Source organism: Ochotona princeps, chromosome 4, assembly GCF_030435755.1.
Source record: "Ochotona princeps isolate mOchPri1 chromosome 4, mOchPri1.hap1, whole genome shotgun sequence".
Lineage (NCBI taxonomy): Eukaryota > Metazoa > Chordata > Mammalia > Lagomorpha > Ochotonidae > Ochotona > Ochotona princeps.
In genome coordinates this window covers 87,664,105-87,952,462 of record NC_080835.1, presented here as the reverse complement: position 1 = coordinate 87,952,462, position 288,358 = coordinate 87,664,105, and the positions used below count along the sequence as shown (strand labels likewise).

At 36.2% G+C, this 288,358-nt stretch overlaps 1 pseudogene; it reads left to right on the top strand.

Annotated features, from left to right (window-relative positions):
* The first annotated feature begins 226,586 nt into the window (after positions 1-226,586).
* Positions 226,587-227,388, top strand: LOC101527711 (cAMP-dependent protein kinase inhibitor beta-like; annotated as a pseudogene).
* Positions 227,389-288,358: the final 60,970 nt, after the last annotated feature.

Below are 288,358 nucleotides of genomic sequence, written 5' to 3'. Positions count from 1 at the left end.
CCACCTTGAGATAGCATGTGAATTGTCTCTGTGAACCTATTCTAGGAAGAGCTGTGAAACAGGAATTGTCCTCAACATTGTCAAAGTTAGGATGAGGAGACCAGGTCTGCATTCACTTGTCTTGTATGTGGGGCTTTGTAGGATTAGAAATAACTATTAGAACCTGGCTCTCATTTTAGTCAACATGACCAAACAGGGTTGGCTGTCAGCCATTGAACATTGAGTTGAATGCATAAATCATTTAGTCCTGATGCAGTATTTGAGCAGTAAAGCAAAGCACTCACCTTAAATATATAAATCTCAGGATAAAATCATCACCCAGTTACTTTGTTTTTTTTTTCAGGCTAGTGAATCAGAATTCAAAAAAGCATGTTCCCCTCATGCAGGGAAAATAAACTGCATTATCAAGAGTCACTAAGATTGAGGGTAGGCTGTGGATGTCTGTGTATGTGTATTTGTGTGTGTCTAAGAGAGAGAAAGAAAACTTGAAGAATACCAGGATTAGTGAAAATGATTTGTTGATAATCGTAGAAAATATTGAATAAGAATTTGAAGATGGGGCTAAGGTCCCACAGACATGAAGTTTTACACTCCAGAAGTAAGCACACAAACTGCTGCAGTTCTTGGTGAGAGAGATAGAAATTGAGAAGACATAGTAAAGAAAGGAGTTGATAGCTATCAATAATAGTTATATCAGTGGGTCTACAGCATGTCTCACAAATTATTATGCAGTGCATCCTCTACAGAGGCTGCAGCATTGCAGTGCAGTATGTGAAGCCACGGCTTGTATCACCTGTTAGTCATGGAAGTGCCAGTTTGAGTCATGGTTACTCTTCTACTAACCCACCTCCCTTCTAATGCACCCGAGAATGCAGTGAATGTTGGACAAAGTACTTGGGTCCATGCTACCTACGTGGGGGATCCTGGCCCCTGGCGTTGGCCTGACCAAGTCCTGGCTTTTGTGGCCATTTGGCATTTGAACTGGTGGAGAAAAGACATCTGTGTGGCAGGGCTGGGGCAGTTGGGGGCATCCCTTTTTTGTAACACTGCCTTTCAAATAAATAAATGGCTTGTTTAAAACTATTGTGCAAAGATTTCACCCCCTTAAACTCATTGGTATAGGAATCTGTATAAGGATTGTGTGTGCATATTTAGGTTCACTGCATATCTGTTTCTTGCCTTGGGGCTCTTTAGAAACTGCAGACACTGTCAGAATTTGCACATAAAACTTGCCAAGGTATTAACATCCCAAGTGCCAAGATTCAACCAACAGAAGATGATTCTTAATGGGTAAGTGTTCCCATGTCCCATTATTTAGTCAGACAATTCTTAGAGGTATTCTTTATATATTCTAGAGGTCCCAGAAGAATTGAACCTCATTACCTTCAGAATCATTTGCATAATGCCTTTTGATATCAAGGTCTGTATTATGGATCTTGAAGTGAAAATGTCTGTGAGTTTGTTAACCCTGTGACAATCTGAAAGCTGTTTCATGCGTTCTGAAACTGATGCTAATTGTGTTGCCTTGACACAGAAAAATTCTGAGATTTCTGCTCTTCAAATGTGAAACCTTTCCTCCTGTCTGCTCTTGAAATGTGAAACCTTTTCCCCTACCTCTATTTTCATTTCTAATGTGAAAATTTCATTTTCTCAAGTACCTCCTTGGTATTTTAAAAGTAATGTGCCCTTTGGTCTCACTTCTGTCATTGAAACGAGAGACCACTTTGAAGACTATGTTCTTTTGATGGCTAAAGACGCCTAGTTTTCCCTCCATGTTCTGAATTCTCATCACTTCTGTGCTCCCCTCTGTCACTGCATTGCATTGAGCACTCATTCAGTTCAAACAGAGCTTTACTACATGGATGAAGAACAACAGACTGTGTCAAGGAGTGAGAATCAAGCAAATGCGCATGCTAGCCCTGTTTTCATTCTCTTTCTTGTGGCAATATCAGTGGGAGATATTTGATCCAGTGATGGATGCACATTAAAGAGCGCAGTCTAAAAGCCAATTGTAAAAGTTCTCTGGAAGTTTTAAATCTTTGAACAATGATGGGTCTTGTCATTTCAGATCACTTGATTTAATTAGAAACAACAGTTGCATATTCACTAATGACAACTTCAGATCTTGAGACATTTTTAGAAAAGCTTTATTTATTGAAGATAGAAGATCTGAAGAAAACATAGCTGATACAATTTGAAAGAGTATTATTAAAATGCTTGTTATTTCTACACTACGTATTTAACAACTAAAATAATTTATTATCTACAAATAGTTTAATTCTACTGTATAAATTCAAAGCACTTCAATAATTCATATAACTTCTTGAAAGTGTCTTCTTCAGTTTAAGTTTATGCATTTCAGAATTTATTTTTTTTCTTGATAGAAAAATATGGCTCCCTGTGTGTGTGAAAGATGCAAGTTTTGCCTGGTAGGAGTGTTATATGAAGAAGTGTACCAACACTAAATAGACTTGAAATCTCATTTGACTCCCTCAGGTGTTTAAAATCTTACTTACTGTGTACCACAGCAGTATCAAAAACTAAGTTCAATATAATAGCTGGGACATCTGAGACTTGTTTGTATGTTTTCAAATTTGTAAGTTTTGTCTATGATGTAGTTAATTGGAAATTATAGGTTTGGTTCCATCAATTGTTACTATGACACGTTCTCATTTCATGTGACTTTGATTGCTATTTTTTTCCAAGATTAAGAAATGAATTCTTTTTCCCATTTCACCATCAAATCAATACATTTAAGTTCTAGCATCCCAAGTATCAGGATGACTGCATTTGGATTATGTCCCTTAAATAAATGTAAATCACAAGTGAATTTATTTGAAAAGAAATAGGACAGGCACTAAACACAGTCATTCCGAGGCCAAGGAGCAACTATGTGAAGATACAAAAAGATGTAGCTCATCCACATAGCAAGAAGCAACCCTAGAAGAAATAGGACCAGCCAACACATCAGTCTTATATTTCTAGCTTTCAGAAACATGAGACATTAAAGGTAATAAATTTCTGTTGTTTAATCCATGCAAACACTTTAATAAACAGATGCAGGAATTCACAATTATAACAGAGGCAATTTCTAGAGGCAAGATGAACTAATTTTCATACACATTTCTGGTAAGAGTATATATCGGGGAAATTGAAGATTTCAACAATGTCAGGTTAAAGAATATTTATTATTTTCAACTCAGAAATCTTACCTATAGACATCATTTCAATAGAGGTACATAAAATTGAACACAAATATATCTCAAGGGCACTTTGTTGCTGAAGGCATTGTCCATAATACTGGTGATAAAAATATGCTGAGTTTCTCTGTCAAAAATATCATCAGCAATTACACTGAATAAATAAAAGTTATGGATCAACAGAGATAAATAACAACTCAATGCTGAGAGTGGTTAAAGAGTTATGAAAATAAAATAGAATAGTTGATATAATCTCTATAAATTTTGAATAGGAAAAATGAAGGTTTACATGGTTAATAGATGCATATATTAAAATTCATAACAATGCTATGCTCTTGCTTCAAACTCAGGGTTACTACTAAAATAGAATGGGATAAAGAAAATGGATTGCTATTTTAGTGATACGATTGAGATATTTTTAAGATTTATTTTTAGTGAGAAGGAATTAGAGATATTTATTTTCCCATATTCCTGTAATAGTTGGGTCAGGCAGAAGCCAGGAACCTGAAACTCCATCTAGGTCTCCCACATGGGTGATACGCAAAGAAATTGGACCACTCTACATCACCTTTCTAGGGAGATTAGCAGGGTTTTTCATCAGAAGAGGAGATGCAGGGACTAGAATCAGAGCCCATATAGGATGCCAGAATTGCAGACTGCAGGCTATCACATGTCCATTGTATACATTGTGTGTATCTCCTATTACTGTTCCCCTCTACCCATGTTAGGAACTGAATTCTCTACCCTTTTTAATCCCCAAATTTGTCAGTGGAAATTCTAGCACCCAAATAGAATGACTGTATTTGAGTTAAGTCCCTTAATTAGTAAATCTAAATTACCTATGTATATTTATGTAGAAGTGTCTTTATGTGAAAGGAAATAGGACAGAAAACAAATACATAAACTCACAGAGCAAGGAACAACCGAGCAAAGATACAAAATGATGGAGCTCTTCCACATTGCAAGAAGAAGCTCTAGAAGAAAAAGGATAGGCCAACACAATTGAGCTTGTGTTTATGCCTTTCAAAACCACAAGAAAATAAATTTCTATCGCTTAATTCTTGCAAACACCCTAATAAATATGTAAGGTCTCATAAATTTGATAGAGGCAATTATTAGACGCATATACATATATAAGTTCATGCTATTTATAAAAAGTCTTGAAATAAATATATGCAGTGAAAATTACAAACATTTGAACTTATTGGAGGGTACAGTTTTCCTTTATGTTATTCTATATTTTTCTTCAAAAGCTGAAATAATCTGTTAAGTAAAATAAATATGAAAGACACACTGGTAGGTATTTGATATAGCAATAAAACACTCTCTGGAACACTGGCATCCATATCATAGTGCTTTTGTTCAAGTTTCTGCCCTGCTCTGAATTCCAGCTTTTTGAAAATAAGAATCCTGGGAAGCAGAAGTTGATGACTCAAGTTTGGCCCCTGCTGCAAACATGGCGAAGCCAGAGTGAAGTCCTGACTCCTATGGCTTTGAGCAATGAACCAGCAGAGGAGATGTCTCTCTTCCCATCTTATTATCTGCCTCTCACAATTTAAAAGCATAAATAAGGGGAGACCCAGGCACTGTGGGACATATAGACTCAACAACAGACCTTGCTTTGTTTCTTTAAACATTTTGATTTCTCCATTTTTATATGATCCGTGTATCATATAACAAATAGCTTAACTTCAAAACATGACTTCATGATGTTAAACTTTTGACACCCGTTAATTATTAACCTCTCTAAAAGATATGATGGTACAAACTTCATATTCCTGATCATATATTTTTAAATAGCTTCTTCTTATGTAATAGGTTGCCATAATGTCAATCACTGAGGCGAATGGGCACGATTGCTGGACCCTGGATTAAGAGAACAATAATTCCATATTCTTATGCTGTACACAGTAGTTTGAAGTGATGTCATGTGTCTAGTTTTATTCTTGTAGATGAACTGTATAATGGAGGCCAGCACACTGGGAAGTGAACTTATGTTACAGTATGCATCTCTACTATCAAACAGAAGGAGGACTCCCAATGAAACAAACATACTTTGACAATAGGGTACTAGGCTTTCTACTCTTGTCTATATTACAATGCTACTATGCACATAAACAGCAGACGGTTGGGTTTGTAATAATAATCCAATTGAGCATTCTGCAATGTAGACTGAACTATTATAGGATAAATGAAGTCCCTCTTTCTGATAAGTGAAGGTTATACACTTATTTCCTACAATGATGTTAGTACAGTCATTTCTCACCTAGTTGATTTGTCTTATACTAATAAAGGGATAATAGTAAAGGGTATTTATAGATTGCCAGAAGTTTTATGCTCTCTGTAATGCTACTCCCTAGCATTCCTATCTTACAAAACAAATATTTCCAAATTATTTTGATAACAAAGGTATATTGAAAATAATAATTAAATATCAAAATCATTTGAAAGGAAATATAGAAACCTGTCTCTAGTATTTTTACTCAGAAGCATATCTTTTCAATTCAGTTTTAAGATATTATAAATTTACTAATATTTTAAAATATTTACAGGCGTGTAGTATTCTAAGACACAAAACAAAAAAGTTCAGCAATTGGATTACACTTGCATAGACAATGGTACTAAAAAAATATATCAAATTGCTTGCTACAAGAATATTTTTCACTTAAACTACAGAAGAACTTATTACATGGTAACATCAGTGTTAAAATGTTTTCCTGTTAAACCATATGTTGGGAAAATGCTGATGAAATTTTATAGCTGAAACACTGTGTAATAATAGCAACGTATTATTCAAGGTCTGAAAAGCAAATGCTTCAATGCACACAATGCTGTTAATCACTGTAGTTTTTTGACATTTTAAAAACAGGTTGTGTTCACGCAGTGACTGTATGGAAACAAACACATTGAAAACTAATGCCTGCTCTGAACACAAAAGTCTTTTTCTTGGAGGTGATTATTACTAACAAGAAGAAAGATACTGAGAAGTATTGAATGACTTGTTTGAGTTTACAAGACTGTTAAAGCAGTTGACAGTTTTTTTTTTCACTGAATATACCGTGACATTCAAGAAAATGACAGAATGAATCATCTTTTTTTTATTCACAAATTATATTGCTAACAATGTAGATTTAAGAGCAAAGAAAAATTCAGAACTACTTTGTCTTATTTTAAATCCCAAATGCTGCATAACTTACATCAGGATTGCCTATACTGTTTTCTTTCTTTTTTTAAATTTAAGTTCTTTGTTATTCATGATACAGTTCCTTAGGCTCAGGGATTCCCTTTTGTAAACTCTCAATGCTGTTTTTCCCTATATTGTAACAATAGTTTCGTACATCAATAGTCACTAGTCCACCATGATGCTATTTAAGTTTATCCTGTCATTATAGATACAGAGAATGATGTAAAGTCCAGCATTTTAGTGTCAAGATATATTTAACAATTTCATAGGGAGTCATCTTGTATTCAGAAGCAGAGATTCATACTGCAATGTATCTCCACTTCATGGTATATTTGCCTCTATTATACAGACCCTCTAGATAAATCTATATATATACACACTTACCTTTGTATCTATTGATCTTATATTTTGTTTGAAGGTTGCGTTTTTTTTCAGCCAGAATTCATGATGTATATCCTTTTGGGATTGGCTTATTTCACTGAGTATGATGATCTCTATCTTGGACCATTTTGATGCAAATGGTAAAATTTCATTCTTTATAATGGCTGAGTAATATTCCATAGAGTAAATCTACAGTAGTTTCTTTATCCAAATCTCTTTGCTTGGGCATTTGGGTTGGTTCCATATCTTCACTAATGTAGTATTGTGGGTTCCACCTTATTCCAGTGAAATTGGCCTACTTTTAGAACTCTACAACACCTGCTGGTGCAGATGTGGTGAGAAAGGTACTTTTCTTAACTGTTGATGGGAGTGTAGGCTGGTACATCCACTGTTGATGTCAAGTTTGAGAGTGTTAAGAGAATTGAAACTTGATCCATTGTATGACTGAGCTATCCCACTTCTGGGAATGTATCCAAAGGAAATGAGATGTGCATATGAGAAAGTGATCTATGATCCTATATTTACAGCAACACAATATACTATTTTCGGTACTCTACTGAGGTTGTTATTTGGCTCCACCATCTAAGCAAGGGATGAGTTTTTTTGTTTTGTACTCTGTTCATTTCATCTCTTTTTGATTCAGGTCGCTCTGTGTCCGAGGCAAAGTATTAGACACAGAATATTCTAAAATGATCAATCCAGACTCTCATTACTGTGTTTTGATTTAGTTAATAAAATGTGCATACATATTCACAAATACTTTTTCATAAATCATAAGACAAATGATGACATGCATAAAGTGTTTCAGCAGTATGAATATTGTTACTTGCTACTTGGAATAGTTTATCTACTGATAGCATTTTTATCATGATGTGTTAATTATCACCATAAAATACTAAGACCCAAATATTTAAAAACTCTACCTAAAGGAGTGAATAAATTAAGGAACTTCACATACAATGTGAAAAATCCTCTATATAGAATGAACAGAGATTACCTTATTTATAATATTCCATGATATATATTATTTTCTATTACTTGCAAAAAAGAAAATATATGTATATATTAAATTAACATTATTTTGATAGGCATTTTATTCTGGAATATTGAAGATTAACTAGATTTTTTATGGGCTATGTGGACCAGAATCCAACATTGAAATAGCAAATTATTAAAATAATTTCTTCTTAGAATGATGAGGACAACTGAAAAATGACTCACTAGGAAGATGTCATTTAAGCATTTATGAGTTGAAATATTCCTTAAAATAAGAAATTGCGAAAAGCTTATAGGGGAGATTAGCAGGAATAAGAGTATTTACAGTGAGGCTGGGTTTCCCCTTATTTATACAATCTGGTCCCAGGTTACTGGGATAGCAGTTCACCCCTATATTCATAGATTAGTTTTTAGAATATTAGTTATCTCAGTTAGAATTTTTAAACTCTAGAATCTCCAAATAGCTTTAATCTACTTCTTCAATGTATTTTAATTGCGAGGCATTTGTTATTCATCAATGGTCTACCTTTAAATAAAAGTGTATGTACTTATATCTACTTCTTATGTTGGCTCTTTAAGAATGAGTTCACTTCTTTTCAGCTAACAAAAGTACACACATAAATTATATATTCCTGGTGATTATTACCTTACAGTTGCATGGATGTAATTGTAAAGATTATATTATTAGAAAGATCATATTATTATAAAGATTATTATAGTATTATAGTATATTATGAAGATATTATAAAGATTATATTGCAAAGGTTATAAAGACTGGCATGTGCTTCATGTCTTCTATGATCTTTCAGAGTCTTTGCCCTAACAGCATGGAAATGTCATTTTCCTACTGTCAGATTGCTGCATTAAACTAAACACCTTCTCCAACACTGGTTTTAGCGTGAATACTCATGGAAACTGTGTAGCCAGTGTTAACTCTAACTGTAAAAGTATTTATGGGATCCAAATAAACAATGTGGTGTAGATATTTGTAATTTTTAAGGAGTTGAGATTTATAAGAAAATACTCTAAGTGCTTATGAAACTCAGTTCATAACTGAATATAATATATATGTGAACATACATGTAATTGTAATGCTATAAAAGTAATTTAATTTACTAAGCTATTTCAGTAGCAGTACTGCCTTGTAGTAGGATCTGACTAAATTTAATTTTAGTGTAGACAAATCAGTCAGTGGTAGATTGCTGTAATTACTGTTATGTGTTGCCTCTATTGTTGTAATTCTTACTGTGATTAAGAATTTATTAAAAATATGCCATATGGTTGCCTACCTCCTCCAAATAATCAGGTTTTTTATGTATGTAAATGACAGTTTTTTATTTTCTTTTCTGTTTGATTTTTTTGTTTTTTTTTTTCTATTTTAACTTAACCACGTGTTTGGCACTCAGTTGTCTGGCTGTTCTCTAAAACTATAATCAATTATGTTCCAAGGAAGAACTCTGTAGGAAATAATTTACTACAAACTTTCTTTTAGTTTGCAAATACTGCAATGATGCACTTTTTTTTCCTATAGCCTTCATAAATTTTTTCCTATAGCCCAGGATAAGTTTCAGTGTTGATTTCTGTCCTATCACTTTGTATAATCGTTTATTTCAACTTAACTAAAAATTTTTACTGGATGAAGCAATTGCTAAACATTTTGTAATAGCAAATAAGAACCAAAATCAAATCCCATCTCTGTGATAGTTGGTTAATTTAATTTAATTTTCCTCAAACTAGTAGGGAAAATCTTTAATAGCAATAGAAGTATCCATCTAGAATATTGCATGATTGTCATTGTGGGAGTAAATATTTACAAAACACCAAAAAGAGTGGAACATGGTAATTATATGCTGAGAAAATATCTCAAAGATGATGTGGAATTTTAAGAACATATTTAAAATTAGTATTTACAAATTTCAGCTGTTGTGCCCAGAACTATGGTTCAGTAGCTAAGTCTTCAGATTGTACATGCTGGGATCCTATATGGGTACCAGTTCATGGCTGGGTGTTCTACTTTCCTTTCAGCTCCCAGTTTGTGGCTTGGGAAAGCAGTAGAGTATGGCCCAAAGCCCTGAGACCCTGCATCTGCATGTGAGATCAGGAAGAATTTCCTGGCTCCTGGCTTTGGATTAGCTCAGCGCTGAGTGAACCAGCTGACGATAGGCCTTGCTCTTTGTCTCTCCTGTCTCTCCTTCTCTCTGTAAATCCGTCTGTCCAATACAAAAAGAAAAAAAAATAAGTTATTGCTAAAAAAAATATTATCTAACCCAGAGTACTTCCTCTTATCATAATTAAGATACAAACCAAAATTTCTGTAATATTATCTGATGAGTTTTACAGGCACACATTTTTAAGAGTGCTTGAATTTGAATTCCGACACAGCTTTCAATCACACTTTTGAAGGCAACAGATGATGTTTTAAGTGGTTGGAACTAGGGAAATATTACATTGAATTTCCTGATACTAGCATCTGTCTGCCAAACCCTGGATATTGCAGTATTTGGCAAATAAGCCATCAGAAGGAAAACCTTTATGTCTGTCCCCTTGCCTTTTAAATAATAAATCAACAAATAAAAATAAGGAAATATGAGGAAAATCATAAGCAGCATTCATATTGTTAACAGCATAATCTACAATAGAAAAGAAATGGAAACAACCTGTATGCTCATCAGAAGAGGAGTGGATAAAGAAATAGTGGTGCATCTACCCTATGTAATACCAGTCTGCTGTTAAAAGGAATGAAAGTCTACCATTTGCAGCAAAATTGTCCCACCTAGAGACCATTGTGTGCAGTGAAATAAGCCAATCCCCAAAGGATAAATGTTTTATGTCCTCTGATACAATACAACCTCCATGCAATATACAGAATCAACACACATCTAATTAAAGCTGTATATACATACACTCTCACAGTCCAACTGTATTATAGTCTCACAGATGAACTGTTTTAGGGACACTAGCATACTGGGCAGTAAAGATATATTGCACTATCATCTTTACCGCTATCTAAAAGGAGGACTGTGATATTGGACTATAACTTTACACCTACAATGCCATGATACACTAAAGCACAGAATTTGGAGCTTATGACAATTGTTGAGGAGCTATACTGTTGTAACAAAATAGAGGGAAACACTGGGGGAGGATGTGGTAGAGGGAGAGCGTAATTCATGTGCATCTGGAACTGCATCAGAGAGAACTAACTCCAAAAATTAAATCAAAAAGCACACATTTAATAGGTACTCAGTCAATACTTGATGACTGTGTGAATGAATGTGTTTTCTGTACTTTTTCTTCTCTTTGTACTAATTTCCAATTATTATTTAAGCTGAAGGTTTCTGAGTGTGCTGGAGCAGAGTGTGAGCTTGGTCATTCTTTCCTCCTTGGCACACAGCTATTCGTGTTTACCAGTGTGCTGACTGCCTCAGCTATTTTTAATACTTTTTTCAAGAGTAGGAAGATGGGACCCCCTGCACTGTGCCTAGCAGCTAATGCATCTGTGTGTGAGACCCAGAAGAAGTTCCTGGCTCCTGGCTTTGAATTGGCCCAGCTCCGGCCATTGCGACCACTTGGGAAGTGAGTTATCAGATGGAAAATCTACCTCTCTTTCTCTTCTCCTCTCTGTATATCTGACTTTGCAATAAAAATACATAAGTAAATCTTTAAACATAAAATAAATTAAAATAAAATAGGAAAAAAGAAAACTATGTATAGAATTAACAAGCCCAAATGACTTTTATAAGAACATTGCATTATATAAAACATTTAGAAAAATATTTTTTTGCAAAGGCACATAAATAGAAAAAAAGAAAGACAGGAGAAAAAGATCTTCTGACTGCTGTAATGTTCCATCCACCAGTGTTTACTCAGGAAACAAGCAAGGTGCTGGAAGGGAAGTAGAGCATCCAGGACTCAAATCAGCACCCATATGGGATCCTAGGGCATACAATGCAATGACTTTAGGCGTTAGACTATCAAGCCAGGTCCTACATTAAACACTAATTTAAATTTAATGTTATAAACAATATACAATTTTGAACACTTTATTATTGCTTTTTTTCACAATTTGTACCACTTGTTTTCACCCTTTCCTGAATTATGTATTAATTTTAAAGATTCACTTATTTTTATTGGAAAGGAAGATAAGATTTACAGAGAAGAGAGAGAGAGCAAGGTCTTCCATCTGCCAGTTCACTTGCCTAGTGACTGCAATGGCCTGAGCTAAACTGATCTGAGTCAGGAGCCTGGAATCTCTTCTGGGTCTCCCATTTTGTGCAGGAGCCCAAAACTTTGGGCCATAATCAGCTACTTTACTAGGCCACAAGCAGGGAGCTGGAAGGGAAGCGGAGCAGCTGGGACATGAACCAGCTCCTATATGGATTCTGGGCACTTGTGAAGATTTAAACGTAGATCTATTGCACCGGGCCTGGATTTTGTATTTTTGTTTACATTTTTGAAATCAGTTTTGCTTTTATTGATTTTTCATAACTGTTTATTTCATACTTACAATTTTAAGTTATTCTTATTGAAAAGTCAGGTATAAAGAGAGGAGGAAAGACAGTGAGGAAGATCTTCCATCTGATGATTCACTTCCCAAGCAGCTGCAAAGACTGGAGCTGCGCCAACCCAAAGCCAGGAGCCAGGAACTTCTTCCAGGTCTCCCATGCAGGTGCAGGGTCCCAAGGCTTTGGGTTATTCTCTACTGCTTTCCCAGGCCACAAGCAGGGAGCTGGATGGGAAACGGGGCTGCAGGGATTAGAACTGGCGCCCATATGGGATCCTGGCACATGGGAGGCGAGGGATTTAGCTGCTAGGCTATCGTGCAGGGCCCCATATTTACAATTTTGAATTTCTTTATTTATTCTATATTCTATTTCTACGTTGCATGAAACCCATTCAAATATACTGAAGTATATGTACATGAAAAGAACTGTTTTAAATAATATGACTAGGGCTGTGTATTTGATTTTAGGTATTAAAACACATTTTTTAAAAAAGATTTATTTATTATTATTGGAAAGCTGGATATACAGAGAGGAGGAGAGACAGAGAGGAAGATCTTCCGTCCAATGATTTACTCCCCAAGTGAGCCACAACTGCCGGTGCTGCGCCGATCCGAAGCCGGGAACCTGGAACCTCTTCCGGGTCTCCCACGCAGGTGCAGGGTCCCAATGCTTTGGGCCGTCCTCGACTGCTTTCCCAGGCCACAAGCAGGGAGCTGGATGGGAAGTGGAGCTGCGGGGATTAGAACCGGCGCCCATATGGGATCCCGGGGCTTTCAAGGCAAGGACTTTAGCCACTAGGCCACGCCGCCGGGCCTGGTATTAAGACACATTTGATATGTTTTGGTTAATGTTTTTAATGTGAATAATTATTTAATTTGTTTTTTGATTTTTTATTTTTATTTTATCATTATGATTAGGATAAAATTTTCTGGTATATCCTTGTATTCTAGGATTGATGTTTATTTTCACAGATTATTAGACTTTAATATGACAGTGTTCTTGAGTAAAATAAGTATGATACTGAAATATTGGTAGTTTCTCATTCTTGAAGCTATTGGAAATAACTCATACTATGCTCTGCCCATTCACATATTTCAAAGTGTGGTAAAACACACCATGACACAGCAGAGAAAGAAATGTTTTCTACCAACCTTAGCGAGGGAGGATTCTAGGATGTTTCTTGTATACAGGAAATCACAAAAAAATCTGTCTCTCCATCTGAACAAAATTTAAGATTGGTGAAATTTGTTTATTCTAACTATGTGCAACTCTTGAATGTATTGAGGTAGGTTTGGATATTGTTAGTGGTTTTCAGTTATCTTCATGCTTAGCATAGTAGCAACTCTGAGTTTTCTACACCATTCTTTATGACAGAAATATGCGAATTTGTTACCGGAGACATTGGCGCAGAGATTGCAGGAAACAACTTGGAGGAGTCTGGTCCTTCAAACATCAAGGAAATGGTGTTATAATGAGATGCTGTTTCTAGGCACAGTTGCCTTACTCTAACGTTATAAGTTCCTCCAAAGCACTTGAGTTGACAGAGAAATCAAAGGTTCAGTACTTTTTTCATTCCTCTTTTTATTTTCTTTTTGAGAAATAAAACATTAAATATTTTGGGGAAATTGGGAAGTGACTTTACATACCCAAGGAATGAGATTACTCAGAAAGGACCTGAGAAGACTTTAAGTTTGTATTCCAGGCTGATTTTTTATACAGACAGCCTACAACAAACAAAACTGTAACTAATGACTGTTACAGGTGCAACTCTAACCTGGAAAACAGATAGAATGATTTCTAAGGTTACATCTTTATTTTCCAATGTTCATTTTTAACCAAAAAGAAAAAAAATCACAGAAAGTAGAATAAGTAGACAGGTATGATTCACTGAAAAGCATAAAAAATTCACAGGAAACTAACCTTGAAAAGGTATATAGTTTGTCTCCACTAGACTCAGAATTTGAACAAATTGCTCTAGAGATAGAACAAGTTGTGTAGAAAGTCAAGGAAACCTTGTTTATTGAAATTGATTCCATGAAAAATGAGATGAAAAGGTAAAAAAGAGCCAAAAAAAAGTCTGGAGCAGAAAATTACCACAATCAAAACAAAACATAACAAAAAATGTTTGGAGATAGTAAAAGCCAAGTTAAATAAATCAGGAGAAAGAAACAGTGAAACTAGTGATCATATAATATGAATTGTTGGTTTTAAAACTCAGGCAAAAAGATTGAACGGATGTTAACATAGTCAAAGTGAAATATGAATACCATCAACTCAACCAACATGTCCATTATGGGGATCTTGGAGAAAAAGAGAAAGAAAGATAATTTAAATATATAACATAAAAACCTCCAGGTTCAATGAAAGACATGAATATCTTTTGTCTGGAAGCTGAAGCAACAGCAAGTAAGGCAAACTCAGAGACTCATGATAAGACAAACTACAATTAGACTTTCCAAAGTCAGAGACGTAGCTAAGAATTTCAAAATCAGCATGAGAAGCAACAGGTCATAAAAATATTTTTGAATATAACTATCAGCAAATTGTCCATTAGAAATCTGGGAAGCCAGATGGCAGTAGGGAGATTTTTTTTTTAAAGATTTATTATTATTGGAAAGCTGGATATATAAAGAGGAGGAGAGACAGAGAGGAAGATCTTCCATCCGATGTTTCACTCCCCAAGTGAGCCGCAACGGGCCGGTGCGTGCAGATCCGAAGCCGGGAACCAGGAACCTCTTCCAGGTCTCCCACGCAGGTGCAGGGTCCCAATGCTTTGGGCCGTCCTCGACTGCTTTCCCAGGCCACAAGCAGGGAGCTGGATGGGAAGTGGAGCTGCGGGGATTAGAACCGGCGCCCATATGGGATCCCGGGGCTTTCAAGGCAAGGACTTTAGCTGCTAGGCCACGCCGCCGGGCCTGGGAGATTTCTTTTTTAAAAATTCCTAAAATTAAAAAGCTGACAATCAAGAATTTTACATCTGGCAAAACTCACAGTCCAACGTGAGAGAGAAACTGAGGCATACACAAATAAATAAAATTTGAGAGAGTTTGTTCTCCCTAGATTTACCCTGCGACAGGTAATGAAGGGGGTTCTGCAAGGTGAGATGAAGAACACTAGACAACAATTCTTTAAAAGAAATGAGCATCTGAATAAGAGCAAAGAGATGAAGTCTTATGAACGTTCATAATATTATAACTGTTGTTTCCAAAAGCATTTTTTTCTTTTCTAAGTTTCAAATCGAAAGAAAATAGTTATTATAAGCACTGTGCGCAATTGACAGGTTATCAAAATAAGTGAAACAAACTGATATGCTAACGTTAAAAAAAATTTGTTTGATAATATTTGGAAATTTCCATGTCCCATGCTCATTGAAGACTGGAATGACAAAGGACGATAAATAAATAAGTAAGTAAGTAAATAAATAAATAAATAAAGACCATAAATGACATACTGAAACAACTGTTTCCAAAAAATCTAAAGCACACTATTAAACAATAAGATTTAGTCTTTTCAAACTCTGTTGAATAATACAAAATTCTGATTTAAACCAACATGTGCATAAAAAAGTAAAATTTTGAAATAGAAATGCGGTCTGCCACAATTGCATAGTGGGAATGGTTGCTTGCCTGCAGCAACAACAGCATTCATATGGGTGCAGGTTGGTGACCCAGGTACTACACTTCTGATCCTTCTTATTACTAGTATGCCACTGTGACCAGGAATGAAGTAGAAGATGGTTAAAATGCTTATGCTCCTGCCCCCCACATATGAGACCTGGAAAAAGTTCCTGACTCCTGGCTTCAGACTGACCCAGCTTCACCTATTACTCAATTTGGGGAGTGAACCAGTGGATGAAAGAAATTTGCTCCACTACTCACCCGTAACTCTGAAGTTCGAGTTAATAAATAAATGTTTATAAAATATGAATTAAAATTAAGGGCAAAACTTTAACTTAGTGACAAATGTGCTCTTATATTTATAATAAATATTAATGTGATTTCATTATTATTCCCCTTTATATTGATGGTCTAAATATACCAATTGCATGCAGTTCAGAATTGTCAAAGTGAATTGAAGACAAAATCCAGAAATATTCTTCTTCTCTTTTTTATTAGCCTGTTTACTTAGAAGTAATCAGTCATTAAAGCAATAATGATAATAGTAAAATAAGAAAACGAGTCAAAGCTACAGTAGTATCAGAGGACCCCACAAACTTGTTAGACATAAAGAAAGGCTTCAGGTAGTAGTCAAGGTGTCAGTTCTCCAAGAACACATAATAATCCTAACTGTGCATGCAACTAATTACACAATCTCAACCTATGTGAAGAAAAAATTGGTAAAACTGCAATGGTAAACAGACAAATCCACCATTTAAATCAGGCACTTCAACAAATTCTATCAGAAATGCACAGATCTAGCAGGCAGAAATCAGTAAGGACATAGCTGAACTGCAAAAACACCATCAATCACTGAATATAGTGACAATTTATCAACAACACTGTCCCACAATAGCAGAACATACATTCTTCTTAACTTCACATGGAACATTCACCAAGATAGAACACACTCTTGGAAACACACACAAACACACACACACACACTTAAAAGAATAAAAATAATTCAGCATTTGACCTGACACTCCCACGTTAAATTCTTTTCCCTATTCATTGACATAGAGATTTCATAGTTCTAGCTCTTACAGTAAGATTTGTCACATATTTTGAGTTGATATTTATATGACAAGAGATGTAAGGATGTAACTTCATTTTTTGTTATGTGTGTGTCTAGTCTTGCCATTGCTATTTGTCAAAGAGACTGTCCTTTCTCCAGTGTATGCTCTTGGCATCTTTGTCATAGCTCAGTCAGCTATATGAATGTTGATTAATTTCTGGGTTTTCGTGTCAAACAAATATTTTTCTAAACTGAATTAATAAGGAAACATATATAAATATAGAAATAGGTAAATAACAGTCCTGCCATTTCTAGAAAATGTGATGAGAATTTTGTACTAAGAAAAATGATCCAAGACACCACTACATGCTGAATTGAATAGAGTAATGATTAGTAGAGGTGGAAATTGTGAGAGCAGAGGGTAGAGTTAGATTGAATAACAATTATTCAGTTAGAAGAGTAAGTTCAGAGTGTTCCACAGCACAATGTGTTGACTGTTATTTCCCAAAATTATATTATATATTTTCGGATAAAGCAGAAGAGACAAACTTATAGGCTTAAACAATGAAATAGTGTAAAGAAGAAAAATATTAATTTTCAGTATATAGTGTGCACATTATTTAACTATCATAATGAAATTATAAATGATTACATGTCAACAAAGCATTTTAAATAACTGATTAAAAGGCAGTGTCAGCTAACCTGACAATCTTTATACACTGAATACAGATACTGAGTTATCACACTGAGTGACAAAGCTAAAGGCAAGTAAAATAACATTGTTATTAAATAAATGAAAACAAAATAGCACTTATCAAAATTTGTCAGGAACTGTAGAGTTTAGAAATAAATTTCACAACATTGCAAAAATACATTAGAAGAACAAAACATCTAAAATCAATCATCTTGTTTCCTAGCAGACATGAGACAAAAGAATAAATCTCAAGTCCAAAGTATGACAAAGAAAAATGCTAGAGCAGAAATATATGGCATAGAATTTAAAACAAAAATAGTAAAAAATCAATGAGATGAAATGAAGCCTGAGTATTTGAAAAGATACACTGGATAATTGAATCTATACCGAAGGTACTAAGAAAAAATATAATGAAGATACAAATATTAATATTATGCATGAAATCATATGTGTCATTAAAGACTCTCTGGTATTAAAAAGCAATAGCATAAGTACATATTTAATAATCTGAATGCAATGCAAAATTTCCTTAAAAGGCACAGCCTCCAAGACTCAAAAAAAGGAATACAATTTTTATAAGCCTGTATCTATTACAGATATCAAATCTGTTTTAAACAACCTTTTGCAGCAGAAAACATGAGGGCTTGTAGGGTTGACAAAATAATGCCTTGAATTTATTGAATAAATTTTTATCATTTAAGTCTTGTCCAGAAAATGGAAGCAGATAGTCTTTCCTACATCATTTTATGTTTTTTTAAGCTATAATATATCACCAGATTATATAAACTGGACAGAGGAATTGAAAGAAAAGTACAAAACAGTACCTCACCTGAACACAGTTGTAATGTCTTCAACAAAACATTAGGAAAAAGGATTCAACAATGTAGAATAGTAATTACATATCAGTGGGTATGTAACACTGAATCAACATTCGGAAATCAAATAATACAATCCATTACATCAAAAGGTTACAAAGTAAATCAAATATTCAGAAAACTACTTAGACAAAGTTTGATACATATGTACAGAAAAGTCTCTCAGGCAATTATGAATAAGACTAACTTGCTCAACTCATTAAAGTTCACCTCTACCTTCATAATTAAGTTTGATAAAAAGACATTTATCCTCTAAATTAGGAATACCTCTTCATCAATTTTTAAAAATCACCCTGGAAGCAAAAAGTGAGAGTCATTACAGTTAGTAAAGGGAGAAACACATTTGCTTGCCAATGAAAATACCACCTACATGGAAATCTAAGAGGATTATAACAATTTCTGAAAACTGTAAATAATAATGTTCTTTTGTAAATGGAGAATAGAATAACTGTGGATTTATTTTCATATAGCCCAGTAATAATGTGTGTGTTTGTGAAACCCAAATTATAGATCATTGTTTCATTGAACAAGCACCTTTGTCCTCCAACTGAACAACTGGTTTTAGTACAGAAATGGGGAACTACTTAGTTCAAGTAGTAGTTGCATTATATGTTCATAGGCTGGAATGTATTGAGTTAAGATGGAGACTGGCATATTAATTACTTTGTCATAATCATAAATTTCCCTGCAGAGTGCAGTTATACAGTTGAATTGTGGAAGTATTACCCATTGCTTATTTTCTGGGCTCACATCACCCTCTTGTCAATGCTCAAGGCCAAAATATATCTGGCATTCAAAATGACTGATTGCCAATATAAAGGTTCCTGAAAAAGGAGAGTAGCTGTTATACATTCTTTTCCTTTAAATATTAGCAAAGGATGATTTGTGCAGTACGCATTTTGGAAAAAAAAATCAACAGAGCTTCATCCAGCTTTCACACAAATCTTGGCTCCTTGACTTTGATATCTATCAAGGTGTCTTTGTCTTCTCTGTGTTTGTTGCAGGAACATGCTACTCTGGCCAGAAGATTAAATAGCATTTTGTACTAGTCAGTCACTGCATAGAAGCACAAAGGTCACTTTTTAGATTCAAATATTTTGTCAATATGAGAAGTATAAAATGCTTTGCATTGGGGAAACAAACCTGAAAAAGCTGATGAGATATAATGAGAATAAAAAAAATGTAGAGCACCAACCAAACCCATTTTTTTTTTTAGAGTAAGCATAGTTAACATATGGTAATGTTTATGAGCTCAGACTGTGTATGACAATACAGGCAACACTGGCTGTGACTGCCAATAAAACTGCATTTTCTCTTTTGCAATTATGAGAAACATCAAGAGCCAGTAATATTGAAGAAATTTGATTGCATTCACTATTTTTTTAGAAACATCTAATTTTGCCAGGATATTTCAGAACATTTACAGATAAGTTTATCTTGATACAAAGCAATTTGAAATACACACACATCTTTTTACAGCATGTATTCCCTGTGAAGTTCTCTAGACTTTTCATAATTTCAAATTGTTGCGGTTTGATAATGAACTACTACTTACATTTCATATGTGAAATTTTGGCACAATGATTGTATAAGAGATCACCTTAAAATTTATCAAGGCAAAATGTTACTAAATTAGTATGAAGCAATAAAAATATGGAACTTTTAGTATCAGCAGATAAATTAGTTTTAGATAATATTTAGAATAAATTTGCCTGCAAATTACTTACAAGCGGAAGAGTGATTGCAGTTGCCGTTATCACTAGGATATGTACACAGTCATCTGCTGCAGCTCTCTAAGATTCATTTGTCTTCTGCACAGACTATTAGATGAGTTGAGGAAGGTGCAATGGGAATTGCCAATTCTCCAACTTTCAAGTGTTTTGCTGTGGTGCTAAGATCTCTCCAAAAATGCAGTGCTACTTTTGGGTTATTATTTTTCTTTTGGGATAATCCTAGTGGCTTTGCCTTCTCCATCATAATGGTCCTGACTTCACAGATAAAGGAAGCAATATGCGAGTTCTATATGCTGCTAAGCAGATTCTTTTTTTTCCCAAAGATTTATTTTAACTTTATTGGAAAGTCAGATATACAGAGAGGAGGAGAGACAGAGAGGAAGATCTTCCATCCAATGATTCACTCCCCAATGGCTGCACTGGCTGGAGCTGCGCCAATCTGAAATTAAGAGCCAGGAGCCTCTTCCTAGTCTCCCGCATGGGTGCAGGGTCCCAAGGACTTGGGCCGTCCTCGACTGTTTTCTGGCGCCCATATGGGATCCTTCCTGGCTTGTGCAAGGCAAGGAGTTTAGTGCTTGGCTACCGTACTGGGCCCAAAGCAGATTCTTTTTATTAGTCATTGTTATCTGGTGAACTAACCACAGAATATGTGCCATGATAGCTGTCACCTGAGTTAAGGACAAGCAAGTAGACTGTGAGAAGGACTATATACCTTTAATAATTAAGTTAAGGACCAGCGAGTAGACGTGTTAAAGACTACATACATTTAATTATTTCAGGAGACTATGATCACAAATTATATCTACCAGAGCAATTTTTGTCTGATTTAGTAAAGCCTCAAATTCTATTAACTGTCATTCTTGAAAGAATTTCTTTTGTATTAAAGGACACATACAGAAAAATGAACAACAGATAATACAAAATACACATTCTTAAGACTAATTTTGGAATTTTTAAAAATCAAGATATTACTCATAATCCTTCCTTAAAACTCCTTTCAAGATTAAAAGTTAATTAATTTTATGACATAAAAATAAATACTATGATTCCTGCTAAATCTTTCAGTTTCATTAATTTGTTAAGAACATAATGACAATGTAAAAGACAAAGTTTGGTAGGCAATATCTGTGACAGGTCTTGACTGTATTAGTAACTGCAAAAATGAGGGAGTGATATAAATGTAACACGGAGAAGAAGAGGTGATATCAAAAGTGTTTTACTTATAATCTATTAAAGATGTGCTCGAAAGTAAATATAGATGCATATATGTCACTTCAAAAATGTGACAACGCTGGTTCAGTCTCCACTCAGTAAATGCTTATTGAGAGCCTATGATATAAGGGAGAGTTTCTATAGCAATTGTTATTTAATTAAAATATTGCCATCTAAACCTTTATTATTATTATTATTATTATTATTATTATTATTATTATTGTTTGAAAGCCAAAGTTACAGAGAGCAGGAGACATGGAAAGAAAGATTTATCACATGCTGATTAATTTTCCAGATGGCTGTAAAAGATCAAGGCTGGGCTAGGCGACAGCCCAGAGCCAGGAGCATCTTCAGTCCCTCGTGGGAGTAAAAGGATCCTGAAAGACTGGGGACATCTTTTGTTAACTTTTCCCAGGCTTTAGCATGGAAGTAGACCAACTGGACCTCGAATAGGTGCTCATATGGGATACTAGCATAGCAAGTGCTGGATTATCAACTATTATAACAGAGGTAACATGTACAAATCTCTACATGTTCAGTGACTCAGTAAAGAATGGGGTAATATTACTGACTTAGAATTGTAATAAGTAAGAGGAAAAGTTGAACATGCAGATTTTGGAAAAGGAAGCGAAGGGAAGAGACATAAGTGGGAGAGGAGAAGGAGTGTGAAGAGGAAAACAAACAGAAAGACAACCAGCACACATACTTTGACCAAAAAAAAGCACTTAAGTAAGGAATGTCTGAAAGAAAATCAGAAAAAAGAATCTATGCAGTCATTTTTATCAAAAGAATCTTGATTTTTAAGATAAAATTAACAATGCGAATGCCCATGTATTTATTAAGACAAAATAGAATTATAATAAATGGCCACACAGGAAGAGTAAAGGACAAGTTAGGAGTGAACAAAAGCTAATTACTTTGTGTCTGGCAGATACACAAATGCATTGTCTTCTTTAATCTTCACAACCCTCTTGTTTATGGATGAGGGCAGTAACATTCACCATATGGTAACTCTGTGCACATAAAATAAGAAATATTTGCGCTGTCATTGTGGCACTATGTGTTAGGCCATAATTTATGATGCCAGTATCCCATATGGACACTGGTTTGAGTCCTGGTTGCCCCACTTCTGAGCCAACTCCCTGCTGTTGTCCTTAGGAGAGCAGCAGAAAATGGCCTGCGTGCTGCCTATTTGAGAGACTCAGGTAAAGTGCCAGAGTCTCAACGCTAGCCAATCCCAACCTGGTCCCAGACTTAGTGTCATTTGGTGAATGTGCCATTGAATAGATCTCTCTCTATCACTGTCTATCCCTTTCTATCTGTGATTCCACCTTTCAAATGATAACATAAATCTTATATATATATATATTTTCTTCTCTGGAAATTAAATCTTCAGAAATGACATTCCACATATTGTCAAGTTACAGAACTTTAAATTAACCCAACTTTGGGTATTCATGATTGATCATGTGCACCAGGCTACTGCAACAGGTCGATGACTGCATTCACTGAACAATAATACAAGCTCCACGTTTGTCAGACTTGATTCCTTTAGACTCCACTTACGATATGTTGTTGGGATTTTGAATTGCTTAAGACTTCCTTGGAGACAACCAACAGAAAGGCACCTCAAATTAATTTAATTGAGATGAGAACCCATTCAAAGGCAGTGCATTGGGATAGAATAGGAAAACACGCACAAAGGCTGTGTTGTAGATCTTGTTCTCCAGGAAAAAAATATCCTGAGCCAGAGATTCGGATGTAAGTCATTTTTGAAAGAAAAACATTTCCAGGAAGAACTAATTAGTGAATGAAGGAAGGCTCAAAGAGAGGAGCACCAAAAATGTGATTTCAGGTGAAGACTTCAGAGACAGGTAGATCTGTAGGAAGTTCAAAGGGTCAGTTACATCTCAAGATTTGCTTGCCAGTTAGGCAGAGAAGACAATTGTGTATCATAATATTGGTGAAATATTGAGGCCTTCCATCTTGTTGTCTTCAAGCTGTCTTCTGTGACTTAGATCTGAGCGTGACTCCAAGACTTCTTGCGTTCAAGACTTTGTCCTCACTTTAAGGGGTGGAGCCATGTAGGAGGCCCTCAGGCTAAAGGGACTGTGGGATCCTGGACATTTCGGCTTCCTTTCTTATGTTATCACCTTTCACTCGGCAGCCAGTCTCAGCACTGCAGTCCATTTGCCAAGAGGTGACACACCATAGGTGCTCACCAAAAGAGCCAGCGTTAAGCACATTGGAATTTCAACTCCAAAACGGAGAGCTAGAAAAAAAAACAATATTTAGAAGTATTATCATACCATAGCTACAGCCTTCTTTTAGAATGGTTCCTTTAGTCTCTGGAGTTTGTAGCTAGAAGTAATTACAGCAAACCAGAAGCTGAGATGTGAGCAACTAGAAATAAAATAATTTTTAAAAAAGAATTGAGTTAGAACAGTGTCTGCCAAATAGAATGAAAACGAACCTTTGCAACAAGCCAGATGTGTATATTGAATGGACAGAAAATGTGTCCGTGACTTCAACCCCTGCTGTGTGTGCTCATTTCTCATCCTCTATTTATGGAGTATCTTTCTCTAAAACTTGCGAAGTGTTTCTCATGGGACTCATATATTACAGCTGTTTCCAGTGGAAAGGAACTTGTTTCTTATATTGAGATAAGAAACCCCAGGGAAGGATTCATCTTTAACTCAACTTCTCTAACTGGAGATCAAGAGCTAGAGGAAATCTGGAGAAATATGCTAGTTCCTTCCAGGTTAGTAATAGTAGGCATGCAGAGGCATTTCCGGGAGACAACACTGGTGCTGGGCAACCAGTCCCATAGTTCTAGACTGTGTCACCAACAGAACACTACACAGACCGAAGTACTGATTAACACTGCCTCTTGCATCTCTTCTCTTTGATAAGAAAATTGAGGGAAAATTAAAAATAAAGACTTTCATTTCAGATGTAACAATATAAAGTGTAAATAAGGAGAAAACTTAAGGACATAACAATCTATAATACTTCAGGATAAGGAAGATAATTAAAATTAACTCGTAATAATACACACATGTGTGTACATGCCCTGAAGATATTAATAACTTCACATTTTTTTCATTTAGTCTAAAATATTCCACTTTCTAAGACATGAAATAGCTTGTTAAACAATTATGCATGTCTATTTGCATGTTTAATTATCAAAACAAATTTTAAATGCTCATTTTTGATTCATTATCTCAGTTGAAAGCAATGACTTAAATTTTTTTAGCTATAAGAAACTAGTGAAATGCTATTTCCACCACAGTGAAAATAACCAATATGTTTGAAGGGCATATTTTTTTGGAATGGAAAAAATGCTATCACATTTTACAATAATGTCAAATTTTTTATGGGAATTTTTAATATTTGTGAAATATTTTATTTTTTTTTTTTAAGATTTATTCATTTTATTACAGCCAGATATACAAAGAGGAGGAGAGACAGAGAGGAAGATCTTCCGTCCGATGATTCATTCCCCAAGTGAGCCCCAACGGGTCGATGCGCGCTGATCCGAAGCCGGGAACCTCTTCCGGGTCTCCCACGCGGGTGCAGGGTCCCAATGCATTGGGCCGTCCTCGACTGCTTTCCCAGGCCACAAGCAGGGAGCTGGATGGGAAGTGGAGTTGCCGGGATTAGAACCGGTGCCCATATGGGATCCCGGGGCGTTCAAGGCGAGGACTTTAGCCGCTAGGCCACGCCGCCGGGCCCATTGTGAAATATTTTAAAGAGAATTTTCCTTTGCAACTAAAATTGTTGAGTTCATACTATTCTAAGCAAAATACATCCTTTAAACCATTCCCAGACATTGATTGACAGTTCAAATGGCCTCTCATAAATCAAACAATTGCAAAATATGAGTAAAATCAGAAATACATTTTGCAAAATGAAGAATGTTTTCATTATAATATTCTTGCCTATGGCAATTGAAAAAGAAAGCCTCTGAGAACTTTAATATAAGTGTTACAAATAATAAATGACATACAGTAGCTAGTATATTGTATTCTATCCAAGTACTATATATAATGAATTAATAATATAGTATCTCAATTCTATCATGAATTAAACAAAACATAGTAATTCCATGGATAAAAGTCTACGTCAGTTTGGTCAAGTGAGCAAACATTTTTGTGCTTGTACTTATTATAATTTGATATATTTACCGGGTTTTCTTTCAAAACATGGACATGCTTCTTGTTAACAGGATGTAAATTTAACTACTTACACAAAGTAGCCTCAGAATCAGAACAGTGTCATCTCCAATTTAATTGAATTTAGGAGACCAAATAACTGAAATCTATAGATTTATATGACATGATCCAATAGAAAACTAGTAGGTCTTCTTTTAAATAAAATTTCATTTTTTTCAGATGCTTCATATTATGTTAATACGATAGTTCATAGATATGAGATTTCCTTCCTCTTACTTTCTCTCACTCTTTTAAAGGCTTTTTTTTCTGTCTTTTTTTTTTCTTTCTTGTGTTTTCTGTGAGATAATTTATTTTCAATTGATATTACATTGTAGGGCTTAATTTTCCACTGTAGCAAGAGACAAAGAAATAAAAAGACCCAAATTCAGAGGTAATATAGGAAGGGGCAATAAACAATAATCAAATAAAATATAATTTAGAAAATAAATCATAAATCATGAAAAACATAATCATATTAGTCTTAATTATTTGACAAATATATAAATCAAAGTGTAACAAAAATATACTTCCAGCAATACTGAAGCACAAGGGCATTTCTTTTTTGTCATTACTTTTGCTTTCTTTTTTCTTTTTGTTTTATTTTTCTCATGTGTGTGTATCACTTGTCATGTTTCTGTGTTTCTTATTTCACACAACATGATGTCTTGTAATACCATCCCTTTTGATGTGAATGCTAAAAATTCATTCTTTTTAATAGATGAAGATTTTGTTTATCCGTTTACTGATGAACAGCTTGGTTATTCTGCATTTCGTTATTAGGAACTGTACTATTACAAATATTTTAGTGCTGGTATCTTTTTAATACGATGTGTTTATATCTTTTGGGTATATGCCAATAATGAGAAAGTTGAAATAAGATGGCATGTCTATTTGTTTTTGTTGTTTTTAATACTAAAAAGCAGCACAATGCAAATATTGTGGTTGGTATTAAAAGGGATCCAAAATTTTTTTAATTAATGAATATTTATAAATACTTCTACAAGGAAAGGGCAACAGCATTTTTGATATGTAAAAGTTTTGTTGAAAAATTTTTAGAAATTTAAAATCAGATAGTGTTTAAATTATTTACAATGTTTAAGAAGAAAAAGCAAACTGTACAATCTCTGAAACATAGCATGTCCTTGTATATGCTTCCTGCATATTTTAACAGTGTTAAAATTTTTGAAGTTTCATAGAAGATAGCACTCCATATTTGGTCCAATAACTACACTTTGAAACACTTCACCATTTTATGTATGTGTTGAAAGTTTTTCTTCCTGGAAAAAAAAAATAACATTGTAACTTCTAATGTAGAAATATACAAGAGATTTTAACTTCCTGATTGACTCCAGTTATACATCAACCATGATTTATTGAATAAATTCCTAAAACTTTAGAATGACATATCATGTGTAGATTTACACTTACATGTTCAATTAGGGCGAAACTGAAAGAGCATGTCACAGAATTTATACTTAAGTTCTCTGAGTTAAGCAATATAACTTATCACCAATGTTAACCATGATGCTTATCAAACAAAATGTTAATAAAATGTATCACTAATATTTTTTTCTAATTTATTACCAAAATACTAATAGTCATTTCAGGCTATCAATTTGAATATTTTCTATCATACACACCAAAATCTGATTCACTAAGAAATTTACTGCAATTCAAAAGGATGACCTACTATCAAACTCAAGTGAGCCTGATCACAACTGTTCATTTCTGACACCCAGCATGTTGTCTTATAAATACCATTGCATTGTTAACTTACAAATTATTTTGAAAATAAGTACCAGTGTTTGCCAGAGATATTTTTTTTTTTAATTCGGCTATGGAAGTAATTTTTATTCATGACGACAGCAGGTCTGGATTTTCTTTTAACCTTATCTTGGCTTCCTCCTCAAATCCTTTCATCTGTACCTCATTGGTAATGGTTTAACCATTTGATTCAGCATGTGAAAGGTTTTTATCAAGGAATTCATTTGCCACATGCTCACATCAGGATTGATTTTCTGTTGTACATGATTCCAGAGACAGGATAAATGGTTTATTTCTACCTCTCCCATGGATATGGGGAAGGGCTTCCTTGCTGTTGGCACTAAAAGCTCAGTAAAACCACATGTATGCCTGCTTCCCTTTCATTTCAGTTTAACATTTATAGACTTTTTTGTCAGGAAACAGCTGGCTCGTTGCTTCACACCGTCACCCCCTCATTCTCTCAAGGGACTCTCATGTTCTTTCAGTATTAGCCGCTTCCTGCTATCTTTTTAACACATTTTTCCCCCATTAAATACAAAGGGAAATCATTTTTATATCTTATTTTTGCTGACTAGTTTTTCTGTTAACTTTTTATATCCAAATTTCTTGAAGTCTGCACATCTGTTTATAGGTTTCCCATATTGTCTCATAAATTTCTTTCTCCTGACACCTCTGTACTCAGACTTGCAAATTGCTGTCATCATCATCATCATCGAAGAAGATGGAAGAACTGGAAGAACTTTTGGGTTTTGTCTTCATTTTCTGCTCCCTAATAATTAATGCCTGGCTATATGTCTCTTCAAAAAAAAAAAAAAAAAACAAGAAAACAAAAAAACACAAGTCCTTCCTATTCTGCTGCTATACCAAAAACCCCCTTTGACAGAAAAGGAATCTGGGCATCAGTGGAAACTTAAAAAAAACACATTTATTTTTATTGGAAAGACTGATTTACAGAGAGAAAGAAAGTCAGAGACAGAAAGAATGGTGTTCCATCTGCTGGTTCACTCCCCAAATGGTCACAGGGACCACAGTTGAGCTGATCTGAAGACAGGAGCCAGGAGACTCCCCTGGGTTTCCCACATGGGTAAAGGGACCCAAGGACCTGGACCAAGCTCTGCTGCCTTCCCAGGCCAAAAATAGGGAGTTGGACAGGAAGAGGAGCAGACAGGATGTTTGCAGTGCTTGCAGGTGGTTGATTAGCCTGTTGAGCTATCACACCAGTCCCCAGTGAAAACTTGATAAGTGCAAAAGAAAAAACTTTAGCTTTTTAGTTTCTAATTTCAAGTTTATGCTATTTTCCACTCCATCTTGATACTTCTATAAATCAGTGCTGTGAATCTTACACTATAGTTCATAAATATCACTATAAAATATAAATGAACATTCACTTTAGGAACACTACCTGTTTTATAATATTGACTTCTGTTTTAATTAATATTAATATGCTAGTTATGGCTCTTGTTGGTAACTTTTGTTCTATTTTAATTCCTGATCCTTTAAATAAGATTGACTGTTTTTTTTTTAAAGATTTATTCAGTTTATTACAAAGTCAGATATACAGAGATGAGAAGAGACAGAGAGGAAGATCTTCCATCCGATGATTCACTCCCCAAGTGAGCCACTACGGCCAGTGCGCCGATCCGAAGCCGGGAACAAGGAACCTCTTCCAGGTCTCCCATGCGGGCTCAGGGTCCCAAAGCTTTGGGCCATCCTCAACTGCTTTCCCAGGCCACAAGCAGGGAGCTGGATGGGAAGTGGAGCTGCCGGGATTAGAACCGGCGCCCATATGGGATCCCGGGGCGTTCAAGGCGAGGACTTTAGCCGCTAGGCCACGCCGCCGGGCCTTGACTGTTTTTTAATGGTAACGTTTAAAAATGTATTTGAAAGTTTGTTTTATAGAAAGAGCAACAATGAGAGATAGAGAATGGGGGAGAGAGCAACAATGAGAGATAGAAAATGGGGGAGAGAGAGAGAGAGAAAGACAAGAGAGATCTCCATCCCATCCCCAGGTTCACTCCCCCAATGGCCACAATGTCCACAGTTTGGTGATCTAAAGCCAGAAACCTGGATTTCTGCTGATTTCCCACATGAATTTAGGGTCCCGAGGACCTGAGCATCTTCCACTGCTTTCAAGGGCCATAAGCTGCGAACTGGATTTTAAGTGGAGCAGCAGGAACCAGTGCTCATGTGGGATGCTAGACCACAGGGTGAAGGATCCAACTGTTGGTCCACTGTGCTGGCCAGCACTCTTCCCTTAAAGGTGAAGACTGTGTTTTGTTGCTATGTTTTGTGAACTAAACTTTGATTTTTATTACAGATCAACAGATAATATAGAAGTTAGTTTTACTTTGCTGTAATAAGCACTGTACAAGAATAAGCTGTGGGTCAAATTTGGTCTATAGTTGTCATCTGATTCCATTTGGAATTAAATATGGGAATGACTAAATTAACCATAGTTTTTTTTTTAATTGGGAAAGACGATTTACAGTGAGGAGAGACAAAGATCTGTCATCCCCAAATGACTGTAATGGTTGGAGTTAAGTCAATCTTAAGTCAGGAACCAGGAATTTCTCCCTGGTTTTCCATGTGAGTACAGGGACCCAAGGCTTTAGGCTGTCCTCCATTGCTTCCTCTGGATATAAGCAGGAGATGGATGGGAAGTGGATCAGCTGAGACACAAGTTGGTGTCCATGTGGGAACCTGGCAGTTAGAAGTGGAGGATTAATGAGTTGAGCCATCACACTGAGACCCAGTGTTTCATTAGTTACAGTATGCGAAAATACAGGAGTATTAAAAATGAGTATAATTATCCTTCCCACCCTGATTGACTATGTAAACATCATGTAAAATAAAATTTTAAAAATGAGTATGATTGCAACTTAGGCTGATACATTATTCAACAATGCATATGTAGATTTTGTCATTAGCTTCTTTTTTAATACATATTTTTATTATATTATTTATGTATCTGAGGTGAAGGGGGATATTGAGGGAGAATCCCCACCCAGTCTCCCACCCGCCCAAGGTCCCAGATGTGGGGCATGCTGAGATACTTGCTCAAGTGGTCCTAATAGTCTTCCAGTTATGGATCGCTGCCAGTCACATCCCTCCCAGCTCGATTAGGTCATTGAAGAAACCACTGATTGTCACAGTCCATCATGGAGTCTTCATTTGCCCAGTATTTCGCTGCCCATCGTTTAGCTGAGGTGGTTGATTGACCTGTTCCGTCCTTCGTCCTCTCCTAGCCAGGGCTCTGAGTCCAACAGTTCGATTGGGGAGATCACCAAAGAGACTTAGAGGTATTCCCAGATCAGATTCCCGCATGTTCCAGCAAACACCGGGTCCGGCACAGTCCATCGCCACAATCAGTTGGTGGTTACAATCGCTGGGCTGGCTCCGTTCTCAGTCCTGACTTGCACTGGAACCAAGGGTGTTGCAGTCCAGCCTGGTTCTGCCCAGCACACACTTGACTCTTTCATCAACCAGTGGGGTCTGCAGCCCAGTCGGGGCGACCCACAATAACCGCCACCAGGCCCGCCCCTCACCCTGGTTTGCTAGTATACATAGCAGACTAGTCCAGTCTGTCCAGCTTCCCATATGGCTCCAGTACCTGTCAATGGGCATTGAAGCTTAGTTCTCTCCAACCAACTCAACTATCCAGCCCTCACAGATATTGCTGAGTGCTTCTCCTTCTAGCCACCCCAGCCCCTGTCCTAGTTTTCATGCCCTCTCGCGGGAGTAGTGACCCAAGAGGGGGAACCCCACCACATCCCTCTTGGGTCTCTCTCAGCCCCTTTTTATGATCTCTTTGGGTGGTTCTGTGGTTTGACTTGACAGAATTAGCTTCTAATAGGTGGTTCCATAGAAAAGCTGTTAAGAGGTCTCTGGAATGACAACTACCTGGATTTAAATCCTAGATGCCCTATGATGAATCATGTAATCACAGAAAGAACTTTACCCAGTTTTTCCAGCCAGCAGGGGCAAATTGTGGCACTGTTAAGCAAGTCTGCACATCCTTTGGCACTCCTTATAGAGAAGTATGATTGATGTATTTACCTCTGACCTCTGAACGGGCTTGTGTTGCTCACTTGTTACCATTTGCAGCAGACCCAGTGCTTTGTGTCTTCCAAGGCTGGGTCAGAAATTATTTCCACTTGCTTTCCTCTGTACTGGCAGAAGCTAGCCCACATATAGTCCAGCTACAGTGAATTCGGATAATCTGCCTGGTCAATAACTTCAACTGAGCTAGTGGTCAGGATCCACTGTGGACCATGTCTAAGAGTCAACTCTACTCAAAATAGTTTCTTATCTAAAACTATAAACATGAAAAATTTTATATCTTTGCATTGTTTCTGGTCTATTTGGATATAGACAGATTTGAAATTTTGAACATGCCATTTTATTTGGAAAATATGTTGAGACAAGTTTGTATGTATTCAATCTGAAATTTAAATGAAAATACATTCTTTTCATTTTCATCTTGGTATATGTCAAATTGGTGTTTCAGTAATTATGGTAGATTTTTAAAAAATATTTTAGTGTTATTAATATTTTCAATAATACTGTTTTGGAAGCATACAAATTCCTCTTTCTTCCTCCCCCTTTTTCTCCCTCCCTCACCATTTCTCTATATAATATAATCATGTTAGTGTCTGACCCCTTGGGCAGAATATAAGGTCAGTCATTTGTATATCCTTCCACATTGATCTCCAATTAATGTTAAAGGAAAGATAATTAAGAACCTGAAAGCACTCAGAATATCCATGCTTAAGTTTTGGGTAATGATGTGAGAATAATGGCAAATGCAACTTTCAATGAAATCTCCAACATATTTGGCATAATATTGACCTAAGTAGCAAAATTATTTGGTTATATTATCTTAATTTAGCTGTCTTTAAAAATAAGCTACTGTGCTTTATCTTTAATAATTTTAAGAAAATAGTCATATCACAAAATTATCACTGTTAAAAATACTAGACACTACCTTTAACAAAGTTAGCTTTGTAAAGTAGTTTATGAAGAAAACTTTGAATAATGTACCATATACATTAAAGTTCATTAGATTGACAAAAATCAAATTTTGATTCCAGTTCCATAGCTTAATTATTGATGAATTTTTATAAAATATTTAATTTCCTGAGCTTCTTTTTCTTCTTCTGTTTAATTAAGATAATTAAGTCTTACCCCATCTGCTGCAGCATGTGTTTATGATAGAAAAATAGGGTAGATTACAAATGAAACATTCAAGTGGTAAAGTAAGAGGGCAGTGGTGGGAATTTTAGCGATAATAGCAATAATATTAATAGCAAAAAATGATATAAACATAGGCACTGGCACCATTTGCAAGAGAAAATTTGGAATTAGAAACTTTCATAAATATGCCTTTTGATTTAAAAGCAGCATAGCATGTTCTGTAAAAGCTAAAATTCATACTGTTCCCAGGAGTATGAAAACTATTAGTAAATGATTCTTCTCGTTAAAGAGTTTTCATCCTGTAAGATAATTTAAACATAAATAAACACAAAATCTACGATAACTTCAGTATAAAGCAAGAAATTAAATCATTTAGTTCAATTTTGTGTATTTTTAAATCAGAAGACTCATACTGTTCATTTGAGTGAGTGAAATGTATTTAAAACTGTATCATAAGATACTATAAGAAAGGAAAGGGAAAACAACATTATCTTGGCACAAAGACAATGTTTTTTGATAGGATATTCTCAGGTTAATAAATTTATATATAATCAAATACTGACTCTATTTGATTTCACATAACTATAGATTTTTAAAAAACTTATACTAATACACAGCTCATTAACTAAAATTTGGGAGACCAGATGTTTTTAAAATATTGTGAAGCAATAAAATATGTAGTGAATTCTATAAAATAAAAAAAGTTATATTTCAATATGAAGTTCATGAAGATTTACTCACAAAATAGATCTTGGAATCCGTAAAATAATACAAGATGAAGCAGACATAGGAAAGTTTGAGTCATGTTGCACTGTGATTTAGAACATGACTTTGAGTTAGATTTTTGTTAAATAGAGACTATATTTTGTGATTTAGTACAGGTTACTTGACCTTGAACATACCATTTAAATTATAAGCCAGAGTTTTAAAAAAACACACTTTTGAGATTATTTTGATGACTAAGGAAGATGGGTTCTTTTTCTGAAAACCTTAACATATCTGGTGAATACAAATGCTAAATATATGTAATTGTGATATATATATATAATTAAAATATTTTATATATATATACATATAATTAATATATTTTCACTTCTTATATACCTGGAGTCTTAAAGGAAGCATGATATCTGAGATATTGTGTAAGTGACAAGTTAGGTGAAGAACAGAGGTTAGCATCATGTATTATTAGAAAACTACTTCAATAGAAGGGTCAAACTGTACTGTATTTTTAGAAAGATCTTTTTGATATTAATATAGGGGACAGTTTGAATTAAGACAAGCATTGCAGTGTAAGTACCTGTTGAGAACCTATTGCAGTGTACAGGTGATAGCAACACATAACAACTCTTGCAGCACATGCCCGAAGAGGCAGATGATGATATGACTTACAAGGTTATTTATGGATATTGACTGTTGTGAATCTCAATGCACTAGGGTATTTGAGAAAAAGAAGGTTTAGGATACATGCCAGATTTCTAATTCAAGCATTCTGTATATTTTATAAATACATTTTAGATTTTGTGAAGCAATCATTTGAATCATACTGAGAGGGTATTTTTTGAAAAAAAATTAAACTCTTTTACCTCTGATTTTCAAAGAAAATCTTGAAAACAAGCAAGTATCCCAAACTTCAAAATGTCAAAGAAGTCTACAACACAGAGGAAATTGGGTTCTGAATGTCTAAAATTTCTCCCTGAAGGGAAAATTAAAGTGTCAACTGGTGAATCATTTAGTACTTTCCTAGTATTGTTAAGTTTTAAAGGAAGGGATATTTGGTTGACAACTGTTATGGGAGACTTATTGATCTAACTAGATGATTTTGTAATAAGTCCAACCTCTGTCAAAACAAATGCAAGCATTGCTGAATGTCAAATGCTGGGGACCTGCTCTGACGTGGAGACATGGGCTGGATGGCAGATTTACTTAAGCAAATGATGAATGGAAGCTTGAAGTTCTGGGCTGCAGATTATCCTTTAGCTCTACATAGAGCAGTGTTAACTATTAAAGTGTTTACATTTAAATCCAACTTTAGTATCATACTTCATGAACAGCTTTAGAAATACAGTAGCAGACTGCAAATGTATCTGCTGATTGGATAATTCATGTAATAGCACCATTAGATCAGTAGCTATTTTTTTGACATCCTAACATGTAAGGATGAGCATGGTAATCTTAACATATTTACAGAATTCTTAATGCATGAAATAATTACAGAAGTTTTTTGCATTTTCAGATTTCCAAACTATAAAACGATTCTTTAAATCTTTATAAACCACAGTCATGTCACTGAAGGAATAGATTGCTAATCTCAAGTAAGAAAATAATTCTTTGTATTGCTATTAGCTCATTAGTCTTCTTAATACCAAATAGAAAAATAAAAGGTTATAATTCCTGTCTCAGTGAACAACCAAAAGAGATGTGTATGTACAGCAAGGCATTTTTTTATGAGGTTTTAGCCAAAAATTGGATAAAGAGAAGATATTACTTTAAATGCTCTAAGGAGTCACACAAGATAGATATTGAGGTGGACATTGAAGAAATTTGTCTTCTTCTTATGCCTTAAAAATTCGTAAATCTACATTTAAATAGGGAAATTAATGATCAGTTACAAGATAAAATAGCTTATCCAATAAAAGTAACTACTGCTTTCAAGTTACTTGACAATTTTTAATTAAATTGTTAAAAAATATGTTCAGCTTAGGAGTTGTCACTTATGCCTTCTGGATATTAACATTCCATTACATATTCATTCTTCAAATATTTTGTTTCATTGACTATGGAGTTTTAAGTTTTATAATATCAAACACCCTGAATATCCTCTTAATCAGTTATTATATCATACAAAATAATTAAATAAGATTTGAAAGGACACTGAGAACTTATCTTCTTGGTCTGTTGCTCATTCACCTTTCACCATGTATGAATGCAGGAAGAGGTTTTCAGAAACATCTCCTTGGTGTGAACTTTTTGGCCTCTGAAACTATGAGGAAACAGATTTCTTTTCTTCATAAATACCTAAGTGTGTCCTATTCTATTATAGCAGAATCTAAGGATTATAGCAGTTACAGTATGGGCTAGTGCCAGAATGTTGAACCCATGGGGAAGAATAAGGGGATTCTGCAGTTATCCCCAAGCTTTTCTAGAGGGACCTAAGTAAGTGCACAAGAACAATGTGAATCATTGACACTGCGAAAGTGTGCCTTAAGGTACAGGCCATGAGCAGGAAAGCAGTAGCCCAAGTTGATCAAATAAATTTTTCCATCTCTCATCCAGAAAGAGACTTACATTCCTGGGGAAGAAGCTACTGGTCCGCTGCATGGACATTAGCAAGAGGTAGAGCCAGGACTGTAGCCTAGTTACTTCAGTATTGGAGGCAGGCCTCTCAAGTGGCAGCCTCATTACTAGCTCAAACAGTTCTTCATAGTTCTCTGAATGACTATTTAGTATCTATATAAAATTTTACTAAATAAGAAACAGGAATTATTACTATCAGTGGCAGGTTTTTCCCATTAATACACTTTTTTTCCTCAATAATTGCTATATGTTTATAATGCTATAATTTGGGAGTCAATATGTTTACAACTTGAAGAGGTGATAGAAAAAAAGAATATGAAAGATTCATATAAACAGATCAAGGTTCATTTTATTGGACCAGGGTACTTTTAACAGATGATGCCTAAGTACTGATTCGACTGATGTTTCTAACATATAAAAATTGTGTCAACCTTTGCTGAAATAAATTAGATTTTGTTGTCTCCCAACACATTAATTAAAAAGGAGATTACAGCCTGATAGCCACTTGGGGAACTGAATAGAATATGAGTGTCAAGAATAAATAGAGAATAGAGCAACACCAAAACTGAGAATATCTTATCCAGTGTAGTCTAGTTTTCTGAGTCTGGTGTAGTCTCTTTGATATTATCGTTAAGCTAATATTTCATAAATATTCCTTGTGACTCATTTTCCACCATGAGGAACTCATGCAATAATGGAGGAAACATGCACAAGTCCACACAGATGTATCTACTCCTCCTCATCCTCATCCTCAGTAAGGTGGAAAAGGACTGGTGGAGAATTGTACAGGGTGCTTTGAAAGCATAAAAATGGAAACGACTGATTCAACCTTGAATTGGGGGAACTACAGCAGAAAGATGAGAAGACATTTTAAGTTCTCTGCAAAGCACTAAATTCAGGCCACAAAACAAAACAAAACAACAACGACAAAAAACGAATTACATAATTATCCCTCAAGTTGATTCAATAGGCAATAAATCTCATTTGATTTCCCTTGAGTAGCTCATAAAAATTAGAAAATAGTAATGATGCTTTTGCTCCTCACTTTGATTTGCAAATTTAAATTTCATACTGGAATGAATAATGAAAATGGTATGCTGAAGCCATTGCATTCATATTGGGAGTAGCTATGTGTTGTGAAGCATTTTACTGAGTTTGTGTGCTTGTATAAGTGCATGTGTATGTGTGTGCATCCTGGGTCTAGAGTTAAATATGTTGGGTATTTATGTTTAAAACTTAGAATCAGCCATTCTTGGTTTTAGGCTTTAAACATTGAAACTATTTTGGTCTGTTTTTTGTTTTGTTTTGTTTTGTTTTGTTTTTGTTTTTGTTTTTGTTTTTGTTTTTGCTGTAACAAAATATCTGGACTGGGAATTTCTAAAGAAACACTCCTTTAGTTTACAGCAGGTTGGGAGAACATGATGCCAGAGTCTGCTCAGCACCTAATGAGAAACCCCATGCTGCTCAGTAACAAAGCAAAGGCATCTGTTTCATGGTATAGTGTGAGTCTGCTATTACAACAAATCAAAGATTCACCAATGCAGTAATCTGTAAATGGATTAATTAATTCGTGACATCCAGACCCTTAGGACTCAATCAGCTGCCAAAGACCACAAGTCTAGACACCACCAACACATACAAGGAGTACATGCTTGCTAATTTTATTTTCTAGTCAAGGATGTAATTTGAAACAATTCTTCTATTTGGTAGCAGAGCAGTTAGACCACAGAAAATGAATCTAGAGCCAGCCAAGCATATGTTCTACTTTTGATTAAGCTTACTGAGAATTAAAAACAAATCAAATCCAGAACAAAGCAAACATTAGAAGCCATTAGCTCATTGTGAAGGCATATCTTACCTCAATTATAGTATTTCTTTGTATTTGATTTTGCTTACAGTTGAAGTAGATGAGTAGTGAAAAGAAACCAAACATTAGATGTTTCTGTGACTGCTGTCTGTCTCCATGATGAAATTATTGACTAGGACAAAGGAAGGCATCACAAAAGCAGCATTTTATATTCTCTTGGTAGATGATTTGCTATGTAGCTGATACTTAGCCAAACACTTACTGCGAGTTGAGAAAGGAATTTTTACTAAGCTCTGGTTACTCCCAAAGCTATGACTACATTTTGTTGTCATTGCTGTGATACATGCTCTGATGTTATCATGTGTGGATGTAAATCAATAAAAATAATAATGAAGTCATATGAATAACTGTATTTTTCAGGCATCACATAAATAGTTTCTGTTTTAGCTTATATATTGGAATAAAAGGAAGGATGGTCTTAGTTATACTTGTGTTTAATCAAAAAAGAAATAATTTCTAAAGATTTGTTTAATCTATTTGAAAGGCAAAATTGGAGAAAGAGAGATAAAGACAGATCTTCCACCTACTGGTTCATTCCAAAACAAGCTGTAACAGCTTGGACTAGGCTAGGCAAAACAAGAGCCAGGACTTCATCCAGGTTTCCCAGCTTTATTTAGTTGTTCAAGGTCTTGGACCATCTTCCACTTCCTTTCTAGGCATGTTAGCATGGAATTGAATTGAAAATTTTATAGCTGGGCTCCAAACCAGTAGCTGTATTTGATTCCAATTTTGCATGTGGTAATTTATCCATTGTACCACAACACTGGCCCGAGAATAATGTGTTTCTGAGACTCAAGAAAGACATGATACAGGTAATACCAATTTTTTTACCGATTTAGCTGGTTATAGTCATATTTCAATAGATACATAAAAATATTCCAACAAGTTTGGTCATTTCACTACTTAATTAGAAAAAAAAAAAACATTGAAGCAGGGTGATATAGTTGTACTACTGTTCTATTCTACCAGTTAGTACAGACCTAGAAAATAAAGTATGTTCCTGCAACTTAAGTTGAGATGAAAGACTTGAAAGACTTGATTTTCATTCTAGCTCTATTGTTTGTTTACCAAGTAATGAATGCTTCGTTGAATAATTATGCTTAAATATACATTTAATCAGTATAAATGGTATAATGCATTTTAAAAAGTTAAACCAAGGATTTTTGCAGATCTAAATTCTATGAATTTTGAAATGCTTTCTCATTGTGTACCTTTAATTTATTACTCTTATCATGAAATTCTATTTTACCTGAAGTTTAAAGACTAAACATCTTTGTATTTAAGGGTTTTTTGAACTCTGATTTTCAGAAGTTATTATTTTTTAATTTGTCTTAAAGGTAGAGAGAGAGATAGAAACAAAGTTCTCTTGTCTTTTAGTTTACTCAACAAATGTCAGAAAAACTGAGCTGGACCATACCAGAACCAGGAAAGAGGAACATGATTTAATTAAACCCCAGGGGTGCTAGGACCAAAATAACTCTGACTGCCTGGGTCTGTACTAGCAATAAGCTGCAAGAAGGAGTGAACCAGCACTTGAAATCAGGCACCCTAGTACTGAATGTGGATTTTTCAGGCAGAGCCTTAATTAATGACCCAATTATCCCGAATTCTAAAGGTTTTAATCTACTAAGCCAGTTACTTCTCTGAATTGTGTTGGGATCTAGTACTGAATATTTAATAATACTCATAATCTCTGTAAAGTTACTTTGCAATCTTTCTTCTCCAGCTCTGTAATAGTGTGTCCCTGAAACTACAATTACATCAGTGGTTCCTAAACTTGAGTGTCTGTAAATTACACTAAAATTGTGATTCCTTGTACATAGATTCTGCTGTCTGAATTCTGATATACAGCCAAAAATATACATTTTAACAATTTCCCTGTTGCTTTGACATTAGAGGCAGTGAATTCCTTTCTGAGCAGCAGTACATAATCCCCTACCCTTAAGCAGCACAGTAAAGGCCTCCTGGCTAGGCTCAAGTGCCGCTCCAATTTTATGACAAAGCCACTTGCCCACTGTTTTGTGGAGCCAACCTTGTTGCACTTCCTGCCATCCTTCACTTGAGTTCTAATGGTCTCTTGAGATTCTCATCTCTGAGAATACGTGGACCAAGATAAACTAGGTATTTCTGTGCTGGGTTCTGCTTCCTAAAATTATTTAAAAAGGCAACTTGCAATACTAAAAATTGGTCTGTTTTTGTTCTTAGGATTGCCATACTTAACACTCATTGAAGTAAGATGTGGAGTATGAGGGTTGGAACACCCGTATTGCTGGCCTGTCTGGGATGCCTCCAGAGACCACTGATTTGTAATGCTTTGGCAGCTGAAGGAATGATTCCTGAGACCTTTCTTTTTCAGCAGTGTAAGTCAGTTTGACACATATTGAAAAACTGTTCACTGGCTTCTGTTTCTCTAAGTAAGCACTTGCTTTGTCTACCTGACTGAGCTGACTGCAATCACTTTTTAAATGAATGAAAATAGCTTGTGGACAATTTCAAGATTTTCTACCTAATTTCAAAGCAGTTATGTGCAACTGTGTACTTTCTTTTTTATTTCACTTCTATTATTATTATCATTATTTAATGATACAGTTGCATAGGTCCTGGGATTTTCCTTACCCCTCCCCGAGTTCTCCCCTGACCCAAGTTCCCCTATATTATTATTACTATTTTATAGTTCTTCATAAACAGTCATATGTCCAACATTGTGGGTATGAACAATGGCAGACAGTCCAGCATCCTATTGTGAAGATATAGTAAACAGTTTCACTGGGAGTCCATCTTTGTCTGGAAATAGAGATGCATACTGCATTGTATCCTCACTTGTGGATATGATAGTCTCCATTACATAGTTGCTATACGTCCCCTTAAATAAAGCCATACAATATGAAATCAACAACATGAAGAAAAATAGAGATTTACAATGCCATGAAGTCAAATAACATGCTACAGGATATGATAGCCTCCATTACAGAGTTACTGCACATCCCCTTAAATGAAAAGCCACAAAACATAATCAGCAACAGGAAGAAAAAAATAAATTAAAAATGCCATGAAGTTAAATAGCATGCTACTGAATGACTAATCTGTTGCCGAAGAAATGAAAAAGAACATCAAGAACCTTCCTGAAGAAAATGATGCTACTGTATTATCTATGAGTTAATGAAGAATTTAATGAGGAATAAAGTTTTTTAAATTCAATCTACTAATCTATGTTTGATTGATGAGTTTAATCCACTTACACTCAGGTTTAATATGAATGGGTGGTAATTTGGTCCTGTCATTTTAGCAATGGATTCTTCATTGATTTAGTCTTCTGTTGTCATTTCAATGGGATGTTCTTAATATCTGCCTTTGGATTTGAGGGTGCTATTCCTCTTCTCTGTGAAGAGAACATCTTGAAGTATCATTTGTAGGGCAGGTTTGAGATAGACATATTCTTTTAAGTTTTCTTTACTGTGGAAGAATGTCATTTCATTTTCAAAGACAAAGGAAGGCTTTTCTGGGTATGTTATCCTGGTTTGATAGTTTTTTGCTTGTTTTAGAATTTGAAATATATCACTTTTTCTCTTCTGGCCTGTAGTTTCTTGTGAGAGGTCTCCTGTGAATTTGATTGGCATTCCTTTATATGTCAATTTTTTTTACATGCACATTTAAGAATCTTTTCCTTATGTTTGATTAAAGAGAGCTTAAATACCATGTGTTGTGGTGAAGATCGCTTTTGATCAACCTGTTGGAAGTTCTGTGCCTCTCCTGGATCTTGCTTTCCAATTGTTTCTCTAGATTAAGGAAATTTTCCTTTAGTATTTGATTAAATACATTTTAAACCCAGCTTCTCTTTCTGTACTTTCTGGTAACTCATAACTCTTTTTATATGAAAGATTTATTTATTTTATTACAAAGTCAGATATACAGAGAGGAGGAGAGACAGAGAGGAAGATCTTCCGTCTGATTCACTCCCCAAGTGAGCCGCAATGGCCAGTGCTGCGCTGACCCGAAGCCAGGAACCAGGAACCTCTTCTGGGTCTCCCACGCGGGTGCAGGGTCCCAAGGCATTGGGCCGTCCTCGACTGCTTTCCCAGGCCACAAGCAGGGAGCTGGATGGGAAGTGGAGCTGCCGGGATTAGAACTGGCGCCCATATGGGACCCCGGGGCTTTCAAGGCAAGGACTTTAGCTGCTAGGCCACGCTGCTGGGCCTGGTAACTCACAACTCTTATATTTGGCATTTTAATAGTGTCTTTCAGGTGTTGAATACTTTTTTTTTTTAGCTTGACCCAGCTCTGCTTCCAGCTTTTTGTTTGTTTCCCTCTAGTGACAGGAAATATCTTTAAAATACTGAGATTCTTTCTTCTGCTTCATTCATTCTGTTTTGGAGACCTCCAGTGTACTTTTAATTTGCTCCACTGTATCCTTTTTTTTTTTTAAAGATTTATTTTTATTGGACAATCAGATATACAGAAAAGAGGAGAGGCAAAGAGGAAAATCTTTTGTCCACTGGTTCACTCCCCAATTGGCCACAATGGCTAGAGCTGAACCAATCCTAAGCAGGTGTCTGTGGTCTCTTCTGGGTATCCCACACAGGTATAGGGCCCCAAAGCCTTGGTGCATCCTCAACTGCTTTCCCAGGCCACAAGCAGGGAGCTGGATGGGAAGGAAGACCTCCAGGATTAGAACCTGCACCCATATGGGATCACAGCATTTTAAAGGCGAGAACTTTAGCTGATAGGCTGTCACACCGAGCCCACTCCACTGTATTCTTAATTTCTGATATATCAGCTTTCATTTGATTCATTTCCTGTGTGAAATCTTCCTCAAATTCCTTGAACTCCTGCTTTACGTATTTCTTGTTGTTGATAAGAAGCTTTATAACAAGTGTGTTTGAAGTCTGTGTCCCCCATTTTCTCTATGTCTTCCTTAGTGAACTTTGATGTTGTCAAAGGCTTTTGCTCCTTTGCAGGGGAGTCTTCAGCAATATTCATTGTGCTCTAGGGGGCAGATGGGGCTGTGAAATCCACCCTGTTCTCGTACCACCCATCTGGACCTGTTGCTATCTCAGCTGCTGGTCAAGTCAAACAGATCGGTAGGATGGGCAGTTCTTTGGGTTCATCTCTTGAGCTCCTGATGAACATCCCTTCCCACCTTGTTGCAGGTGGAGTTCCAGCTGCCTGTGCAGTTCACATTGCAACTCACTGAATGCTGCTGGTGTACTATTCACTGCAGTACCACACCATTGTGTCCACTGCTTTTCTCTGTCTGTTGTTCTCTAGGTGCCCCTCTGCTGTTGTCCTGCCTTCTCCTATTTCTTGAATGTGCCCTCTCTGCTTCACACTGGTTGATGTTTTTCCATGTGCTTAAACATGTTCTTACCCTATTACCCTGTTCTGTCATCTTGATTCTCCCACAACTGTGCACTTTTTAACACCTTTCAGGTAAAATATGAAAATATTCCTGACACTATTCTGACTACCTCCTGGAAATTGATGTTAAAACAGGGGGAAAAAACTAATAGAATGAAATGGGAATAAGATTTTTGTTGAAATACCTGTCTTTCCAAGACCTTCCTTGCAAATAAGCAAATGCTTTGATTTTTGATGATCAGTTTCTTCAAACTGAAAAGACACATACTTGGAGGTCAAACACTGGTGTTGGTATAAGTACTAAATTTATTTCTACATGCTAACATTAATGGTATAATTAATGTGAGAATATAAATCTCTATGTTGTTTTTTTCACTTGCAAACATGTAGGAGAGTAGAACAGAAAAATCCAGGTTTCAACCCTTCAGTAGAACTTCTGGAGTGAGATCCAGAGCAAGTGTCATTTATTCTAGGGCATATGAACCAATCACTAGACACACAGGGGTTGCTAGCCAAAGAGTCAATAGAAAAGAACAAGAAATGAAGCTTGCAAAGTTGTATCTTGAAGGAGAGAAGTGAGAGAAATGTGCAAGCATGACAGAAAGCAGAAATTCACAGTAAGGGGAAATGGAAATGGAAATGACCAAGAAATTCTAAAGAGAAGACTGTTTAATATTTGATTTCAAGTTACCTTTGTGTAATCTTTCTTTATTAATGTTGTCTTCAAACATTCAACAACCCAGCCAAATAAAAGAAAACTTGTTTTTGTTACTAATTTTTGCAGAGCCAAGTAAACAAACATAAGACATGAGCTATAGTAAAATAGAATATCCACCAGTTTGAGAGCTCAGTAAGTAGGAGACATAGGTTTTCTGTAAATTCTGGGAGATTGTTGGATAGAGAAACTAGAGAGGGTATTGGTTGCTACTGTATACAGAATGTGGGTTTAAGTCATTTTCATTTTAATGAAATTCAACATATGAACTTCCAAGGCCTAGGGATTTCCAGGCAATTGTTTATTATATGGATTTTTATAATACCTGATTCCTGTTTTCGCAGGCCAAAGGGCTTGCTGTGTGGTTCAAATAATATATTATGCATGAACCAATATTGTTCTACACAAGATCATATACAAATATAATTATAATATTTGTCAAACAAAATAAATGCTCATCACTATAGTAGGAGCAGAAAAAGAATTAGCAAAAACGTTACATTACAAAGCACATGCTATTCAATTAAATTATGCTAGTTTTTTGATTTTCTTATTTTGTTCTACTAAGAAATGTCTCCATTAACTCAGAAAAATAATTACATAGATAATAAGGGGTGAAAGTACACAGAAAAAGTTCACAAAGAGCTTGTGTGAATTCAAAGGAGCTTCCGAAAGCCTTGGTTTATTTTTAAAACCTCTAATAGCCTTTAACAACACTAGGATAATTGTAATAGCAAAGCAACGGTGAATTAATTTTTATTGACTTTTCAGTATCTTTCATTTAAGATATCAGTTCTGTTCTTTTGCATTGGTGACTGAGTATCTGCCAGAATGCATAGACAGGTCATGGACCCTGATTTGATAGGTAACTTTCTTGACATGTCTGTCATATTTTAAAAAATCATTTCAGTATTTCCAGAAGAGCCACAGACAACTCCATTCATGTTTGTTAATGGAAACTTCTAAGTTATCTGTTGCTCATATTCTGAAATCATTTGTCATCTTAATTACAAAGAAACTTTAAAATGAAATAAAAACTTAAAGATGATTAAGTACAAGGAAAGAAATGAAATATTCTCAGTTTTTAGTGCTTTGAGAAAAGTAAAAATTAGACGCGTTTTATGAATCTAGCAAGCCGGATTATGCAAGACAAAGCCTGTGCAGGTGTATTTTTCATGTTAGGAACAATGGCTTAAAATATGAAGAGGCTTATATCACCCCTAAGTTATACAACTTTGTTCATAATACTGTTGTTCTAAAATTAAAGCAGTCGTATAATTTAGTGAACAATGAATGATTATGTTTTATATTTAAATCAATTCAGATGTTTTTGCCACTTCTTGGCATGTTAAGAACCTTGCCTTGATTTAACCTTTCAGTTTGTGTTAGCAAATTATCCCTATTATTCAGCTGGACGGATTTCCAAACAAACAGAGTAACAGATAAATAGATAGATGGTAGATGGACACATATACAATACATACGTAGGTACTCAGAATTCACAAAGGAAGACCTTTAATAACTTCATCTTATCACTCCAGGATAATGAACAGTAATAATTCAATATGGACAATATCTTTGCTAAGAATGATAGAACATTATTTTATTTTTGACATCATGTAAGATATTATCTACTGTTCTGGTTAAAGCAGGTTTTAAATATTTTCTCAGTGATCTGAGGGATAAATAATTCTCGTTAAAGGAATATCCCCAAGGCAGGGATACATTTAAAAGCCATTATTTTTTGTTCTGCCAATCACTGTTAATTGTGCATGAAAATCTAAGGCATAAAGAAAAAGTTAGCTTTAGTTAAAGAAAGACAGCAAACAGGAAGGTCCTCTTGGGCAAGTGTCTTTTCTTCCCTAATGAGGCTTCTCATGCAGCCATATGGCACACTGTGCAGCTCACAGTGGACCTTTCATTTTCACAAGAGGCAGGAAAGGGCAAGGCCTGAGGGATGGCCTGTGAATCCAAAATAGTATTCTGGTTCCAACTAACCAGTGAATTAAGAAAGTCATTGAATTCTTAGCCTTACATTGAGTCTTGGAGTGTATGTTGAGTTACCTTTCACATTTATAAATGCAGAACTTTATTCTGAAATTAGGAATTACACATATGATGCATTGTATAGTTTTTATACTTTGGTTACTGTTTAGGGAGAAAAAAAGGAAGGAAAGAAACAGCAGGAAGAAATAAGTGGTATTCAAGCAATCTGCTTCAGATTTGATTGTAAATATCTAGGCTGTGAAAAAGAAGAGTTGGCATAAAAATGTTTTCAGGGGCCCAGCGCTATGGCCTAGCAGCTAAAATCCTTGCCTTGAATGCTCCAGGATCCCATATGGGCGCCGGTTCTAATCCTGGCAGCTCCACTTCCCATCCAGCTCCCTGCTTCTGGCCTGAGAAAGCAGTCGAGGACAGTCCAATGCATTGGGACCCTGCACCCACGTGGAAGACCCAAAAGAGCTCCTGGCTTCGGACTGGCGCAGCACTGGCCATTATGGTCACTTGGGGATGGAAGATATTTCTCTCTGTTTCCCCTTCTCTCTCTCTCTCTCTCTCTCTCTCTCTCTATATATATATATATATATATATATATATATACAACTTTGCAAAAAATAAATAAATCTTTAAAAACAATGTTTTCAGGAGGGAGATTATCTTAAAAAGATCTTGTGGGTAATAAGACAATAAGACTTTATATATTCAACTATAAGAATTACATAATTATCTGGAAGCAGACACATGCAGTCTTAATATGTGTTAATATACGTTTTGATTCAGAGAGTAGAGGTAGAAACAGTGACACAGAATTAGCCTTAGACAATAATTTCATAATTTTAAACTTGCCAAGTAAACAGGATTTTGAAAATTAAGAGTTCCCACAGAGAAAATAGACAAAACACTTTTAAACAGTTGTTGAAAGAGAGATAAGAGTAATCCAGTTTAGATTTTTAATTAAAAAAATCCTTTTGAAAAATGCAAAGCAATTATGGGTTAAAAAGCATTCTGATATTCTAAAAACATGACAGAATTGACTATCTGATGTGCAATTTCAGGATGGAACATGTTTAAGTCCAAAGAGACATTTTTCATAAGAAAAGAGAAAATATTGATTTATTTAAACTTTAAATGATAAAAATTGTTAGTCACATCCTATAAAGTTGAAACAGTTTAAATTTAACATGGAAGATCATAAATCATTTAGTATTAATACCATATTTTTTCTTTATTTTTTCTTTTAAATATTTTCATTTTTATTTACATGAAAGAATGATGGAGAGTGGCAGAAAGGGAGAGAAGAGGGACTTTTTTTTACTCTGTTGGTTTACTCCCCAAATTCTTGCAAAAGTCAAGGCTGGACCCTCTGGAAGGCAGTAGCCTAGAACTCCATCCGGGTCACCTACAGGAAAAGGGTTCCAGGCACATAAGCCATCATTTTTTGTCTCTGAGGATGTATGAAGACAATTCTAGATGAGAAGGGCAGCAGGTAGGATCAAACTAACACTCCTATTTAGCATATATGAGTCCCATATGATGGTTTAACTACCTATACCATAACAGTAACCACCTTCTTTAATTTGTCATCCTTTCATTTCTTAGTTCATCAGAGAACAGTGTCTATTATGTATACGTTTCTGAACCAGAGTTAAAGAAATAAGAATGAGAAAGTCAGATGTTTTCAAAGGACACAGCTTAGTCATATGGAAAAATAAATAATAAATGGCAGGCTAATACAGAGGACAAATAGAATAATTGTCTGTTTCAGTGGTATCCACGTAGAAATTCTCCACCTACATGATTTGACGTGACCAAGCTATTTGAAGACAGTGCAGGGATATTACATCTGGAAAATGAAATCATTTTAATCATAGGGAACAACGTATTCTAACAGAGGTATTAAGAAAGTCTATAATGAACCATAACATTTGTTCTCGAGTGTTTAAAAGTCTTCATTACGTGCTCTCTATGAGACATCACTGAGAAATAGCCAGACAAAAGCAAAGCAAAAGGAAAAAAACCAAAAGAACAAAACCATAGACATGCACATCAGCATTGGCTTCAACAAAACGTAGGCTGAAAAACAAAGAAATTAAGCACAGTAGCTTCCTCTTCTTCCCAGGTGATACACTCCAAGACTCTTACTGCATAATCAATAGTGCTGATTCCTGTGTATGCTTATGATTTTTCCTATGCATGTAAACACAAACTCAATGCCTGTTCTGACCTACCTAAGCAATCACATTTGCAGTTTTTGATATAAAAGTATATTAAAAATTGATGTTTCTTTTTTCACAATTTCGCTATTAGAAGATTCATTATTTTTTAATTTTTTTATTTCCTAATATATTTCTGTAGGCTCTGGGCTTTCCCTTCCCTTCTTGTCTAAGTCCCCTCCCCCACACTGATTTCTCCTATATTTTTACAGTAATGTAGTCCTTGACAATCAGTCCTCAAAACATCATTCTGCTATTTAAGTGTATCCTGACATTGTAGGTATAGACAATGACAGAGAGTCCAGCATCCTATTGCAAAGATAAAATTGTGTCACACGCAGTGCATCTTTGATTTGGAAGTAGAGATGCATACTGCACCGTATCTAAATCTCATCAACCTTGGCACATGATTCTTTTCTTTTTTCTTTCTTTAACAAAGAGTCATCACCTTTTCATTTAAATGAGACATTCCACGACTATTCTTTATATCCAAATTTCCAGAGTCATTTGTGCTTTTGGACCATAATAAAATAAGGATTGCTTTTTCCACAGATATTGCAATACTGCCTTAATATCTGGCAATTGAGACAGATTCTAAATGACTAATGAGATGGTAGGATATACAATGCAGATACGCTGTGAAAAAGAATGGCTCACCTCCCAGGCAGGTGGGAAGTTTTATCATGCTACTTAGTTTGGTGTCTTATTTAAAGTTTATGACCCTCAAACTTGTAGAATTGTCCTTTTAATATTTTCGGGCGCTGGCTAAGCATGGGACAAAAATCCCTGGCTACATGAGTGGGTCCTATAAATACTAAAGCTAATGATAATTACTGTAAAGCTGCTGTACAGTATTTTAAGGACAGACAGTAAAAGTACATGCAAACCCAATATTTTAATCTGAGATATATTTTATGAGGTATAATTTTTAAAAAAGAGTAAAAAGCCTCTGCAATAATCATTTCAGGCATCATTTTGCTTTTATGCTATTTTGTCGCTTCCCTGGACACAAAACACATAATTTTATATATTCTGACTGAGCTCCACATGTCTCTAACACATTTTTCTTTGCTGTCTGTTGTTCAATTTTTTGACATAATTGACTTTACAAAACCCTGTGTTGTATGTACTTTGCATATTGTTAAACCAATTAAAACTTGGTCTATGAATGTTTATTCCCAGGGTTTTTCCAGTACCAAATGCAATTAATTTCTTCATGTAAATAATAAGTATGTGCTGAATTATTTCCTTTTTGTCTTTTCACATATATTTGTTACAATTCTCCAACTTCAATGTCTAAATTCATTGTGGCTCTATTTGCTATACATTTTCTTGCATTGTTTTTTAGTGTTTACACTTTTTAGAATGTAATGATGCTATAGATGAAAATTTTAGAGAATATGGATATTTCTCTTTTTTTTTCAAAGAGAGACCAACAATATTCTGGCTGTCGTCTGGAACTGGGTAGCAGTTAATCCCCTGGGCCCTGTCTTTGCTTCATTTGTGTGTTTTCATTTAGGGGGTGTCTAGTCTATATTTTCCCTTACCTCAAATGTACAGGACTTATTTCAAAAAGAAGAAATTATTTTTATGTAATGCATTCTCTTGCTCCAAGGTAATCATCTGTGTGTTTTAAGTTAAACTCCCAGTATGTTTACTATAGCTTCTTCACACTGGCATGGCCTTAAAGTACAACTTTGCTCTCTAATACTCTGTACTCTCTGATGTTTCTCTTTAGTGTTTCAGCCTTTAGAGTATTGTTTGTTTGTTGTTTCTTTCTCTCTTTCTCTCTTTTTTTTTTTTTAAGATTCATTGTTGTTAGAAAGTCAGATTTATACAGATACACAGAGAGGAAGCTTTCCTTCTGCTGATTCACTCCCCAAGTGGCCATAATGGTCAGAACTTAGCGGATCCAAGGCCAGGAGCCAGGAGCATCTTCATGGTCTCCCACACGGGTGCAGGGTCCCAAGGCTTTGGGCTGTTCTCTACTGCTTTCCCAGACCACAAGCAGGGAGCTGGATGGGAAGCGGGGCTGCTAGGATTAGAACTGGCACCCATACAGGATCCGAGCACGTTCAAGGCGAGGACTTCAGCTGCTAGGCCACGCCGCCAGGCCCTGTAGTATTGCTTTCTACTGGGCATCACATAGTTATGAGTTTAAAATATACACTTCAGATGTCAAAGACTTAAGTGGTTCATAGAGACTTTTTAGAGTTCTTTCTTTCTTTTTTTTTTTTTTTTTTAGAAAAAGATCTCTTTATTGTTTTTTTTTACTTTTTTTTATTAATTATTATGCATTATGTGACAGTTTCATAGGCTCTGGGAATCCCCCCACCCATCCCCACGCCCCTCCCCCCTGGTGGATTCCTCCACCCTGATGTAGTATTACAGTTCAAATTCAATCAAGATTCTTTCCTTGCAAACATATACCAAACATAGAGTCCAGCTACTTATTGTCCAGATGGGTTGAACAGTTTCTTGGGGAGACCATTTCTGGTCCAAAGTTAGAGCTGGTAGAATATCATCCCAGTCAATTAAGAGTCCCAATATAACATTAACAGCAATTTGTAACATTATGGAATTGACATGGTTTTGCGCAACCAGCATGTCAAAAAAAAACCAAAAAACAAGTTCTTAACCACAACCTATGATTAGCTCATTGACATTTCAATTTTAGTTTGTATACAGGACCGGCTGCTATATACCTTAAAATGGCTATAAGGTACCATTCAGCTGCCTCGTGTCTATTTCATTTTAGTATTTAGCCATTTGTTGTGTTGAAGTATAATTTTACTGATCTTGGCAGATTTTAGGATAATCTAGACTGGCTTGTAACTCTAACAAGACATTTGTCAACAATTAAGGTGCAGAACATTTTTTTTGGGGGGGGGGGTGCAGGAAAGTCCTCAACACCACGGTGAAGAGTGACTAATCTTCGTGTCCCACCCAGCGAGGCATGAGCAAATCCATGCCAGCTCTTTCCTGTCAGATGCCAAGCTCTACTTTTTGTTGTTTGTCTATTTATTTTAGGTTTTTTTTTAGTTTGTATGATTGTTTGCTATGAGGGGTTTTCAGAGCGATCCTGATGGTCATTGCAAGGGAGGGTGGGGGTCCAGAGGTGGAGCCAGGCTCGGACCAGAGAAAGCTCTCCTCCCTGGTCCCGAAGGACGTTTATTGTTCTTCTGTTTCTGCGGACTGCTCAGGGCTTCTGGTTGTCTTTCCGATGACGCTGGTTTCTGGACGGTAGTGTTTGGACTTCTTCCATCCCCTGCGGAAGCTCCGGTTGAGGGTGGGTGACCTCAGAGTACTCGGCCTCCGAGGGCATCCAATTCCCTGTGGCCTCCTTGGCAGTTGGGATATAGTCCTTGTTGCTCGTATTAATAGTTTGTGGTGAAGGTCTGGGAGTCTTCATGGTTGGGATCCAGGCTTTCTCCTTGCCACTTGCTCCACCCTGGAGTGCCCCCCTGCTCCACACATATGACCTCCTGTTAAGAGGTTGTCAGGATCACACCCGATTCCCCCCTCATGCATTGGTATAGTAGTTTTACTATTGTTTAGAGCCACTTTGAATCTGTTGTCTATGAATTACCAGATTTGATCTTGATAGGCTATATTGTACTTTTTCCTCACTCTTTTTATGGTCCTGAAAGGCTTCCCTGCACTCACCCCCCCTTTACGGATTAACATAGCATATTGAGGGTATAGTAGGTTTTACAGTTTTTCGATGTAGATCTTAAGTATTCTGACATTAATTGTTGGTTTATAGATTATATCGCATTATCTTATTGTATTGGATACAGGTTGTTAGAGATTGCAATAATATTACAATATACAGGTACTATCTTTCAGGTTGTCATCTTTTCATCTCAAATTAAGGCGAACATGTGGTATTTAACCTTTTGGGATTGGTTCATTTCTCTTAGCATGATGGATTCCAGTCGGGCCCATTTGTCCACAAAGAACTGCATTTCATTTTTTTTTAATAGCTGAGTAGTATTGCATAGAGTAGATGAACCATAGCTTCCTTATCCAGTCTTCTATTGATGGGCATTTTGGTTGCTTCCAGGTTTTTGTGATTGTAGATTGTGCTGCTATGAACATAGGCATGCATGTTGGTTTCTTGTGTAGGAGATGTTTTGGATATATTCCTAGGAGTGCTATTGCTGGATCATATGGCATGTTGATTTTCAGTTGTTTGAATATTCGCCAAACTGATTTCCATAGAGGCTGTACCAGTCTGCAGTCCCACCAGCAGTGGAGAAGGGTTCCCTTTTCCCCACATCTTCGTCAACAAGTGTTGGTGGTATTATGTATGCGTGCCATCCTTACTGGAGTTAGGTGGTACCTCAAGGTTGTCTTCATTTGGATTTCCTTTATTGCCAGGGAACTTGAGCATTTTTTCATATGCTTGTTTGCCATTTGGGTTTGTTCCTTTGTGAAATGTCTGCCCATTTCCCGTGCCCATTTCTTGAGTGGCTTGTTTGTTTTGACATTTTGGTTATTTTGTAGTTCTTTGTATATTCTGGAAATTAGCCCTCTATCACCTATGTCGTGCGCGAAGATCTTCTCCCATTCTGTGGGTTGCTTTTTTACTTTGTTGATTGTTTTTCTAGCTGTACAGAAGCTTCTTAGTTTGATGAGGTCCCAATTGTTTATTTTGGTCTCGATTTCTACTGCTTTTGGAGTCTTTTTTAGGAAGTGAGGCCCTACTCCTAAGTGTTGCAGTGTGTTTCCAACATTTTCTTCCAAAAGTTTGAAGGTTTCTGGATGTAGGTTTAGGTCTTTTATCCATTTAGATTTGATCTTGGTGTATGGTGAGAGATGTGGGTCTATCTTTTTGTTTCTGCAGGCTATCAACCAGTTGTCCCAACAGCATTTATTGAACAGAGCTTCCCATTTGCTTAGATTGTTGTCTGTCTTTTTGTCAAAGATTAATTGACAGTATCTGTGTGGGTTCCCTTCTGGTGTTTCTATTCTGCTCCATTGATCTTCCTCTCTATCTTTGTGCCAGTACCAGGCTGTTTTGATAACCACTGCCCTATAGTATGTCCAGAGGTCCGGAACTGTGATTCCCCCTGCTAACTTCCTATTCTTCAGGATGGTTCTGGCTATTCGTGGTTTTTTGTGTTTCCAGATGAACCTTTGGATCATTGTTTCCAAGTCCATGAAGAATGTTTTGGGCAATTTGATTGGGATTGCGTTGAATGTATATATTGCTTTTGGCAGTATAGACATTTTAATGATATTGATTTTACCTATCCAGGAGCATGGGATGTTACTCCATCTTTTGAGGTCTTCTTCAATTTCTTTTTTAAGTGGTTTGTAGTTTTCCTCAAATAGGTCTCCTACATTTTTGGTTAGGTTAATTCCCAGATACTTCATACTTTTCTCTGTTATTTTGAATGGTATTTTGCTGGTTAGATCTTTTTCCATCTTGGGGCTGTTTGCATACACTATGGCTGTTGATTTTTGTTCATTAATTTTGTATCCTGCCACTCTACCGAACTCTCGTATAAGTTCTAGGAGTCTCTGTGTTGAGCCTCTTGGCTCTTCTATATAAAGAGTCATGTCATCTGCGGATAGTGAGAGTTTGACTTCTTCATTTCCAATTTGGATTCCTCTGATTTCTTTTTCTTGTCTTATGGCCTCAGCAAGTACCTCTAGGACTATGTTGAATAGCAGTGGAGAAAGTGGACATCCCTGTCTTGTTCCAGATCTTAGTGGGAAGGGTTTCAGTTTTTCTCCATTCAGTATGATGCTGGCGTTGGGTTTTTCATATATTGCTTTGATTATGTTGTGGATTTTTCCATCTATGCCAATCTTGGTTAGGGTTTTTAGCAGGAAGTGGTGTTGGATTTTGTCAAAAGCTTTTTCTGCGTCTATTGATACTATCATGTGATTCTTGTTTTTCAGTTTTTGGATGTGGTGTATCACATTTATAGATTTCATTATGTTGAACCACCCCTGCATTCCAGGGATGAATCCTACTTGATCCGGATGAGTGATCTCTCGGATTTTTTTTTTTTTTTTTAGAGTTCTTTCTATGTTATTCCTTTCCCTCTTTGGATTTGTGTGACTAGCTCATAACACTCTCATGAAACCAGGCTCTCCCAGTTCAGTAAGGCAAATGCTTCTCCCATGCTTTATTCTCTCTAAACCATGATTTGGAAATAATAGTTGAGGAAAACGTTAAGTAATTATGAATGTTATGTCACACATTCCTTTTGGGCATTATAGTCTCAAATCCTATATGCATTGGTTTATTTCCAGTGTCTTCAAAGTTTGGTTTATGTAATTTAATTGTATTTAGTTGTTTTCCTGAGGAAAATTTAATCTGCTAGCATGTTGGTTCAGAGAGAAAGAGGACACATTTTTCTTTAACCTTATTAAACATCACTGTTGTGAAGGGATTTTCACCCTGTGGACCATAAAATTATTTTCTCTCTCCTTTGTTATTACAATATTGGGTCTTCTAAAATTTCCAGCTTCCTTCATGGATAGAAGTTATCTTCATTTTCCATTTAGTTGTTCCAGGTGCATTATGTTTGTACTTATGTTGTTAGATTACTGTGGTAGGATAGACAAAAAGCATCTCTCACTTAGGTGGGATAAAACAGAAAAGTCTGGGAAATCTTAGCTTTTGATTTCCATTTTCTCTTACAGATTGAGTGTCACTCTGCCAATTTCCATGTTTGATGGCTTTCTCCTTAGAGTCTTTTATTTCCCATGGGAGAAAGGAAAAATATACTAATTCAAGTGATGCCTGCTAATTAGTTCCCCATTCACCACTAATGGAGTTCCTTGAAACAATCTATCTATTCTATTCCATGGGATTCTGGCACAGTTCCTGAAGAAAACATTTGTAATAAAATGAGATTTTTGCCTCCCTTCTTTTCTTCCTTCTTGTTATTCCTTTGCTTCCATTTTACCTCCCTCCCTCCCTTCTGTCTTTCCTTTTCTTCCTGCTTTCCTTCCTTCCTTCTGTCTTGCCTTGCTTCGACAAAGTGAGAGAATTTTCAGTCTTAACAGTGTTCTCTCCAAATGGCCCACAAAAAATGTCTTGGACAGTCCAAGACAGGTTGCAAGTACTCCTGCAGGATTTCCAGGTGGAGGGTGAGTACTCAAGTACCTTAGCCATCTTCCTCTACCTCCGCAGGTACATCATCAGGAAGTTGGATCACAAGAACTGCAGAGAGGGATCAAACTGGCTTTGATACACATGTTGGCATCACATCACGTGCTGTAGTGCACACCATCTTCAATATGTGACGTAAAACCCTTGTATCTCAGTAATCTTCAGTTACTCTTAGCCTCATTTTACCATGCTTTTCCTTTATCAATTCATTAAAAATTCTACTTTTTGGGGTCAGGAGTGATGACTCATTTAGCTAATTCCTCACTAGCAAGTACCTTCTTCCAATATGGGCACAAATTTATGTCTCAGCTACTTTACTTCCTAACCACCTGCCTCTTACGGCCTGGAAAACACTAAGGAAGGCCCTTGTCTCCTTCTCCTTTGTAAATCTGCCTTTCCAAAAACAAACAAAAAGGACTTTTTTTTCCTTTTAATTTTAATAAAATCTTCATTTCCTGTGGATAATCTTTTTCTTTCTGTAGGGTTATTCATTTTTCTTGAAGCTTCAGTTCTCTGATGGAGAACTGTTATAAACATGTTTATTTGCACTTCACCTATTGTTTTAATTGTGAAAGTTTTCATACTATAGAATGATTTGGCCCTATTCCTGGCTTCAAACCTCCAATGGCTGTCTTGTAATTCACCTCCTGCAAAGAGGAGGAAACTACTTTGGTTAATTTTACTTATCTCTCACCCTATAATCTCAAGAGCTAGTATTGACTTTGCTGTTATTTTGCTTCTCTTGGTTTCATATGGCTATTCCTTACTCATGTCTAATAGGAGGTACTTAAATATTTTTCAAAATTCATGAGTAGGTATTATGGTTCATTGTTTTTTTGTGTCTCCTTTTCATACTATATTGTTCCTTACCATTAAGATTTCATTAGCCCTATTCATAATCTTTGTGAGTGTTATGGTGCAATCTATATCAAATTAGTGTAGGTGATTAAAAAGTATCTTATGAACACTTAATAAACATCAGTTATGATGATGATGATGTCACAAAATCACCAGATCACACAGCAATGTAGCTGAGAGATTCAATCTTTGAACTGAGTTGAATAACCCTAGATCAAAATCTGTACTGTTCATCTCCTTTGCCATGCAGTGTCTAGATAAATTAGTTGTTTAATCCTCATTTTTCAAGGTGGAAATTATACAAAACCATAGATTGTTTTACGTATTTAAAAAGAAATATAAAGATAAATCTTAGGACAGTGATCAACATCTACTTATAAAAATGCTCAATAAAATTTATAAGTTATAGTACATTGTGTAACTAATAGAATTATTAATTTCATTTTCCAAAACTGTAATATGAATTTCATCAGCAACAGTTTGTAATATTTGAGTTCTTTCACCAACTGTAAAAATAAGTTATTGAAGAGAATAAATAACCTCTTAGTTAACATTGTTGCAGCTGAAGCCGTGGCACGCATGCTAAGCTTCTGTCCATGGCATTCACATCTCCCATAGGTGCTGGTTCAAGTTGTTCAAGATACTCCACTGACAATCCGTCTCTCTAATAATGCCCATGGGAAAGTAGAGGAATATGGCACGAGTGCTTTGGCCTCTATATCCACATGGGAATCTAGGAGGAACCTCCTGGCTCTTGGCTTCCAACTGGCCAGGCTTGAAACATTGCACCCATTTTGGGAGTGAGCCAGCAAATGGAAGATCTCTCTGTCTCTCTCTTTCTATAATTCTGACTTCCGAATAAAAATCAATAAATCTTAAAAAGTAAGTTTATATTCTGTTTGTCTGTTATACTGGAATTTTGTCAGATGTGATGGTAGAATTTGCTGAAATACTGGATCAGATTATAATTTTCAGAGAACAGAGAATTAATACAAAATGGCTAGATTCACCAAAATCTTATCTCTTTGATTTTAAAGTCTGGGAAAGATGTTTGCATATCTTCCTAAAATTAAGAGTGAATATGTCAGAAAATAGACTCTCAAAACAATCAGCATTATTGAGAAGTGCATCCCAGGGCTTATAAGCTAATTAAAATTCTGCCAAAACTTACATTTCCAATTACTATATTTAAACTAAGTTCATTTGAAATGAAATGGCATAATTCTTTGTTTAACCAAAGCTTACTATTGCAGTTTCTCCAAGAAAAACTGTAATGCAATATTCTTTAAAACAGATCTCTTGGGTTTTATTAAGGTACTAAAAATACCAATATATGTGACAGTAGAATTTCTAAGAGAAATTGTGTTTTCTCTTACACTGTGATAAAAATAAGGTATGCATATTTCTTGAAGGAATTTTTTCAGAAAAAAATGAAAATAGGTATATCTTATTTATACAGTTGCCAAATCATTCCACCAGCTGTGTCACAGAAATACAGTTATGCCTGAGTAAGCTTGGTTTTTAATTAAATATTCTGTGTCTCTCAGCAAGTGAAAAATGAGCTAATAGTTACTATATTCACAATAAGGTATCAGACTTTCATTTCTGAAATCTGTTGATGATGGACTATTTGTGTTAATCACATCCACAGAAGTTCAGAAACAGACATTAGAAGATATTTAGGCACAAATATACTACACTAATATTGGTTTCCAAAGGCACAGAGGGCATTTAAAGAGTTGTTTTTAAGATAACACTTGAGTACTGACTTACAAATCCCTGATTATTAGTTTGACTTTAATTGATTTGACCCCATTAAAAGGCTTAACCCCATAATGAGGAACTGTTTCCATGGTATAGGAGATACATAATACATGTCATGTTCTATTCTTAATGGATCCCTTGAGAACTAATCTGTTTTGGATAATATGGTGCCTATCTATTTGTAGTTTTTTCCATGTTAATGAAAAATGTGTAGGACAATTTTCCTTTTGCGATAATATTACCAAAACAAATTGTACATCTCTGCTTCATACTAAGACCTATACTTTCATAACAAGTTCAGTTAATTGCTAGTTAATATAATATCACAAAATAAAAAATGATAAGTGTTACCACTAAATTTTGTAAATAAACTTGGGGTTTCAAGGTAGTTCCATGTGGCAGCTGAGTAAGTGGGGGAAAGGCCGGTAGTGGAAATCTCTCCCAGCAAAAGCACTGAGTTGAACAGCTAATTCATGTGACAGTTTATATTCCGAAGAGCTACTGAAGTAGGAGAAATATTGTAGTTTTAGTTATAATAATAGCAGACATCTCACTGAAGAGAGAAGGCTGGAAAAAGTGGCCTTTATGAGCCTTGTCCTAGCTCCAGATAGCAGTGTGGAGAGAGATGCCTCACTTCTCATGGGGAGGATAAGGAGGGAATTGAGTTCAACACTTAGACATGAATTCCAGTGATACAGCCTTTGTGGTAAGTTCATTATCAGGCAGGAAAATGTCAGGTGGTCACAGACTAACTATTTGGGTCTTCCATAGTAAGGAATCCAGGAGATTTCCACTACCGGCCTTTCCCCAACCCCCAAAAGTAAGCACAATAAGACCTCAGATCCAAGCAAAAAACACTTGTTTTACATGTGTTTTTCTGCATCCACCACAAGATATCACAGCATAAAAAAAATAATAGAGGCTTGCATAGTTATTCAAGACATAGAAAGACATGAGACAAGGCATTCAAACCTGTAGAAATATAATTGTCAATAACAGGGTTGATATTTTAAATTTTTTATTTTGAAATCATAAATGTGTAGTGTTTTTTGCTATGCAAACATATTTAAAGCAAAATGGCATAAAGTCATCTTGGCTACTGAACTCAAACAATACTATTTATATTTTAGGTGAAAAAAAACATTTTACTATTTCTCAAAACTCTGAAATGTCTGTTTAGTAATTTGGAATTTTATATCTGTTTTCAAATTGCTGCATCCTTTTCACGTTTTTATCAACCTGTGATTTCCTGATCACTCCTGACAGATAGTGATTACCTATTCACTCAATCACTGAGGAGGTCATCAGGACTCTCCTCCTTGCACGTTGTTGGAAAGGAAAGCAGCCAGAGATACAGCAGGGCGACTCTTCTCATCCAAGCTTAGCTGCCACATGGAAAGTAAACGTTGAGGGTAACATATATGTAGAGTTAATAGTTTCTGATTCAAAGCACAGTGATAAAAGTGTTTACTTCAAATAAGAAAGTACTGGAGAGTCTCATATAGCGTGGTATGAACTAATTAATTCCTGCTGCTTCATAGAAGTGTCAGCATAACTTTTCCAGACCATTAATGTTCTGATACCATAATTAAGAGACTTTCTTAAAAAGAATTTTTGCATTTGTTTCTCAAGTTCACTTCCCTGTTCATTCTTTCCATAGGATAAAAACAAGACCAATATTTAGAATGGGTAGTAAATCTAAAGAAAGTATTCTCAAACTATCCAAAAAATTATTACCAAATAATGTAGGGTATGTAAGATTCATAAGGGAAATATTGGTCTTATATTAGAAAAGTATTTTATACATTTGAAAATATTCATATATTTTACAAATGAATGTCTTAGAAATAGTGCAATTTTTCAGACACCTATGGATGTAGCATCAACAATAAATGCAAAGAAAGAAGAATATTCACAACACTCATAATAACCTTGTCATTTTCTCTTCTAAGAAAAAATTCAGGGGATTGGTGCTTGGCATAGCAAATAAAGCTGCAACCTGCCATTATCACATGACATTTGGGTACCAGTTTGTGTCCCAGCTGCAACACTTCTGATCTAGCTCCCTGTTAATAGTTTGGGAAAAGCAGTAAAAAACCAGGTGGAAGCTAACCATGTGTCAGACTGTGAAAAAGCTCCTGGACTCATCCCAGCCATGGTTGCCATCTGGAAAGTGAATCAGCTAAATAAAAATATCTTGATTCTGTCTCTTCATAGCTCTGACTCTCAAATAAATTTGTAGGAAGGAAGGAAGGAAGGAAGGAAGGAAGGAAGGAAGGAAGGAAGGAAGGAAAGAGAGAGACAGAGAGAGAAAGAAAGAGAGAGAGAGAAAGAAAGAAAGAAAGAAAGAAAGAAAGAAAGAAAGAAAGAAAGAAAGAAAGAAAGAAAAGAAAGAAAGAAAAGAAAGAAAGAAAGAAAGAAAAGAAAAGAAAGGAAGAAGAGTTTGGTAAAGGAAGATTAACACTAACCAGTTTGAGAATACCAACATTAGCTCAGGAAATTAAGATGCAAGATAATTTTATTTAATACCATTGTGTCCAAGTGTATTAAACCCATTAAGCTCAATTTATTATAAAATTATAGTAAATTTTGTGGGTAGATATTGTCATAATGTGACCAATTTCTTATCAGTCCACACAGTTCATAAAGATTAGAAGTCAATAGATAAATTGTGACACATTTAGAGTTGGTAATCATCCTCGTCAGATGATTTGGTCATCAAGTTGATATGATCGGAGTGCCTTACAAGCTTTGAGCAACAGATGCTGTGACTGGCAGATGTTCCTTTATATTCATATCTTCAAGAGCAGTGACAGGTAGAAGAATGAAATTCTGGATATGTTGAATTCTTTGATGAATAAATAAATGGTGATTTCCCTTAAGGTCAAACAGCAGTTTGGTTGTTAAGCATGGATTTAGTCTCATGGCTCTGTGCCATCCATTCACCATCTCTGAGTTTTTATTTCTTCCATTAATCAATCTGCTCCCCTCCCCTCTCTCTTTCACATCCACAGTTTGTGAGGTAGAGGGAAATTATCAGCAGAGGATCTTAGGTGGCAATATTTATTGGTTGGAAATGCTAAACAAAATGGGCTGAGTCAAGACCTGTTTCCATCGAAGCTATAAGAACAAAATGTGAAAAACTGGAGATAATACTGAGACTCCATGTAGCTGATATGTATTTCACTAACTGTCTGCTCTAGGAACAAAATTGCTACTACTACACAAATTACATTCTTTTTAAAGAAATGACATAATTGGTTCCTTTAGGTAGCAAGTAGGGGTTAAAACAAAATACGCTTTCCAGTCAAGCAATTATGTAACAACAAATGAATTCAGAAACTCTATTTAGCAAAAATATGCTTTTTTGACATGGTTCTTGCTATTTACTGAAGCAGTTCTTTCTTTAATCTTGTATGTTGTTGCCTTAATTTTAAAACACCTAATTTTTAAAAAATTAACAATTTTAAAAGAAGCATTGAAGTTGACTCTCAGAGTTAGCACATTTGTGCTTTGGACTGAGAGAAAATAACCACAAATGTTTCAACAACTTTTTATGAATTTATGTCTCTGCTCTGGAAAGAATATCAAGAATGTGGTTTTTCCAACCTAGAAACTCTGAAAAAAATGTTAGACTAGGTTTCACAACACTGAGATGAATTTGTTAATAATATAGATGAGTTAGTTTTATAGAGCCATCTAAAGGAAAATGACCATTTGGCTTCATTTCAGAAGATGGGAATGTTATTTATAACACGTGTTGTGGAGATACATAACTTCCTGGTATTCAGGGACGTAATCAGTCCATCTAAAAGAAGTAAATGAATGTACCTAGTATTGCTGTGTGATATGACAGTTTACATTTGATGAGATTTCTAGACTTAAGGTCTTTATTTCATGAATGCAGTTTTTGAATTTCCTAACAGTCTATTCTAAATCAGATGCTGAACATTTTTGTTGTTAGCGTTATATCTTCATCTATAATTACACTTGCATAAGGTAGAATGTTTTCTGCTTGTTAATTTTCTCTACAATTTTTCTAATATCCACTTCTGCAATCATTTTAAGAAATTACCTCTTCAGTTTTGTTTTAAAATATTAATTAATTTAGTTTTAGTGAAAAAAGAACAGATCACATGTAGTTCATAGATACAATTCTAAAAATATAATAATGCTTCGCCCCTTCCTCCTCTGCACTCTCTTGTTTCCTTCTCTCCTTCCCTCTCTTCTCTCCTTCCTTTCAAATTAAGATAACACATTCTTAATTTACATTGTAGTCACAGGATAAGGGCTTTTCAAAGTGTTCACAGAAATCGGTTGTATTTGAAAACTATGCACGTATTTCAAAAAAATTTTCAGCAAAATATTTTTTATTTACTTTTTGAAGTGCCATCATACACATGGCTTAACAACATGTAACAGTATAGCTAATTGTACTAAAATACTCCCAAACCAAATCATTAGTAATAGATACCATGCTTGGTTTTAGTTCATTTAGTTGCCATTTCTAACGTATCACATAATAGGAATAGGGCATTGTTGGAAACTTATACATAGACTTCAAAATGCATGATACCTAAATGAACTTATCTTATAATTTTACCAGAAACTAGTACATTCACACGACATCATGCTATAATAAGAACCTTGAACACAAAACATATGGGTAAGCTTGCTTTTTTAGAACCTGTGTCTGTATTATGATGTAAAGGACTTGGAGAGTGAGAGTTGCCCATGACTCCCTGGATAGAGGTGACCACACACTTTATATTTGGCCTTCCCAGATTCTGCCATGTAATTCCGTTCCTTAGGCTGGTTTAAATTAGTATCCTATTACTAAGCTGAAAACTCTAATGTAGTAAGTATAGCACTTTCCTAGGATGTGTGAATTGTTTCAGTGATGTATGAATGTGAGAGCATCCCTAATTCACTAAAATGTTTAGTTTGCCTGAAGTAAGGATGTAAAGAAGACGCAAGAACTTGTGGGTTGTGTGTAGTGATTACTGTCTTATGCCACATGTTCCCTCCAACTTTGCAGGTTGCTAAACACAAATCAGAAAAGCCCAGACATATCAACCAACAGAAAAACATAGAGTTTATTAATAGACCATATACATCTAAATTAAGAAATGGTAATACTGTGGTAGATTTTTTAAAATGACCTTTTCAACACTGATTCAAATAGTTTATGAAAAATTAGTCTTGTCCATTATCTTTCACAAAAACAACACATTGATTCCACATAAATTATAAATTTAGTCCTGAAAGATAGGCCAGATTTTTAAAATAAAATATAGCCAATATTTAAACTACTAGCATGTACACTATCACATGTTCAAAGTATTAATTATAAAAACATTTTGAAAACTTAGGTGACATTAAATCTGCCAATCCATTCAATAACACCAAGACAATCATGTGGGAAAAAAAGGACAAAAATCATAAGACGTATTTCTGAGGAAAGATTCACGGAGAGGACTCTTTGAAATGAAGGATATTAAAAAGCCAATTTTGAAAGAGTGTCCAGAGGCCAGCATTATGGTGGAACAAATAAAGTAGCCTCTTTCATGCATTCATTCAAAATCAGTACTAGTCAATGTTCTGGATGTTTCAGTTCCAACCAGTAACATGTTAATGGTTTGGGAAAAGCAGGAAAGGATGGCCCAATTGGACTCCTCCCACCTATGTGAGAGACCACGAAAACTCCTGGCTTCAGCCAGGCAGGCCAGGGTAGCCATTGTGACAGTCTGGGGAGTGTACCAGTAGGTGGGGAGTCTCTCTGTCTTTCTCTTTCTCTCTAACTCTGACTTTGAAAAATCTCAAAAAAAAAAAAAATCAAAGGGAAAAAAATGTGTTGATGTGTGCAGAAAGAGCATGAATGCATTTAATAAATGTATACCAAAGAAAATAAGCTGAATTATACATATGTTTTAGGAGCTCATTCAGAGAAAATTAAAAACCTGATTAGCAATTAGCAGAGTTGCTGACTTTCATTCAGTGACAGGGAACTAGAAAGAGACAAAATCAGGATTTGACGATTTTAATATTCTGTTGTTTTTCTCACCACTTATTCCATGCCTATGTTCAATACACAAATTCAACAAATTTCATTTTTTCACTGTAATTTTATATGTCATCTGTGTGTGTTGTAGTTCATAATCAGTTCAAATAACTTTATTCCAACACCATGCTAAGTTTTTTCACTTAAAATAACATTTTAAAAACATTTTCATTAGCGAAGCTCACTCAAAAAGCAGGCAAATCTTATTTAGAAGTTATTTCCTTATAATAAATTTTATAAAGAAGATAATTTCACTTGAGTAAAAACATGCAAATTGGTAACAAGAAGTTAAGTTTATAAAATTATTTTCCTAGATAATGGAGCACCAGGGAAGTGGCAAAAGTCTGAGATGAGGTCATACAAAAAATAACAAATGCAGTAACCATTTGTGGAGTTTCTGTTCCCACTGATTGTTCTGTTCCAGTAGTCCCACCTCTGTGCAACATTGTCTTCAACACTCCTGTCAAGTAATATTTTGGGATTTCCAAGTGTTCTTGCCCTTCTAGAAAGGCTCTCTAAGTTGATTTCCTCTTTTTCTTCTTTGTTTGTTCCTATTGTAAGATCTTCTACAAAGGATAGTATACTCCATACAGTGTCATCAGATCACCCATAGTGGTACAGTTTCAGATGGCAATCATTCTTCTGTGCCCTAAAGCTTGCCAGCTGAGTGAAAGCCACCAAGCTGTGACAAACCAGCCTCTCCCAATTCCCCTTTGATGTACCAGGGCCCAGGAAATAAAGGTTTCCTGATGCCCAGTGTGAAACTCCATGCTTTCTTTTCTTTCTTTTTTTTTTAAATTTACTTATTTTTATTATCATTATATGATACAGTTCCATAGGCCCTGGGATTTCGCTTATCCCCTCCCCAAATTCCTCCCCCTGTTTGAGTTCCTGTATATCATTACTATACTATAGTTCTTCATACACAGTCATATGTCCATCATCACGGGCATGGACAATGACAGAGAGACTAGCATCCTATCATTAAAATATAGTAAACAGTTTCAGTGGGAGCCCATCTTTGTCTGGAAATAGAGATGCATGCTGCATTGTATCCTCATATCTGGATATGATAGTCTGCATTACACAGTTACTGTATATCCCCTTAAATAAAAAGCCACAAAACAAAATCAACAACAGGAAGAAAAAAATAAATTAACACTGCCATGAAGTTAAATAACATGCTACTGAATGACTAATGTGTTGCTGAAGAAATGAAAATAAAATCTTGAATCTTCTTGAAAAAAAAGTTACTGTATGATCTATGAGTCATTGAAGAATTTAATGAGAAGAAAGTGTTTTAAAGAGATGAAACTAACAAAAAAAATCAAAATCCATGAGCTATAGTTTCCACTGTATTTGTTGGTGAAATGTGTCTCCTGTAGGCAACAAATAGATGAGTTTTGTTTTTAATCCAGTCTACTATTCTATGATGTTTGATTGAGCTTAAGCCATTTACATTCAGAGTTTAACATGTATGGATGGTACTCTGGTCTTGTCATTTTAGGAATGGGTTGCTCATTGATTAAGTCTTCTGTTGTCATTTTACTGGGATGTTCTTCAATTTGCCCTTGGTTTTGGCGGGCGCTATTCCTTTTCTCTGTCAAGAGAACACCTTTAAGTGTCAATTGTAGGACAGGATAGGAAGAGGCACGTTCTTTCAACTTTTCTTTGCTGTGGAAGAATTTTATTTCATTTTCAAACATAAAGGAAAGTTTTGCTGGGTACATTATACTGGGCCTATAATTTTTTCTTTTAGAATCTGGAATATGTCACTCAATTCTCTTCTTGCCTGTAGAGTTTCCTGTGAGAGATCTCCTGTGAGTTTAATTGGGATTGATTTATATGTCAGTTGATTTTTTTCACGTGCACATTTAAGGATTTTTTTCCTTATGTTCGATTGAAGAGAGCTTGATGATCATGTGTCTTGGTGAAGATCGCTTTTGGTCAAGCGTGTTAGGAGTTCTGTGCCTCTCCTGGATGTTGTTTCCCAATTCTTTCTCTAGATTAGGGAAAGTTTTCCTATTATTTCATTAAATACGTTTTTTACTTGATTCAATTTATTTGTTCATTTATTTATGTATTTTATTAATTACATTGCAATATGTGACACAGTTTCATAGGCTCTGGGATTCCCCCAACCCCTTCCCATACCCTCCCCCCATGTGGATTCCTCCACCTTGTTGCAGTATTACAGATCAAATTTAGTTCAGATTCTTTCATTGCAAGCATATACCAAGCAAAGAGTCCAGCATCTAATTTTACAGATACATTCAACGGTTTTTTGGGGAGATCATCTCTGGTCTGAAGGTAGAGCTGGCAGAAAAGCATTCTGATCAATTAAAAGCCCCAACATAACATCAACAACAATTTACAACATTATGGAATTAATTGACATGGTATTGAGTAACCAGCATGTTAAAAAAATGCAAGTTCTTAACCACATCCTGTGACTACTTCATTGACATTTCAATTTTAGTTTATACACAGAACCTGCTTCTATACACCTTAAAATGGCTACAGGGTACTATTCAGCTGTCTCGTGCCTATTTTCATTTTAGTATTAGCAGTCTATAGCGTTGGATCCCTGAGCGGTCCGTAAACACAGAAGAACAGTAAACTTCCTTTGGGACTAGGGAAAGGAGCTTTCTCTGGTCCTCACTTAGTTCCAACTTTGGATCCCCATCCTCTCTTGCAATGACCATCAGGGTCGTTCCAGAGCCCCTCAAAACAAACAAACAAACAAACAAAATTAGAATAGATAGAGAACAACAAGGAAAGCTTAGAACCAGACAGGACACAGTCAGCGTGGATTCACATATACCTTACTAGGTAGGACACAGAGATTAGATACTCCTCATTGGGGAATGGAAGATTTCTCTGCACACTCCTCCTAAAACAGTTCTACACCTCAACTGTTGACATATGCATTGCTAGAATTATAAGCCAGTTTAGACTATCCCAAAATCTGCCAAGTTCAGTAAATACATTTTTAAACTCAATTTCTCTTGCTGTACCTTCTGCAACTCCCATAACTCTTATATTGGTTTTCTAATAGTGTATTTCGATTCTTGAATACTTTTTTTTTTTGGCCTGATCCAGCTCTGCTTCCAGCTTTTTGTTTCTTTCCTCCTGGTGACAGGAAATATCTTCTAATTTTGAGATTCTTTCTTCTGCCTCCTTCCTTCTATTTTGGAGACTATCCACTGTACTTTTAGTTTGCTCCACTGTATTCTTCATTTCTGATATATCAGCTTTCATTTGATTCATTTCCAGTGTGACATATTCCTTAAATTTCTTGAATGCCTGCTTTACATGCTTCTCATTGTTGATAAGTTTTATAGCAAGTGTTTTGAATTCTGTATCCCCCATTTACTCGATGTCTCCCTCAGTAAACTCTGAGGTTGGCCAAGGGTTTTGTTCCTTTGCAGGGGAGTCTGCAGTAAAATTAATTTTGCCTCTGTCTCTTATTTTGCTCTTGGTCATTGTACTTCTGGTTAGCAGAGTCTTCTCCTTGGAGCAGGTTTCTAAGCTGTATCACCCACAGGTCTACAGTTTGATTTTACTCATTGCAGTTGTACACGGCTCTTTGTTTGCAGTCATTTGTGCCACTCTCTCCAGTGAGTTCCAGGTCTGGGTTCTTATATTAGATTTCCACTTTGGTCTCCGTAGCCCCAGCTCTTGGCTCACCAGTCTCAACCTCCTGTGATACCATGCTGATGCTGCACCATTGTCTGTACAAACTTTCTCCCACTTCCAATCAGAGTAGGTCCCAGGATTAGGGAGGCATTAGGTGTCCTATTCAGCTAGGTTGTTGGTGGCGCTGATCTTGTTGGAACCTGTTGGCTGTTAGCCCTGAGAGCCACATAGACCTGTTTTGACACATACAATGGCATAGTTGGTATTATTTTCCTGTTGCACCTTGTTTTCTTTTAGACATTCATCATATGAATGTAAGTCAGTTAAAACAATGTATGTAGTTGGGATATCCAATATTTAAAAATAGACAACAAGAATCTAACACATGTAGTAAATTCCATTGTGGTTTTTATTTATTTTATCAACGATCTGAATTAGACCAAAATAAGTTTCATTTCAGAAGCACAGGAGCACAGTTATACATGTGAATCTAATAGGTAAATATCTATAAACTTAGTGTTATTTTCGCTGATGCTTCCTCATTTTTCTGTTGTGACTTCTTTTCACTTTCTGCTACAATTAAAAAAAGTAAGTTAAAAAAGATTTAAAATGTAGCAAAAGGTGAGACTTTAAACACTACTTTAAAATCTAAAAATGGTCACCATCCTAAAGTTTCTGTTCTGTTCTGGGACTGCAATGAACATTAAAAACAACTTGTTATTACAGTGACAATTACTATGTTTAATAATATTTGGAAGAAAATAAAAATTAGAATAAGATTTAAATAAAATTATAACAGTAATTATTACCCCAATGATGAATCATAATTAGTCTTATAATAAATTTATGAAGAAAAATAAATTTGTAAGCATATTCAGATCTTTGAGACTGGAAATGACATGGTGGTGATGCAGGTTAATTGTTGGTTGTGATGAAGACACCTCATAAGGACATACTTCTGTATCCCAGCTGCTTCATTTCTGATTCAGCTCCAGGATTATGACCTTGGAAACCAGGAGAGGATGGTCCAAGGCCTTGGGACCCTGCACTCGTATGGGAGACCAGAGGAAGTTCGGCTTAGCCCTGGCTATAATGGTCACTTTGAAAGTGAGCTAGCAGATGCAAGCTTGCTCGCTCTCTCTCTCTCTCTCTCCTTCTCTCTCTCTCTCTCTCTCTCTCTGTGTGTGTGTGTGTGTGTGTGTGTGTGTTTGTGTATTGGCCTCTCCTTTTCTCTGCAAATCTTTCTTTCACTCAGTCACTCACTCAATCAAACTCACTCAATCAATCCTCAGGAAAAGATCTTGGCCGGAGAAGGTGGACACAGCTTATGTAAGTTAAAGGAGCATTTCTCAAAATTGGCATGTGTTCCAAAATATCTCTTCCAGAATATCTCACTTGCCTCAGAATATCAGACTGACTGGCAAGAGTCTTTTTTAGCCAAATGGTGCACATTTGCAAGTTGTCAGGTGTTTCTGAAAGGCTGAAGTATTCAAAAATCAAATAAGCAAACTCCTTTAAAAGAAGCACATACTGCTATGGTGGAAACAAGTCAAGATAGGACAGCTTGTAACATGGTGCAGAATTATGTGAAAATAGTCAGTTTTGAGGTTTTCTTTCTAATAAAGTAAGCCATTCTGGTAAGCTAGGCAAACTGCAAAACATCACAGATCATGTCAGTCAACTGTGTATTTCTGTGCTGTGTATGAAAGTTAAACATGATATATATAGAGATAAACTTAAACTTTCAACTGTATGCAATTGTATGCATGCATCAGAGGCAGGTATGCCCCCAAAGGAAGGTAGACGGCCTCATTTGAATGGGATATGGGTTGTTTTGGGGGAAATATGAATCTCTCTCTCTCTGTGTGTCTCTCTCCCTCTTCCCGTCCCTCCCGTGTGTGTGAGAGAGAGAGAGAAGACTAGGAGTTAATTAAAAAATTTATTTCAAATATGTGTCATCTAAATAAAAGTCATTTCAAAAACTTAGCACAAGGCCCTGCGCAGTGGCTCATTGGCTAAATCCTCACCTTGCAAGCAGCAGGATTCTATGAGTGCTGGTTCATGCCCTGTCTGCTCCACTTCCAATTCAGCTCCCTGCTTATGGCCTGGGAAGGATAGATAGAGGACAGCCTGTAACCTAGGGATGCTGTACCCATGAGGGAGACCTGGAAGAGGCTTCTGACCCCTGGCGTCAGATCAGGCTGTTAACAGCCATTTGGGGAGTGAACCAGTGGACTTAAAATCTTTCTCTCTGTCTCTCCTCTCTGTAACTCTTCCTTTCCAATAAAAATAAATAAAGCTTTTTTTAAAAAAAAAAAATCTTAGCATATAAGAAGGTACAAAATAGCTTAATTCCTTTAACTTTGGAGAAATGAATGAGAATGAAGTAATCACTTATGTTTCATTTAAGCCAGCATTCTCTACCAAGCTGGTTATAATACCTAGCAAATGTTTGAAATGATTTGAACCTACTTTTATCTTCTACCAGATAGTATAGCGGTTTTCACATTAGCTTTACACCTATATCCCCTACTACCCAGCCAATTGCTAGCTTAATTTCTCTCTTTTCCCCCTAGGGAAACAGATATGATTTTTATTCAGTTCTTTGTTTTATATTAAATGCATTCCCTTCTTTCATATTTTATAGGGCCAGGAGAAGGGTAGTCAGTGTGCATGGGTATTTATCTTTAGATCTGTTTTATTTTAAACATATTTTTTGTTTCTTGTTTTTAATACAATCGAAAGACAGGCAGAAAGTGACAGAGATTAGTAGTTTGCTATCTAAATGTCCACACAAGCTGAGCTCAATCAGGCTGAAATCAAAATCCTGGAACTGAATCTGCATTGCCAGCGTGGGCGGTAGGAACCTAACTACTTTGGCCATCACAACTATCACCAAGGAAACACATTAGCAGGAAACTGGACTGGAAATGGAAAGCCAGGACTTGAAACTGGCACTCCATCTGAGCTAGTGTCCCAGGTGTCACCTTAAACTGCACCAAGCACTCGTCCCCGAATTTAGGTCTTGTAAAGGTCCTTAGAAGATTTCCACAGTGGAAATTTAGTCAGGTTCCATTATTCTTTGTTCCACATTCATTATCTGTACCTCTATGATTTATGATATGCACTCAGGCCTACAGGTTTTCCAGGAGAGAGACCTTTGGCCAGTGGATCGCTTCTCTCCATAGAGTGATCCTTTTCTGAGGCCTTGGGTAACCCTGAGTACTTTACATTGGGACACAGTTAATCCTGACAATAAACAGCCCAGCCATCCTAACTAGACAATGACATTCCTGCCTGTCTTTATTGCACTACCTACTTATCCATCTGTTGTTTTTGATCAGATTTTATGTAGTTCTGCTGTTGAGGAGATGGGAAAATGTAAAAAGAAAAAAACAACTTATTCTTATTAGGGCATTAGGGAATTAATGAGAACAGCAGCAGCCACAAAACAAAGTGGCACTTACATGAGATGTTAACATCATGGGTGTTGTAACCTGTGCTGCCACAATGATGGGTCCCTGATTTGATAATGTATTTATGATTCTTGAATTTTTTTCTTCTTTCCTTCATTCCTTCTTTGCCTCTCTCCTTCTCTTCTTTCTCTCACTCCATCCCTTCCTTCTCTCCTCCATCCCTTCCTTCGCAAGTATTCCTCAAAATGCTTCTCCCAGGCAGTCAACTGACACTTCTGCATTGGTATCTTCATTACAGTGTATAGCCTGCAGGATAAACAGTGGATTTTGGTGCTTAGATCAATTCTTCTGACCAAATTACTTAGTGTCATAGAACTCTTCTAGATCCTAAATCTACAGACTTGGAGGTAGTTATTTGCTGCTTAAATCTGAAAATCCTCCCATAGAGATAAGGCTAGTCATTTTTTTCTTTTTAACGATGTACTGATTTATTTTATTTGAAAGCTAAAGTTATAAGTAGAGACAAATAGAAGAGAATGAGCCAGAGCTGGGCTGATCTGAAGCTGGGATCCAGTAGTTCTTTTCATGTTTCCCACATGGGTACAGAGATCCAAGGACATCCTCTGTTTATTTCCTAGACTGCAAACATGGAATTGGATTAGAAGTGGAGCAGCTGGGATCTGGTCCAACATGCACATGGGATGTTGGCTCCTCAAGCAGGGGATTAGCTTGCTACACCACCATTGCTGGTCACAGAGTTGAGGCTGTTCTTACAACAGAAGGTATGACCTGATTGCTTTAATGCCTAGACTTTTAAGTAATAAAAAGCATCCACCCATGCATCACCCATGGAAAGATTCAGCCATTTATCTCTCCCTGTTGGCCACTGAGTCTGATGGAGTTTCATGAAGAACAGCCCTTGGTTCTTCTTGTTTTGTTTGATATGGCTTTATTTCATGGCAGTAATTTTTGTAGCAGAATTACTAGTCATTGCATAGATGGATACAAGCTTGCATGCATGCGTAGGTGAGGAAATATGGAGATATCTGCTGGTTATTAAAAAGAGACTAAGTCTTCATTATGAGCTAGATAAATGTGCCTCAAAGTATATAAACATCTTCTGAGAAAGTACCTCAAATTCAGTATTTTGAAACCTAGTACTCATTATAGTGATTTATCAAGAATATATAAGGCACAAGCAGAAATATAGTTGCTACTTTAAATTCATCTGGGATCAAGATGTTTTGTTCAATAGCATCAACTTCCCATCTACTTTAGATTATTAATGAAAATTTTTCACTGCTCAAATATTTCAAGTTTGGGCGGGTGATGTTAATGTAAATCATTCAATAGAATGTGCCTTTGATGCCTTGATAAAATACGTCACAAATCAGCAGCTTTCCTTGCAATGTCTATATTTTTCCACTGTACATTTTAAGCTCATCAAGTAATGCCTCTGATTCATATAACCACCTGGGCTCTCAGTCTGAGATACTACCATCGCCTTTGCTGCAAACCTCCATCTTCTCCTGATAACACGATGAGGACTCTGGTATCTATAGCTGGAGTAAAACAGCCTAATTCTATTCACGAATCATTGACCAGAATTAGTTGCATGACCCTAATGAAAAGTAGGAAGTGAGGGAAATTAAATCCTCTCTTATTCTCAAAAGGAAAGAAATTAATACAAATGAGTTCTAGAGGTAGAACGGATTATTCCTGCACCACGTGATGTATGTGATAATGAAATTAACATACTTTATACATGTACTTCAGCAGTTATTCTTATGCATTCTGTAAGTTGGACAAAATAAGTTATTTGTTGAGTCCCTTCCCATATAAAAATGAGAGCATTGATTCTATATCCTTCATGTGAGAAATATGTAATGAAATGGGATATATGAAGCCCTGATATGTGGAAGCTTTTTGATAAAAAGCAGCAACTTTTAATTTTATAAATAACAAAATGATGTTATCAAGGTGTACAACAGTTATATTAGATACACCTGAAGCAATTAAAAAAAAACAGTATCTCAGTCTTGGATATTGATAGATGTGAACTCAGAGCATTAATATCCTTAAATATAGCAGTGTAACATTCAAACAGTATTGAATACTTCTCATGTAAAATAAAAAATAAAATAGAGATATAGGCCTGGGATTCATTTATTTGCCTACTATATTGTATGTAAAGGAAAGCAATCATGTTGTACGATGAAATATGTGTCCATTATATTTTCACAAATCAAGCTTATTCTTGCAGCAAAGGAATCAAAAGAAGATGCCATATAAACAATAGTTTCTCAATAGAATAAGAATGTTAAAAAGACAGAAATATAACAACCAGTTATACAGGAGCTAAATAAAGCAGGGGTGTCACCTTGAAAAGTAGGATGCATTTCCAACTAAAACGGGAGATACGGGTGCTTCATGCATGCTTTTTATGCAACCCGTTCAGAATACTTATTGATGAATGTATATTAATGAGAACAATTTTTACAGCAAAGGTTACAGTGAATCATTTAAACAGTACAAGAGAAAATGATGTAAAATGAACTAGCATGTAATATATATCACATGAGTATTCACAAAAGAAACTACTGTGTGCTGTTAATAATGGAAAATCAAGCTTGTTGATAAAAATAAAATCTGCATTTTAACAAAACAATTGATATAATCCTGCTATAATTATATATCTCATGGTGAGATAATGGATGACTACACATTCTCCTAATCTTTTTATTTATATATTTAGTTATTATCAGTAAGTATTATAAAATATGTGTCTATTTGTCCCTCCGTTTCCCTTCCTCCTTCCCTCTCTCCCCCTTTCCTTCTCTCTCTCCCTGTCTCTCTCCATCTTTGTCCATCAAATAAATAAAAAAATATATATGCAAATAAGTAAATATTTTTTTAAAAGACAATTCATCCTGCATAGGACCAAGAAGCATCTAAAATTAAACCATTGCAGACCATAAATAGATGTCATGTGGATGAACTATAGAGGTGAGACTATGTGACAGAGATTGCAAAGGAGCTGTGCTGAAAACATTTCTTGAAGCTATTATGAATATTCTCAAAACAAACATGAAACAATATAAGCAAAACTATAGAAAGTCTCAGAAACAAAAGAAAAAGTAGAAGACATGAAGAAACAAAGGAAGGGTTGCCAGGGTTGAAGTATGTAAAGCCGTCATGTTGCCATCTGCAATGCCAGAGTCCTGTGTCAGTGCAGGTTCAGGTCCTTCTGCTCTGCTCCTGATCCAGTTTCCTGTTAAAGTCCTGAGAAAAACAGCAAGATGGCTCAAGTGTTTGGATCTCTGCCACCTTTTGGCAGCCCCTGCTGAAACTCCTGGTTCCTTGTTTTGGCCTGACCTAGGCTTGCACATTGTGGCCATTCCACAGTAAACAAGCAGCTGCAAGGTGCTTTCTCTTCCCATCTGCTTCTCTTTTCCTCCTCCTCTTCTTCTTTTCTCTCTCCCTCTCTTTCTTTCCTTCCCATTGTGTCCTTCAGTCCTGCTTCCTCACTATCTCCATTACTCCCTCTCCGTTGTAATATCTTCAACTAACCTTTTAAAGAAGAAAATTAAAGGCCCAGTGCAGTAGCCTAGATGAAAGCCCTTACTTTGCACAAGCCTGGACCACATATGGGTGCTGGTTCTAATCCAGGAAGCCCCAATTCCCATCCAGCTCCCTGCTTGTAGCCCGGGAGAGCAGTTGAAGATGGTCCAAAGCCCTGGGACACTGCATCCACACAGGAGACCTGGAAGAAGCTCCTGGCTCCTGGTTTGGATGGGCTCAGCTCAGGCCTGTGAACCAGGAGTGAACCAGCAAATGGAAGATCTTCCTCTTTATTTCTCTTCCTCTCTGTATATCTGACCTTACAATAAATAAATAAATACATAAATCTTTTTTAAAAAAGGAAATAAGATAAGTAGAATGAACTTTATTATATAATGAAGTGCTAAATATTCAGGAAAGACAGAAAAAAAGCTTTAAAAAAGTAACAAATTATCAAGGACTGGAGGGCATTTAGCAAACTCTCTACCATTTCTATCATTTGAGATCCCAGAAAGTAAGAAATAAGATACAATGGGGCCCGGTGGCGTGGCCTAGCGGCTAAAGTCCTCGCCTTGAACGCCCCCGGATCCCATATGGGTGCTGGTTCTAATCTCGGCAGCTCCACTTCCCATCCAGCTCCCTGCTTGTGGCCTGGGAAAGCAGTTGAGGACAGCCCAATGCCTTGGGACCCTCCACCCGCATGGGAGACCTGGAAGAGGTTCCTGGTTCCCGGCTTCGGATCGGCGCACTGGCCGTTGTGGCTCATTTGGGGAGTGAATCATTGGATGGAAGATCTTCCTCTCTATATATCTGACTTTGTAATAAACTGAATAAATCTTTAAAAAAAAAAAAAGAAGATACATTGGAAAGTGTCATCAAGGAAAGAAGTGATTGGGAGACTGTCACTGAATGTAGCAGTTAAGCTGCTTGGGATTCCTCCCCATGTTCCACCTGTCTCATATCAGAGCCTGTGTTTGAGGCCCCGTCCTGCTGCACATTCCTGCTTTCTGTTTATGGACAGATGTAATGTGGCAGGTAACGGCCCATGTATGGGGTTCCTGTTGCCTACATAAAAGTCTAGGTTTTGTTCCCTACCACCCAAATTTGACTGTATCCCAGCTCTGAACTTTTGGAGCCATTTGCAGGATGACAAGCCAGTGGAAACTACTGGACAGAAGATATTCTTCCTCTCTCACTCTTTCCCACCAACTCTCCCTTTCAAATAAATAAATTTAAAAAATTTAAAAATTTAAAAACTTATTAAATTTTTCAAGTGACGTAAACTTGTATATTTACAATGCCAAATTAAAATTAGCCCAAAAATGTTATTGCAAAGAAATCTACACCAAGAGTTATGATAAACAGAGCAGGTGTGTGATTCTGCAAAGAAATTATCCTGCCATCAACAAGAGGAAAATTATTCCTCTGCGTACTGGAAAAGTAATTTGAATGGCAGTATTCTTAACAAAAACATGTAAATCATGATATGTGGCACACTATATTTCAAGTGCCAAAATAACTGTCAGAATTTTTATCCTACAAAAATATACTTCAGCAGCACAGAAGAAATCAAAACATTTTCACTTGGAGGAAAACAAACAGTGCTTATTCCTAAAGGAATGACTTTGCTTGAGCTAGATGAATGGCAAAAGAAAGTTACCTTAACTTGAAGGGAACACAAGGAAAGGATCGTGGGAGCATCATGAAGGAACAAATCAAACAAATGAATTAATAATAATAATAAAACCACAGCCACCAAAAAAAAAGAAAAAAAATGCTATAGGTTTTCCTTATTTTCTTGATTTCTAGATTAAAATTTGCTAATTGAAGCAAAAGGGTAGTACTATATTGTATACTATGTTGTATGATTCTAAACGTACTTAGAGTATTTGATAATTGCATTACAAATGAGGACAGATGCAGCAAGAGATAATGTTCTAGATATCTCACAAACTGGGAAAATGGTTAATATACAAACGTTTGCAATACTAAGAACAATGTGCATATCTGCATAAACATTATTCCACATACATATGTATAGTGTATAAATATATGTTCACATACATATGCACACTTAAAATACATAAAAATTAAAATGGAATTAGAAAATGCTCAAATATTAAAGAATAAAATCAGCAAAACAAAAGATAACAAACAGAAAAATAATAAAACAGTAGACAATCCTTATTAGTGGTTATAATAAATAAAAATATTTTAATAATGCTACTAAAGTAATGTAAATTAACAAGATAATTTTACAAATAAATCAGATATGCTCTCCACAAGAAAATAACTTGAATTTTGATGTCTGATTTTTTGTTTGTTTGTTTGTTTCAGAAGAAGAGTTAGAGAGGTCTTCTATTCACTGGTTTATTTCCCAAATGGCAACAATGGATAGGGCTGGGCCAGGCCAAAGCGAGGAGCCAAGAGTGAGCTTCATTGGGGTCTCCCGTGTGACTACAGGACCCTAAGCACTTTTACCACTCTCCACTGCCTTTTCCATGTGTGTTTACAGAAAGCTAGATTGGAAGTGCAGCATCTGGTACTGAAACTACTGTCCACATGGTGTGACAGCACTACAGGGGGAAGATTAACTCTCTGCACTGCACCATAGCCTCAGTCTTTGACTTCCGTTATAAAATGCTGGCATTGCTTACTCCATAAAATAAATAAGATAGAAAAAGATACTGTAAATCATAATCAAAACATAAAATTGGCCACTCAAATACTAGACAAAGTAAGATTCAGAGCAAAAAAAATGAGAAGGTCCTCATATAAGAGCAAGAGAACCAATCCGCCGAGAAGGTATGGCACACCAAGGCACGCATGAATCAACATCAGATGAGTATGTTAGACAAAAGCTAGTATAACTTCAAATGTTACACTTCTATCAAAATAGAACTAATACAACAAAATAAAACTATATTGTTTTATAAAAATAGAACTACAGTCTTTTATAAAAAATAGTTATAGAACTATATTGTTCAATGAAAATGTTTTATATTTATAAAAAAATGATAGTTCTACCACTATCTATCATAAAACTCAGAAATCACAAAAAATGTGGATTTTTAAATAGGCCAAAAGCAGAACTGATGGATCTTTAAAAACAAGCAAGTGAAATGTAAAGATACTCAATCATCTATGTTACTATGATAGTGAAAATCAAAATGAGATAGCAACACATCCTCTGTGATCCAGCAATCTTACTTCTTGGTGCTTCCTAAATAAATGGAAAATATTTTGTATGAAAACTTGTACCCAGTTGTATATAGCACTTTCATTGGTAATTGCCAAAGCTTGGAATATGCATAATATCCTTCAGAAGATGAATGGATAAACTGCACAACAGCCAGACAATAGAATACTATTCAACATTTAAAAGACATCAGCTATCATGTTATGAAAAGAGACCTCTTAATTACATCTTAAGTGAAAGAAGACACTACAAGAAGGCTAAATCAAATAGGATTATTGTATATGGCATTTTTTGAAATGTGAGAATGTGTCAAACACTGAAGCCGAGTACCAAAAGCTGAAAGGAGAGATAGACCATAAAGGATTGTGGAATATTGGAAATATTCTGAATAATACTATACTGCATTGTAGATATGTCAAACCTCTCAGGAAGTACAATAGTGAGGGTGAACATAAAACATAATTGTAGACACTGAATATGATTTATACATGTAAGTTCATCAGCATCAAAGAGCAAAAAAAAAAAGCACCCACTGAGTTGATAGAGGAGAAGGTCATAGGTTGGGAACAGAGTGTTCAAAAAAGAAGACTGGAGACAACATCAATATTATTCAGCTATTGAGAAGAATGAAATTAAACTATTTACAAGTAGATGGTCCCAACTAGAGACTATTATGCTCAGTGAAATTAGTCAATCACAAAAGAACAAATACCATATATGGATAATATATTTTTAAGAGCAAAGGTATTAAAATATCAAAAGATATCAAGACAACTATTGTTTTTTGGAGAAAAAAATACATATGCACTGAGGCCAAGAAATCTCCTGAATTGTCACCTGTCAACTGAAGAACCAGAACACCATTGGTATAATTCAATATGAGCCTAAGAGCCTAAAAGCAAGAGAATAGCTATATTAGGCACGGGTTGTAAGGAAGGGAGACAGTCTAGGACTCAGCTGAAGCCCCAGGAACCAGGAATTCCAATGGCTAAGGGCAAGAGAGGGAGGGCATCTCATCTGAAGAGGAAAGAGTAATTATATATTTCTCATTTTTTTCCTATCCAAACCCACGGTGAGATTGAATGATGCCCACTCCATCAGGCATAGCATTTCCCCAATGTACATATTCAAACACTGACCCCTTTCAGAAACACCAGCAGATACAGACACAGAAATACTATTTCCTAATCTCGAACAATTCCCTATCTCAGTTAAATTAGCACAGAAAGGCCACATTTCATCAGGAAAGAAAATAAATATTTTTTAAAATCATTGAAACCCTGCATTTTGCCTTGCTCAGAAGTAATTGCCATTCCAATTCCCAGATCTATCCATAGCTGAGGACCAGGGTCACTGTTGGCTCAGGAAATTTATGACCTATTCTCTCGAGCTGGTGCATGAATTCTAACAAACTGGAAGGTCTGAGTAGCATGGTCGGCCCGTCCAAATGTTTTTCTTTAGCATTTTGTCATATTTTGTTTTAAATCAATCAGCTAGTTCCCCCTTCTATGTAGTCTGTGTCCCTGTACTTTTACATGTAGATACTTAACATACCTGAAATAATTGTAAAATTTATCATATGCAGTAGTGAATGTTTTAGTTTACAGAAATTTTAATGTGAATCATATTGTAGTCCTTCTCTTTCATGTTCATAACTATTTTTGTGTGTTTATGTTCTTTTCTATGTTTCTTGGTTGTTGCTTTGAACTGCTGATATAGATTTTTTAAACTAAAATCTATCTTCTCTTGTTTTTGCAATTTACAAATTATATATATGTGTATGTGATATGCAAAAAATGTGTATAATGTAACCTGATAATTGCCACTAACATGGATTTCTTTAATTTCTATTTAAGTGCAGTATCTCTTCATATATTTACTAAAACTTAGGCTTATTTCTATTAAATTCTTATTAAGGTCATTCAAACATTTCCCATTGATTTCTCAATTTTTATTGAATTTTTATTTTAACATGTCTTAGACAATCATCCTTTATCACTTTTAGAATGCATTATTAGCTTCTTTAAGTCATGTCTGTATTTTAAAATCAAATAATATCTGTTCAAGAAAAGTCATTATTATCTTATGGTTTATAATTTTTATTTTTCTTTAAATGACTATTTTTATCCTTGATAGAATCCTTCACATGTTCTTCAAGCAGCTTATTATGGTTACCCTTAAGATAGTTTGATGTGTTACCTGGTATTGTAAATTTTAATAAAACAAATGAAGATTGATACCATCACACTTTCTTATAGTAAAATGACTGTTTATGCAATTGCATTGTTTAGATATTATCTGTGGCACCACATTAGAGTTATCCCTTGCCTCCTGAAAGCTTGGAAATTCCTTTTGAATACATTTAGTTTATAATTTTATTTATTATTAATGGGATCAGTAATATTTGGTTTTCATCTAATACATATTCTACTGCATATTTCCTCCTGGACATCTTTGGCTTACTAAACTAGAAATGAAAATGCCGACTACTTCTCTCAAACTTGGTAGTGCTATCAAAATATCCCTCCACTCCCACCTCCTCATGCATGCAGCATTTTGCATCGTGATGCACAGATCAATTTTTCAGAATGATTACAAATCCAGAATCAAGTCAAGCATTAATCTACACACAATTACAATTACAACAAAATAGCTTCTTTCATGAACAAAAGAAATTTGGTTAACACATTTTACTTTCTGACTTTGTTATTAAGTTGGAAGTGCTCATGGCCAGATGTGCCCACGCATCCACTAGATTAGTTCTCTGCCTATTCTTAGACCTCTCCATCCTCATTGCTGCTAGCAAAAGTGAGGTACAAATGGCGGAGCCTAGAAGGATGGTTTAGTCGTGTTTGGTAGAGTTGTGGTAAGCACAGGAAAGGGGAGAATAATGGGAAGGTGAAAAAAAAAAAAAGAATGAGAAAGCACAAACCAGATGATGAGTAATCTGGAATCGGGGCTTTTTGGGAAATGAGGTTTGGATGCTGACGCTGAATGGATGGAATGCTGAGGGGGAATTTCTGTAGAAGAATAGGTGAGACCCCTGGCATAATATTCATGATGTCTGGGCCCCAGGAAGACATTTACTCCATTATAGCCTAAGTACTTAAACTGCCTTACAATCTGCTAAGTAAACCTGCTGTTATTTCACTGTAATGCACGTGGTGTTACATTAAGGTAACTCACATTGGTAAACATTCATTTGATCAATATTTTGCTTAGGTTAATTTTTTTTAAAGTCATACTATTATGTAATTCCTTAACTTATTGTGGGGTAGGGGTGTGTGTGTGTGTAATTTTAGATAGTTTTACTGAGAATTTCTCTAATGATAATATTGCTGCATGTTGAAATTTGTAGTTAGCAAGTTGTAGAAAATGCCATCTCTAAAAGGTTACCATCACAGTTTTTTAACAGGAGAAATTACCTAAACAGTTTATACACCATCAGTGCAATTAACTGCTAAATGGCTGTACTAGAAGAGTGAAATTTACACATGTAAAGAGATGAGAAAAGCAGTAGGCTTAAAATATTTTTTCTGTTTTTGTTTATATAAAGAGAGCAAGTTCAGTACATTGCATGTTTACATTATCAATATAATAATGATAATTTTCAGTGTACCCACCTTGCGTCTTTTCTTCCCTACTCCTTCCTTTCTTGTTTTCATTTTACTTTTTACAATGGCATACTTTTCCTTTTTTAAGATTTATTTAATTTTTATTGGAAAGGCAAATATACAGAGAGACAGGGAGGAAGATCTACCCTTCAATGGTTCACTCGCCAAGTGACCGCAATGGCCGGTGCTGAGCCAATACGAAGCCAGGAGCCAGGAGCTCTTCATGGTCTCCCATGCAGGTGCAGGGTCCTAAGGCTTTGGGCCATCCTCTACTGCTTTCGCAGGCCACAAGCAGGGAGCTGGATGGGAAGTGGAGCTGCCGGGGTTAGAACCGGCACCCATATAGGATCCCGGCGTGTGCAAGGCAAGGACTTTAACTACTGCGCTATTGCGCCGGGCCCAACAATGGCATACTTTTAAGATAATATATGATGAGCCTGGTGCGGTAGCCTGGTGGCTGAAGTCCTTGCTTTGCTTACCCTGGGATTCCATGTGGGTGCCAGTTGGTGTCCCAGCTACCCACATCCCTCACAGATCCCTGCTTGTGAAATGCAAGAGCAGTCAAAGATAACCGAAGGTCTTAGGACCATGCACCTGCTTGGGAGTCCCGGAAGAGGCTCCTGGCTTCTGGCTTCAAATCAGCACAGCTCCATCCAATGGGGTCCCTTAGGGAGTGAGTCACCAGGCGGGAGATCTTTTCATACCTCCTTCTCTCTGTAATATGAATTTTCAATAAAAATAAATGACTTTTTTAGGAAAAAAGATTTCATGTTGTGATTATTTATTCTTTTAAAAGATGTACTTATTATTACCATTTTATTATAAAGTCAGATATACGGAGAGAAGGAGAGAGGCAGAGAGGGAGAACTTCCGTCCAATGATTCGCTCCCCAAGTGGCCCCAATGGCCAGAGCTGAGCTGATCCAAAACCAGGAGACAGAAGTTTCTACCTAGTCTCCAACGTGGGTGCAGGGTCCCAAGGCTTTGGGTTGTCCTGACTGCTTTCCCAGGCCCACAAGCAAGGAGCTGAGATGATCCGAAGCGGGGTTGCCTGGATTAGAACCAGCACCCATATGGGATCCCGGTGTGCACAAGCCAAGGACTATAGCCGCTAGGCTACCACGCTGGTCCCGTTTATTATTTTTAAATGAAGTAGACAATGAGGCATGAAAAAATTGTTTTAAATTATTAAATGTTAAATATTGATAAATGCAATACATGACAGCACTCTTCAGAAATATAATATGCTGTCAGGGTGCAAAGGGTCTTGAGACTTTATGTACTTATACTACTCATCCAAGAGGGAGGTGTAAATGAAATCCTGTCGTTTTCAATAAAACCGATGCAACTGAAAACTACCATACATAATGGATAAATCAGTCTTAAAAAGGGAAATATGTTTTCTTTGATATGTGATAGAAAATTATAGATACAAAACAGCATATAGGGATGAAATGGTTACTGTGAGATATGGCTGTCATTTTTTAACATGTGTTTTTGCTATAATGGAAATGCTGTTTCTCTATTTTGACGTGTTGGATGCTATGATCTGTGCTGAATTAAGCCTATGAGTATAGACTGAATTAGAACAGTATCTTTGAAAAAAACTAATGAAGAAAGGGAGAGATGAAAGATTCTTAAAAGGGGCACAGGGGAGTGAAGGAAGTGTAGTTATCTTCATGGAACTGTATAATTCACCAAATGTGCTCTTTTTATATTAATACTTGTAAGTAACATCAGAAAAGTCTAGATGCAGAATTGCTATATGGTCCATCAATTTGGGTCACCCATACTTACCAAAAGATTGAAACCATCATTTGGTAAGAAAATTGTATGCAAAAACAAAATTCACAATAGCAAAACAGGTGCACAAAGATGTATACAAAGATATCAACAGATTGGTGGATAAATAAAAGCTGATAAGTACATATAATGGAATGTTAGTCATAAAATGTAATGAAACTTTGATACTTGCTACAACCTGAAGTTTGAATTTTGAAATCATGCTATTGTGAAAGCGACTAGACACCAAAGGATGAATATTGTATGATTCCGTGGATATAATGTAGCAAAACTATGCAAATTGATAGGGTTAAAAGCTAGATTAGAGGTTATCAGGAACTGAGAGAATGGAAACTGTCTCAATGGTTACAGAGTCAGTTCTGGGTTATGGAAAAGTTTTTAAGATTGTGGTGTTAGTTTCACAACACTGTTAATGCAATTAATGCAACTAAATCATACACTTAAAAACAGCTATTTTGACAATAAATTTGATCAGTTATGGATTTGCTTATTATTTGACTGAATATTCTTGCAACATATGCATAAATCAAGACATGTTGCAGCCCATTTATGTACACAATTATTATTTGCCAATTAAAAAATTGGTAAATAAATGAATAAAATAATAAAATAAAATTCCAAAATTAAGAAGATAATTTAATGGAGGTGATGAAGGTAGAAGGGTAGATTAAAGCAAAAGAAAGAACATATTGCAGACATATTTAAAGGAGGCATATTTGTTCTCTGTATCTCACTTGGCGTATCAGACCATCACATCTCTTCATTAGTTAATAAGTCACAAAAATGATTACAGGTTCGTTGCTTCTAACTCAACATTTCATTAGAGACAAGTCATTGGAAATTTTTAGAACATGGAGGTGAAATTTAGTTGCATCAGTTTAAAAACATAATTGACAGTAAATTTCTTATACTGCATTTTGATGATCAAAAGAGCACACAGGAACATTTTAAAATCTTCATTAATAAAAATTAATACTACAAATATAATTCAGTAAAAACCTTGAACTTAACTGAATGGTTTTAAGAGTGTGGTGTAGGGACTCTGTACTTGTGACAGTAGGCTGGTTTTATCTTTCAAAAAGAAATAAATAGAACTAATTGCAAAACAACTAAGTTGCCCCAGGGTATACACATAAATCAGGGGAAATATTAATAAGCTTATCCTTGTGCATGCCTGATATCAAATCAGTAAGTCTGCTTAGTGCTTATAGAGTAGTGTTACATTGATTTAATGAAGCTATTAGTGATATTTGCAGTGATTGGACTAGCATAAACAATTAGTATTTAGGATACAGCTCCTTAGTAGAAAAGCACCTAATTCCACTAATTGCCTCTAGTTCTACTTCTATTAGCTGCATACTTTGTACATGCTAATAATCTTATTATCAACTGTTGCTGAGTTAATTCAAATTCACATCTACAAACATAGACCAAAATAAAAATGTGTATTCTGGTGACATATAATAAATAAAAATTTTAGAAGGCAAAAATTTAAACATTCATTTCCAGAAAATTTGAGAGCATCAAAACCTACTTGAATCAAATAAACTTATAATCACACATAAAGGAGTTGAAAAACTAATTTTACATTTCGTTTGTATTTTAAAAGAATACATAAGAATCATGCAAATGTGTTCTTTTATAAAGAAGATATAATTATTTTTGGGAAGCATCATTCATTCTCTTTTTTCTGAAAAAAGTTAAGGAATATTTTAACATGTTTTGAGTACCTGGAAATAACAATAATATGTTCTTTTAGTTGCCATTTTACTGTTTCAACATTTAGTATATAATTTCTAAGTAAATGCAATAGATTAATTCCCAAGTGAAAATTCTTATTTTTGTTAGAAAGTTGATATTCCTATTTGTGTATAGCACATAGTTTGGGATTTAAATTATATTAATATTTAGTTCTTGTAATTAGCGACAATGAACAAGTGCTGGGTGGTTATTTATTTTATTTTATTTTCAAGTGAGAGAGACGGAGATTAAAAACAACAAACAAGCAAAGCAAAAAACTCCCATCTAAAGCCTTTTCATCAACTTAATTAAAGTTATAATTCCTCAAACAATTTTTACAATTGATATTAGGCCAGGCTAAAGGGGGGGGGGGGGGTACCTGAAACTCAATCCAGGTTCCAATATGGGTGGTAGGAACTAAGTTGATTGTGTCAACTTGCCACCTGCTCAGGAATACATTAACAGAAAACTGGAATTAAAGCCAAGACAGAAATTGAGTCAATGAGGTTATCCAAACTCATGTCTTAACCGTTAGCCCAAATAGCTATCTCAGCATGACATTTTACAAAACAAAATGTCACAATATATTGTAGATACGGATTTGTGTTTTCAATATATAAAAAAAAAGTTGGGCATGGCTAATGTTAAAATGGTGTTATTCAAGAAGCATTTTCATTAAGGCAATTCTGAAATGAGTTAAATGCTTCTATATTTTACATTTATTCCCTAAGTATTTAAGCTGCCCAGGTTGTCTCAACTGGGGATGGCAAATATTGCAACGCTATAACATGAAATACAAGCTGCAGTAATGACTGTGCTACACCTTGCATTTTAGTTTAAGAACAAATGTTGGGCCCAGAGTGGTAGCCCAGCAGCTGGGGTCCTCGCCTTGAATGCACCAGGATCCCACATGGATGCAGGTTCTGATCCTGACAGCCCCATCAAACTCCATACTTGTGACCTGGGAAAGCAGTCCAGGACTGCCCAAGATTGTGGGACCCTGCACATGTGTGGAAGACTCAGAGGAGTCTCTGGGCTCCTGGTCAGATCAGCACAGCTCCGGCAGTTGCAGACACTTGGGGAGTGGGTCAAAGGATGGAAAATCTTCCTCTCTGTTTTTCTTCTCTATATATCTACTTTCCATTAAAAAAAATAAAAAAAAATAACAAAAAAGAGCAAATGTTAACATGGTGTGTGTGTGTGTGTGTGTGTGTGTGTGTGTGTGTGCGTGTGTCTTCAATATGTCTGGATCGAGTTTCTTTGTGGTTTATGTATCAGAATTGAACCCCGGTGGTAAAAACAGTGGCAATAATATCAAAAATAAATGGTAGGACAAATTTTGAGAGATGCATGAATAAAAAAAAAGATAAAGGCACAAACAACAAAACTATTAATACTTTTAGTTGAACTATATTGAACTCTATTGTATATATGTAACTATATATACATAACTATATTTATTATTGAACTATATTAGTTCAATATAGCAAATGAAGAATGTTGTGCCATAATTCTAGCTCTTTGAAACAAATATGTATTTTAAAACTATTATATTTTTGAAAGGTATGAGTTTAGAAACATGATTGGTAACTGAAATACATGTTTATACTCCCAAACTCCTGACAGGTCAAAAATCAATTTTCCGTTTTTCTTTATTATTTTCTGTAAATTTGATACCTTTTGGCTTGCTTTTCTTCTTGAAATTCTCTCCTGGTCCGGTTTTCTTGACGTCCTTTTGCATAGATCGCTTTCCTACAAAATCTTGCATTCTCAGTCCAGTACTTGTTTTGGGGCACAGTGTATAGAATCAGTAGGGAAAATGATTATTAAAGGAGGTATACTTAAAAAATGTGATCTGTATTCATTTCCAAATGAAACTGTCATGTAAAAAATAATTTCCATTTTAAAATATTGTGCCAATCAGCAAAACAGTGGTTCAGATTAGAATGCTGTACAGAAAAATTCACTTCAGAACTCTCATTAAATACAATACATCTGATGGCATTCAATAATACTTCACACAAGAAAAATAGGAACAAGAGAGGAAAGAGGAGGAAATATTACTTAGATAAACAACAATTTCATCAATACTCTCTGTTCTTTTAATTTATTAACAAAAATTGATTTTAAGAGATCTTCAAATTTGAAAATTCCATTTAAACTTTAAATTGCACTTAGCAGTGTAACAATTTTTTTTTTTTTTTTTTTTTTTCCCGGCCACCCAATTTCATCAATACTCTCTGTTCTTTTAATTTATTAACAAAAATTGATTTTAAGAGATCTTCAAATTTGAAAATTCCATTTAAACTTTAAATTGCACTTAGCAGTGTAACAAATTTTTTATTTTGTGTGCACTTTCTTATGATGGTAGATACTGGAAAAGTTCACTTCTGGAATAGAATCTTCATAAGGTTTTATGAAAAACAGAAGCTAATATCAACTTAAGTCAGGCACAGAAAAGTAGTGTATGATTTCATTAATACATGGAAGACTGAAAGAAGATGGGGCGGGCCTTTGGCAAAGCAGCTAAGCTATTCCTGAGACCCATTTGAGAGGGGCTGGTGTTGAGTATAGCTCCGTTCCTGATTCCGACCCCTGCTAAGGAGCACCCTGGGAAACAGAGGGTGACAGTTGAAGCAGCTGATTTTCAGTCACCCCCATGGGATATCTGTATTTAGTTTCTTGCTCCTGGATTCAGCCATGCAGTCCATGCAGGACTATCACAGACATTTGGGGAGTGAACTAGATGGAAGACCTCTGTATGTATATCTGTCCCATTCTGTCTCTCTTTCAAATGAATAAAATAATAAATCAAAATTTAAGGATAAGCTCTAAAATGTCAACTAAATGGAAATATAGTAGAGGAACAATGACCGGATGCAGGGATATAGACATTCTAATGTAGAGCATGAGGACTAAAGTTAGTAATACTGCATATTGGAAATTTACCAACAATAAATTTGAGCTAGACAGCACTTACACACAAAGTGAGTGTAAAAGGTGCTAAGTAGGTTAACTTAGCAACTGGTTGTATATGTAAACCTATAGAATCAAAATAACATGTTATGTACCTTAAATTATGTAATTTCAAATTTAAGTATATAGGAAATGTGAACTTGGTATACTGGCTAACTTCAATGGACTCAGCTCTTTCTTCTGTAAATGAAACTAACCCACCTGAGTTGTCATAATGCCATAATGCCACATAGAATGTCATCTAATTGTTTTATGGCAAGTGAACTTTTTCCTCCATTAAAAATGAACAGTTCCTAGGCTTTCACTTATAAAACCCTGTGTGTGCAACCTACATGCAAAGTTAGTAAACTCTGGGGCACTAACGTAATTTATTCAGTATCAACATATTTTCAAAACCTGCTGTTCAGATTTGAAAAAGTTAAATTAATGGAATATATATTCAATTTGAAGTAGCACAATTGACAAAAACAATTACAACAAGTTTTGTTCCACACAATCTGAGAGAAGTGGGGCAGTTTGGTTCTATCTCAGCTCAGATGAAAACAGAAGAAGAAAAAATTCTCGTTGGGATGTGGACGAGGGAGAGCTACAGCGTGCTCACTGGAGAAGGGAAGCATGCACGGGCTGTGCTTTTCCAAGGACAATGTGTCCAGGGAAGACCAACAGGAAGGGGAAACCTTGGAGCAGAGACTGTGGCCTGCAGAGATGTTCAGCAATGAAGTTCCAGTGCTCCCCATGCATCCTCAAAAATGTGAAAACAGAGTTTATTTTTGCTCTTATGAAGAAATAAATTATTCTTTGGCCAGAAAATGAAAGACTTCCCCGTTCCATTATTCCTGTAAAATTCAAAAGTTCAGTGACTTTTTTTTTCTGCAACTTTATTTCAGAATTCTCCTAGTTAAATATACACTTTCAATTTATTCTAATAGCCAAGTACTTCAAACTAGCCATGGAAAACATGGAATTGCAAACTAAGCCTATTACGGAATCAAGAAAATTGTAAGCATAGATTTGAAAATCTTTCTCAGAGAAATAAACCTTTAATTCCACATCCATGAACTTCTTAAAGTAGCTCATTATACATTAATTGTACTGACTTCCTGTGTAAAGCAACCATGTTTCACACCCTCCGGGCTTGTCAGTGTCGATTGAGTTTAGAACACCCACCCTTGTCACTTTTACTACTCTCATATTGTCTTCCAGTGAGTTCTGATAGCATGACTTCTGCCATTGTATTCGTATCAGTACCTTCTCCCTCATTAGCAAGCATCATTTAACACAAACTCTGAACCGACATGCCGCCGCCTTGCTCAGCCTTTGGTTTTCCTTGGGAGTGCCCAACATACCCTCCTTTCTCTTCATGACAAGAAGCTTCTTGGTCCCCGCGTGAATTGATAATTAATAATCAATTAACGCTTGGTAATAGAATTGCAGAGCATTGTACTTGGGCACCTGAAGTAATTTATTTTCCTCTCACCAGGAGCATCTCAGCCACAGCTGCAGGGAAATCAGATTCAGTCTCCCAGAGTTTCCTTTCATATAAAGTTTGTGTAGCAGGAAATAATGAGAGCAGAGTCATATAGTTAGAGTGTATTGATTAATTTTGTTGCCACATTAAGGGGGTTTGGAATCCTTTAAAACAAAAGTTGCTTCTTAAGCATGAAATATTGGTGTTGTATCTATACTTGCATAACTTATAAATTACATCTTGAAATTTCACAGACACAAAGCAAGTTTTTACCGTTGTCAGCAGGCTAAGCCAGTGTAGCTGTTCCAGAAGGAGCCTCCTGCATCATCAAAACCATTGCCAGCTGGGCCCTGATCCCCTCGGCAGCCTAAGCCACCATGTGCAACGCTTCATCGTGGCTTAGAGAGAACACACACAGTCCAGTTTCTAGCTGCCAGGCTGAACCTGACATGGCAAAAGGAAATTATTTCCTGTGTTGAAAAAAGAGAATAGACATAAACAGCATGGATGACACATGAATTTTATATATCAGAATTTAACTACACACCAATTTTTAAATTATATTTTTCTCCAAAATCATGGGCTGCTACTTAGTATTAGAATGCTACTTAGCTTTCTAAATAAGATAAGTCATAAATCAGAAAATATATCCAGATGAAAGAAAATAGTTTTTCACTATTTGAAGTATATGAGAAAAAGCAAATTTTGCTAAAATTCTCCTGTTTAAAACTGTTCATTTCTGCAGAGCACTTGGAGTGAAACATCCCAAACACATGCTAATCGAATGAACCACACGTCTGAGATTACATTCAAAAAATACCATGAAGCACCAATTAATACATTTAATATGGCATTTAACTTGGTATGCAACTGTGATAGAATTATTTCTCATTTTCTGAATCATGTATGCTTGAAATCTGTATACATTTAATACAATGTATGATATATTTGATCAAAATGAAGAGTGGCTTAGTGAACAGGTTAATGACGCAAAAGCAAAGACAGTGGGCTTTTGAGTTTTAGTTACATGATAAGTTGATAAATGAGGCAAATCCTCCAAAGTATGGTTACTTTAATGCCTTGTATATAGTTAGTCCTCAACAAATGTTAATAGCTCTTGAGACGTTGAGAATTGAAGTTCACATAGTAAACATTTTGACATTTTACAGTTTATCAAGGTATTTATGGAATTCTATTTTTAATACCATCTGTAGAACACTTATTATGATCTCAGTCATTAATTGGGGTTCTTCTTAGTTCCCTAAAAAAAAAAAAAAAAAAAAAGAGGTTCCTAGGACAGAACTTCAGTGGCATTGCTAATTAGTACATTATTGCCATCTAGTGGCAGCTATAGTTAAGTACAGGCAATCTTGAATACAAATAGGTGATGAAAAGTGTTCAACTTCTTAGTCTCTTGAAGTGAGTTTCAGACTAATCCATGTGGCTTCCAGTAAGTAATGACTCCCCGCAAAAATAATCACAAAATGCATAAAGATGTGAGGGATAGTTATTCCCTGGTCCACAGGAGGCGTGCAGTCTAATTCTGTAAGTAAACACCAAAATTCTCAAACCTAAATGGACTGCTAAATCACATGATTTGAGACGTAGGTAAGTTCGGGAATGGATGGGTTATTAAATAGGATATTAAATAGTAACTTTTGAAAGATTGTCTTTTTTTCCAGAAAGATCAAGCTCATGTGCCTGAAAGACTTGAAAGAAAGCAACATTCAAAGGACTGAGATGAACCCAAATTAGGCACAATGAGCTACACTGCAGGTCAGCACCCATTAAAGCCTGTCAAACAAATTGGGAGTATGGGCAGTTCAGAGAACTATATCATTGTGAATGGAGAGACCCTAGTTTGTCTTTCATCACACACACACATACACAGAAACACACAGACACGGGAAAATGATGAGAGAATGCAGAACACAATGGAAATTAGACATCTGTAAAAGCGAATGGACTATAAGCGATAGGCATCCTTGGCAGACAGTGTCCAAGAAAATGTGGAAATGCTTACCTATAGGAAGTTAGTGGATACAGTTTAAATTGGTGAGGTTCTGATGTTTCTAAAACGTAAGTCAATTTAACTACCAGTCTGTTCTGCTCTTTCCCATGGAGAAGCATGTTTGTTAAGCCAAGTGGTCAGCCAGGGTGGACACAGTTCTCAGAGGAGCTCAGCCCCAGCAGCCTCTGAAAGCCAGGGTTGTTTCTAGGCCCTCCAGAACTGTCAAACTAGGGCCGTTCTCTCATACCTTTTTAATGGTTTGCTTGCAGACGTTATCAAGACATCCATAAAGGAGGCTATTTTTTGTGTGTGTGTTATTTACTGGAGCAGCTGTTAAATTAATTAAGTCAGTACATTTCACAAGTCTGATTAAGATATGTTTATTTTTGCCTACACAAAACAACTATGATAGAAGCAGTGAGACTGATGTTCTGAGAAAAATGAACCAAGCTTAAATTCATGCTTTGTATAATCCAAGTAAAAGTTTACTTTTCTTTCTTGATGTTATATTTAGAGGAAATGTCTGTGAATACTGGCAATGTAAGATTTTATTTTCAGATTTTACCTTTTTTATCTGAGAAGAGTTTAGGTCTTCAGAGTTTAAAAGTATGGTATATATGAGTAAAATACCAAAACATAAAAATGTAAATATTGAAATAGTGCCAATAGGTAAAGCAGACGATGTAAGACAGATGCATTTTAATTAAATGTAGCTCTTTATTTCTCTACATCTTATGCTAAATTTGTGCAGGAAGTAATAATAGAGTTTATTAAGTAGAATCTTCCATGAATCAAACAGAGGAAAAGGAGGGCATGATTTAAAGCAAGAATACAAATAAGACAAAAGCTTCGAGGCAACTCCACTGGCACAGATGTGCTTCATCTGCTTGCCTGCCCACTGGGGACTTGGAGATAAAGAGATTAAGACATTTACACAAAGATGGCTAGACAACAAGATCAGATAAGCAACATGAAAGCCAGGTTGAAACACTGTAACCACAGGATGGAGAAAATGGCACATTGAGCTACTTAACCCATTCACAATTTTTTAATCCGTTTAATACTCAAATGATATTTCATCAGAGAACTAGGTGTTTAATGGCACTGACATTATGAAATAGTCATCAATGATCTCTTGTTAATTTTTTAAATTTTTGAATGCTACAATCAAAAAAGTGAGTGAGAAAGAGAGAGAGTAAGAGAGAGAGGGAGAGAGAGTCTATCCACCAATTCACCCCTCAAATCTATGATACAGCCAGGACTGTATTGGGCTGAAGCCAGGAACAACATCAGTGACAAGGACCAAAGTAGCTGACATATCATCTGCTGTCTCCAGCTATATGAGTTAACAGCGAACGGTAGGAAGTGAAGTAGGGCTCCATCTCAGGCTCTCCAGTTTAGGATGTGGATATTCCAAGTGAAGCAGAATCAACTGTGCCACCCCTAAGTGAACTTGTAATGATGTCTTATTCATAAAATGTATAATGAGACATGAGTAGTTTTTAAAAGACAAGTCTTGAAACAACAAGCTCATTTTCACTTGACAAGAACGGATTGGTTAGTACATGATAGATTCTCGGAAAACGTATTTTAGCTTATTTCTTTTTGACTGAACTCCTGTCAGGAGGTGTTTTTATTTATCTTTTTGCTCAAAGCCCTGCTCTGTCCTTAATTTCTGACACTGACCTGCTTCTACCGGAACGCTGTGGACGTGATAAGATACAAAGCGCATCTGATCTAAATAACACTCACTGTGCGAAAGCAACATTTTAAAACTATACAGAATAAAATAAACTCCATAATAACACAACTCTAGATTTTCAGAAATATGAAACACATAAATGGACATCTATGTTATTTACAAACATAATCTGTGATTGAATTCTATTATAAAATGGAACACTATTAAGTTATAAAAGAAGTGCAAATAAGTAAAGGTTTTTTGCTTTTATCTTTTCATTAAAGATAGCCAGGTAACCTAGTAACCCTCAAGTAATGACTTGAAGTTAAATCTAAATTAAACTGATAGAATTGGACCACATTCTTGCTAACTAACCAGATTCAATCTCTCCTTTCTCTCCTTCTAAATTATCAGAATACTTCAAAAGGAATAGTGCTATTAAATTATCTACTTGTTTCAAACCTATGTTCACATCCCATTCTTGTGATAATATCACGCTCCTTGCAAAACGTCAGAACATCCTACACTTTTGAATTGTTTGATATAAAAAGGGGGAGGACTTAATCCATCTCCATCATGCCAATGGTGTATTTTCTCACTCATGTTTCTTATGAGAGGGTTCCATTCCCACACTAAGGTCAATGAGAAGGCACCTGTACAAACCCTACTCCTTATTTCACCTCACCTCTTGACCTCTTGATCTCACTGACCAACCATTTTTTTAATTATTTTTAAAATTAAATACAAATTGACTTATGTGAATTCCATAAAAAGGCTTGTTGAAAGACACGTATAAAAATAACTGGTACAATAACCCTTAAAAGCCTAAATGAGCTGATGGTGTGTAATAGGTGTTTCAGGAAAGGATGAAAACTGTCAATGAGCTCACTGTCTGTATCTCACCTTAAGTTGGAGGTGAGCAATTATGATAAACCTTTCAAGGAAAAAATCTCATTGCACGAAAAGGATGTTTGAAAACTGAGACTTCGAGTCTCTCTTGTGATTATCTAAAGAGGTTATGAAAGCCTTGCTGATTCTCTCTGTGCACAAACAGCCTGATGCAGGAGTGGAGCCAGTGAAGCAGAGGAAAAAGCCCAGGGATGTGGAATCCCCACACCAATCCCTCAGCTAGCACATAAAGAAAATAGCCTAATTACTGCAAAGCAGGAACAAGAAAAGAAAAAAAAAGCGTATGGAAGGGCAGAGAAGCATTAAATGCGAACACAGACATTTGTCTTTGCGATGGAACAAGAAATCAGCCCAGATCCTGAGGGTAGCCATTAAAAGCAGACTGGGTGTTTGCACAACATCCGTGGATGAATGAGAAGCAGCCAAGAAACAGGAAAAAGACCAATTTTAATTACCAGAAAAGATGTTACAGAAAGGAGCACAGAGCCAGTGGTAGACAGCTTCCAGCTACAGGCTGCGTGGCACTGTACTCTGCCTGCCAATTAGAGCCAGCCGGACCCCACTGGGGCATTAAGTGAGCCAAGGCATGGGCGTCAGGTCATGGTCAGGCAAGACTCAGGCACACCTGGCAAGCGAATACCAGGCGACTCCCATATAGTTTCAGGTATAGACTTACATAGAAAGCGGTACGTGGGATTTCCTTCCCAGTAATTACAGGTATAAACCACATGCACTATGCAAAGGAACGGCAATATCACTTACTTAACCAACATACAAATATCATCGGAGCAATGCAGCAGGAGTGAAGAATGAGTCAAAGATAGAAAGCAAAAGAAAGCAGAAGGAGGACTGGCAGAACAATGGCACTAAAGCTGCCACAACGTGGATTTACTACCTGTACTAGTGTTCCTATTGCAGCCTCCGTGATATATTAAAAAAGAGAGAAAAAAAAATCAGAAACAGGGCTGCTGTCTGAGACTAAGACGACTCTTCCCATAGCTTTTGGAGAACTGACGCGTACCAAGCAAAACATGAAGGAGAAATCGCAACAGTCAGCGCTTAATAGTGCTTAGAGGAAACTCGCAAGTGCGTAAACCTGAGAGAAGCACTTCCCAATCAGGACCCGAGAAAATTCTGCAAAGTGAGAAAGTCCGCTCTCCAGCCCACCTAAAGCGAGCGCGTCCTCCTGTGCTGCCGCTGTCCCCGGTGGCAGTCAAAGACTCGCAGTGGAAAGAAAGCGACAGCGGCAGGCAGGAGCCGAAGGGACTCTGGCTGCGATCTCCCTCCCGGTGCAGTCTTGAGCCAGCGCGTTTGCAAACGCTTTGTATTCTGTGAACGTTAAATACCGAGAGGTTGCGAGCGAGCAGAGAAGCCGTGGAGCGGGGCCAGGCCCTCCGGTACTTAGGAGGGATCGGGGAATGTCGGCTGTCTAGTGGAGGGACGCAGGACCCCTTTCTGGTGGCACACAATCCTTTAAGCTTGGGGACCTGCTAAATGGACCTTGGCAGTGAGGAGCGGTAGTGAGGCGCGGGGCTCGGGCTCGGGCGACGCGCGGTGAGCTGGGAGGGGCCAGGGACCGCTCCGGGAGGACACAGCCAGTCAGAGGCGCAGGGCGCGGGGCGCGCGGACGCATTGGAGGAGAACACTCGAGCCCCAAACGCACCCTCCGGAGGAGGCGCCGCACCTGCTTCCCAATATAACCAACTACGGAGTGCAGGAGCCCAACTGCCAGAAGAGGCGGCCGCCAAAGTGCCATTAAAGCTCGGGGAGGAAAGGCACTGTTACCTTCGCCCCCTCTTCTGGGAGAGGCTGGGAAAGCTGGAGGATTCTCTCTGAATGATTAAAAACTCCGCAATTCTCTTCTGCCACAGGCTGAGGAGGACCCCAGGAACTGCTTGCTCGCTTGCTCTCTGAACTGTATGGATGGGCAGGAGGATGGGAGCCAGGGACTGAGAGTCACAGAGGAAGGACAGGGGAGTCTAGCATTTCATTGGTAAGTGGCTGACATTCCTTCGCCAGTGACTGCTTTTTTTCTGTGATTGTGCACTTCGTCTCCCAGCCACTTAGGATTTTTGACACACTCGACTCTGCAAACCATCCTTTCTTGCCATGTTGCCAGAATGTAAAAACTGTAAGATAAAGCTTTCGTTTCTATTATTATTTTTTATAGTGCTGGTTTTTCTGTGCTGGGATTTTATGTTGCAAAGTTGGAACCAGAGTAAATAGAATGTATTTGGGTAGCTAAAATAAGAGTAAACAGTTCATTCAAATAAATGGTCAGGGAATAAATTCCAGGATAGGAGAAGCGTGTTTCCACAAAAGAAACTGGATGTTCAGAAAAATAGGACGATTTGCTCAGGTATCAGTGTGTGTGTCTTGTGACTGAGCAATCTGTTCTTCTGAGAACAGAGACCAGATCGCCAGGCACCTGCAAGGCAGTAACTTGTGAGAATTCAGTGGGAATTGTCTGTAACTGGAGTTCTACAAAGTTCAGGAGACAGAAACACAGCGCCTTGCATTAGGCTAAGCTTTTCTTCCCCTATTACTGTTATTAGGAATGTGATGAATTTAAAAAGAAAATATAAGAAAATGTTCAGGCACCTTAGATTTTATAGGGCAAATGGGAATAATATTGATTTACACCTAAACGGAGATGTTAAATAAGCAGAATTACTCATGCAACCTGAAAATTCTAAACTCATTGTAACTAATTTTGGCTTGGAAAGAAGGATCACCTACATATTTTAGGATTATTTCTGCTTGATAACTTGGATTTAGATTTAGATTATTTCTGCTTTGATAACTTGGATTTAGATTTGCTAGTAGGAAACTTTTTCAAGTGTGTGTGTGTGTGCGTGCGTGCATGCGCACCCACAGCATTTTACCTGTATTCAGTTAATTTATTTCTCAACTTGAGAGAGTAAATCACATAGAGAACCTGTTCTTCTACTTCTGTTCTCAATTTTAGCTGTGAAAATAAGGTTGAAAGAGGTAGGTGTTGGTCGGGTATCAGCATCAAAGAAGTACATACCAATAATAGAGAATCATATTAAAATTTTTGTGGAAGTATAATTGATTGCTATTGAATTGCAACAAAATTCCTGAGTAATTCAGAACATCGTAGTTAGCTTAGAGGAGCTCATCATGATTACTACTGCAACCTTAAATATGAAATAATTGGTAATGATTAAGTGATTATTTTAAAGTGTTTGTACTCAATTTTGAGCAACTCACACATGTTTCTGGGCATATTTTGAGTTCATGTTTATTTCTTTATAAATTTTGTGTGGACAGGTTTATTGAGTTTTAAATTTGAGACATGTGCTTGTTCTGACTCAAATGGAAAAATCAATATGACTGTGTAAGGAAAGTCAAAGAAAACAAATTATTTAAATAAAAAGATATTACTGCCATCCAGCTAAATCCAGTTAAGGAAACACAGTTTAAGATTTGGAGTTAAAAGCTTCAAAGAGAAGCTATATTATAAAAAGATAGAATTTAAATGGAGTTAGCCAGAAAACAAAAGGATGATATTAAATCACATCTAAAAAGAGAAAGAGAAATGATTATTAGAATGTGTCAAGGCTTTTTTCCCTTTTAGGAATTGGTGGAACATTTAAATTATCCTCTTTTGAAATTGCTGAAAAGTGAGGAATGATGAAATAAAATTGCTAATTTAAATTTCTTTTTGATTTCATAGACAATTTCTCTTTGATTTCATGGAAAAATAAAATGTTAAAAGTTAAGGAAAAGATGTTACCATGACATATTAAGTGAATAGTAGTATTTTCAGACACATCAAAGTTTTATTAGAAGCACATCTGAGAAGCTACAGAATTCTAAAATAGATGGATGAAATACCTGAACATTGCCTACATTGAGCAGCATTTCATTAATTAGATGACCTGAAACTTAATAGTCATTAAGCCATTAGGTTAAACTCATAAACTTACATCAAATCATGAACATATAATTGAGTGTGTTTATTCAATAAGAATAATTAGCATTTATTTGCTTGCAAAAGTTTGCTCCAGTTTTGTATGTCCTTTTAAGTCAAACTACTAGAAATGTATCCGGTTTAGCTAGTATATGTGTATATATATTAGCTTTAAAATTTTTTCCAGAATGTCTAGAAAACCTGCGGTGCCTTTATGGCAGAGGTCGAAGAGTGGTTTGATTTCAAAACTGAGTTCATAAGGACCAGAGGGTGTCAGCAGAGGTTAGAGGGCTCAAAAGATGAAAAAACAAAAACAATGTTAAGTTGGCCAAGTAGAGTATATCTTACTCCACACAGAAGTTTAAGTTATATGTTGAAAGAAGTAAAAGTGAGGAGATGAAAATTTATCTTATTTGGTAAACAGTATAAAGATGATTTGACCATTTATAAGTTGGCTTGGCTACAGTGTGTTATAGAATACTCTAGAGAATCTATCCCTCCTCTACAATCCATCAAAAAGCAATCTAGAATCTTATGAAGCTAATGAATTTTAATTATCATTGTTTGCTGAATTCATTGTATCATACATGTTTTTGATAAGCTACAGTCTAAACTGATTTATATATATATACATACATATATATTTATGTAATGTTGCTAAAAAGTTGGAAGGTTACTTCCCTTGATTTCAACAGATCCATATATTTTTTTTATTTAGTCTCTTAAAATTCTGATTAGAATGCTTTAGACTTAGTCATCTCTTTCTGAAAAATCATTATATAAACACGAAATAAAGGTTATGTGTGTGTGACCTGATATTTCTGCAGACTGATTATGGAAATCTGTGCTTGTGTGTTGTACGAACTCCTTTGCACTTCAGAGCAGGAAAGAGGCTCATCGGAAGCCCAAGGCAGTAGATAACTGCAAAAGTCTATTTTCTGAGCATTTGTGATCAATAACTCTACATTAGAGGCAGTTGCATTTTAAAAAGTAATAACGTGTGTAGAACTCCTTACACTTAAGATTTAGGATTAAAAACTGTTGTGAACTATGTCCCAGCTCCTCCCTCACCCATCTCTTTTTGAATGTTTATGGTTTTTGGATGTTCAGAAGTATATCTTTAGAACCATTTTCATAAATATTTTACTTTCTTTTGCAAGAAGCTTGAGTAGGTTTTTTTAAATTAATTTTTTTCATTTGAATTCAATATAATGGTGGCATTATTTCAATATGGTTTTTATATAAAAAGTAAATGCATCTCATATTAAAGGAATGTCTTCACAGTTACGTTAGTTCATCAAAGTTATTTTATGTGTGTGTGTTTTGTACTTATATATTACATGCAATGACTTGGTATAAGATAATTAATAGAGCCTCAGTTGTTCTTTACTATTAAAAATAGGTGCATAAGCTAAACGGAGAACATTTCTACCTGTATCAATCCCATAAATGAAAATACTGATCCCTGATTTCATCTTCCAGTGTTTTGTGCGTCACAAGTTTGACATGAGTGCCTCCTTATACATCACCTTGTGACACTTAAAAGCTGATCAAAGTAGGGAGGCTCCTCTTGTCTCTAATGCAAGCAAATGGACCTCTCCAAAAGGCTATACATTTGAAAAGTAATTACAAACATGTTTTTTTAAAATAGAAAGCAAATAAAAACAATGGACCTATTGTTTTTTGATCTAAAACGTATAAGGCTTTTTTTTTTAATCTTTAAAAAAAATTGGGGGGAGTCACATTACAAAGGGAGAGGAAGAAGCAATAGCAAGAGACATCTTACATCTGCTGGTTCTCTCCCCGGAGGGCTGCAATGGGCAGCACGGGCCAGGCCACATTCATGAACCTGGAATTTCATCCAGATTTCCCACTCCATGAGTGGCAGGGGCCACCAACACGAGCAGGCTTCTGCTGCTTCCCCAGGCCGATAGCAGGGAACTGGATCAGCAGTGGAGAAGATTGGAGATGAACCAGGAATCACATTGGGTGCCTTTGTTGAGGGCTTTGTCATCTACAACAGAAATCAGCGCTTAGCTTTATTATTCTTGATAATCTTTAAAGAGCAAAATCATCTTCTTTTCCTAAATATTCTTTAATCTGGAATTTCTTGTGATCACTTTCTTCTTTAAACAATGCCTTGCCCCCCAAAAATCCTTCATTATGTTCATTTGACTACACTAGTATAAAACTGACTTTTTTTTTGTTAAAAAACTGAATTTTTTTTAACAAATTCTCCTTAAGAATTCATGATAACCTTGGGCCCGGCGGCGTGGTCTAGCGGCTAAAGTCCTCGCCTTGAAAGCCCCGGGATCCCATATGGGCGCCGGTTCTAATCCCGGCAGCTCCACTTCCCATCCAGCTCCCTGCTTGTGGCCTGGGAAAGCAGTTGAGGACAGCCCAATGCTTTGGGACACTGCACCCGCGTGGGAGACCCGGAAGAGGTTCCAGGTTCCTGGCATCGGATCGGCGCGCACCGGCCCGTTGCAGCTCACTTGGGGAGTGAATCATCGGACGGAAGATCTTCCTCTCTGTCTCTCCTCCTCTGTGTATATCTGGCTGTAATAAAATGAATAAATCTTTAAAAAAAAAAAAAAAGAATTCATGATAACCTAAAGAAACTACCTTGCTGTTACTACCACATGTTATTTATTTTCTCAAATGTAGACATTTCTCATGGCTGCTATGTATATTCTCTGTACCAGTAATGATTTCAAGTAGTTCACAATTCATTTTGAATAGATAAAAAAAATGTGTAATCTTGCTAGAAAGGGCAGTGTCATGTAATTGTATGTATTTTCACCAACTGCAGCATTGTAATCCTGTGATTACTAGGAAAAGACATTTTCTGAAGGTTTAAATTTGCTATTTGAGTCAAGGAAAAAGATGAAGGTGTTTCATTGGTGTGATCAAAAACTTGTTCCTGATCATTACATGGAAGCACATAAATATATTTTAAAACATTCCAGAGGGGCAGGAAGCTTCTGTCTGTTCTTTTAGCTGTTAAATGCTCAGGAAGGAGAGTAGCTCATCCTCTATTACCACCCAATATTGACTATGAGACTCTGCTGATCAAACTGGTGGTACAGAGCAGAATGAAGTTCTTTTGCTTTTGATAATCACTATATGGGAAGATGCGTTTATCTGAAGGCCAAAGAAGTGTAAGTTCTTACGCAGTTACTAAAGTGGGGAAATAATATCCAGCAATATATCTGAGCCTCAAATAGTCCTTTTAATATATTATTGTTTGCAAGACTTTGCATTTATGAAATTGCATTAAAGAACTGAATATATCATTAGAAATTTACCTTTTAATGTACTCAACTATTTTACTTTCTCAACTATTTACCTTCATATTTGAAAGTCTGGGTAATGGAGGAACTTTCCAGAAGTTAAACCAAGTTTAAAGGGAATGTTTGGAATTTAGAACTAATATTTGAACTCACCAATGTTCTTTTACTTGAGTTTTACATAGGACTTTACTTTCAGTGGTGTAGTCTTTCTTGAGAGGTGTTATTGTTTTTTTGAGGATTTAAAAATTACAAGTAGAAATAAAACTGTGGTGATTAAAATTATTGCTCATTGAAAGATACTGGTGAATGACAGAATTTAAAAAGTATTATTGTTTTTTAGAAGTAAGTATTTTAATGGCATTTCATCAACATTAAATGTAGAATACCGTACTGGTTACCTGAACAGACTGAAATGCTCCCAGGTATTTCCAAAATCATTACACAAAGTATCATGCTTAAATTAAGTGAAGTTTTGTGTTTTCTCTGTTTCAGTACATTTTAACTCTTCATATTCTTACAGACATAAGCTACCCCAAACTCATCACAAGAAATAATAAAGCAATTTCAGCAACAAATTAGTTTTTTTATTTTGACTATTCTTAGATTCTTAGTATCAGCAACTGCAAGTTTCATCATTTATACTGTTATTGAGGGCTTTAAATTCATAATTAAGTTTATTGGGTTCTTCTACCTATTTCAATAGTATTATTCAAATGAAACTATCATCCATGAAAGTTTTTTTTTTTATTTTCATTTTACTTTTATTACAAAGTCAGATATACAGAGAGGAGAAGAGACAGAGAGGAAGTGGAGCTGCCGGGATTAGAACCGGCGACCATATGGGATCCTGGCGAGGACCTTAGCCATTAGGCCACGCCGCCAGGCCCCATGAAAGTGTATGAAGTTAAAATAACATTATCTCTAAGAAGGTACACAGAACTTATGAATTTATTGATGGCAAATCAATTGTGAAAAACTCAGGAAAAATATGAATATAATACCATTTACGGTTGGAAGAAATAAAGAACTTTATTTTAATTTTTTAAAGCATAGAAAGGTGAACTGACATGTTCAAAAGTGAACTGACATGTTCAACAATACAAATAGTGGAAAATATATAATTAGAACACAATTATCTTACAATTTTAGTACAGAACTTTTATATTTGTATCCTTTTTCCACAGTTCAAGTATTACTTATTTTGTGTTTCTTCAAATCAAAATCAAAACAGGAGTGTGTGAAATTTCTTGTTATTTTGAGGCATTGTCAGTCATTACCTGTTAAGATTAGCAAAATGTATGACCTAATCATGTAATTTGGAATAGACCACATGCCTCCCCACACCAGTATATGTACAAGAGGGAATATTCATTTATTTGTCCATACTTTTTTTTCTCTCCATTGACAGGTTTGTTTTTAATTTTTGATAATAATGTTTAATGGGACACTACATTAAATAGAATCACAAAAGTATGAATAAGAACACTTATATTTTAAGTTTTGGTAAAATTGCAATTATGAATTTATAGATGGAAATAATGTATAGCTCATCTGCAAGCAAAAGAGGTAATATGTGCTACACTTCTAATTTTTAAAATTAAAATATGACTTAGTACTGTGTTTTCTAGTTTTATCGTCAGACTATTAAAAGAGTTAGTGGCAATAGAATATTAAAAGAATTTAACAGCCATACTGTTTAGTTATCATAATATTTAAGCCAAAGTTCATTTGTGCTTAATATTAACAATGTGATGTGAACTATTTTAGGATAAATATATGCACCAAAAATTTTTAAGTTGCAAGGGACGAAATAAAATGTAAGATCTGTCATAGTGGAATCAAAAAAAAAAATAATTTAAATATTGCAGAGTTTTCTGATATAATACCAGTTATACAGGTGCTTTCTCCTAAAACTTTCACTTTCTAATTACAGCAGACTTTGTGTGTGTTGGGGAACATTTGGGGATAGATTAGCCAAAACATGAAAATAATCTAACAAATATAAAGTATATTCTCCAAGTACAACAAACAAATGAGATTGAATATTCCTTCATGTTTTGTTTTATTTGGCTCTTTACTTTCCTAGAGCTTCCTTTTGATAGTTTAATTTTATTTCAAAAAAGGAAGAGAAGAAGGTCTCTCTCTCTCTCTCTCTCTCTCTCTCTCTCTCTCTCTCTCTCTCTCACACACACACATGCATGTATACTTGCTCCATATACTGTCCCCAATCCAGATATTTCATGCTACTTCTCAAACAAATTAAATGAAAAAAAATGAACAGCAGAAGAGTGATTTAAGTTAAACAGTGTAGATGAGATTGTACCAAAATGCACTGTATGTCTTTAATGCAGTCTTGTTAGTATGTAGCCAAATTAGTAAAACTAATGAGAAAATAAATACATTCACTAGTACAGTGATTTGTACATTTCTTCCCTCATTCAAATGGCCTATGGTGGGTAGTTGTAGTATTAAATGTCCAGGGCTTGGTGAAGGAACTAAGCACATAAGGTTAATGTAATGTGTTAGGAAATGTAGATAGACTTACTCCAAGTTATGATGAAAATTCTGAATAATTTTGCTCTGGAAACTCTGGTTATTTTTCTCCTACTGAAATTTCTCAGCTTGAACTATTCCAAGCTGACATTGGTTCTCTCACTGCTGCTTTTATTCCCAGTGTCTAAGTTATTTTAACATAACTTTGGTTCTAAGATTTACCTAATCATTTCAAATGAATGCTATGTTTTCCACATATCATTACAGTGTGAACTTCAGTATTTTACAGAAATTTAGTCTCTGATGACACAGCAGAATCTGAAGTGAACTGAACGTAAATAAAGAGTTATGACAAAAACAGAATTCCTTTATATTGTTATAAGTAAGCCTGATTGCTTTACTCATGAAGTATGACATCTTAATGTTGCTGCTGAAATTTATTGTTAACAGGGGTGAGTTAACTTTTAGACTATTGAAATTTTTTTTCTTACTGGCCCCTTTAAAAGAGGCCGAAGTAACAGTGCACAATATTTTCATAATCATTATATCTAATACAGGGAGCAGTATGGAATTTGTTGTCTTGATTTCAGGAGTCAGCTTAATCTCTAAAAGTTATTAGTTTGATCATTTTAAGCACGACATTTGCCATTTCTTTTCCTTCAAGATAGTCAGTACCTATCATCCAGTTTTATAATTTTAAACAAAATTATCCGTATTTGAATGACAAACATGACTGTGTTAAAAATATCAAAAGGTAGCATCTGCAAGGAAACTTTGATCACAGTCACATTATCTTTTAATTCATAAGCTTATTCCCTATCAAAATATCATTTTTTTCAGTGAAGTACACTGCTGTCCTGAGGCAGAACATCTTTAGAACATGAATATGTAAATATTATCCATTATATGTGATCTCCTATTCAAGTAATTTCATTTTGGAGAAACAGACACTGTCATGGTGGGATGGATCATATTCATTTCACAAACCACGAAGAAAGTATAAGACTTGATGAAAATTTGTATTAGATTGACAAAGGCCGCTTTTCAGTTGATGGTAAAAGATGTAGAATTAAGATAGAAGGAAGTTGAAAAAAGAATTAATATGAAGAAGACACACTTAAAAATGTAAAAAGTGAAGTTTGACTTTTAAAAAATTAAGACTGAAGGATTCTGAAAAGTCAAGAATTCGGAGCAAGAGATCACCTTGTATAAGATTAGATTTTAAGGTAGTATTTCAGCCCAGTTTTATCCCTTACTGTGATTTGGATGAATGCTTTCTGTAGTTTAGTTTATTAATCACTCAAGAGAATTAAAAATCAATGAACATAACGACTTTTTGAAATTTTTATGAACTATCACTCTATGGTTGGTTGTTTTGAGGTTTACTGCAGGGAAAAACTGCAAGACATAGTATAGTAGAAGTCAACAAGTTAGTTTAGTATAAGTTCCACCAGATGAGGGGAGAAACCAGATTCACAGTCTTTGGCAAGGGCATGGAAATATCTGAGTTTGTCGGGCTCGGGCAGACTCTTCACCTACTTCCCTCTGTGCTTCACTGAGCCATTCAAGAATGTTTCTGGAAGGATGTACTAACCATTAGTTCATAAGGTTGTCGTGTGTGTGTGTAAGAGGGAAATCAGTGGTGGAAATTTGAGAGTCAAAATTATTTCATTCATATCTAAGTATAGATGTTTATAAAATCTCTGTTTAGGGATTTCAGAAAAACATTTGAATTTGTGCAATTAAATGAGTATGATCACTCTAATTTTGCAAATACGCAATCACTTATTTTTCTTTTAAGAACATATATGCATGTTATATTTGCTGATAAACCACATTTTCTTTTCATGATCTCAATTGTATTTGTTCATATTTTAAGTGCTTACGCATTTTAGACCATTTCATTTTTATTTTATTTTAATGTTCTTTAACAAATAATTTAGACCAAATAATCAATTTTGGAAGGTTTTACATATTGCTTTTTCAATCCCATGTAACGGTGAAATGACATAGACTATATTCACATAAAATTAGTAATTTCTCTCTGCCTTGCTTTTTCTTTCTAACTTTTGCTGTGTTTTTCTAATTTTTTTAAAAAAGCAATCTTATGAAAGCAAATTGGTCTGCCAATATGATATTTACCACTAACTCATAAAGACAAATAGAGACAAATAATTTAAATTATAAATTCTCATTGGATTTTAGAGCTAAAATAAAATTATTTCGATTTTTGAAAAGTTTACAAATGTGTTTTCTGTAAGTGACATTTAGACAAACTGTTTAAATTTTTGGCTACTTTAGCAGTAAGAATTTTAAATTAACCTTTTTATTATGTATTCCATATTAAATTTATATGTCCTTTATACAATCTGTTTCTTAAGTACTTATAAGCATATTCTTTTTATTGCAGAAGATACATTAGAAAGACATGGGAAAAAACAGGTTTAAAAAAGGAAACCCTGCAAGTGAAAAGATGTAGATGACTCTGCAAAGTATTTTAAGCAAAATAAAGATATAGCTTGATCACATTTATGTATGATGTATTTAAACAAGCAGGAATACATATGAAAAGAGAGTAAAATTGTACTTAATTAGTGTGAGGTGAGGAATGTGGAATGGGGAAGTGGAGATGAGGGGGTACAAAGAAGTGGCAGCTGTAAGATGAGTAAGTGTGCAGATTCAATGGAAAACATGGAGACTCTGATTAATGGTAGTATATTTTACCCTGGGAATTTGTCAAACTACTAAATTAAGAAGCCTTATTATATTAGATGAAAAATACGTTAATTTACTCAGCTGTAGTAATCAGTAAACTTTTTTGCATCAAAGTAAGGTTATCTTCTAATTTAATTTCCTGTGAAATCTGAAATATCCCATATTCATCCAAGCAACCTAATATGCACCTTTTTTTTAAACATCTGTTAATTTTATTGAAATGGCGGATAAGATTTACAGAGAGAACAAGACAGAGAAAATAATCTTCCATGTACTGGTTTACTTCCCAGATGGCTACAATGGCCGGAGCTGAGCCAATCTGAAGCCAGGAACCAGGAGCTTCCTCTGGGTGTCTCATAGGGATGCAGGGTCTTAAGGCTTCGGAACATCCTCTACTGCTCTCCCAGGCCACACACAGGGAGACAGATGGAAAGTAAAGCAGCAGGGACGCATACTAGATCCAATATGGGATCCCTATGGCTGCAAGTTGAGGATTTAGCCAATCAAGCCATCACATTGGATTCATAATATACACTTTTAATATGCACAATAAAATAAATTGTAAGATTGCTTCACAAAAACTATATAATAAAAATTGAATCTTCAGCCCAGTGTGATAACCTAGTAACTAAATCCTAGCATTGCAAACACTGCCAGGATCCCGTATGGGCAAAAGTTCATGTCCTCACTACTCCACTTCCCATCCAGCTTCCTGCTTGTTGCCTGCCAAAGCAGTAGAGGACAGCTCAAAGCCTTGGGACGCTGCACCAACATGGAAAACCTGAAGAAGTTCCTGGCTCCTGGCTTTGGGTTGGCTCAGCTCCAGCAGCTGCTGCCTCTTGGGGAGTGAACCATCAGATGGAAGATCTTTTCGCTCTGTCTTTCCTCTCTGTAAACCTGCCTTTCCAATAAAAGGCTATTTTTTTTTTTTTTGGATGCAGCAGACTATTCTATCACTGAATAGCATAAAGGCATAGTAGCAGTTGCACAGTCTGTTACTTAATTTTCAAATACTTACATGTTTCTTTCGGGCATACATAGAAAATGAAAATTATATTTGTAATGAACTCATTAAGCTCTAGTTTAACATGAAATTCCTGTATATTTTATAGGTAAAGTGCAATATTTCAGCAGTTATATACAACGCAAAGCAATCATAAATGGCAAATAGCTCTTCTTTTTATTTTAGTGTGGATTATAGTTACCCTACTGGTCTGTGAATATGATTGTGCATTCGTCTTTACATAAATACAAGTAGATGTAGAAATAGAATTGCTAGATCAGTGGGAAACTGAATTTAACATTTTTGTTGTAGAGCCAAATTGTCTTCTACAGGGTTGCTGCCAATGAATGCTTTGGCCAACAATGTACAGGAAGGTCTGCCCCTTCATAATGCAGCTGGCATGGGGTATCATCAAATTTCCTATTCTGAATAGAACCACCAGAAACAAAAGAAATTTAAGAATGTGGTTAATGCTTTGAACAACTTTTAATATGCTCACAAAATATTTTTCCCTTTAACCTATTTCCCTACCCGCTCCTGAGTTTAATGATGTGGTTGATCATTCTGTACTCCCATTAGCCATAAACAGAGTGCAAGAAATAAGTAATAGCAAGAAAACAATTAAAAACACTTTGAGACATTGCCAAGTTTCCCAAGAAATGGAGTGTATATCTGTGATAAACCAGAGATAATGGTGTTAATAGCATTCTCTTTCTTAACCCCATAACTATAAGCTAAAGTTGCAGCAGAGATGTAACAAAAAGAAGACAGTTATAAGTGGGTAAAGCAGAAATGGCTTTAGTCAAAGGAAAAAAAAAAAACCTGCCATCTCGTATTCCAGCAAACTTTCCAAAGCTCACTCACCCATCCCTGGTTCAGGACATCTTTCGTTGGAAAGGTCTTTCTCCAGACTGGTCTCCCTTCATCTCCAATATGTCAAGCATTCAGATGCGATCATCTTCCCAAGATTCAAGTCTTGTCATGGCACTTCTTTGCGCTAAAAGCTTTAATGATTGCTACTGTTTGGAAAACACATTTCAGATTTTGCAGTATGCCATTAAAGAGCCCCATAACCATCCTTTAAAAACCTTTTCTAGGCTCTCCTGTGACTACAACAATGCACATATTTTTGACTGAGCTACACTATTTACAAAGCCTGTCATTAAATTTCCCATCACTGTACTTTTTCTGACATTATTTCTGTTGGGAAAAAAAAATTTTCGCTCCAAGACATGTCTTTGCAAAAATAGTTACTTTCCCTGCTAGAAGATCAAAAGCTACCTTAAGGATAAGAATGCGTTTTAGTTATTTCTATGAAGTAACTTTCAGAACATAAACACTGAAACGCTTCTTTAATTAGATTGGGCCCTGTCCTAGTACATCATGCTCTAAGTAACATAATGTTTGAAAAGGCCAAATAATTAGAATAATGCACAGAGAACACTTACTATTTGTATAGGAGAATACACAGAGTCCTCTGTATATATTCTCACTGAACCTTTGCATAGCTTTGCATGTCTAATCTATGACCTCATATCATCCAGGAAAGTAATTATTTGCCCAAGTTGTTTTCCTTAATTGAAATGAATAACTCATACTTGTTTATTCTTCAGGAAAGTTTTGGTGAAAGTTTATTTTATTTGAAATTTGAGAGGGATTGGTTTGTTGTGTTGCATCAGCATCGTTTGTAACAAAGCATGTGTTACTTCTTGCTACAGAAACTTAAGCAATAGAACAACACTTGCTTTAGATTTGCTGAAACCTGGGCAAGTATTTTGCCTTTTGTAGGTAATTCACAATTTCGAAAACTTCTGCAAAAAAAAATTTAATTCTATGAAATCAAGAAGGCTATGGTTTTTTTTCCTACAAACTGGTATTAAAATAAATATTCATGACAACTTTTAATGAAAGTGGATATCAACACTGAATTAATTACAGCACAGAACATTCCATTTATAACCAAGATAAATCGTGAACCTAATTGTTTGCTCCAGTTATCAAATAATTCTTTTCTGCTTCAACAAATTAGGAACTAGCTCAAGTGTCATATTTCTCCATCAGATTCCAAATTCATTATATGAAAATTAAGTAATTTAAAAATTCAAAGGTGCTTTCTATTTCTTTTCAAACAATTTTTTGGAAATTCTCAGGCAATGCTTTTCTGAGATAGTATAATTAACATGATCATAAAAAATAAATGTTTTCATCACTCTGGTATATATTTTGCTAATTGAATAAAAAACCCAATCAATTCAACATCATATATAAATTTTTTAAATATTGTTAATATGTTTTACAATATTTCATTAGTTTGTCTTAAAACAGGAATAAATGAAAAATCCCAAAGAGGATTGGATTTCAACACACCTGATGGTGTTTTTCAGCCTCCGAATGATTGACTGCATCTAAGTCAGGGAGCATGCCCTTGCCTCCTCTATTGCTTTTCCCGTTCATCTTCTTCTTCTTCTTTTCTTTTTCTCATTGTAAGATGGTACTCTTTGAACTGATTCCTTCTGTACAAGAACCTTGTATCATCAATAGAAAATACTATTAAACTGCTTAAAGCATCCACATTCATACTCTTTCTCTCACTGGAGAGACTCAGGAAAGTCATGGGGCTATTCATTATACTCACTTTGCCTTGATAGAAAACACTAAAGTGAAAATGAAATGGAAATCCAAGCTTTCCTTATGAGGTCAGGAAAAAAATAGTTTGTGCTATGAAACACAAAGACCATAACTAGAATCAGATGCATCACCGTGCAACCCATTCAGAAGTTTCCTTTAATCTCTTCATTTTATGGAATGGTGAGAGAGGGTGGTTGATAAGAGAAGGAATGAAAATGTGTGTTCATGTTCCTGAGAACTGAACTGAAAAGCAGAGGAGCAACCAGATGTCGCATTAGCTTTCACAGCTCTTGTGTTGAGAAGTAGACTCCATAAAGGAATCAGTAGTACTCTATCAAACATGTAAAAGGAACATGACTAGGTATTGCCAAATTTCCATGAGAAGGATTCAGAGCTTTCTATATTTAACACAATATGGGGAAACTCAGAGTACCAAAAATGTTTTTTGAAAAATTCAAATTCATAGAACTAGTTCAGTTCACTCAATTATTTTAGGCCATGGATTATTGGAGAATGAGGAAGAGGCATTTTCCCTCCATTTGGTTTCACAAGGCTTCATTCCAATCTGCAAGGTTCTGGCAAGTGCTTGTTCAGTAGCAGATGGAGGGAAGGGGAATTTGGATACTGGGTTATTTTGCCAAGTACAACTTGAGGAGCTTGAGAGAGAGATGAATTCTGGAGAAAGTAGCTGAAGATGGTAAAATATTATAGCCAAGCAAATTTTGAGATGAAGAAAAAAATAGTTACTAGAATCCAGCAGATTTTGCTAATATGTGTATGCATATGTGATTTTAATGCAAATATCTTGAACACTCTCAGCAAGTAAATGTGTAGCTTGGACTTTTTTACAGTCCCAAGAATACTCTTGTTACAATGCTTTATTATAAAAATAATTATTAAAAAGTTTTATTATGTATGTGATAAAATTTGTACTACCCTGTCATTTATCATGCTACTGTCATTTGGAATATATTATTCGAAGATTTATAGCTAATAGTTAACTTCACCTTTTTAAACATAGTCTGTATTTAAAGTCCTGAGCTGTAGAGTTGCAAAGGAAAAAAAAAAAATAAATTGTAAGATTGTGTGAAAATCAGGTTAAAAATCTGTGCCGTTTATTTCAGTCTTGGCTGACTTGCTGTTCATGCAAGTCAAGTTGAGGTTTTAACGGCACAAAGCCCATTTTTAAAGAATTAATTATTTTTATTGGAAAGATTTTACACAGACAAACATCTTCAGCCCACTGATTCACTCCCCAAGCAGCCATACAACCCATTTTTAAATAATAGTAGTGGTGCAGGGTTTCCCACAAAGGTGTTTAAATGCAACAAAGTTTTACAGTGTGAATTATTTAAAGGTTTAGCAGACACATTTGTAGAAATACTAATTTTCATATAGTGTATGCCTGAAGATATGTTGTATGGTGAAAGAATAAGGAATAATCAGAAATCTGAAGCATTTATAATTCACATTCCATTAGTCATAATTTTTGGGCTGTCTGTGAAATTAAAAAGTAAAAACAAAAAATAGATTGTAGTTAGAATCCTTCCTTATGATGTCAATAAAGATCACATTCCAGAAAGATATTTTACTCTTTTTTCTTATTTATTTAAAAAGTTATAACATCTAGGGAGTTTCATATATCCAGCTCAGGTTGTTCAGTGATTTTAGGAGATTGGTTTTTGTATGATGCTAATCATTAGGAGATGCTAAATAAATAAATAAACAAATAAGGTAAACATAACTTTCCTGTAACTTTGAACTCTGTGCCAACACAGAACTTTATTTCTCGTTTATCCTGGACACATTTTCTCATTCATTCAATGAGAACGCAAAACTCAGTGAGACATGAACCTGTCTTTGCCTTTAAAGTATAAATGTATCAATTAAGATCTCGCAGAGTAGGAATTGACCATCAAGAGCTAAAACCACAATGTTTTCCACTTATGTTAACATTTGTGTGCAAAAAAATAATTGTGTGCAAAATTTAACAGTTTAAAACTTTTTTGTGTCCAAATATACTTCTATTTAGTTATTTCTCCTCTTCTGCAGGTTCTCCTTTTGGTGTCACTCTCAATCTCTCAGGCTCTTAATTTCTGCATGCTTCTATACTTTTTAATTAAAAATTACTTGAAAATAATTTGAGTAGAGGTACAGAGAGGGAGAGGCAGGGGAAAAGAGAAAGAAATCTTCCATCTTCTCCTTCAATTTTCAAATGGCTGCCAGACCATGAGGAGTTCAGGAGCTAGGAGTGTCTTCCAGGTCTCTCATGTGGATACAAGGGCCCAAGTCCTTGGGCCGTCTCTCACTTCTTTCCCAAGCACATTAGCAGGCAGCTATATTGCAAGTGGAACAGTAGGCATTGGAACCAGTGCACATACAGGATGCTGGTGCTGTGAGTGGTGGCTTATCACTTTATACAAGAGCTCCAGCTCCTCTACGCTGCTTTCTTTAGGTTTATTTGCTTTAGATTTACACATATGCAAACTATCAGAATCTCAAAAATCTGTTTTTCTGGTCTGCTCAAGCTCATATTCTCACATTTCCCTTCTTTAAATTCATTTGTTTGTAGTGTTACCTTTCCTCATCTACATTCATTGAAAATAGTATTATTTATCAATGTTCCTCGCTACTGAATTCCCTTGCATATAGACACCATAGAACTGTTAAAGGTCCACATGTGTGCATGCACTCTGTGGCATGATTTCACACCAAAAGGACTCTCCTCAGGAAACGTAGGATTTGATCATGAATTTTATATGTGTTATAACAATAAGTAGCAGTCACTGTAAACAGCATCATCCAATTTTTTTGAATCTTCAGAATGTAAATTTTGGTTTTAATGATAGATTGGAGAATGTGCAAGTGATTATCTCATACATGAATAAGAGTTTATAATTTAATTTTGATGACTGAGTACGACAATTAAAATATTTTTATGAACTGATAATTGTTAATTGGATCATGACAGCAGCCTAAGTAATACAGACAATACAATACATACATACAGACAATACAAATCCTGTTTGCCTATATTCCCAAATATTTTCTACGACATTATCTTTAAACCCACCCTTTTGTTCCAGCCTGAAATGTCCTTCTTCCCTCTTCTTAACTGCTTCTTACTAATATTTCAGGTCAAACGTTGCTTCCCTTGAAAGATTGATGCTTAATTTGAATCTTGAATGGTTTCTATCCATAACAAAATTGTTCTATTTATTGCAGCACCTTATCATAATATATAATTATTTGAAAGTATACTCTTTTTCTCACAGAATGCATTCCCTCTTTAAACTTTGTCAGGATTCAAATCTTATTCATGTGTTTAGCAAGTCGCAAAAGCCGTGCATAGAATGACACCTGAAAGTGCTTCTTAAAACAATATATAAATGGGGCCTGGCAGCGTGGCCTAGCGGCTAAAGTCCTAGCCTTGAACGCCCCGGGATCCCATATGGGCTACGGTTCTAATCCCGGCAGCTCCACTTCCCATCCAGCTCCCTGCTTGTGGCCTGGGAAAGCAGTTGAGGATGACCCAAAGCTTTGGGACCCTGCACCCGCATGGGAGACCTGGAGGAGGTTCCCGGTTCCCGGCATCGGATCGGCGCGCACCGGCCCATTGCGGCTCACTTGGGGAGTGAATCATCAGATGGAAAATCTTCCTCTCTGTCTCTCCTCCTCTCTGTATATCCGGCTTTCCAATAATAATAATAAAAATCTTTAAAAAAATACAATATATAAATGAACACAAATGTGATCTGAGGTAGATATTTAACATACTGCTCCAGTACTTAAGAAATAAGTGCTTGCTCTGACCTCTGTATTTACATTTGTTTCCCAGGAAACATCAATTCATTCTCACACATTGAAATTTCATTTCATAACTCTCAAGAGTATAGTCTTTTTGTTGTCAGGTCCAGCACCATTTCAGTTACTCTTCTTTTAGACTTTCATAAAGTTATCTTGCTAGACCTTGAATTAATTCTTGTAAACACTCAGTGTGATAGAAAATGGAAAATAAATTTTGCAAAAGAATTTTGGCATGAGGAAGAGCTTTTTTAAAAAAAAAAATACAAAATTGCTGATTAGATTTAAACCAAAAGTGATATAGGAATGGAATATTATTTCATTATGTTAGAGTAATTAGAGGTTCGATATTAGAGATTCAGCTTTGGAACTGGCACTGTGGCACACAATGTCAAGGCCCTGCCTGTGATGTTAGCATCCCATGTGAGAGTCAGTTAAAGGCCTGGTTGCTCCACACCTGACCCCACTAGTGCACCTGGGAATACTGCAAGTGATCCAAGAGCTTAGATCCCTATCACCCATGTGAAAGATCTGGAAGGAGTTCTGTGCTCCTAAATGTGGCCTGCTCTAGCCCCAGCCATTGTCATTGTGGCCACTGGGACATAAACCAGTGGTGGGATGATCTTTCTCTTTCTTCTTTCTCTCTCCCCCTCGTTTTCTCTCTCTTTGCATTTTAACGAATAAATCTTAATAAAAGAATAAAGATCAGGTGTGATATATTTAGCTATGGAAAGTAGAAAATTGCAATGGTTCATAATTAACTTCAGCTATTTGCTACTAATGAATATAGACTGTAGGGAAATAACTATTTTTAAGGCATTTGAATGATGATTAACGTTTTAATTCTTTAGCATTTTTAACCTAAAGAGTCATCTTTTTTAATGACCATTGAGTGAATTCTCATCCTTTCCTAATATTAAATATAAACCCCATTTCATAATTTCCTAAGACAATTTCAATATGAAGACAAATTAGATACCAGAATTTATGATATTAACCAGCATTTAACTAAAGATCTTAAGTTTCATATTTCTGTCAAATTTTTTTTAATTTATTTTTATTGTAAAGTCAGATATATAGAGCAGAGAACAGAGAGGAAGATCTTCCGTCCGATGATTCATTCCCCAAGTGACCACAACGGCCAGTGCTGTGCCGATCTGAAACTAGGAGACCAGAATCTTTTTCATGTCTCCCACACGGGGGGCAGAATCCCAAAGTCTTGGGCCATCCTCAACTGCTTTCCCAGGCCACAAGCAGGGAGCTGGATGGGAAGCTGGGCCGCCAGGATTAGAACCGGTGCCCATATGGGATCCTGGCACGTTCAAGGCGAGGAGCTTAGCCGCTAGGCCACTGCACCAGGCCTTAATTTTTAAAATTTTTTATTTATTTATTTTACTTGGAAAGTCAGAGTTAAGAGAGACTGAGGGAGAAACAGAGAGAGATCCTCCATCCATTGGCTCATTCCCCAAATGGCTGAAAAGATGAGAGCCAGGCCAGTCCAAAGCTGGAAGTCAAGAATTTATGGGTCTCCCACATGGGTGCAGAGGCCCAAGGACTTGAGACATCCCCTACTGCTTCCCCAGGTCATAAACAGGGAGTTGGATTGAAAGTGGATCAGCTGGGACATAAATTGGTAGCCATATTGAATGCTACCTGCAGCAGGCAGAAGGCTAGCCCATTACATCTAGCCCATTACATCACTGTGCCAACCCCCACCATGTTTTATTCTTATGTCACCTGAATTAACCTGTCCTATTTAATATCTTTCTCTGTTATCTATCTGAGCTTAGTAGGTATTCTGATGACAAATGTTATGATAACTAACTTAATGAAAAAGTCTATGTTAATGTCTGTAAAAGTGATCCATTTCTGAAACAATATCAACTAAGTTTCTATTTGACATTATACTTTTTTATATAACTTTTAAGTTTTATTTTTAAAAGGTAAACAAGCTTCAGGTGTATCAAAATACAGATTTAGGAACAAGTGATTTTTCTTCTTCCTTCCCTTCCTTCCATGTTCTCAGTCTTCCTTTTCCTTTATTTTTTTTTCTAGCTTTCACACTAGCATACTTTCACAGTCCCCTTTGGAGGGCTTACCCTCCATCAGGCAAAGATGCCAACAAATATCTAGTAGAAAAAAACAGTAGTTTTTACTGCAATCCATAAAAAGCCAGTTGCTAATTTCAAATTTTCAGATTTCTTGGAGTTTGGCACAAAAACATGAAATCTGGAATAAGTTTTGGAATAACTGGTACAAAAACATGGAATCTGGAATGAGACTGAACTGGAATCAGTCTTGCCTACAAAAACACCAAGGTCTAAGTGATCATGGGTGGCTTTGTCAGGGCACATTTCCAAGCTCCACTTCTTCGCAGAACATCCTTGCTTCTTCTCAAATCTACATTTACACCTTTTACCCAAAGAGGTGAACCCAGGAAGGAGGTTGTAATTTACTAGAGAATTCCAAGATTCTAGGTAGTCTAAGTGTCATTCTGAGCAAGCTTTGCAAGCAAAATTACTGGTAGTAACAATGATGTTGCACCTGCATTGGAGGGTGGCCTGCCACCATTCTGTAACTTCAGGGGAGGGAAGTAGGCCTGTGGCGGCCTGGGAATGTGAGCTTGTGGATGGCCTGGGAAATGAAACTGGTGGGGACCCTGGGCTGGTGCCCAGACAGGTGTAGTGACCCTGCGGATTTCCCCACATCCTTGGTCCCAGGCAGGGTTATGGGAAGGGAGGGGAGAAACCTAGGATACCATGCTGACTTGGTGTGCTGGTAGACTGGCTTGGGAAACTTTGGTTGGACCTGGGTTTTAGGTGTATGGAGAGGTAGGGTCCTGGGTCAGCACATTTGTCAGGAACCCGGACCCTACTGAGTTGACAGAGCTCTAGGCCAGCACACCACACCATCAGAACATTGGATTTAGGAAGGCTAGGTTGAAGAATGAAAGTGTTCCAGGTGTGGGGAATGTAGATTGTTTAGGGAAAGGGGTTGGGGGATATGTGGGAAGGAGGACTGCTGAGGGAGTATGTTGCAGGTGAAGAATGACTTCTGAGTGACTTCCATTGGGAAGGCAACTGTACTTACAGGTAAACGAGAGGACTGAAACTGAGTGGTTTGGAGGAGGCAACTGAAAGACCATTATGGGTCAGACCAATGCACCAGGCCAAATAAGGGACCAGACCTAGGCTAATTAATGTAGACTTCCACTGACCATCACCCACTGATCCACAACTGGGAGGGTTACATCACAGTATCTGTAGTGAGTGTCACAACATGGGGCAGGTACTGTCAGGCTGCACCATGACAATGACCAGCACATGAGAGACCCAGGTCTAGGGGCAGATTCTATGGGGGATATATGGGCCCACCCATGAGGAACTGCAGCTTCTGCTGATTTGATTAAGAACTGGGTTGGTGACGGGCTGAGGTAGGCATGACTATGGAACCTTCTGCCACTCATAGGTACTGGGTTTGGTAACAGGGCAGGCTGGTCTAGGCTGCAGTACTCACAGGCTCACCCAAGAATGGGGAATGGGGTGGGCTGGGCCACAACATCTACCAACTTATACAAATGTGGGGACAGAAGGGACAGACTACATCAGATGAGGACTTACCAAATAATGTCACATGTGAGATCTAGGTCCAGGGGTGATTCTGGTGAAGGAACTTGGGAAACTCCTTTGGTGGGCTATAGCTGCCACTGCTAAGCATGCGATTTAGGCCTGAGTGTCAGTCAGGCCATGCAAGGGACCTCTACCCATTGGCAAGTGTGTGGGTTGGTTCTGGAGGGAGGCAGAACATGTAGGGCCATTTCAACCTTAGCACACTGGCATGAGCAGGAGCCATACTGCAGTGTGTGTCATGCCTAGATAGGCAAGCAAATATATCAGTTATCATGAGCCAGGAATGGGACCAGACTGGGCAGGGCTAGGATATAGCACCCACCGTTGAGAATCGGGCCCAGAGGCAGGGAGAATCAGAGTAGGATGCAGCATATGATGACAAAGGCCAAGATGGGGTTGGGCTATTCCAAGCTGGGTCATAGCAAACACTGGTGCTGTAAACAGGCCTGGATGAGGAGCTAAGTGAATGCCCTGGTTGGGTGGTGGTTCCTAGTGGAAAGCCTGAGAGTCAGAATGGGGGTGGTTATCTCGGACAGACATCACTGAAGTGTCCCTCAGCATGGTGTGGACAGCTTCTGAAGTGTGCCATACTGGGTTTTATTCCAGGACTCACTGGTGTTCATGAGAGCCAGCATGGCTGTGAGCTCTGCCATGGGGAGGAGACCTAATAGAGAAGCTTGGGAACACTTGTCAGGATGCAATCCCTTCAGGTGAGCACAAGAACCAAGGCTGGGAGCATCACAGACCAGGCCAAGCTACAGTACCCACTGGCATAAGTTTATCTCAGGTCTGGGGACAGGCTAAGCTGTGCCAGTTCATAACATCCACTAGCAGTTCTGAGAACCAGGACAGGGTGCAGGACAAGCCTAGTAAGGGCATAACACCATCCAATTCTCATTAAGGCCAGCATTAGGAACTGGCAGGGCTGGGATCGGCTGCAGCCCCCTAGCTGGAACTAGGGGCAGACCAGGCCAGGCCAGGCTACGTACCTGCAAGCAAATGCCAAAGTTAGGTAGGCCTTGCTAGACTGAGCTGCAGCACACACCATCATATGCAATACTAGAGAGGGAAGGGAAGAGTGTTCCAGCCCACTTGGGGAGACTGTGGGGCTCCCCGCTGGGCCACTGCTCCCATTAGTCAGCATGAGAGTTGCAACCGGAGGTAGACCAGAAGGAGCACGTTACAACAGCTGTTGGCCTCAATGTGAATGGGGTTAGGGGGAAAGCTAAGACGGGCTAACTACCCACTGAGGCATGCATGAGCCAGAGTATGTGCAGGTTGGTTGGGCTTTGCCACAGCAACAGCTGGCAAGTGCTGGGACTGGGGGAAGATCCTGTCAAGCTAGACTACAGAACCTAATGGAAAAGTACAAGATCCAGGCCTTGGAGTTGGTGCAGCAGGGAAATTGTGGGCACCTGTCTGATGGGCTGCAACCCAGCTGGTAACCATGGGAATGAGAACTGGGGGTGGGCCTGGCCAGACAGTCAGTGGCAGTCACTGCCATGTGTATAGGCTGGATAGTGGGGTTGTTAGGGTTGAACTAGGCTTCAATGCCCATTGTCATGCATGAGAGCTGAATTGGATGTGGAACAGACTGGAGCAGTCTGCTGCACATAATGGCAAGCATGGGAACCAGTGCATGGGGTGGGCCTGGTAGGAGTCACTGGAGTTTACTCCAATTAGGCTGTAGTTCCCACTGGTGTACGTGAGGACCAAGTGTGTGATGGGCAGGGTTGGGCTGGGATGCAGCACCCATTGGTTTATGTAAGAGACAGGGCTAGAGGCAGAGCCAACCCAGCAATTGCATCTATCAATGTGTGTAGGCTGATGTGGGTAAATAGCTGCATAGAACACCATTCTTACAAACACATATGAGCCAGGTCTGCGATCACTTCAGACTAGATTTTGGGGGGAATTCCCTCAACTGAACTACTGGATTCAGAACTGCAGCATGGGGAGAATCACAGGATCTGTGGTCTGACCATGGAGTGCATGTTTCAGGTCTCTTCAGTGGCTTTTGTGAAGCAATGAGTGGATACCCAGATGCACATGGAGGATATGGCAGTCAATTGGAGCTGCAGAGGACATCTGGTACCAGTGCAGAGGAAATAGGACAGAATGAGTTTGTCAACTATCCCAGCCAAGCACTGACAGCGAATATCTGGGTGAATGGAGACTCCAAGGTGGACTGTGTCAGCCAGTGGACCTTGGAAGGCTCTCCTCATCCTTGGAGCAGTGAGATAGACAACATTTCAGAATTATTGATGCCAATCGAGCAGAACCCTTGGAGCATGCTCCACATCAGGGACCCAGGGATGATATCAGGTGGGTCATTCCTCATCCCTGAATACTGAGGCAGCTGGGAGGCTGGTGTGGCCTCTCCCTTATAGCTTCCCTTCCCCCAGACACAAGAAGAAAAAAAGAAAATTTGGAAACAATCTCCTAATCCTTGACCCTTCTCTCCCTAATTAACCATGTAAATATTATGAAAAATAAAATTTATATAAAGCTTGGAAGTAATAATGATGTAATTAAACTTCTCCAAGGAGATTAAAAATCACTTTCCTATTATTATTGTTATTATAGAGAGGTAGCCAACACAGCAATGGAATGGCAAAGGGTAAAGCCATGCTTATCAGCTAATCACTGCTAGATGAAGTGATTTCATTTCTTTGTGGCCCATTTTCCTCACCTATAAATCCACAATAATTCTTACAAGGTTGTTGTAAATATTATGTTTCATATAAATCACACAGAATGGTACCTGGTGAAGAAAAATACTAGAAACATTAGCTATTATTATTTTTTTAAAGTCTAAACAATGCTTAACGTACCCAGAATGTGTTGCAGACATTACTTCTGATTTTAGGAAGAGGACATCATTTTAATTCAGCACTAAAACTTCCATTATGTTATTTAGTTGTAAATCTTTTGACTTAAGTTAGAACCCATGCTTTTATTAAATATTAGATGAAATAGTTATACATATATCAAAACACACAAATCATTAATATTCCTTAATTAATATGTGCCCAGAGCAGTACCAAAAAGTTCTTATGCAATATTACATTTAATTTTTAAATCTAATGAAATGATGAATGCTTTCCTACACTTTGTAAAAATGAGTATCTCTGAATACATGTTCTTAGTCTAGGCCCATAAGATCTGTGACCTGAGGAAGTTAATATAGTTGTATCCATATGTAAAAATCGTATTAGTAAATGACAGTTGTAATTTTAAGTGATTTTCAAAACTGTGGACACAAACAGATTTTAACAGTATACACTAGTCAGCAATAACTATGATTAGTGTAAAGGTCATGATGCTTAGTAAATATATTTATTGCTCCAGACATATTTAAAGAGAATCCAGTGGAAATAGAACTGATTTAAAAATAGCAGTCATCAAGAAATAAAGCTATGATTCTATTGTTGAGGAGATAACAACCAATAATTATCATAATTAAACCAAGATAGAATCATAAAAATCAAATAAGTTAAACCAAGACCCTATTGGGTAAGGAATTTTGGGTTTTTTATTTTTAAGCTTTGTTTATTTTTATTGGAAAGTCAGATATACAGAGAGGAGGCTTCTCTACCCAAGTGACTGCAATGATTGGAGCTGTGCCGATCCTAAGCCAGGAGCCAGGAGCCTCTTCCAGGTCTGCCATGTGGGTGCAGGTTCCAAGGCTTTGAGCAGTACTTGACTGCTTTCCCAGGGCACAATCAGGGAGCTGGAAGGGATATGGATCCACTTATATTAGAATCAGCACCCATATGTGATCCCAGCACGTGCAAGGCAAGGGCATTTAGCCACTAGGCTACCGCACCAGACCCTATTGGGTGAGTTGTTGTCCAGGAGTGCTTTTCTCTGTTGTGGGATTCACAGAATTCATGACCTGACAAGAAGTACTGTGGGCAGAAAATTGCAACCTGCAGAAGTTTAAGAAATGTTATTTGGGAATTGTAGGTATACATCATGTTATACTAAAACATCACACACATACACATATACGCACACACACATATGTAATCAGATATTAGAAAATACTCTAAACTATAAATGAGATGCCTGCGATCCTTTTCGCTGCAAAACATCCTTTTACTGATTTTTATTACTTGTTTAATTAAACACTATTATGATAACTTTTGTAAATGCTTTACTCCTCACTGGGTGATAGAATTATTTTCTCATCTGTCTAGGTAGGAATTTAAGCTAAGGCAGTATAGCATCCATGTGGATGTTTTCTTTTTGTTTTATTCAAAAAAACTTCCTATACAGGTCAAATATAAGGATATTAAATACAATATCATGTCAATAATGGTATATGGTAATATAATTTGTCTACTGTTGCGCTATTGATGAGTTTCAATTGAAACTCAAATGTGCCTTTTTAAATCAGAATCATATGCCATTGACTCAATATTTAAAGAAAAACAATGTATGTATGTAAGTATTTGAAAAGGCAGAATTGCAGAGATACAGTGGGAGACAAAGAGGTAGAGCTCTCTCATCCGCTGGTTTACTTCCCAAATAGCTGCAATGGCTGGGGATGAGTCAGGCTGAAGTTAGGTGCCTGGAACTGTATGTGTGTCTTCCAGGTGGGTGGCAGGGATCCTAGGAATTTGTCGCTTTCCCAGGTACATTAATAGGGCACTGGATTGTTAAGTGGAACAGCTGAAACTCCATTTTTCTCTCAAATAGAATTCCGGCATTCCAGGCTGTGTCTTAACCCACTGCATCATGCTGGCCCCTCATCTGTAACACCAAATCTCATATACCACTGACTAGTTTCCTCACTTTATATCAGAAATAATTCATGAAGAATGGATTGAATTAAAGAAAAGTTGTATCCTAAACATTTTGTGAAAATTTATTTATGAAGTCTATACAAATATTTTATAACAAATTATTTACTTCCCCAGTTGTTCGGGTAGCATCGCTACCTGAAAGAGCATTGTTCAATTTGAGAGAGAAAAAATGTCATTTAAACATGGCAGTGAGTTTCTACTTCTAAATGATTAAGCAAGATGTATAAATTAAGAAATTTTTTAGTGTATTTTAAATGAAAAAGTAATGATATCAATAGCAGTTAATCTGCATTCATTAGAGTCACATTATGTAAATAATCTTGTGTATGTCCGTTTTCTACCCTTCCTATATGAAAATATATGCTAACATGTTATACTGGTATTCATATTGACAAACACATATAATAATATGTGAGAATAATGTGTGTTTTGTATAGCCTAAAAACAGATTTTGCTAATAATATGAAAATTGTGACCATCATTGTTTATAGCATCAGTAGATAATTTCACAACTTCCTGAAGACTTCTAAGACTCGATACACAAATGCTGTTGCCTTGAGCATATGTACAGCAATTTTCAGCATTAAATTTTGGTTAGTAAATAAGAAAATGAGTCATTTGAGCTACAAAAATAACATATTAGGAATAAGCATTTATCTTTTGAGGGTATTTTATTTTTACTGTAATAGCCAAAACTGATGTTGAAAGTCCAACTAATTCATGGAGACACCAGTTATTACTCTTAGGAAAAAACATTGCGTGATCTAGCTATGCTTTAAACAATTATTTTTTGTGTGTTTGTTTTAGAAGAGCAGAGTTTCTTTACTGATTCATTCGGTAAATGTCCCCACCGGCCAGTGCTGGGCCAAGGCTAAAGAAGGGAGCATAGATTTCAGTCTAGGTCTTACATAGAATTGGCAGGAATCCAGTTCCTTGAGCTGTCACTGCAGCCCACAGGAGTTTACATTGGTGAGCAGCTAGAGTCAGGAGATTGAGCTGAGAATCTAATCCAGGTACTCTAATGCCAGACGTGCTAGGATTAACTATCATCCTTGCCCCATATCATTATTCTTATTTTGAGTAATTATGTAATGCATTTGTACTCTTGAAGGGATACAACCTATGTGATTTTTACATGACTTGTGTATTTCTAGTAATATAGGTAACATATTTGCAAAATTTAAATTGTGTTGGTGATTTTCATGATTTTTTTCATGATAAAATATCATCATATTTCATTTTTTCCCCAAAGCTAGTTGGAACTAAAGTGAAATGTAGTTATTCACAGATGTAACTCTAAAACAAAAAGTAGTATCATGGCACTATGCTTAAGGAAATCTTGGAGTGGTTTCATCTCTTACTTGCATTTTGTCCAGAGGTTTCAAAAACTTAAGGAAAAATACTTTCCTATTTTTTCCCATTTTTTCTAGTAATGTATTTATGGAAAAGTGATTACCTCATAAAGATGCAATTCAAGATGGACATTTAAATATTTTCATTATAATTAGCAATAAAGTTGGCTAGGACATGGACAAAATTGGTTATCCATTATTTCCTTGTATCTATGTCATTGGTTTCCTGGTAAGTTACATTTCGCCACATGTAACTCAGTTTTTGAACACTCAAGAGGGTCGATGATCCTGCAGCTGCAGTTTGGCAAAACAGTTTGCATTGATGAGTGATATGCTGTGCAGTTCTTTATCATGAAAGTAAGAAATTCAAGAGGAACATAAACCTGGTAAATGAGTACTGCCATTGTTTTATTATTTACATCCTAAAACCAAATCATAGCCAAAGATAGATGCTGAAAACCAGTAAATGTCTCATTCTTCCTTTTTCTTTGGTAGGCTTTCATTCTATAAATGTATCCTAAAACTTTATAACAACATCCACAAATCTTATGCGTGTCAGTGATCAATCTGACCCAACCCAGTGTAACTCATCCCTATCTTGGCATTTGCCATCAGATGCTGCAGCCTGCTCTGTCCCAGCTTGCCCCCAGTCCCAACTCTAGCTGATGAGTGCTACAACATTACCCTGCCCAGCTTGTCCCCATTACCCAGCTTTCACTCAAACCAGTAGATATGATAACCTACCCTACTGCAGCAAATCCTACCCCTCAGCATGGTTTCCATGCATGCCAGTATGCTATGGTTTGGCCTGGCACTGCCCGGTCTGCACCCCAACAGCCAACCCACACACCTGCCGACAAGCTGCTCAGCCTAACCAACACCCAGATCTGACTTACATGCTCCACCAGTGGGAGGAACAGACTGCCAGGTGAATTCTCCAAGTTCCCCTACCAGGCCCATTCCAGACCCTGATCTCACACATACCAGCAGGTGTTAGGTCCTTACCTGGCATAGTCTATCTCAGCCTTTGTGTGTGCTGATGGATGTTGTGGCTTGGCCCACCCCACACCCAGTTCTATGGTGTGCCTGCCCATGCTGCAGTCTGGACTGCCCCAGTCTGTTCTCAGCCCCAGTACCCATGAGTGTTGGTGAATTCTATGGTCATGCCTAGCTCAGCCTATCACTGTCCCCAGCATGGAAGTACCACAGGGTGAGCCCACAGTCCCCTGCAGAATATGATCCAAGACACAGTTGTCTTCATGAGCTGGTTAGAGGCATGTCTGAACCTGATATTTCCACCCCGTGTCCCACACTCACTGCTAGGTACCGTGGTCATGCCCTGCCAGGCAGGCCTTCAAGGTGTGGCTTTTGTGTGTGCCAGTAAATGATGGTTGATACCAACAAGTCCAGCTCAGGTCTCCCACATGGGCAGGTGTGTTGGTTTGGCCCTGAAAGGTCCTCCAGTTTTCCTCCTCTAAACTGACTGCTCTCAGCCTCCCTCATTTACCTGCAAGTGCAGTAGTATGGTTGGTGGGAGTCCTCTAGACGTCACTCCCAAACTGTCACATTTTTCCTCAGCAGTTCTCCCTCTCACTCATCTCCAGAACCCTTTCCTGAGCAATCCACAGCCCTCATGCCTGTGTGTGTGTGTGTCTGTGTAGATCCCCAAGCCCAGTTCCCTGACAGTGTGCTATGCCAGCCTGGGACCCTGCCTTCCTACCCAAGGCCCACACGCACTTGGACACAGATTCACAGACCCTGTCTGCTGGCATGCCAGCATCTGCCCCCACATCTTAAAAAAAAAAAAATCAGGTTAGGCAACTATGTCGGCACATTCATATATTGTCAACTATTAGCTGCCTATTTACAAAGCAACCTAGGCAGTTGCCTACAGGTGGGGATTTTTGTTTTTAATTTTAAGAGAGTAAAAAAATTGAAATAAAAATAAATCTATATTAGCTTAGTTATTTGACATATACATAAACTTTCAAGGTTTAATTTGGTGGTGGGTGGCATATACTTTTGCTGAATTACCAGTATGTTAATATGTCCGAAAAGAACAGTAGCATTAAATATTGTGTATTTCCTTAAAGAAATAAAGATTGTCTCTTTAAATAACAGATTGAATCTAAAGTTAACATGTGAATATATATAGTTAAGCTAACTATTTCTGTTAAACATAAGTACTTAAGAAGTGACTCCTAGTTCTAAATGTTGTGCACATACTAAATATTATTAATCTACTACCAATACTCAGCAATGACTACATTTTGGGAGTTTTCAAAGTCTCAGAAATAATCATGGAGTGAAAAATGAATACATGTTTATATAAAATAATGCCTTTTATTTTAATATGTTATTTACAAAATGTAATCATAGTCACTTGCTTAAATGAAGTTCAATATGTGAATACTATTAGCATCTTATAGGCATATATTAGTCATATGTAAATGTATTAATGAGACATGTATGTTAATATGATACAGGGACATATGCATATAATACATATAAGTAGATATAATGTCCTAGTTATATGTTATGCCTCAAATATATAATGACATCTTTTAATATCAAAATAATAATAGTATGTAATAAATTAGTGCATGAAATAAATAACACCGATAATATGTTTCTTTCACCCATATTTGTGGATGGTGTTTCAGGAGGAAATCATTTTTACATTAGATTGTATTTTACTAATTATAGGAGAGATATTTTCTTTGATGTATTTCAATATTCTTCTAATTGTTAAACTTTCTTTAATTTGGTGTAGTTGATCCCAAAAGGAAGGAGACATAGGACTGAATCATAAATGCCACAGAAAGTTTTTCCCTTTTGAGATTTGCTTAATTTTTAGTATCTATTACAAATACACTCAACGGTATTGTATCTGAAAGTAAAACATTCATTTGGAATAATCAGTGTATCATTCATAAACTTTCCTGTGGTGATTTCATTTAGCATGCCAAAAATCACCAAGGGGAGTTCCATTACTAGAAACAAGCCTGGTTTATTTTTGTAAATTTATTTTACCTGCACAGTCAACAGCAGGCATTGATTTCCCACTGTGTTGAGAGCATTGTGCTGTGTATTGTTAGGAAGCCATTACATCGGAAGTAAAATATTTGTTCAGAGAATCATTTACTAATCATCTCTTAAAGGGAAGAAGGAAAACTTCATACAAATGATTGTCAGTAAATCTGTTCATTTAGTTTTTATTCGTCAGTTCATCAAAATGAGCCTTTCTTATTAGCCACTGCAGTAATATTTATATGAAATATATAAGAAAGTGTTTATGTCTTTCAGAGCAGATACATACTTCAAGAAAAATAGAAACATGATTTATCACTACTAAGAGTATTAGGAAAGTAAAATGGGAGAAGTAGTATCTGTCTGTGTTACTAAAGGATGTGCTGGATTTTTGTTTTTGGAAATTGAAACAGGTATAAAAAAAGCAATAAACAAGGGCATAGCTTGACAAGGAGTAATTATAGTAAAGCAGCTGTGAAACTGTAAATAATAATATAACATTGGTAGAATAGAGTGTTTGATATTCACAGGACAGACAAAACTCAGAAATGCATGCCCACACATATGACCCATATGTGTGTGTTTATGTATATATGTACCTATGTATATATGTATACATAATATGTATATATGCACCGATGCAAATGTATGTGTATATATGTATATATGTAATATATATTACACATTGCTTAAACACATAGCATATTATGTATATTGGAACTTTAAAAAGTTCATGGAAATCCAATTAAGTATTTTGGTAAAAAAAATTTGAAATACAGATTTTTCATAGCATACATTTCCAATATTTTTTCTTAGATCTAATTTTATTTATTTATTCTTCTTAAATCGTACATGTGGACAGACTTAGATTTATAAGAAGGAGCTCTCAGAGAAGACAGGCTGCATCTCTTGGCAATCTGAACCAGGTATTTTTCTTCAGCCTTGTTCATTTTCTTTAAAGTTCAGCGCAGTCTGAAGGCTCCTCCTTAATCTTCTCTGCATACTGTTTCTTCACAGAAAAAGACATTGAATCTAGGGTGCATCTGTCCTGTGAGGCGTCCTACCTTCTTTGTTTATTTATGTTTTAACAACACATTGCCAGACATCATCTGTAGCAAGACTAAAGACTATTGTTGGTTCTTTAGCCCCCAGATGATGAGCCTCTGTAGAATCATTCAGTCCGTGAATATCTCTTACTCCTAATTTTGTATTCACCCATTTGGGAGAACTAAAATTGACACACATAATATAACCCCTGTCAGATTTGGGTTTGCTTTTTCCAGTTTTTGCTCTGCAATGGGAATGTTCCTTACTTAACAGGAGGCAAACAAGGCCATGAGTTAAGACAGCTTGCCTCAAGGGAATACCTACTCAGTCCTATCACTGACTCCAACTACACAACCCTTCCACTCTTCACCCAGAGCATTGGTAACAATTTCGGTAGTCAAACACTTGTCACAAAAAGTACAAAGTTTATGTTTTTTTAAAGACTTATTTATTTTTATTGAAAAGGCAAATTTACAGAGAAAGAAACAAAGATCCTCCATGTGTTGGTTCAATCCCCAAATGGCTGCAAAGGCCAGAGCTGAGCGGGTCTGAAGCCAGGAGCCTGGAGCTTCTTCCAGGTCTGCAACTTGGGTTCAGGGTCCCAGTGCTTTTGGGCTATCTCTTTCTGTTTTTCGAAAAAACAAGCAGGGAGCTAGTAGGGTAGTGGAACAGCCAGGACATGAACTGTAGCCCATGTGAGATCCTGGCGGTTGCAAGACGAGGATTTAGCCACTGAGTCATCCTTCCAGGCCCAAAACTTTCTTTCTTTCTTTCTTGCTATATGTATATATATATTTAGATTTATTTATTTTTTTTTATTGGAAAGGCAGATATACAGAAAGGAGAGACAGAGAGGAAGATCTTCCGTCTGATGATTCACTCCCCAAATGACCACAACGACTGGAGCTGAGCCAATTCGAAGCCAGGAGCCTCTTCTGGTTCTCCCACACGGGTGCAGGGTCCCAAAACTTTGGGCCGTCCTCAACTGCTTTCCCAGGCCACAAGCAGGGAGCTGGGTGGGAAGCATGGCTGCCGGGGTTAGAACCGGCGCCCATATGGGATCCTGGCGCGTGCAAGGCAAGGACCTTAATCACTACGCCATTGCGCTGGGCCCTCTTGCTATATATTTTTTAAATGCCCTCATCTCAGTAAGACCAGCTGACCAATCAAATAAATTAACCAAGCGCTGAGTGCTTGTTCTGCTTCCTTTTAAAGTGACTCTCAGAAAAGTATTTTTCTTTTTCACACCTCATATTTCTTAAAATAGCCACTCTTCAGAGTTATCAGGGACAAAGTTTGCTGTTTGGAAAAGCTAAGTATGTACCTTACTTCCTCTTCCCAGATCCGCAGTGAGAGAAAGCAGTCTGATGAGGATGAATGCCATATTCACATTTATATTGCGAAACATTATTGGTCTTTGTGGCTGATGGAATGGGGCTGGGAAAGTCCTAAAGTCTTGTTTGGGACAGAATTCACGGTGGCGAGATTATCACTATACAGATTGGTATTGTATTTCATCTTGAAGGAAGGAATTTGGATGAATGGGATTATAAACTTCCTGAGCTAATAAAGTTTATCTGACACCTATTTTTCAAAAACGAAAAAGTGCACAAAATAGAATCACCGAGGCAATTTATTATTGCTCATGAAGCTTGTGTTGTATAAACCCAAATCTATGATTTGCAATGCTCCAGAGTAACAAAAGAGAGATTTCTTCCTAAATTATGCCTTTGCAGATGAAACAAGATAAGTGGGCCTGGCGCAGTAGCCTGGCGGCTAAAATCCTCGCCTTGAATGCACCAGGATTGCAAGTGGGCACCGGTTCTGATCCTTGTGGCCCTGCTTCCCATCCAGCTCCCTGCTTGTGGCCTGGGAGGGCAGTCAAGGAAGGCACAAGGCATTGGTGTGCTGCATTTGTGTGGGAGGCCTGGAGGAGGCTCCATGCTCCTGGCTTCAGATCAGCTCAGCTCCAGCCGTTGAGGCCGCTTAGGGGGTTAATCATCAGACAGAAGATCTTCCTCTCTGTCTCTCCTCATCTCTGAATATCTGACTTTCCAATAAAAATAAATCTTAAAAAAAAGAAACATGTAAAAATAGTTCTGGTAGGATTTTTAGCTGGTTGTATATCACAAAATCTGTGCTACAATCGGCTTGATTTAGTAAGAACTTGGGAAGTCACTGGATTTTAGAGATATATTAAATGCAACCTTACACACAGGGTCTATAGCTGTCATCTTTCAATATGAACTTCCACTTTATTGGAAAGGAAGAAAATAGAGGCAGATAGAAATTTTCCTAAGAATAATGATTTTTTTTTTAAGATAAAGCCCTTTGAATGTGATTTAGTCTTCTAATCAAAGCATTCCTAATGAAAAAGGCTTCTATGCCTGGAAGCCTCTGTGGAGCCTCCCCAAAGAGTGTAGAAGGAGATCTCCATCTAGAAGGCTCTAAGGTATCAGACACAGCTGTTCCGAGGGGCCACGAGAAGCTTGGTTCCTGTGAGAAGCTTAGTTGGATAATCCCATTTTTTTCACTGTGTAGTTTGTTCGAAAGAGAATATAATGCTCTCATAAGGGCTCACCTGCTTGGTTTGTTGTTCATATTAGTGTTAGAAAATTTCTAAAACAAAGTCATTCCACAGCCGTCTTATCCAGGCTGATGTGTTCTGGAATTCTGGGAATACTAATCCTAATGTGGATTGGTGGTTCTGAAGTTGTTCCTTCAGTCACCTTCATCTAGAAGGCTCACTAAAACACAAACTGCTGAGTCCTCTCCTCCAAATTTAAAGCATCTGGGCTGGAACCCACAAAGCTGCACTTAGGTGATGCTAATATTATTGATTAGTGAGACTAGTTGGAGAACCATGACGAAAAAGAGTGTAGTCATTAAAACTCTGGAGTCTTGTTGCTGGCAAAGGTTTCATGAAAACCAAATATGACAAGAAACACTAGTAAAAATCATCTCCATAGAGCTTACATGTTTAAATTTGAAATATTTGAGATGTTTGTTACTTAAGAATATTGAAAGTAGAGTCCTATATAACTTTAAGTGCATAGTTTTAAGATTGTCTATTTTATTCTCTGAACAGGCCTGGTAGGTATGCCACGTTAATTACTACTATTTTGGTTTGACGAAGATAAGAGTTCTGAATTATGGAGAGAATTAAACCCCAAAGTCATAAACAGACAGAAAGTGTGGAAACTTAACCTAATTATGTCCAGGGGATGTGCCTAGTCTGAGGTCCTAAGGTCATTGGAAGTGTGCTCTTGGAGTGGTGTGTCCTTGTTATAAAAGCCTGAAGTGCAGCCACCTGCTGCCTTTGCCTCCTGGCTCATCAAGGGGCCCTCCCTCCACACACAAGCTCCCCTGGCCTCAGCGGCTGGCCAGGCCGATGGTGGAACGGCTGGTCTTCGACTGTGACCTCCAAAACTGTGAGTCTGAACAGAAATCCTTTTTTCATAAGTAGCTTATCTTAGATATTTGTTATAGTGACGAAAAGCTGATTAACGCTTACTCAGCATCAATGAACAGAGTACAATTCTGATTTGCTAGGATTGTTTTAGGTAATGAAAATAGTTAAGCCAATATCTGTTACACACTGATTGAGGAGATGTGCATAGTGGCTCTGGTTCACAATGTTGTGGGTGGTACAGGATTCATCAGTATGTGCTACTGTGTAACCATCCTGTGTTTGCTTTCATTGTCTAATTTGGTTACAAGGTTTGTGGTACACATTTACATGTTTGCCATATTAAAGCTCTTACCAATCAGTCATTTAATTTAAAATGTACACACCCTCACTTGTTTGCCCACTTTCTGAGTTCCAGGGCTTCAAATGCACTCAGCCCTGAGTGCAGTCCTTTTAAACTTACTGTTAAAATCACACAGTCTTGCCCGGAAGGTATCCTTGCAAACTCCGTGTTGGGCTGAAATGCATTTTTGCCTTCGGGGTCCTGTATTCCTTTCACTGATCATCCAGGCTCCAGTGCTTGTTGCTTTGGCTTGTCTCCCTAAGTTTCAATTTCAAGGCTTGCCTGCTTTTTACCCTCAGGTTTTCTCTTTTTGGTGTATTAGGTTTTAAAGACCTAGCAGGCTTACACACTTTCTCATTGCACTGTTTTCCTGTTTCATGCTTCAGGAACATAGATGTGGTCTGCTGTTTCATTGATCTGATGTTCTCTCTGAAGAATTTCAATATTCCCTCTTCTAATTCATTTTTTATATCATACTTTGTTTCACACCGAAAACTTGGTAAATAGTAAGCATGCCATATATTTATAAAAAAAAATAGCTTCCTAAATGCAAATTTTCTACTGTAGGAAATTTATATGCATACCTTAAACCACATAATCAGTCAAGGTATTGACAACAAATAAAATGTGAATACTTACTTTAATTTAGACAGAAACAGATTTATTAGAAGGTGGCTAATAGAAATAACACAAAGTCGAAAGCCATATTCCAAAATACTAGAGGCAGGTCAAAGAAACCAGTGGAAACGAGGCAACTGGAAAGCAGCCATCGACTGAGTAATGAAATACCCCTGGAACACAATGAAGGTGTTGGACACTGATGCCATCCCCAGATCTAGTGCCAGTGGATGCTGGATGCCAGCACAGTCATTTTGAAATAGTTCTTTGAAGTTTCTCTCTTTGCATCATCTGAATTATGATGCTTAGCTAGCAGCTGGGAACATTACTTGACTGAATTAATAACCACATGCTTCCAGAGATAGCTTCCAGGCTTTAAATTCAAGTTCTCCATGTCCCCAGCCTTATTTCTTTCTATAGTGCAAGACTGTGAGGAGCTACTGGAGCTTTAACCCTGAAGACCGGTGCCTTTCCAGACACCTCCTCAGGTTTCATTTCTGCAAGCTCTGCATTTTTTAGAAGTTTCCTAAGTCAGTTCCTGATCCTTAAAAAAAAAAAAAAAAGTCTCCAAAAGAAGAAAGCCTTACCAATTTGCTATAACCCCAGGGCCCTAAAGGACAATCCACCAGTCCCTAAGCTCCCACCCAGCTGTCACAACCTGCCCACATTGGTGTGAAAAGTACCCTCCCTTTGTTCTGTTTCCTCTTCTTTCCTCCTTGCTGTTTCTGCTTGCTCGCTGCCTCTCTCTCTCTCTTTCTCTCTCTCTCTATTCCCTTTCTTTGCCTTCTCTCTGCAATCTGCTTGCTTCTCCAAGGCTGCCTCCTCTGCTGAAATAAAGACCTCCTGCTTGACTAGCTGCCTCTGGCATCTTGGATTTGTGGTGAAAATTCCTAACAGAGACATAGTCCTGTTGTCATTCAAGGAATAACTGATGGCAGTCCACAAATACCGGCACTTATTCAGATGCTGTGTCCAAGACAACAGCAGAATCTTGACACATACTTTCATGATCACTGCCTGTATATGTCTGTATGTGTAGGTGCATACACACATATAACATCTGTGATCCTACAGCACTTTGATTTCTGAATTCAACTTTTTCTTTGGTAGGAATGATACCATATTGTTACTTAGTTATGCAACATTTTTTTTTCATTTTTTATTTGTTCTGACCCTGAACAGAAGGTAAATCCTGTATACTACTTATTGTCCAGATTTTATTTTATCCCTAAACTGACACCAGGAACATTGTGATTTAACTTGTTTAGAAATAAATTATGCTGTTTGTTAAGGTAGATGGCAAAAGTAACTTTGAAGCATTTGGATAAGTCTAAGGACAACTATGAGTTCTGTAATGTTGCATTTGATACATGTTTTGAACTACGTCTACTTCAGTCCCATGTACATAACTAATACAATGCAGGCTCATACCATTGCACCATGAGCATGTTAGAAAGTTTATATATAATGTATATATATACACACACACATAATAGAATTGTGTATTTATATACACAATTCTGGTCCTTCATGTTTCCTTGAGAAAAATGAGTTATTGTATGTGGAATAGAAATTTGCTTTGTTCTAAAATCATGTTTCGGTGTCTGAAACAGAAGATGGATCGTTTGATTCAGTTGTACATGAACGGATTGTGTAGGTTTATATGCATATTTTAAAGTAGAGCATTTAATTATCTGTATCTTCATTCAGTAAACATTGATGTGCCTACCTTCTTAATACTAAGAACAAAATATTGAAAGCATGAAGGCAAAATATGCCATTCCTACTGTTTATATCATAGTAGAACTTTCAGATATACATGTTATCAGTACTCATCATATATATATGAGTATAACTATGTGTGTGGTCATAAACACTGAAGTAGAGAGTTAATCGTAGTGGGGAATGTTGAAAACAGTGTTCAAAATGTTAACTGCCACTACCAAAAAACGTATTTTTAAATATTTAAATATTTAAATGTAGTTAGAGAAGAATTCACGTGTACATAAGGAGAATATATATATATATAAATGTGCAAGAGACATAAGAAAGTGGTTTGGCTTTTTTAATTGAACATATAGATACTAGATTTAGAATTTTAAGTCAAATAAAACTTGAAGGTTATTGCTAAGACTACTTTTTTTTCCCTTTCAGTGATATAGAAAGTCTTGCATGTTTTCACACATGTAAGTTGTATTTTAACTGATATTGCATGTAAGGATTAGGACCAGGGATGAATCCAACACTGTCTCAGTACAGAGACAATGTCATTATTTTTATTGAGATGGCAGATGAGGAAAAAAATGCAGGTTGGAAAGAAGAAGTTAGGAGGTCAGGTTTTGCTGCCTTAAGTTGATGCACAATTAGAGAGGTAAGAGAATGTGCCAGGTATTTAGAGATACAATTCTGCAATTCAGGGAACAGATCTAGACATAAGCAAAGAAAACAATCAAAGCTATTTCTTATTGCTGTGTAACAAATACTCCCTAAAATGGCTTGTGTTGTTTACCAGAGTATTTTGTTTCTAGTTTTAGAGTTGAGGAAACTTACTTGGAGAGCTGACATGTTTTGCTACACACATTTGTTAAGTTATATTGCAAGGATTTAACTTTACCAAACTTTGTTGCAGACATTCCAATTTATTCCATTGTTGCTATATATTAAAATTTTCCTAGGGCTACCAGTTCTCCCCACAATCTTTGCCAATCTGTTGGGTGCCCTTCTCTGTTCGCATCTTGCACCTGACCAGATTCCTTTATTTGCCATTTTATTTTATTGTCATTAATCAAAGAATGGCACTCTTCCAGTCATTTCAACAGACTAGGGAAGGGAAAGAGGAATGGGCAATTTGCCACAAAATTCAATCAAATAATGAATTCAAGACTGAATCAATATTAAATGATGGGGATTGAATGGAGATTGGAGAAAGGGGGAAATTGGTGGTGGGTCTCATTTAGTCGTACAAACAAGTGTTTGACTCTAATCTTTCCAACCAAGATAAGTTAATTCAATCACAGAAAATTTCCTTTCAAGCATCTGAAGCCAATTTTAAAAAGAACAATATAGATGTGTCTTTCAGTGGTGTATAATATTTAAGATATAATAGATTGCTGCCTATTATTAAAATATTCTGCCAATTAATGATGTTATTCTTTACATTACTGTTACAATGTTTAAGATTTAAAAGGAATTTATGGTGCAGTGTGAGCCATGTGACTCTTAGGAAAACCTTTAGACAAGGAAACTAAAACATAAATGATTACAATTCAGGCAGTAAAAAAAACTCAGTTTGGCTCTTTGATCATTTTTGTAATTAAGAAGTTTGTCAATTAAATTTTGTTTCAGGCTTTTATAATTTACGTTTATAACACTGATAAAGAGAAAGGTTTTTATTATACTTTTATTATTTGGTATTCTAAATCCCACCTCTCTCTCTTCCATTGTCTGGTCCCTAAATTAAAGAAGTCTCTCTAGGTTCCCTGCATTTCACTCATTTGTCATCTGTCTCTTTTAAAAAAATGAATTTATTCATTTGAAAGTCTTAGGTGTAAAAAGAGAGGGAGGGTCGCAGAGAGATGTTTTCCATACCTAGTTCACTCTACAACTGGCTCAAATGACTGGGACTGGGTGAAACAGAGGCCAAGAGTCAGCAACTTTTCTTATCTCCCACATCAGGTACAGGTGCCTTCTTCTGCTCTCCTCAGAATATTAACAGCGAACTGGATTGGATGTATAACAGCTGTTATTCAAAACTAGCATCTGCATGTGATATGGGCATTGCAGGCAGTAACTTTGCCTATTATACCACAACACCAGCTCTGGCCGCTTTGGTCTTCCATCTTCTAGGATTAAGTATGGATTTCTTTTAGGAGTTATCAGTTAGAACGTGTGTTTATGTCTGTGTTTTAACTACAGCATAATAGTACTGTCTGCAATGAATTTGAACCTATATGTCTTGCCCAGAACCATTCTCTCTCCCTCTCTCTTTCTCTCTCTCTTTTATCTCTCTCTCTCTCTCAACACTTTTAGCCAAGGTAAGCATGCCTGTGGGTCAGTTATAGTTCATACACTTCTATTTAGTAACTTTTTAAATGAACTCTCAGGCTTCGGACTTCCTAGATTAGATAAATTTATTTTCCCAACTCCTTATTCTCTGAACAATTAAAATTTCACACTATGCAGGTTTCTCTGGAATACTGAACTGTAATAATGTGTGAAAATTTAACGAAGTGCCTGCCTTCTTCCAAGTACTTTACTTTTATTCCACAAATATTTATATAATGAAATATTCCAGGAGTAAATTACACACACACACATACACACATGTGAACACACACATGTGGATCTCACAATTTTTCAAATGCATAATACACACAAACAAAACAAATATCAGAATGAGAGATGTTTTTAATGGAAGTTCATGTATCATTTGAGTGAGGAAATTGGGACTGCAGCTATTTTTTTTTTAACTGATATCTTTAAGAGAAATTGTCCTGCCTTCTCACTTCTCTCCATCTCCTTCTCCCTGCAATCCTCCCTTCTCTCTTTTATTCTTTCAATGTGATGACTAAAAATGGTAATTCGAGACTACCTGATTTCAACATGTATTGGTAGACGAACTAGCAGGATTTCTTTACTAAACTAATGGCAAAGCTGTACTCAGGATTTTTTTTCCTTAGATTTTCTTATATGTGGTTGTCATAGAATCTAATTTGGGACTAGTGTTTTTCAAAAAGCCTGACATTTGCCCAATAAGAAAGGAGGCTTACTACATTTAATCTCTGATATACTCTGTGATATCCTAATGTAGGTTGCTTCTCTGGTGCTTATTATTAGCAAAAAAAAAAAAAAAAAAAAGAAAAGAAAAGAAGAAGAAACCAACCAACGAAATAGACAGAAAAGGCTGTCCTTACAGTTTATTGCAGACAATTTGCTAGAATTAAATGTGTGTAGGAAATGATAAATAATTTTGTTTACTCAATTGTGGACTGTGTAATTAATAGGTTATATTGTGAAAATATTTTTAGACCCTTCACTACGTTCAGATTATAGCATGGAATTTGCAAACCTTAAAAGTTCCTGCTGAAAACATTAGAAGAGCCCTGGCTGCCAAATGTTATTGACTTTTTTATAACATTGAATTTACAATAAGTATTCTGAATTTCCAGTCTCTATTAGTATTTCTGTTAATATTTCATACTGTTTGATCTTCTCAATAATAATGACACATATGTGTGTATAGTTATGTATATACACATACACACATATATACATATATAATGCGTATATACAAAGCATATACATATGCTTTAGTTCCAAGTGCTTACTTTATTTTTTTTTAAGATGTATCTGTTTGAAAGGCAGAATTACAGTGACTTACTCCTGAAATAGACACAGCAATGCCAGAACCTAGAATTCAATCCTGTTCTCTCTTGTATGAAGCAGGGGCTCAAGCATTAAGGCCATTTTTTTTTCTCTCTTCCAAAATACATTAGCAGCAAGCTGGATTGGAAGTAGAGCATCCAGGTTTTAAACTGCTACTGAAAGGGTGTGCTAGCATTGCAAGTGGTGGCTTAACTTGCTACTCTACAGCATCAGCCTCATTTTTACTTTATTTATTCATTAGTGTGTTCTCGATATTATTCAGACTTTTGTTTTTGTACATACTTGACAGACTGAACTTGAATTTGCAGATAACTCATACAAGGTTACTTGGTTATAAGAATGTACCTTGTGATTAAATGTCTGCTCATAAATAAAAATAAATTTCTTAAAATTTTTTTGCTTATATTTTCTATTTTCTGATTTGAATTTATATTCAAATGTTCAAATTAAATGTTAGAACACAGTCTTCTAGAATGCTATATTAAATTCAGTTACACTATGGAATGTGTGAGACATACTTAGATTCATAGTACCCATCAATAAGTATGATGTATGGACCAGTAGATAAGGTATTCTAACTAGAAAACAAAAACAATCTGAAATTTTACTGCAGAATTAGATAATTGCAATAGTGTGCTTTTGGTGAAAATCTAATACAGTGAATGAAAATGTTTAAGATAAGAAAGTATATAAGTGTGCTCTCTAAAGGGTACGCATATGAATACCAAATGAATATTACTTGGGAAAGTTATTTCAAGAACTTAAGTGTTCATAGGAGAGAAAAAGTATGCATATCAAGGAACAAAATGGGAATGAAACTAAAATTGTTGTAATTAGTAATTAAGTAGCTTATACATGGATCAGTCTTTGGTATTAAGAATATACAGTAATAATCGGGCCCGGCGGCGTGGCCTAGCGGCTAAAGTCCTCGCCTTGAAAGCCCCGGGATCCCATATGGGCGCTGGTTCTAATCCCGGCAGCTCCACTTCCCATCCAGCTCCCTGCTTGTGGCCTGGGAAAGCAGTTGAGGACGGCCCAATGCATTGGGACCCTGCACCCGCGTGGGAGACCCGGAAGAGGTTCCTGGTTCCCGGCTTCGGATCGGCGCGCACCGGCCCGTTGCGGCTCACTTGGGGAGTGAATCATCGGACGGAAGATCTTCCTCTCTGTCTCTCCTCCTCTGTGTATATCTGGCTGTAATAAAAAAATGAATAAAATCTTTAAAAAAAAAAAAAAAAAAAAAAAGAATATACAGTAATAGAAGACCCAACTAATGACATGGAATATTTTTTGTTTCAGTTTTATTGAAGCAATGCAAGAAGTTTACTAATTGATTTATAGAGAGGAGAAATGAAGCTCAACTAATGTGTCACTTTGAATTAGTTGACTTTTAATATTATGGTTCTTAAAAATATGTAGCTAGCAGGGCCTCTCTATCCCCACATTAAGATCTCTTGTAGATAGCATTATGTTGAAAGTGTTACAAGATGTTGGACACAAAAGCACTGTAGCAACCTTGATGCTTGTCTCACATGAAAGAAGAATTTCCATGTGGACAAACTCAAAGTTTGCAAAGCAGGATTTATTTAGGAAAAAAGGGGCAAAAAAGGCTCTTGCCATGGTGGCAAGAGGGAGTTCCATGTGTCCTGAGGAAAAAAACCCAGACCTCTCTTTAGAGTGGCAGGAGGAAGGGAAGAAAAATTTGGGTTAATGGTGAAGATGGTGTCTTATATGCACCATCTCAGAGGAGTTACCCAAAGGGCAAAGGAAAAAATTGTTGTGGATGGCCCTGGACTTTAGAACAAAGAGACTCACGAGGGTAGGATAGGTAAACTTCCTCATCCTGTTCTAATATAAGCTGATCACTCAGGCACTGTTTCTTTGACAATTGTCCAGAGAAATAAAATTTTATATTTAAAATAAATAGCTTGAGGACCAGAAGAACCCTAAATGCCTACTACCCCCTCCGACTCCTCATACAAAAAGAAGCTAAAACTTGACTCAATAAACATTTTGAAGTGGTGCATCCTTTGAGAAGGCATTAAAGAGGCAGGCAACCAGAGTCCTGCCTCAGTACACATGAAGAATCTCTTACTGCACCTCTTGCTGGTGTCCTACCACTATTCACTATCTTCATTTTATCTCTCCTAAACTCCATGCCTTCTGGCTGTTCCTGCTTCCACAATGGCAGAACTCCCAAGTTCTGAGATTTTATTTGCTCTTTATATAAAAATCAGATTACATACTCTAACAACTGTCCCATCCACTCCAAGACTGTTCCCTCTCTGATATGACAGAGACTTGTGATCTGAGAGAGAACAGCAAATATGTTCTTCTTTGATGTCTGAGGGAATGGCAAAGGCTTTGAATAACTACGCTCTTGTCCCTATTTGAATCTCACAGTGCATGTGAAAGCTTGTTTTGATTCATTTAAAACAAGGGTCCATGGATTATGGCTCCAGGAACAAGGCTGATGAGTGGGCACACAGGAGGAAGACTGAGAGGGCATGTATGAAAATCCCATGAGCAACTGTGGAAGAGAAAATATGGCTCAGCCCAGTGGAGCTGCAGAGACTCCACAGGCCTTTGAATGTGTCTCCTCTCCAGCCATCCCTGCCTCTATCTTGACCAACACCACCAGGATTAAGGAAGTGAGGGTAGTTCTTGAATAGATCTTTATTTTCACCCTTTGCTACTGTGGCTTTGTGACCCACTGCAGGGTACTAGCCAAAGCTCTTAACTAAGATACAGAATGAAATCAATTTGATATCTGATGGAGTCATCAAAGTACAGCCTACATAAACGGAAAGAACAGGTATAACTGGATGTTACAGCAAATTTAGTTGGTTTTTACTTTAAAAGAGAATATGAGTTCATAAACTACAGACAGATTCACTTAAAAAATCAGTGATCCCTGGTACAGTTGAGTTCCTTGGTAGAATTATGGAAAAACTGTGTTGTAGAAATTCCAGATTAGGAAGACATCCCTAATAGTAGCAGTAATAGTATTAGCCGATTTAACTAAATCAAAGAATCCCATATAAAAACCAATGTTTACAGAAAAATAGGCAAGGCAATACAACCACTTAGGGGGGAAATAGGAAATTATTGTAATTGGTTAGCACATGAAAATCAATACAAGCACCGATCTTTTGATATAGTCACCTAATTGGGAAAGGTATTGGGAAATATATTTATGTCTCAACAAGTATTTTGATTACTCAGTTATTTATGTGTCAACTAGGAGATATTTTCAGTATTCAGCTAGAAGTCTGTCTTACCAAAGAAGTTAAATCAGTAGACTTTTAGCACTGACATATGATGGAACACAAAAAAATTAGTGTAACTAATGATTTTTTTAAGCGTTTTGATTTTCATTTCTTCAGCAACACATCGGTCATTCATTGGTATGTTATTTAACTTCATGTTGTTACAAATTTTCTGTTTTTCTTTCTGTTGTAATTTTGCTTTACGGCTATTCATTTAAAGGGATGTATAGAAACTGTGATAGGGACTATCGTATCCATATGTGAGGATACAATGCAGTGTGCTTCTCTTCTTCCAAATCAAGATGGACTCCCAATGAGACTGTTAAGTATACCTTGATAGTAGGATGCTGCACTCTCTGCCATTTTCCATACCAACAATGTCAGGATAATACCGACCGACACTTAAAGAGCAGAATGATGGACTTAGGACTGTTTGTGAAGGACTGTGCTGTTGTAATAATACAGGGGAAATCAATGGGAGGAAGTAGAGGAGATTTGGAGAGGGAAAAAGGAAATCCCAGAGTCTATGCAACTGTATCATAAAATAATAAATTTTAATAAAGTATACATGTGAAATGTGTCTTAGTCATACCCAATACAAGAATAATCTTACTCCTCCTCTTGCAGTTTGGTTTCTTTAAGAAAACCCTCCCTCATCTTTGAGCATATCTAGTTGTTTTAACTTAAAGTTAAAAAGTTAATTTTCTCTTCAAAATTATTAGAAGCTACAAAGTTTTAGAAAAAGGAAATGTAACATGTCCTGTAGAAAAATCATAGAAATATGGACTCTTATTTTCATTTTATTTGTTAACAGGTTTTGATAAGTAAAGAGAGGAACCTGTGTTATCAGGCTAATATACACTTCAAAGAACTGACATCCAGGAGTCAACTTGTTCTAGAAATCTCTACAACTGTTTATTGCAGTATGGTATCTTCCACCTGCATATGACTAGTGAATGAATGACATGTGGTTATTCCATATTAACATGTGCTGAAAATGTGAAACATATCCAGATAGCAAAGATGGAATAAAAACAGTAACTTATAACCTTAGTACTTTCAACTAGTATTTGTGGATATGTTTTGGATATATCAGTGTAATAAAATATATATGTTTTAAAGATTTATTTTCATCTGAAGGACAGATTTTCTAGAGAGAAGAAAAAAGACAGAGAGGTCTTCTTTCTACTGGTTCAAGTCCCTCATGGCTGCAGTATCCAGAGCTCAGGCAATTCAAATCCAGGTACCAGAAGCTTCCTCCAGTTTTCCCACACTGGTACATGGGCCCAAGGACTTGAATCATCCTCCACTGCTTTCTCAGGCCGTAAACAAAGAGCTGGATTGGCAGTGAAATGGTCAGGATATGGACCAGCAGTCCTTGTAAGAGAAGGTTTAGCTTACTATGCCAACATTCCAGCCCCTATAATATATTGTTTTTACAGTTAAGTTCACCTATTATTTTCTAATGTATACTTGATATTCTAATTCTATTGGACAGTATGATTTTAAACCTCATCTAATAAAATGGAGTAAAATATGCTTGTAATAAATTTAAATACATATATGCAAGTAAATGATTTAACAAATATTTTCCATGTTTGTAGCACTCATTGAATGAATGTATGTCTCTGTGTCTGTGTGACTTTCTAACTGTTCATTGTCCAGTTAATTGGTTCATTTATCAAAAACGTATTAACAAATTGTGGCTGGATACTACAAGTTCCTGTGTCAAATTCATTCTAGTCAGGAACACCACCAATGCAGTGAAAAATGTCCTTTTTCTCTTTTTCTAATTGATCACTTCCTTTGTTCAGATACTGTTCATCCCCCTGTTGCTTTGTAAGTCTGTGCATACAAGCAGCACCATTTGAATTCCTCTGTGAACATGTTCTTGGGACTTTTCCTCTGTCTTGTCGCTTAAGGAGTGTTTGATTTTATATGTTCACATATACCTGGTCACCTGGTTGAAGATTATCTGGAAATTCACCCTGTGTATATTTTTATAAATCTATTTGCTATCCGATCTATTTGCACAGATTTCTATCTGAGCAGCCTGTAAAAGAAGGATAACCTAAATTGGGAACATACATATGTGGGGGTTCCCCCCAACAGATTCCTCTAGTGCCCCGTTGCCGGAGGGGATGAGCCTGCTGCCCGCCACCCAGCCTCCTGGCCGGCGAGAGACAGACAGACAGGGGTTCTGTCTAAGCAGTTCCGATTTATTGGGGAAATTAAATTTCTTATATAGGTTAAGGAATAGCCTCAGGTCAGGAATTTCAGGAATTCCAGGAGGGGAGAAACTAGGAGCCAATTACTAGAATGACTCTGGAAGCCACCTCCCATAGGCCAGGGGTAGGTGAGCGAGATGGCCCTGGTCAATTAGTATTTCCTTGGAGCTACGTGACTCCTGCCCTGGTTCACGCCCAGGGCTCTGTCCTTGGCTGCCATCTTGCCGGCCCAGTGACCTGCACTGTTAGTCATCATCTTAGTGACCTCTGCCCCTGAGCCCCACATATATAGATCATTTGTAATTTGTTTAACTTATGTAGAGAGAACGTATTATGCCAGAGAACAAAGTCAAAAGGCATTTGTTAGTGCAGAAGTTGCTGACTATCAGTGAACTGAGATTTCCCTGTATTTATTAAGAGAAACATCAGAAGTGATTGGTGACTGAGCACCTCTACCCCTTTGTTTACCGTCAAATCATGACTGAGGTCCTCATAGGCTTTCCACTTTTTTAACTCAAACATTTCAGAAATTAGATTTTTATAAAAGTGTCCTAATCATTGATTATATTATTTTTTTTCCTTTTGAGTTTATCAAAATTACTTTTATGGTAGCCAAAAAAGAGAATAGTATCCAAAATGGCAAAGTTCTATTTACTTTGTCTTTATAAAAATCTAATACTTTAACAAGGAAAGTTATAATTCCATTCATAGTATTTTTGATCTCTGAACAGTTTTTTTAAATTTGTAAAGTTATCTTCAAACTGTGTCATGCAGAAATGTTACTTTGTAATTAAAATATATATTTTATCCAAAAGACAAAAATATTAGTTTTTCTTAACTTTTAGTCAAACTATTTGACCAAAGAATGAGCAATTGCTCATAGTTTTATAGTGAAGAAAATGTATTTTAACTTATATTGAAAATATTAACACTAATTTTTAGAATAAAATAAGTTGGTATCCGTAAAACAGAATTTAAAAAATTATTTTAGTTTTTGAAATAAGTGCCCAAGAGACAGATTCTCCCATTAAACATGAGAATGTTTTCAAGTGAAAGATGCGCATAATTCAGTAGCAGATGTTCATGTTAACTTGTAGTCTTCAGATTCACAATGATCACTACAAATCTTCCCATATTAGGACTATGGAATTATTGCTAGGGATGTGAGTGGCAAGCAGGCTTATTTTTAGTAGTGAATCTCACTGATAGTTATTCTAAAGAGAATTAAGTTGAAAGAACTCCAGAAATTTGAAAGTAGCATATAATCACAATTTTAAAACTAGGAAGAAATTACCTACAAATACCATTGTATCTTAAAGTCTTTGATAGGATGTAAAACATTAAGATATTGCCTACTATGTTATTATCTGCTAATGGTACCATCTCTTTGTTGTAGTGCATCAACAGCAAATTTTGTTATGTCAGTAACATTTAAAACTAAGAGGTGATTCCAAAAATCACAACATAAACCTTTCATGAATTTTGTAATTTATTTACACTCTTGAAATCCTACTACCTGTATTTGTGAACTCAAACAGACACACTGGCCTCACTGGGTCTGATGCATACTCTATGTGACAAATGGGATTTGGAGGGAATACATGTAAATTGATTTATTTTGTAAACTTATTTTCTTCTACACAAAGATAAAACTGAAGTTTTAGTGTGTCAGACCTTGTTACCTTATTCCTACTTACGTTCCATTTTTCTCATAGGCATTTTCTTTTTTCAGAATAAACCACATTTGCATCAGGTTGTATCTTGTCTCCCCAAACCCCAGAGGTCCAGATTAACATGCAAGCAGCATGAACTTTTTGGGACTTTATGGGTGGAAGAGCCTTCTGCAAATTTTTTAATTAGCACTTAAAAAACATCCTTTTAGTATTTTAAATCTTCTTGTCATGCACATTCACAGAATGTGTCAGTATTATAATGGTAATCAGATCCAAATACAGCTCCTCCTTTTCTCATACTTTTTGTATTACTTCTCTTTAAAAATATATTGTTCTCCTGAAATAAATATTGGCACATCTGCCAATGGAGTCTTGTGCAATGAAGCAGAGAATCAATGTTAACGAAAAACGCTAAAATCTTTCATAGAAAACCAAGAACAAGAAGATGGACTAAGGCGTCACTTATTTTTCATTGAGATGTAAGAATATATATGGAGGAGTGACTTATTAGGAAATGACATGTATAAGAAGAAACAATAAGTTAAAAAAATAATTTATAGTAACAAGAAGAAAAAATGTAAAGTGACAATTCAAGAACTTTGTAATTTGAGAAAAAAATTTCCTAAGATCTTTTAAAATATTAATCTTAGGACTTTAATTTATGCTTCACTAGAGTATAGATTGTGCTTTCTAAAATAATTTAGCATAAGATCTAGTTCTAATACTCTAACTGATGCATTGATTTTTAATATTTACACAATGACTATTATGATTAGTCTTCTACAAGTACAACAAACAATTATAGTATGCAAATGTAATTATTTGAAAATACACATAGAATGCAATAGCATAAAGGATACTGTCATCTTTTTTTTTTTCATTCATTTTTGGAAGGTGACCGTGCACATGGTAAGACTAAGATGGTAGTGTGGATCATGACACTCTAGGGCAAAGGCATCAGTGTCTAGGCAGCAGCTTGTTTGGAAGTAGTAGAGTGCCAGGGAGCACAGCCTTTTAGAGACAGTTGAAACAATTTAAGCAATGGATGCAGGCAAGAAAACAGGGTGAAAGAGGTAGGAGAGAAAGGCGGATTCTCAAATTCCTCAGGAAGTCAGGTTTCGTCCTGACACCCTGAGGGATTTTTATTAAAAGACGTAACACAGTTATTGTTGGCTGAAAAACCCGATTGTATGTAGGAAATCATGCATCTCTGAAGACAAGATAAATCCACTAAAAATCCATGCACAATGCAGTGAAACATGCATATTTGAGTGTAGTTTGTAAATAGAAAACAAATGGGAAAAGATCAGTTTTGATGCTTAGAAATGTCTGTTTTAAAAACATAGAATTCCTAAGAGACTGTAGTCATCAGTAAATGAAAGAGAAAATCTCCCTCATTTCCTTCCCTGGACTGTTGTCTTGGTTAGCTTAGTTCCAGGACGTTGTCCGTCAGTAGGCAGCAGCATCATTCACAGGACTTGGTAATGATTCATTGTCACTCTAATTTGAAAGCAGAAATAGAAAGCTGACATGATTGAGGGTTACTGCCGGATTTAGCTGAAAAACCATCAGTGTGGAATTATTTGATAGAACAGTGAGAAGTTCAGAGCTGATCCCCCAGGAAAGTGAAGTTTGTTTTTTTTAAATTGACTTTTACATTGTAAATATACTTCTGTTTTCTGGTCATTTCTTAACATAGTTGACATACCATACACATATGTTATGCTGAAATTTCCCTGGATCTGATTCTCAGTTAGAAATGAACCAAGTATAGCAGGATCACAGGGCAGATGAGGTCACACAGCACTTAAATGGGCTTCGGGGAAAAGTAGGGAAATGTGATTGGAGAAAGCGACCAAGTTAAGGTCAAATTACCCTACTTCATTTTCCCCCCAAAGTTGGCAGTAGAGTTATTAGGTTGCTGGCTGCTCTGGCATCCTGTAATGCTTAATCCATTCCTCAAATGCTCTATTGTAATGCGCTCTGTCATACTGATCGCACTGTGCTGTGATGATTAATGTGCAAGTCCATCCCCTTCACTGAAGCTTTAGCTCCTATAGACCCAGTGCAACAGTTTTTACATATTCATCTTCAGTGTCTTGAGTACTTAGCTAATATTTGCATACTTAGTTATTAGGTGTTTAGCAAATGTTTATTTTGGATTATACAACTTGATTGGTATATTGGTTAGTTTTAGAAGATTTATGTATGTATGTATGTATGTATGTATGTATTTGAAATGCAAAGTTGGAGAGAGAAATGAAGATGCCCTGCTCCCCCTGCTGCAGGGACCAGGACTGGGCTAGGTGGAAGCCAGGAGCCTGGAGCTCCATCCAGGTCTCCCAGATGGGTGGCAGGGATGCAAAACTTGGTGCATCTACCACTGCTGTCTCAGGGAACTGACAGAGAATGCAATCAGAAATGTAACCACTGAGACATGTCTCAGGGATGGTTTCTGGCATCAGGGACGCTAGTGTCATGGTGGCGTCTTTTTCCTTTGAATCACCACACCAGCCCAGTTATTATTCTAAAAAGAAATTTAGATACTTTGAAAATGACCTCTTTTTTGTACACAGCAGTTTCTTATCAGTGAGTTTTATTTATCGCCCAGGAATTTTCCTAGTAAACATGTAATCCGCACCAGCAGCAACCTTTGCTTCTGGCAGATCAGCGCTCACACCAACGCTGCGGTGTGCAGCAGTGCAGCAGGGTTAAAGCCGAGCCCTCAGGCTTGCTTCCTGGCTTCAGCAGGGAAAGATTTAATTAGTCACTTAACTTCCTCAGGTGTATGGGACAGCGCTCCCAGTTCTGCTAATGAGGTCTGTGCTGCCAGCCTTCCACACTGGTTTCTCTCTTTAGGCGGCCTCTTTCCTACGCAGCTGGTGAGCTGGCTTCCTTAATACCACTTAGCTCCCACTGTGTGAAAATGGCTATGTCAAGAGCTGCCTTGGCTGTGTCCTGGCCATGATCTCCCCTCCCCCCCCCCCCCCCCCCCCGTTAGAACTTCAGACTGGTTGTTAATCCATAATCTGTCTCCTGTCAGGCATTATTCTGCCTTTTTACAGGATGAATTTTCTTCCTTCTTTTTGCATAAGCCTCCTCCTCCTATCTCTCAAGGATATTTGCCTTGGAAAGGAGTTTTGATTCTTAAATTTATTTTCTAAAAGTTTTATCTGTGCTCAGGAATAATGATTTTTACTGAAGCTAGTTTAAATTATCTAATGTTTTGATAAAAGTGTAACCAGTGCAGAAAAGTAAGGAAAAGAATAAAGTGAAGAAAAGCAATTCCAGACACTGTATCCAAACAGAACCACACCCAATATTGGTCAGATTATTTTCAGGTTTTAACATAAGCATGGGTATGTTTTAAAAAAGGGGGAGGAGTTCAACGAATAAGGAAAATACACTTTGATAATAAATGACATTTTTGTATGCTGCTAATTAAGTAAAATCAGATATTTATATTCTTTATTGTATATCAGCATTTTTCAAACTTTCAATATGTTTGAAATTCACAGGTAAAAATATCCCAACAATTTTAAACTATTTTTCTTACATCAAATCTAGTACACTTTACTCAGATTTTATGTGCACTAGTGGATTTCAAGTGTGAGTCAAAAGCAAGAAAATAGAAATGTACCAAGAACACTGATAGCAATATACAAATTGATCCTCAAACTGAAATGATCACATAGGTCACTCAAAAATCTTGTAAGAATGTGAGCCACAAATTGTCAAGTCGCTGAGATATGCCAGGATGCTGTAAACTCAAAGGTGATGTTGACGTTATTGGGTTTCGATCACCATCCAAGCACTTTAATGGACACAGTGTCATATGCTGTGCTCAAATGTTGAATTAACAAGAAGGGAAGCTGAGCCTCAAAGAGCATCAAGTATCTACTCTGTCATTTTGCTATTGGCTGAAATCAGTTTGTTTTTTCTTAATTTACCTATATATGCCTAGGAAAATATTTGTGCTTTTTCCCTATTAAAATCTCATGACGTTTCATTCTGAAAAGCTGATCACTGAGTGATTACATTAAAATATATACCAGCATTAGATTATGTATAAACTCAAAATATCATGAGTCTATGAAATTAGGACAAAGGATTACTTTGAAAGAAAATGTGCTTTACAAAATGAATAGAGCAATCAGTTGGTTTTGGATATAATGTTTGGATCAAGAAAGACTATTAAAGTTATTTTCACATGTACTTTTAAAAATTATTGTTATTATTATTTAAATTGGAAACAAAGATCTACAGAGAAAGAGATACAGAAAGATCTTTGTCCACTGGTTCACTCCCTAAGTGTCTGCAATGGCCAGAGCTGAGCCAATCAGCAGCCAGGAACCAAGAGCTTCTTCTGGGTCTCCCATATGGGTGCAGGGTCCCAAGACATTAACCCTTCCTCCCCTGCTCTCCCAGGCCACAAGCACGAAGCTGTATGGAAAGTGGGGCTGCTGGGATTGTAACCGGCACCATATGGGATCCTGGCTCATTCAAGGTGAAGACTTCAGCTGCTAGGCTATAGCATCAGGCTCTAGCTTGAAAGAATTTTAGAGTTTGAATTTCTGCTTATTTAAGTGTTAATTCTTTGAGTGGAAACCAAATTTTTTTCAAATTGCTGATTGTTATAAGATTATGTAGTCTCTTTGGATTGAAAATATTTGCTTATGGCAAATGCTTATTTTCAACATGTTGGCTTTTTTATTGTTGTTTTCAATTTTATTTGATTTTTCTCTCCCAGATGTCTGCAGTAGGCAGGGCTGGGCCGGGTGAAGTGGGGAGTATGGGATTTCTCCTAGGCCTCCTATCAGGGCAGTAGTGAGTAAGTACATGAAATGTCACGTGCTGCCTCCTGAGATTTGCATTTGCAGGAAGCTGGTTCATAATAGATGTTTCCAGGCCTTGAAGTTGGCACTCTGATATTGAACGAGGGCATCCCAAACAATAATGTGATTGCCATGTCAGTGCCCATCCCCACCATTGTGTGAATTTTACAGAATAACCTAACCAATTTTCAGGAAATAGTGTATTTTCAGTATAATTATACCGTCAATATTTATTTATTTCATAGCTAGAGAAAGAAACAGAGGAAAAACAGAAAGTGAAAGGAGAAATAGAGAAAAAGAGAGATGTCAATTTTCAGTCTGTTCATTTGGTTTTGAAATTTTTGGGTGCCTTCCAGATATACAAAGTGCAAAGCTGGATCACGAATGTAGATGGAATGCCATCCTTGGCACCTAAATATGGGATGCAGATGCTTGAAGTAGAAATTCAATCTGCTGTGCCACAATCGCTGCCCCCATGCAAAACTTTTGAATTATGGATTATCATTAAAGTCACCTAAATTTGACTTTTTTGAATGTCTACTAAAGGAAAGGAAGGACACATACACACACAGAGAGGTTGAGAGGGAGAGAGAAAAGAGGAGGAAAGGCAGGAAAGAAGAAAACTTAGTAACACAGATCTTACAGTGGAACATGTCCCAGCCAATGGGCAGGTCGTTTTGTGGGCTACAGTATTTGGGAAAAGGTAAACCATAGACGATGATGCAATCTTTTTGCTTTGCTGTATAACCTGATGTCTACAATCAAACATGAGAACCAGACCACCCCTCTATGCTCAAGAAATACTATCATGGAGAAGACAGAAAAATGTTGAAAATTTATTATAGATTCTGCAGTTTTATGAATTATCATTTCTTTTACAACATTTCTAGCAAGGTATCAATAAACTCTAAAGATTGGCTTTAAGTTTCTCTAATAACAGGAATAATCATATTTTGTTCCTGTAAAGAAAGTGATAAAAATCACTTTAAATTAGTATTTCAAATGCTATGTAGTACAAAGGTTTGTCTGTTAATGTATAGGCCTTGGGGAAACTAATACTATTTTTAATACGAATAAATGGAAAAAAATTAAATGTGCTTATGCAGATAAAAGTTAAAAGTTTGCCTCAACACACATACTAAACAATGGATTAAAATGCGAATTATGGTGAGGTCATCTTAGATCTCTTATAGGTGAAAGTAGGCTTTCATATGAGGAATTTTCATGTAAACGTTGAAATCAATTTTGATAAAGGAAAACAAAAGAAATGTAAGATTAGAAGCACTGTTTCAACCTGAGGCTGGCTCAAAGCTATGAAAATACAAAAGCAAAATTGAGAAAATATCCTCTCTGTCATCATCAGAGGGACCTAAATTGTTTTATATACTCTATAAATGTGATTTACTTTGCACTTTTATTACCTTCTTGCTGCTAAATGTATATTGACAGCCATTAAGGACATTGTCATAAAACAGAATTTTATGTTCAGAAAGGAACATTAGAGTTTATTAATGAAAGTGTATTGTGACAAAAAATCTGTATAATAATGCTTTAATTCTTCATGTTGAGATATTTCTAGAGTTTTGACTTTTTTAAAGATTTATTTTTTTTTATTTGAAAGGCAGATTACACAGAAAGCAGTAGAGAAAAGGTCTTCCATGTGCTTGTTCACTCCTCAGATGGCCACAGTGGCCAGAGTTAAGCTGATCCTGAGTCACAACAATGATGAAAAGGACTTTGCTTAGAGATTGCCTAAACATTGTGTGAATGAGCTTGCCTGGTAAAGCCAGGTACGCGCCCGCGCGCGCACACACACACACACACACACACACACACACACCCCAACTTGGGCCCTCACAGGGCAGTGGCCAGGCCCAAAGTTGCTTCTCACATACTCTTGGCCATGTTGTTACTATGTAATCAGCACATGTATCTGCTCTGGCCTGTGTACATTTGTAACTACAGACATGGAGGGCTGTCAGCACCTTAGTAAATATCAAGTGGGAAGTCCTCCAGAGTAAGGCTTCTTCCTTTTAGTAAGTGTGTGTGGAGTCTCTGTTGGTCAATTTACATAACAGTGTCAAGCTGGGAACAGGACCACATTCCAGGTCTCCTTTTTGGATGCAGGGTCTGGGGAACTTGAACCATCCTCTGTTGCTCTCATAGGCTGAATTGGAAGTGGAGCAGCTGGAACATGTACCAGTATGTGCAGGAAGGTGTTGAGCCATGTTTTTTTTTTTTTTTTTTAATTTAAATAGACAGAATCAGTAAGAAGACCTTTCATGCAGCAAAAAGAGAAACTCACTGTACTCCTCTACTCCTACCTTTCTCTAACCTTACTAATTACTATTCAAATTATTTTTTTAAATTGTTAAGCTTATACACATAATTGATAATCTGTATTATTTGCCTTTCTGAGCTGCCTCATTTCATTTAACGTGGTATTTAGTGGATTGTACTTTTGAGTAGAAATTTCATGTTGGCAGGAAAAGAATATGCTTAATATTCCCAAGTGCAGAAGCAAAGAATACTAAATAGTAAGATAATTGCACTGCTAAAATTCCTGGTAGTGATCTCAGTGTTTCCAAATTGAAAGATAGGAAAAAGTGAGTCCAATGTTTGCCTAACCAAAGATACATACACAAATATAAATTGAAATTCTATGTGTACTGTATTATGACATACTACTTGTGAAAACTTTTCTGTTGTTTTCCAGTGAATGAAATATGCAGTATCTGATTTTCTTTGGTATTTGGAAATTCTCCAAAGGTTGCATATAAGAGTAACGGAAGGATTTTGGTGGAAAACCACCAGGGGGAAATAGTTCTGTATTTTCCAGTGAATGAAAAGTGTAGTCCAATTGTGTATTTTTGTCTCTTTGAATTGTCTGTAGTTCTTTGACCCCCTCAAAGAATTGCTTATTTTATTCTTTTCCAGCTTACAACAGAATGAATCATATATTTTTTACACATTTTACCAATTAGAATGGAATAGCTGTTTGACTCTGGTAGCCCTATGTGCAATTTGTTTTCCTTTGGTACTCAGGAGACGGGATAAGCTGGGCTAGCATTTTGCATTTCACAAAACTAAGTGATGGTATTGAGTTGATGTGGCCTCCTGTGGCACACCCACGCCTCAACCTCAGGTATTTAGGAGAAGGCATTTGGGATATCTTGTTACACTAACACTGTTACAGAACAGCAGGTTTAACAAATGATAAAAATTTAAAGTAAAAGTTATGTGATACATTGTTGCAGGGGCAAAAAAAATTACAAGCACAGTATTATGGCATTTTGATAATCATTGTGAAGATGAATTATTTGTGAACTCATTGAGCTTAACATATTAAATATAATCACTACAAACAAGAAATTACACATGCTGATAGCCTCCACACACTTAGCACCATTATGTATAGTCAAGATATAATTTGTAAGTTACTTATCTCAGTGATCTTTAGCCATATACATTTAAAATATCTGAGCTTTCTTCCTGAGGAATAAAATAACTACGTTACTGTTGGCAGTTTTGCTGATGCATGGTCACAATGGAACTGTGCCACCAGACCCACAACATTCAGACTCATGTTTTCTCTTCTTTAATGACTCTTCAATGGAAAGTGTGTGATGACAGCATTTTCCTGTCATAAGTAAAGTCATTATTAAATTTTAATTTGATTATCAACTACTAGTATGTTAAAGGTAATCATTACTTTTAAAAATGAGTTAAGCGGGCATTATGCTGTTTATCTTTCCTTTGACTTACCAGTTTTTTTTTTTAATTCTTAGTGATTCTATCTTAAAAAAAATAGTTCTTGAATAGGAAATGCAGACTATAGTGAAGACATTCTGATATTTATTGTGAGTTAGTAACAATCTGTGTGCCTTTAAACACAGAGATTTTATTCAAAGAGGCCTTTCAGTGAACTTCTGTTTGAGGAACATTTAAGAAATGTATTTAGCTACCAGACATATATGAAAGATAATCGCTTAAGATTCAAAATGATAGCAGGCAATTAATCCATGTGCAGAGAGGAAACAAATGAGGGCATCCCAATGATTTTCGAACTATATCAAGTTAAAGAGCACAAGAAATCCAAGAAGTTGAATGTGGTAATATGCATTCAACGCACAGTTTTAGGTGCTGTGATTGAAAAAAATAAAGTAGCATATAATGAGCATGCTATCTATCCCAAGAATCAATACATACTGTCAGACAGCTGATGTGCATCTATGAGGCCCAAAGTGCAGAGAGTCAGAAATCAGTGTGATCTTGGCTATTTCTAGAATATGTTCAACAAAAGCATGTGCCCTCACAATTTAATTGGAGGACAAGTACAGAATACAAATGTTTTATGATGTATTCATTGCCTCTATTTCTGAATTAATTTATGAGCCCGTCCCTTCTTGTAGTTTATCCTGAAGCCAAAACAAATTAACTTGAAGTCCTTGAAGGTGTTACACTGTTTCACAGTTCTGTACATCCTGTCCTTTTTCACTATAAAGCCCTTAATCAACCTTGTCAACCTGGTAAACTTGCACTTGTCCTCTAAGGCATTGCTCAGAGTTTTCTACCACCCCAAATAGATCTGATTAGTGCTTCTTTTCCACCACTATTGCCCTTTGCAATACCTGCATTCCAGCCTTGGCAGAAATAAAGAAATTGCCTTTGTCTGTGTTATCTCTTCGAGCCTTGAACCATTTCTGGGGCCCCAACAGAGAACTGGTACGCTTGATATTCCACATAAGTAGCATTGGACCAGAGACCTGAAGATGCTCGACAAATGGAAAGTGTGTCATTACACTATTTAACAGTAGCTAGGCAGTAAATTATGTTATTTTGTATTATGTCCAGAAGTGCTGTGAAAATTGGTAGGAAAGAAAGAAACATGGAAGTAACTAATATTATATTGAAGATGGGGTTTGGTATGGTTAAAATATAACAAAAATCGGTGTGGGCTTGAAGGAAATCAGAGTATTCAAAGCCCAGAAAACAGGTGGTGCTTGAAAGAATCTGAATAATGTATCATACTTTTATTCTGTGTTGTTGCTGTCAGCATTTACAATAGAGTGGCTCAGAGAGAGGTTTGAAGCTGATGTTTGGTTGTGACATCAATTTCTGAGGTTTTTTTCATCTTTCAGCCTTTCAGTGCTAGCCTTATTCTCAGATTAAGTCTTCCTAAGAGAGAAGATTTGTATGGCAAGCCGGTATATCAGATCCTGCTGCAACCCACTAGCAGGAAACAAGGGGCCGATACCCTGATTTTTCTTAGCAATAATGAACTTTTTAAAAAGTATATAGAAAAAGTTTGTAGCATTATTGGCTGATTAAGCAGAAATGTTACAAAGATTAACAGATTTGGAAATACGATAATTGTACTTAACTGATATTGTGATGGAGTAGAAATCTGTAAAAAAGAGGAAAAATGGCTATGGAAGAGACAACTTGCAATTCTGATTAATATTTTGATTAAAAATTGAAAATATGCTGTTGTAAATGTGGTAAACACAGGTTAGAAGATAAGGTGACATTTGTCCTTTTGGGTTTGCCTTATTTCACTGAGTATAATGATCTCCAGTTGGGACTATTTTATTGCGAATGGTAGGATTTTATTCCTTTTACTTGCTGAGTAGTTCCATGGAGTAGATATACCACATTTTTCCTTATTCATTCGTCTTTTGATGGTATTTAGATAGTTTCTTTGTCTTCGCTTTTGTGGATTGTGGTACTTTAAATATAGGGTTTCAGGTCACTTCTCAACTGCAGATTTCATTTCAGTTGGCTATATTTCCAGGAGTGGGATATCTGTGTCATATGGTAGACTCATTTTCGGTTCTCTTAGCACTCTCCACATTGATTTTAATAGTGGCTGCACTAGCTTACATGCCTATCAAAAGTTGAGTAGGGTATCTTCCTCCTCACATCCATGCCAGCAGATGTTGAGGTAACATTCATGCAAAATACAAATAGGTATTTTGGCAAACATGTATACAAATATATTCTTATAGATGAATTATGAATTAGAGGAGACTAGCATAGCAGGATGTGAAGATGCTTTGCAGTGTGTAGTTTTCCTGAATAAAAGGAGGACTCCCAGTGAAACAGCTGAATAAACCTTGACAATATGATACTAGATGTTCCATCATTGCCTATACTGGCAATGTCATGATAAATTTAAATAGAAGAACGATGGACTTGGGACTGCAGGTGAAGGACTATAATCTTTTAATAATGTAAGGGAAACAGTGGTGGCGTGAGTAATGGAGATGGAAGAGAGGAAATGAAGAGGGGTGGAATCCCAATGCCTGTAAAACTGGATCATGGAAAATAATGATTACAATAAAAAATACCAAAAAAGGAAAATAATGTGAACTTGATGCAACAGGAAATAAGCATTGAAAGTTTTAGAGAGCATAAGATGAATTGAGGCAAAATATTTTCTTTGAGTATAGCTGCATTAGTCCTTCCTAAGACTTGCTATAATTTTTTATCGCCTATTAAGAAATCAGGTTTCTTTTGCGGAGCAACATATACACAGTGGTCATGAAACTGAAGTAGGTGTTAAAACAAGTTTTTTTTAACTTTCAAGATGCATGTGAATTGCTCTACAACATAAATCCCTGTAATAGCTTTTAAATATTTGTGAGGAAAACAGTTAATTACATTTAGTTTTTTCAATTACTCCAACACTTGTTCTTCTTCATTTCACAATGAAATGGAAAAATCAGCTTTTCAAACAAATAAATCCCCTTCTTGCACACTTTTCAATATTTGTATTGACTTTTGCTGAGTTGAAATCTTCAGAATTAAGTGGGAAGATATCACCACATTAATTTAGCAAAGAAATATCCTTACTACAATAACCATAAAGCCTCACAGATGTATAAAAAGGTTTCTCAGCTTCATTTGCTCAAACACACAAACTTTAATGTTTGTTATAAATCAGCCCAGGAAGCTTAGTCTGGTACATATCCCTTTTTACAGTTTCTCTTGAGCTTGACATTAAAAACTGATCGCACAGGCATTTCTCAGAAGTTGCAATCAGCGAATCTAAACATTGATCTCAGGGTGACATCACATTTCATATTGATCCTTCTAACACCAACAAATTGAAATAAAACCGCTATATGCTTATGCCTAGATATCTTTAGTTTAATGCTATTTGTTTTTGGATGATCACAGTTTAATAAGTCAAGTTTTCTTACACAATAATACTTTGTTAACAAAAATTTCATAATTGAGAAAATTTGTATTACAAAAAATTGTATTGTGTAGGAATTAGTGTAAAAATGAGCACACCTTTTAACTGGGGTAGCAAAACATTAAGCTCCAAGGCTCTTTTAACTTTTCAAGAAAAGGCTGAAAAAAGGAGAGAGAGGAATCCAGCATGCCACCAGGAGGCCCTGCTCTGGTCCCATGCACATGTGGGAACTGTGGATGCCCCAGAGGAGGGGTTAGGGGATGTGGGGGAGTGAAGACAATCCAAGGAGTAATTTACAAGTGTGGAATGATTTCTGGGGGATTTCACAGACCAGACAACTGCACTTGCAAGTGAATAAAGGGGCCAAGACTAGATAGTTTATAAGGGAGAAACTAGAGGCCACATCTTGATCAGACTAATACATCTGTCCACATGAAAAGCTTGGACTGGACTAGGTGACATCTCCAACCACCAACAGGCTGAGTCAGAGCAATGAGCAGCAGGCACAAGACGGGGCTGTTAGTAGGGGATAGTGCTAAGCTGTTGTTTCCATTGGTGAATACAAGAGTCAGGATCAGGGGCAGATCAAGCTGAACATCTTGGCATGCATGTGGGGTGGATCTGGGGGCATGCTGGACTGGACTAGGCCCTAGAACCCACTGGTACTCACAAGAATCAAAATGTGTGCTAGATGAGCTGGACTAGGTCATGGCACCCACTGGTCCACATCATAGCTATATTTGGAGGTGGACCAGGAGGGACTGTGCTGTAGCACCTGTAAATGAGAGCAAGAATGGGTGTAGGCCATCCCCAAATCCATTGGTGAATACCAGGACTGGACGCGGGCCATGTCATGCTAGGTTGAGCACTGGGAGTGGTCTGTTAGGGGAATTGAGGAACTCTGTGTTAGTACACAGATCCTTTTGGTGAGTGTGAGAGCTGAGGCTGAGGAGAGCCCCGCTGGGCTGGTCCACAGTACACATCAGCATATGTGTGAGGCAGGTCTGGAAGCGTGCCAGGCTGGGCAAGGCTCAAACACCCATCTGTCTCCATGTGAGCTGGGTTTGGGGAATGGCCATGCTAGACTAGGCCACTACATCTGCTGGTGCATCCAAAAATCAGAATAGGTATTGGACTGTTGATCTTTGCATTCACTGGCAAGCACCAGGACTGGGTGCAAATCATGTTGGGTTGGTCTACAGTACACCCTAGCAAGCAGAAGATTCACTCCTTGAGGCTCGGTATAGTAATAAAACAGTAGACACTCCTTTGCTGGCCTGCAACTCCTGCTGGTGAGCATGAGAGCCAGGGCTGGGGGTTGACCACACAGGAAAAGGTGACAGCACCTGCTGGCATAAAAGTGGACAGGATCTGATAGTGTGTTTGATTGAGCGAAACTGCAGTATGCATGAAAGGATCTCAAATGGGATGAAGCCAGTGTTGGACCAATCTCTTGCAGATTCTGTCACAAACAGGATCCAGGGATGTGGTCAGGCCTGGCGTTGGTCATTGAGAATTCATCCTGACTAGGCTGCAGTTTCTGCTAGTGTGCATAAGGGCTGGGTTTGTTGCAGGCTGGGTTGGCGTAGTTTGCAACACTTGCTAATTTGTCTAGAAGATGGGTCTGGGGGATGACTGACCAGGCAATTGCATTTACCAGTGTGTGTGTAGGCTGATGTGGGTGTTGCACTGAACCAAATCCTACACTAGCTGATGAGCACAAGAAACAGATCTGAGATCACCTCAGGTTGAGGTTTTGAGACCACTAGACTCAAAGTCTAGCCACCAGGGGAAAAGAAATGCAGTCCAACCTTTGTGGACATGTATCGGGACTGGACCTCCTCCGTTGCTGATGCCTGTGCAATGGGTAGCATGCCCAGATGCACACAGGGAACATGATTGATAATTCATCTACACCAGCAGAGGATGTTGACTTCCATGTCAGAAGATGGAAATCAGAACAAGTTAGACAACTCTCGTGGCCAGGCTTTGGCAGCAAGTGTCTGGGTGTGTGGATACAAAAAGATTGACTTTTTCATTCAATAGACCTTGGAAAGCTTATATCAAGCCTGGAGCAATGCAACTAACAATGCCTCAGAACTATCAAATCACTTGAGAGACTCGCTCTAAACATTCTTCCCAATATTAGATTCTCTATGATGACATCAAGTGGCCATTCCTATTCCTCAGATTCAAGTGTAGTTTGGCATCAAGGAACACCCACCTCCTCTCCCTCCTGCCCATAGATACTGGAGAAAAAATAATGGAAATATTTATCTCACCCACCTTCCTCCATGTCTCCAACCTCTTCCTGCCTCATTAGGCCCACAGAGGTTATAGAACCCTCTCAACTGTGTAAACAACATTCTAAATAAATAAACAAACAAATAAATAAATAACCAAATATAATAGGATAAGAATAACAGTTGTCATCCAATTTAATGAATGTGTTTTTACAACCAATGTTTGCCACATAATTTTCATTTTATTTTAAAATTATTAATTTTAGTTTTATTTGCAAAGCAGAAAGATTCTATATAATATATTGTAATGGAGTTGGATGTTTGCTACTACCGGCAAAAATCACCATAGGTGCTATGTTGCAAAATAATTAATCATCATTACTTCTAATATCCCTAAAAACAAAATATTCAAAAAATGCCTTGAAAGAGCGCAGTGGGAGGAACTTGGGAAACTCCCCTGGCGAGTCATAGCTCTCGCTGGTGAACACGTGGTCCAAATCTGGGGGTCGGACAAGCAGGGCATAGTAGCTCCAAGATGTGTGAATTGGTAATGGAACGGAATGTACTGGGCAGGACTGAGCAGACCTTAGCCTACAAGCAAAACTAGAAACCAGCATGGAGCACAGGTCATACTGAGCTAGGCTCTTGCACCTGCTGGTCCTCAGAGCAACCACGGGCAGTTGCATGATTTACGGCTAGGAACAGGCCCAATTGGGAAGGTAAGGGGACACCCTAACTGGGTTGAGGTTCCCACCAAGGGGAGCGTGTGCTGGAATGGGGGCTGCGTTCTATCTAGGAAACAGTTGTAGTCACCCGAGGCACTAGTGTGGGCTGGGATTGCATGCACCAGGCCAGTTCAGACCCCAACACCATCTGGTGTCATGGAGTACCAGGGTAGATGTGGAACTGACTAGGCTGGGTCTCAACCCCCTACTGAGCCATGTGTGAGCTGTATGTGGGTATGGACGAGCCAGGGCTGGGCTGAAACATCCAACAACAAGAACCAGAATGGGGTGAAAGCCAGCCAGGAAAAGCCACTGTTCCTACTAGGACAGGAGGTGAACTGAGTAGGGTTGGCTCAAGGACCCCCTGGTATGCGTAAAATCTGGCATTGGGAGGGGTTCTGATGGAGGAGCCTGGGCAACTCCTCTGGCAGGACACAGTCCCTGCAGGTAAGCGCAAGAAGCATGATAGGGAACAGCCCAGAATAGGCCATGGAAAGTTTCCCACTGGCACACATTCAGCATGGGTCAGGGGCAGACCAGGCTGAATCAGTTCATGTCATCCACTGGCAAATCCGCTCACCAGAACAGAGTGTGGGTTGAGCTGGGTTTGGTCGCGACAAAACCAGTACACATTATGGAATGCCAGGGTGAGGTTGCCTGTACTGGATTTGACTGCAGCACCCAACCAGCACACGTGAGATCCAGGAGGGGAGGGGCAGAGCTGGCAGGGGGATTAAGGGGCTGGTCCGCTCACTGGACAGCTACTCCCACTGGAGAGTGTGAGCTGCCTTGGGGACAGACCAGACTAAGCAGGGCTACAACACCTGTGCGCCGCATGTGGACTAGATCAGGGAAAAGACAGGCTGGGCTGATTGTTCCTACTGGTGCAAGCATAAATTAGAGTGGGTGAGGGTTGTTAGGGCTTAGCCACAGCATCAGCTGGCAGAAGCTGGCACTGGGGGCTAATTCTGTCAAGTCAAACCACAGAACCACCCGAAGAGTGCATCAACTGGGATTGAGAGAGACCCGGGAGGGAAATAGTGGGTTCCCCCCTCTTGGGTTACTGCTCCCACGGGAGGGCATGAAAACTAGGATGGGGGCTGGGATGGCTAGACAGAGAGGCACTCAACAACATCCGTGAGGTCTGGATGGTTGAGTTGGTTAGATGGAACTAAGCTTTAATACCCATTGGCAAGTACAAGAGCCAAATGGGATGGGGGACAGACTGGTCTACTGCTACACATACTGGCAAGCCAGGGTAGGGGGCGGGCCTGGTGGGGGTTATTGTGGGTCGCCCCGACTAGGCTGCAGCTCCCACTGGTTGAAGGGCCGAGTATGTGCTGGGCAGAACCAGACTAAACTGCAACACCCATTGGTTCCAGTGCAACTCAGGACTGAAAACAGAAACAACCCAGCAATTGAAACCACCAGCTGATTGGGGTGATGGACTGTGCCGGGCCCTGTGCTTGCTAGAACATACAAGAAACTAGTCTGGGAATACATCAAAGTTTCTTTGGAGATCTCCCCAGTCGAACTGCTGGACTCAGAACTCTAGCCAAAAAAAGACAGAAGACAGAACAGGTCAATCATTCATCTCAGCTATATGTTGGCAGCGAAATATGGGGCAAACAGAGACTTTATGATGGACCATATCAATCAGTGGATGACCTCATCGAGCGAAACTGGCAGTGATTCATAACTGGAGAACTATTAAAACCACTTGAGCAAATATCTCAGAGCATGCCCCACATCTGGGACTTGGAGTGGGCGGGAAACTGGGTGGGGCTTCTTCCTCAATATCCCCCTTTACCTCAGATACACGATGGAAACAATATGGACATAATAGTCTTACCCACTTCCCTATACCCCCTGAACCTTTTTTTTTGTTAACCATAATTACCTATGTAAAGATTGTCAACAACTATACAATAAAATAAAATAAATTGACATAGTAATGAGTAAAAGTAAATGCGAGTCCCTAGCCACCTTCTGTGACCACCTCACTTACATTTCAATTTTAGTCTTGATGTAAATTTTTGCTGATGGTATGTTGGAGCTTTCAGTTGACTGGGATGATACTCTGCTAGCTCTGTCTTCAGACCAGAAAGGGTATACCTAAGAAGCCGTTGAACTTGACTGGACAATAAGATGCTGGACTCTGTGTTTGGTATATGCTTGCAATGGGGGAATCTCAACTGAACTTGAGCTGTGGTTATGCAACAAGGTGGAGGAATCCACCATGGTGGGAGGGTTTGGGGAGGGGTGGGGAGAACCCAAGTACCTATGAAACTGTGTCACATAATACAATGTAATTAATGAATTAAAAATAATAAATAATAAAAAACAAAAAACAAAATAAAATAAATTAAAAAAAAAAAGAGCGCAGTGCCCTAGATAGAGACCCTTTTACTTCCAGTGCAAAGAATGTATATGCAACAAATTACGCAATAGCGAATTAACAGGCCTTTAAATTTCATATCCTGTTTCTCTTGCTCTAGAGTTTAGTTTTCAAAAATAAATAAACAAAAGAGACATTTGCAGATTTTTTTTCAAAAGGGAAGGTATAAAATATAATTAAGTATGGTGCATGTTGTTCCAAATTTACGTTACCTTATTTGTAATATTTAGGAAGAGCTTTGGTAAAATAATAACTAAATAAAATCTGAGTAACACAGTGAAACATGGCATGGTATATGTAGTATGATTTTATGTACTATATAAATGGTATCAAAAGGACTATGTCAAATTATTAACAGTGGTAAATTCTAGATTGTGTGATTATGGGTGCTTTTATCACTACATTTTCTCATTCTCCATGACAAGTTTATAAATATTACAATAAATGATCAATATATTAAAAATTGGTGTCGGCAGTGTTTAGCAGCAAGTTAAGCTGCCTCTTAGAGCCCTGCATTCTGTATTCCAAGTCTTGGTTATTTTTAATCAAGGTTCCTGCTGAAGCACTTGGGAATGTCCCAGTTGATAGCCTAAGTATCTGTGTTGTGTAAGTCATGAAGGAGACCCAAATAGAGTTCTAGGTGCCTGACTTTGACCTAGCCTAATCTTGGTTGCTAGGAGTATTTCAAGAGTAAAACAACAAAATAAATTTCTCTCTCCATTCCTCCCCATCTCCATGTGTGTGTGTGTGTATGTCTTACTCTCTTTTACTTTGCCTTTCAAAAAAATGTTTTTAACAAATTGAGTCAAGGGAGCTTTCTTGCTTTTGACTCTTATCATTTCTCTTTGACTCAAGTTCTAGACTCTTCTGTGTTGTTTTAGTGTGCGGTTAGTAAGGAATGCATGTGTCACTTGCAGGATATTGGATTTTTTTAAGTACCTGTAACTACTGTAGGTCCCCAGTTTCTAGCGTATTTCACTGTCCTTTGGTGCATCTTTCTAACAATATCAACATTCTCTCCCACTCTATTAGAATGGAGAAAGCCAGAATTTAGTCACATGTTTCCATTTAAAGTGTTGACTTAAAAAAAATGTTCAGTTGGGTTATGGAATCAATCTGTATCAGTTTTCTACTCAATTTTAATTTCAAAGCTTAGAATTAATGCAGAAAAAACTGCATTATATAGCTGTTAGTCTCGAAGATGGATATCAGAAAAGGTCATACAAAAAATTCTGTGAACATACTTGGTTAATGAAACAATTTTAATAATCTAATTTTAAAATTGAATGTAACTCTACCTTACTAGGTAGGACACAAAAATAAGTTAATCCTTACTGGGATATTGAAGATTTCTCTGCACACCCCTCATAAAACTGTTCTGCACTTCAGCTGTTGACATATGTCTTGTCACAGTTATAAGCCAGTTTGGACTATCCTAAAATTTGCCAAGTTCAGTAAAAATCATGCTTCAACACTATAAACTGCTAAATATTAAAATGAAAATAGAAACGAGACAGCTGAATAGTACTTTATAGCCATTTTAAGGTGTATAGCGGCCGGTTCTGTGTATAAACTAAAATTGAAATGTCAATGAAGTAGTCACAGGATGTGGTTAAGAACTTGCATGTTCTAACATATTGGTCACTCAATACCATGCCGATTAACTCCACAATGTTATAAATTGTTGTTGATGTTGTGTTATGGCTTTTAATTGGTCAGGACGATATTCAGCCAGCTCTGCTTTTAGACCAGAGATGGTCTCCCCAAGAAACTGTTGAATTCATCTGGACAATAAGATGCTGGACTCTATGCATAGTACATGCTTGCAATGAAAGAATCATGACTGGATTTGAACTATAATACTGCAACAAGGTGGAGGAATCCACCATGGGGGGAGGGTACGGGGAGGTGTTGGGGGAACCTCAGAGCCTATGAAACTGTATCATAAAATGAAATTCCATAAAAAAAGAGGAAAAAAAATTGAATGTAACATGTTACACTTAAGGAATAAAATGTGTTCAAAATCCAACTTAATTCATCAGACTGCAAAATCTCACAGAATATAAATATATTCATGAGGTAAAATTGAATTTATATTTAATGCAACTGGTCTTTTCTTTTGAATCTGTAGTTTCGATGCTATCATTGAAAACTACTGTAGTTTTATCTAACATATTAAAAATAATACAACATTATAAGATGCCAGCTTTAGTGACCGCAAAAATCTTATTAATTGCTTTATAAATATTTTTACCTAGCATCATGTTCCTTTGGTCATTGTATGTAATAAGTAGAGATTCATAAACTTATTTATTCTTTTGAACACTCTATTCATATAACATAAGGACTATCAGAGTTTTCATTGATTATATGATAATATGTAAGCAAAGAACATTTCCATGACTTTCCAGGAGATTAATGGCTAATAAATGGCAAAGTCAAAACTCAGTCTCTGACTGCAAGAATCATTGCTTGCTTTTGAAAAATTGGAGTATATATTATTGCTGAAGTAGAACAGGTAACATCAAAAAAATAAAGAGCTATCAGTTAATGATAGATACCTCATTATTACTTGCTCTAGCATTTTTAGAATTTTTAAATATAAATTATAATTTAGATAAATGATAAAGCTCTATACAAGTTTAGATATATGTACTATTTTTAGTTAGAATAAGCATTTACATTTTACATCTTAGCTTCTGCTCTTGAGTATAAAGCAGGTTTGAAAGTCAAGAAATATATGGTCTAGTTTAACATGTGTCATAATATGTTTACGTAAGAGGTATCCCAGGTGATTAGTGTTGATTTAATGCATATCTTCAATGAATTTTCCATAACCAAAAAATCAGGAAATGCCAGAATATTACTATTGCATATTAGGAATGTACCTCAGGCTATGGCAACATTTTTTAAAAAATCTCGATTATATCATGGGAATCTAATCTTGGAAAATAAGCATCCAATAAATATTTTATCCATGGTAATTATTTTTATTAGATAATACTAACAGATTAAGAGAGCTCACTTCCACAAATATTATGTACATTGATATGTCATTTCAATTATGTAAAAGAGGAAACAGGGATGTTTGCTTATATCAAAAATCATTTCTGGTCTTTTTAATACAAATACAATTTTCTATTTATATGGGATGTCTTACTACTCTGAAAGACTAGACTACAGTCCGAGGAAGTTAGTGGGTGCCTGTTGTGGTTATAGAACAAAAGGCTGGGAGGAGGCACAGGAAAAGAAGGAAAATGATTTATCGCATTGTACAGTTTCCTCAGCACTCTCTGCTCACAGCTGCAGTAACACCTATGGCTTATTAATTATTAATCAATGTCAGATCAGCAAAGAAACTGATGAAATTCTAAAATTATTTGCATATCAGATTTTTTTCCACAGGAAAACCAAGTGATAATGATAGCCGACTTAATAATATCAAGAAAACAAAACCCATGTATCCCATAGTGTGAAATGTGTATATTTAATTATCCTATCCAAAGTTCATCAGAGGTGATTTCTGACATATTTGGCTGACTAGAAGAAACCTCTATGTTCTTAAAAGATTCCTGTTTTCACAAGAGATGTAGGAAATAAAACATAGAAAGCCTATGCAAAGGAAATAACAATGTAATATTTGAGTATTCCACATGTGCCTACCTTTCTATTCTGAAGGCTTTATAGACTAGCCAAATAATTCCTCAAGTTATAATCTGTGGCTATTATATAATTTAATTCCCTATTTGCTATAAGATTGGCAACACCATAGAAATGCTTAAATGATAAAGTAGAAAACTTGTATGGCTTGTACTTAGGTAGACTAGGATTGGATTACTGGCCCCAGTTTTGGGTCTATTCAGGACAAGGCCTCCATTTCTAATAGTTCCTTGGTTTCAAAATCATATTGAGTTCCAAAGAGTTGGACCAGAAAATCACAAAGAATGAAGAAAAAGCTAGCAATTCAGAATATGAAGCTTTAAGCCCAACAAGGCTCCAGGGTAAACAGGATGTCACAGAACCCAACATCAGGGGAAACCAGTGGCAGCTGCAACAGTAGTGAGTCGGCTTTGTGGTGCCTGCGTCCATCAGTGAGTGTCTGGGGTGCAGGTAACAGAAGGTGTGCATCACTTCCTAGAGACAATGCTCAGAGCAGAGGGGAAGCTTCCGTTCATCTTGGGTTTTGTTATTCAGCAATCTGTTGGCACTCCCTTGGCTAAAAGCTGTTTGACAGCAGAGCTTGAGCAGGATGGCTTGCAGTGGTCAGCACTGCAGGATACAAAGCAGAACAGGGAAAAGGTTTTTTATTATTATTATTAATTATTTTGCATTATGTGACAGTTTCATAGGCTCTGGGAATCCCCCCACCCCTCTCCCTCCCCTCCCCCTGGTGGATTCCTCCACCTTGATGCAGTATTACAGTTCAAATTCAATCAAGATTCTTTCCTTGCAAACGTATACCAAGCATTAAGTCCAGCTACTTATTGTCCAGATGGGTTGAACAGTTTCTTGGGGAGACCATTTCTGGTCCGAAGTTAGAGCTGGTAGAATATCATCCCAGTCAATTAGGAGTCCCAATATAACATCAACAGCAATTTGCAATATTATGGAATTGACATGGTTTTGAGTAACCAGTATGTTAAAAAAAAAAAGAAAGTCCTAACCACAACCTATGATTAGCTCATTGACATTTCAGTTTTAGTTTATATACAGGACTGACTGCTATATACCTTAAAATGGCTATAAGGTACCATTCAGCTGCCTCGTGTCTATTTCATTTGAGTATTTAGCCATTTGTTGTGTTGAAGTATAATTTTGCTGATCTTGGCAGATTTTAGGATAATCTAGACTGGCTTGTAACTCTAACAAGACAATTGTTGACAATTAAGGTGCAGAACATTTTTGGGGGGGGTGGTGTGCAGGAAAATCCTCAACACCATGGTGAGGAGTAATTAATCTTTGTGTCCCACCCAGCGAGGCATGAACCAATCCACGCCAGCTGTTTCCTGTCAGATTTCAAGCTCTACGTTCTGTTGTTTGTCTATTTATTTTAGGTTTTTTTTAGTTTGTATGATTGTTTGCTGTGAGGGGTTTTCGAAGCGATCCCGATGGTCATTGCGAGGGAGGGTGGGGGTCCAGAGTTGGAGCCAGGCTCAGACCAGAGAAAGCTCTCCTCCCTGGTCCCGAAGGACATTTATTGTTCTTCTGTTTCTGCGGACCGCTCAGGACTTCTGGTTGTCTTTCCGATGACGTTGGTTTCTGCACGGTAGTGTTTGGACTTCTTCCATCCCCTGCGGAAGCTCCGGTTGGGGGTGGATGACCTCAGAGTACTCAGCCTCCGAGGGCATACTGATACCACTAGCCTGATGACCTTCATCAGAGTGTTCATACACCAAATCTCAATTTCTTTTTCTCTAAGGTTAGTTTAGTGTAATCCAAAACAGAACACTTTTTATTATGACATCATAACACTTTATAGTATGATGTGCTCAGAATATGATAAATGATGTATGAATAATAAATTTTCATCTCAAATTCATCAATACAAATGTAACTCATAAATGAGAAAGAAAAGGGTTTTGGGTTTAACACAGTGATTTATTTAAAAAACCATAACCTTTTTCTGGCTTCTTCAATATTTGATGTGTGATTTCTAAAAGTGTTATCAGTATGACTAATTTTAGAGATAACCTTAGAAAAGCTAATGGATAGTTCACTTCAGATAAGAATCAATGACTCTCTAATAAGTAATTCAAAAACATAATGGCACTTGAAAGCAACAGAAAGATTTAATATCAAAGTGCCCTGTTTTTCCTAAATGTCAAAATTAATATAACCTACAAGAAGACATTTTTAATAAAAATTTAATTTCTTATGTTTATGAGTAGTTTTAATAAAATAAGATTATTTTGACTTCCAAATTGTTAAATTCATTTTGATTAATTCCACTTATAAAATATTACATTGAAAATGGAAAGCAAGTTCACTGAGATGGCATTTATACTATTTGAAAAATTAGAGCCATTCAAAAATATACAGTAACTTAACTATGGAATACCATGAATTCATGAAAAAGATAATTCTTATACATTATGAAATAAATTAGAATACTATTAAATAACATGCTATCATTTTTCTTCTTGATGTTTAAAATATATATTTTATACTTATATAATATATAATATATTTATAATATGTAATATTATATTGTATATAATGTACGTATTTTTGAGTGTCTTTCTGGGCTTGCTCAAGTGTCGCCATGGACTCCAGCACTCCTCTGCCCGAGACCCAAGCACCTGCTATGGAGCCATCCTTGGGCTTCAAGTCAGAATGGAACCCAGAGTGTTTGGGGAAACTTGACGAGCCAGAGATGCTCTCGTGGGATCTTGATGCTCTTACGCTTGACCCTCCGAAGCAAAGATATCCACTAAGGCACGGTCCAATCAGTCTTGCATTAGTAGCATATAAGTTTAAGACCAGCGGACAGATGGATGGCCAGAGAGAAAGGCGCACCAAGCTGAGATCCCTGAAGAACTACTTGAAATCTCAGATTTAAAAAAAAGGCAAACACCTCAATCTTACAAACATACTGGGTGACTCAGCTGATCCACTGGAAGGTAGCTGCCCATTCTGCTGTGGTACTGAAGGGAAGCCTTAGAACGTCCGAAGACGGAAATGTCTTCTGATGTAGAGGCATTTGAGGGACAATCCCTTTATACTACCTTTGCCAGTAATTCTATATAGTGTACACATTGTCCTAAGACTTCTATACCAATCATTTTGATAATGAAAACATTGGGCATTTATTTGCATGATTTGGGGAATAAGATAGTTTGGTCTTGAAATGTTTGATTGCAATAAAATTTGATGTGCCGTCTCATTTGCAAAAAAAATATATATGTATTTTTATATTGTCTCTAGCTGCACGATTAAGAATTATTTTTAGTTCTTTACTTACTGCTTTCCCAGGCACATTAGTAGGGAGCTGGATTAGAAGTAGAGCAACCAGGAATCTTCTAAGAATCATAGGAAATAACAGATGTTTGAATGACAGAATTATCATAACAATAATTCCAGAGATTTTATCCATTGTTTTCTGAATTGTGTGTAAATAGAAACAAGATTTTTATACTTTATACTTAGCAAGCATCTACAACAGACACAATTAGATTAACTCATTATAAATCTTGTTTATTTCCAAATTTAGTTTTATTAGAACATATTAAAATAAAGGAACAGACTCGAAACTAAGAATTTAAGATATCCTCTTTAGTCAAGATTGCAAGAAACTACAGAAAGGTATGCAGAGGTTGGGGAAAAAATGAACATAAAGCAGTAGGTGGTCCCTGATATGTTCCTGGCAGTGTATCAGAAGATTAAGTATGTATTGCTTCTGCCTTTTTAAATTAATTTTTTAAAATATAGTGTTGATTTGTTATAAACATGTAGCTCTTCAGTTCACTTATGACAAGCTTTTTCCTGGTGAAACTAAATGTAACCAGTATTGAAACGGGTGGATGCCAGCTAAATTTACATCACAGAATGTCAGAAAAATAATCCAGTGACAGCATGAAGGTAACAAATGTGAGAAAATCAGTGTCAAATGACAGCTTTTTTAAAGTTAAATTAAAACTATGATTATTGTAGCACTTTACATTTCATATATTATAATCTATTTTATATATTATATATTCTGTATTATAATATCTTTTATATATTATAGCACTTTATGTAATATAAATATTTTGTTTATATTACTCTATTTTTTGTTTTCTGTCAAGTGAGACAATTTAGGGCAATTTAGGCCAGGGCAAGTACAATTATCATTATGTGGAATTTGAGGCACAGGTAATTTGATGATTTGTATTATTCTCTGATATTCAAATCAGGGTTATTTCTGTGCCACATGTTTTTTTTTTAAGATTTTTTTTTTTTTTATTGCAAAGTCAGATATACAGAGAGGAGGAGAGACAGAGAGGAAGATCTTCCATCCGATGTTTCACTGCCCAAGTGACCGCAATGGCTGGTGCTATGCCAATCACTGGGAACCAGGAACCTCCTCCAGGTCTCCCATATGGGTGCAGGGTCCCAAGGCTTTGGGCTGTCCTCGACTGCTTTCCCAGACCACAAGCAGGGAGCTGGATGGGAAGTGGAGCTGCCGAGACTAGAGCCGGCGCCCATATAGGATTCTGGTGTGTTTAAGACGAGGACTTCAGCAGCTAGACCATTGCATGGGGCCCGCCACATGGTTTTAATGCTAGAGGGTCACATACTCCATCACTCTTTGAAGAACTTTACTTACTATATATCACTTAGAAACAACATATTGATATATGTATATATAATATGATTTAATTGTTGAGTGGAAACATTTTGACATGAATACACTTTACTCAATTAGATACTGTTAATATAGCTATTTATCTTTAAAAATACAACTTCATATCTCTTTCCATCACCTTTAAGATTTTGTGTCACATTGGATGTGTTTGTCTTGGTGGCTAATTTACTGCTTGGCAGACTGGTACGTTTGTGTCACATACCAGTGCAGGAGGGTTGAGTCCCAGCAATTTTCCCCATCCCAGCTTCTTTCCGCTCTGAAAGGCAGCAGCCCCTTCCCTCTTGTGGAAGATTTGGCTGTGGAAGACCTAGTCTCAAGCATTAAGTAGCAGATGAAAGATCTCTTTATAACTTGGCCTCTCAAATAAACATAAAAAAATTTATTTTGTCAATATGTGTCAAATAACTACAGAAATAAGTAATCTTTGTTTACTAGTATCTATAATAATCACCAAAATAACCAGAAAGATAATACATTGTTAATATAATATATTATTGATTAATTTCGTTAATATATCATTAATGTTAGTAGAAGTACCCATGTATAATTTAATGGGTAACTAATTACATGTAATTTTGAAATAGCAGTTTCAAGAGCTACTTCTTTGGAACTTAACTAGAGATATTGAGAATGCAAGTAGATAAATAATGTGATGGCTATTTTGATACAGGAAAAACATTTCATGCAACAGCTGACAATTTTTAAGTTTTAATAAAGTCAGTGATTAGAGCACAACTGTGATCATCAGAATAAGACTTATACTGATATCTTTGAAAAACACAATAGTTTGGGCATTCAAAGTCATAGTGGAAGACAGTCATACAACAATAACATCATTGACAGAATCATAATGACAGTGTTATTAATGAAAAAGGAAGTAGTTGCTTCTCTCAACCAAGCATATATCAGATACTAAGGGAAAATGCCATGGGTGGGTAGAAAAATCACAGAAGTTTTATTTTAGCATCTTATTTGAATATTTACAAGTGTCTCAGTGTTAGTACACTAAAAGTGTGTATAGACAAGTACTATGCTGATCTTTAGTATGAGAAAGGATACTCATATTCAAGTAAAAGTAAATTGTTTATACTTTGTAGTGTGACATGCATAAGTGCCTACAATTATTCATATTATAAATATTATTCTAAGTATAGTTTATGCTAGATTAATAAAATAGACTTTTTCAAAATATGATATTATAAAACAAAGTGATCTCTCATCCATCTAGACCCTTGGCTTGGGAACTGACAGACCTGATACATTCTAGTAGTTATTCAGGATCCTCCGCTTTGACTCTTACTCCTATCCCAAGCAATGCATTTCAAGCTTTTGTTCTTACCTTTGCAAATGAGAGATTATGCGCACTTTCCTCAAAAACAAAATGGTGAGAGATCCTCACCCAGTCTGCTTACCTGTTTTGAGAGTGCAGGTCATTACAGTTACATGATTATAGGAAAATTACCAGTGTATGCAAGGGCCTAAGTGAGGCTATTATTTATTGTGATAAATGTAAGTGATAAGTGCAATATCACAAAAGAATAAAAGCTGACTATCATGATGAAAATATGAAACTTAAGAGTACGTTAGTGTTATGTTAGTTAAGGAAGTATAGGCTGTGTATAAATATAAATAAGTATGCATATAAATAGGTATTTGGTGAAACTGAAATGCATATATTTCAGATGCATAAAAGTGAAAAATGAGTGAATTAATAAATAAAACTGAATTTGGGTAAGTATTTCAATAACAAACTAAATGTTTTGGGTTTGATTCTATAAGTGGATTGAGGTCAAGACTTTTTATTTTGGACAGTGACAAAGCTAAAATAATTTACTGAAAACACAATATGGTCCTTCAAAACGTTCTTCATAGTCTTTCAACATATAGACAGATCTTTTTACTTTTTCCTTTATTTTATTTTAAATTTGTTGGTGTAACTATGATACAAATCTATTCGTTCTGTTTTGTTCTAATAGGATCAATATTTAAATTGCCTTTAATTTACATGAATGGCTACAGAGGGATGCTTTAGTTGAATTACCATCTTGCAATAATTTCTGTGGAAGTGCTTTTGTTACTTTGAAAATATGTATTGGTCAAATAAATGTGTCCAACTGTGGAAATAATGTGATAAAAAATATCTTACTATACATTAAAGTTCATTGGTTTTGAAAAATAATTGGCCTTGAATAAGAACCTGTTAGAATTAGTTAAAAAATGCCTAATTTAGAATAAAATTTATTCATTTCTATGCAATTACTTTTTGGTATGATAGAATGTTCCGGTGATGAAACAGTAAAATGGTGACAATAGCCAATGCTTCTGTTTCAGGAAAAATGAAATGCATGACATTCATGAATTTAATGGATCAGTGATTTAAAATAAGTATCCATGGAAGAAAAATATTTAAATAAGTGCTTCCTTTTAGCTAAAATATGAAGAATATACTAATATCATAAGTTTACTCACTATTATGCAGATTTAAAGTAAATTTAAACACACAGGTTCAAGCCCCTTGTTAGCAGAGCAGTTCCTCATAGCAGGAAACATAAGCAGTGAAATGTATTGCTATTTTAATGACTTGTCCAATCTCTCAGGTCTGGAAATAGGACCCAGTGGTTTTCTTTTCTGTGCCTTCTTTACTATACATGTGCATCACTTGGATGATTTCCTATAGAAAACACGAGAAGGTTTTAAAATCAGTTCAATAAGCAAGTATAAATTATTTTTTACTGATTTTATTTGCAGTTGTAATATTTGAAAACAGATGTTTTTAGACAGGGTTGTTATATGGCAAACTTGTTAGTCATTACTAATTTACTTTTTTAGGTAATTATTTGGAAACTACTTTAAGCACACTGTTATTCTTAATTTGGTGGTCAGCATTGTGGCGTAGTAGGTTAAGCCACAACCTCCAACACTGGCATCTGCTATAAATTCCAGTTCCTGTCTGGGTTACTCTGTTTCTGATCCAGCTTTCTGCTCAGGTGACTGAGAAAGCAGTGACAGATGTCCCAGAAGTATGGGCTCCTAAACCAGCTGGGCTCCTACCCAGCCATTGTGGTCATTTGGGGAGTGAACGAACAAATAAAATATTTTCTCTCTCTCTTTTTTGAAGATTTTTGTTATTTGTTCTACTTGAAAGAGAAAAATTTTCCATACAGTAGTTCACTCCACAAATGGCCACAGTGGCTGGAGCTGAGGCATTTTAAAGCTGAGGCGTTTTGAAGCTGAGAGCCAGGAGCTGCTTCCAGATCTCCGACATGGGTGCAAGAACCCAAGAACTTGGGTCATTCTTCAATGCATTTCCTGTCCATTATCAGGGAGCCGAATCACAAATAGATCAGCCAGTTGTAGAGCCTTCCCATATGGGCAGTGCCTATATAGGACGTTGGTGCTGCAAGGTGAAGGAATAACCTGTTCAGCTGTCTCATGCCTATTTTAATTTTAGTCTTTAGCAGTTTACAGCATTGAAGCATGTTTTCGCTGAACCTGGCTGTTTTTCGGGTGGTCTAACTCTATAATTCTAACAGGATATATGTCAACAGTTTAGGTGAGCATGTTTAGGAGGGGTGTGCAGAGAAATCTTCCATACCCCAGTGAGGAGTAACTAATCTTTGTGTCCCACCCAGTGAGTTATAAGTGCATCCCCGCTGACCGTTTCCTGTCTGTTTCTAAGCTTTCCTTGTTGTTCTCTGTCTATCTATTCTAGTTTTGTTTGTTTGTTTGTTTGTTTGTTTTCAGGGGTTTCTGGAGTGCTCCTGATGGTTATTACGAGAGGGGGTGGGGACCCAAAATTGGAAGCAAGCAAGGACCAGAGAAAGCTCCTCTCCCTAGTCCCTAAGGATGTTTACTGTTCTTCTGTTTCTGCGGACTGCTCAGGGATCCTGGTTGTTGTTCCAATGACCTTGGATCCTGCAAGGCAGGATTTGGGCTTCTTCCATCCCATGTGGTAGATCCAAATGGAGGTGGGTGACCTCATAGTTTTTGGTCTCTGAAGGCACTCCAATTCCCCGTGGTCTCCTTGGCAGTAGGGATGTAGTCCTCGGTGCTCATACTAATAGTCCTTGGTGAGGATCCAGGAGTCTTCAGGATTGGGATACAAGCCTCCTCCTGCTCCACTCTGGGGTCCCCTCCCTGCTCTATGCATATGACCTCCTGTTAAGAGGTTGTTAGGATTACTCCTGATTCCCCCATATGCCTTTGTAGTTTTGCTATTGTCTAATGCTAATTCGAGTCTGTTGTCTATGAGTTACCAGTTATGATCCGGATAGGTTATATTTCCCGTCTTCCCCACACCTTCTAGGGTGATGTAGGATTTCTCTGCTCTCCCTCTCCATTACCAAGTATCATGGAGCCTTACAAGTACATTAGGTTTTACAATTCTTTGATGTAGATCATAAGCAATCTGCCTCATATCATTGGTTACTTCACAATATCTTATTGCATGAGATACAGGCTGTTTGAGGTTGAGATAATATTACTGTTTTTCGGATTGACATCATTTCGTAACAGCCACATCGATCACAACAACAACAACAACAACAACAACAACAACAACATCAACAACAAATTGTTGTTAAAAATGAAACTTGAATGGTGCTGGCCTTGTGAAAGAGTTCGGGAGAGTTACCTGCCTTTCAATTATTTTGTATAGTTTAAGAATAATTGGAATTAGTTCTTTAAAAGCTTAGTAGAATTCAGCAGCAAAGCCATCAATCATGGGCTTTTCTTTTTTAGGAATTCAACTCTCTCTTGCCTTTTGTATTATTTGTATTTTCTTTGTCTTCATGATTCAAATTTGGTAAATCATATGGATACAGAAATATATTTATTTCTTCTGGATTGTCCAGCTTATTAACAATGCTTTTGCTTCCATATCCAGAAAATCTAGGAAAGGAAGGAGATAAGATTTTAAAATCAACATAACTAAATAAAGGAACTATTTATAGTCATTACCATTTTAGTGCAATAAAGTATGTCAGTGTTGTATACCAAATGCTCAAAATATACCAAATATGTTAATTTACCATCGTACATTTTCTGAGTGAAATGTCTTGTGAAATAGGTTCTGTTAAAAAATAAGAAATCTTGTCTACCTCATTTACCCTTTAGGTACCTTAGGGACAAGTAAATAAATTCTTCTGCAAGTAAATAATTAAGCAGCATTTAACAGGCCAGATCTAACACATTTATCATTCATGTCTTCAATAATATTGAGAGAATTAGACATTTTCATCACAGAAATATATACTGACTTCTTTTGTTGATGAATCTTTAGGCTGGTAGATTGGATTAGACTAGATGAATTTCCCTAATGTGTGTGGTATTATTCCCAAAGCAGCAGGTATTAAACTTGCAGAGTGACGTATTTGACAAAGCAAGCCATGAAAGGTGGTGTAATCAGGGCAGTGTAGGTTGGAAGTCTGCTTTCTTTCCTTGAGGTAACCAGAACTAATTTTCCACTTACGTAGACCACAACACTAGAGGTTGATAGAGCTGAAGACTTTGTGACAGGGTCACCTGCACAACAGGAGACAGCCAATTAGGTGAAAAATAAAACAGTTCTTTCCTAGGAGGCTTTTTAGTCTGATTTTGCAGCAAACAAAAACTACTGCTAACTGCTGCTTTACTCTAAGGGAAGAAAGCTGTATTTCTCAAATGTTTAATGTAAAATATTCATTGCTTGATCCATGAATTTTGTCTGAATAAAACAATGTGTCACCTTCATGCAAATATTTTTCTCTCAATTATCTTTATTTATACCTCATATTTATATCATACTTAAGTTTCTCATAAGTCTTTAGTAGAAAGTGTTTTTCAGGATCTAAAAGGTTCCCACAAGAGATACTAATGGTTTCACACTAGTCTCCAACTTGATTTTTTTTTTTTTTTTTTTTTTTTTTTTTTGCTTCTCAGCTGTCTTTAGTTTCACAGCCCAGAGACCATCTGTCTAGACAGGTGTTATCTCACTGGTATCTAAAAGTAGAAACTGAACATCATTATTTTTGAAATCTATTTAGAAACTGCAACTCTAGTGATAAAGCAATACTGATCTAAGCTGTACACTTTTACAAATCCCTCTTTTACAACAGATGGACTACAAAATGGCTTATTTTGCATGGACCAGCTGTGAACTTAAGCAGCAAATAAGAAGTGTGGGGATAGCTTACGCTGCACAGAAAAACAGGACATTTAGCAGATACATCAAAAGAAGTTTTCGTGGATATGACATTTACCTGGAGCAACTGTTCTTTAAGGAACAGTATTTACTGTTTCATTACAAAGAAATACCACTACAGTAGTGAATAATGATGACAAATTCTTCAAAATGCATTTCAGTCCTACACATGAATAGACCTTGATTTTTACATCACACTTTTAGTCAAAAAGATATCCTTATTTTAAGTTGAAAAATTCCTGGTTACTCAAAATATATAGGCCTTTTATTTATGCAACACTGAAAAGCTGATTTGTTGCAAACATTATTTGTAGATATTGCTTCAAAGAAAATTCAGTTCTATCACAGAGTCACATTCTCCCTCCCTACCAATGTCAACACATAATACCCTCAGGCATGCGCACACACACACTCACACTCTGCACCTGCATAGTCAAATTGCAGTTCTGTATAACAGTTCTATTTCCTCTTGCAATCTTGTATTCTGTTCAATCCACAGATCCATATACCCAACTATACTAACTTGGGATAGTTAGTTGAAAGTACATTGCTCCAGTATTTATTGCTATTTTTAAGATAGAAATAATGTTGCCTAAATCACAAGGTTGGTGTAAAGATAAAAACTATTATCCTGAGAATCACTTGCTAAAAGCTTGAAATGTAATAAGCCAGGAACAAACATTAATAGATGTAATTGCTGTTACTATTTCTTCATTCTAAACAGATTTTATATTTGATCTCATGTTACTTGAATTCAAAATATATTTTCCTGAAAATAAAAATAGATAGCAGGGTGTGACAGGAAAAATTGAAGTTATAATTTATCATTTTATACTTAAAGGAATACTTTAGAGTCTTAAGATAGTAAATCATAATCTCAACATACTTTCTATAGGAAAATATGTATTTCAGTTAAAAAATCGAATAAGCATTTGGGAAAACAAAATTTAGAAGTTAATAAAAAACAATTGGCATTTTCAATCTGATTATTGTATCTAGCTTTTAATTGCTAATGTACTGTGATACTTTAGCTTGTTTAGTGAAACCATATTTATTATTTTATAAATTAAATAAATATACATATTTATTTCATCTCTGCTTCCAATCAGCCTATATATTTCAGTAGTTTGAACAAATCCCAGATTACCAATTTCTTCCCTAAGTATGCAAATCTAACATTCAACAACAGTGTTTCTGAACTTCTTGATGTATTACAAGGATTTTATATGCTACAAAACTTTAGCCCATTTTGATCTTAGGATTTATGCTAAATATATTTGTTGTTTGGCTCTATTTGATTCTTTCCTCAGTACCACAATTATCATGTTTTGAACTAAAAATGATTCAATCTTAGTAGAAATAAATGGAATTTTCTAGAATAGCATGATGTTTTATAATGTTATTTATGTTAAAAATTAATGAAATCTAGAGGCTTAAAGGCAAATAAAACAAGAACACAAAATCTGTTGGGTTCAAATTTAATTGTATATTGTAGAAAATGTAAAAATAAACATTATTTCTCCATATTTTATTTTTAAAACACTATAAAAACGAGTTTAAATAAAACTTACACCAAGGAATAAAATACAATAAAATCTCACCTACTTATATGATTTTGAAAAATACATAGCCTAACAATTAGCCCACAAAATAAGATAAAATATGGTTGCTGTCAGAAATATAGAACTATCCCTAAGTTAAAACGAACATTCTAAAACATGCTGACATCTATTTTGTAGGTGACTATTATGAAACCTGATTAATTTGACAGCTGGTAAGATTGCTTTTTGATTATTTCTACATTATACAAAAAAAAATAATGTGTCTGGTTAATACTTCCAGTGCCAAACTGGTAATGAGCAGTTAATATGTGTTAATTGCCTTCCATTCTTTGTGATCCTTTTGCCAACAATTTTAATTCTTATGTCTTATTCAGGTCAAATATTTTCACTGTATCAATGCCTCAACAAATTTCTCAGTGTCACTACCATATATATTGAGATTATGCTGTTAAGCATATAATGATTTTTTTTGTCATTCCAATCTATAATGAAATTTGTAGCATGAATAAATAGATAGTAAAGGAATTTTGAACAGATACAAATAATTCAGTGATTTATTAAATTTTGTACTGAACCTAATATCCCAATTTAATGAATTATGACCCCCACTTTGCAAATGTCTGTTCAAATCCTTACCCCTGACACTTGAAACTGCAAACTTATTTGATAAAGCAGGCTGCAGTTGTGTTCAAGTGAAAAATATTGAGGAGATCCATTTGAATTTTAGGGTGGTCCCTAAGGCCAGTAAATACATCCACACACAGTAAGTGCAGATAAAGGAAATGCAAATAAAGATAAAGGAAGCAATGCAGATAAATTAAGAGATAAATAGGGCAGAAGGCCATGTGGGGATGGAGGGAAAGATTGATATTATGCATACCAAAGATAGTAAATGAGATCAGAATTATAAAAATTAAAAAAGCAATTATCCAGAAAATTGAGAATGACTTAGTTTGATAACCACTTGATTTGGGTTCTTCCTACTTACTTACAGGAGAATGATATTGTAGATATAAACAATGGTCAACATATATTTAACAGTTTAATAGTTTCATTTGAAGTCCTGTTTTCATGCAAAACTAGAGATGCATGCTGTCATGTATCTTCATTTCTTTGTATGCTAGTGTCCATTATACAGTTCATCTAGGTGTCTCTCTCTCTCTATCTTCTTTTATACCCATGTATCTATCATCTTGTATTTTGCATAGAGTTGTCTTATGACACATTTTGTATTTTCCCTTTGGAATTGGCTTATTTTACTGAGCATAATTGTTGCATTTGGGACCCTTTTGTTGCCAAGGGTAGAGTTTCATTCTTTTTAATTGCTGAGTAGTATTCCATGAATTAGATGCACTATGATTTTTTTAAGATATAACAATCAATAATTATACTAGCTATATTTTTAAAGTGAAAAGGCTGATTGTTTCATGCTTTTATACTGTTTTTGTGGCTCCACATGGTCTTTGTATTGTTCTGTAAGTTTTCCCCTGAAAATTTCTCATTTGCCTTCCCCTGGAATGTTGACCTTCCCTTTTTTTCTGAAATTGTTTTGTGCTTAAAATCAGTGTGTCTTTTCCATATTTAACTATCTCAAGTCCCTATGATGAAAGTGTATAGATAGTCTGGAAGGAAGTACATATGCAGAGTAGAATATAATGAATGAGGAAAAAATCAAAAAGTTTATGCCATTTTGCTGAAAGGTAGAGTGGCATAAGGAGAAGGCAGAAAGAGAGAAGGTCTCCCACATGATGGTTCATTTCTCAGGTTGCTGCTGTAGTTGGACTGAGCCTAGTTGAAGCCAGGAACCAGGAACTCTATTCTACGTGTCTGCTTGGGAAGCAGGTGTTCAGTCACTTATGGCATCTTTCAACCCATTCCGTGCACTTTAGCACGCCGCTGGTGTAGAAACAGAGTATTTGATAGGTCTTGCCAACCCACCAAGTAGTCTTAATGTGCTGTGCCACAGTGCTGATCCCTGGATGAAAGCTTTAGCACGGGAATGATTTTTCCCAACCATAGTTTGACATAAATAAAACTTCCTAGTCAATATATGATTCCAATTATTTATTAATAATAAAAAATTTAATGTAAATATTAGTTCTGATCAGAAAATGTACTCAATGTATAAATTATTCTGAAAGCTTTCTCAGTACGTCAAAATGATTATGTACATATCTTCATTGTAAAATGATTTTTAGATTTTATCACTAAGAATATACCATTATGAAAGTGTAAAAAGTGTTCACACTACCAAATTATCCCCAAGGCCCTTTTAAGCATTTCACGATGTATTAGTGGCCGTATTTATTTCTATATGTCATTTTACATGGATTTACTTAAAATTATATGCATCTATGTATAGATGTGTATATATAAATAGCACATGTATATAACATATTCATACATATATTCACATATTATTTATTTCTCAGTGCCTGCTCCAAATACACAAATATTAACAGTGTATACATACAAATATATGATTTTGTGCATATTGATGTATCTATCTACATATATTCATTTCACATATTCCATGCTCTTAGAGACAGGTTTTTTTTACTGATTAATAATGTAGTTAAGTTAAGGTAAGCAGAATTATATTTCATTCTTTTCTGTTTAAATCTGTCTTTACTGCTTGCACTTTATATCCATGTGCATTTTTTCATTTGGCTGTTACAGTCCCTATGGTGATAGATATTACAATTATTTTGTAGAAAAAAAAAGCTAAAAATGTATAAACAAAAGGGACTTTCAAAGCCATACACAAAGAATCAAAAGTTGGAATTGCCTTTTTAAGCTGGATATACCATCATACATCTTATGCCATCACTCTCATTTTTAAAATGTTTCTGAAGAGTATCAAGTGATTGCAGGAAGCTGCATATCATAGTAGAAATAAAGGTAATAGAACCATCAACATTTGAATTATCAGTTTACTTCCAAGCTATAGCTGAATATTGCTTTCCTATGCATAATGCTTCCACTAAAATATAATCTGTATTGTTTATATATATGTAGTGGAAATAAACACAGCTACAGAAATGTATTCTACTTTTACCTTATATATATACAGTCATATATATGTGGACATGGAGTATTAGATCAAAAAATGAATACTATTGCACTGCATATTAACATATTATAGCATTAATATTATAAGGATTTCAATAAGTTGACCTATTAAGTATAATCTAGGTCAAATTTATTGTGATCAGTGTTTTTTTAGTGGTAAATGCAGTAATCATATCCCTGAACTCTGAGAGCTCATCATATGTTGAAGAAGGAAACAAATATTTGAATAGATCATGAAAATATTTGAATAGATCATTAAATATACACAATGATTGGGCTACCATGCCAAGGTACTGTGTCCTGGCAGAGAGGAAGAACCTTAGCCAGAGTACAGAGCAGATAATATGCCATAACTTCTACAAATAAGATTTTTGTTGAAAGCTGAAGAAATGCAATATACATGAAAGATGATTGTAGCTATGCAAATAAAGGAAAGCAATTAGAATACTGAAATAAAGGGAATAAATATATGGGAAGGCAAGCAACCACATAATTCTGAAGCATTGAAAATAATGTTAAAAACTTGGATTATGGAATGAGGAATGATGAAAGAAGAAATTAGAAGCCCGAATACTACTGTAGTGTTCAGTGTCCTATGTTTCAAGTCCTATGATATTAAGTATGATTCCTATATAAAACAATGAAAGCAAAATTGGCCTTGGGATACACAAGTGGCAAGAATTTGAGAATGCTTTGTGCATTCTCTGTTACTGTACTATGTTGACTTTTAAAAATAACCTACACTTCAGCATTATTATTTTTTTTGATTTGGAAGTAATGTATATTTAACTGACACCATAGTTAAAGGCTTAGTATGCCACTAAATTTAAAATATAGTTAAAATGTATAAATATTAGGGAATTATTTAATATATGGAACTACATTTTAGGTCAACAGCAATTCCCAGGATTACATTAAGGTTCAGGATTACATTAAGGTTCAGGATTACATTAAGGTTAAATTTTCTTTGTTGCAACAACTACATGATTGAAGATTCTATCAGTTTCCATTTGAAAATAATTATTGCAAAAATATTATCATATGCCAGTCAATTTTGAAACTTTTACTACTTGTACAAAAAATATACTACTCATTACTTTGAATAGTTTCCTGTGCTGAATTTAATACAGATAGTTCTCTAAACAAAATTTCTGAGAATTTCCATAAGCTCAAAGGATTCAAGAGACAATAAAAGTGGTAAAACTATTACATAATAATTAAGACTAGGGAATGAGAAAATGCACAATTTCATCTACATGTGCACAGATTGAATTTCTCATGAATCATGAATTTTCCCTTAAATGGGAAGAAGATGCCAAAAAAAGCTTAAAATTATTTTCTGAAAATTTGTTAGCTATAATACACACTAGCAATGATGTTTTGATGACAAGGATATTTCCAGGGGAAGGTTTGTATAAAGAAACCAAGTTTGTTTTTAAATATGGTATTTCTTAGGAAACCTATTTAACAGATTAAGGAGAAACTTTCCCCAACAGTTGAATGAAAAAGACGGTCATCTAACTATTATAACTAATATCTTTTAGCTATTTTTAGCATTCAGATTTATACAAAACAGGGCAAAAATGTCAAATTTGGGGATGTTAATAATAGCAGTACTCATTCCATCTCTAAACCTTTGTTCTTGCTGAAAATAGCAGGTTCCTCTATTCATACTTTCAGCATTTTATTAGAAGTACGCTCTATGGAATACTACTCAACCTTTTAAAAAAATGGAATTCTACCACTTACAGCCAAATGGTCTCAACTAGAGATCATTATGCTCATTGATTTGAGTTAATCCCAAAAGGACATACATACATCATAAGTTCTTGATGATATAAGGCAACCTTCATGCAAAATTTAAGATCAATAAATATATAGGTAAGCATGTATATACATACATCTACCTACACTATCTGTATAATGTAGACAAGTATACCATAAAGTGGAGACGGAGTGTAGTATGCATCTCTACTTCTGAATATAAGATGGATACCCAGTAGAACTCTGAAATATGTCTTGACACTATAGTGCTGGGCTTTATACCATTTTCTATGCCTACAATGTCGGTATGCATAGAAATAGCAGAATGATGGACTTGTGACAGTTATTGAGGGTCTAAACTATTGTTACAATGTAGGGGGAAAAGTTGGTGTTGGGGTGGAGGAAGAGTGGAAGCGGGAATTCCTGAGCTTAAGAAACTGTATCATGAAAAATAAATAAAATAAAGTGAAAAGAATAAATGTGACTGAAAGAAACAGGCTCTTGATTCTTAGCAAATTTGTGCTGATGTCTTTCTATGCTTCTCCTGACTGAACAGCAGACATGATGTGTGCAGTGCAGACCCTTTCCTGTTCTTTCTCATTATCCTAAGGAGCTACTGTTGAATTCTTATCCGGAATTTCACCATTCCCTTCACCAGTTCCATCTCTGCTATACACTGGTTTCTAGCTTAACTCCTCAGGAAAAAAACAATCTAGTCTGCTGCATATTTGATATGAATGGTTCTTTATTTTTCAAATGCATAGGTGTAAAGCATGATCTCATCCTATGCTCTCCCTTACTACTTTTTAAACCCATTTATGTCTGTCTTTTCCATGTCACCACCAATACAAAAGTAAATTGTGAAACATACATAACTTGTTTTCCTTTCCTTTGTCCTTGCCGCTAATGGCATAGGTATTCATTCATGAAGAACATTAAGCCAGATGTTATCTGCTATTTCTTATATTTTCAACTGCAGCTATTATTCCAATATTATGTCCTCACTTGTACTGCTTGAGTCATCTGTTTCTATTATTACCCTTTTGTTATCCAAGGGGATCCCAGGGATCTAACACACAGTGATACTACCCGTTATTAGGATCAAGTGCAAACTCTGGCATAGAGCATAGTTCTCTTTAAGATCTCACTTTGCTGTCTCTGTAGGATGCCTGTCTGGCTTCTCTTCTATGCTTTAATCTGATGAACGCTCCTGATATCATTTTCTCAATCATATGACTTCAGCCTTTTACTCTTGCAACATTCTGGTCCAGAAACACTGCTCCATTTTTCACCCTCCTTCTTCTTGTCCTCGTTGTCCTTCAGGAATCCTATTATATCGAGTCCTTCTGTAGATCTTTCTTTGATGTTTAGGACTAAGCTGAGTCTTTCGTCTGTTGAGATGCATCATTGCTGTCTTAATTGAATTGTGACAGTTCTGTTACAATGAATAAGGTATAATTTCATTGGTAATTTCCAGCTAACTTCAAAATACTTGCCTGGAAATCATTACCTATATTCTGTAAGAATGAACTAATAATGAATTAGATAATAAGCAAGTATGATGAAATAAAATATACGATTATTTGACAAATAGTCAGTGTCACTCCAGTAATATTAAAAGAAATTTGAATTGAGTTATAATTTGAGATACCATTTCTTTTATAAAATATTAGTCACAAGAACATGTTAGATATTGATGACCATTGTAAATATTTTTATAAGTCCCTTAAAGACGCATGGGTTACCTAAATTTACTAAGACATAATTTGGCATATCAGCATGTTAATGTCATGCTAGATTAACTACATAATATTAATTTTAGAGGACTTTTTGTAATAGCTCCGAGTCGCAGACAAATTATACGTAGCAAGAGGGCATTAGAATATCATTATTCTAAAATCACAACAAAATAGCAATAATTTAACATGCAAGAAAGTTGGATATTGTGCAATAACATATAGCCGAAAAATTAAGATATGATTTTCTAATAACATAAATACTTATGATATTCTAGTTAATAAATATTCCAAAATTTAAAATTGCCATTTATGTGCAGATATCTGTGAAGCAATAAAGGAAGCATACACAGCAACTAAAGAGCAGTGATCTCTTAACGGTACATTTCTGATTTTTATTATATTATTTTTTACATCTTCAAAAAGGTTCTGCTTAACTATGTATTCTACTTGCAGGCAAAACTATATAATACTGATTGATACAATAATGTCCCCAAAGTAAAAAAATATCATGTGCTTTAGCTGATATGTAGTGGTTAATACAGAATCAAAAAATGTGCTTTAAACAGATATTTTGTGATTTAATTGTTGAGTTTAGCCCTTGTTTATGTTCTTTCTATTTGGTACTTGCTGAATATTATGGTGTAGTGGTGCAATAAGCTCACGATTTTGAAGTGGATTGAATTTTTGTTTTTGTAAACATTGAAGAAAAATTATGGAATTAAGGATTTCCAGGAAGTGCTTAAAAATTCCCACCCTAAACATCCTTTCATCATTTTCATTGTATTTCATCTGCTTTGCATACTAAACCCATGTATTATTCCGGTTGTTACGTTTAATTGTTCTTCACCTGTCAATTCCCCTAGCCCAGCCATCAAAACTTGCTCCCATCTTATTTGTCATTGAAGACATAAATGTGTATGCCAGATTTTATTTCTAAAGTAGGTTAATAAATCAGGCTCATGAGTCAGTGTTTTGCTATGCTTTGCATATCTTTACCTGCAGCCCTCCATGGCTCATGAATATGATATCCAAAATTTTGTGATTTTTCCCCTTGATTTAGAATTGTGTTCACTGAATCTATGTTGTTGATGAAATTATTTGATTTTTGAACTGCAGATTTTAAACTTTGGATTTTTTTTTTATCTTCTCCTTGATAGTCCTAGTTCCATTACCACTGTTATCCTACATGCTCTGCTCAGGCCCAACCCTTACCTCACAGGGACACACATCCACGCATCCACGTTTTTACCTGAAATATATCACATACTCATATATATCATATACATCATATATGATCTAGCTTCTCAAAGTGCTACATATACCATTGTCTTTCCCCAAAACCAAAGTTGATGACCGTAAATAATAACGAGGTAAAAAGAGGAAATGGCCATATATACAACAAAGTGTCAATTGCTAAGTCCTGCCCAGATGTACAAAGTACATGTTTTGTACCTTCTGGGCCATCATGGACAGTAGGTATCTGCATTTCCACCCACATTAGTGGATTTTTGGCATATGCTAATATCACGTAATGTAAAATTTCATATTTATTCAGCATTCTATTATGAATAAATTAGATGCTTATATAGAACAGATAATTTACTTTTCATTCTTAATAAAATGTGTCATTTAGATACTGGAAAAGTATCCAAAATTGTGTGATATATAGATAAAGCCATATATATGCTTATAAAGAGCATTTCTGACTGATGTTTGTTAAGAGTAAGAATCACTGGGGTTGGCTCAAGGGCTTAGCAGACTAATCTTCAACCTGCGGTGCAGGCTTCCTGTATGGGCATCTATTCATGGCCCAGCAGTTCCACTTCTCATCCAGCTCCATGCTGATGCTCTGGGAAAGCAGCCAAGGATGATGCACATCTTTAATCCCTTGCACCCGTGTGGGAGACCCAGAAGAAGCTCCTGGATTGCAGCTTTGGATCAGCCCAGCTGAGGCCACAGAAGTTATTTGAAAAGTCGGTCAATCAGCAGATGGAAGATTTCTCTTTCTCTCTCCTTGCATTTTTTAAAAAAGAAATAAAGAAATATAATAAAAGAATAAAAATTATTATGTTATGTAATTATTATACAGAATCTTTCTGTCACTGTATTTGACCTGACACTTCACTGTACTTTTTAAGATGTGAGAATGATCCTTAGGAAATCTGTGCATATTTTGTATGTTTAAATGTAACTTAAAACTTGTGCAACTACAGTATTCTATAAATGTCTCTATAAGAATTTCTACCATTTAAAAATTATATTTAAACTAGCATCTTTGAAACTTAAACTAGCATCTTCTAAAACAGAGATAAACATTTATAGAAATATAAAAGTCTTCGCAAGAGTTAGACATGTCTGAAGCATATCAGATGTTCACTGGATCATACACTTAATGATTTCTGTATTGCTCTTTTTGTCATTAATGGTCATTCTACAAGGCAATTTTCATATCATCAAGGTAGAAAAATATGTGGAGAATATTTTAATTAAGTCAGAGTAGAGAAATTAACCTATGGATACCCGACAGAAATATTGTAGAAGGTCATATTTTGTTAAATTGATTTCAATTTAGTTTTGCCTAACCTGTTTCTAAAATTATCCACAAGGGTAATAAGTACTTCAGCCTGTGAAGAAATATTGTATGATTGGTTAGTAGCCACCCATCATTTATAAAAATAATTTAACCTTATACATCTCCACTAGACATTGGAAATCTCAAAATACCCAGGTTCTCCCAGGTCTAAAGCACTAATTTTGCCTGTGATCTCGGTTTCGTTTTACCCTATAATCTCTATAGTTACACATTAGTCTGCTGGAAATGGAGAGTTTCTGAGCAAAGCAAACAGTATCATTTTCCCCCTCATCTTTAATACTGATATACTCAAACCATTGGCAGCTCTGGGCCCTGAAACAGGAATGGGAGATGTCTGTCTGTACCCATATTATCTATCTGTAATTGAAGAGCAGCAGTTGTGTCTTAATTTAACTGAAAATATATTTTATACAATTTATTGGAGTAAAAATTATTTCCCAGTTCTAGAAGATTTGAACTGACTTCCTTTTAAATATCACTTTTAATGTAAGTTATCTTTGCATACTATATCCTATAAGTGAAACTTTTCTCATTTTATTATCTCAATCTTTCGAGCAGAGAATTTTTTTTTTCTGATTTGTGTGTTTTATTTTTTTTCTTCATTAATTACATTGTATTATGTGACACAGTTTCATAGGTACTTGGGTTCTCCCCACCCCTCCCCAAACCCTCCCACCATGGTGGATTCCTCCACCTTGTTGCATGAACACAGCTCAAGTTCAGTTGAGATTCCCCCATTGCAAGCGTATACCAAACATAGAGTCCAGCATCTTATTGTCCAGTCAAGTTCAACGGCTTCTTAGGTATACCCTCTCTGGTCTGAAGACAGAGCCAGCAGAGTATCATCCCAGTCAATTGAAAGCTCCAACATACCATCAGCAAAAATTTACATCACTATGGAATTAATTGACATAGTAATGAGTAACCAATATGTTAAAAGTAAATGCGAGTTCCCAGCCACCTTCTGTGACCACCTCACCTACACTTCAATTTTAGTTTATACACAACATATAACATTCATAACATAACATGTTATACATAACATCATATCATCTTAAATTAAGGCAAACATGTGGTATTTAACCTTTTGTGATTGGCTCATTTCCCTTAGCATTATGGTTTCCAGTTTGGCCCATTTGGCCACAAAGAACTGCATTTTGTTTTTTTTAATAGCTGAGTAGTATTCCATGGAGTAGATGAACCATAGCTTTCTTATCCAATCCTCTGTTGATGGGCATTTTGGTTGCTTCCATGTTTTTGCAATTACTGATTGTGCTGCTATGAGCATAGGAGTGCATGTTGGTTTCTCATAGAACAATTGTTCTGGATATATTCCTAGGAGTGCTATTGCTGGATCATACAGTATGTTGAATTTGAGTTGTTTGAATATTCTCCATACTGATTTCTATAGAGGCTATACCAGCCTGCAGTCCCACCAGCAGTGGAGTAGGGATCCCTTTTCCCTGCAACCTCGCCAGCAAGTGTTGTTGGTGCTTTTATTCATGTGGGCCAGTCTTACTGGCGTCAGGTGGTACCTCATTGATGTTTTAATTTGGATTTCCCTTATTGCCAGGGAGCTTGAGCATTTTTTCATATGTTTATTTGCCATTTGGGTTTGTTCCTTTGTGAAGTGTTTGCCCATTTCCCGTGCCCATTTCTTGAGTGGCTTGTTTGTTTTGACATTTTGGTTGTTTTGTAGTTCTTTGTATATTCTGGAGATCAGCCCTCTATCACCTATGTCGTGTGGGAAGGTCTTCTCCCATTCTGTGGGTTGCCTTTTTACTTTGTTGATTGTTTCTCTAGCTGTACAGAAGCTTCTTAGTTTGATGAGGTCCCAATTGTTTATTTTGGTCTTGATTTCTACTGCATTTGGAGTCTTTTTTAGGAAGTGAGGCCCTACCCCTAAGTGTTGCAGTGTGTTTCCTACATTTTCTTCCAACAGTTTGAAGGTTTCTGGATGTAGGTTTAGATCTGTTATCCATTTAGATCTGATCTTAGTGTATGGTGAGAGATGTGGATCTATTTTTTTGTTTCTAGCAGAGAAATTTTCATCAGTATCTGCACACAAACCACAATTAGCCATGATAGGTGTTTGATGTTTGTATTTATTACTAGTATGGAAACAGCTTTAGCTTTTCTCCTTTTCATTCTACATGCTCTATGCCAGGTATGAATCTTTCCAAGTCTATCAGGAAGATGGATGAAATGTTATGTGGGAGTGAAGTACTAAGAATTCTGATTTGGAAGTTCAGATATACATGCATGTGGCACCTGTTTACCTACATTAAATGAGAATGAGAGTGATGTGACTTAAAATTATTTCAAAAGCTAGGTAAACTTTTAATCTGGGTACAAACTTTAAATTACTTGCAGTTCTTAAGCAACACTCTGTTCTTCACTTTCAAACAATGTTGAGATATGTCACAAATCCTCTGGACCTTGCAAGTAATTAAAATCAAATAATAAAGTATTGAAAGTAAAACTGTGTCTAATTAAAAATGAACAATGAGGGCCTGGCACGGTAGCCTGGTGGCTAGGGTCCCCTCCTTGCACACAGCAGGATCCTAGATGGGTACTGGATCTAGTCCTGGGGCCCCGCTTCCCATCCAGCTCCCTGCCTGTGGCCTAGGAAAGCAGTAGTGGATGGTCCAAAGGCTTGGAACCATGCACTAGTGTGGGAGACCCAGAAGAAGCTCTTGGCTCCTGGCTCTAGAGCAGCATAGCTACGGCTGTTGCGGCCACTTGCGGAGTGAATCAGTGGATGGAAACTCTTTCTGTCTCTTCTCTCTGTATATCTGACTTTGCAGTAAACATAAATAAATCTTTTAAAAATTGAACAATAAAACATTTATCTCTTTTACTGTCAGTATTTTGATTGAAACATGAAATTCCAAAAATCTAGTAACCTTACATATCACTACTGAGATGTAAACGTGTTTGATGAATAGATGTAGACTTAATTAGTTTTGCGCTTCTGATTTCATTTTTCTATTAAAGTGGCATAGAGAAACACTCAGTTTCAGTCTGCTGGGTCACTCCCAAACTACCTGCACAGGCTGGGCCTGGGAAAGTCAAAGAAAGGAGCTGGGTGACAGGGACACAGCTGCTTTAACCATCATTTTCTGCCTATTGAGATATGCATTAGTGGGAATCTGTAATCATGACAGGAGTTAGAATTTGAACCTGGATCTCTGATATGAATACTGGGCATTTCAACCGTTAGGACAAATATCCACCCTTATGTTCAATATTTTGAAATCAAAAGGGAAATCGGTTCTGTTATATGAAAATACTCCTCATCAATTATTCTCCCTTTACAAGAGTCTGTATATTTTCTCTTTATTTGTTTATAGAAAAAATACTGTTGTAGGACAGATAGCAAATAAAATGAATATGGGGGATGGCATCTGATATATAGCTTGAATGCATTTTAAGACATACAAATCCTATGTTTGGGTTGCTAGGTTTGAGTCTCCAGCTCCTGATTACCGATTATAATTTCCTGTTAATGTGCGTTCTGATAGGCAACAATGATAGCTCAGATAGTTGGGTCCCTGTCAACCACAAAAAAGAGCAGGAGTGAATTCTAGACTCCTTGCATAGCAGTGGTGCAATCCTGGCTGGATGTCGCATACATTGGGGAGCAAAGCAGTGAAGGGTTATTCATTTCTTTCTCTCACTGCCCCCCTTTCCTTAAATAATATACATGGTTTTAGTAGAGAAACTAGCAAATGGAAGATCTGAATAGAATGACCTACCCATTAGAGTAAAACCAGAGAAGTGGTATTTGATGAATTTAGTATAGAAAGCTTTCCAGAAGCAGATAAATGTGAATATAAAATATATTGAATAAATCTAATAGTTTCATGTGTATTTGAATTTTTTAAAATTTTGTTTCATTTTATGACACAGTTTCATAGGCTCTGGGATTCCCCCAAACCCTCCCCAAACCCTCCCCCCATGGTGGATTCCTCCACCTTGTTGCAGTATTGCAGTTCAAATCCAGTCATGATTCTTTCATTGCAAGCATGTACCATGCATAGAGTCCAGCATCTTATTGTCCAGATAAATTCAACAGTTTCTTGGGGAGACCATCTCTGGTCTAAAAGCAGAGCTGGCAGAATATCATCCCATCCAATGAAAAGCCACAACATGATATCAACAACAATTTACAACATTGTGGAGTTAATCGGCATGGTATTGAGTGATCAATATGTTAGAACATGCAAGTTCTTAACCACATCCTGTGACTACTTCATTGACATTTCAATTTTAGTTAATACACAACTGGCTACTATCCACCTTAACATGGCTATAGGGTACTATTCAGCTGTCTCATTTCTATTTTCATTTTTGTATTTAGCAGTTTATAGTGTTGAAGCATAATTTTACTGAACTTGGCAAATTGTAGGATAGTCTGAACTGGCTTATAACTCTATCAAGGCATATGTCAACAGTTGAGGCACAAAATAGTTTTATGAAGGGTGTGCAGAGAAATCTTCAATACCTTAATGAGGAGTAACTAATCTTAGTAAGGTATGTGTGAGTCAGAGCTGATCGTTTCCTGTCTGGTTCTAAGCTTTTCTTATTGGTCTCTATCGAATCTAATTTTTTTTGGGGGGGGAGGGCTTCCAGAGCGACCCTGATGTTCATTGCAAGATAGGGTGGGGATCCAAAGTAGAAGCTAAGTAATGATCAGAGAAAGCTCCTCTCCCGAGTCTTGAAGGAAGTTTACTGGTCTTCTATTTCTGAAGACCCCTCAGGGCTCCTGGGTATTGTTCCGATGACATTAAATACTGTGAGAAGGATCTGGGCATCTTCCATCCCATGTGGGAGATCCAAAAGGGAGTGGATGACCACAGAGTTGTTGGCCCACAAGAACAGTCCAATTCCCCGTGGTCTCCTTGGCAGTTGGGATATAGCCCTTGGTGCCCGTATTGATAGTCTTTGGTGAGGATCCGGGAGTCTCCAGGTTTGAGATACAAGCCTCCTCCTGTCCACCTGCTCCATGGATAATGTGTCTGACTACATATATTTTAATTTTTTTAAAAAAAGCAGTCTATAAAGATGTGGTAGCTAACTACATGTTAAAAAGCACTTGAAAAACACTGTGGTAAATAGAACTTGTTGGCAATTCTTCAATCACATAATATTCTTAATATTTTACTGTGTTTTAATATTTTGTTACATTCATTTTAATGTATATCATTAAGTATGCCTCCCTTTAAGAGAAATAAGCAGTTTGGAAATGTTCAAGTATGAAGTAAAAGAAATTAATTTCTATTTTGACATTTTTGGCAGGCAGACAACTGGAAGTTACACAATTTGGAAAGTGATTTTTAAAAAAATTATATGAACACAGCTAAATGCATTATGATAATTATAATTAATCATTTAGAAAGGCATGGATTAAATCTGCATTCTTCTATAAGATGTAAGAATTATTTTGCTTGTATTTTTTGTCCTATTTTGTCTATTTTAAAAGCAAGACGTCTCAGATAATAGGAGATGGTTTTGTCTAAGTCTCAGTAACATATATGATGCCCATGCTGCTTTTCTTTAGTTTTGTGATTATAAATTTCATGTCTAAATACTTTTCCACTGTTTTAATTTCACAATTATCATCCTAACTTGGTAAATAAAGTATCATGATTTTGATTTTGGGTGATATATGAAATCAGCCAAAATAGATAATTTTATATGAAAAATCTTAACTTCAAAGACCAAAATTGTTATTAAACAGATAATAAGAAGTTTCTTACCGTATATGGTTAAAAATTGTAGTGAAATATGTCATATATTTGTTTAATATGGATTTATTTATTTCTGAAACAATGAAAGAAAATAACAATGAGCAAATTTAGAGCACTAGAAATATAGACCATACTGGTGAAATCACTGTGTGTATGTATTATCAGACCCAAGTCAAGTTCTCTCCATCTTTAATTCCCTCATGATATAGGTCACAAAAGCATAAAGACCGTGTCGGTGTTTGTATAAAGTCACACACATTATGTGATTGAGAATGAAAAATGAAGGAAAGGAGTCAAGGTGTATCTCTGTTCGGAACAACTATGCTGATAAAGGGAAGATCAGATATGGAAGTAGTTGGGGACAGAGAACAGGAGTAACTTCTTAGACATGTAACATTGGAATTTCAGATTTTTATTAGATATAAGATACATGTATTTGTAGTTCCAATAAAGGTAAGACATAAGTTGAAGATTTGAAAATCATAAATAGAGAATATTTAAAAGCATGACACTGGAGATAGTGCAGTTAATGAAGAGAGTGAATTCCAGAACGGATTTCTAGAATGTAAAAAAAAAGAAAAAAGAAATTACAGAGAGAGAGAGAGAGAGAGAGAGAGAGAGAGAATGTGAATAAACATGAGAAAGAATTAGAAACCAACATTGTAGAAGGAAATTTATGGATGTCTTTGTTAAAATGCAATCTTGGAAAATACAGGATAGTTCTTAGTCTATGGAATTTCTTGCCATCACAAATCAAACAAGTTTATGAAAATCAGTGCAGTGAAATAAGTTCATGAAAACCAATGCTGTTAGGATTTTGGCAATGTTTTGTGACTGAGGTTAATTATTTTAGGTAAGTGTGAACTCTAATATTTTACTTCTGAAGCAGTCTCGTTTCACTGAAAGACAATGCTTTAATATTGATGTATTTAGTGTATTTAGTGTGTTTTCTTCGTTGAATGTTTAGGTGAATTTTGGGCTCTGAAAAAAACACAGCGTGAAATTCATAGGCTCACCACAAAATTGAATAATATATAGTAAAGTGAAACACTATATGCTTATTATATTGTCTCAAAGCTGAAGTTGAGTAATAGTGCTATTTCCTGGTTTTGATATTGAAGAACAGATATTGATTTATAAATAATAACTGACATCTATGCTATTCTTTTTTATATTGTTGATAGCAGCTTGCAGAGGATTTATTCAGATGTTTGAGTTATAGAAAATAAAAACAATATGGGAGATAAAAAGCAAAGGAATGAAGATAAAAATTTAACTGATAAATGAAAACATTTCTCTTGCTTTCAGAGAATAAACCACCTAGCATCATCACTATTCATTGGTTCTTCTAATACATTTGTTTTTTCTGTCAGTTATGCTGATTTCCATAACAATTCATGTAAGATTGGCGGAATCGTGTGTGTCCTGATATGTTTGCAAAAGACCGAGTTAGTCTTAAGGATGACAATCGAAAACGGGTGTATGCAGATGGAGATGACATTGAAAGATAACTGATAAAGTACATCCACTGAGGCAGCCAGAAAATATGTGGTATTTTTTTCGAGCTTCTCATCATTTATTCTGGACAAAGTTCATAATAGTGCTATACGGGCCTGCAGCAGGATAGAGAACATTTGAAGTGATTTAAATGATCACTGCAAACAACTATTAGTATCATGGCTGAGAAATCAATATTAAATTATTAGACTGTGCATCTGGATAATTCTCCCTCTCCCTCGCTCCCTCTCTCTCCTTCTCTCTCCCTTTCTCTCTCTCTCCACCCCACCTCTCTCTCTCTATCCATCTCTCTCTCTCTCTCCACTTGGGGATAAGTATTACCTACTTATTAATATGCTGTCTTGGTTTTGCCTCTCAGCATATTTTTTCTTCAAATGCACAAAATTGTCTATCAATCACTAAAACTAAGTGATTAATACATAAGGTACCATTTTAATTGGGAAAGGTTTTCATCCACCATTGCTTCATATGAAGAAATTTTAAAGCTTTTAAGAGTAATGCCATGATTTTGCACTAGAGGACAAACCACAACTGGCAACAGAAAAGATGCATTACATAAGTTAAAAATTGAAACCTCTTGAATGACTGAAAATACAAACAAAAATATCAAGCCCCATGAAATGGAGCAAAAACAGTATTGAAAGAGCTATTGGTCTCTTATTTGACATGAATGTTTTTATTTTTCTTGTTAATTTTGTCACTGACTCATAGATCACGCAATGGCATCATTCACTTTAGCAAGGTCTTTCATTTTCTTTTTCGTTCCTTCAGCGAAACAATGGTCACCCAGTAGCATGTTATTTACCTTCATGGCATTGTAAATTTTGTATTTTTCTTTCTATTGTTGATTTTGTTTTATGACTTTTCATTTAAGGGGATATGTAATCACTGTGTAGTAGAGATTATTACAAACAGATGTGAAGATACGATGCAGTATGTATCTCTACTTCCTAATTAAAGATGAACTCCCAATGAAATTGTTGAATATATCTTGACAATAGGATGCTGGACTCGGTCATTATCCATGCCCACAATGTCAGGATATACTTAAATAAAAGAATGATGGATTTATAACGGATTGTAAAGGACTATACTATTGTAATGGGGGAAATTAGTTAGGAAGCTACGATTTGGTGAGGGTGGAAGGGAAATCCCAGAGCCTGTCAAACTGTATCATGGAATAATAAGAAAAATAAATATATATTTTTAAAAATCAATTAAAAATAAATAAGTAAAACTAAAACAACAAAAACTTCTGGTCTTTCCCTTAGAATGACAATTTTTCCAAGAGTGCAATTTTGTTTTTCTTCAAAAGAAAAATAACAGCATTCTGGGGCGGCAGCCTATGGGCTAAAATCCTCACCTTGCACATGCTGGGATCCCATTTAGGCCCCAGTTCTAGTCCTGGCAGCCACACTTCCCACTTAGCTCCCTGCTTCTGTCCTGGGAAAGTAGTTGAGGACGGCCCAAAGCCTTAGATCCCTTCACTAGCGTGGGAGACCAAGAAGAGGCTCCTGGCTCTGGATCGGATCAACTACAGGCACTGCGGTCACTTGTGGAGTGAATCATTGAATGGAAGATCCTCCTCTCTGTCTCTCCTCCTCTCTGTACGTCTGATTTTCCAATAAAAAGAAATATTCTGAAAAAAAAAAATCTAACAGCATTTCACTTATTACTATGGTCATTAAGTAGTTAAATTTATTACAGCTTATTCTGATATTGCCTTTAGATCATATTTGAGTAACAGTTAATTAGAATCTTGAATTTTTCATCACATCTTTATTTTGAAAAGTAATCACATTATTTAATGAGGGTAAATGTCACAAAGCTATAATAAGTTCTTACATTTGATTAAAATGAAGAATTATTTAGTGACTATTTTTATGTTGAAATAAAATAATCATATTCAATTTCATTTAAAGATAAGAAAATGATATTCCTTACATTTAAAATGATGGAGACGACTGTGTTGGTAGACTGGCTTTTGTCTTTTGTATTTTTGTGTCTTGCCTAAGCATGCAGAAAGTTCATTAATTTCATGCTGTCACAGAAAGAGATTTTAAATGTTGTTTATATTTATTTTGAAATATGTTCAACTAAGAAGCTAACAGTTCCTTATTCTTGTGTGAATCAAAGTGAGCCTGCTTAAGAGATAATAGTTTAAAAAAAGTGAAGCTTATATAGCAAGAATGGCAAAGAGTTTGCTTTATTTTTTTTTTTTAAGATTTATTTATTTTATTACAGTCAGATATACAGAGAGGAGGAGAGACAGAGAGGAAGATCTTCCGTCCGATGACTCACTCCCCAAATGAGCCGCAACCAGTGCGCCGATCCGATGCCGGGAACCTGGAACCTCTTCCGGGTCTCCCACATGGGTGCAGGGTCCCAAAGCATTGGGCCATCCTCGACTGCTTTCCCAGGCCACAAGCAGGGACTTGGATGGGAAGTGGAGCTGCTGGGATCAAGAACCGGTGCCCATATGGGATCCTGGGCGTTCAAGGCGAGGACTTTAGCCGCTAGGCCACGCCGCCGGGCCCAAAGAGTTTGCTTTATTTTTCTCAATCTCAGATTAAGGGAAAAAATATATTTTTTAAAGATTTACTTATTTTTATTACAAACTCAGATATACAGAGAGGAGGAGAGATAGAGAGGAAGATCTTCAGTCCAATGATTCACTCCCCAAGTGAGCTGCAACGGCTGGTTCTGCGCCGATCCAAAGCCACGAGCCAGGAACTTCCTCCAGGTCTCCCACGTGGCTGCAGGGTCCCAAAGCTTTGGGCCGTCCTCGACTGCTTTCCCAGGCCACAAGCAGGGAGCTGGATGGGAAGTGGAGCTGCCGGGATTAGAACTGGGGCCCATATGGGATCCTGGTGCATTCAAAGCGAGGACTTTAGCCGCTAGGCCATGGTGCCGGGCCCAAGGAAAAAATATTTAAGGGGAAAAACATAATATTCTTTTTCTAGACTTTAATTTATTTTCATTTTTAAATTGTTTAAAATCTTTGCTTATATAAGAACAAATTTCACACATTTCACAATATGTATTTGAAGCATAGTCATATTTCTCACCCTACATTCACACCTCCTCTTGTCCACATTGTTTACCCACATTCCTATTTTCTTCCTTCTTTTTATTTTAAACTTTTACAATGGCATACTTTTACTTCACAATCACAGGCTTAACAATCTACTGAGTAAAGATTTCAACACAGGCTGGAAATAGTAAATCACTCACTGTTACTCTTGCTTATACATTTTTTTAAACTCTTTGTGTTAGTTACCACAGGTCAGAAAAAACACAATTTTTGTCTTTTGTGGACTGACTTGTTTCATTAAGCATAATAATATTCAGTGGAATCCATTTTGTTGCAAAAGATGAGTTTGTTCTTTCTGTGGCTGAGTGGTGTTCCATAGGGTATTCATATATACCACATGTTCTTTATCCAGTCATCCATTGATAGACATCTGGGTGGATTCAGAATCTTGGCTGCAGTGAGTTGAGCTGCTATAAACAACTCTTTCATTTGTCAATTTCATCTCATTTCATTTGGGTGAAGTTTCACGAGTGGGATATCTGGGCTATGTGGTAGACCTGTGTTCAGATGACAGTGGAAAATACCTGCTGTCCTCCATAGCCATCTCCTGAGACATGAATCATCTCCTCATGATGAGAACATTTAAACTGCTTTTATTTCTAGCATAAAAAAAAATAGATAATCTTAGAGACTTGGAAAGAGGAGAAAAATCAAACTGGAGTAGAACTCTCATTTCTGCTAGGTTTATACCATTTACTAAAAACATCTAGCATTTCAGGACTTTCTTTGTTGGTTTCAAAAATGTCAGAACTGCTGGTCTTTCTGAGTTATAATATTGAAAATAATGTTTAAGAGTAGAGAGCTATCTCATGTAAGCAGTATGAAGACACTCATGCTTAAGTAATTGAAAATTCAATTTATAAGCAATACTGCATTTCACATCACTGGAAAATATATGGCTCGATCATCAATAATAATTGGGTCATGTTAATAAAATTAAAATAGTAAAAATGATGACAATATTTTATGTCTTTCTAACAAATCATTCACAATAATAATAAAGAGAAAAAAGTTACAGATTTTTTAAAAAGTACAAATACTATTAGGGTCTAAGTGGTACAATAGTTGTAATCATCAAAAACAAAACTGGATAACTCAATTGTGAAAGATAGATTTGCAACTATATTAAATGATGTTTGTTCTTATTATAACAAATAAATGTGACACTGAAAGAATTGAAGGTATAATGACGAGAGCTGAGCTGATCCCAAGTCAGGAGCCAAAAGCTTCCCAGTCTCCCATGGCGGTACAGGATCCCAAGGACTTGGGTCATCCTCCACTGCTTCCCTAGGCCACAAGCAGGGAGCGAGTTTGAAAATGGAACAGTGGGACATGAACTAGCAAGCATAGAGGATACTGAAGCCTGCAGGTGTAGGGTTAGCCTGTTGAAGCCAACATGCCAATCACTCTAGTGATACGTATTAGAAATTTACAGAAAAAGACATATAGTTGGCTACTTCATTTTTTAATCAATTTAAAAATATTAATATAAGAATAATAACTGAAGCAACATCAGATATGTGTCATCATTAGGTTAGCGAAAAGGAAAGATTCTGCAATTGATGTTAAGAAAGAACAAATAGGGCTGGCATTGTGACATAGCCAGTTAAGGCACTGCTTTTGAGGGCAATAGCCCATTTCACAGGGCTGATTACAATCTTCAGCTATTCTACTTCCAGTGCAGCTTCTTGTTAACATGCCTGAAATGGCAACAGAAAATGACCAAAGCATTTAGAACCCTGCCACACATGTAGGGTCCAGATGGAGATCCCAACCCTTGATTTCAGCTAGTCCAGAAAGCTGCTGTAGGGGTTGGAGAGTGAACCAACTGGATGCAAGATCTCTGTCACTTTCCCTGTCTCTGCATCATTTGCTGGAACTTTTCACACAAATCAGAGAGAAGAAAATGTAGAATGCAGAGACCTTTGGGTTTTTACACTTTTGTGGTTAGACTGAATTTATAAAGCAGTTTTGGGGGGCTTTCTGTAGCACTCTGCACATTTTAAGCATACATACATTTATTTTTACCTAGAAAGTCAACTCCTATGAATGTTAACTATAAATGCATTCTGAAAGAACAGCACAATGCAAATATTCAAACTTCCATTTCATTTCCTATTTTTTTGTATATATTTTCCTTTTCCTCAACATAAAACCTCACCGTTTTATTCTTTCCGAGCCTAGTATTCAATGTGTCAACATTATTCTTTTACAGCTCTCCAATTACATGTATGCAAATACAGTTTATTCAAGTAGATCATTAGAAAACATATATACGATAATACAATATGCCGGAGGAAATGTTTGCTGCAGAGGGATTATGATATGTAGAGTGATTAATTTAATGTGAGTGCGTTGGGGGTAAATAAATCAGATGTTAAACACTGTGTTTGAATATTCTTTGAATATTCAAATGGGATTGCGCAATGGATATTTGGATTCAGATCACTGTGGCCACCATGAACAGTGGCAACATGGACAGAATGTATTTTCTGGCCTATATTTCTTATTTGTAAAAAACAAACAAACCCAAAAGGAAAACATACTGAATGCTGAGTCTTATTTCCTGTAGGATCAAGTGAACAATGTGTCAGAGGTACCAAACCCTGAATTTTTAAATAATAACTAATGGTCTTCCAATGTCTTAAAAATTTGGGATTATATTATGTATGAACGTACTTTGCTTAAATATTTTGTGAAAGAGAGAGAGAGGGAGAAGAGGAAAGATAATATGTGGTGAGGAGAAGGGAGGAGACAAAAGAAAGGTGAGAGGGAGAAGAAAGTAGCAAGAGAGGAAGGAATTATTATACTCTTAGAGTTCTATATTGAACCCGATAGGTTTGTATTGATGTAAATCTCTCAAGAATAGAAAAATAATTAATATAAACCAAAATCCTTTGTTGTAAAGTAGAAATCTTTAGAACATAAAAATAGAGTTTGGTTCATATGCCTAGTGGTTAAATACTTGCCTTGCATACCCCAGGATCCAATATGGGCATTGGTTCATGTCCCTGCTGCTCCACTTCCCATCTAACTCCCTGCTTGTGGCCTGGGAAAGCCATAGAGGATGGCACAAAGACTTGGGACCCTGCATCTGTGTGGAAGACCCAGAAGAGGCTCCTGGCTCCTGGCTTGGGATCAGCTCAGCTCCGGCTATTGCAGTCACTTTGGGAGTGAATCATTGGATAGAGGATCCTCCTCTCTGTCTCTCCTCTTCTATGTATATTTGACTTTGTAATAAAAATAAGTAAATCTTTTAAAAAATTGACATAGAAGTAGTTTCTTTCATTTGATTGAATATGACTATGAGTGACTTCTGATTCCACTCATAAAACTGGTGCTTTTAATTATCTTTTTTTGTTACACTATAAATAAATCACCAATACATTTCATTAGCAAGGACAAGTAACTTGCTTCATCAAAAAAACATTTTTTATTATTATTTTTATTACAAAGTCAGATATACAGAGAGGAGGAGAGACAGAGAGGAAGATCTTCCATCCGATGATTCACTCCCCAAGTGAGCCCCATTGGCCGGTGCTGCACCGATCCAAAGCCAGGAACCAGGAACCTCTTCTGGGTCTCCCACGCGGGTGCAGGGTCCCAATGCATTGGGCCATCCTCGACTGCCTTCCAAGGCCACAAGCAGGGAGCTGGATGGGAAGTGGAGCTGCCGGGACCAGAACCAGCACCCATATGGGATCCTGGGGCGTTCAAGGTGAGGACTTTAGCCGCTAGGCCATGGTGCCGGGCCCAATTCATTAAAAATTTTATAAGAAAGATCCAAGGTGGGCCCCATGATAGCGTAGTGGTTTAAGTCCTTACCTTGCACACCTGGGATCTCATATGGTCACCAGTTCTAATCCCGGCAGCCCTGCTTCCCATCCAGCTCCCTGCCTGTGGCCTGTGAAAGCAGTCAAGGATGACCCAAAGATTTTGGGACCCTGCACACACATGGGAGACCCTGAGGACTCTCCTGGATTCAGATTGGCTCAGCTCTAGCCATTGCTGCAGCTTGGGGAGTGAACCATTGAATGGAAGATCTTCCTGTCTGTCTCTCCTCCTCTCTGTATATCCACATTTCCAATAAAAAATAAGTAAATCAATCTTAAAAAAAAGAGAGAAAGATCCAAGGTGATGATATCCCAAAATAATTTTAAATTGTATTATTTTTTTTACAAGAAATGGTGAATTTGGTTAGAATCAAATATTCTTTATTTAATAAATGGACTGCTTTTAGGTCTGCTTTTCATCCTTATACTTATGTTTTCTGAAAATATTAGGTAAATATGAACATGAAGATAGAATTCAGTTATTCTGACACATCGTTTTATTGACCACGTACATTATTCAATAGCCTTTATTGTTTAGGCTACTACCAACTGTGAATTCATTTAAAAACTGAAAACATGTTTTTGAAATGTTTCCTAATTATTGCCTTGTTTCTATGCTTTTAATTTTATTTAAATATGGTTTTTGCAGAAGAGAAACAGGTTTATGTTGCTAAGAAGTATTGATTAATTTAAAACAAAATACAAGGTTCATGGGGTATATTCAGTTTTTAAAGTAATAAGTAAGTATTGAATACATCTGCATATTTTGTGTGAATTTAATCTTAACAAATAGATATGTTGTACATCATGATAATCTTCCTTGATCTTTATCCAGATTTTTAATAATTGATTTTGATTTCCTATTTCCTTTTAAAGATGTATTTATTCATTTGAAAGGAAAAGTTACAGGGACAGAAGGATCTTCTATCCACTGGTTCACTCCCTGATGGCTAAACAGCCAGACAGAGCAGGCTGGAGCTTGGAACCCAAAACTTTCTCTGGGTCTTCCTTTGGGGCATGGGGGAACACTGCCTTCAGCCACTTTCTGCTGCGTTCCTAGGCACGCTAGCAGAGAGCTGAATTGACTTGAAGCACCTGGGACTCAGTTGGCACCCATATGGGATGCATTCTAAGGCAATAATAAAATAGAATAATTTACTATCACGTAGCAGAGTAAGGTAAAGAGGTCTCCTTGGTTTGTGTTTTACTAATAGTTGGTAAAGTGTTAATATCCAGAGGAATGATGGAACTTTGTAGCATAAAGGTAGGTAGCAGAGCCTATGTGGGCCTCAAAAACTCTAATGATTTGGAAGGTCAAAACAGGAACCTACAAGATTTGTAGGTTGGCCCCAGGTTTTCTACTTTTTATTTTCAATACTATCATTTATCAGTGTCTTTAGACTCTATATTATAACAGACTTATGAAATGTGTTAATGTATTCCTTAATTTATTCCTTTAAGTAATTTATTTCTATAATTCTCATTTGAGAACTTATTTTGTTCATGGTGTTACGGACATCATCATAGTATTTGATGGTTTTAATAACTGCTTTGGAATGACTTAGACTTGATATCAATTTTTTTACGTGATTTGAATGTATCATTTAAGCTCACTCTGCTTTTCTCTATAAAGATATTCTTGAACGTGTTACCTGTAGTAAGCAAGTGATTTGTTGTGGGTATATGATTTAATTGAAGGTAGAAATATTGCTAATGTGCAGAACACTTATAAATTGGGCCTTAGCTTACTACAAACTTGTTATATTCCTAAAAAGAAACACAAAATGATAAAAAATTGACGGAGTAGGAAGGGCTTATTTTATTTTCTTCTTTTCTCTCTCTCTTTTTTTTCTTTTTAAGTTAAATTACAGAGCATGAGCAAGTAAGAGAGAGATTATCCACCTACTGGTTCACTCCCCTAAAAGCCACAACAGCTGGAACTGGGCTGAGCCAAAGCCTGGAGCAAGTAACTTCATCTAGATTTCCTGTGTAGGTGCAGGGATCCAAGCAGTTGGACCATCCTCCCCTGCTTTTTCAAATGCATTAGCAGGTAGCCAGTTCATAGTAGAACCTCAAAGTCAGTATGGGATGCCAGCATTATTTCTACATTGATTCCTTGCTTATGTAGCACAAGCTGAATATAACTGAAATTGTGAGTGTGTGAAAAGCCATAAAGCATGTGTACAATACATGTATTGTGTGTGTGTGTATATATATATATTCATATATATATGAATCAACCCATTTGAAAGAGTAATACCTTTCTTTGTTCCTTTTGACATAAATATGCATGTTTGTCAGTGCATATATATGTGTGTATGTTTGTAAACATATCTAGAGAGAACATTACACTGTTTCTTTGAATAGCTGATATTAGCAATGTGATTTTAGTTATTTTCTCTATTTAAACGTTTTGTTTTGTTTTGTTTTGTTTTCAGTTATTTTTATTGGAAAGGCAGGGATAATGAGAAAAAGAAAGAGAGAGAAAGCTTCCATTTACTGGTTCTCTCCACAAATGGCCATGATGGCAAAAGCTGAGCTGATACTAAGCCAGGAGCCAGGCTCCAAGAGTGTCCTCCAAATCTCCCATGTATGTAGGATCCTAAAGCTTTGGACTGTCTTCCACTGCTTTCCAAGGCCATAAGAAGGGAGCTGGATTGGAAGTGGAAAAGCCGGGACATGAATGGGTGCTCATGGGGGATGCCAGTACTTGCACGTGGAAGATTAGCCTGTTCAGCCACAGCTCTATTCCCTACATTTTAAAAAAATTCAATAGTAACACATTGACCAGAATTCTTAAGAGAGTCTGGAATATACCAGTGGCTTAATGACCATGTTTTTGATACCAGAGTAAAATTTATTGCAGTATACAAATTAGCATTTAGCTACCAATTAGTAGTTAATGGAGTTGTAAATCTGATAGTTATTGTAATTGTTTCACATCTTGTTTATTAAGCCATTAATAAGTTAAGTGTATTTTTTGGTAAAGGCTATTATTCTGAAAACAATAAAAGATTCATTTGTTAAATAAGTAAGCAGTATTTCAAGCACAAATGAATAGATTTTCATTATTAGATGTAATGAAGTATTAATACTGTTTAGGAAGATCAATTAGGTCATTTCATGCCTTTTGGTAGTATGCTAATTGGTTTGATTATACTTAGTCATTAATTAGTTAGATTTATGTTAGGAGTCTACAAACTGAGTGTTTCCTAGAAGCAAGAAAAGAGGACAAACGTTAAGTTGTTCTTAAGTAAATATGTATTTTGGCACTAGTCATTATATTTTGGGATGTATCTGATTTAATCCAATTACAGCATAGAAAATAACTGTAAAGTCCAAAGAGGAGGGGCTTCCAAGATGCTTGATTGCAAGGTTCAATGATGTTGCAAAACTCAAGGCCTTTGCCCATTACCACTTTGATTCAGCATTGCCATGCACAGTGTTGATTTCCGTTTCAGTTTAATGTAAAGATTACAGTTGGAAATGATTGTTGTAGGGTTTTTGACCATGAATATGACAGCAACCTCAATTCTTGTCTCGCAGGAAATAAGAATTTTCATGCGGACACAGTTTAGTTTTAAAGCAAGATTTATTAGAAAAGCTGAGAAAAGAGGCTCCTGTCCTAGTAACGGGAGAGGGCTTTGAGATAGAAAGAATCCTTACCTCCTGCCATAGTGGCAGGAGGAAAAGTGGAAAAAGAGACCCCTATTAGTGGTGGGTAAAGCATCTTTTAAAGGTTCCCCTCAAAGATGTTTCTCCATAAACAAAAGAGAATTCCTGGTTTCCGTGGTACTTGGCCTTGGGACAAAAGGCCAGAAAGGTGTCACTAGCCAACTTCCTTGATCCTTTTTTTTTTTTTTTAATTACATTGCATTATGTGACACTGTTTCATAGGCTCTGGGATTCCCCCAACCCCTCCCCATACCCTCCCCCCATGGTGGATTCCTCCACTTTGGTGCAATATTACAGTTCAAATTAAGTCAAGATTCTTTCATTGCAAGCATAGAGTCCAGCATCTTACTGTCCAGATAAATTCAACAGTTTCTTGGGGAAACCATCTCTGGTCTAAAAGCAGAGCTGGCAGAATATCATCCCATCCAATGAAAACCCACAACATAACATCAACAACAATTTACAACATTATGGAATTAATTGACATGGTATTGAGTAACAAATATGTTAGAAAATGCAAGTCCTTAACCATATCCTGTGACTACTTCATTGACATTTCAATTTTAGTTTATACACAGAACCGGCTGCTATACACCTTAACATGGCTATAGGGTACTATTCAGCTGTCTCGTTTCTATTTTCATTTTAATATTTAGCAGTTTATAGTGTTGAAGCATAATTTTACTGAACTTGGCAAATTTTAGGATAGTCTAAACTGGCTTATAACTGTAACAAGGCATATGTCAACAGTTGAAGTGCAGAACAGTTTTATGAGGGGTGTGCAGAGAAATCTTCAGTACCTTAGTGAGGAGTAACTAATCTTTGTGCCTACCTAGTAAGGTATGTGTGAGTCCGAGCTGATCGTTTCCTGTCTGGTTCTAAGCTGTTCTTGTTGTTCTCTGTCTATCTATTCTAATTTGTGTGTGTGTGTGTTTTGGGGTGGGGGCTTCCAGAGCAACCCTGATGGTCATTGCAAGATAGGGTGGGGATCCAAATTTGAAACTGAGTAAGGACCAGAGAAAGCTCCTCTCCCTAGTCCCAAAGGAAGCTTATTGTTCTTCTGTTTCTGAGGACCGCTCAGGGCTCTTGGCTGTTGTTCCAATGACCTTGGATCCTGTGAGAAGGATTTGGGCTTCTTCCATCCCATGTGGTAGATCCAAACGGGAGTGGATGATCTCAGAGTTCTTGGCCTCTGAAGGCACTCCAATTCCCCGTGGTCTCCTTGGCAGTTGGAATGTAGTCCTTGGTGTCCATACTGATAGTGCTTGGTGAGGATCCGGGAGTCTTCAGGGTTGGGATACAAGCCTCCTCCTGTCCACCTGCTCCACTCTGGGGTCCCCCCCTACTTTGTACATATGACTTCCTGTTAAGAGGTTGTCAGGATCGCTCTTGATTCCCCCGGTATGTCTTTGTGGTTTTACTATTGTCTAATGCTGGTTAAGATCTGTTGTGTGTAAGTTATCTGTTACGTTCCTGATAGGTTATACTTCACATCTTCCTCACACATTCTAAGGAGATGGAAGATTTCTCTGCTCTCCCGCCCCACTTCTGAGTAGCATAGGGTCTTAAAAGTATGTGGTGTTACAATTGTTTGATGTAGATCATAAGCAGTCTGACTCACATTGATTATTGGTTCATTGGTTACTTAACAATATTTTATTGCATGAGATACAGGCTGTTTGGGGATGTATCCCATGTTTTAATGTTTTTATTTCAGTTTGGTTCCTTCCAAATAATCTCTTTTCTCTGGTCGAATTCATCACGTGCTCATGAAGTATACAATGGCATCATTTTTCCCAAGAGACTTCTGTGTTTCCTTTTTGTCACTCATGTGTTGGTTACTCAGTGGCGTGTTATTTTTTCAAGGTGCTGTAATTTGTTGTTGATGTTGTTGTTGTTGATGTGGCTGTCCTTGGTCCCTTTCTAATGATAAAAGAGGCCAGTCTGAAGCCCTCCACCTTGGCAGTGGCCTGGAGATAGAATTCAGGCTGATGCTTCAGGTGGGGAATTGATATGTTAATTTTGCCCTTGTCTCTCAGGGAAGCATGTTCCTGATATGTTAAAATATGCAGACGTGCTCTGGTGAATCCAGGATATGGTGGGGAAAATATCCTCCCCTTTTTTTAAAGATTTATTTATTTTATTACAAAGTCAGTTATACAGAGAGGAGCAGAGACAGAGAGGAAGATCTTCCATCCGATGATTCACTCCCCAAGTGAGCCCCATTGGCCGGTGCTGCACTGATCCAAAGCCAGGAACCAGGAACCTCTTCTGGGTCTCCCACGCGGGTGCAGGGTCCCAATGCATTGGGCCGTCCTCAACTGCTTTCCCAGGCCACAAGCAGGGAGCTGGATGGGAAGTGGAGCTGCCGGGATTAGAACTGGGGCCCATATGGGATCCTGGGGCATTCAAGGCGAGGACTATAGCAGCTAGGCCACGCCACCGGGCCCAGAAAATACCCCTTTATATTTGAGAAAAAATGATGACTTGGGGACCCAGAATGCCGTAACTACCTACTACCCAGTCTAACTCCTCACACATGATGACCTTCTCATTGAGGCAGCTTTTCTAAGGAGCCCTTTTAGATACCTACCTTCATCTCGTAATTGTCCTCTCTAAAGATATTATTGTACAAGAAAATGGAATGTTTCTGGCCCTGTGTTGCTGGCATCCATGTGGGTATCAGTTTGCATCCTGGCTGATCCACTTCAGATCCAGCAACCTGCTTATGGACAGGGAAAGCAATGGAGGATGGTTCCAGACCCTGGGCTCCTGCATCCATTCAAGAGAACCAGAACTTCTTGGCTTCAGATTTTGGGAAGTGAACCAGCAGGTGGAAGACCTTTTTATGTCTCTTTGTTTCTAAATTCGGCCTGTCTAGCAAAAATAAACATTTTAAACAGAAAGTTTCCAAATCTAGAAAATGATTTCAGATATCAAACCAAAGCTTTCAGCAACATGTCCCTAAGATAATGTTAGATAGCCTGAAAGACACAGTTGTGTATTAAACATTTCAACATTTTCTCTGGTTTTATGCCTACGTGGGTTTTGGAAAAATCGATTTTCACTGTAATGGTACAACAAAAATTGACATAAACTTCTATAACTGACATTGTGAAGTCTTATGATACCTGGCTTCTTCTGTGTTCTCTCAGTTTAGCTTTTTCTCTGTTGCCTTGTCCAAATCCCCCACGCACAATTCTGTCGAGAGTATGCTAATCTGTAAGCCATTATATCTGAAGAATGTATTTCATTTTATATTTTTTAAATTTAATTCCTTTGAAAGAATTCTGCCAGAAACAACCTTGGAGAACACATTCTGAAACGTTATACAGATGTTAGCAAAAACGCTCTCCACTCCATTTTTGTAAAAAAAAAAAAAAAAAAAGTGAAAATTTTCCCTTAGGGCTAATTGCATTAAAGCCATTGTTACCTCTGAGGCAAGAGTGTGATTTTCTTCTGTTTTAACTGAGAAGTGTGAAGAGTCACAAAGAACTCTTTATTTGTTTTCTGAAAGGTTCACAGATGCTCTTAAGGATGAATCCTAGTTAAAAGAAAGGAATTTAAAGCTGGTGAAAGTTGTTGTAGGTCAATTTTGTATCAGTTTTCACTTTCCACTGATTTGTATTTCTATGTTAAGGTACTTTGGAAAAATCCTGTAAGATTTGATAAAATTCTCACACAGTGACTCATAATCAAGTGTGAAAAAGCAAGAAACAAACATCTATAGATAAGAAGATATATTTTGAATTATGTAAATTTTGTGGAAAGCTTGGCTTTTACTATGGTGGTGTATAAAGAAGTAGGGTTTACATGGATATTTGCTATTATCATAGTAGATAAATTGACCACTACATCTAGCCATATTTCTATAGCTGCTTGTATTGCTAGTACAGGCATTACTAATGGGACTGGATTACAGTTCAGTCCATTAAAAAAAATATTTGTTTATTTTTTATTGTACAGTCAGATATACAGAGAGGAGGAGAGACAGGGAGGAAAATCCTCCATCCAATGATTCACTCCCCAAGTGGCTGCAACAGCCAGATCTGAGCTAATCCAAAGCCAGGAGTCAGGAACTTCCTCCAGGTCTCCCATGCTAGTGCAGGGTCCCAAGGCTTTAAGTCATCCTCATTGCCTTCCCAGGCCACAATCAGGGAACTGGATGGGAAGTGGGGCCACCGAGGTTAGAACTGGTGCACATAGGATCCCAGTGTGTTCAAGACGAGGACTTCAGCTAATAGGCTACTGTCCTGGGCACTCAGTCCATTTTGTCATGTACTATCACATAGAAAACTCTTGGTCTGAGTTCCATCTGTACCTCCAATCCACCTTCCTGGCAAGGCAGTTGGGAAGTCGGTCAATGATCTAAGTCTTTCCTTTCCTGCCCCTTTCTAAGCCCCTTTCCTGCTTATGGCAGACCAGAATGCAGTTCCTGACTCTCAGCTTCAGCCTGCCCCATGTGTGGCTGCTGCAGTTACTGAGCGTAAATGAACAGGTGCTGGTAGATCTCTGGGTCCAGCTCTCTCCCCTGAACCCTTGATCCCTGGCAAACTCCCTTCCTCGTACATATAACTTCATATAACTCCTGAATAAATATATTAATAAATATTTTTTAAAAGTTGTAAAACATAGCATTTTATTAAAGTTATATTTTAACCTCTATATTTCTTGTTAATCACCTACTGAGAAGCTTTATTCAGAATGCTAAGCCTGATATGAAATAAAACTAAAATCAGAATTTATCTTGTTTTCTTCAAAGTGCTTGTTTATCTCATAAACAGCCATTTTTGAGGTTGTAGCAGTGTGAAACTATTTTTGCATAGGACAAGGTGAAGCTTAAATATCAACAGTACTTCAGCATCCAAAATGTAAATTTAAGATCTAAAAGCATACTTTTGCAACTTAATTGTTTGAAAGAGGTGTGTGTGTGTGTGTACACACATTCACAAAGGATCTTCTATTTGCTGACTTACTGCCCAAATTTTGGCAATAGCCTAAACTGGGCCAATCCCAAACCAGAACCTCAGGCCATCACTCATTGCTTCCCAGAATAGAAGAGCAGGAATTTTATCATCAGAAGCCAAGTTTGAAGAAAAACAAATCACTCCAGAGAGATGGAGTCACTCTCAGTTAGCAGCTTAACCAGTCTGTATCACCTTTTCTTCTATTCTGTTTTAAAAGATTATTTGTTTAGTTGAAAGGTAAAGTAACAGAGACAGAGAGGAAGGAAGCGAGGGAAAGTGGGAGGGGGCCGATTTTCACCTTTGGGCACATTTCCCAGATGTCTCCAAAGACTGGAACTATGCTGGTCCAGAGTCAGCAGCCATGACTTGACACTGGACGGGGTAAATGGTAGAGACTAAATAAAGAGAATTTGGGAATGACAGGGTAAAACAAGACAGGGAAGAACCAAGAAACTAGGAAAATCATTTTAACCTTTATCCTGAAGCTATTATGCAAGCGAAAAAAATTATTAGAAAGCATTGCAAAGCAGGAACTACAGCAGATTATTTTGGAATAATGTTGAGAAATTCAACACTGTTTACAAATAGAAAAAATAAAGAAATTGAGAGATGATTAACATCATGTAAATCTATTACTTAAAGATAAAGTGGATGACATTTACAAGTCGGTCTGATTGGAGAGAAAATGAAAATAAAAACCAAAAGTTTATGGAATGTGGAGAAAATATTCTACAATATGAATAAAATGAGTCAAAAACCAATTTAACATGACTACAGTATTTCTTACTTTTTTTTTAATATTTAAAGTTTGTTTCTCTTCACATAGTTGCTCTAACCTTGGGAGATTTAGCCAAACTTAGTCAAAAGAACAAGCTATTTTTAATCCATGCTTTGTATTTCACAAGATGTGTGACCTTGGAAAAAAATCATCTTACTCCCAAAGGTCTAGGTTTCTTGATGTCTGTGAAAATTGTGTTTGATGATCTGTAAGATTAGTTGTAATTCTAAGTTTTATGGATTTGAATTTAACTGATTTCTAGTACCAAAAAGAACACATGCATTGAATATATTTGTTGAGGAAATATGATAGTAGGAGGACAAATGAAGTATATAATAAGTCTAGGTAGCAAAATAGAACAGAAACATTTTTGTTTTCTATTAAGAGACAAAGAGTGATTTATAAGCCATTAAGCAAGACTGAGGAAAAGCACATTCAATTTTATTTTGCTTCTTAATCCTGAGGAGGTTGCAGGCTCAGTCAGCTGCCAAATTAGCATTTTGCAGGCACACATGTATGTTTGAACCTCTGTTAAAATCCTGTGTTTTCAGTTCTAAATAGTCAGTGATCATAAAGTCATGGTCTTACCATGAAGCAAAAGAATTATTGCCATGTCAATTTACAACCTTTAGAAATGTATTTCTAAGTCAAGTAGAAAAATGTTGATGTGATGTTAAGGCCACAACTTTAAAAACAGAAAAGTCAAGACCTATAAAAGTTATGGTATTCATTATCATCATTAATATGACTACATTACACATCCTGAATATATTAGATTTTTTCCCATCTGCTTTGTAATCCACAGTATTTAATGTATCAACTAATTTATCCCAGAAAGAGAATTTTCATTTGTATTTCAGAAATCTTATGCTTTATATTGGCAGTATTAAATATCTGAAAAATATATTTATTGATACATAGGGTCATCAACAATTAATACTATTAAAAACAAAAAGCAATATATACTCTAAGTCATGCATATTACTTATACAGAGTATTATTGAAATTGGTATGAACATAAAGATGAGTTTTTCTAAAATAAAAATTGTTTTTCTTGATTTTGTTTACAACTTGCTTATATTCTTAATTCGTTTCTGTCTTTGATCTGTCTCATCTTATTACTCAGTACCTCCTCTTTCTTCCAATCAGTTCCCTGGAATTATGTGTGTGGTACTTCAGAGTTTTATGCAACTTTGTGCTAGCCAAACTTACTTGACCTTTGTCCTAATTCTTGTAATTTCATTAGGCGATAAATGTTGAAGCTCATTAAATAGAAACCAGACATCAAGTTCAATTTGGAGTTAAAAAAGAATATAGAAATCAGAATTTACTGTAGGCTATGACGAGACTAGGAGCTCATTTCCAGACTGTCTGTTTTGCTCAGTGTTTCTATGTTAATATTATTATTAGTCTGTCATTATTACTAAAAAAATAATGCTTACATTTTCCCCCTTCAATTGCACTAGCATTCTTTAAATACTTTAAGATTGTTAACCTCAGGGAATCAATCTTATAAGAATTGCAATCAAGATCTATTTGTTTAATTGATTGGGATGATACTCTGCTGGCTCTACCTTCAGACCAGAGATGGTCTCACCAAGAAACCATTGAACTTACCAGGACAATAAGATGCTGGACTTTATGCTTGGTAAATACCTCCAATGAAAGAATGTCAACTGAATTTGAACTATGGAAATGCAACAAGGTGGAGCAATCCACCGTGGGGGAGGGTGTGGGGAGGGGGGGAAATCCCAGTGCATAAAAAATGTATCACATAATACAATGTAATTAATTTTTTTAAAAAATGAAATGCAATAAAAATGTGTTTAAAAAATCAATTTGGAGTACTTCAGAGTCAAGAAATGAAAACTGATATCTATGTAGATGAGATCTAATCAATTGACTCAATTGAAGATAGAATCTTCATTTTTTAAAAGATGTATTTATTCATTTTGAAAGAGATTTTAAGAGAAAGAGAAGGAGAGGCAGAGAGGATCATCCATCTACTGGCTCACTCCTTCAACGGCCTCAATGGTCAGAGTATAGCTGGTCCAAAGTTAGGCATCAGGAGCCTCTCCAAGTCTCCCATGTGGGTGCCGAGTCCCAAGTGCTTGGACCATGCTGCTGTTTTCCCAGACCATAAGCAGAGATGGATCATGATTGGAGCAGCTGAGACACAAACTGATGCCCATATAGGATGTTGCCATTGCCACACAGGCAGCGGTGCTGGAGCATTCCAGGACCACTGACAGCCACAAGTAAAGACTGTCATTCACAAAATCTGAAATAGCTGCTACAAGCAAGCCATCCCAAATGCATATACCCAGTAATACAAAGAGAACAACACACCTTCTCTGTATTTAGGAAAACTTCCTAAGAAATCTTACGGTATTTGCTATTAAATATTGCAGCGGCTTAGATGTAGTTCAGACGTTTGCTAGAGAATTCAGGGTTTGGAGCTTATCCCTCAAGCTGGCAATACTAAAAATCAGTTGTCCTTTTAACAGATAGAAACTAGTGGAAGGGTATTACTGGCTCCTCCCTGGGCTCTGACTTCCCGCATCACCACTCAATCACTCTGTCTCACACACTCCTGCTGGTGTGATGCCATCTACCTTGGGGTGCTTATCAGAGCCAAGCCAATGAGTGTGCCGTTATCTCAAAGCCCCCAAAGTGCAAAGTACATAGAATCTTCTTTATAAATCACTGAGCCCTAAATATTTCAGTCCAGCAATAGAATGCTGACTAATATAAATATTATTGGGTGAATTTTATGGCTGCCAGGAAGTCGAATAAGTGTAAAATCCATGCTGGTAAATGTAATGTTTATGAAGCAGGACTGTGTGCACTGATGGAAGTTGAGACTAGTACTTGTTAGTCCCTGATGTTCTTTCCCATGTTTGTCATAGTGACAACAGTCTGGTTTTCACACCCATGGGACCATTGTGTGCCAAAGAATGAGAGGAAGAATTGAGATCTTGCTTGGGAGGAAAGACAGGTACATTATGAAAAGAACATTTCAGTTCATATTAGGAACACAATGGAGAAAAAAGGAAGCCTTCTCAAATTGATATTTTGAATTGTAGTTGTTATCTGGCAAGAGATAACGATAGCTCAAAGATGGTGACAGTAGAATGCTGTGATGTTCTGTGTATTTAAGGGCTATGTAGGAAGTAGAATATTAGAATTGTCAAAGAAAGCAAGATACTACTTTATGTGTTTCTCCTCAAGTAAATTGTTAGTTCTCATACAAAATACAAAGTTGAATATATATGACTTATCAAAAGATTTGGAACAGCATTAGTGGTTTATCAGTACAACAAATCATTCTGAAGAAGAGGGATGGTAACGGTTATGTACTTGGGGCTTTCAGCCTAAACGCAGAGACAAGAAACTATAAAAACCACAGAAATTATCCTCAGAGGCCAGGTTATCAGAATATATGCGTGAAGCCTGAGGTTTCTACTTCAGAAAAGACAAAAACAAAACACAGGATATTGTTGCTATAAGGAAATGAAATTAGTAAAGCTACATATATGTTATACATAATATAAACCATAAACATTCAAAGAAAGAATCATATGAATTTCTTCTAGACTCTAGTTCAGAAATGAAAGTCACATGAGCAGGAAATAATAGTCAGTTCTTTAGGGAAATGTATACAAGCAGAATAAACTCCAAAGTTAAAATGACTGATTTCGGGGCCGGCGCGATAGCGTAGTGGTTAAAGTCCTCGCCTTGCACACCTGGGATCCCATATGGGTGCCGGTTCTAATCCCGGCAGCCCTGCTTCCCATCGAACTCCCTGCTTGTGGCCTGGAAAAGGAGTCAAGGATGGCCCAACGCTTTGGGGCCCTGCACCTGAGTGGGAGACCTAGGAGAAGCTCCTGGCTCCTGGCTTTGGATTGGCTCAGTTCCAGCCGTTGCAGCCACTTGGGGAGTGAATCATCAGACGGAAGATCTTCCTCTCTGTCTCTCCTCCTCTCTGTATATCTGACTTTCCAATAAAAACAAAAATGACTGATTTCAAGAGAAAAATACCAAAGCATATTGAAGCCTGTAATATTGTAACTTGTAAACACTATTGATCATGTTACTGGAAAGGAAGTGAACATGCAAGGAAAGTAATAGATAATAGGCACAAGGAAGAAATGAATCGACTCACCAGCAACTATAAAAAGCCAGGAGAGGCAGGAGTAACTCATGGACCTTAGCAATTAGTATTGTTTGGAATTTTGTGTTTTTCTAAATTTCTGTTTATCATGATACAGTTCCATAATCTCAGGGATTTCCCCCTTCTCCTCCACATCGCTCTTCTTCTTCTGTCCCCCAACCCACCACCAGGTTACCCCAAGTTATTGCAAAGATTTAATCCTTTGGCAGCAGTCACAAATCCATCATTCTGCTTTTTAAGTATATCATGACATTGTAGATATAGGCAGTTATACAAAGTTTTATTTGACAGTTTTTTGTGAGTTCTTTTATTCAAAAGTAGAAATTCAGCTTCTCTGTATCTTCAATTTCTCTGTGCTAGTCTTCATTATATAGTTCCTATAGATCAATATACTTATGTATGTGTTTACCTACATATCTATTCATTTTGTAATTTACATGAAGGTTGGCTTATATCAGAGAGAATACATGATATTTGTCCTTTTGGCATTGGCTTGTTTCACGATCATAACGGTCTCGAGTTGAGACCATTTTGTTGCAAATTGCAGAATTTCATCCTTTATAATGGCTAAAAATATTGTATTTTCAAAAATGTAACATTTAAGAAATAATAGTAAGATTTGCCTTTGAGTACATTTTAGTCACCACAATGGTGTATTTTAGCTATTGATTGTGAATCTGTTAAGTACTGGAGCGCTGGGTTTGTGGCTGCTGACATCAGTGTATCAGAGTGCTGGTCTGAGAGGCACTTGCCCTGTTCCTCCTGCATCTCTGTGTTAATGTCCCTGAGAAAACTGCAGAAGATGCCTCAAGTAATTGAGATCTGGCCACCCTGTGGGAGGTGTGAATAGTATTCTTTTCTTCTGATTTTAATTTTGCCTATTCCCATCAGCTTCAGCAATTTGGGCAGTTATTCAGCAGATGGAAATTCTCTCTGCCCTGTCCCCCAACTTGAGCTGCCTTTCAAATATATGCCTGTTTTAAAAAATTAAGTACTTTTAATTGTTTTTTAAATCTTGTTTTGAAAAACAAAATTGAGTATCATGAGCAATATTGTGGTATAAATGGTAAAGTCACACCTGACGTGCCAACCTCCTAAATGGGCACAGATTCAAGTACAGGTTGCTTCACTTCAATTCAGCTCCATCCTAATGTACCTGGGAAAAACATTGGAAAATGTCCAAAATGTCCCTGGACCCTTGTGCTCATGTGAGAGAACCAGAAGAAGCTACTGGCTTCTTGCTTTGGTCTGGGCTAGCCCTGACTGTTTCAATCAATTGGGGAGTGAATCAGCAGATGGAAAATTTCTCTGTTATCTCTCTCTCTCTCTCTGATTCTCCTTCTCTGTAACTGAGTCTTTCAAATAAATAAAATATATTTAAAAAATTAAATACCAGAGTGGCAGCAAAATAGTTATATACACCTGTGGCTTACTTTAAAATGAATATTATGATCATTAATACTCAGGCATTTCAAATCTAAAATTTTATTATTTGATGTAAATTTTTAAAAATTAGACTTTTTTTTAAAAAAAAGATGGATTTATTGAGTTGAAAGTAGTAATCATAATGTATACAAGATTTATGGTGATTGTGGTGTGTTCCTATGTATATATCTCCATTAATTTTGTGTTGGGAATTACTTTAGATAGAGCCCAAATTCCTGAAAACGTAGAAATTCAACCACTATCTTTATGTGATTTGTGTTATTAGTACTTGTGGGTTATAATACTTGAAAACCTTATAGTCACCTTATATTATCTTCTTGAATTGCATCTTTTACTAAGGTGTCCTTACTTTTAAATAGTGATAAACTAGTGTCTTTTCAATTGCGGATACATTGCTTTCATTTCTCTTGTTAATCTTTCAATATTAGAAGTATTTCAAAGAGAGCATTTATTGACAAAGTAATAGAGTATCAAATTCAAGTAAGTGCCAATCTCAAGACTTTGTCACAAAGCTCCTTGATAATGAAGAGGAGTGAAGCACTATTGAATTACCTACCTTCCTGTAGTTATGCTCCACAGGAAGTCTTTGTTCATTAAAGGCATAGCTCTGCTTAAAGATTCCTTTGAGGATTAGCTGACAGAGTGGCTTCACACAACAGGCAGTTCTTTCAATAGGAATTCACTAATAAATTATGGATAAAAATACAGAGACTCAAACCAAGTGACATGTTGCAGAAGCATTGAAATGCTGTTCCACAGTGCACAGTATGTCAAATACATCATCTCATGCGGTTTTCCATTATGGGATGCCCACAGCCTCTCCATTACTGACTGTCATCCAGGATGTCTGCAGAGAAGAACAGATGAAACTACATTTAACAACATACTATCTATGTCCTAATAGATTTCAATGTTGAACATAGGTGGGGTGCTTTATGCAGCCATCAAGATAGTATGCACCTATAAAGTTGTCATCATTTTCTTCAGTAATATGAAACTATCATAATGCAGGGAGGTTACTTGTCTACCAAAATGTAATGCTGAAGAGGGAGTTGCACTGTGAAAGGAAAAATTGACACCATATAAAGCACACAATTTATATAATCAGGAGGAAAAGCTAACCTTTTTGCAGAATGCATTGAAATAATCCATTAAGATTCAATCATTAAACAATGAGACATAGTTTCTTGATATTGATGTTTGTGAAAAGTATCCATCAATCACCCTTTTGACTGAAACTTGGCCTGGGTGACAGGAACCCCATCAAGTGAGCCATCAACACTTTCATCAAGAGCCTAGGTTAGCAGAATTTTGGCATCAGGAACCAGAGACAGGGTACTGAAACCAAGTATTCTAAGATATCTTAACAAGCATCTTAACCTCTAGATGAAGTGTCCACCATTAAAGAGAAGAGTAATTTTAAAAGTAGGTGTCAATTGAATTATATCGAATTAAATGAGTAGTGTGAATTGATTCAGAATCAGCAAGGACCCAGATAATTCTGTGAAGATTATTTCAGAAATCATGTATAAATTACATCTCTTAGTGACATTTCACTGATATGTTCAAAGGAGTGTGATCATCTTTCTTGCTCAGCCCTTTATCCCTTTTAGTTGATATTTCAAAGAAACATAGATATTGGTGATCGCCATTAATGATCCATTCCTCTAAAATTACTTCATTTCTTATTTGCATATTCTAAGCTTCTGTAGTGTTCCTTTAATAGATTTTCCTATCTTAGAAAATTGTCTCCTACATCGTTTCTATACTCCAAAGATCTATGCTTGGATATCTTCTTTTGCCATGACAAACCAGTTGTGTCAATAGTTCGATTAATTCCTTTGGTTCAAGTTTCCTTTAGTTTCACAATACATGTATGACTCTGAACCAGGATCCTCTAGTCTAATTTGATGAACACAATATCCTTCTGTTTAATTATTCGAATTGCTCTGTCAAATGCTTGTAAAGATTTACTCACTTTTCTTAAAAAGCAGATTTATGGAGAGAAAGCGAGACAGAGATCTTCCAGCAGTAGATTCACTCCCCAAAGGACCACAATGTCCACAGCTCAGGAGCAGGTCCGAAGCCAGAAGCCAAGAGCTTCTTCTGAGCGCAGGGTCCCAAGGCTTTGGGTTATTCTCCATAAGAAAGAGCAACTGGGACACAAATCCGCACTCATATGGGATGCTCATGCTTGCACGTGGAAAATTAGCCAGTTCAGCCATTGTATCAGCCCCCTGTGTGACAAATTTAATGCACTATCTTAAATTTAATTGCTTTGCTATTTTAGTAGTTTAAGTCATTTTTACTTGTTCATACCTTATAGGTGAGCACTTCTTACAATATTTTCTGACCTTGTCCATTCATCTTTGTAGCTATTCTGAAGCATCTACGCTTGGCATTAGTTTAGTTTACTCAAATATATTTTACTAAAACCATTTAAAGCAACAACTTTTAATGTGCAATATCATTAAAAGGTAAAACTTATATTTGTTATCTAAGTACTAAAATTTCAGATGAGATTCAAATTCCTTGCATCCTGCATGTGTTCTTATTTGATTTCTAATTTTCTTCCTGCTATATTCCACAAATATATTTTCACTGAATATTTTGTCTGTTCTTAAGCACTTGAATTAACTGACCGTGCCATATTTTCTTACAAATCCATAAATTCATACCTTTTACTCTATCAATTTGAAATCCTGTTGCCATGATTTAGAATGATGAATTTCCAACCCTTTGCAAAAAATATAACTCAAGTCTAAACATCATTATAAAACTTTCTTATTTCTGTCAGCCCTGTTCTTGTAGGTAGTCATCTTTCGTATACACTAAAAAAATACATTTATCTTATTACACCACTTTAAAACTATTTCAATACATTTGCCATCAAGTCCAGTATCTAATATTGAAAAACTTTCAATAAATATTATGTACTTTTTTTATGTTTCAACAATTATTAAGAAGTAGAGAAATGGTTTAAAATAGCATACTTTGATAAAAATTCAAGTGCTTTGCTTCTCTTGGAAACAATATCTTCTGATATTTGGTTTGTGTATCAGAACTATGAAGTAGGTACATGTTTACAGAAAAAAATACTCAGGCTTACTAAAGACTTAAAAACAAAATAACAGAATGATTAGAAGAAATGATATTTGGTGCTGTTCAGGCATATATTAAAAATTATGGTTTTAGAAAGCTCACAAATAAAAAGATCGGCTATTCTCAGATTCCAATTGTCAATGTATAGTGTTTAAATAATCTCTTTAGCTTTAAATAAATTGATTCAGGGTAACAGAGAAGTGCTCTGAAATTAGTAAGGAGAGAAATTAGAAAATTTGAATACATATCTCAGGAAGCGCACACAAAACAAAGGGGGAGAGTAACTGAACATGGAGAAATTTGTCCCATCTTCTCTTTAGGAGAACACAGAGCAGGGGTGGGAAAGCAGGGAAACACCTCCTGTTTTGCTGCTTCTCTTTTCTTTTTTTGTTGTTTTCATTTTACTTGGTGTCTGGAGGCATTTTAGGGGAAGAATGGTGATGGAAAGTGTTGAGTTAGTGTGAGATACATGAAGAGACTAATTAGTGCGTATTTGAAAATGAGGATTCTTTGAGTCATTCACCTTTCAAATATTATTTGAGTACCTGAGTTATGCGAACATCTAAAATAATTTTGAAAATGAATGGTTAAAAAAGTAGTCTTGGCAGGATGAATTGATGGTAGTTAAGAAAATGATTAGGAAAATGGGCAGGTTTCTTTAAAAAATAAAATAACTTGCTCGCTTTGAACTCAGAGGTAATGGCCAATTCTATTCTGGAAGATGATTGTTACTAGGCATAAAATATTATAGAGTGAACTTCTGAAAGGTTCTTTGATGATGACCTTAATTAAGATCATTGTGAAATACATTGAACTTTTTCCTCATCATTTGTCTATTAGACTGCATTTTAAAATATATGAAAGCATTAGATATAAACTAGAAAGTATTTGGTGAGCAGACAATGTGAGCTAATGATTTAAATTTCATTTTTAGTGAAAATTGTAAGTGTCTTCTTTTTGGTGAAGAAATAAGGGATATAAAGAGAAATGCTATAATATTTAAAATAATATTTCAGTATGTACATTTCTGAATATATAGGAAGATTATTCTTCAAATGCAGAACAATGTTATAAGTTATTAGGAAGCATGAATTAGGGAAACTTGAAAATTTCCATTTGAAGAAATAATTTAAAATGAGACTTTATTTTCAAATTTGATTTTTACCAATACTTCTTACGTAGCCATCTTCATTCTTCATTTTAAACCTACTTTTGTCCATGACAGCCCATAGGAGGAGGATTTTTTTTTCCCGCCACATGATCTGTAAAAATGCCATACAAACATACTTTTCTACTATAGATCCTCTTTTGTGCCATTGAACATCCACTGTGTAGAATTTGATTTACTGTGTTTTGAAGGTTTTATCTCAATCATGCTTTGAATGAACAGACGTGTATTCTGTTTACTGAGAATCTGTATTGGTAGCTTTGGTAGTTTCAAAATACTATTTTGATCACAAGTTTAATTCTCAAAATAGACACAATGGCAATGTGAGCACATGTTCCTCAGTAAAGTAATGCAGTTTTCAACCTATGAAATGAGAACAAAGAAGACAGAGCTCCCAAAGAGTTACTTGTGGGAAGACAGGATCACTGAAAAGAAAAACCTGAAATCGTGCTCTGTGCCTGGGTATCTGATTGTCTCCACTGATTTTCCTTGAAGCTGAGTACGTATGAACAGAACAGAGGACACAGGGCAGATGACTAGAGCACACGGGTTGAGCAGCCAGTTCCAAAACATTTCACAGCGGTTAGATGGACAATTTGTTCTGAGTTGGGGAAACTAGTATTTCCAAAGAAAACAGAAGGGATGGAGAACACTTTACTGAGGCTTTCTCCACTGTAGTTTGATCAAACATTAATTTGATCCAATGAGGAACATAGCATTTTTATGCCCTTTGTATAGAGCTCCAGGTGGTCATCACAAAGTAGGAAATGGGTGAGAAAAATCAAGAACACAAGGAAGTAAAATGCAAGTAAGCCTTCCCTTGTTGCCACAACTAACATAAAGGGGAACCAGTAACATTCCAGATGAAATCAACTATCTACTTCAGGGAGTAAGTGCAGGATCCAAAGATACTCCTACCACAAACTCCCAAGTGACTGATCTCTCTGTCCCCTCCTCCCTCCCTCCAATCCTTCCTTCTTTCCTCCAGTCCTTCCCTACCCTTCTCTTAAGGGTAGAATACTACACTGGTTAGGTTGTTCTATGGTTTTTAACAAATTTTAGAATTATTTTTTGTCTGTTTCTATGGAAAATGTTGTGGAAATCTTTATAGGAATTGAACTTAATCTGTAATTACCTTTTGGTAAAAGTGATTTTAAAATTCTTGTTAATGTAAAATGAACAAATTTCATGCATTTTATAGGTACAGTTCTAAGAAGATTATCATTTCTTCTCTCTCTACTTCCATGAATTCTCCTCTGCCCCTCACACCTTTTTATTAATTAATTTCAAAAACATGATCTAATTCATTCCATAAGCACAGGCTTGATACACTACCACCCATAATACTGTCAATTAAAAAATAAGAAGACCACAGTCCCATAGAAGTATAAACAAGGCTTAAGAATGACAATTATATCACAAGATATTGTTTAATTCATATACTTTTTTTTTATGTTCTACATTAACTGCCACTGTTTCAGAGGTAATGTGATGTGTTTTTTTCTTAAGACAGGCTTATGGCTTCCAGTTAAATCTAGTTACCAAATACAGAATCCCATTCGTCTTTATGGCTGTGTAGTACTCTATAATGTGTATATGTATATGTATGTGTTTGTATTTATATGTGTGTATATTTTCTTTATCCAGTCAGTTGATGGACATCTAGCTTCATTTCAAATCATACCAATTGTGATTTGAGCTGCAATAAACATACAATATAGTTACCTGTTTCATACATATATTTCATTTGGTCTGGGTAATTCCTGCTGTTTGATAGCTGGGTCATATGTTACATCTACTTTCAGAACGTTGAGGAATGTCCATGCTATTGTCCATAATTAACATTGCCAGCAATTGCATATTAAGGGTACCCTTTTCGCACACCCTTATCAATGTTTTTTTTAATGATTTGGGGATATTAGCATTCTTATATTAGGTGAACTTTATAGTGGTTTTCATTTGCATTTCTGTAATGGCTGGTGATTCTGAGCATCTTTTCATGTGTCAGTCAGGCATGAGGAAAAGATCCTTAAATATGCACATTAACATATAGAGGAAACCCAATCAGAATTACTGCTGACCTCTCAGAAGAAATTGTACAGGTCAGAAGAGAATGGAGTGACATATTCCAGACCTTAAAGGCGGTATAATTGTGTCTCAGAGTAACTTAACCATCAAAGCTTTTCTTTGTCTTTGAAAATGAAAGAAAACTATGCCATGGTAAATAAAACCTCAAAGAATTCACCTCTTCCTGACCTGCCCTATCAATGATGCTTCAAGATGTTCTCTTGAATGAAGAAAGGAATAGAAAAGCTGCAAAAGCTGAAGGCAAACATAGAGAACATCCCAGTAAAATGGCAACAGAAGACTAATCAAACAATGACAAACCCATTGCTAAAATGACAGACCCGAATTATTACCTGTGCGTATAAACCCTGATTGTCAATGACTTAAACTCATCAACCGAATGTCATAGATTAGCAGACTGGATCAGAGAAAAAACCCGTTTTTCTGTTGTCTGCATGACACACATCTCACCCACGAAGAAGAGCAGAAACTGTAAGTGAAATAATAGAAAAAGATATTCCAGGATAGCTGAAAGAAAAAACGAGCTTGTGTAGTCATTCTAATGTCAGATAATATAGACTTTGATGTGGAAAACATTAAAAGTGAATAAGAAGAACACCACTAAATGGCCAAAGGATCCATTCAGCAAGAAGAGATCACCATAATAAATGTAGATACACCAAATGCCAGGGCACCTACCTACACGAAACAAATATTAATGGATTAAAGGGGAAAATTAGTCTCCAGAACAATGATAGTGGAGGAATTCAATACCCCATTAACATCAATGACAGGTTAATGGGACAGAAACTCAGCAAGGAAATAACAGAACTGACCCAGACACTTCACTTGAGCAAATGGAGTTACTTGATATCCATGGAACCTTTCATCCTATAGATATAGAATAAACTTGTTTTTTTCATCTGTACATGTTATCGGTCCCCAAATAAGCCTCAGCAAATTAAAAACATTCAAAATTATACTAGGTATCTTCTCATGGAGTGAAAATGAAGACTAGTAGGTCAAGATACCCCAGAAGACATGAAAAACTTGGAGACTGCACAATATACTTCTAAATGAATGATGGGTTATAGAGGAAATCAAAGGGAATACAAAAAATGCTTGAAACAAATGAAGGCATCAACACAACATATGAAAACTAATGGAACATGATCAACACAGTTTTAAGAGGAAACTTTTAATATTTAAAAATGAGTTGGAAATTTAGATGTGTTTCTTTTCCAATTTTTTTTTATTGATTACATTGCATTATGTGACACAGTTTTATAGGCACTGGGATTGCCCCCACCCCTCCCAAACCCTCCCCCCATGGTGGATTCCTCCACCTTGTTGCGTTACCACAGTTCAAATTCAGTTGAGTTTGAGAAGTAGTGATGGTAATAGTAGAAAAGATTAATGTATAACAAAATATTAGACATAAACTATATTCTATAACTGTTACAGAGCATCATTCTTCTCAAATGGTTATGTGACAGTCACCAGGGTAATTTAAGTGCTACTGTAGCAATTCTTAACACATCAAAACTTCTAAAATCATATCCGATATCTTTCCTCACTACTATAATATGAAGCTAGATATTGAAAAAACCGGAATATTGAAAAAGTCATTAATACAACGAAATTAAAACATGCTATATTAAAAACCAGCAAGGAAATGGAAACTGTAACAGAGAAATTGAGAAATATTTTGAGTTGAGTGAAAAAGGACATACCACCAATCAGACTTGGGAGATGAAGAAATTCAACGCTAACAAAGAAGTTTATAGCAGAAGAAGCACCTCAAATAAGGAATGGACTCAAACAACTGAGCTCAAAAAACTGCAAACACACACGCACACACATACACTCACACATAGAAAAAAGCAACTAAGATTAAAGTGAGGATTATGAGGGAAATAAAAGAGATCAGAGTGGAAAATGAAATAGAGAATAATTCAAGTTCAACAAAAAACCAAATGAAAATAATCAATTTCAGAGCTAGGAAAATAAAGCAAGATACAGTGGTGTATTCAGATATGTTAGCATACTTAACCTCAAATGAAATGCGTACAAGTGAGGTAGGATACTAGAATTATACATTATATTGTCATACAATAATTTCTTCTTAAAATTTTACAGTAATGACCTATCTACATTTAGACTTGAAATAGTAGGAAACACATTGCAAATTTCTCATACTGAACCAGAAAAAAATGAAACCTATTTTATAAAGCTTAGCTAAAATATGTTTACTTAAATGTAGCATACGGAAATATTGTATTTAAAAAGAACATTCTCTAGTTGATATACATATTGAAAAGCAGAATGACAGATTTGTATTTATAGTTAAATTTGGCTTTCTGGTATCTTTATTTAAAAAGAATATTAAGTTGCATCTGCTATACACAGATGCACATATAGCAGCATCAAAATGCTAACTACAACGTAAATGACCATCTCCATATGTTGCTGGCACTTAATTTTTGGGATATTTGTGTATTTTCCATATTTTTTGTGAATTATATGTAACACTTGAGAAAAATTGGTCTGATAGACTCAGAGGTTCATTTTAAAGTATACGCCTTATTTTTAAAAAGTATTTTATTGATACACTTGCAATGTAAAGTATTACTATACAAAATCTTTTTAGATGTGTTACCTGTAGATGGTGGATTTCTTATTATATTCAGTCCATTTATCTGACAAGATGAACATTCGCATATATCAAGATGGGGTGGGTGATTGGCACAGAATTTAACATACTCTTGGGATACTTGAATCCTGAACCATGTTGGAGTAATTTGGTTTAAGTAAGTTTCACTCAAAATTTCAGTTTCCTGGTGATGAAATTCCTGGGAAGCAATAGTTGGTGAATTCTTTACTTGATTCCCTACTTCCTAAGTGAAAAAGCTGGACTGAATTCCTGGCTACTGGTTCTGATGTGAACCTACCATTGTAGATATCTGAGGAGTGAATCGAGGCATGGGAAATTTCTTCATCCTCTCTCTCTCTTTCTCTTTCTCTCGCTTTCTCTCTCTTTCCCTTTTGTCCCTGCCTTCCTCCCTATCTTCTAAATAGATAAATTTTATATAATGTATATAAAATAGATACATTTTATATAGAAATATGATAAGAGTAATTTACAAAACCCTATTTCTACCATAAATGTGAAATTTGAAAAATGTGGTTTTTTAACGTATAGCCAAGTTAAAATTTGATCTTGTGAAGGTCATTGGGACTAGATATGAGAATACAAGAACAGAGAGAATTTGAAGCTACCTATCTGAATGGATGTGGGAATGTGTGCTCCAAAATTTAGGCTCGAACTTTGAGAGGGGACATTAATCAAGGATCCTGCCTGGTGTTGTACACTTAAAGCAGCTATAGCTGATCTTATTGATAAGTAACTAAGAAGTCATGTTTGATCTGATCAGAAGAATTCCTTCTCCTAGCTTGAGAATGCAGCATATGAAATGCCCTGTATCTTATGTAAAGTTTATAAAAGAATCATAATTTAAAATTGGGGGCCAAGAATTATATCACAACAGGTTCTGCGAAAGGATGCTATCTTGATTTGAAATCTTGAGATGACCAGACATCTTAAATGATGACACTCCCATGATGCAGCTATTCCACAAGGAAATTGAAATACATATTTAGCTATGAAACCGTTTCAGGGGAATATAGAATCATTTATGACACCAAACTTTCCATTGAAGATAAATCTCTCCAGGAATATATGTGTGAAAATACATTGCATAAGAAAACACTTTAAGGGTATCTCCGCAGACAGTGCAGGCGTCAGCGAACGACAGCTGGGTTGCAGCTCCCAGCCGCACTTGGCTTTGAGAGCCGGCGAGGAAAGGGACCTGGCCCAGGCAAGGGAGACGGTTCTGCGAGCCGCAGGTGTCATGAAGATAGATTCATCCAGCATGACTGACGTGGAGGCAGTGGTCAGCAGTTTTGCAAGCTCAGCGAGGGCGGGCCCTGGAATGCCTTACCAGACTTCCAGAGCTCAGCCTCACAGCCGGTGGATCGGAGCTGCCCTGCAGCTGGCGGCCCTCTCTGAAGGAAGATGTAAAACAGAAAGATGAAGAAACAACACAAGGCCAATTGGAAAACTCCAAAAAGAAGAAAAATGAAGACTCATACTTTATCAAGAATACTGAATGTACGCAGAGTGAAAGATTTAATGGTTGTGTTTTCCTGAGATGGGCTGGTGGTAACTATGGTAACGTTGAAGCCTTAGCAACATGGGTGTACTGGACAATTTTGTTGCAAAGCTGCCTGCTTGGCTTCCAATAACGATGTCCAATGTAGGCTATATTAGAAAGTAGATTAACTGCCAAACTGCATCCAAGAGAAAGGTTAAGAATGAACGGTCACTTAAACATATAGCATTGTCTATATACTCAACAAAATCAACCGTTGCTTTGTAGAGGTGTTTAGCTAGATGCATTTTTCATTCCGTTTACATGGCTATGGCCAAACCATTTCTTGATTGATGTGAATCAAACGCCATTAATTTGAAATGTTGTAGAATTTGTAGAAAATTAAGATTTGGTGAGAATGACAGAATAGTGAAAAATCATGTTTTTTTAACCAATGATTTAATTTTTTCCTCTACTCTCTAAAAGCAATTTGAAAATTTTGTAAAGTGGACATCATAAACACCTCTAGGATGTTTTGTGTGAGATATTTTGCTTCTGGTATGTGCATACTGTGATTTTTTCCTGTGTAACCTTCAGATGTAAAATTTATCAAAAAGTACTTATATTTTGAATATAAGTAATTGAGTGAATTTCACTATCTTCTTTAGCTTTGGTGTATGCATGTGTATATGTTTCACGTTAGTGCGAATTACACAAAATATTTTACTTATCGCTTTACAGTCTTATTTTGGGAAATTTGTGTGCGTATAACTTGTTATCAAGATAATTTCCTCAGGAATGCAGACCTTAATTTTGATATCTTTCCCAAAGTAGGTAACATAACTGTGAACATATTTAGTTAGCAAGAAGATAGAAAAATATCTGCTTTTAGTATATATTTAAGTATATATTTTAAAAGAAACAAAAACAGAACCAAAGCTTTAGTACATTGTGATTTATTAGAAATTTTAGGAAAATAATTCTGAATTAAAAAAAATTAAATAGTGAATTTATTTTCATTTTCAGAGATGTATGCATGAAGTTATATTTTATTTAATTGTTGATTTAGGCCAGTCTGTATACAACAGCCAAGTAAAGTCTTTGATTATTAAAGCCATTTGTTACCGAAAAAAAAAAGGAAAAGAAAAGACTTTCAGGAGAAGTGTTTGTTAGACACAAAACAAGGCATCCATATTTTTTTAAGAAGTAGAAAAAACATATCAGCCAAAAATTTGCTTCATATTGAATGTTTTAAAATTAATGGGTAAATATAATGGAATTAGTGAAGAAAAATATATTTGCAAGCAATAGAATATGTGAAAAATAATTTCTCCCATCCAAGTACTAACCAGGCCTGACCCTGCTTAGCTTCCGAGATCAGACGAGATTGGGCGTGTTGGGTGGTATGGCCGTAGATGAAAAATAATTTCTAAATAAAATATCCCTTTAATTAAATATACTCTAGAAAATTAAATATTATTCAGACATAAAGATGTATTTCACAAATTGGGAATATATTTTAGGAGTATGGGCATTGTGGCACAGTGCATACCAAGGCAGCACCCAAGCTGGGATGCCTAGATGTAGTCCCCACCTTTGCTTCTGATCTAGCATCTTTCTGTGGTCACACTGGGAGCCATAAATGATGACTGAAGTACTTGGATTCCTGCCACTTAGGTTACTTGAATAGAGTTCTTAACTATTTTGATGAGGTTTAGTTGATCATTACCACAGCTGGCTGTTGTGGGAATTTGGCCATTGAACCAGTGATTTGAAGAACTCTCTCCTCTTTTCCTGACTCTGCCTTTTAAATAAATATGTAGGTACATTAAAAAAAAAGATTTGAAGAAAACACTACAAAATTTAAGTAAATAAATCTTGCAAGAATATAAATTTGAGGCTAGCATAGTTGCATAAAGGTGGCCACAGCATCCCACGTGGGAGCCTGTTCAAGTCCTGGCTGTTCCATTTACTTCCTATTAGGTAACCTGGAAGGTTGGGCCAATGCTAGCCAAGTGCTGGGGATCCTATACCCATATGGCAGACCCAGAAGAGGCTGCGGGCTTCAAGTCAGCCAAGCTTTGGCTGTTACAGTCATTTGGGGAGGTAAAACAGTGGATGGAAGTCCTCACTCTGTTTCCTGTTCTCTCAGTAAAATCCGTCTTTCAGGTAAACAATTTATTTTTAAAAAAAGTTAAGAAACATTGTAATGTAGAGATTCATAACCAGTGTTTAATAGGAGTTCTAAGGAACTGAATTCACATGATGTTAGATAGGTTTTACGACTACAAACAGTGCAAATATGAGATAAATCCATTAAATATGAGAGATTACAAAGATTGAATGTTTTCATCATGTCTTTGACAACAGCATGATGAGAAGATTTATAATTCTTTCTCAAATTTACACTATATAACAGTGGACATTTAAAAAATTGAAAAACCATTTTCAGGAAATATTATATACATACAGATTAATATCCATAGGCATACAGATAAATGATTTTTGGTTCTCTGATCACATTCACAGCCAAACTCAAATACAGAGCAAAACAAAAGTCCTCACTCTGCCTCAAACTCCTTTTGTTTTTAACATGAGACACACAAGTGTATTATCGTTTATACTATATGATTCAGTGAAGCAATATTGATGACTATGTACAAAATGTATGACATCCACACAATTTTTACACTCCAATTTAAAGCAATAACACAAATAAGGGAAAATACAATTTCAGGCTTGCAAGGATTTTATTCTTTTTTATGGCTGAGAAACAGTCCTTCCTATCATGTACATGTACCAAATTTTCTTCATCTGTTCATGGATTTCAGGTTTCATTACAAAGCTTAGATATTGTATGACAAATAAAGGGTACACCAATAACTCTTCCAGATGCTAATTTTATTTCATTTAGTTATATTTTCAGGAGTGGGATATCTGGATTATATGATACATCTATTTTTGAATTATCTGAGGATCCTCCACACTGATTTCCATAAGAGTTGTTCCAGCTTACATTCTCAAGAGTATATTATGATCTTTATAATGATCTCTGTGCATTTTCTTTTTCTTCTTCTTTTTTTTTAACTTTTGAATGACATTCATTCTGAGTGAACTGACACCTTGTTGTGCTTTTATTTACATGGCTAAGATGAATAGAGGCTCTGTATATTTTTTCTTGTGTGTATTTTTATTTGTTGCTCGAATACCTGTTCACACGGAAAGAAGATGGGGAGAGAGAAAGAGTGCGAGAGAGAGAGAATATATTTCATCCATTGGCTTATATCCTGAATGGCCTCAACAGGCAAATTTTTAAATGTGCTGATTTGAGGCCAGGAGGCAGGAGCTCCTCTGGGTCTCCATGTGAGTGCAGGGAAGCAAGGATTTGAGTTATTTTCTGCTGCTTTCCTAGGCCACATGCATGAAGTAGAGTAGCCAGGACATTTGCCGCCACTCAAATGGGATGCTAGCACTGTAGGTGGAAACTTAGCCTGCAACATGATGGCTCTGACTTTCTTCGTCCATTTCTTAACCAGGTTGATTATTTTGTTGTGGTTGTGTTTCTTGGATCTCATTTGGATTAATAATTTTGTATATTAATCTTTGAGTATATAGTATGTAACCCATCCTTTCAGAGTGTTTTTTTTTTTTTTTTTAATCTATACCAATGTTTTGCAGTGTTCCCCTGTGTTTATCTCTTCGGCTTAGATTTTTTTATTCATTGTGAGTTGATTTTGGGGTATGATGCAAAGTAGAAAATCAGTTCCAAATTTACACATGCACAAATCCAATTTTTCCAGAATTCAGTTTTTAACAAGATTGTCTTTCTAAATATTTCATCTGTTTTTTTTAATATCAGTTGATTGTAGATGTGTGGTTTAATTTTTGTGTTTTCCATTTTGTTCCATTGATACACATGCTTATATTTGTGTCAGTCCCAGGCTGTTTTGAGGATAAAAGCCCTTCAGTGCATCTTAAAATCTGGTTTTGTGATGCCTCTAGATTTGTTTTGATTTTTAAAATTTGCTTGAGCTGTGTGGGGTCTTTTGGTTTCCACATGAATTTTTTTTAAGATTTTATTTTTATTACAAAGTCAGATATACAGAGAGGAGAGACAGAGAGGAAGATCTTCCGTCCTTTGATTCACCCCCAAGTGAGCTGCAATGGCTGGAGCTGTGCCGATCCGAAGCTAGGAACCTGGAACCTCTTCCAGGTCTCCCACATGGGTGCAGGGTCCCAAAGCTTTGGGCCGTGCTCAGCTGCTTTTCGAGGCCACAAGTAGGGAGCTGGATGGGAAGTGCAGCAGCAGGATTTAAACTGGTGCCCATATGGGACCTGGCGCATTGAAGGAGAGGACCTTAACCGCTAGGCCATGGCGCATCGGGCCCAAGTTTGTCTTTAAATCTATTTTTTTCATATAGGTTAGCTTCTCCTGCTCATTGATGATTTCCATTTGTGTAGAATATCTTTTTCCTTCATTTTACTTTTAGTTTCTGTCTTGACTAAGTGTGTTTCTTATAATCAATATTAGATGGACTTTTTAAAATTATTTCAGCAAGTCAGTAACTTTTAATTGAAGAATTTAATAGACTTATATTCAAGGTTGGAATGGTAAATTATGATTTGTTCCTGTCATTTCCCCATAAATATTCCCATTGTTTGTTTCAATCCACTTTGTTCTTTTACAGAGAGGTTTTCTGCCTTTGCATTATTTCATCACACAGATTACCTTCTCTGTTTCTGTGTCTATTGCACCCATAAGTATGATTTGTAAAGTCTGTAGGAATTCTCTCAATTTTTGTTGTCATAGATATCTTATTTCACCCTCATCTGTGAAGAAGAGATTTGCTGGGTGTAACATTTTGGGCTTGCAGGGCTTGTTTTTGGTTTTGTTCCTTTTCCTTTTAGAAATTGCAATACACCTCTCCATTCTCTTCTGCCCTGAAAAATTTCTTTTGAGAAATCTGTCACTCTGATGGGAAGTCCTTTAAAGGTGCTATGACATTCCTTTCTGGTAAATGTTAGATAAATGTTAGATTATTATTTGTATGATTGACTTTGAAAGTTTGACTGTAATGTGATACTGTGAGGTGTTTTTTTTTTTTTTTTTTCTGATTGGGTTCTGTTTGTTGTTCTATTTGCCTCCTGTATTTTTTTGTCCATATCTTTCTCCAAATTGGTGACATTTTCTGCTATGATTTCATGAAATAAATGTTCTACCTCATTCCTTTTTTATTACCTTACTCTTCATGTTTGATATTTTTTGATTAAAAAAAACTGTTATTTTTGCAGAATTTCTTATTTGTACCGTATACTGATTTATTTACCTGTTTCTCTGTGTTTTGGAGCAACCTTACAATCATTCTTTGGAATTAGTTTTTGACATTTCATGAGCTAGTGTACATCATCTGATGTGTTCCTTTTCATGAATCATTATGGTCTCTTAGGTTTTTGGTGATTTGAAATAGTTGTTTTTGCTGTTTCCTCCAAAGGCTATGTGTTGTAGCTGATTGAAGGCTGTACTCCTGGATATGTACCTTTAGGGTTTGGTGGAATGCTTAATGCCTACACTTCAGTTCATTGGTTGTTTGCTGGCTGTCTTTGGTCAGTAACCCTGAACACCATTTGTGTGTTTTGGAAGAATCCAGAAAGGACACCACACTGTCATTTATAGTTCTAGTCCTTTCCTGTGCCAGTGTGAACCAACTGATTCATAACTAAGAGTGAGCTTGTGTGCTTGCACAACTTCCTTACACAGGTGCACGCACTGCCCAGAGCACAGAATCGCTTTTCATTCCTTACTGCTCCATGACGTCTGTCACCAGTATGCAGCTAAGCCTGAATCTTAACAGTAAGATTTGGTGGGTTCTGGGTATCCCATCCACAGCCAAGAATGTCTAAGCTCCGTAGCGTATACTCGAAACTCCCATAGTCACATGGTACAGAGTGTCTTCTCTCTGCTCTGAAAGCTTCTTGTTTGTGTCCTGGAGGGCTCTGGTAGCAGCAGAACAATTGCTGCTTCTCCAAGTCAGGATGGAGTTCAGGATGTTGACTCCACCATAAGAAATTCAGTGTCGTGTTTGGTGGGGCATGTGAGGGAGGCAATGCAGTCTTCCTTCAGAGAATAAAGTAGCCATCCATACACCTGCCAGCTACCAAGGATGGACTCAAAGCAGCCACGATGAGTAAATTATCCTTTAATCAAAGTCACCAGTGGCAGTGGCCCTGGCTTTCATTTTTTATCTTACCCTGATAATGAGCAGTAGTGTGTATGTCGAAGTGACTGATGGTGTGCTGCTGCTCTGTCTTATCTTTTTTCTCTGCTGGCCCATGGAGCCTCTGTTCTGTTTTGTCCATTCCATACTGATTTTTTTTTCTCTATCAGTTCTCTGGAAACATGACATTTCCTTTGTTTTCCTACTCTATCTATATGGCTGTGATTAGTGGGATTTCTCACTATTCAGTAACCACAGTTCTCCTGGGGAAAATATTTAGGTATTTTCTGTTTAAGTTAGATGTCTTCAAATTTGTAATTCTTTTATATATGGCAAGTGATAAGTTAGAAACAAATTCTAGAAATTTTCCTTGTCAGTATCATGCATTGAATAGTAATATATGAAATACTGAAAATCAAAATCTTATCTACACTATTTCCTTCTCCTTAAGCAAAATTGTATATCCTATATAAAGAACACCTCAGAAAAGGTACGAATGTTTTAATGGCAATCAGCATTACAGCTTTACTATAACAATATAACTTTGAATTTTTTTCCTTAGTACACACTCGTGTTTTTATTGCTGATTACATTTGTGTCTGTGACCTCCGGTGCTTAAAATAGAAAGCATTTGACGGAAGCAAAAAAATGGTCAAGTCATATTCTCAATTCTACAACCATATTAATGAAAAGTATTGGGAGAAGGATTAACTTATTTGTCTCATTATTTTCACTTTTAAAGTAGGAATAATATATTTTTGAAAATCTTGTAAGAGATAAATACTAGTAGCTTAAGAATTCTGATTGTGTACAAACTTTCTCCCCATATCCGTCTTGTGTGCAGCTGGAAAAGCTGGTGGATCTGTTAGCTACCATGACTGTGGCTGTCAGAGACAGAGATACAGAGGTACAGAGATAAGAGACAAATGCAAAAGGCAAGGTGAACTTGATAAACACCATCTTCTCAACAGCAGATGATAGAAAAAGGGATTGAAGTTTGTTGGAAGATTTCAGGTTCCTTATCAGCTCACTCAAAGATAGGAAAGAGTGTATTTAATCATTTGGGTGAATTCAGTCTAATCAAGTGCATTCTTACAAGCTGGCTGGAGCATAGTCAGACACAAATAGGCCCGCGGAAGACAGGCTCAGAGACTGTCACGTTTCTAACTCTTCACATGGAAGGGGCCGTGAAACAAGTTATGTGTTAGCCTCCAGATACTGAGAAAGCAATAAAATGTGTTTTCTCTTAGACTTTGAAAAGGAAAATGGTCCTGTTGATGCACTGATTTTATCCCACCAGCAATTCCAACCACTGTTACTGTAAGATTTGTCTTGCTACAGCTGCTGAAATTGTGGGAATCATTTACAGCAGCAGGGGGAAGTTAATAGAACAAAGCTCCTTTTTGCTTTTTAAAGATTTATTTATTCATCTGAAAGCCACAAAAGGGAGAAAAAGAGAGGGAGAGACAAAAACAGAGAAAAAGATTTGCCATCTACTGATTCTTACTCAAAATGACTCCAAGTGGTGTGCTGGGCCAGGCCAAAGCCAGGACGCCCATTCAGGTCACACACACAGTCAGCCTAGTCATGATTTCCTGGCACATTCACAGTGAGCTGCCTTGGAAGCAGACCAGTCAGTATAGGAGCCAATGCTCTGAAGAGGGATTCTGGCATCCAGGTGGTAGTTAAGCCCTATGCACCACCAGCCCTGGCCCTGGCATGCCTATGTTGTTTGACTGTGTTACTTATGTAAGTTGAAGTCAGTTTATTATTACATATCGCATTCTAAATGTTTAACTTAGGAAAATTTTCATACAAATTGAAGTCAAGTATATTTTCGTATTATTTTAAATCAGCAGATTTTTTTGTTTGCTTTCACTTGATTAATCATTGCAGGTCTAAAAATTTGTGAATCCAATCACTTACTGAAAAATTAGGTTGGAACTCATAATTTCTGCAAGTTATTGAGATAACAGTTTAACTCAACTAACAATTAATCACTGTTTACCATGCCTTATAGAAAATTCAAGTTAAGAAGACTGAAATTAATTTATCTTTAGATAATTAAGTTATTTCACATGTAGGTCTCAAACCAGAACTTTTTAGTTGTATGTTAATTTTGTTTCTTTGTTTGTTTTTATGTTGGATTCTTTGCAGAAATGAAGAAAAATATAGTAAAAATTTAAGTGAAATAAGGAGAATTCTAAGTTGAATTTAGTTAACATTCTTAACAATATAACATACTCATTCCCATAAAATTAAAAATTCATATCTTTCTGTTTTTTTAAGCTTTTATTTATTTGAAGGCTGGTTGAAGATGACTGTTATACTCAGTAGTTTAACCTGCTGCGCCACAATGAACATACATTAAGTTTTCCTTATTATTTGCACTTGAGTAAAACATTGCACTTTTATTCTTTTTGTAACTGAGCAGTACTCATGATATAAGTTACAGTTCACAAACCTCTATCTAATAAAAAACGTGGTAAATTGTTTTCTGTCATAATCTAGTGGACTGAATTTTGTTGAATCTTGAAGATTCTTAAATGTATGGCTTTGTTTCTAATTGTTGGCAGCCTTGAAAACAAACTTAAGGGAAATTTCTGATTGTATATTCAAATTTAGGTCACCTCCAGAGTCAGGGGAGAGAATGAGGCAAGAAGGAAAATGGGAAATGAAAGAGAGGACTATAATATCTATTTAACATAGCCAGAGAAGTTATCCCCATATGTCATACCTCTTTGTAATAGTCACATTAGAAACAGACCTTAGTTTACATAATACTTTTGCACTTTTTCTGAAGAGGTTAGAGAATCACTTAAGTAAGATTTTATGTTCTCACACAATTTTCATAGTGATAATTTGGGCTCCTTCAATTCCTTGCTATACAGAATCCTAGAAATTTCATGAAAATTCAGATAGCATTTTTTATTGACTGACTGGTTTGTCTCAATAAGAAAATGGTCAGTGTAGTTCATTTGATGAAGGAGTTGTTCCATGAAAATATAGCATAGGATTTCTCAGTTGCATTTTTATTTATATCTTGTAGTAAAATGAAAAGGAATTTATCATCTGGAAAATAGTCTTAAAAGCTTAAATGTCTCATTGTGAAGGCGGTGTTAACTATGATGACAGATTGTCATGTAATATTTCTTAAAGTCAGCAGCACTCAATCTGTACCCTCCTCTTAATCTTTCTTTTTTGTATAACCTTAAAATGAAATTTCATATTTGGGGACCATGTCTTGCAAAGTTTATGTACTAATCCAAAATAAATTATCTTTTTTAATTTTGTTCTTTGTAAAATGTTTATTTTTACTGGAAAGGCAGCTCAGATTTGCAGAGAAAAGCAGAGACAGAGAGAAAGGTTTTGTATCTGCCGATTCACTCCCCAAAAGGCCACAAGTGCCGGGATTGAGCTAATCTGAAGCCAGCAACAGGAAATTCTAGGTCTGCCTCGCGGGTGCAGGGTCCCAAGGCTTTGGGCCGTCCTCAGCTGTTGTCCTATGCCACAATCAGGAGCTGGATGGGAAGTGGAGAAGCTGGGACAAGAACCGGTGCCCAAATGGGATCCTGACACAAGCAAGGTGAGGATTTAGTCACTAGGTTATCAGGCTGGACCCCCCCTTAATTTTCTTCTTAATGGGCATTTTTTACTTAGAAATTTTTATCTCAGTGCTCTGCCTCAATACAAATATGCTCTATAATGCTTTGTTGACTACTATACACTTTGTAAAACTGTGCAATTGTTTATGGACAGATAATCATTGATTTCAAATATTTAATACACCCAAACTGAGACATCTCATAAAATACTGTTTCTATTGAATTGCTGAAGTGATCTTTAAATTTCTGACAGTGGAGATAGAAAGTCATGTCTACATCACAGAAACACTTCAAATTAATGCAGGATAATCCTTCTCTATCTCAGATGTTTCGCCTGGCCGTGCCTTAAAAAGAAAGCAAGAGTTTGACATCATTTATTGCCTTCTCTCCTTGTAATCGTTACAAGTGTTCATGTAATATAGCCCAATATTGACGTGCCTCCTCCCTACCACAGAATGATTAAACTAACCCTCAAAGGAAATTTAGTGTTGTAGTGGAAAAAATATTTCCCCTCACCCCTTTTGGCAATTTTGTTAGAAAATCATGACTAGCTTCAGGCCTAGGCAAGTTATGTCAGGATCTCTATTCCACACCTGAGATCAGTGTGAAATAGGAGGGGGTTAGGAACCAGCAACGAGTTCCTAACAAACATTTCCCTACCATGTTGAATGCACTGCTCTGTTCCCTACAGTAGGGTAAATGGCCTGCAGTGAGCTTTGAAGAAAGCTCTGCAGTAGTGAGGATGTAGTTGCATGAGAGCTGGCATGGAATACTCAGTTGCGAATCTGCTTTGCTTCAAATAATAAACCTACAGTGGCTTGCAGCTTCTATTTCTAAGGCGGTTTTAGTTTATTGTGCTGAACAGTTGAACTTTTTCAGCTTGGTTGATATTCTGGAAAATACTGATCTGATCTGACAGTTTCTTAAACTATTTTAAAACTGTAACAAAGGCTTATTAGGTCTAAATTTCAGTGAAATGCTTTTTTTTAAAAAAAAAAAAAAACCTGTTTTTCTTAAAACTAACCGCTTGATAAACTACTTTTGAGTCTGTCCCTTTAGAAGTAGTTTGGGATAACTGTCTGAAAATTTCAACTAAATGAGCAAATAAACACTGGAGCACTCTGGAGTATGCATGTGTTTTATTATAATTTTTTGAAAAGTGTCAGTATTTCATGAACAATATTTTTTTCCTGGCATTTCAAGCTTCTTTGTATTTTCTCTGGATAAGACATACTGTTCTGTCAGGCAGGATTTCCAGTGATTCTCCCTGCTAAATCTGTCTTGGCCTACCGTTTGCTGTTAGGACCCAAGCTACATTGATGCTTGCCTGGGGTTTTACTTAGTGCCCACTCCTTGGTACCGCAGCTGCAGATCCAGTAATCTATGGTTGACCTCCTTTTTGTTCTTTCTTCTGATTTCCTGGAGTATAATCTCAAATTGCACCCAATGAAAGCATTCCAAGTTTCAGTTATATAGCATAAATATATTTTGGAGATAAAATGTATAACATGGTAACTCAAGTTAATATTGTATACCTGAAAAAAAAGAAAGAGAGGCAGATCTCAAATTTTCTGACACTAGAAATCTGCACATCAGCAAGTCTGTGCTATAATATGCTAAAAAGATCTATTGTCTTAATCATTTTGCAACATGGGCATATACCAAAACATTGTATTTTATTTCAAAGCTATTTATAAATCTTGCTAATTGTAACTCTATGAATGGAGTTTATTTTTGTTCAGTAAGAGTTTCTGTTGGAATATTAAGGAATTTCTGAATCATGCCTTGCATAAATTTTTCTTCGTTATCCCATGTTATTGATTAATAGTCTATCTGATTGCAGAATTATGGCTTCAAGGTGTTTTTAAACCTCCCCTCAGGGCCTGTCTCCTGGATAAGTGGAAAGTAGCTTCTCTGTGCTGTTTGTCCTCCTCCGTGAGACTTTGGAATCATGGCACATATGCATCACAGTCAGTAAACACCGCAGCACTTGTAGTTTTCCAAGGTTTTTCTTGTTTGTTTTTTGGAAATATTCTGTGGTCTTGTGTGTGTGTCATACTCATGCAGTGGAGTTTGTTATGAAAGACCATGAGATCATTGTTATCACCTCATCATCTATCATCTGGATTCTAATATTCTACTTTCCAAAAGTAGAACTTAGAAAAATCATTCATAAGATAAGCAATAGCTTTCAAAAGAGCGTTTAATTTTTAAGAGATTTTTTTTTCAAGGTGAATTTATTTGAGAGGCAGATTTATGGGGGAAAGAGGAGAAACAGAACAAGAGAGATCTTGAAACTGCTGTTTCACTCCCCAAATGGCCGCAATGGCCAGAGATAAGCTGATCCAAAGCAAGGAGCCAGGAACAATTTCTGGGTCTCCCACACAGATGCAGGTGGGCAAAGGCTTGAGTCAAAGACATTGGATGAAAAGTGAAGCAGCCATTACTTAAAGCGATGCACATATATGGGATGCTGGCACTGCAAGCTGAGGATTAGTCGACAAAGCCATGGCACCAGCTTTAAAAAGGACATTTCTACAGAAGTGATAAATCAAATTCATCACTTTCCATCTATTTTTATGATAGGGCCAATAATAATGAGAAGCTACTAAATCCCAAGAATCTCTAGATCCCTATTACACATTTACGATAAAAATAGAAATTTCATAAATATTACTCATTTTTTTAAGTTTTAAAGACTTATTTATTAAACTTTATCTCTTATTTTAGAAGTAGAATTAGAGAGAAAAAGAGTGAGAGATCTTCCATCTGCTTTTCTACTCCTTAATTGGCCCAAGTGCTGGAGCTGGGTCCGTTTGACCACAGAAACCAGTAGTGTCTTTGGGTTTCCAGGGGCACCAGGGCCCAAGTCCTTGGACCATCTTCTGCTTTCCCAGGACATTTAAAAGGAAGTTAGATGTAAAGTGGAATAGCCGGGACAGGAACAGTTACCTTAAGGGATGTTGGAGCCATAGGTATTGGCTTAAACCAGAGTTTGGGGTATTGGCCTCCCAAGACTTGTCATTTATCTGAAAAGCAGTGTGTCAGAGAGGAAGGTTGAGGCTGAGATCAAGAGAACTTCTGTCTACAGGTCCACTCTCCTGCAACGGCCAGGGATCAAACAGGCTGAAGCTACACGGGGAACCAGACCCCACCACCTGGACCATTATCTGCAAAGAATTCTCAAGCACTGTAGCAACTTTCAAAGCTGAGCCTTGCATTCCACCATTTGGCTGGACAAGAATTCTCCAGTCTTCTTCACTAAAATATTTTTAGCAAAGCTGAACACAGTCTTTGCATAGCAATCAAAGGTGTTTTGCAAGGAAATTTTTGTATAAATTTAGTAAAAGGGTAGAGCTTCCTTAAATATCCAGGATTTTTTTCCTGTGAAGTATTTTCATATGTGATAAATTACCATCCCCCCAAATAAAAATAACCATAACAAAATCATAGCGTTTTAGGGTTAGTTTAATGATATCAGATTGTTGCTTCTATGAAATTTGCCAACTTGCAATTATGAACACATAACACTATATAAAAGTGAAAAAATATTTTTATGGCTGGTAGTCTGGTTCACAAATGGGGTAAGATAGCCACTTCGTTTATTTGTTATCTTTGCAAATGTGTAAGGGATACAGAATATAGTGATTTGTTGACATTTGAAATAAGGAGTCAATGCTTTGGTGGAGCAGGTTAGCATCTGCTTAGCCAGAGTGAATAATGCTGGCTTAGGTACCAGATATTTTCCTTCTCATCCAACTTCCTGCTAAATCTTTCTGGGAGGCAGAGGATGATAGCTAAAGTGCCATATGGGAGAACGAATGGACTGAGCTCCATTGGCCTGTTGCAGTCCTGAATGTTTTGGTCATTTTCAGGATAAACCAGGAATGGAAGTTCATCTGTCCCTCCCTCCTGTTCTTTCTGTCTGTTGCTTTGCTTCTCAAACAGAAGCAATTTTGCAAAAATATCTGAAATAGTGATTCCAAGACTTTTGGATTCATAAATTTAATATGATTTTAATAATTGTGAGGCAATATTGTACAGAAAGAATCAGAACATTGAATGGCATGCAGTAATTATAGATACTCCTCTCAAAGGACTAACATGCTAGAAATGATATTGCACTGATCTGAAGTCAGGTCAATTAATCCTCAGAGGGAACAAGTAAAACTTTCTAAAGTAATCATAATAGTTGTATTATATTGTAGCTCACTGCAAGAGATAGAGTTGTCCCCATCTTCTAAATTACCTGCAATGACTGAAATTTGTTATCCTGCAGCAGAATGTGAAGTCCATGATCAATGCAATTCAGGAGATCCAAATAAACAGTAACATTGCCATAACAACATTTTCATTATATAAATTTTAACTATTTATTTTAGATAAATTTTAGTGTGTTAATATATATTTTGATAAGAAATATCCTCAGATATTTTGAAACTTTAAAATATGCAATGAAATACATGTATTAAATATTTTAATGATATACACATTATGTAGTAAAATACATGAACTATTTCTGAAGTGATTTCTGAAATACTTCTAAAATGTAACTATCATACTCAGTTGTTAAATGATGTCATGCTAAGCAGCCAGCCACATGGATGTGTAAATCATAACATTTTGCATATAGTATGCTTAGAATGAAATATGCCAAAAAGTAACAGATATCTTGCTGCAAATAATGATGAATGCTTGGGTTAATGAATTCAAATGTGTGTTTGTTAATAGTAATATCTTTCCCAGAATCAGCCTAAATATTCATTATATCTCTGGCTACTTTCATAGTCCTCTTTAACTAGCCCAATCATTTGTTTTTTTTAATATAACAAGCTGTAAAAAAGCTTTGGACAGTCCTTGACTGCTTTCCCAGGCCACAAGCAGGAAGCTGGATGGGAAGTGGAGTTGCCGGGATTAGAATTGGTGCCCATATGGGATCCCAGCATGTTCAAGGCAAGGACATTAGCCACTAGGCCACGGTGCTGGGCCCAAGAACTGAAGACTTTCAATGAGCAAAATATTCAGTTAGTTTGAAGCAGAGATTAATATGACTCAGAGGATTTATAAAAAGGAAAAAAAATAACTGCTAAAAGAAAGTCTCAATCAAATTTTTAGTGTATTTCTTGAATTTTAAGAAAATGCAGCTTTGCTGATAACATTTACTCCACTTTCAAATAATGAAGTAAATTTAATTAAGCAGAATATTTATGTGACATTGGAAATGTTGAAAAAATGCAAACAAAAATAACTTTACTCATAAGGTGTTTTTGTCAAGCAAGAGTTTTCTTCTTCTTTTTTTATTTTAATTACTTTTACTGGAAAATCAGATGTACAGAGAGGAGGAGAGAGAGAGAGGAAGACCTTCCATCTAATGGTTCATTCCCCAAATGTCCTAATGGCCAGAGCTGAGCGTAACCGAAGCCAAGAGCCTGGAGCTTCTTCCTGGTCTCCCACGTGGGAGCAGGGTCCCAAAGCATTGGGCCGTCCTCGATGCTTTTCCAGGCCACAAGCAGGGAGCTGGATGGGAAGCAGGGCAGCTGGGACACAAACCGGTGCCCATATGGGATCCCAGCACATGCAAAAAGAGGACTTTAGCTGCTAGGCCACCATGCCTGGCCCAAGCATTTTAATTTCTTCAAACCATAGATGCTAACAATGTAGCAGAAATACCTGACATGGAATAAGAAAATACTAAGAGTGTTTGAGGTATATCCAATAACAGCAATGATCCTGCCAGAACTAAATATTTATGGCAAACACAAAGTCTTTCGCCTACTAGACAGTTTAATCCAAACTGAAGAGATGTAGCTATACATTTATGGGTCACGTCAATTTTTAAAAATAATTTTAAGATAGTCTTAAAAAGTATTTCAATTTTGTTTTAGTGACAGTGGAGAAATCATTTTTGGGAATTACTGAATGTTTATACTATTTTGCAGACACAGATAAGAAACAGACAAAACAGTTCATCTGTATTGTTCTTTTCCTTAGCTCTGATCATATCTCTGATCATCACAATGTGTTTTCTGTTTAAAGACCAGAAAGGCAAAAATGGTTTAGGCTTAATATTGCAATTACCTGAAATCTTTGTGTGTGTCTCTCAAGGGTGAAATAAATGTCATGTGCATTCATAGAAGCAACAATTTTTTCAGCTATTTTCCCTAGTATAAAATACATTAATAAGGATGCATTTTTTTACCCTTTTATTAAAATTAATAGTCTTAACATTTCCACTCTCCTGTGTCACAGGTATTTGGTTATAGGTATATTTAGTTAGGTAAAAATGAAAATAGATATTGCTTATTATGATATCCAAATATTTATGTCATGTTATGTTCCATATAGAGGAAATTTACATATATTTACTTAACACCTAGACTCTTATGAGCACTTACAGGAAAATAAAAATGCCAACATTTAAACAAGACAACTAATAATATGCTATATTACCCGAAGTAGTGTTGTGGATTTATTCTCACACACATACAGTGCATGCTAAGGAAACAGTGGAGTTTTCTTTTCAAAACCTGGTGTCATGATTGAAAGAGCTTTGGCTAGTAACATCTGGGCAACAGGACTTCTGCAAAAAGATGAGTGGGAGGAGAGTGCCAATCTGAACATTGGTTATCTTTATATCCCTTAGAATCATATTCACTCACAGATTTTATCTCTACTGGATCACTGGTGTGTCACAGGGAGGGTAGTTAACTGAGGACCTGAATGTCTAAGATGCCAGCAGATCTACCCTCATTAAATTTGAAAGTGTCAAGTTGTAGCAAACAAACTGGAGTAAGGCTTCTGCTTGTTCATATGAATCTTAACACTCCTGTACCTGCCTCAAGGTTGAGTCACAAAAGACTTTAAAAATGAAAACCTAAATAAACCTGTACTTACAAACATTCATATACTCACAAATTCATGCAGACAATGCCATCAGAAAGATCACAAAAGTGATTATTATGAAAAAAATCACTCGAGAACTTTTTGGAAAATTTTTGCAAACATCAGAATTAATTATATTCTTTCAAGGCTTTTTGAGATAGCTTTATATTTTCAGTAACTACAGATAATCCATCAGTATGCAATAGCACTTCATACTATATCACACATAATCATGCCAGATATGCTCCAACTATTGGAGGTAATGTGGTTTATCCATTTTAACTGTAGGTGACAATGAAGCTTTTCAGTTTACTGCTTCTTCCTTTTTTTCCATTTTGTTCCTCTGCTTACAGTGTTTCTTCCATTCTCTAGTGCTCGCCAACACTTCTGTTTGGGGAGAACTATTGTGATTTTATGCCTTAGACACCATGCATAGAGCCAAATAGTTAAAATCTTAAGTTCTTAGAGTGTATTTACAATTGTTTTTCTGTGTTATTAAGTAGCACAGCTAGTGTTCAACTAGTCTTACAGAATAAACTCAGGATTTTTGCAACTGATAGGCATGTGTTCCAATTGTTTATCTAAATAAGATTAGATGTGTGTGTGTGTGTGTGTGTGTGTGATGCATATAGAACTCCTTTCAAATAATTCATAAAAATCCAGAATGATAAAAAGGGCTACATGACTACTAGTTTAGTTAAAATATATTTTAAAATATTTAATAATACAGATCTTACGTTTGTGTGACATGAACAAACACACAAAGAACAACTTTGGTTGAATTGCTCACTAGAACAATAATTTTAAATAGATTGCTTCTCTTCTACAAAATTTAAACTCCTCATGGGTAAAGTAAAGCTAATAATATTGTCTATCTCATACAATTTGCATGAGGAATATTCAAAGACATGCTCAATATAAAGTTGTTTCTATATTGTTTGATGACTTACCATATCCTGAAGGAATGCTGGTCATCAATAATAACGAGCATCCTGTTGCTTCCACTAACATCAGAACTGCATTATTCTCTTTTCTTTATAATTGGCTCTTTCCTTATGGCTGTTTTCTATCAATACTCTTATATTAAGAAGACCTGCTGAGTTAACTCCTTTTTTGCTTGACAAATATAGTCAAGTCTTTTATTTGAAAATTATTTCGAAAACTGACAGATTATTAAATGTTAATTTTGTATTTAATGATCTGATACTTTTTCTTGCAAAGACTTTGCTTGCATTTAGTTTCAAAATTATTGTATCTAAATATTTGCTGTTATACAGACTAAAATGTTCAAGAGATATTTTGTAATATCATCATCAAAATAGATTCCAGTAAGTGCAAAGTTCAATATATTTATGAATCTCTGAGTATATATAGAAACTCTGCCTTTCAGAAATTTTGAAATATGTCATGTAATTGAAAGTACATGGAAAATGAACAGGTTAATGATGCTATCATTTCACTAGTTTTTTCATGAAAATAAACTCGCTTTTCAGTTCAATTTTTCCAATATTTTTTATCAAATATCCTCATACAGCCTTTTAGTGAAATTGTATTGCAGTTGGATATTTGTTCCAAAATTTTACTTAACACAAAGGAATTTTGTGTAGACTACACTAATTAATAGATTATAAAGTGATATTCCTTTTTTATGATACACATTTGCTTTTTATTTCTAGTTTATCAGACACATAGTTTTTTATTTTTTCATTTTTATTAGTGGAATTCATCATTAATGTGTTAAATTCGCAGAGTCACAGAAGCAATGATAATTACTACAATTCTCATGAGCTCTAATGTTAATGTGATGTTAATACAGTAAGTGTAGTTCATACTTACAATTCTAAAAATATAATGATATCACTCCTCTTCTCTTTGTCTATCTCCCGTCCCTTGCTTCTCTTCCTGTCTTTGTTCCTCCTGCATAAACTGCCCTTAGTTTTAATGACTTACAAAAATATCTGTATCATTCAACAATACTGAGGAGTAAACATTTTTGTTAGAATGAGATGAGCGATTCTTTCTATTTATTTGTACCTTCCTCATATGAGCAACTTTGAGCCCAATTCAACAAAATTTATAATGGTAATTCAGTTGATTATTTTGTCAGGCAATGGTTCCAATTCTAAAACATTGAAAAATATGTATCAAATCATTTTTTTAAATATATATTTTTCCATGTTCCTCTAGTGTTGTTATGATTAAAATTTCATTTTTCATGGAATTGCCTATGATGTTTTAATACAGGAGAAAATTGGCACTATATTTATGAGATATAAATCCTTTTTTTATTGACAACACTCTATTCCTGTTTCTTTGAGGTTTTCCGTTAATTTGCTTACTATTTTCTTAATCCGTGAATGAATTTCTGATATGTGTGAGATATGTTTATAATTTAGTTTTTAAATGGACGCAAAGTATCCACAGGGTTTTTTTTTTTTGAAGAATTTTAATTAAAAATTATTTTAATCGTTTTGGGTCCATTTTTTTTAATGTGGGAAACAATTGATGATAGTTATCATCATCACTTGTTGTTATTCACAGAGCAAATACCAGGAACACGTCAGTAAAAGCTACAAATCACCTTATTTTTCTTGATGTTTTCAACAATGATACTTTATATGAAACAGCCCTCTTTTGTAGAATAACTGCATCAAAGGTAGAAATTATTTGGCATCACATTTGAAACATAGCTAATCTACAAATTGGGCATAATGTCCTCTTCACAATTTGTAGTGTGAAATCATTTAGCAATACATAGTGGAGAAAAAAGAGTAGCATGTCTTTTAAAATGAAATTAATCACAGTATTAATCTGTCAAAGTAGGATCAAATATATGAGGTTAATAGTGAAGAGCAAATTGTTGTAAATTTCATTTTGGTGCAATGCCTTTTATGTTTTTGAAAGCTAAGTGAGTTGTACTAAAAACATGATTTTTGCTTAATTTTTTAACTCAGGATAGGTTTGACCAGACTTATACTGAAATGTAAACCTAAACAATTCCAATCACCAAATTCATTCTTAAACTATGTCTCAGAATCATATGTTGCAGAATGTCAAACAGTAGTTTAGAAATACTTGCACAATCACAAATTAAGAAATAAATATCTGAACGAGTTAGAGAAATGCATGTGGTTCTATTAATTGAAAAATTTTGTAACAATGTCATGGTTGAGAATTGTGAGACTTTTGCAATTTTGTCTAACAGAATTCTAATATTCTTGTACAGCGCTAAAATATTTAAATCAAATTTCCATTGGCTTTCTCATAATAATGATATGTTTCTTGGAAATGTCAATGATAATGAATGAAATTTACTTTATGTACAAATGCAAAATCTGAGTCTCTAATTAAATTTTTATAATTGTTAAATGCCATCCAATGAAAGTGTTGATTTTAAAAATTAGCCAAAATAAGAGTAAATACATTGAAGAGAAAATAAATTGTCATTTTACATCTGACAAATGCAAACAAATTAGGGAGATTATGTTTAGCTCAATTTTAGATTTATTCCCGGTTGAGTCTGTGATATTTCATTACAAATTTATGCAGCTATTTATCCCCCTTTCTCCTTCATTTGTCTTATTTCCACTTTTTCCATTTACTCTAAAAATGCTTTTAACAAAACACGTAAAATTGTGTTCTTATAACTGTTGAATGAAATCTAATTTTGGAGTTGAAATGTCTTTTCCCATTGAGACACAAAACTTTATAAACCATCAAATAAATGGAGCTGAAATGGCACAAAGATTAGTTTGTGATAACATTCTAAGACAGTGAATTAATTTGAGATTTAGTTGGGGTTAATTATTGGCTGAAAAGGTTTCAGTTATTTTCCAGTTGCATTGAATTTTGAGTGATAATATGTTTATGCAAGTGTGACTTCATTATGGATCAATGGTTTTAAAAGGTTCTTAGTTCTTAGTGAAAGTTAATGGAACATTTTCAGATATAGTCATAATATCTCTCCCACATATTAGGTAACCTCTATATTTTCCATATGAATTGCTTTTAAAATCATTGATCAATGAAAACTGACTAGGGGGAGTAACTCTGTAGATGAACTATGCCTTTTCTTATATAGGAATAGCAATATTCACAGATAGTAATTGCCCATGTCTTTTCATAAATCTCACGTACAAATTCCTCAAATCTATGACTCCCAAAATGGGATAGTAAAGCACAAAAAGTCATACTTAATAGACTAGCAAAACTGTAGATTATGATTTTATCATTTTACTCACATATAATTTAGGTACCTTTTTCATAGAATAACATTTAGACCTTTGTGCAAATGCATAACAAAATTTGTGTTGTAGCTATTTATCTTTGGTCACATATTAAAATTATAATTTTCTTTATAATCCTTAGTTACTGACTCAAATTCTCACTCCTTCACCTAGTTAAGTCTTCCTAACAAACAACACAGGAAGATTCATCTAATTTGGTCTTGAATTCAAATTTCATAGCTTTTTGATACCGTAAGGTTAATGTAAAAAATGAAAGATGAGAATGAGAAAAATACCCTTCAGGTAAATTCAAAGAATGGGCAAAAGGAGGAATAGAGAAACAGGTGTTGTTTGATCAGCAAGGATACTACTGTTTCCATTAACCCTTCACCCAGAAGATAAAATCAGGTCCTAGAGCTTTTTGTGCCACACACAAATGCTCTTGACTACATAAACAAACAAATGTTTACTTCCCACAGCAAATGGAAAACTTTTCCAAACTATCTCAGGCCTGAGATAGGGCTTATGCTGTTCAAACTGAAACTGACCTCCTCATTTCCGTTTTCCTATCCCTCTGTCTCTTTGTGTTGTAGCTTCTGAATTACTACTGAAACTACTTCTAATTTTTATAAGCTCACCTTGTGAACTAAAAGTCTCATCTTAATCTGTTTGTATCACTAAGAAGATAAAACCAAACAACAAAGAAAATACTTAACCAGTATGACTGAGGAGGATAGTGTCCATTCGAATCTAGATTTGCCTCATGTTGAGACCATTAAAACCTGACAGATGGTATTAATGTAAGAGCTTTAATATTCATCACTTCTGAAAAACAAACTATGTGGTGATAATGTAAAATATAAGGCACATGTATTCTTTTTCTCCCTGGAGCATGCCATTATATGTGTACAGAATTCCAGATTCAATTGATATTTTAATATTACAGTAATGAAATATAATATTACTCAGCAATCAGTAACTATATTTCTTTGTTTTGACCCTTTATTTTTATTATGTTGCTACCCTCCATGCCTGCTATTGCATGTCCTCCTGTGGATGATTTCCTAGCAAATTTCCTCCCCCTTTGGATGTATTTATCTCTCTTTAATATATTGCCAAAAAACAAGGTTCTTTTTCTAACACCTGTCTTGGTATTCTCTGTTCTGATTATTCCTTCCATATCTTTCATTTGGTTCCTTTCTTTCTAGTTCTTTTTAAATTGCAATGTATTTGTTCTGTTTTCTTGGGAGAGATCAATCATTCAGTGATTAGGAATTGAGTTGAAAATGGCTTCTTTATATTAGATTATAAATAGTAAAATCTGTAGTTTTCATCTCAAAATAGAAAATATTACATTCAGAATGACATATCCACACTTAAGGAAATGCAGCCTCTGTGTGTATGTGTTCATAACAAGCCGTATATACATGCACACATAAGTGTGTAGATGAAAATATAAAAATCAACCTATGATTAAAAAAACCAATGTGGTCTATTTGACCATGTCTTTAAAGAATATAGTTTTTATTGATTTGTGTAAATTTCAAAAAAATCCAAAAGTAAATGTGCAGATTAGAACATTGCAATCACATGATTCCTGAATGTTATTTTAGTTTTTTTGATTATAATTGCTATCAAACCCTCCAAACTTAAGGTCCTAGATAGTTAAAGAAGTAGCCCCACCATACATATATAGCAACACACACAATGCAATTTCTCTTTATCATTTAAACAACAGAAATTCTACAAGGTATAATGCTAGACAATAGAAAAGTAATATTAGAGTAAAACATACAGAATTATGACTATAGTAATATATGCTGTTTTACCATGTATATATAAAAGCTAAAATAACAACTGTTTAGCAGATATTCATAAAAAGAATATGGATCATCTAAGAACTAGCTGCCAAGATGTTATATCCAGATAGTGAAGATAAAAAAAATCAAAGAATCAGTTACAGTACTGATGTGAAGCAAAATATGAGACTTTTAAATTTAGAATTAAGTAATCTTTCAATGTTTTACTAACTGAAACCTAAATCCATGGACAAAGTTTGTCATTAAAACTGATTTTGAAATCTGTTATTTAATTCAAGGGCCTAGTAGCAGATAAGTTTGAAAAGTGCAAAGAATTCCTTAAATATTTCTGCCATGTAGCGGTAATTTACTGTCTGTGTCCTTCCACTGGAAAGCAAACCATCAGCAAAAGCTTTCTTCCTCTGTATCATTTCTCTGCTAGATTCTTCTATTTCATTTGTAGTTATAAAATCACTTAATAGACCATTCTGGCAGATAGTGACTGGTAACAGTTGTAGTTCAATACATTATTATTATTATTATTAATCAGTAATTATTTTACATAGTTGTTTTATTTCTGCTTTCCAAGTCACCTTGGCAGGGAATTGTATAAGGAGTGGAGTGTCTGGGATGTGAAATGGCATCCCAGGCATTGGCTTAACTTGATGAACAAAATGAAAGCCCTTTACTGTTAATTATTTTTTGAATGTATCTACTAGAAATTAACTCTTACAGAAAGGTCAGAGACCTTTTTTCTGAGTTACATCTACATTTACATGTCTTTCTATACCTTAAATTTTTTATTTTTGATACATTAACTCATGTATGATATGGACAATGGAGACCAAAAAAAGAAAAAAAAGAGCAATGTTTATACTGCTCTTTTTTTTAATTGTACTTCTGTTTATTACTATTATTTTATGATACAGTTCCATAGGCCCTGGGATTTACCTTATCTTCTTCCCAATTCCCACCCACCTCACTGAGTTCCCCTGTATTAGTATAATATAGTTCTTCATGCACAATCATATGTCCATCATTGCGGGAATGGACAATGGCAGAGTCCAGCATCCTGTTGTCAAGATATAGTGAACAGTTTCACTGGGAGTCCATCTTTGTCTGGAAATAGAGATTCATACTGCATTGCATCCTCATATCTGGATATGATACTCTCCATTACACAGTTACTATACATCTCATTAAATGAAAAGCCACAAAACAAAATCAACAAGAAGAAAAAAGAAATTAAAAATGCCAAGCAGTTAAATAACATGCTACTGATTGACTAATGTGTCGCTGAATAAATGAAAAAGAAAATCAAGAATCTTCTTAAAGAAAATGATGCTGCTGTATGACCGATGAGTCATTGAAGAATTTAATGAGAAGAATGTGTTTTGTAGAGGTGAAAATAACAAAAACATCAAAATCCGTGAGATATAGTTTCCGTTGAACTTTGTTGGTGAAATGTGTCTCCTGTAGGCAACAAATGAATGGGATTTATTTTTTAATACAGTCTAAAAATCTATGACATTGATTGATGAGTTGAAGCCATTTACATTCAGGCTTGATATGATAGGTGGTAATTTGGCCCTGTCATTTTAGCAATGGATTGTTCATTGATTTAGTCTTCCGTTATTTTACTGCGATTTTCTTTGCATTTGTCTTTGTAAATGATACTTAAAGATGTTCTCTTGCCAGAGAAAAGGAGTAGCACCCACCAAAACCAAAGACAAATGCGTTTATACCACTCTTACTATGTCCTGCTGAAGACATTAATGTGGATGTTGGTTATGTAATGACCAACTTTAACACCTGCAAAACCATAGACATTATGAACACAATAATTCCTTGTTACGGGAGGTATAGGGGAGTAGGTTATATATTGTAGGAGTTTATAACATCTCAGGTCTCTACCCTGTAGATATTGACTGCATGCTGCAATTTGTGACAGAACTGCCTTGCAACATTGACAAATGTCCTCTAAATGGCAAAAATCTTTGCAGAAAGAACCCATTGATTTAAAGCATCCTAATTAGGACTATGCTTCTCCTAAAACAACACACTAAGTTACCTTACAATAAGTAATTGGAGCTAGTGTTATTTGACACTCATAAACCTTATTAGTCAAGCACCAAACATCTGTGTGTGGAAATGCAACAGTTGTGTTAAATATTAATTTACTTGATTCCATCTTTTAAGAAAGATGTGTTCTATAGCCAAATTAAACTGGAGAGGTGATTGATAGTCAAAAAAAATACACCTTTTTTGTTATTAGTCAAATAAGCAATACTGGAACAGCTAGCATCACTCATCAACATTAGAAACATTAAGGTGATCTGAATTATACTTCATTGTTTGATCAAATTATTTGATAACTGGTGAGAGCAGTGTGGATAATGGCTGTGAGCCAATAGCCTCAAGGAACTGGCGTCTGGCTGGTGTGATCAAGTTGGCATGAACATCAGAGGTTTATGGATTAATGGTAAATGGCTTACAGATTAATGGCAGGTACAAATTTTTATTGTCATGGGGCAGGAGCCATCATTAAATAGAATTGCAGTGCAAGTAACACCAGTCAAAAGCTTCTGAGCTATAGCAATGATATCAAAATTGAAACTGTGATTGTCTCTATAAATGCTTCCAAAGGCGATTTGCAGAATGATTATGGCAGTAAATTCTAACAGCTGCCAAATAGTAAACTCAACTGTGAAATCACTGTGTTTGAAAATATCATTATGTAATGAGGCTTAACATAGAAATGGTAAGAAAGGCAAACCAACAGATCTCACTTTATAAACTGACTAGTATTTTTCTAAGGGTAAACAATATTCAGACTGCAAAGTTAAGTAGCACAGCAAGAAAAAAAGCTGGATTTGACAAACACAAGGGAAATTGCTAATCATAGACTAGTTTCTATGCATGTTACAAAAGACACTGTTACAAAACAAAATTTAAAATTAGATCTAAAATATGAAAAGAGACTGTATGTATTAATTTGAAACTTAATTTTGGCTGAAAGATTTTAGTTTTATTGGTTAGACTTGACAAAAGTCATTAATGAAAAGTAAAAACTCAGGCAAAACTGATTCAAATATCTGTAAGATTTATTTACTTTTATCACAATGGCAGATTTACAGCGAGAGAAGAGACAGAGAGAATGGTGTTCCATCTGATGGTTCATTCCCCAAGTAGCTGAAATGGCCAGAGTTGAGCTGAACCAAAGCAAGGAGCCAGGAGCTTCTTCTGGGTCTTCCATGTAGGTGCAGGGTCCCATGGCTTTGGACCATCCTCTACTGCTTTCCCAGGCCACAAAGAGGGTACTGGAAGGGGAGTGGAACAGCCAGGACATGAACCAAAGTCCATTTAGGATCCTGGCAGTTGCAAGGCAAGAACTTAGCCACTGAGACAGCACACTGGGTCCAATTCAAATATCTTGACAACATAATCAAATGTAGAATATGCCTTGTGCTTTGTCTTCTAGAAGATGGATAATTTTTGTCTAATTATTTCAATAATTTACAATCAGATTTACTATCACAATGTATGTTAATAGGGTGGGACAAATTCAACTGTAACATAATCAAGAGGTTCAAAAATAAAAAAAAAACAGATGTATTCAAAATTCTATTGAAAAATAAAATTTGATTAAATTTTTTGACTTCTTGATTATAAATGTGAATTTTTGGAGAGGTAAACGTGATGAATGTAGAGTACCTGTTCCAAAGTATCACGTCATTAACACATAATGTATTCAGTTCCCTCAAATAAGAGGATGTACTGTTACTAGGCTTCAGCTTCTGTCACTAAACTGAAAACTGCATAAATTTGAAGAGGTATATAACTGTGATGTGAGACACAACAAAACATTGATTATGACAAATTAACACAATATGTTGACAAAAAGGTAAAATGTGAGTTGTTATGTAAAACATAATTGCAGTTTCAATAAATCACAGTGAGTTATTGAATACCACTAATATTATACTTGAAATATTTTAAGTCTGTTGACATTGCTATGCTATTTAAAGTTAAAAATATTAGAGTTTCTATTTTTTTTAAAATAAGGATTCTGAGGCAAAATGTTGTTCAATGTCGTATATACAGTTTGATTTTTAAAATCTAGATGAATGAATCCAAATGCATACAGCTATCTTCTCTACTCAAGTTTTAGAAAACTGCAACTTCCTCATGGTTGGAAAAAATTATGTATATAGTGTTAGTCATGTGTCCATAAATAATGAACTACAAACAAGGGCTTTTAAAATTTATTATCACTACATTCAGAATTATTGTGCTGTGCATGGCATACTAAGGTAAATTTCTTCGGGTTTACTTTCCCTTTAAATATTTATTCTTATTCTGTTTGGTATGTTTGAAGATGAGACCACATTAAGATCATTAGTTGAATTTTAATAAAAAGATAAACTTTAGCTTGGATTTTTGCAATAATTTTTTGAAATAGACATATTGACATATATTGGCATGAAGATTGCAATTAAGTGGTTAACCTAGAAATAGTTATGCTGCTGTATTCCAATATTCAACTAATTTATTTCTGAACTTCTAACAGTGAATACCTATACTACTTAACAGAAGTTACATCAAAGAACGTCCTTGAATGTTGAAATCATTTAGTCATTACTTGACATTATAAATTCATTGGATGCTGATTAATGTCCAATGCTCAATGCAATACCAGGAAATACATAAAGGATACTAAATCTTAAGAATGCTTAGGCGTGATAAATTCTTAATTCATTGATAAATTTTGAATAGCATTGAGAAGCAACTTGTCATAAGTTTGACAGCAATGCCTTAATAATGAAATCAGATATAACTTAAAAATCTAAGGAAATAAATGACATTTGCTGTATGTAACTTCTTGGTGACTTTTTCTTTTCATTAAATTTTACAGTGCTTGTTTAAGATAGATTTTACACTTTGCAGTGATTCACAGTTGTCCTTCATTTGGCACCATTATCTGTAGATAGTAATGCAGTCTAGTAGCAGGTGCTAATACAATCAATTGTATATGATCATCAACATTTTTATATTATCCCGAATAGTTCATGGTATCATTTATTAAGTGCCTTATCCCACCTAAACTAATTTGCTTTGTAGTCTTAAAGCCTACTATTATAATATGATTATATGTAATATGTTCATATGTATTATAATATGATTTTATATATATATGTTAACAGGGTGGGACAAATTCAATTGTAACATATGATTATATTATGTTCTGGCTGCTCTGCTCCCATCCAGGTTCCTGCTTACGGCTAGCCTCCCACAAATATGCACCCAGTAAGTCAGCTCTTGATGCTACTTTGCTTGGGTATCTGCTACCCATAATGGTCACCTGGATTGAATTTTGGGATAATTACTTTGACCTAGTACAGATCTGGGTATTTTAGTCTTTTATGGGAGTACACCATCAAATTGAAGATCTCCTGATCTCTGTCTCTTTATGTCTCTCTGTCCTTAAATAAAGATAAAATTTGAAAATTTTTGTTTATTACCAACCTTCCTGTAGGCAAGTAACTTATTTCAGTGACTTTCATTAAAATTAATGGGGAGCAAATAAAATGAAAGTACAAGCAATAGATAAATAGTAGAAAGGTAGACAATCAGTGATAAAACTAATTTGGGATTGGGTTTGTTGTTTGTCTTCAAAATTCATCATTAGCAAAAAAATTTTTTTTTGCTTTTGTAATGTAATCATTTAAGCATCCCTCTTAATGTTGATTTTGCTATATCCCACAGGCTTTGACACTGTGTGTTGTCATTTTCATTTAATTGAAAGACCCTGCCGATTTTCTTTGAAATTTCTCAATGATACATTGGTCATTCAGTGGCTCATTGTTTAATTTCCACATACTTGTGATTGCCCTGTTGATCTCCTTGTTTTTGATTTCCAGTTTTATTTAACAGTTGTTTGCGAAGATACATGGTATTATTTCACACATTTTAAATTAAATGACATAAGATCTGTGCCTTACCATCTTATCTAGCTGAGAAAATCTTCCGTTAGCTGATGACAATGTATTTTCTTTACCTGTGGCATGAATGCACTGTAAATCCTCCATCCATTTGTTCACCTACCATTATTATGTTAAATCTTATACTTGCATGTAGGTAATGACTATTTACACCAGGAATCTGCATATTCTTGTATTTGGTGCACATGTGATTATGGCTATTATATCTTCTTGTTGAATGAATTTGTTTATCAAAATATCTTTGGTTATTTATAGAGCTTTTCATTTCAAGTCTATTTGATATAAGGATGGCTACTTATGCCCATTAATTTTTGAAGTGAATTTATTGTGTGCAAAAACATATAGTCAGGTATTAGTTTTTCATTCAGCAATCCCAAATATTTTGGCCAGAAAAATTATCTATTTAAACCTAACGTTAACATGGATACATAAGAAATAAATATCAATTTGTTGATTGATTACTGATTATACTTGTTCTACAGTATAGTGTTTTCATGAATATTTACTTCTAATGCATGACACCCTTCAGAATTTCTTATAATGCTTCTCTGGGGGTGGTGCATTATAGTGTTTGTTTAACTGGGAAATAGCTTATTTCCCCATTTCTGGTAAAGAATAGCTTCACTGTACATAAGGTTCTTTGTTCTTTTTTTTTTTTTTTTTCATTTTTTTAAGACCTTGAATGTATCATGCCTCTGTCTTCTGGCCTGTAATGTTTCATCTGGAAAATCTTCTGTTAGTCTAATTGGTGCCCCCCTTTTATTGTTTTGTTGATTCTTTTCTCTTACAGTTATTGGGATACTCTCCTTGTCCAAAAGTTTTGAAAATTTAACTATAAAAAATATTTAAGATTAAATTTTAAATTTTAAATTTTAAGAGTAAGCAATATTTAGTTTCAAGAGATGTTATCAGTTACTATGTCTATGGTATCTTAAGTATGGTTCAGAGATTCAGGCACTTTTATTGTAGATTATTAATCCCATCTACTAAAAAAGGAAGAGGAAACGAAATGTCCTTATTGAGTGTATTTAGCATGTATTCAGTCATCAAGATAAAAACTTAAAAATTGTGTACTGAATGATTTAATTTTGCACAGTGATTTATCATTTCTGAAGTAATTTAATACAAAAATGCATCAACTTGAAAGGTAAGTAGAAGCCTGAGCTTTGTCAAAAAACTTGAAATGAGTAATATTGGATAAAAAAGAATTTCATTTTATTCATTCCAATAAAAACAGGGGGAAAGCAATACATATTGTAAAAATAAATAATTTTTAACCAAATCATTTATTTTAACATGTGTTTAGGGCAATGAATATAGAGTTTTTACTGTGATCATTGCTTTTGCCACTGGCAATAGCAAGATATTCTTGGAGGCTGATCTGAAGTTGTGACACTTTACTTGGCACCCTGATTGCTTGGATTAGTGCTTAATGTAGCCTAACGACAATAAAAGCCGGAAAGACAACACCTCAGAAAGCTGGCATGATTGAATCTATAGGCAAAAGGATCAAAGATACTGCAGCATGTACAATTTGGTGTATTGTGATATAAATTGTGACTTAGTTCTGGGTTGTCATTTTCTGCACTGTGGATCAAATTATGTTGTCTTATTTCAACCTACCCAACCATATTTGGATTCACCTACTTATAGCTTAAAAAATGAATCATCTGTTAATAAGACAGTGTGGTTTAATTTTCTCTGCCTCCTCTACCTTCAATGTCATTTACTATGTTGCTGAAGGATGTACTGTTGAGTTACTGTATTTAAATTTCAGTGGCAGAAGCAAATGCATAAACTTATCATGCTAAAATAGCACCATGTGTGTTTTTGGTTTAACAGTATATTATACAAGGAAAACAGAAGACTGTAGCTAAGATTGCAAAGGGAAGATGGAATTAGGGAAACAACAAAAACAAATTCAGAAAAAACTTAGTGTTAGAATTATTTCTTCATGAATTGATAGTATTTGGCTGTGTGAGTTGATAGGAGCAGCTATTTTTAAATAAGAAAAGGGCTGCAGGTTGCAACAAAAGGAAAAATGCTTTAAAGATAAATTTTGATTGGTTCATTGTGGAGATCTAGACATTTAGACTAAAATGGCTTATATTTGATATTAGGGAAAACAGGTGTATTCCATAAACAGGGGCTAATAAGAAAAATTGATAAAATTGGGGGGTAATGGCTAAGACAAACTATCACAGTTAGTGGAAATGATAAACAATAGATTGGGAAGTGTTAATTTTGAAATCCAAAGTAGCAAGGATTGCAATAGTTTTCTGGAAACTTGAAAGACACTTGGAGTAAGACATTGGTGTCTGAAAATAGATTATCCAGTGCCAATGTATTCAAGAGCAATCTCATTTTTTTACTAATTGTAATAATAAAATCATTCCTTGACATTATCTTTTTAGGATAAGCAACGAGTTGTTGAAAATACCCTTAGAAAAATTTATAGTGTAAACAGGAAAAAAAATCTTACTGTTTACAAGTTCCTTATTGTGGAATTCACTGTTTTGTTTTTCTTAGGGTAAAATTTATGTGGAGTTTAGATACATAAGGAAGACACTAATCCTTTTACCTCATTACGGAGACTAGAAAATGGAATATAATTAATCCCCTTCCTTCATTCAACAACAGGAGTCTTGTCAGTTTAACTGATTTGTGGTCAAAGCAGTATTGATCTGATAAAAGCAAATCTATTTCTATCCCAAACAATTAAAACATTTAAATAGCCTCTATCTTCTTTTTGATGAAAGGGCATAAAAACACTAAACTGCCCATAAAATCAATGAAAAACATTAATAAATAATTTAGCATCCATTTCATTGGTTTCCATTTGTTTAACATTCTAATGCACTAGTATATTAAAGTATATAGACTCATTGTGTGTTCAGATAGTCATGGTTTCTTATATTCATCTATCATTTATGCAAATCTTTCCTCCCTTTCTGTAGTGTTGGGGTTGGGGAAGATTTGCTAAACACAAGGAAGCTAATATTGTCTGACTGCAAGTTGAACCAAGGAAAGGGGGATCCACAAACATAATGAAATTATGGCATCTGGGACTTGCCATTTTAAATTCGTATTCTGCTATTTTCTAGTTATTTGGTTTTAGGTAACTTACTTCATATAACTAAGCTGCAATTTATTGTTATAAGATTAAAAGACATACATCCATATGTGTTTTGAACTGTGTATTAAATGAAATATAAAGAGTAGCTGTTAGAGTTACACAAAAGTACCAAAAAGCAAATGTCTTGACTGGAAACTAACATGATGAATGTAGCGAATGCAGAAAAACAAGGTCAGAAACAAGCAGATCAATACTCACCTAATATTTCAACAATTTCCATAGATTGAAACCAGTTGAACAAGACTATTTTAATAAAATTGAAAATTATTAAGATAAATTACTATAGGATATTTAAGGAGTTGAAGATTGTCAATTTTAAAAGTAAAGACTATTGTTACTTCTTAAATTGTTTTGAAAAACAAATCTGAAAGATGTTCATATTTTTCTTTCATACAAAAAGCACGACTATAGTTTTAATGAGGAAATGAAAATAACTGACTTCTTAGTGTGATTATCAGCATGAGATTATTGAATTAACATTTATTGCTTGTAGCTTAAAAAATTTTATTTGAAACACAGGCAGAGACGTGTGTGTGTGTGAGAGAGAGAGAGAGAGAGAGAGAGAGAGAGAGAGAGAGAGCGAGCGAGCGCACAGGTCTCCCACATGGGTGCAGAGACCCAAACAATTGGGAAATCTTTCAGAGGTAGTTCAGTTCAACTTTTGTCCAGATGGCATGAGGTGGTGCAGAATGCCAGCTTCACCTGCTTTATCTGCTTCATGTGTTACATTAGAACACTTGGCCCTCATCATGTGTATTTTTTTTTCATTTTTATTACTATTGCTATTTTTTGATAGAGATCCATATGCTTTGGGATTTCCCTTGCTCCTTCTCCGAAGTGCCTCCCACCCCCGAGTTTCCCTATATTATTACAATAGTATAGTTCTTCATAAACAGTCAGATGTGCATCATAGCAGGCATGGACAATGACAGATTGTCCAACATCCTGTTTTCAAAATATATTTAACAATTTCATTGGAAGTCCATCTTTGCTCTGGAAGTAGAGATGCATACTGCATTATATCCTCAAATCTGGATATGATAGTTTCCATTACACAGTTACTATACATCCCCTTAAATGAAAAGCCACAAAAAGGAAGAAAAATAGAAATTTACACTGCCATGAAGTTAAATAACATGATATTGAATGACTACTGTGTTGTTGAAGAATTAAAAACAAAACCAAGAACAAGAACCTTCTTGAAAAAAATTGTAATACTATATGACCTAGCAGTTAGTGAAGAATTTAATGAGAAAAAAACTCTTTATTTTGAATAATGAAAATGAAAACAAAAGCATCAAAATCCATGAGATGTGGTTTCTGTTTATCTTTGTATTTTTTCAACAAATTTATGTTCATGCATATTTATTTTTTCTTATAACATGTATGGATTAAGGTAGATGTTTTCAGTGCTGGTTTCTAATTGCTTTTTAGTGTTAGTCAACTATTTATCTAATTTCCTTTAAAGCGTGTATTTAGAGAGGACATGATTTTACTTGTATTTACATTTAACCTAGTTAGAATTAAAGGAAAATTTTGTTGTGAAAAAGGATGCTAATCTCCAAAGAACCTAAAATCAGAGTCAAGTTTTGATCTGAAAAAATCAATCGCTTGATATAAGCATTTAGCCAGGTTTATGCTGAAGAGTAGGATCACAAGAATTACAGTCTTGTATTTCCTGAAAGAGAGAAAAGCAAGGATAAATTTACTGTTTTATGTTTGTGCTAATTTAACCTGCCAAACTTAATCATTCTGTTGAAGAGCTGAAATACCGCAATTCAGGGCGCCGGAGAACTGACTCATATATTGGTCTCGCATCCATCTCTCAGGAACCTCACTGGATAACCTTTGTTGCAGTTCATTCTCTTGATCTCTTGGTTTTTAAAATATAATATCTTCCTGATAATAATTTTATTCTTGATGATGGTTACATAGTTACAAAGTATATATGCCCATTCATACCACCAATTAGCATGGTGAAGTCAAGGAATAGGGAAACTGTGTAATATCTTTTTTCTTCCTGTATTTGGGGAAAGTGAAGAGAGAATGAACGAGGGCCACACCCAGCAGCCCTGTTGCTTCAGTACCTGGAGAATGGGGGACAGCCACCCGATGTCATTCCAGGGTCCCCATGTAGATCATGTTCACAACACACTGTCCTAGTGGTTTGGATAGTTATGAGCTGCTGTTGATTTCATTGCTCCAAGGTTGAGGAAATCCTTCCAAAGTTCATTGGCTGAAATAGCCCTCCTTAGGTTCTTGATTCAACCAGATACTGTCAAAGCTTGACCTGGAAAGCTTCCCAATTTGTTCTACCCCTCTCCATGGTACCAAATGTACTCACTCAACAGGACTCAGTGAACTGATGTCATGTCTCCCATGTACATCTTGGCATGTTGTCCACTGTACAGGCTTCAAAAAGTTAAGAAACCTAGATCTGACATATACACTTCACAGTCAGACCATAGATCCTGTAATCCCCCTTGCCCCATGGTTGGAGCTCTGAATCCAGTTGGGGGATTACCAAGAAAAATTCACCAAAAGTAACCCCACACCAGAACTCCTGTGTGTGCCAGCCAGTACAGGGTCTGGCTCAGTCCATCACCCACATCAGATTATAAACACACTGGTAGATGCAGTCGCTTGGTCAGTTCTGTCCCCCACCCCAACTCATACTCAAACCAATGGATTCCACAGCCCAGCCCAGCCCAGCCAGCTCTGCCCAGCCCTGCCAACCAAATGAACCTTATGAACACCAGCTGAAACTACAGCCTAGTAAGATGATCACCAATAATCCCCACCAGGCATATACCCAGCTATGGTTCCTGCACATGCCAGTGTGTGCAGCAGACTGGTTCAGTCTGTCCTACACCCCATTAGGCTCTTGTGCATATGAATGGGTATTGGAACCTAACTCAGGCAGATCAACCCCAGTACTCAGCACACAGTAATGCTGGTGGGCCTGTCCAGCCAGGCCTGTCCTCAGTTTGCTCTCTTCACAAAAGGACTTATTTAGAAATTCAGAGCTCAAGAGGAAGAGGTAGAGGCATTGAGTGACACAGCAACAGTCAGTGGTACCAAGGCTGAAGCCCAGAGCCAACAGCTTCTCCCAGGTCACCCACAGTGGTGGCAGTGGCACAAACACTTGGGCCATCTTAAGCTTTTCTCAGTCCATTAGCAGGGAGCTGGAACAGAAGTAGAGCAGTCAGCACTTGAATTAGTACCCATAAGGGATGCTAGGGTCACAAATGGTGTCTTTGTCCCATATTCAACGACTTTCCCAGTGTACTCTCTTTAAATGTGGCCATTAATAGTTGTTTAATCATGTGTTGTTGTTTAACAAAATGCCTAAATTCTCAGCCTAGAAAGCAAGCATTTGTTTTTCTCATACTCTGATGGTAGAAATCTATGGATGACTTGTTAGGGTATTTCTTGCCAAAAGTGGCCATAGTATTATATGGGCTGCAGTGATCCAAAGGCTTCATTGAGCTGAAAGTCTCAGTTATCACATGAGTTGTTTCAGACAGCTGTTAGCAGCTCTTTACTTAGGTCTTTGCTTACCCAAGTGAGGATTTATAACAACCTTTCAAGTTGTATCTTTCTTTAGGCCTGTTTGAGTGTCCCAATGGCATGGTAGCTGCATTTCCAGGTGTGTTATCAGCAAAAAAGATAGAAAGCTTAATGTCTTCTATGATCTATTTTAGAAGTCCCAATCTGTGATTTTTTTCAGTATGTTTTGTTTGATAAAATATATCACTAAGTAACAGTCGACATTGAAATTAACTAATATCTATTTGAAATAGGTGAACCAAAAGCTATATGATCCAAAAACATATTTCCAACCATGTCCCAGTCTACCTCTAAGGTTTACAATTAGAAATTTTTGATATTCTCATTCTGTTTTATGATATTGGTCTATTATTAAACTTATTTAGAAGGAAATTAAGCTCACCTTATCTCTTTTCCATAAAACTAAATATATGTTTCAGATGTCAGTTTTGAATAAGTTAGTCCTAGAATGTTTGCTTTTATTTTTTAATAAATCCACTTATATACTTATATAAAAAGAACAAATATCATGTATTTCATATACAGTTTTAATAATATTGTAATGCTTTCCATCCTCCCTCTATCTCTATTCCTTCCTTACATATCTTTTTATTTTGTGATATACTTTCAGCCTATTCATGCTCTCATGCCTAATACTGCACTAAATAAAGGATTACATAAGTAGAAGTAACACTGATTCTCAGGAATACAAGACTTCATTATGAATAAGCATTAAATATCAGGATGTCAGTTTCACTCATGTAGGCTTCTTTTTTGTGTGTGCGCTCTATATTACAAACCACAAATAAGAGAAAGCTTATTTTTGATTTTGGGATTTACTTATTTCACTAAGCATAGTAGATTCCAGTTGCATTCATCTTATGGAAAAACAAACGAAAGCCAAAATTTCATTCTCATTCTCTTTTATGGATGAGTAGATTTTCATTATATATATGTATCATATGTATTTTACACATATGATGTAATATATATAATCTCATATTTTCTTCATCTAGTCATCAGTTGCTGGATATCTGCATTAATTCCATTTTTTAGATATTAAGGATTTCGCTGCTATATACCTGGGGATACAGATAAATCTTTGTGTCTTTGATAAAATGCTTGTTTCATATCCTTAGCATAAATTTAGAGAGATACTGCTGAAGTCATACAGTGGATCAGGCTTTAGATTACTGAAGAATCTTTATACTGGCTTCCATTGTGTTTGTATAGTGTTTTCCAGTACGTTTTTCTCCACATTATTACCAACATTTGCTATTTTTGGACTTTTGAATAATAACCATACTAATTGGGGTAAAGTGATATCACATTGTGGTTTTTTTCTATTTTAAATTTTTCTGATAGGTAATGATCTGAAACATCGTTTCATGTGTCCATTGGTCACTATATTTCTTCTTTTTAAAAATGTCGGTTGATATCTTGAGCCCATTTCTTAGTGTCTTTTGTTTTTATATTTGTTGAAATTCCTGAGCTCCTTATGTATTACCTTTATTAGTTGTATTCTTTGCAAATATTCTCTGCTGTTCTGTGGCTGCCTCTTCACTTTGTTGAATGTTTTCTTGGCTGTGCAGAAACTTCTTAGCTTGATATAATCTCATGTGTCTATTTTTGATTCTATTTCCTATACTTCTGACCTTATCCAAGGAATTTTTGTCTGTGCAAATGGCTTGCAGTGTTTTCCCTGTTTTCCTCTGGTAATTTTATAGTCTCACGTCTTAGATTTAGACTCCTGATCACTTGTGAATTAATTGTTCTGTAGAGTGTAGGTAAGGGTTTGTTTATGTTCTGTGTGCAGAAATACAGTTCCCAACACCTTTATAGTGAAGAGACTGTTTTTACACATGAAATAATTTTAGGTAACTTGTTAAAGATTAGTTTGAAAGTTTATGGGTTAATTTCCAGGGTTTCTGATCAGTTTCACTGATCCACATGTGTATTCTTGTGCAAGTACCAGATTGTTTATTATCAGCCTACAATAAGTCTTAAAATCTAAAATTGTGATTCTATAAGCAATGTCTTTATTGTTGAATATTCTTATTAAGCAATATTGTGTTCTGGTTTTAATTTTAACATCATTTTTTTTCTAGCTCTTAGAAGAGCATGTTTGGTATTTTGACCGAACCTCTAAAATGATTTGGTGACTATAGACATTTTGATTATGTTGACTCTTCCACTCTTCCTTGATGCTGATTATCTTTCTTTTTGTGTCTAGGACATCCTTCAATATTACTTTCTAAGGCTGCATGATATGACATTTTTTTTTAATTTCTGTTTTTTTTTTTTTTTGGAAGATCTTCATTTCACCTTTCCTTGTAAACCAGCTTTTTGGGGTACAGTATTTTGGATTAACGAGGCTTATTTATTTATTTATTTATTTTAGGATTTGAACAATATGTCTTCATTCTGTCTTAGCCTGCAGAGTTTCTGCTGAGAAATCAGCCATCAGTATAATTGGAGATCCTTTGAAATTCTTCTGACGTGATCTTGAATATTTTAGTATATTTTATTTGTGTTTCCTTTACCTTCAAAAGTGTGACTATGACGTGTTATGTTGTGGGTCTCTTCATCATGTCTAGTAGGGACTACCTCTTCCTGTACTTGAATGTCCATGTTTTTCCCCAAATTGGGGAACATTTCTGCATCTTTTCCACTGAAATAGTCTTCCCAACTATTATGTTTTTCTATGCTTTCAGTGATTTTTAAGACACATATATTTAATTGTTTGATAGTATCCCATAAATCTTGAACACTGTTTTTAGGGCTTTTTCTTCTCTTTTATTTTTACTCTAGATAAAATGAGTATACTTCACATTTTTTATGATACAAATTTCCACCTTCCCCTTCCCCTTTCCTCACTGTCAAGCCTAGCATTATTTTCACCAAATTATTACAGTATTATATTCATTTATATCACAGTAACAAGCTTAACTTTGTGATATTTAAAGGTATCATGGCATAGCAAGTAGAGGAAGGAGAAAAAATAAAATTTCATAGAATAATATGAAAGTAAACTAAAGTGAAAATGGAAATCCTACTACATGACTATGGACACTTACTGCATATACCATGTGAATTCACAGTATGCTAATCTCACTTAAAAAGGTTTCATTTTTGTCTTTTGTGTATTAGGGGCCACAGATCAGACATAACATGAAATTTGGAAAATTTGTTCAGGGAAAATTTGGTAAGGGAAACATAAATATGGTGCATGAATACTGAAGTTATGAGGTGGTGGTCTTAAATGGATGGAAGACATTATTTAAAACAAAAGGGACTCATGGCTTTTTGTTTTCTGGAAGAGGGTATTTTTCTATGTGATTTGTATTTTCCAATTTCATTCATGTACACTAACGTTGACAGAAAGGAAGAACTAAAACTAATTTGCTTTACCACCTTGAAGACTATTTCCAACACAAAATGTCAGTTCACTTAAACCAAATGTTAAATGTCGTTGAACGCTGGACCTGGTTCTCTAGTGTATTCCAAAAGGACGAGGCAGCTTTGTTTGTACAGAACCATTTTTCTTGAGAATTGAAAAGTATTGATTTGCCCTTCTTTCTGGTGTTTGTCTCTCTGCTACTTTAAGCTGAAGCTAAAGCCAATCTCAATGACAGAGAAATTCTGTCCTTTTCTAGCCAGATGTCACAGGTTCACACTACAAAAATAAATTGTTCCCAAACCTCTCTATCCTGCTGTATTATAGTTTCATTTTGAAATTTTTTAAGGCCTGAAATGTTGAGTAACAAATTTCTCATTTGTTCTGTTTATTATTCCATGAGTTTCAATTTGAGCAGATAATCACATTTATTAAAGAATCCCATTATTCAAAAATCTGTACTTTGTGATTTCTGAAAAGTCATTATCTGTGAAACACTTATGATATCAAGTTTTGAATTTTTTTCTATTGTCATTGACCAACAAAAATACTTTGCCTCTTGGCAATTTGTGTGGAGAGTAGTCACTGCCTTTCAGAACTGAAACTTTATTTGGACCACCATTTGCTTAGATTAAAAATAATTAAAATGATATTATTTAAAGATATTATTTAGTAGTATTAGCTATTTAAGGAATCTATGTACACATGTAACTAGAGACTACTTTACTGAAGCAGGCATATGTAAATCAGCATTTCTGCATTACAGAAAGTTCTATCAAACAGTACAACAAAACCCAGGCTTTCACAGTTTCACAAGCTTTAAAAGTGTACAAGACATACAGTGTAGTACTTGTTCCATCGATGATAAAAGAAATAAAAAGTCTGTTGATGAAAGGAGCTACAAGTATTATGGAAATAGAATTCACTGCGATTTACGTTTTATGATTTCACAGTCATGAGTTAGCCAGTTCTCAAGGACTCCTAGTGAAGTTCTAAGTCTTCACAACAAAAATAAATGCATCTTTTTTAAGATTTATTTTTTATTGGAAAGGCAGATTTTTACAAAGAGAAACAGAGAAAGATCTTTCACTTGCTCCTCACTCCACAATGGCTGCAGCCCCTCTCAGGCCACAAGCAGGCAGCTGGGTGGGAAGTGGAGCAGCCAGGACACAAACCAGCAACTTATGGGATGGCATCGCCACAAGGTAAAGATTAGCCTGTTGAGCCACAGTGCCCCACCCCCACCCAATTAATATTTATCTTAAATCTATTTTGCAAACATCTTGAAGAATTGAAAAATCAATAGAAACTGTTTGCACAATACATCTTAGAAAGTATATTATTTGTGAATATATTCTAATCCCAGTTCTGATACTGGATATATGCAAGAAATAGAATAATTTTATCTCTCACTCTCATTCTTCATATTAATAAATGAGGCAAATATTACATCTCAAAAGATAAGAAAATGTTTTCAAAAACACTTTTCACAGCTCCAGCAATGCTTAGCAAATACTATGTATAATGTTAACTATGATTAGTTAAGTAGCAGTGGTAGTATTACAACCACTTGAACTAAATTATAATTTACCTAAAACATAATTGAAAGTATAAAATCATGCATACACATAAGATTATTTTACTGAAGATATAAACTTGAGCATGAATACTAACGTAAATGTATCTTGTGTGCCCAAACAAGAGCTATGGCCTACATTCCTTATCATGCCTGCTCCCGACCCTGGATCCCATGCATGCCAGTGGGTGCAGTGACCATGCATGACATGGTCTACCTTCCATCCTGGCCTTCACATGTGCTGGCAGTTACTGCACTCTGCCCATGCCTGGCCTCTTACCGGCCCCAGCTCCCGTGAGTGTCAGATGGCTTCCTATCAGTTGAATTCTGTAGTCCAGCCTGACTTGACCTGTCACCATCCTCAGCTCTTTCAGGGACATGCCCAGCCAGGGATTCCCCCAACCCCAGCTTTTGGTGTGCCAGTGGGTGGTAAATGACTCTGTTTAGCTTAACCTAAGTCTCCCATGTGGGTATATACCTTGGCCTGACCCACGCATGCCCTCCAGTCCCCCGCCTGGGTTAAAATCACTGTATCTCAGTTCCCTCACCTACCTGTGAGTCTAGTGGTCTAGTGGATCAGCTCATGGAATGACTCAAAAGTCATTCCTTCCCTATCGAACATGCCCTCAGCTGCTTACCGTCCAATATGTCCCCAGTCACTCTTCCTTGCTGCAGCTTCCTCACCTGTAGGCCAAGAAGCATGTTGTAGCCCAGTAGTCCCCAACCTTCCCCACATGTTATTTTTAAAGAGTTATTTTATTTTTTATTGGAAAGGCAAGTTTACTGGGAGAAGGAGAGATAGAGAAAAAGATCTTCCAACCACTGGGCCAAGTGGCAAGCCAGAGCTGAGCTGCTCCAAAGCTAGGATCAAGAAGCTTCTTCCATATCTACCACATCAATAGAGGGTCCCGAGGCTTTGGGCCAGGGCCACCCTCTGCTGCTTTCCCAGGACATAAGCAGGTAGCTGGGTGGGAAGTACAGCAGCCAGGATTTGAACTGGTACCTATATGGGTGTTTGCAAGGCGAGGAATTGGCCACTGAGCCATCATGCTGAGCTCTTCCCCACATACCTTTAAAAAACAAACAAAACGCTGGCGTATTGGTACAGCTAACACAGATTTGGCAGTAACCAGTCCCAGAATGCTCTGCAGTTGCTAAGTGCTTTTCTCCCAACAGTGTAACACTTGCCTGAGCACAAGGCAGCTTAGGCGGTTGCCTTCATTTGGATTTGGGAAACATATATGTTTTTTAAGATTTACATTTTCTCAGTTATCTGACTGAATGTGCTTTCCCCTTTATGCTGAAACCCTATTGCAGCTGCAATATAGATTCTGTTTCAATATCAAAGTGTCCTTTGTATTCTGTTAACATGTTTTGCAAAAATTATGTGCCAAGATTTTTAATGTCTGTTTGGATGTCTTATATCTTGTACACGCACACAAAATAAAGCATGACAAAACACTCTTCTGTATTAGAATAATAAAACATGTAAAGAATAAATAATAGAGGAATGTTGAAAATTGCAGCATACTGATTTGCATATTGACTATCAACTGCATCATTCAAATAAGTTTAAATGTAATAGATACAGCCCTTGCTTTGTGATTAATGAACAAGTTGCATTTCCCTATTTGTGAAATCTTATTTACTTCATAAGATTTACATAAAAAGTATGGGGAAATAATAACTAAATTTTTTACAACAATACTGAGAAACGCTATTTAAGAAGTAATATCTAGGTGTATATAAATGGTGGTAGCATTATTTCATGTCAAAAGCATTTCATGGATAGTATTAGAGTACTATTGTATGCCATTATTCAAGTATTATTCTATTATAAAATAGCTTAAGAGTACCTTTGTTCAATTATTGGCAATACAGAGTTCAATTGTTTGCTCAACCCCCAAAACATAACAGCTGGGGATGCCTTAACCAACCAAGAGCTTGGAACAGCACTCATGTCTTCCAGCTGGATAACAGCTATCATCTGATGCCTCCCATGATGCATTAGAAGATGTTAACTCAAAATCGGAGGTGCTGGGCCTTGAACCAATATCATGATATGGGATATGTGCACCCCAAGCAGCAGCATAATCGGCTGCATCATCCCGCTCAACCTGATGAAATATTTTAAGTACTCCTAATACCTTAAAAAATAGCATCAAGATTAGTGACTTTGCACATAATTCTTTAATAGTTAAGTAGTTACACAATTGCAAAAATAATCAAAGAATGGCAATCATTAGGTGATGTAAATCCAAAAAAGGTAATATTTTTCATTTCGCTTTCATTTATCTGATGAAATATTTATAAATAAAGTATAAAGGGCTCCATTTTCTAAAGAAATATACATATTACTTTGAAAGCCTTTGCTAACCTTGTAAATGCATGGATGTGTCCTGTGTTGTCCTGAGAGCAGCAGAGGAATGATTTGAACTTGATGCAATTTTGGTACACCAAAGATAATTCATATGATTTAACTTTAAGGCTAGACGTTCCCCCATGTATTTATTAAGCAGTTGTATTATCTCTCCTCTGACGCAACTCTTCATATCATTTGCCTCTTTATATACTGCATTCAGAGAATTCAGATACTATTGTTCTAACTTCATGTCATTTTTCACCTTGTTATCTTTATATACTCATTTCCCTCTGCAGCTAGTATCCACACACCATTGAGGCTCACTGAGCCTGAAATGGCACTTCAGAAGCCATGGCCTCGTTATTATTACCACAAGATGACATTAAGACTTGTGGCAGCCTGTTCTCTATCTTGAGTTGCGCTGAATGCGTTGTTTCCTTTTTGGCATATTGTTCAAAGTTCATGACAAGAGGAGACATGTTTCTGTTTTCATCATTTCTTAAAATACATAGCATTTTTGCCATTTGTAATATTGAATTTTTATCTCCTCTATTCAAAGAAGAAACCCTGATGTGTAATAAATTAAATTTCACTTTTTGGATTACTGTGTTAAATAGATTGAAAATCAATACGTTAAATAGACTGAAAATCAAATAATGACTTGATATATTTTTAAATAAAAGCAATTTCAATAATTGTGTTGGGAAAAAGTTGGAGTTTAGTAGTGTCTGTTGTCAAAGTATTTATAAAACCAAGGAAAGGCTCGCAGGTATTTCCTAAATCAGCATGGGAGAATACAGAAGGAAGTAAATGCACAGATGAGTTAGAAAGAATATGTCATTTGTTGGACCTGAACATGGACTTGATGTATCTTGTACAAGTTGTTTTTGAAGACAAAAGTAAGGCAAAACTCTGTATTCCAGTTCAGGAAATAGGTTGATTTCAGGTTTAAATACAGCAGCTCCTTGCCTGCACATAGTGTCTGTGTTTTAAAGCAGAGAAAGTGTAACGCGATAGAAAAACACTTGTCAGGTTATAATTGAATATAAGATTAATTACATGTGCTTTGTTTGCTATCACTGAGTCACACCTTCATGAACTTTTAAAAATAAAAATATGTGAATAATGCATGGTTATATAAATAAAACATTCAATTTTATTTAGATTCAAATTTATTTTTTATTGAAACATTAAGTGGAATGTAAGATATTTTGATGAAATCTACAAAATTATTTTAAAAATCTGGGAAAGCAAATTTTGGGGTTTTTTTGGTAAGAAAAATAGAAATTTACAATGCCATGAAGTTAAATAACATCTCACTAGATATGACAGTCCTCTTACACAGCTACTGTACATCCCCTTAAGTGAAAAGCCACAAAACAAAATAAACATCAGGGAGAAAAAGGAAATTAACAACACCATGAAGTTAAATAACATGCTACTAAATGATTAATGTGTAGCTGAAGAAATGAAAATAAAGAACTTTCTTGAAGAAAATGATGCTACTGTATGATCTGTGAGTCACTGAAGAATTGAATCAGAAGAAAGTGTTTTGAAGAGATGAAACTAACAGAAAACATCAAAACCCATGCGATACAGTTTCTGCTGATTTTTGTTGCTGAAGTGTGTCTTCTAGACAATAAATAGATGGGTTTTGTTTTTAAATCCAGTCTACTAATCTATGATGTTTGATTGAGCTTAAGCTATTTACATTCAGAATTTAATATGTATGGATGGTACTTTGATCCTGTCATTTTAAGAATGGGTTGTTCATTGGTTTAGTCTTCTGTTGTCATTTTACTGGGATGTTCTTCACTTTTGCCTTTGGTTTTGGTAGTTGCTATTCCTCTTTTCTGTCAAGAGAACATCAAGAAGTATACTTTGTAGAGCAGGTTTAGAAGAGACAAATTCTTTTAACTTTTCTTTGCTGTGGAAGAATTTTATTTCATTTTCAAAGAGAAAGGAAAGCTTTGCTGGATATGTTATCCTAGGCCGACAATTTTTTTCTTTTAGAATCTGGAATATGTCACTCCATTCTCTTCTTGCCTGTAGAATTTCCTGTGAGAGGTCTCCTGTGAGCTTAATTGGCATTCCTTTATGCCGATTGTTTTTTTTTTTTTTCCCCGTGCACATTTAAGGATCTTTTCCTTATGTTCAATTGAAGAGAGCTTGATGATCATGTGTCTTGGTGAAGATTGCTTTTGATCAAGTCTGTTGGGAGTTCTGTGCCTCTCCTGGATCTTGTTTCCCAATTCTTTCTCCAGATTAGGGAAATTTCCCTTTATTATTTCATTAAGTGTATTTGTAAAACCAGTTTTTCTTTTTGTATCTTCTGGGACTCCCATCACTCTTATATTTGGCCTCTTAATAGTGTCTTTCAATTCTTGAATTCTTTTTTTTTTTTTGCCTGATGCAGCTCTGCTTCCAGCTTTTTGTTTGTTTCCCCCTGATGACAGGAAATAACTTCCAATTCTGAGATTCTTTCTTCTGCTTGCTTCATTCTATTTTGGAGACTCTCCATTGTACTTTTTTTTTTACATGTTATTATTATTATTATTATTATCATTTTATGATAGTTTCATAGGCTCCTGGCATTTCCCTTATCCCCTTCCCAATTCCCTCCCTCCCACCTAATTCCTCTATATCATTACTAAAATATAGTTCTTCATACACAGTCATATGTCCATCATTGCAGGCAGAGAGTTCAGCATCCTATTGTCAAGATATAGTGAACAGTTTCATTCTAAGTCCATCTTTGTCTGGAAGTAGAAATGCATATTACATTGTATCCTCACATCTTGGTGTTAGTCTCCATTTCTCAGCTACTATAATGAAAAGTCATAAATATATAACTCTTATATTTGGCCTCTTAATAGTGTCTTTCAATTCTTGAATACTTTTTTTTGCCTGATGCAGCTCTGCTTCCAGCTTTTTGTTTGCTTCCCCCTGATGACAGGAAATATCTTCCAATTCTGAGATTCTTTCTTCTGCTTGCATCATTCTATTTTGGAGACTCTCCATTGTACTTTTAATTTGCTCTATTGTGTTCTTAATTTCTGATACATCAGCCTTGATTTGCTTTATTGCTTCCTTAAATTCTTTCAATTCTTGTATGTCCATCTCATTGTTGATCAGAATCTTTAAAATGAGTTTTCTGAATTCTGTGTCTGTTGGCAACGCCCGCGTTGCCACGTAATCCGAGCTGAGCGGAGGGACTAGGGTTGCAACGCAGACAACGCAGAGAGACAAGACAAGGCAACACGCAGTACACCGAATGCCGGTCGATGACAGATTGATCTTTATTGCAACTCCAGACTTTCTTTTATACTCTGCTTAGCTCCTCCCAGTAGTGGCCACCCTAAATCCCTTCAGTTCCTCCCAGTAGTGGCAACCCTAAATCCCTTCAGTTCCTCCCAGTGTTTATCCAATCCTCTCGTGGCCACCCTAAATCCCTTGAGTTTTATCCAATCCCCTGGCAGATAACTTGACAAATAGGAAGCAGGAACTTGCGGTTAAGCCAGTGGCTATATGTATCAGGCCAAAATTACCAATCCTGTTATGCTCTGAGAAACAAGCTAAGCTGTGGAGTTAATCCTTGGGAGACCGGGGCCTGCATGTGTCTCCCATTTTCTCGATGTCTTCCTCAGTGAACTCTGAGGTTGGCACAGGGTTTTGCTCCTTTGCAGGGCAGTTTTCAGTAATGTTCATTGTGTCTTTGTCTCTTCTTTTGCTCTTGTTCATTGCACTTCTGGTTAGCAGAGTCTTCTCCCTGGGGCAGGTTTCTAAGCTTTGTCACCCACAGGTCTACTTTTCAATTTTACTTACTGAAGTTGTTACACAACTTTTTGCTTGTAGCCACTTATGCCACAAACTCCATCAAGTTCCAGGTCTGGGTTCTTATGTTAGAGTTCCACCGTGGTCTCCACAGCCCCAGCTCCTGGCTCATCACTCTCCACCTCCTGTTATACTGTGCTGAGGCTGCACCATTGTCTCTGCAACCTTTCTCCCACTTCAGGTTGGAGCAGGTCCCAGGATTAGAAAGACAACAGGCGTCCTATATAGTTAAGTTGTTGTTGGCGCTGCTCTTGTTGGAACCTATTGGACATTAGCTCTGGGTGCCACATGGAACTGTTTTAACCCATATGATGCCAGCATCAGTATTATTTTCCTATGGGACCAGTGCAATCCACAGAATTCAGTGAGTTCTTGCAAGCTCAGCACATGCACAGTTCATTGTTGGTGTCCCTTGCAGTCCTAAAGCTATTGACACAGTGTGCAAAATGGTGCCTGATGTACCACCACTACAGTTCTTGATCTGCTGGCCATCAGGTCTGAGGGCTACCCAGACCTGTCTTGGGTGGAACCTGTAGAATGCCACGTTGCTGCAATTCACTGAGTCAGAAATGAGTTCTCTCCCAGCTCAGCATATGCTCTGTCCTTTCCCTTGACTCCTTATGCAAAATGGCACCCAATTCGGCTCTAGAGGGCTGACTGGGCTGTGAAACCCACCCTGTTCTCACACTGCCCGTCTGGGATTTGCTGCTCTGTCTCTGCTCCTGGTCAAATCAAATGGACCAACAGGACAGACAGTTCTTCGTCTGGGTTCACCTCCCAAGCTCCCAGTGAAAGTCCCTTCCCATCTGGTTGCTGCTGGAGTTCCAGCTACTGGTGAAGTTCAGATTGCTGTTAGCTGAATGCTGCTGGATTATCAGTCACTGGAACACCACACTGTTGTGTCTGCTGCTTTCCTGTGTCTGTCAGTCTCCAGGTACCCCTCTGATGTTGTTCTGTCCTTTCCTATTTCCTAGAATGTATCCTCTCTGTTTCATCCTGATTAAATGTTTTTCTATCCATTTAAACATGTCCTTACCCTATTCCGCCTCTTGAATCTGCAGAAAGTAAATTTTGTATGGAATAGCAGAGTTAATTAAGACTATATCATTGGTGATGATGGTACTGGTTGTAAAGTGATAAAATGTTGGACAGCTGTTCTGTCATCAACAATTTAACATTTAGTTTATATAGCTGACATTGAATTTTACAAGTCAGGTTTCAAAAGCATTGCTACACCCACTTTACAAGACAAGGAAATAAGACAATAAATGTGCTGCTTTGGGTCACCTAGCTAACAAACATCTCAGCTGAAATTATAAAGTGTGATATATTCATTCATGACCATTATTATTTAGTACACTCCATAAAGTGAGCTATAACAGGCACAATATATTCAGGTATATGTCACAGAGCATGTTAATCAGAGTTTAATATTGCTTTAAAAATATTCTGGGGAGTAATATCCCCAATCAATATGATAGACTAGATGTCATTCCCAAAACTGTGGCAGCCCTTTAAAAAAAAATCAAGTTAGTTTTATAAAATATCAAGTGAAAACATAGATATATCTTAGTGAAGAATCTTGGGAATAAGACCTCATTCTAAAAATACATGCCACTTGAAATACTATATTCTTGCCACTCCAATAGTAAGATATTTGATATTTTGTTTCTTCAATATTTTCTTCATTTGTTTGAACTCATTGAAATAATGGCCTCCTTTGCGTGGTTAAACACCTTCCTTTCATTGTTGCTAAAACTGAATGTGGGATCCACACCAAAATAAATATGCCTCAGCCAGGGAACCGTGGTTTTCTCACTGGCTGACATGCATTCAGGTTCTCTTCAGAAACCTAGATTGCTGGGAATATTTCTCTCTATCCACTAGAGGAAAAACAGTGGGAATTTACTATGCTGCACTGAATTTTAAGGCAGACTGATCAATCTAATTCTGTCTAAACCTATTTACTCTGTCCAGGAGATCCACTAATGAGGAATGCCAGCAACTCCTAGTTCTTGACACTGCTTTTCAAGAGTGAGTTAATGAACCAATTTAAAGGGACGTGCTTGACATTTGCAAATTAGTTTAACTAACTTGCTAGTTGGGGCAGCTTTCAACTGCATTGAACTGATAGGGTTGTCACTAAACCATTCCGTCATGTGAATTCTTATATCGCAGAAGATTTGAAAAAAGTATGTTAATAATCAAATGCATTCATGTCATCCTCTAGTATTTCTAAAATTTCTTGATTATTTATGATACTGAAGTTTGGAAATTTAAGTAAATTGCCTCTTCAATGTCTGTGCAATTTTAGGATGCTTACTAATCCCAACTGAAAGTAGGATAGTCTTTAAACATAGATGCATAATGTGAGTGATTACAGATAGTGCAATGCTTTTGCCACAACTTTCAGAGAATATATTTCAAAATCAAATATCTGCCTCATGGGGAGTAAAAGGAAACACAAGATATATTGTGTCTGTTCTTTATATCAAAAGAGAGACTTTTTTAAAATCATTTTCTTGAGAGACTTTTTTTAACAAAATATTTTAATTGAAAGATAATTTAGTTTTCTATAATTATAAAATTAACAATTAAAAAATAGTTCTTCATGATACAGTTCCATAGTCTCAGAGATTTCCCCGTCTACTTTCCCAAACCCTTTCCCTCTCACTATTAAGATAGTATTTGCAGCCTGGCATGGTGGCCTAGAGGCTAAAGTCCTGGCCTTGAACATGCCGGGATGCCATATGGCCGCTGGTTCTAATCCTGGCAGCTCTGTTTCCCATCCAGCTCCCTGCCTTTGGCCTGGGAAAGCAGTCCAGGATGGCCCAAAGATTTGGGACCCTGCACCCACGTGGGAGACCTGGAAGAGGTTCCTGGTCATTTGGGGAGTGAACCGTGGAGCGAAAGATCTTCCTCTCTGTATATCTGACTTTGTAGTAAAAATAAATAAATCTTTAAAAAAGACAGGGTTTATAAAGTAGATTTTACTTACAAAATAATTTATTGGTTTACTTACACAACAAATTTGAATACTTATTTAGGTTCCAAACTGAGCACTAGTAATATAAAAGAGAAATTTTTAAAAAGCAGTCTTTTTTACTGGATAAAAGATTTGACCATCTGTCAAACAACAAATGAATACATAGAATTATAAAATTAGCATATATGAAAAAATCATTAACAATTGAAAAGATCATTAAATAAAGAGGATTCTATATTTCATATAAATTAAAATGATTTTCAGATTGGCCAAAGATAAAAAGTTGAAATTGTACATCATGTACACCACCCATATGCAAGAAACTGATATACACTCACACAACACATGTACTTAAAGGGTAAACTGGAAAAAATAATTTCCAGCAAAGAAAACTGCATAATAGGGCCCGACGGCGTGGCCTAGTGGCTAAAGTCCTCACCTTGAATGCCCCGGAATCCCATATGGGCGCTGGTTCTAACCCCGGCAGCTCCGCTTCCCATCCAGCTCCCTGCTTGTGGCCTGGGAAAGCAGTTGAGGACGGCCCAATGCATTGGGACCCTGCACCCGTGTGGGAGACCCGGAAGAGGTTCCTGGTTCCCTGCTTCGGATCGGCGCGCACCGGCCCGTTGCTGCTCACTTGGGGAGTGAGTCATCGGATGGAAGATCTTCCTCTCTGTCTCTCCTCCTCTCTGTATATCCGGCTTTCCAATAATAATAAAAAATCTTAACAAAAAAAAAAAGAAAAGAAAACTGCATAATAGAAACCTTCATGCTAACCTAAGCTCCAAGAAAAAGTAGCAAACTCTATTCTGGCATCTAAAATATTTTAAATGAATGAAGGTTATCCATTTGATTCTCAATGTCTTTGACTCTAATTCAAAAATTAGGCATTATCTATTTGCAATGGAACTGACATATCCATTTCCTGATAAGATGTTGAAGCTTTCTTCCGTGTTATGAAGAACAAATAATAGATACAATTATTTGAGGTCTAGTTTTAGTTTAGGATCATTGCCTTAAGACTTATGTTTATTTTTTTAACTTTTTTTTATTAATTATTTTGCATTATGTGACAGTTTCATAGGCTCTGGGAATTCCCCACCTCTCCCCACGCCCCTCCCCCCTGGTGGATTCCTCCACCTTGATGTAGTATTACAGTTCAAATTCAATCAAGATTCTTTCCTTGCAAACGTATACCAAGCATAGAGTCCGGCTACTTATTGTCCAGATGGGTTGAACAGTTTCTTGGGGAGACCATTTCTGGTCTGAAGCACAGCTGGTAGAATATCATCACAGTCAATCAGGAGTCCCAATATAACATCAACAGCAATTTGCAACATTATGGAATTGACATGGTTTTGAGTAACCAGTATGTTAAAAAAAAAAAAAAAAAGCAAGTTCTTAACCACAACCTATGATTAGCTCATTGACATTTCAATTTTAGTTTATATACAGGACCGGCTGCTATATACCTTAAAATGGCTATAAGGTACCATTCAGCTGTCTCGTGTCTATTTCATTTTAGTATTTAGCCATTTGTTGTGTTGAAGTATAATTTTGCTGATCTTGGCAGATTTTAGGATAATCTAGACTGGTTTGTAACTCTAACAAGACATTTGTCGACAATTAAGGTGCAGAACATTTTTTTTTGGGGGGGTGTGTGTGCAGGGAAATCCCCAACACTATGGTGAGGAGTGACTAATCTTTGTGTCCCACCCAGCGAGGCATGAGCAAATCCACACCAGCTCTTTCCTGTCAGATTCCAAGCTCTACTTTTTATTGTTTGTCTATTTATTTTAGGTTTTTTTAGTTTGTATGATTGTTTGTTTGCTGTGAGGGGTTTTCGGAGCGATCCCGATGGTCATTGCAAGGGAGGGTGGGGGTCCAGAGGTGGAGCCAGGCTCGGACCAGAGAAAGCTCTCCTCCCTGGTCCTGAAGGACGTTTATCGTTCTTCTGTTTCTGCGGACCGCTCAGGGCTTCTGGTTGTCTTTCCGATGACGATGGTTTCTGGACGGTAGTGTTTGGACTTCTTCCATCCCCTGCGGAAGCTCCGGTTGGGGGTGGGTAACCTCAGACTACTCGGCCTCCAAGGGCATCCAATTCCCTGTGGCCTCCTTGGCAGTTGGGATATAGTCCTTGTTGCTCGTATTAATAGTTTGTGGTGAAGGTCTGGGAGTCTTCATGGTTGGGATCCAAGCTTCCTCCTTACTACCTGCTCCACTCTGGAGTGCCCCCCTGCTCCACACACATTACCTGTTGTTAAGAGGTTGTCAGGATCGCACCTATTCCCCCCTCATGCATTGGTATAGTAGTTTTACTATTGTTTAGTGCCGTTTTGACCCTGATGTCTATGAATTACCAGATTTGATCTTGATAGGCTATATTGTACTTTTTCCTCACTCTTTTTATGGTCCTGAAAGACTTCCCAGCACTCCCTCCCTATCACGGATTAACGTAGCATATTGAGGGTATAGTAGGTTTTACAGTTTTTCGATGTAGATCTTAAGTATTCTGACATTAATTGTTGGTTTATAGATTATATCGCATTATCTTATTGCATTGGATTCAGGTTGTTAGAGATTGCACTAATATTACAATATGCAGGTACTATCTTCCAAGTTGTCATCTTTTCATCTCAGATTAAGGCAAACATGTGGTATTTAACCTTTTGGGATTGGTTCATTTCTCTTAGCATGACGGATTCCAGTCGGGCCCACTTGGCCACAAAGAACTGCATTTCATTTTTTTTAATAGCTGAGTAGTACTCCATAGAGTAGATGAACCATAGCTTTCTTATCCAGTCTTCTATTGATGGGCATTTTGGTTGCTTCCAGGTTTTTGCGATTGTAGATTGTGCTGCTATGAACATAGGCGTGCATGTTGGTTTCTTGTGTAGGAGATGTTTTGGATATATCCCAAGGAGTGCTATTGCTGGATCATATGGTATGTTGATTTTCAGTTGTTTGAGTACTCGCCAAACTGATTCCCATAGAGGCTGTACAAGTCTGCAGTCCCACCAGCAGTGGAGAAGGGTTCCCTTTTCCCCACATCCTCACCAGCAAGTGTTGGTGGTATTATGTATGTGTGCCATCCTTACTGGAGTTAGGTGGTACTTCATTGTTGTCTTCATTTGTATTTCCCTTATTGCCAGGGAACTTGAGCATTTTTTCATATGCTTGTTTGCCATTTGGGTTTGTTCTTTTGTGAAATGTCTGCCCATTTCCTGTGCCCATTTCTTGAGCAGTTTGTTTGTTCTGGTGTTTTGGTTTCTCTGGAGATCTTTGTATATTCTGGAGATCAGCCCTCTATCTCCTATGTAGTGTGCAAAGATCTTCTCCCATTCTGTAGGTTGTTTTTTTACTTTGTTGATTGTTTCTCTAGCTGTACAAAAGCTTCTTAGTTTGATGAGGTCCCAATTGTTTATTTTGGTCTCGATATCTACTGCTTTTGGAGTCTTTTTTAGGAAGTGAGGCCCTACTCCTAAGTGTTGCAGTGTGTTTCCAACATTTTCTTCTAAAAGTTTGAACGTTTCTGGATGTAGGTTTAGGTCTTTTATCCATTTAGATTTGATCTTAGTGTATGGTGAGAGATGTGGGTCTTTTTGTTTCTGCAGGCTATCAACCAGTTGTCCCAACAGCATTTATTGAACAGACCTTCCCATTTGCTTGGGTTGTTGTCTGTCTTTTTGTCAAAGATTAATTGATTGTATCTGTGTGGGTTTCCATCTGTTGTTTCTATTCTGCTCCACTGATCTTCCTCTCTATCTTTGTGCCAGTACCAGGCTGTTTTGATAACCACTGCCCTATAGTATGTCCATAGATCCGGTACTGTGATTCCCCCTGTTAAGTTCCTGTTCTTCAGGATGGTTTTGCTATTCGTGGTTTTTTGTGTTTCCAGATGAATCTGTGCATCATTTTTTCCAGTTCAATGAAGAATGCTGTGGGTAATTTGATTGGGATTGCATTGAATGTATATATTGCTTTTGGTAGTATAGACATTTTGATGATATTAATTTTGCCTATCCAGGAGCATGGGATGCTATCCAATCTTTTGAGGTCTTGTTCTACTTGTTTTTTGAGTGTTTTGTAATTTTCTTCATAAAGGTCTTCTACGCTTTTGGTTAAATTTATTCCCAGATATTTCATGCTTTTCTCTGTTTTTTTTTTTTTTTAAGATTTATTCATTTTATTACAGTCAGATATACAGAGAGGTGGAGAGACAGAGAGGAAGATCTTCCATCCGATGATTCACTCCCCAAGTGAGCCGCAACGGGCCGATGCGCGCTGATCCGATGCCGGGAACCTGGAACCTCTTCCAGGTCTCCCACGCGGGTGCAGTGTCCCAATGCATTGGGCCGTCCTCAACTGCTCTCCCAGGCCACAAGCAGGGAGCTGGATGGGAAGTGGAGCTGCCGGGATTAGAACCGGTGCCCATATGGGATCCCGGGGCTTTCAAGGCGAGGACTTTAGCCGCTAGGCCACGCCTCCGGGACCTTCTCTGTTATTTTGAATGGTAGCTTGTTGGTTAGATCTTCTTCCATCTTGCAGCCGTTTGCGTACACTATAGCTGTTGATTTTTGTTCATTTATCTTGTATCCTGCCACTCTGCCAAATTCTCGTATGAGTTCTAGGAGTCTTTGTATTGAGTTTTTTGGTTCTTCTATGTAAAGAATCATGTCGTCTGTGAATAGTGAAAGCTTGACTTCTTCATTTCCAATTTGGATTCCTTTGATTTCTTTGTCTTGTCTTATGGCTTCTGCAAGTACCTCTAGGACTATATTGAATAACAGTGGTGATAGTGGGCAGCCTTGTCTTGTTCCAAATCTCAGTGGGAAGGGATCCAGTTTTTCTCCATTTAGTATGATGCTGGCATTGAGTTTTTCATATATTGCTTTGATTATATTGTGGATTGTTCCTTCTATCCCCACCCTGGTTAGGGTTTTTTACATGAAGTGGTGTTGAATTTTGTCGAAGGCTTTTTCTGCATCTATTGATACTATTGTATGGTTTTTGTTTTTCAGTTTTTGGATGTGATGTATCACATTTATGGATTTCCTTATGTTGAACCATCCCTGCATTTCCTGGCTGAAACCTATTTGGTCTGGATGGATGATCTGTCTGATGTTTTTTTGTATTCTATTGGCTAGGATTTTGTTGAGAATCTTAGCGTCAACGTTCATCAGGGAGATCGGTCTGTAGTTTTCCTTCTCTGTTAATTCTCTGTTTGGTTTGGGGATTAAGGTGATATTGGCTTCATAGAATGAGTTTGGAAGGGTTGCTTCCTTTTCTATTGTTTTGAAGAGCTTGTAAAGGATTGGGGTTAGCTCTGGTTGGAATGTTTTGTAGAATTCTGCAGTAAAACCATCTGGTCCTGGGCTTTTCTTTGTTGAGAGCTCTTTAATCACTGAATCTATCTCTGATTTGGTAGTGGGTTTATTCAGGTCTTCTGATGCTTCTGAGGTGAGTTTTGGTAAGTGGTGGGAGTCTAGGAATCTTTCCATTTCCAGGTGGTTATCGTATTTGTTGGCGTATAGTTCTTTTTAATAATTTCTAATTATTTCCTTAATGGTAGTAGTGTCTGTTGTTACGTTGCCTTTTTCATCTTTGATGCTGCTAATTCTTGCTTTGTCTTGTTTTTTCTTTGTCAATCGTGCCAATGGGGTATCTATTTTGTTTATCCTCTCAAAGAACCAGCTTTTTGATTCATTTATTTTCTAAATGGTTTTTTAAATTTCTTTCTGATTTAGTTCTTGTCTTGTTTTGATAATTTCTTGTTTCCTCTTGTTTGTGGGGTCCTTCTGCTGTTGCTTTTCCAGTTCCTGGAGGTGTGTGCTTAATTCCTGCATTTGTTGCCTTTCTTGGGCTTTGACGTGCACGCTAATTGCAATAAACTTACCACATAACACTGCTTTGGCGGTGTCCCATAAGTTTTGGACTTTTGTATCTGGGTTTTCATTGGTTTCCATAAATTTTTTGATCTCGTCTTTAATTTCTTCTCTGACCCATTGTTCGTTTAATAGCATATTGTTCAGCCTCCAGGAGTTTACGTGTTTCCTGGGACATTTTGAGTTGTTGATTTCCAGTTTCACTCCGTGATGGTCTGAGAAGGTACATGGTATGATTCTGGTATTTTTGTAGTTAGTTAAACTTGCTTTGTGTCCTAATATGTGGTCTATCCTGGAGAAGGTGCTATGCACTGCTGAGAAGAAGGTGTAGTCTGTGGCCTTAGGATGAAATATTCTATAGATGTCTACTAGGTCCAGTTGTTCTATTGTTTGTGTGAGTTCTGTGGCTTCTCTGTTGAGCTTTTGCTGCATCGATCTATCTATAGGTGTTAGTGGGATATTCAGATCTCCCAGAATTATCGTATGTTCATCTATGTCTCCCTTTAAGTCCAAAAGTAGTTGTTTCACGTAGCTGGGTGCATCCGGGCTAGGAGCATAAATGTTAAGAATGGCGACTGGTTCTTGTTGGATCCTCCCTTTCAAGAAAACGTACCGCCCTTCCCTGTCCTTTTTGACATTTGTTACTTTGAAGTCCATATCATCTGAGAATAGGACTGCCACACCAGCCTTTTTTTCTCGTCCATTGGCATGGAATATTTGTTTCCACCCTTTCACTTTTAGTTTCTTGAAATTTCTTCTGGTTAGATGTGTTTCTTGCAAGCAGCATATAGTTGGGTCCTGATTTTTAACCCAGTCTGCTAATTGGTGCCTTTTAAGTGATGAATTTAAGCCGTTTGTGTTGAGGGTTAATATTGAGAAATTAGAATTTTGCCGTGCCATATGCCTGTGTTTTTGAGGTTGTTGGTAATTGATTGTTGTTTCTGTGGATGGACTTTATTGAGATCTCCCAGATTGCCATCCTTGCTTATGGCTTGCTTCCTTTTTCTCTGGGAGTAGCGCTTTTCTAAGGAGATTTTGTAGAGTTGGTTTTGTGTTGTCATATTCTTCTAATTTCTCTTTGCTGTGGAAGTATCTAGTTTTGTTCTCATATACAAATGAAATCTTTGCTGGGTAGAGTATTCTTGGTTGACAGTTGTTCTCTTTCAGTACTTGAAAGATTTTGTTTCACTCCCTTCTTGGCCTGGAGCGTCTGTTCTGAGAAGTCAGCAGTGATTCTGATGGTCCTGCCCCTAAATGTAAGCTTCTCTTTGGTTCGTGCTAACCTTAGGATTCTTTCTTTGTATTCATTGGAGGATAACTTGATTACCATGTGTCTTGGGGAAGATCGTTTTGGGTCAACCTTGTGGGGAGTCCTCTGGCCTTCCTGAATTTGGATTGGGTTCATGTTCCAGATATTTTGTAAGTTCTCCTGCATAATCTCCTCAAGTACTGGTTGTATGCCTGTCTCTCTTTCCACTCCTTCTGGGAGCCCCATGATTCTGATATTTGACTTCTTGATGTTGTTGTTCATCTCCTGGATTGTCTTGGTCACCTTGTGTAGTTGTGACTCTAGTTGGTTAATAATCTGCCTGCTTTCATTCTGGGAAACTTCCAAGTCGGATATCCTGTCTTCTGCTGCTGTAATTCTGTTGGCTAAGCTCTCAACTTTATTCTTCCAGTTTACGCTCTCGTTTTTGAGTTATTTTGTTTCTGTGATTATGTGGTTTTTGAAATCTTTGAGCTCATCCCATCGTTTTTCATTGTCTCTGAAGAGTTTTATAATTATTTTTCTGAACTCCTTATCAGAGATGTCTTCAATTTCTTCATCTGTAATCTCTGCGATTGACCAGGCTTTATGGTGGCTTTTTGGGGTGGCGCTGGCTGTTTCTACTTCACTAATTCTCTTATTGCATCTCATACTTGTGGCCCAAGGTGTTGCTGGATTCTCACCCTTTACCTCTGTTGCCACCTAGTTTGTGGCCTGCGGTCTTGCTGGCCTAGGTTTTTGTTTTCCTTCTGGACCAGGGAGTTTTTGGTTTTTTGTTTCCTTTCTGGGTTTCAGTTTTCAGGGCCTCAGGTTTCAGCGCCTAGGCGCCTGGGTCTTGTCTCTTGGGTTTTTTTTTTTTTTTTTTGCTTTGTTTTTTTTTTTTTTTGTCTGAGGCACGGGATCTGGCGGACCCCGCTCCACTGCCTCTTTCCCCCCCCCGCCCCCCCGACTGGGTTGGCCCAGAATTTAGATTAGCTGTGATCCTGGGGATTTCACCCTTGCTTCCGCAGCTGCCAGCTACTGCACATCAGGGTCCTAGCGCCCTTCCGGTACTGTGGCATTTCGTTATGGGGGAGTGTGTGTCAGGTAGCCGTCCCCATCTTTGCCTGGGTCCTGCCAAGGTTATTAATATCACCACCAGTGCTAGAGGTTTCAGCACTCCTGCAGTTTCTAGCCACCACTGGAGGGGCTTTGTGCAATGATTTCCTAAAGTTGCCTATGTATCCTCAGGTTAAAATTCCCGCCGGCCTTTCCCCTGCTGGGTTCTTAACTCACCCTTTTCGAGCCACCGCACCTCTAAGCCGCTGCCGAGTGCTGCCTTGGTTTTTTGTTGTTGTTATTTTTGGTTGATTCTCCAGATTGCGTGGATCTTGTTGATTCCACAGTGTCCTGGGAGGTTCGCACACCTGCTTATACTATTTTTAACTATACTTGCTCCTTCTTCTGGCACTTTTTGGCCCTCTCTCTCTGCCTTCCCCCTTACATCAACCCTCCATGGTCAGGCATTTTTTCCGGAAGAGACTTATGTTTCTAATAAGGTATGCCTAAAAAGGAAACTTGTCAGGTAAGTTGTAGTTCAAGTGGAATTCTTCCATATACAATAGAACACCACTGGATTTTGCAGAAATATTAATGTTTAATGCCAAGCCTATGGTGAAGACAATAGATTTTTGCATAAAATTCTAAATTGTGTATCTTTTTTTGTGAAAACCATATTTATGTTTTTCTTTTGTTATTTTTCATAAATATGAGAGTCTAACATTTAAATACAAAATTAATGCAGAGCTCAAGGTAAAAAAAAACTGAAAATATGAAGCTACCTTCTTTATGTCAAATATATATACATTTATATTTATATAAATAAATATAGTATAAGTATGCAGTCCAACAGTAATATAGTCAATTTTATCTAACCAATTTAGTAGGCATTATGAGTACACTGAGATAACTACATCTGTAATTGCTGACCAATTATATCACTACACCAATCACATTTCAGGTAATATTTTGTGATATTTAATCATCAACATAATTGATAATATTCATCTGATACATAAATTTTCTGAGCATCAACAAAAACCTACAAATTTTAGAAAATATCCATGCTTTGCATAATTTGGTATGCAATTGAATCCAAAGTCAACATAAGTGACATTTTTTCACTTGTTTCAGCATGGCTTCTTTCACATACTTAATAACATGCTTTTGAAATGCTGAAAAAAACAACAACAAAGAGATGTACACATATGTGTGTGGATGTACACAAGAGTATTTCAGAAAGTAGCATGGCAAAATGAGTTTTACAGATACATTTATTTTTAGTCAAGCAATTTAAAATCCATGTATAGTTTGTCCATATACTATTTACCCTTTCCTGTTTACTTAAAAATTTCCAACAGAAAATCTGTGCAAATGTTTGGAATAATGCATGCTATTGCACATATGTATTGTACAGTATCAGGACAAATATATGTATCATTTTAAGTATTTAGCATTTCTTTATGCTAGAGATATCCACATTAATTTGTTAAAGTTCATTAAGCATAGAAATATATGTATAGAATGATATAATATGATGGGACCAACAATATGGTGCAGCAGCTTAGTCTACCACTAATGAGTGATGTATAAGACTGTAGATTTCATTCCTAGATCTTCTTATGTTCCACCTTCCTGATAATCTGTTGGAAATGCATGAGTGAAGTACTCACTTTCCTGTAAGAGATGAGGATGGATTTTATAACTGCTGGGTTTGGCTTGACCTGACTGTTGCTGTTGTGTGGAAAATGAACTAAAAGATGAACAGATGAGAGTATCTTTCTCAGTCTCTCGGTCTGTCTTTATCATCTCTAACTAAACATTTATTCATTAATTTTAAAAACAGAATTTGTAGAGAAACAGAAAGGACAGACAGAGAGACAGAAGAGAGATTTTCCATTCACTGGTTCACTTCCCAAATAGATACAATGGCCAGGCTGAAAAGATCTGCCACGTGGATGCTGAAGGCCTCAGTGCTTGGGTCATCTTCTGCTACTTTCCCCGTCACATTAGTAGGAAGCTGAATGCAAAGTGAAACACCATGACTTGAGGCAGTGCTCAGGTAGAATGCTGTTGTAGAAGGTTTAGCCTTCTGCACCAAAACTCTTGCCCTATTCTCTGTTCTCTCTCTCCTTGCCTCTCTCCATTCTTTCTGCAAATCTCCTTTCAAATGGATATGTTCATGTATATATTTTATAAAGCCCCTATATTAAAGAAAAACAGTGACAATTTGATTTCCTCTAGTCCGATGTGGACACCACTTATTTCTTTCTCTTGCTTAATTTTCTATGACTTCCAATTCTATGTTAATTAAAAACATGTGAAATTATACATCTTTGTCTTATTACAGATCTGAGGAAAACTTCAGCTTTTTCTCCTTTATTACGTTAGCTGTTGTTTTGGCCTTTACAGAGTTGAGACAGGTTGCTTCTATATCTGCAGTTTTTTTTCTAATCACAAATGTTGTATTTTATACAACATTTTTTCAGTTATTATTGAAAAGATCATGACTTTTGATCTTGATTCTGTTGCTGTGGTATCACATATATTGGTTTCTATATATAAAATAATTCCTGCACTCCTGGGATAATGAAGAACAACTTGATCATGGTAAAAGACCTTTTACCATTTATTTACTAAATAAACCTGTTGGAAACATTCATTGAGATTTATTTTTTAACGTGCCAAATATGTATCCTAAAAAAACTGGCCCATATTCTTGAAAATAATGTGTATTTTGTTTTTTGGGGATGAAAACTATATGTATGTCTTTTACATCCAGTTGATTGAAGGCGCAATTTATTTCTGCTTGCTCTTATCCGATTTTCTGTCTTTAATGATCTATCTATTTGTGAAACAGGTTGCTAAAGTCACATTGTATTATTGTAATTGATCCTATCTCTTTAAATCTACTAACATCTGCATTATACATTTGCTCTAAAATTGGACACACACACACACATCATTTCCTCTTGCTGGATTGAGTTCTTTGTCATTATGTAATAAAGGTCTCACTCTATTTTGACTGCTTTTGATTTAAACACTTTCCTGAATGTTAGAACTAAGGCTACTCCTGTTTCCTCTTGGGTTCCTTTTCCTGGAATGACCATGTTCCATCCTTTCCTTTTTCAATTGGTGTGGGTCTTTAGAGGTGACGCGAGTTTCTTGTAAATAACATCTAAATGGATGCTATATTTTTCTTCCTGTTTTTATCTCTATGTATTTCTTTTGGAGGATTTAGTTTATTAACATTTTAGATACTCCTTAATACTTAAGATTGCATTCCCGACATTTTTATATGTTTTTTTTTATTATTTTTATTGTAGTTCCTGTCTTTCATCTGTCCCTCACAACTTTCATGTGTGACTAAGCAATTTTCTATAATGATTAGATTTCTAGCTTGTTATTTTGGGTAAGTATGTGTAGATTCTTGCTTTGTGATTACTGTGAGGTTTACAAAGAGCTTCTTCTGGTTATTACATTCCCGACCTGCAGGACACGACGCTCAAACCCTGAGGGTGGACTGGGAATGCCGGGCTGCTAGCCCCCAGGTGCTGACCCAAGAAACACACGGACACACGTACTTGGTGGAAAAGAGTGCCTCATGCTCTTTATTTTGCTCCTCACATATATACCTTCCCTAGG